The sequence below is a fragment of the Dendropsophus ebraccatus genome, chromosome 5 (genome assembly GCF_027789765.1).
Source record: "Dendropsophus ebraccatus isolate aDenEbr1 chromosome 5, aDenEbr1.pat, whole genome shotgun sequence".
Taxonomy (NCBI): Eukaryota; Metazoa; Chordata; class Amphibia; order Anura; family Hylidae; genus Dendropsophus; species Dendropsophus ebraccatus.
The window spans coordinates 5736007-5993963 of NC_091458.1; the positions used below are offsets into that span (position 1 = coordinate 5736007).

The following is a 257957-nucleotide window of genomic DNA, read 5'->3' on the forward strand; positions in this document are numbered from 1 at the left end:
AATTTTTTTCATTTACATTTCAGTTACATTTTTTCCACACAGAGAATCCCAGTGATGCGGCTGATGGAGACTTTAAGTTGTCACATTTTAAAGAAGAAGATAAAGAAGTGGAGCAGCACTCCTCAGGAGAAACCCGCCGGGAGCTTACGGTACATCCAGGAGGTCACAGGACAGATCTATCATATAATCCCCCTAATCCTGAGGAACCTTCTCCTGACCCATCACAGGTTGTCACCACAAGGACAGATCAGACAGACCGGAAAAGGTTTCATTGTGGTGAATGTGGGAAAGTGTTTACAAAAAACTCAGACCTCGCAACGCACAGAAGAAGTCACACAGGGGAGACCTATTCATGTTCACTATGTGGGAAATGTTTTACAGATGACTCTGAGCTTGTGTCACATGAGAGAATGCACACAGCGGAGTATCCATATTCATGTTCACAGTGTGGGGAACGTTTTGCTCAGAAATCAGTTCTTCTTAAACATCAGGAATCTCACACAGAAAAGACACTATATTCGTGTCCTGAATGTGGGAAATCTTTTACATCTAAATCAAGTCTTTTTATGCATGAGAGATGTCACAAAAGAGAGAAGTCATGTTCATGTTCTGAATGTGGGAAATATTTCCTATCAAAATCACGTCTTGTTGCACATGAGAAGAGTCACATAAAGGAAAAAACATACTCATGTTCAGAATGTGGGAAATTTTTTATAAATAAATCTGATTTGGTTTCCCATAAGAGAAGCCACAAGGGGGAGAAGCTGTATTCCTGTTCGGAATGTGGAAAATGTTTTACAGGTAAAGCCCAACTGGTTATGCATGAAAGAATTCACACAGGAGAGAAGCCATATTCATGTTCAGAATGTGGGAAATGTTTTAAATGTAAAGCGCATTTAGTTAAACATGAAATAACTCACTCTGGAGAAAAACCGCATTCATGTTCAGATTGTGGAAAATGTTTTTCAAGTAAATCAAGCCTTGTTAGACATCAGATAATTCACACAGGAGAGAAGCCATATTCATGTTCAGAATGTGGGAAATGCTTTACATGTAAAGATCATCTGCTTACACATGCGAGAATTCACACAGGGGCGAAACCACATTCATGTTCAGAATGTGGGAAATGTTTTTCAAGTAAATCAACTCTTGTTATACATGAAAGAATTCACACAGGTGAGAAGCCATATTCATGTTCAGAATGTGGGAAATGCTTTACATGTAAAGATCATCTGGTTACACATGCGAGAATTCACACAGGAGAGAAACCACATTCATGTTCAGAATGTGGGAAAAGTTTTTCAAGTAAATCAAGTCTTGTTAGACATCAGACAATTCACACAGGAGAGAAGCCATATTTATGTTCAGAATGTGGAAAATGCTATACAAAGAAATTACTTCTTCTTAAACATCAGAGAATTCACACAGGGGAGAAGCCGTACTCCTGTTCAGAATGTGAGAAATCTTTTACAAAGAAATCACATCTTGTTAATCATCTGAGAATTCACACGGGGGTGAAACCATACATATGTTCAGAATGTGGAAAAGGTTTTACAAATAAATCAAATCTCCTTACACATGAAAGAACGCTTCACACGGAAGAGAAGCCATATTCATGTTCAGAGTGTGGGAAAGGTTTTCCAAATAAATCAGATATTGTAAGACATCAGAGAACTCACACAGGAGAGAAGCCACATTCATGTTCAGAATGTGGGAAAGGTTTTCCAAATAAATCAGACCTTGTCAGACATCAGAGAACTCACACAGGGGAGAAGCTATATTCATGCTCAGAATGTGAAAAAAGTTTTACAAGTACATCAAATCTGCATATACATGAGAGAACTCACACAGGAGAGAAACCATATGTATGTTCAGAATGTGGGAAATGTTTTACAAATAAACCAGATCTTATTAGACATCAGAGGTCTCATACAGGAGAGAAGCCGTTTTCATGTTCAGAATGTGGAAAAGGTTTTACAAATAGATCAGGTCTTATTGCACATGACAAGACACACAGGAGAGAAGCCTTCTTGATGTTCTATATGTGAAGAATTATTTACATGAATATAACATGAAATTCAGAGAATCTACCTGGAGAATAAACTTTGTATACTTATATAAATCTATAATTGATGAATAAACCTTCCTGACGGTCTCTGCTGTCAGCTTCTTCCGTTATTTCCACCAGTGTAGCTGGACGGTGGGGGGGGATCGTATACATACACGATGGGATATACCATAGAGGTTTATATAGACATGATGGGATATACCATAGAGGTTTATATATACATGATGGGATATACCATAGAGGTTTATACACACACAGTGGGATATACCATAGTGGTTTATACGTACACGATGGGATATACCATAGAGGTTTATACATACACGGTGGGATATACCATAGAGGTTTATACATACACAGTGGGATATACCATAGAGCTTTATACGTACACAGTGGGATATACCATAGAGGTTTATACATACATGATGGGATATACCATAGAGGTTTATATATACATGATGGGATATACCATAGAGGTTTATACATACACGGTAGGATATACCATAGAGGTTTATACATACACAGTGGGATATACCATAGAGCTTTATACGTACACAGTGGGATATACCATAGAGGTTTATACATACATGATGGGATATACCATAGAGCTTTATACGTACACAGTGGGATATACCATAGAGGTTTATACATACATGATGGGATATACCATAGAGGTTTATATATACATGATGGGATATACCATAGAGGTTTATACATACACGGTAGGATATACCATAGAGGTTTATACATACACAGTGGGATATACCATAGAGCTTTATACGTACACAGTGGGATATACCATAGAGGTTTATACATACATGATGGGATATACCATAGAGGTTTATACACACACAGTGGGATATACCATAGAGGTTTATACATACACGGTAGGATATACCATAGAGGTTTATACATACACAGTGGGATATACCATAGAGGTTTATACATACACAGTGGGATATACCATAGAGGTTTATACATACACAGTGGGATATACCATAGAGGTTTATACGTACACGATGGGATATACCATAGAGCTTTATTCGTACACAGTGGGATATACCATAGAGGTTTATTCGTACACAGTGGGATATACCATAGAGGTTTATATATACATGATGGGATATACCATAGAGGTTTATACGTACACAGTGGGATATACCATAGAGGTTTATACATACACAGTGGGATATACCATAGAGGTTTATACATACACAGTGGGATATACCATAGAGGTTTATACGTACACGATGGGATATACCATAGAGGTTTATACATACACAGTGGGATATACCATAGAGGTTTATACATACACAGTGGGATATACCATAGAGGTTTATACGTACACGATGGGATATACCATAGAGGTTTATACATACACAGTGGGATATACCATAGAGGTTTATACGTACACGATGGGATATACCATAGAGCTTTATTCGTACACAGTGGGATATACCATAGAGGTTTATATATACATGATGGGATATACCATAGAGGTTTATACGTACACGGTGGGATATACCATAGAGCTTTATTCGTACACAGTGGGATATACCCAGGGCCGTATTTGCCACTAGGCACCCATGGTACAATGCCTAGGGCGGCGCCCCGCGGGGGAAAAAAATTTTTTTTCGTAAAAAAAAAATTTAAACCCCCGCCGCCATAGGCACCGGATCACGGGTGCCTGGGGGGAGGGGGGGCGGGGTGTATGGGGGCGTCTTACAGCTTCGGGCTGACTGGGCTGAGCTTCCGGCACACACTACCTCTATCACAAGCCGGAAGCCCCACAGTCCCGGACTTCCCTGCCCGCCCAGCTTCTCCCCCTGCACCCCCCCAGCTGCCTTCCCTGCCCCCCAGGTTCTCCTCCTGCACCCCCAGCTTCTCCCCCAGCTTCTCCCCTGACCCCCCCAGCTTCTCCCCGCCCCCCCTAACTTCTCCCCCTGCTCCCCCAGCTTCTCCCTGCCCCCCCAACTTCTCCCCCTGCCCCCCCCAGCTTCTCCCTGCCCCCCCAACTTCTCCCCCTGCCCCCCCAGCTTCTCCCTCTGCCCACATCTCCCCCTGCCTGTCCTCAGCTTCTCCCCCTGCACCCCCCATCTGCTCTTCCTGCTCCCCAGGTTCTCCCCCTGCCCCCAGCTGCTCTCCCCTGCCCCCCATCTTCTCCTCATGCCCACATCTGCTCCCCCTGCCCCCCAGCTGCTCTCCCCTGCCCCCCAGCTTCTCCCCCCAGCTTCTCCCCTGCACCCCCCCCCCCCCCCAGCTGCTCTATACCATCCCTACAGTGAGGAGGAGACCGGGCACTGCCCATCACCTGCCCCCATACCATCCCTACAGTGAGGAGGAGACCACTGCCCATCATCTGCCCCCATACCATCCCTACAGTGAGGAGGAGACCACTGCCCATCATCTGCCCCCATACCATCCCTACAGTGAGGCCGGGTGGGGGCAGCATCATAATTGGGGGGGGGGGGCAGGGAGCTGAATGGGGTAAGGTAGAGGTATTAGTAATGAAAACCTTATCTTCAGCTCTCTGGACCTCGGAAGAACGGGCCGAGGGGATGTGATTGGTTCCTCCAGGCAGTTTACACCCGAAGACCCTACACAGAGAGCCAGGAGGCTTAGGGACAACTCTGTGAATGTCCTGGAGTGTCTTGGCCAGAGCCCCAAACCCAATGGGACATCTGCGGAGAGACCTGACAATGGTGTCCACCGCCGACCCCATCTATCCTGACAGAGGGGAGAAAAGAACGGCTGAACATCCCAAAATCCTGATGGGGATTATAGGGATTATAAAGATTTCTATCATCCTCCCACACATGCCATCATGATGTATTTGGGGCACATTAATGGAAACAAGGGGCAACATAACACCGTATGAGAGGCGTGACCGGGCTGGAGGCTTCCGGAATGTATTGTATGATACTATATGACACTCTGTTAGTATATGTCCCCAGCTTCCTCTATGCTCCTGTGCCGCTCCTGGTTCTGTCTGACCTCCACGGTGTCTGGGTTATAAATCTCAGCTGTATCTAATAGTATCTAATGTGCGGATCGAGTAATCCTCTCAGGGCTGGGGTATCTAGTGTGCGGATCGAGTAATCCTCTCAGGGCTGGGGTATCTAATGTGCGGATCCAGTAATCCTCTCAGGGCTGGGGTATCTAATGTGCGGATCCAGTAATCCTCTCAGGGCTGGGGTATCTAATGAGCGGATCCAGTAATCCTCTCAGGGCTGGGGCTATCTAATGTGCGGATCGAGTAATCCTCTCAGGGCTGGGGTATCTAATGTGGGGATCCAGTAATCCTCTTGGGGCTTGGGTATCTAATGTGCGGATCGAGTAATCCTCTCAGGGCTGGGGTATCTAATGTGCGGATCCAGTAATCCTCTCAGGGCTGGGGTATCTAATGAGCGGATCCAGTAATCCTCTCAGGGCTGGGGCTATCTAATGTGCGGATCGAGTAATCCTCTCAGGGCTGGGGTATCTAATGTGCGGATCCAGTAATCCTCTCGGGGCTGGGGTATCTAATATGCGGATAGATTAATCCTCTTGGGGCTGGGGTATCTAATGTGCGGATCCAGTAATCCTCTCGGGGCTGGGGTATCTAATGTGCGGATCCAGTAATCTTCTTGGGGCTTGGGTATCTAATGTGGGAATCCAGTAATCCTCTTGGGGCTGGGGTATCTAATGTGCGGATCCAGTAATCCTCTTGGGGCTTGGGTATCTAATGTGGGGATCCAGTAATCCTCTCAAGGATGGGGTATCTAATGTGCGGATCCAGTAATCCTCTTGGGGCTTGGGTATTTAATGTGCAGATCCAGTAATCCTCTTGGAGCTGGGGTATCTAATGTGCGGATCCAGTAATCCTCTTGGGGCTGGGGTATCTAATGTGCGGATCCAGTAATCCTCTTGGGGCTGGGGTATCTAATGTGCGGATCCAGTAATCCTCTTGGGGCTGGGGTATCTAATGTGCGGATCCAGTAATCCTCTCAGGGCTGGGGTATCTAATGTGCGGATCCAGTAATCCTCTCAGGGCTGGGGTATCTAATGTGCGGATCCAGTAATACTCTCAGGGCTGGGGGTATCTAATGTGCGGATCCAGTAATACTCTCAGGGCTGGGGGTATCTAATGTGCGGATCGAGTAATCCTCTCAGGGCTGGGGTATCTAATGTGCGGATCCAGTAATCTTCTTGGGGCTTGGGTAGCTAATGTGGGGATCCAGTAATCTTCTTGGGGCTGGGGTATCTAATGTGCGGATCGAGTAATCCTCTCAGGGCTGGGGTATCTAATGTGCGGATCCAGTAATCCTCTCAGGGCTGGGGGTATCTAATGTGCGGATCCAGTAATCCTCTCAGGGCTGGGGGTATCTAATGTGCGGATCGAGTAATCCTCTCAGGGCTGGGGTATCTAATGTGCGGATCCAGTAATCCTCTCGGGGCTGGGGTATCTAATATGCGGATAGATTAATCCTCTTGGGGCTGGGGTATCTAATGTGGGGATCCAGTAATCCTCTCAGGGCTGGGGGTATCTAATGTGCGGATCGAGTAATCCTCTCGGGGCTGGGGTATCTAATGTGCGGATCCAGTAATCCTCTTGGGGCTGGGGTATCTAATGTGCGGATCCAGTAATCTTCTTGGGGCTTGGGTATCTAATGTGGGGATCCAGTAATCCTCTTGGGGCTGGGGTATCTAATGTGCGGATCCAGTAATCCTCTTGGGGCTTGGGTATCTAATGTGGGGATCCAGTAATCCTCTCAAGGATGGGGTATCTAATGTGCGGATCCAGTAATCCTCTTGGGGCTTGGGTATTTAATGTGCAGATCCAGTAATCCTCTTGGAGCTGGGGTATCTAATGTGTGGATCCACTAATCTCTTGGGGCTGGGGTATCTAATGTGTGGATCCAGTAATCCTCTTGGGGCTGGGGTATCTATTTTGAAGCCCTCTACTGTTTTTGCTGTGACCAGATCCTGTGGTAGACTGTTCCACAGATTCACAGTTCTCATGGTAAAGAAGGTTTGTTGCCTCCGGAGATTGAACCTTTTTTTCTCCAGGCGGAGGCAGCGCCCCCTTGTCTATCCAGGCGGAGGCAGCGCCCCCTTGTCTCTCCGGGCAGAGGCAGTGCCCCCTTGTCTCTCCAGGTGGAGGCAGCGCCCTCTTGTCTCTCCGGGCGGAGGCAGCGCCCCCTTGTCTCTCCAGGTGGAGGCAGCGCCCCCTTGTCTCTCCAGGCGGAGGCAGCGCCCCCTTGTCTCTCCGGGCGGAGGCAGCGCCCTCTTGTCTCTCCAGGCAGAGGCAGCGCCCTCTTGTCTCTCCAGGCGGAGGCAGCGCCCTCTTGTCTCTCCAGGCGGAGGCAGCGCCCCCTTGTCTCTCCAGGCGGAGGCAGTGCCCCCTTGTCTCTCCAGGCGGAGGCAGCGCCCCCTTGTCTATCCAGGCGGAGGCAGCGCCCCCTTGTCTCTCCGGGCAGAGGCAGCGCCCTCTTGTCTCTCCGGGTGGAGGCAGCGCCCTCTTGTCTCTCCAGGCGGAGGCAGCGCCCCCTTGTCTCTCCAGGCGGAGGCAGCGCCCCCTTGTCTCTCCGGGCGGAGGCAGCGCCCTCTTGTCTCCCCAGGCGGAGGCAGCGCCCTCTTGTCTCTCCAGGTGGAGGCAGCGCCCTCTTGTCTCTCCAGGCGGAGGCAGCGCCCCCTTGTCTCTCCAGGCGGAGGCAGCGCCCCCTTGTCTCTCCAGGCGGAGGCAATGCCCCCTTGTCTCTCCAGGCGGAGGCAGCGCCCCCTTGTCTCTCCAGGCGGAGGCAGCGCCCCCTTGTCTCTCCAGGCGGAGGCAGTGCCCCCTTGTCCTTTGAGGGGGTTTTACCTGGAACATCTTTTCCCCATATTTCTTGTAGGGGCCATTTATATATGTAAATAAGTTAATCATATCTCCCCTTAAACGTCTCCTCTCCAGACTAAACAAATGTAATTCTTTTAATCTCTCCTCATAACTAAGATGCTCCATTCCCCTTATTAGTTTAGTTGCCCGTCTTTGTACCCTCTCCAGCTCTAGAACGTTCCTTTTATGAATCGGGTTCCAAAACTGGACGGCGACTCCAGATGAGGCCGCACCAAAGCTTTATAAAGCGGTAATATTATATCCCTGTCCCGAGAGTCCAGGCCTGTTATATACATGACAATATCCTGCTGGCTTTAGAAGCAGCTGACTGACATGGTGTGCTGTTCTGTAGTCTATTATCTACAAGTACACCCAGATCCTTCTCCATCAGCGACTCTCCCAGAGTAACTCCCCCCAGGACATATGATGCTGCAGGTTATTACTCCCCCCAGGATATGCCGGTTATTAGTACCAAGGTGCATAACTTTACATTTATCCACATTGAACCTCATTTGCCAAGTGGACGCCCAAACACTCAGTGTGTCTAAGTCATCCTGTAACATCTGCACATCCTCCATAGACTGTACTGTACTACAAAGCCTGTAACATCTGCACATCCTCCATAGACTGTACTGTACTACAAAGCCTGTAACATCTGCACATCCTCCATAGACTGTACTGTACTACAAAGCCTGTAACATCTGCACATCCTCCATAGACTGTACTGTACTACAAAGCCTGTAACATCTGCACATCCTCCATAGACTGTACTGTACTACAAAGCCTGTAACATCTGCACATCCTCCATAGACTGTACTGTACTACAAAGCCTGTAACATCTGCAAAGATAGAAACATTGCTGTTAATTCCATTCTCAATATCATTAATAAACAAGTTAAACAGAAGAGGGCCCAGTACTGACCCTTGGGGTACACCACTTATTACCGGGGACCATTCGGAGTAGGAATCATTGACCACCACTCTCTGGGTACCATTATTAAGCCAGTTTTCAATCCAGTTACACATTAAACTTTCCAAACCGATAGACTTTAACTTACCCATCAGACGTCCATGAGGAACTGTGTCAAACGCTTTAGCAAAATCCAGGTACACGATATCCACAGCTGCGCCCCCATCCAGGTACACGATATCCACAGCCGCCCCCCCATCCAGGTACACGATATCCACAGCCGCGCCGCCATCCAGGCTTCTACTTACCTCTTCATAGAAACATATTAGGTTGGTTTGACAGCTTCTGTCCTTAGTAAAACCATGCTGGTTATCACTTATAATACTATTAGCCACTACATATTCCTGGATGTAGTCCCTTATAAGCCCCTACAATAGTTTCCCCACAATGGACGTTAAGCTTACAGGTCTGTAGTTACCTGGGGAAGTTCGAGAGCCCTTTTTGAAGATCGGCATTACATTTGCCTTACGCCAGTCCCTCGGCACAATACCAGTAAGCAAAGAATCACAGAATATTTCATACAAGGGTAGAGAAATTACAGAACTAAGTTCCCTAAGAACTCTGGGGTGTAATCCATCAGGCCCTGGAGCTTTGGTTACATTGAGTTTGTTTAATTTATCTTGGACCATATCTATAGTAAACCAGTTCAGTACATTACATGTGTTAGCAGCACTGGCCCCACCCACCTCAGTACTGGCCCCCACCCACCACAGCTCCATCTTCTTTTGTATATACAGAACTGAAGAAGCCATTAAGTAACTCAGCTTTCTCCTGAGCCCCAGTTATTAACTCCCCGTCACCATTATTTAGGGGTCCTACATGCTCTGACCTTGGGTTTTTTTGCATTAATATATTTGAAGAATTTTTTGGGGGTTTCTTTTGCTTTCTATAGCTACCTGTCTTTCATTGTGATTTTTTGCTGCTTTTATTACATTTTTACAGGTTTTGTTGACTTCTTTGTAATGTTAAAGGCTAAAGCCCCTCTGATCTGTACTGTATACAGCTGACCCCTCTGATCTGTACTGTATACAGCTGACCCCTCTGATCTGTACTGTATACAGCTGACCCCTCTGATCTGTACTGTATACAGCTGACCCCTCTGATCTGTACTGTATACAGCTGACCCCTCTGATCTGTACTGTATACAGCTGACCCCTCTGATCTGTACTGTATACAGCTGACCCCTCTGATCTGTACTGTATACAGCTGACCCCTCTGATTTGTACTGTATACAGCTGACCCCTCTGATCTGTATACAGCTGACCCCTCTGATCTGCACTGTATACAGGTGACCCCTCTGATCTGTACTGTATACAGCTGACCCCTCTGATCTGCACTGTATACAGGTGACCCCTCTGATCTGTACTGTATACAGCTGACCCCTCTGATCTGTACTGTATACAGCTGACCCCTCTGATCTGTACTGTATACAGCTGACCCCTCTGATCTGTACTGTATACAGCTGACCCCTCTGATCTGTACTGTATACAGCTGACCCCTCTGATCTGTACTGTATACAGCTGACCCCTCTGATCTGTACTGTATACGGCTGACCCCTCTGATCTGTACTGTATACAGCTGACCCCTCTGATCTGTACTGTATACAGCTGACCCCTCTGATTTGTACTGTATACAGCTGACCCCTCTGATCTGTATACAGCTGACCCCTCTGATCTGCACTGTATACAGGTGACCCCTCTGATCTGTACTGTATACAGCTGACCCCTCTGATTTGTACTGTATACAGCTGACCCCTCTGATCTGTATACAGCTGACCCCTCTGATCTGTATACAGCTGACCCCTCTGATCTGCACTGTATACAGGTGACCCCTCTGATCTGCACTGTATACAGCTGACCCCTCTGATCTGTACTGTATACGGCTGACCCTCTGATCTGTACTGTATACAGCTGACCCCTCTGATCTGTACTGTATACAGCTGACCCCTCTGATCTGTACTGTATACAGCTGACCCCTCTGATCTGTACTGTATACAGCTGACCCCTCTGATCTGTACTGTATACAGCTGACCCCTCTGATCTGTACTGTATACAGCTGCCCCCTCTGATCTGTACTGTATACAGCTGACCCCTCTGATCTGTACTGTATACAGCTGACCCCTCTGATCTGTACTGTATACAGCTGACCCCTCTGATCTGTACTGTATACGGCTGACCCCTCTGATCTGTACTGTATACAGCTGACCCCTCTGATCTGTACTGTATACAGCTGACCCCTCTGATCTGTACTGTATACAGCTGACCCCTCTGATCTGTACTGTATACGGCTGACCCCTCTGATCTGTACTGTATACGGCTGACCCCTCTGATCTGTACTGTATACGGCTGACCCCTCTGATCTGTACTGTATACAGCTGACCCCTCTGATCTGTACTGTATACAGCTGACCCCTCTGATCTGTACTGTATACGGCTGACCCCTCTGATCTGTACTGTATACGGCTGCCCCCTCTGATCTGTAGTGTATACGGCTGACCCCTCTGATCTGTACTGTATACGGCTGACCCCTCTGATCTGTACTGTATACGGCTGACCCCTCTGATCTGTACTGTATACTGCTGACCCCTCTGATCTGTACTGTATACAGCTGACCCCTCTGATCTGTACTGTATACAGCTGACCCCTCTGATCTGTACTGTATACAGCTGACCCCTCTGATCTGTACTGTATACGGCTGACCCCTCTGATCTGTACTGTATACAGCTGACCCCTCTGATCTGTACTGTATACGGCTGACCCTCTGATCTGTACTGTATACAGCTGACCCCTCTGATCTGTACTGTATACAGCTGACCCCCTCTGATCTGTACTGTATACAGCTGACCCCTCTGATCTGTACTGTATACAGCTGACCCCTCTGATCTGTACTGTATACAGCTGACCCCTCTGATCTGTACTGTATACAGCTGACCCCTCTGATCTGTACTGTATACAGCTGACCCCTCTGATCTGTACTGTATACAGCTGACCCCTCTGATCTGTACTGTATACAGCTGACCCTTCTGATCTGTACTGTATACAGCTGACCCCTCTGATCTGTACTGTATACAGCTGACCCCTCTGATCTGTACTTTATACAGCTGACCCCTCTGATCTGTACTGTATACAGCTGACCCCTCTGATCTGTACTGTATACAGCTGACCCCTCTGATCTGTACTGTATACAGCTGACCCCTCTGATCTGTACTGTATACAGCTGACCCCTCTGATCTGTACTGTATACGGCTGACCCCTCTGATCTGTACTGTATACGGCTGACCCCTCTGATCTGTACTGTATACAGCTGACCCCTCTGATCTGTACTGTATACAGCTGACCCTTCTGATTTGTATTTTTTGAATACCCCTTTTTTCTCATTTATAGCCCCTCTAACCTCGGTTGTCGCCATGTGGGATTGGATTTTAACCGTTTATATTTGTTACCCATAGGAATATATTTGGCAGTACAGTTATTTAATGTGGATTAGCAGATTTCCCATTTATTAGCTGTATCAGTATGTGACAGCAGCCGCTCCCAGTCTATGCCCTGAAGTTCTGCCCGTAACCCAGGAAAATTGGCCCTTTTAAAATGAAGAGTTTTTTCCCTCCCGACATGTTTTTCTTTTCTCACTTTAAGCTAAAAGTCTCTATATTGTGGTCACTATTACCCAGGTGTTCATGGACAGTGACATCCCCAACCAGCTCAGCGGTGTTAGAAATAACCAGATCCGGCAGCCATCACTTCTAGTCGGCTCCTCCACAAACTGGCCCAGAAAATTATCCTGCAGGAGGTTAAGAACATACATTACAAAGTTGTACAACTTTGTAATGTTTGTTTTTTAGTGAATAATTTTGAAACACCGCACTACCCTTTAAAGTAATGTATTGCCTTCCTGCACTTACTACTGCATCAAGGCTTCAATTCCTGGATAACATGGTGATGTCACTTCCTGGATAACATGGTGATGTCACTTCCTGGATAACATGGTGATGTCACTTCCTGGATAACATGGTGATGTCACTTCCTGGATAACATGGTGATGTCACTTCCTGGATAACATGGTGATGTCACTTTTTGGGTAACATGGTGATGTCCCGACTCCCAGAGCTGTGCGGGCTGTGGCTGCTGGAGAAGATGATGGCAGGGGGAAACTGAGGGGCACAAGGGCACTGGAGGGACACTGAGCATCCCCCTGCCATCATCCTATCCAACAGCCCCAGCCCGCACAGCTCTGGGAGTCGGGACATCACCATGTTATCCAGGAAGTGACATCACCATGTTATCCAGGAAGTGACATCACCATGTTATCCACTAGCAGCGTGCAACCTGCAGTGTGAACTATACAATGTCAGTATATACCGCCATCACATATTACTCTATTACTGCACTGTACACACTTACTATACAGTGTCAGTATATACCGCCATCACATGTTACTCTATTACTGCTCCGTACACACTATACAGTGTCAGTATATACCGCCATCACATGTTACTCTATTACTGCACTATACACACTTACTATACAGTGTCAGTATATACCGCCATCACGTTACACTATTACTGCTCTGTACACACTATACAGTGTCAGTATATACCGCCATCACATGTTACTCTATTACTGCACTGTACACACTATACAGTGTCAGTATATACCGCCATCACATGTTACTCTATTACTGCACTGTACACACTATACAGTGTCAGTATATACCGCCATCACATGTTACTCTATTACTGCACTGTACACACATACTATACAGTGTCAGTATATACCGCCATCACATGTTACTCTATTACTGCACTGTACACACATACTATACAGTGTCAGTATATACCGCCATCACATGTTACTCTATTACTGCTCTGTACACACTATACAGTGTCAGTATATACCGCCATCACATGTTACTCTATTACTGCACTGTACACACATACTATACAGTGTCAGTATATACCGCCATCACATGTTACTCTATTACTGCACTGTACACACTATACAGTGTCAGTATATACCGCCATCACATGTTACTCTATTACTGCACTGTACACACTATACAGTGTCAGTATATACCGCCATCACATGTTACTCTATTACTGCACTGTACACACATACTATACAGTGTCAGTATATACCGCCATCACATGTTACTCTATTACTGCACTGTACACACTATACAGTGTCAGTATATACCGCCATCACATGTTACTCTATTACTGCACTGTACACACTTACTATACAGTGTCAGTATATACCGCCATCACATGTTACTCTATTACTGCACTGTACACACTATACAGTGTCAGTATATACCGCCATCACATGTTACTCTATTACTGCACTCACTGTACACACTTACTATACAGTGTCAGTATATACCGCCATCACATGTTACTCTATTACTGCACTGTACACAATATACAGTGTCAGTATATACCGCCATCATATGTTACTCTATTACTGCACTGTACACACTATACAGTGTCAGTATATACCGCCATTACATGTTACTCTATTACTGCACTGTACACACTTACTATACAGTGTCAGTATATACCGCCATCACATGTTACTCTATTACTGCACTGTACACACTATACAGTGTCAGTATATACCGCCATCACATGTTACTCTATTACTGCACTGTACACACTATACAGTGTCAGTATATACCGCCATCACATGTTACTCTATTACTGCACTGTACACACTTACTATACAGTGTCAGTATATACCGCCATCACATGTTACTCTATTACTGCACTGTACACTTACTATACAGTGTCAGTATATACCGCCATCACATGTTACTCTATTACTGCGCTGTACACACTTACTATACAGTGTCAGTATATACCGCCATCACATGTTACTCTATTACTGCACTGTACACACTATACAGTGTCAGTATATACCGCCATCACATGTTACTCTATTACTGCACTGTACACACTATACAGTGTCAGTATATACCGCCATCACATGTTACTCTATTACTGCACTGTACACACTATACAGTGTCAGTATATACCGCCATCACATGTTACTCTATTACTGCACTGTACACACTATACAGGGTCAGTATATACCGCATCACATGTTACTCTATTACTGCACTGTACACACTTACTATACAGTGTCAGTATATACCGCCATCACATGTTACTCTATTACTGCACTGTACACACTTACTATACAGTGTCAGTATATACCGCCATCACATGTTACTCTATTACTGCGCTGTACACACTATACAGTGTCAGTATATACCGCCATATACCTGGTAAATTCCAGAATAACTCGCCATATACATTTATATCGATAACATGATGAATGACATAATATACTGACATGAGGCGTGAGAAGTCAAACACCGACTACATGTGTATCAATCGTGTCTTCTCATGGTTGTAGCTGACTCCTCCCACATGACTGATCACATGACTGTGACATCACCAAAGGTCCTTCAGCGAACTGTGTCTGCTGTGAGGATGGAGGAGAGAGATGAGATGGCGGAGAGAATATTACACGTGGCCCTAGAGATCATCTCCCTGCTGAGCGGAGAGGTGAGGGATTCTGGGAGCTCCCGCCTCATGGCTCCTGTCTCTTAATAAAGCACGGACATGGCTGGAGAGGTGACGGGATAAAGTGACATCACTGTCTCTCTCCATACACAGGATGACATGGTGGTGAGGAAGAGGAGGGATGAGGAGGAAGGAGGGAGCAGGGACCAGGGTCCTATATCACTGCTGCCTCCACCTCACTCACTGATACAGAAGGGAAACAGTCATCAGGAGATCCTGGAAAACATCAACAAGATGGCTGAGCTGCTGACTGGAGAGGTGAGCAGGAGGGGGAGACAGCTGCTGACTGGAGAGGTGAGGGGGAGGAGGAGGAGGAGGCAGCTGCTGACTGGAGAGGTGAGCAGGAGGAGGAGGAGGAGGCAGCTGCTGACTGGAGAGTAGAGGAGGAGGAAGCTGCTGACTGGAGAGGTGAGCAGGAGGAGGAGGAGGCAGCTGCTGACTGGAGAGGTGAGGAGGAGGAGGAGGCAGCTGCTGACTGGAGAGGTGAGCAGGAGGAGGAGGAGGCAGCTGCTGACTGGAGAGGTGAGCAGGAGGAGGAGGAGGAGGCAGCTGCTGACTGGAGAGGTGAGGAGGAGGAGGAGGCAGCTGCTGACTGGAGAGTAGAGGAGGAGTAGGAGGAGGAGGCAGCTGCTGACTGGAGAGGTGAGCAGGAGGAGGAGGAGGCAGCTGATGACTGGAGAGGTGAGCAGGCGGAGGAGGAGGCAGCTGCTGACTGGAGAGGTGAGGAGGAGGAGGCAGCTGCTGACTGGAGAGGTGAGGAGGAGGAGGCAGCTGCTGACTGGAGAGGTGAGCAGGAGGAGGAGGAGGAGGCAGCTGCTGACTGGAGAGGTGAGCAGGAGGAGGAGGAGGAGGCAGCTGCTGACTGGAGAGGTGAGCAGGAGGAGGAGGAGGAGGCAGCTGCTGACTGGAGACGTGAGCAGGAGGAGGAGGAGGCAGCTGCTGACTGGAGAGGTGAGCAGGAGGAGGAGGAGGAGGCAGCTGCTGACTGGAGAGTAGAGGAGGAGTAGGAGGAGGAGGCAGCTGCTGACTGGAGAGGTGAGCAGTAGGAGGAGGAGGCAGCTGCTGACTGGAGAGGTGAGCAGGAGGAGGCAGCTGCTGACTGGAGAGGTGAGCAGGAGGAGGAGGAGGCAGCTGCTGACTGGAGAGGTGAGGAGGAGGCGGAGGCAGCTGAGGTGTGATAAGTAGGTATAGCTTTGTGGTTTAAGAGCTGATGTAGTCGGTGCTAGTAATACATCATGTAATGTAGATATGATCCAAAATAAATTTTTGAAAATGAGTATAAGTAATGACGCTTCAGGACCAGATGGATTACACCCAAGAGTTGTAAGAGTACTTAGTTCTGTAAAGGGGGGGTTATAATCAGTATCCAAATATGTGCAAACACCTAATACAGAAAATATGGAGAAATTATGTGAAACAGGTGAAACCCCCTCAATAGACAGTGGGGCGCTCCCTCAGTCTGGAGAAAATAAGGTTCAGTCTCTGGAGGCGACAAGATGTCTCCACCATGAGGACAGTGATCTGGAGGCTTCACAACCCACAGCGACAATACGTTATATATAATAAAATTAAAGTAATACTCCACAGAGAAAAAAAACATTGTTTTCAGATCAGCTATTGTCAGAAAGTTATAGATTTGTAAGTTACTTTTATTTAAAAAAAATCTCCAGTCTAACAGTACTTATCAGCTGCTGCATGATCTGCAGGAAGTGTTGTATTCTCACCAATCTAACACTAGTTGATTTAAAACATAAAACATATTTTTTCCTTCGGAGTACCCCTTTAATACATATGGAGAAATATATAATCACTTATCCTTTATCCTTCTTCTCCCTAAATGGTTGAAGTTGATGCACAGGGGCCTTTTTTAGCCATATGAACTATGTAACCTAATGTCTATGTCATCACCATCACCGGGTATATAGTATATACTACAGGAGCCGGGATGGGTCAGATATTCCATACGTGACCCTTATTCCTGTATCTTTGTGTTTCTCAGGTTCCTCTAAGGTGTCAGGACGTCACCGTCTATTTCTCCATGGAGGAGTGGGAGTATGTAGAAGGACACAAGGATCTGTACAAGGAGGCCATGATGGAGGATCAGCCGCCCCTTCTCATCAATGACCCCCCAAGGCTGGAGAAGGCGGGAGACATGATGGCGGCCAGGATATTAGAGCTCACCCTAGAGATAATCCACCTGATCACCGGAGAGGTGAGCCATGCGTCACATCCCCTCCCTCTTATCCCTATAGATAATACAGGGAGATGACTGGAGAGGGGAAGGATTGTTAGACTCTCTGTAGTGATCAGTGTCTCACCATACACAGGATTACACAGTAGTGAAGAAGTGGTGTGGTGAGTGTGTGGCGCCCCCTGTGTCAGGAGGCTGGAGCAGCAGCCCCATCACAGATCCTCCACCTCCATCACTGATCCATGAGCAGAAGATCCTAGAACTGACCACCAGGATGACTGAGTTCCTGACTGGAGAGGTGAGCAATGCTGCTGGGAATGCTGGGACATATAACACCAAGGTGGGAGGTGTCTGGAGGATGACGCCATCATTGTGTGTGTCAGGTTCCTATAAGGTGTCAGGACGTCACCGTCTATTTCTCCATGGAGGAGTGGGAGTATGTAGAAGGACACAAGGATGTGTACAAGGAGGCCATGATGGAGGATCAGCCGCCCCTCACATCACCGGGTAAGAGGAGACCTACTGATTATAGAGGAGACCAGGGGGGAGGGGCACCGAGACCCCCATCATCCCTCATCACATATACACAATGTACTCAGTCCCTGTGTCTTCCCTACAGATGGATCCAGGAGGAGAAATCCAGCAGAGAGATGTCCCCGTCCTCTGTATTCCCAGGACTGTCCGGAGGGAAATCACAGGATTAAAGAGGAAGAAGAAGAAGAAGAGAGGATGAGGAGCGATCCCCGGTGTATGAGTGAGGTGAAGGAGGAGGAGACGCCGGGAGCTGCTACCCCAGGTATGGTATAATGGAGGTACACAGGGAGGTGACAGGGATATAAGGGGGGGCTCCACCTTACAGCTACATTACAGTAACCCTTCAGCCCCCCCTGTGTATATATGTATAGTGCAGTATAGTGAGGGAGGTGACAGGGATATAAGGGGGGGCTCCACCTTACAGCTACATTACAGTAACCCTTCAGCCCCCCCCCCCCCCCGTGTATATATAGTGCAGTATAGTGAGGGAGGTGACAGGGATATAAGGGGGGGCTCCACCTTACAGCTACATTACAGTAACCCTTCAGGCCCCCCCCCTGTGTATATATGTATAGTGCAGTATAGTGAGGGAGGTGACAGGGATATAAGGGGGGGCTCCACCTTACAGCTACATTACAGTAACCCTTCAGCCCCCCCCCCCCCCCCCCGTGTATATATAGTGCAGTATAGTGAGGGAGGTGACAGGGATATAAGGGGGGGCTCCACCTTACAGCTACATTACAGTAACCCTTCAGGCCCCCCCCCCTGTGTATATATGTATAGTGCAGTATAGTGAGGGAGGTGACAGGGATATAAGGGGGGGCTCCACCTTACAGCTACATTACAGTAACCCTTCAGCCCCCCCCCCCCCCCCTGTGTATATATGTATAGTGCAGTATAGTGAGAGGGGTGACAGGGATATAAGGGGGGGCTCCACCTTACAGCTACAATACAGTAACCCTTCAGCCCCCCCCCTGTGTATATATGTATAGTGCAGTATAGTGAGGGAGGTGACAGGGATATAAGGGGGGGCTCCACCTTACAGCTACATTACAGTAACCTTAGTTTTAGGCCTAGTGGCCAGAATGGTAGCTACAGGACATGGTCTGTTCACATGATGATGATGACAGATGAGCTTCCTACAAATCCTAACAAAGCTGCTTCTCTCTACATGATGGTAATGGGGCAAAGAATGACATAAAAATGATCACTACCACAAAAAGACGGCGAGCCAAAGAAAGCGAATAAAGAGCCAGAGGATGGAGACCCCAAAATAATGGAAATCAGGAGCTGGTCACTGGGAACAAGACTAACAAAGAGCTATTAAATGTGAGAGGAGCTGAGGTAGATGATGCCGGTGCTGAGGAGCTGAGGTTCATGGTGCCGGTGCTGAGGAGCTGAGGTAGATGGTGCTGAGGAGCTGGGGTAGATGATACCGGTGCTGAGGAGCTGGGGTAGATGGTGCCGGTGCTGAGAAGCTGAGGTTGATGGTGCCGGTGCTGAGGAGCTGAGGTATAAGGTGCTGAGGAGCTGAAGTAGATGGTGCTGAGGAGCTGAGGTAGATGGTGCCGGTGCTGAGGAGCTAAGGTAGATGGTGCTGAGGAGCTGAGGTAGAAGGTGCTGAGAAGCTAAGGTAGAAGGTGCTGAGGAGCTGAGGTAGAAGGTGCTGAGAAGCTAAGGTAGAAGGTGCTGAGGAGCTGAGGTAGATGGTGCCGGTGCTGAGGAGCTGAGGTAGATGGTGCCGATGCTGAGGTAGATTGTGCCGGTGCTGAGGAGCTGAGGTAGATGGTGCCGGTGCTGAGGAGCTGAGGTAGATGGTGCCGGTGCTGAGGAGTTGAGGTAGATGGTGCCGGTGCGGAGGAGCTGAGGTAGATTGTGCCGGTGCTGAGGAGCTGAGGTAGATGGTGCCGATGCTGAGGTAGATTGTGCCGGTGCTGAGGAGCTGAGGTAGATGGTGCCGGTGCTGAGGAGCTGAGGTAGATGGTGCCGGTGCTGAGGAGCTGAGGTAGATGGTGCCGGTGCTGAGGAGTTGAGGTAGATGGTGCCGGTGCGGAGGAGCTGAGGTAGATGGTGCCGGTGCTGAGGTAGATGGTGCTGGTACTGAGGAGCTGAGGTAGATAGTGCCGGTGCTGTGGTAGATGGTGCCGGTGCTGAGGTAGATGGTGCCGGTACTGAGGAGCTGAGGTAGATAGTGCCGATGCTGTGGTAGATGGTGCCGGTGCTGAGGAGCTGAGGTAGATGGTGCCGGTGCTGAGGTAGATGGTGCCGGTGCTGAGGTAGATGGTGCCGGTGCTGAGGAGCTGAGGTAGATGGTGCCGGTGCTGAGGAGCTGAGGTAGATTGTTCCGGTGCTGAGGAGCTGAGGTAGATGGTGCCGATGCAGAGGAGCTGAGGTAGATGGTGCCGGTGCTGAGTTAGATGGTGCCGGTACTGAGGAGCTGAGGTAGATGGTGCCGGTGCTGAGGTAGATGGTGCCGGTGCGGAGGAGCCATCTGTAGGGAACCCACTCTCTTAGGTGAAGTTTCAAACTTCCAAAAGTTTGAAGTTCCATTGAAGTAAATGAAGCTTAATTGTAAACCACACCTGAACTGGAGACAAGAGAGGGGGGGAAATGTTTTTGTAGTGCTGGATAACCCATTTTTTTGCTGAGTTTGCCCTGTCAAATTCGGGACAGTCCCGGCAAAATCAGGACTGTTGGCATCTATGGATAGTGCCGGTGCTGAGGAGCTGAGGCAGTCGGTGCCGGTGCTGAGGAGCTGAGGCAGTCGGTGCCGGTGCTGAGGTCAGTATAATAGGAATGTGATAAGGTTACCTCCTTTGAAGTTTGGTTTTATAACATATTCCGTAATTTTGTTTTCAAACAGAAAATCCCGGCACGGAGACTGATGGAAACGCCATGTCACCACAAGCTGCAGAGGTGGTGCGGCACTCCTCAGGAGGAAACCTCCTTATCCTTAATGTACCTGCAGGATTTCACATTACATATCTCTCCTATCACCCCCCTAATGTTGGGGACCCGTCCCCCGGCCCATCCCGGGCTGTTACCTCCCATACAGATCAGCATCCTGAGGATATACAGCGTACACAGCGCTCAGATCTTATAGCACGCAAAGGAAGTCACACTGGGGAGAAGACGTTTCCATGCGCAGAATGTGGGAAAAATTTTACTTCCAAGGCAAATCTTGTTAATCATGAGAGAATTCACACAAAGATGCCGCATTCATGTGCAGTATGTGGGAAATGTTACACAAAGAAATCAGAACTTGTAACACATGGGAGAAGTCACACGGGAGAGAAACCATATTCATGTTCAGAATGCGGTAAAAATTTTGGCAGCAGGAAACTTCTTGGCAACCACATGAAAGGTCATACAGATGTGAAGTCGTATCCATGTGCAGAATGTGGGAAATGTTATAAACATAAAGCAAATCTTATTATACATGAGAGAATTCACACAGGAGAGAGGCCATATCAGTGTCCAGAATGTGGGAAATACTATACAAGTAAATCCCAGTTTTCTGTGCATATGAGAACTCACACAGGCAGTTACACATGTCCGGAATGTGGGAAATGTTTGGCATCTAGATCAGGCCTTATTATGCACAAGATGATTCACACAGGAGAAAAACCATATTCATGTTCAGAATGTGAGAAGTGTTTTACAAATTCATCAGCCCTTATTAAACATAGGATGACCCACACAGGCGAAAAACCATATGCATGTTCAGAATGTGGAAAATGTTTTGCACGTAATCCATTACTTGTCATCCATCAGAGAACTCATACAGGAGAGAAGCCGTATTTATGTTCAGAATGTGGGAAGTGTTTTACACGCAGTTCGTTACTTGTTAAACATAAGAGAACTCATACAGGTGAGAAGCCATATTCATGTTCAGAATGTGGGAAATGTTTTGTGCAGAAAGTAAGTCTTGTAAAACATGTGAAAAATCTGCACAGCTGGAGAAGAACTAGTCAGAATTTTAGAAGTATTTGCATGAAACCTGCATCATCTCAGACATGAAAGAATTTAGGAGAGAAGCGATATTCATGTTCAGAATGTGAGAAGTGTTTTACAAAAATTCAAGTCTTGTTAAGCAGCTGCCAAAATACCCAGTAGATGAGTCCTGAGTAGTCACATGAAGCAGTCACAGGAGAAGGAATGAGCCTTTATATGTGTGAAGGAAAAACAATGTACGTTTGGGGGAACGACAAGGACGATTATAGACATTGAGACTAAGGGCCCTATTTGGCCCGATTCGGACGATTATCGTTCGGTGAAATAGAGAGAATGATCAGCCGATGATCGTGTCATCGGCTGATCGTTCATTTAGGGCCAGACCTAAAATCATCATTCCCTCACCGATACGGTTGAATAGCGGTGCCCGGCGGGCGACCGACGATTTGACAAGCAGCAGCATCATCATACATTACCTGTCCGGGCTTCTTCTCCGCGCTGTCTTCATCCCCGGGTCCCGCACGCTCTATCTTCAGAATGGCCTGTCAGCTGACGGAGCGCTCAGCCAATCACAGGCCGGGACCGCCGCGGCCTGTGATTGGCTGAGTGTGGCCTGTCAGCTGACAGCTGGCAGGCCATTCTGAAGATAGAGCGTGCGGGACCCGGGGATGAAGACAGCGCGGGGAAGAAGCCCGGACAGGTAATGTATGCTGCAAGGGCTGCAAAGACATCGGTAACGATGTCCTTGCAGCCCTTGCTCAACAATCATCGGGCCGTGGAATAGGCCCAGTAAACGAGCAGCGATCTAGCAGATCGCCGCTCGTTTACTTCGTTGATCGGGCCCTCCTCGGCCCGTGGAATAGGACCCTAAAGCAAATTCATAGTGAAGACAAAATGGAATAAGAGGAAGAAGAAAACTAAAATAAAAGCCACGCTCTCCGGCTTCTTTCCCTGCGGCTCTCCCACCTCTCTCCCCACGGCTCCCCTGCCTCTCTCCCCACAGTTCTCCCGCCTCCCCGCCGCTCTCCGGCTTTTCTCCCCGCGGCTCTCCCGCCTCTCTCCCTGCGGCTTTCCCGCCTCTCTCCGGTCTTTCTCCCCGGCGCTCTCCCGCCTCCCTCCCCATGGCTCTCCCGCCTCTGTCCCCGCAGCTCTCCCACCTCTCTCCCCACGGCTCCCCTGCCTCTCTCCCCACAGTTCTCCCGCCTCCCCGCCGCTCTCCGGCTTTTCTCCCCGCGGCTCTCCCGCCTCTCTCCCTGCGGCTTTCCCGCCTCTCTCCGGTCTTTCTCCCCGGCGCTCTCCCTCCTCCCTCCCCGCTGCTCTCCCGCCTCTCTCCCCATGGCTCTCCCGCCTCTGTCCCCGCGGATTTCCCTCATGTGGATAATTTTTTTTGTTTTGCACTTTCACAAAATAAAACCACATTTTTATAAATGACGTGGAATGTTTTAGATATTTTTATTCCCTGTGAGTGTAACCCTGACAGTATATAATGTGTGCAGCCGGGGCGGCAGCTACTATGGGAACCCATTGACCTCCAGGGATCTCCGATGAACAACAGTCACCAGTGATTGAACTTAACCCTTAAGTGACCAAAGTCGCTGTTCTCTGTTGTGGTCAGAAAACTGATAGACCCGATAACATCGGAATTATCATCAGCAGCAACATATCATGACAATTCTATCCTCTGAGGATCTGTCTGGTCGGGTGCAGCCATTGAAATCTATGGACGGTGGAGCTCTGGAACCCGCACGGTAAATGACATCTCCGCCGTATCATGCGACCAACATGCACGGGATCATAGTCACCAACATAGTGCAACACAAAGAGGATGGAAGAATTCAGCTGCCCATGAAGTAATAGTCTCCAAGGCTTCTATGAGACCTCCGGCCAAGGTTTTACTTCTGCCAGAAAGGAGGTTTGGAGGTTTATCACAGTAGAGGCCAAAATAAATCCTCCTTACATGGATTGTATGATAGGCGGCAGGCAGGGGGCAGCACTCAACGTCAATAGATGGATACTGAGAAATACCGAGTCCTCGGAGGCCTAAAAAGCAGCGGGTGAATAAAGACTTGTAAGAACCTACACCCCAAGACTTTCCTTGTGACACTATGAGGTCACATGTTCCCACGTCATGTAATAGGGAGGAACAGCAAAAAAAAACATTGCTCCTGTACCCCGACCTAACAAAACTGCAACGATCAAAAAACACCAGTCTGGGTTTAAGAACTTTGTCAGCTGGAAATGTGATATTACCCCGAAATGTTCCTATCACCCACATGTTCTGCCATATCGCAACCCTTTAGCTTTGAACTGTTCGACAATCCTCCCAACCCCGAAATGTATTTGGCGTAGTGCAAAGTTCTTCTTCCTAGTAGGCCGCCTTTCCAGGATGCCTCGGAGAGAAATCTATATGGAATCCCGCCTCGAGACAGTCAGAGATGTTGGTACAGGAGGTACTTCACCCCCTCATAATATTTCTCTATAAGGGTCACATCCGGGCCCTATCCTCCTAGCACATGACCTGGCCCTGACTCTTAGGGGGCCCTATCCTAGCACCTTACCTGGCTCTGACTCTTAGGGGGCCCTATCCTAGCACATGATCTGGCTCTGACTCTTAGGGGGCCCTATCCTAGAACATGACCTGGCTCTTAGGGGGCCCTATCCCAGCACGTGACCTGGCTCTGACTCTTAGGGGGCCCTATCCTAGCACCTGACCGAGCTCTGACTCTTAGGGGGCCCTATCCTAGCACCTGACCGAGCTCTGACTCTTAGGGGGCCCTATCCTTGCACCTGACCTGGCTCTGACTCTTAGGGGCCCTATCCTAGCACGTGACCTGGCTCTGACTCTTAGGGGCCTATCCTAGCACCTGACCTGGCTCTGACTCTTAGGGGGCCCTATCCTAGCACCTGACCTGGCTCTGACTCTTAGGGGGCCCTATCCTAGCTCGTGACCTGGCTCTGACTCTTAGGGGGCCCTATCCTAGCACATGATCTGGCTCTGACTCTTAGGGGGCCCTATCCTAGAACATGACCTGGCTCTTAGGGGGCCCTATCCCAGCACGTGACCTGGCTCTGACTCTTAGGGGGCCCTATCCTAGCACCTGACCGAGCTCTGACTCTTAGGGGGCCCTATCCTAGCACCTGACCGAGCTCTGACTCTTAGGGGGCCCTATCCTTGCACCTGACCTGGCTCTGACTCTTAGGGGCCCTATCCTAGCACGTGACCTGGCTCTGACTCTTAGGGGCCTATCCTAGCACCTGACCTGGCTCTGACTCTTAGGGGGCCCTATCCTAGCACCTGACCTGGCTCTGACTCTTAGGGGGCCCTATCCTAGCTCGTGACCTGGCTCTGACTCTTAGGGGGCCCTATCCTTGCACGTGACCTGGCTCTGACTCTTAGGGGGCCCTATCCTAGCACGTGACCTGGCTCTGACTCTTAGGGGGCCCTATCCTAGCACGTGACCTGGCTCTGGCTCTTAGGGGGCCCTATCCTAGCACCTGACCTGGCTCTGACTCTTAGGGGCCCTTGACTTCCACATTCACTTGAGCACACACCTGTTGTAATAGGCTCAGAATGAGAGGTGCACACCCCAAAACCAATCCATGCAACTGTCACGCACCGGACGTGGACTTTAGCCGCACTGACCACATTACGTGACAAGGGACCAAGGGGTTAGGGTTCCACTGAGTTGTATCAGCTCTACAGATCCATTCACCACAGGCATTCATGCTTTCACACCTGCTCGCAGGCCATAACTCCAGCATGGATCGATACCGAATACCTTCAGGGTAACCAGACACCCACTTTGCCATGAACACCCCCTGCCCACTGCCCAGCCCAAGCACAAAGCAAAAGTACAGTTTGTGTGACTGGCAGCGGTCAGTGTGTCAGGACCCACTGGCCGCTGTCATACAAGTGATCCACCAGTCTGCTGTGTCAGGACCCACCGGCTGCTGTCATACAAGTGATCCACCAGTCTGCTGTGTCAGGACCCACTGGCCGCTGTCATACAAGTGATCCACCAGTCTGCTGTGTCAGGACCCACTGGCCGCTGTCATACAAGTGATCCACCAGTCTGCTGTGTCAGGACCCACTGGCCGCTGTCATACAAGTGATCCACCAGTCTGCTGTGTCAGGACCCACCGGCTGCTGTCATACATGTGATCCACCGGCTGCTGTCATACACATGATCCACTGGCCGCTGTCATACAAGTGATCCACAAGTCTGCTGTCATACATGCGATCCACCGGCTGCTGTCATACACATGCGATGCCCTGGCCCCTGGGGGCCACTTCCGCAGTGCTGGTGTTATGAGCGGGCAATGACCGGGGCAGCTGCAGGGGTTATACTTGTCACGGTATAGGCCTGAGGGCGGCACAGCTGTAGGGCCGGTCTGTGGAATCTGCGGGTGATGATGGGCATGCGATTCTTCGCTGCACTTAGTCAGGGCACCAGTTAGTGGACACCAATGCCAGGGTTCAGTAACAGCGGTTTTATTATAGATGAGGTAACTAGTAGCAACAGTTCTGTCCGGATGCAACCGGGTATATAGCAGGCTTTGACAAATAAAGCAGGAGTGGTGCTGCATAGGCTGTGAGAATACGTGCCGGATGATGGGAGTAGGAGTATGAGAGAAAGTAGTGTTGCTGGGTGGATTAGCTTGAGAATAATACTTGCCCTCCCTGATGAAGGAAAACGAACCATTTTCTGAAACTAGTTGGAGGTTTATTGGTCTACTACGGCCTCCTTACTTTGTCTTTGTGACGTCACTAAGATCTACGGGCGGAAGTTTTTGTGGTGCATGTTGCCGGCCGGAGCGTGCCCACACTCCATCCACTATACTGCCTGTTCCTGGACTCAAGTTCTGAAGGATTATTACCTGTGCCGCTGCATCCAATATCCCGGACTGTTTACACTGGATTTGTATCCTGTTTTCTCTTGCCGCGGACCGTTTGTGCTGGACCTGCTCTCTTGTTGTTTGCTCCAATTACCCAGGTAGCATCAGTTTCATGGTATCTTATGCTGGAGAGGGCGAGCTGAGACTTGTAGTGCCTGCATTAGACGGATTGGCAAGGCTGCAGAGTTAGCCAGTGTTGTTTTTAGCCCAGGAGCGGATTACATATGTGACACTTGTACTCCTTTTGGACAGCATTCTGATATACACATTTATAGTGAGTAGCGCCGTTGGATGCAAGTGGACCACCTTGGTGGAATCCACTAGCTTGCTTGTTTTTTGAGAATAATACTTGCTGTGAATACTTGAAACGATGATGAGAGATAACGGAATGACACCCAGATGAGAGAGAAGACTCCGGACACTTGAGCAGGCAGATACAGCCGAAAACTTGAATACAGCAGAGCACCTGATCCACACTTCTAGTGGTGAAGTGGGAGCTGCGACATGTCCAACTCCTCTGAGGTAGGAGAGGGACGACACACACCCTCCTTGCTTGGAAGCAGGGGGAAGACTCACTTGTTAGGAGGAAGTGGGAGGTCACATGGTTGCCCCTGGCCAGAGCTAGTCGGTCATTGGAGGAACCATGGTTACAGGGCACTGGCACGGTCACATGATCAGCCTTGCATACCACTGTACAATGTAATAATACACAGGAATATATATGAATATGCATGAGAATACACATAACCAGAGAATACCAGGGGAATACTAGCAGCAGCTGCAGTGCAAACAATTACCAGAACAGGCATTGACACAGCAATAGAAATGAGCATAATAGGAGTAGTAGTCTGCATGTTCTGGGACACTGCACACATGATCCACCTGCCGCTGTCATACAAGTGATCCACAAGTCTGCTGTCATACACGTGATCCACCTGCCGCTGTCATACATGTGATCCACCAATCTGCTGTCATACAAGTGATCCACAAGTCTGCTGTCATACATGTGATCCACCAATCTGCTGTCATACAAGTGATCCACAAGTCTGCTGTCATACAAGTGATCCACAAGTCTGCTGTCATACATGTGATCCACCAATCTGCTGTCATACAAGTGATCCACAAGTCTGCTGTCATACAAGTGATCCACAAGTCTGCTGTCATACAAGTGATCCACAAGTCTGCTGTCATACAAGTGATCCACCAATCTGCTGTCATACAAGTGATCCACAAGTCTGCTGTCATACAAGTGATCCACAAGTCTGCTGTCTGCTGCCCCCCCCCCCCCACCAAGAGTTCCACTGCATGCAGATACATCTACACAATAGAGTAAGCCTCCCGGTCATACAACCTACGTTCACACACCTCATGTGCAATCTTAACAAAGCTAACAAGGTTCGTTTAAAGGGGTTGTCCGGCGCTAAAAAATTATTCACAGAATAACACACATTACAAAGTTATACAACTTTGTAATGTATGTTATGTCTGTGAATGGCCCCCTTCCCCGTGTCCCACCACCCCCACCCGTGTACCCGGAAGTGTGGTGCGCTATACATACCTGTCACGTGCCGACCACGGTCTCCGATCCTCAGCAGTGACGTCTTCTTTGGGCGGCCAGCGGATCTTCCCGAGTGCTGGCCGCCCTCTGCAGCGTCATCCGAAGCTCAGCCGCGATTGGCTGAGCATAACTGTGCTCAGCCAATCGCAGCTGATGACGTGGCCTCGTGACTGGGCATAAAGATAGTATAGGTCCTTCCTCCCCAGGGGACTGGACATAGACCATAGTATAGGTCCTTCCTCCCCAGGGGACTAGACATAGACCATAGTATAGGTCCTTCCTCCCCAGGGTACTGGACATAGACCATAGTATAGGTCCTTCCTCCCCAGGGGACTGGGCATAAAGGATAGTATAGGTCCTTCCTCCCCAGGGTACTGGACATAGACCATAGTATAGGTCCTTCCTCCCCAGGGGACTGGGCATAAAGGATAGTATAGGTCCTTCCTTCCCAGGGGACTGGGCATAGACCATAGTATCGGTCCTTCCTCCCCAGGGGACTGGACATAGACCATAGTATAGGTCCTTCCTTCCCAGGGGACTGGACATAGACCATAGTATAGGTCCTTCCTCCCCAGGGGACTGGGCATAAAGGATAGTATAGGTCCTTCCTTCCCAGGGGACTGGGCATAGACCATAGTATAGGTCCTTCCTCCCCAGGGGACTGGGCATAGACCATAGTATAGGTCCTTCCTCCCCAGGGGACTGGGCATAGAGGATAGTATAGGTCCTTCCTCCCCAGGGGACTGGGTATAGACCATAGTATAGGTCCTTCCTCCCCAGGGGACTGGGCATAGAGGATAGTATAGGTCCTTCCTCCCCAGGGGACTGGACATAGACCATAGTATAGGTCCTTCCTTCCCAGGGGACTGGGCATAGACCATAGTATAGGTCCTTCCTCCCCAGGGGACTGGGCATAGACCATAGTATAGGTCCTTCCTCCCCAGGGGACTGGGAATAGAGCATAGTATAGGTTCTTCCTCCCCAGGGGACTGGGCATAGAGGATAGTATAGGTCCTTCCTCCCCAGGGGACTGGGCATAGAGCATAGTATAGGTCCTTCCTCCCCAGGGGACTGGGCATAGAGGATAGTATAGGTCCTTTCTCTCAAGGGGACTGGGCATAAAAAAAAGGGGGCACAAACCAATTTGATTGGATACCCAGCTTTGTGACACCCAAATGTTACATAGCTCTCGTTTATATCCAATTCTTAAAGGGGATTTATCAGCAGGTTAGATGAATCTAACCTGCTGATAGTCCCCTGTTGTGCATGGGGCACTGAGGAGGATGCTATGTCTCTTACCTTCCTCTTCGGTGCCTTTCCCATGCTGTTAGCTGTGTAATCCTGGGTCATGAGCACCATTGGGAGCCTACCCCACCCCCTAATCTGGACCACCCACTCCATTGATTGTCATTAGAAGGAGCGGGCTTGCTTGGGGATGGGGCAGTGCACCTCCGGACTGAGGATTACACAGCAGGTAGATCTGTCTTACCCGCTGATAGTTCCTCTTTAAGTGTCTGGCCTGAGGGGCATCACCTCACATCTCCGACTCATTACACAGGCGGCCTCCCCCTTAGCCATCAAAAGAAGGTCTAAAAATATCCAAAAATACTTTCCAGGTGCCCCAGCGAGACTATGGGCTCCAGCCCTGCTTCATCATTCATGTCTCACTGTTCTGTTCCTGACATATCATACGCCCAGGACGTGCCGAACGTGAGATCCGTCTGTCTGAAGGTGTCACTTCCTGGTCTAACTTCTTGGTGAAATTTCAAGGATGTGGCCATACAAGTGGGCCCACTAGTGTTCCCCGAATCACCTGGCCGGGAGGAGCAGGTTAGTATAGGGAGAAGATGGAGCTGCAGACAGGGAGAGATAGGTAGGCCAAAAAACTTTTCTAACTGTCCTTTTCAAGGCACAACAGTGGGGTCATCTGTGCTGAGGAGCTGGTGGCTGAGAGAACATCATTGTGAAGGATCCAAAGTGGAACCCTTAGAGGTCTTCCTAAGAGGCCCTGTCTATTGAATAAACTCCACTTCAATCCTTTATTGACTATTTATGAGAAGTGTGTGAGAGTGAAGACAAGGAACTTTAAGACAAAATCCATGCCAAGCATGATGGACATTTATGAAGGATCCAAAGTGGGCGAGAGCCTGGTGTCACCCTTGCAAAAACATTTTTAATTTAATTAAAAATAAAATTTCATTTTAAATATATATATATATTTTTGTTTAAATTTTTTGGGACAAAGTTAATTTGAAATATAATTATGGAGCCTACAAGGCAATTGTAAATGAAAAACCTCAAATCCATCCTTGTCAGGCTTAGGCACCTGGCCGCACCTAGGGTATCATTACCTGGCGACAGGGGCCGTGCCCGGGAGAAAGCTCCCGACAGTGCCCGGGTGTCGGTTTATAAGGGCGAGGCTGGGATTTTGCGCTCCATTTAACAGATGCCTTCTTGGTTACTTTTATCCTACACAGAAACGTCAACCACATTTTTTGTACGCTAAAAAAAAGAGGGAAAAAACGCATCTGTTTTGATCTTTGTTTTATAATGGAAGTCAATGGAAAAACTGACCAAACGGATTGTACATAATTGCATCTGGTTTTTTTTAGTATACGTTAAACGGACTGGAAAAACACAGTGTGAACCCGGCCTAACAGAGGAGACACTACTACTGGGGGTGAGAGGGTGATAACACTAAGGCCCCTTTGGAAAGTGCCACAGACTTGTCAAGAAAGACTTGTTTTTTATTACTATACGAGCCATGACTGAGAAAACTCTACGGTCACTGAGCAAATTATCATTATCTTGGGTCCCTGGCCTCCTCTCCCAGTTGGCAGGGCCACAGTTGTCACTCAGTGAGGTTGCTGTTAGGGCAGCAGGTCAGATGGAGGACATAGACGTGAACGTGCGGGTGCTCACTGTTCCACCAAACTTCAAATTCAATTTCAATATTAATTTCAAATGAAATTCAAAATTACAGTCAGGAACTGTAATTTTAAAATGTAAATTTAATTTGAATTAGCGAGTCCCGTTGCTATTCCCCATCTTGGTTGCATTTGCTGCCTCCTGTCCGTTCCGTACCCATGTTACAACCATTTTTGTGGCCTAAAGTTCAGGTTCCCATTGACTTAAATGGGGTTCTGGTCTGTGCAAAAGTTTGGTCAAAAGAATTGGTTGCCAAACTTTTTTTTTTTTACTTTGAATGAACCGGTCGAACCTGAATATCCACAGGTCTGTTCATCACTAGTCCTGGGTATGCACTGATGGGATGGAGCCATACAGTGAGGACTCGTCATGGGGCTGGGAAACGTAACTTCCTTCGAGGTCTTGTGAAGCTTCTGGACGTGAGTGATGTAGGATTGTGGTCACTTCGGAGTCGAGTGGATTTGCCATCCCATTCTTGGATGCCACCATATCCCAGGGACAGGATGACTCCTAGCACGGCCACAGTCTCCTCAGGTGGGATACCTGGCACCCAGGACCATTAATGGGGGGATACCACAGGGGCAATGTGTACCCTGAGGAGGGACTGCTCCAACCAGAAGTCTTATAATGAACAAGCAGGAGATCGGCAGATGTCGGGGCGATCTGGACAAGGTCCTTAGGGGAGCACACCATGAGACGCCACAGCAGCCGCCACAGCAAACTAATCTCCTGGTACTGAGGAGGGTGCAAAATGTAGAGAGAAAAATTATAGGTCAAAATGATTGAGTGGTTCACAGCCGGTTATATATATATATCTGGAGGAGACGTAACAGGGAGTCCTGCCGAAACTCTGAAAAGAAAATGATACAGAGAGCGGATTGTGAGGACTGAGGGGCCGTCGTGTCTTCTCATGTAGGTTGTAGCTGACTCCGCCCACCCATGTGACTGATCACATGATCCTGACATCACCAAAGGTCCTTCAAACGACTGTGTCTGCTGTTTCCAAACAGGTTAGTGAAACATAGTTTCCTGAGAGATACTGTGCTATACAAATGTTAGCATAATATATGTTATGTAAAGTATGTGAGTGAATAGTATTCAGTAACTATAGTGACAATGGTTCGTTCAAGCAGTATAAGTCTCCTTAGTGATATATAGCTATACTGCTGACTACCTGGTAGTTGTGTGGTATAGTATCCTCCATTCTTCTCTATCTTTGCAGTAGTTGTAGGTGTTGAGGTTTCGGGTTGGGAGCGGGCCCCGGCCGGTGGCTCCACTACTACCAACTCTCGGCATGCGGTGAGTAATCCAATGGTTTTCCACGAGTAGCAGTGACGTCACTGTAGTAGTTGCCGTTGTTCATGCAGGTCAAATATCTAACATGTTTCAGGGATCAGCGGTCGCCCTCATCAGAGATAATTTTGGCCTTGATGCAGTCTCACCTGCTGATAGTTCCCCTTTAAAATGTCTGATCGCCCTTAGTAAATTTGTCAGGTTTATCACATGACAAAATTGAAACGCAACCATTCTGCCACTCAGGTGGTGGCTGACTTTTAGAATGCAAAACCTATAAAAAATGACGGTATGTCTAATGAATATTTCTGTTACAGCGGGTTTTAACCCCTAGGACTTCACCGTCTATTTCTCCGTGGAGGAGTGGGAGTATGTAGAAGGACACAAGGATCTGTACAAGGAGGCCATGATGGAGGATCAGCCGCCCCTTCTCATCAATGACCCCCCAAGGCTGGAGAAGGCGGGAGACATGATGGCGGCCAGGATATTAGAGCTCACCCTAGAGATAATCCACCTGATCACCGGAGAGGTGAGCCATGCGTCACATCCCCTCCCTCTTATCCCTATAGATAATACAGGGAGATGACTGGAGAGGGGAAGGATTGTTAGACTCTCTGTAGTGATCAGTGTCTCACCATACACAGGATTACACAGTAGTGAAGAAGTGGTGTGGTGAGTGTGTGGCGCCCCCTGTGTCAGGAGGCTGGAGCAGCAGCCCCATCACAGATCCTCCACCTCCATCACTGATCCATGAGCAGAAGATCCTAGAACTGACCACCAGGATGACTGAGCTCCTGACTGGAGAGGTGAGCAATGCTGCTGGGAATGCTGGGACATATAACACCAAGGTGGGAGGTGTCTGGAGGATGACGCCATCATTGTGTGTGTCAGGTTCCTATAAGGTGTCAGGACGTCACCGTCTATTTCTCCATGGAGGAGTGGGAGTATGTAGAAGGACACAAGGATGTGTACAAGGAGGCCATGATGGAGGATCAGCCGCCCCTCACATCACCGGGTAAGAGGAGACCTACTGCCCAATACTGCCGGCACTGGTGGCCATGTTGTAGACCTATACAGGAGGTATACACTATATACTGAGTAGGAGGCATACACTATATACTGAGCAAGAGGCATACACTATATACTGAGCAGGTGGTATACACTATATACTAAGGAGGAGGTATACACTATATACTGAGCAGGAGGCATACACTATATACTGAGCAGGAGGTATACACTATATACTGAGCAGGAGGCATACGCTATATACTGAGCAGGAGGCATACACTATATACTGAGCAGAAGGCATACACTACTGAGCAGGAGGTATACACTATATACTGAGCAGGAGGCATAAACTATATACTGAGCAGGAGGCATACACTATATACTGAGCAGGAGGCATACACTATATACTGAGCAGGAGGAAAACACTATATACTGAGCAGGAGGTATACACTATATACTGAGCAGGAGGTATACACTATATACTGAGCAGGAGGCATACACTATAAACTGAGCAGGGGTATACACTATATACTGAGCAGGGGGTATACACTATATACTGAGCAGGAGGTATACACTGTATACTGAGCAGGAGGCATACACTATAAACTGAGCAGGGGGTATACACTATATACTGAGCAGGGGGTATACACTATATACTGAGCAGGGGGTATACACTATATACTGGGCAGGAGGTATACACTATATACTGAGCAGGAGGTATACACTATATACTAAGCAGGAGGCATACACTATATACTGAGCAGGAGGCATACTCTATATACTGAGCAGGAGGCATACGCTATATACTGAGGAGGGGGCATACACTATATACTGAGCAGGAGGCATACGCTATATACTGAGGAGGGGGTATACACTATATACTGAGCAGGAGGCATACACTATATACTGAGGAGGGGGTATACATTATATGACTTGCTGCTCAGTGAACAAAACACAAAACAGAATATAGACTAATCAATTTCTGTAAAATTAAGAACTAATTTGATTCATGCCAGAGCAATTCTCTCATGTCTGATATATAACCTGGAATGGAAGGTGGGGAGAGAAGTGTATGGTATATAGAGGAGTATACGGGAGGTGTTCTCTTCAGTCCCTGTGTCTTCCCTACAGATGGATCCAGGAGGAGAAATCCAGCAGAGAGATGTCCCCGTCCTCTGTATTCCCAGGACTGTCCGGAGGGAAATCACAGGATTAAAGAGGAAGAAGAAGAAGAAGAGAGGATGAGGAGCGATCCCCGGTGTATGAGTGAGGTGAAGGAGGAGGAGACGCCGGGAGCTGCTACCCCAGGTATGGTATAATGGAGTTACACAGGGAGGTGACAGGGATATAAGGGGGGGCTCCACCTTACAGCTACATTACAGTAACCCTTCAGGCCCCCCCCCCCCTGTGTATATATGTATATTGCACTATAGTGAGGGAGGTGACAGGGATATAAGGGGGGGCTCCACCTTACAGCTACATTACAGTAACCCTTCAGGCCCGGTGACCCCCTGTGTATATATGTATAGTGCAGTATAGTGAGGGAGGTGACAGGGATATAAGGGGGGGCTCCACCTTACAGCTACATTACAGTAACCCTTCAGGCCCCCCCCCCCTGTGTATATATGTATAGTGCAGTATAGTGAGGGAGGTGACAGGGATATAAGGGGGAGCTCCACCTTACAGCTACATTACAGTAACCCTTCAGCCCCCCCCCCCCCCCCGTGTATATATGTATAGTGCAGTATAGTGAGGGAGGTGACAGGGATATAAGGGGGGGCTCCACCTTACAGCTACATTACAGTAACCCTTCAGCCCCCCCCCCTGTGTATATATGTATAGTGCAGTATAGTGAGGGGGGGTGACAGTGATATAAGGGGGGGCTCCACCTTACAGCTACATTACAGTAACCCTTCAGGCCCCGGTGACCCCTGTGTATATATGTATAGTGAGGGAGGTGACAGGGATATAAGGGGGGGCTCCACCTTACAGCTACATTACAGTAACCCTTCAGGCCCCCCCCCCCAGTCCCCGCTGCGGACACTAGGACTTGCTGAATGGATGATAAAGCATAAAAGAGTGAATGAAATGTTCTTTTGCATGAGTGTGAATAGTAACATATAATGCCATGTGCAGTAATAGGGAGGAGAGGCGGCCATTAACCATTTCCTGTACTCGCTGCTAGAGATGAGCAATTCTCATGATTCATTTGTAAGATTTGATGCTGATTCCTCCAAGAGTAAAGGTCCATGTTCTTATATAAGGAGCGGCTCATACACGGTACTCCTCACTGCTCCAACATTCACTCGGCACCCAGAAGGTAGAAGGTGCTGCGGTAGTTGGTGCTGAGGAGCTGAGGTAGATGTTGCTTAGGTAGTCTGTGCCAGTGCTGAGGAGCTGAGGTAGTCTGTGCCAGTGCTGAGGAGCTGAGGTAGATGGTGCCGATGCTGAGGAGCTGAGGTAGTCTGTGCCGGGGCTGAGGAGCTGAGGTAGTCGGTGCCGGTGCTCAGGTAGTCAGTGACGGTGTGGTGTTCTACCACGGGTGTTGCTATTGGTTACACCCTTCATAAAAGTCTGTACTTATTGTGCAAAAGTGGTGATGAAGGTAGTGATAAAGTTTTGCCACTAGATGTTGCTGTTTTAGATATATGTATTCAGATGCTGCACAGCTGAAGTATGTAAAGGGTTATTGTTTATTTGTATGTCACATGGATCTGCAGACCTATAGGAATCTGTTCTTCTTCTCTCCTATCACCTCTCTCTTTACTTCTTCTATTGCACTCTTCACCCACTCGCAATGCACTTTAGATATGCTGAGGAAGGAAATCACATGGGAGACAGAAAGAGTAGTTCGGTCTTAGTCAGAGCCCTGTATGGGTAGGAAGTGACAGGACACAGCTACCAGTTTCTTCTCAGTAACACTACACAACACTATGCAGTGTTAAACCCCTTTCAAGAGAGGACAAGTCAGAGACAACCTCAACCCACGCCGTGGACTAGGAGAGTCACAGAGCAGAACAGTATCCACAGACAGCAGTAAGCTAGGAACTGATCCAGATAGAGCAAAGTTTCTAAGGCCTAGGAACTCTATCTCGCAGCGCGGTTGTCAGCAGGGAACCCTCAGCATTTCGCTCATCCCAGGTAACAAGGTCTGGGCCTTGTGTCACCCTCATAGGACGGGTCACCTGACACTGGTGGGCATTAGGTGGTGTGAAGACTAAAAGGTCAATACACGGGCACAAGTATTCTCTTCTTCTTCTTAGTATTCTTCTACCTCATCCTCCAACATCCCGGCAGAGTACAGTACTACTTGGGTTGGGACTCTCACAACATCCTCCTCTCTGCTACTCTGTTTCTTCGTATCCTTCAACACGCTACTCACTGAGCACGACTGTACTCCTCACTCTATTCCTGTGGCAGACCTGGTTATCGTATTATCAAGTGTCTTATCAAGGGAACTGTCCAGTGTAACTTACTCTGTCAAAGTAAAGCTGTATAACGTGCTGCACACAAAAACCTTTCAAGTAAAACCAAGTTTATTTATGGTAAAAAGCCTCTGTGATTCTTCGCCCCACACCAACACAGTGTACACTACAGCCTTGGGACACTTCCCCTTTCTGTGGGTGGCGGTACCGATAGTCCGGGAGGGTCACTACACCACCCTGGCCCACCGTGATAACAGGGGAAAAGGGTAGAGCCGGCCTCCAAAACTAAAAGCAGGTTTGCCACCACATCTTTGTGCCCCACTGGCACTGGCGTCACGAAGTAACATCCTAAGGTCCGGCTGTATCTTGGCCATCCAACACAGAGGTAGCGTCACACGCTACCATCTAGCAAGTGACCGGCCGATCCTCCGATACAACATCACCGGGGGTTACCACCACACCGGTGCTGACGTCAGTGTAATACGATTGGTATTAGTCTGTCTCCTTTGTCGTTTGGTTATATAATGTTTTCCATTTTGTTTCCAAACAGAAAATCCTGGCATGGAGACTGATGGAAACGCCATGTCATCACAAGCTGCAGAGGTGGTGCGGCACTCCTCAGGCGGAAACCTCCTTATCCTTAATGTACCTGTCTATCAATACTTTAACCCCCCTAATGTTGGGGACCCGTCCCCCGGCCGATCCCAGGCTGTTACCTCACATACAGGTCAGCATCCTGAGGACATACAGTTTACACAGTGCTCAGATCTTATAACGCCCAAAGGAAGTCACACTGGGGAGAAGACGTTTCCATGTGCAGAATGTGGGAAATGTTATACAAAAAAATCAGAACTTGAGACACATGAGAGAAGTCACACAGGAGAGAAGCCATATTCATGTTCAGAATGTGGGAAAAACTTTAGTAGCGGGAAACTTCTTGGTAAACATGTGAGACTTCACACAGACATGAAGCCGTATTCATGTGCAGAATGTGGGAAATGTTATAAACATAAAGCAAATTTAGTTACACATGAGAAAATTCACACAGGAGAGAGGCCATATCAGTGTCCAGAATGTGGGAAATATTATAAAAGTAAATCACACGTTTCTATGCATATGAGAACTCACACAGGAGGCAGTCAAGGAAATAACAAACTGTTTCCATGTCCGGAATGTGGGAAATGTTTGGCATCCAGATCAGGTCTCATTACGCATAAGATGACTCACACAGGGGAAAAACCATATTCATGTTCAGAATGTGAGAAATGTTTTACAGATCCATCAAGCCTTTCTAACCATAAGAAAACTCACACAGGTGAGAAACCATTTGCATGTTCAGAATGTGGGAAATGTTTTGCACGTAAACCTTTACTTGTTAAACATCAGAGAACTCATACAGGAGAGAAGCCATTTTCATGTTCAGAATGTGGGAAATGCTTTTCATGTAGCTCACTACTTGTTAGGCATAAGAGAACTCATACAGGAGAGAGGCCGTATTCATGTTCAGAATGTGAGAAAAGTTTCGTAAAGAAAGAGAGTCTTGCTAAACATTTGAAAAATCTGCACAGCTGGAGAAGAACAAGTCTGAATTTTAGAAGTATTTGCATGAAACCCGCATCATCTTAGACATGAGAGAATTCACATAGGAGAATTTGAGAAATGTTTTACAAAAATGCAGTAGATAAGCGGATTTGATGGTCTGTAAGTCCTGAAAAGATACGGGAAGCAGTAACTGGAGGGAACAAGAAGAAAAGAAGAAGAAGCTGCCTCCGTCCCCGCAGCTCTCGGTTATATAAGTCCCACTCTCCTGCCTCCGTCCCCGCAGCTCTCGGTTATATAAGTCCCACTCTCCTGCCTCCGTCCCCGCAGCTCTCGGTTATATAAGTCCCACTCTCCTGTCTCCGTCCCTGCAGCTCTCGGATATATAAGTCCCACTCTCCTGCCTCCGTCCCCACAGCTCTCGGTTATATAAGTCCCACTCTCCTGCCTCCGCCCCCACAGCTCTCGGTTATATAAGTCCCACTCTCCTGCCTCCGTCCCCACAGCTCTCGGTTATATAAGTCCCACTCTCCTGCCTCCGTCCCCACAGCTCTCGGTTATACAAGTCCCACTCTCCTGTCTCCGTCCCCACAGCTCTCGGTTATACAAGTCCCACTCTCCTGTCTCCGTCCCCACAGCTCTCGGTTATACAAGTCCCACTCTCCTGTCTCCGTCCCCACAGCTCTCGGATATATATGTCCCACTCTCCTGCCTCCGTCCCCACAGCTCTCGGTTATACAAGTCCCACTCTCCTGTCTCCGTCCCCACAGCTCTCGGTTATATAAGTCCCACTCTCCTGCCTCCGTCCCCGCAGCTCTGGGTTATATAAGTCCCACTCTCCTGTCTCCGTCCCCGCAGCTCTCGGTTATATAAGTCCCACTCTCCTGCCTCCGTCCCCGCAGCTCTGAGTTATATAAGTCCCACTCTCCTGCCTCCGTCCCCGCAGCTCTCGGTTATATAAGTCCCACTCTCCTGTCTCCGTCCCTGCAGCTCTCGGATATATAAGTCCCACTCTCCTGCCTCCGCCCCCACAGCTCTGGGTTATATAAGTCCCACTCTCCTGTCTCCGTCCCCACAGCTCTCGGTTATATAAGTCCCACTCTCCTGCCTCCGTCCCCACAGCTCTCGGATATATAAGTCCCACTCTCCTGCCTCCGTCCCCACAGCTCTCGGATATATAAGTCCCACTCTCCTGTCTCCGTCCCCACAGCTCTCGGTTATACAAGTCCCACTCTCCTGTCTCCGTCCCCACAGCTCTCGGATATATATGTCCCACTCTCCTGCCTCCGTCCCCACAGCTCTCGGTTATATAAGTCCCACTCTCCTGCCTCCGTCCCCGCAGCTCTCGGTTATATAAGTCCCACTCTCCTGCCTCTGTCCCCGCAGCTCTGAGTTATATAAGTCCCACTCTCCTGTCTCCGTCCCCACAGCTCTCGGTTATACAAGTCACACTCTCTTGTCTCCGTCCCCACAGCTCTCGGTTATATAAGTCCCACTCTCCTGTCTCCGTCCCCACAGCTCTCGGTTATACAAGTCCCACTCTCCTGTCTCCGTCCCCACAGCTCTCGGATATATATGTCCCACTCTCCTGCCTCCGTCCCCACAGCTCTCGGTTATATAAGTCCCACTCTCCTGTCTCCGTCCCCACAGCTCTCGGATATATAAGTCCCACTCTCCTGCCTCCGCCCCCACAGCTCTGGGTTATATAAGTCCCACTCTCCTGCCTCCGTCCCCACAGCTCTCGGATATATAAGTCCCACTCTCCTGCCTCCGTCCCCACAGCTCTCGGATATATATGTCCCACTCTCCTGCCTCCGTCCCCACAGCTCTCGGATATATATGTCCCACTCTCCTGCCTCCGTCCCCACAGCTCTCGGTTATATAAGTCCCACTCTCCTGCCTCCGTCCCCACAGCTCTCGGTTATATAAGTCCCACTCTCCTGCCTCCGTCCCCACAGCTCTCGGATATATAAGTCCCACTCTCCTGCCTCCGTCCCCACAGATCTCGGATATATAAGTCCCACTCTCCTGCCTCCGTCCCCGCAGCTCTCGGTTATATAAGTCCCACTCTCCTGTCTCCGTCCCCACAGCTCTCGGTTATACAAGTCCCACTCTCCTGCCTCCGTCCCCACAGCTCTCGGTTATATAAGTCCCACTCTCCTGTCTCCGTCCCCACAGCTCTCGGTTATACAAGTCCCACTCTCCTGCCTCCGTCCCCACAGCTCTCGGTTATATAAGTCCCACTCTCCTGTCTCCGTCCCCACAGCTCTCGGTTATACAAGTCCCACTCTCCTGCCTCCGTCCCCACAGCTCTCGGTTATATAAGTCCCACTCTCCTGTCTCCGTCCCCACAGCTCTCGGTTATACAAGTCACACTCTCTTGTCTCCGTCCCCGCAGCTCTCGGTTATATAAGTCCCACTCTCCTGTCTCCGTCCCCGCAGCTTTAGGTTATACAAGTCCCACTCTCCTGTCTCCGTCCCCACAGCTCTCGGTTATATAAGTCCCACTCTCCTGTCTCCGTCCCCACAGCTCTCGGTTATATAAGTCCCACTCTCTTGTCTCCGTCCCCGCAGCTCTTCGATATATAAGTCCCACTCTCCTGCCTCCGTCCCCACAAATCTCGGATATATAAGTCCCACTCTCCTGCCTCCGTCCCTGCAGATCTCGGATATATAAGTCCCACTCTCCTGCCTCCGTCCCTGCAGATCTCAGTTCTGTGGATTTTTTTTCCACGCAATAAAACCATTGGAAAATGTATCATGTTTTTCAGTCTATTAATTTATTTTTATTCCATGCATTTTTCCTAGTCCTACTAGAGAAGCCTTATTACCTGTGAGTGTAAACCTGACAGTATACAATGTGTGCAGCCGGGGCGGCGGTGATCGGCCTTCAGCTGCTATGGGAACCCATTGACCGCCAGGGATCTGGTTGCTGGGCTCTGATGGACAGTCACAAGTGATTGGAGCATCTCGGGGGTGAAGTGATCGGAGTCGCTGTTATCTCCGATTTCTGGCACGAGGCCAAGTTGATTGGGAATAAAGTATTATGAGAATTCTATCCTCTGAGGTTCTGTCTCATTGGGTGCAGCCATTGAAATCCAGGTATGGTGGAGCTCTCAGGGCAGCACGAAGGCTTTGTGGTTATCACTATAGCCTTGCAGCACTGGGGTCCTGGCCTTAAAGAGTTTGTGGGTTTCCTGCGGGTATTTTGGTTTCCTTCCACACCCAAAACATACAGATAGGTCAATTTAGATTGAGAGCCCGAATGGGGACAGGGACCAAAATGGACAAACTATGTAAAGTGCTGTGGAATCAGTTGGGAAAGGAATGACATGAGGAACCCTTTATATATGTTACAGGAGGAAGAAGGGAAAGGAGGACATGAGGGAACTTTTATATATGTTACAGGAGGAAGAAGGGAAAGGGAGGACATGATGGAAACCTTTATATATGTTACAGGAGGAAGAAGGGAAAGGAGGACATGATGGAAACCTTTATATATGTTACAGGAGGAAGAAGAGAAAGGAGGACATGAGGAACCCTTTATATATGTTACAGGAGGAAGAAGGGAAAGGGAGGACATGAGGAACCCTTTATATATGTTACAGGAGGAAGAAGGGAAAGGGAGGACATGATGGAAACCTTTATATATGTTACAGGAGGAAGAAGGGAAAGGAGGACATGATGGAAACCTTTATATATGTTACAGGAGGAAGAAGGGAAAGGGAGGACATGAGGAAACCTTTATATATGTTACAGGAGGAAGAAGGGAAAGGGAGGACATGATGGAAACCTTTATATATGTTACAGGAGGAAGAAGGGAAAGGGAGGACATGATGGAAACCTTTATATATGTTACAGGAGGAAGAAGGGAAAGGGAGGACATGAGGGAACTTTTATATATGTTACAGGAGGAAGAAGGGAAAGGGAGGACATGAGGGAACCTTTATATATGTTACAGGAGGAAGAAGGGAAAGGGAGGACATGAGGAACCCTTTATATATGTTACAGGAGGAAGAAGGGAAAGGGAGGACATGAGGAACCCTTTATATATGTTACAGGAGGAAGAAGGGAAAGGGAGGACATGATGGAAACCTTTATATATGTTACAGGAGGAAGAAGGGAAAGGGAGGACATGAGGAACCCTTTATATATGTTACAGGAGGAAGAAGGGAAAGGGAGGACATGATGGAAACCTTTATATATGTTACAGGAGGAAGAAGGGAAAGGAGGACATGATGGAAACCTTTATATATGTTACAGGAGGAAGAAGGGAAAGGGAGGACATGAGGAAACCTTTATATATGTTACAGGAGGAAGAAGGGAAAGGGAGGACATGATGGAAACCTTTATATATGTTACAGGAGGAAGAAGGGAAAGGGAGGACATGATGGAAACCTTTATATATGTTACAGGAGGAAGAAGGGAAAGGGAGGACATGAGGGAACTTTTATATATGTTACAGGAGGAAGAAGGGAAAGGGAGGACATGAGGGAACCTTTATATATGTTACAGGAGGAAGAAGGGAAAGGGAGGACATGATGGAAACCTTTATATATGTTACAGGAGGAAGAAGGGAAAGGGAGGACATGATGGAAACCTTTATATATGTTACAGGAGGAAGAAGGGAAAGGGAGGACATGAGGAACCCTTTATATATGTTACAGGAGGAAGAAGGGAAAGGGAGGACATGATGGAAACTATTATATATGTTACAGGAGGAAGAAGGGAAAGGGAGGACATGATGGAAACCTTTATATATGTTACAGGAGTAAGAAGGGAAAGGAGGACATGAGGAACCCTTTATATATGTTACAGGAGGAAGAAGGGAAAGGGAGGACATGATGGAAACCTTTATATATGTTACAGGAGTAAGAAGGGAAAGGGAGGACATGAGGGAACCTTTATTTCCCTTACGTCCATCAGCGGCACAATAACAGGGTATTATCACTCCTGTGTGCTGTGCAGGACAAAGGAATCTTTAATAGTACATAATTAATTTCAATAACTCCACCCACTAAATAAAGCTACCCTCCTCCCCCACAGCTATGAGTTTTATTTTGTCCTTGTGTGTGGCAGGATGGTTCCCCCCTCTCTCCTGTCCCTTCTTACTCTAATCTTGTTTTCTTTTACTCCCAGGTTCTTTACTGGCGTCCGGTTTATTTAGGTTTTGCCAGGCGTCCATGTTATGCAGGCTGAGGCTTCTGGAGCGCATTTGCATTTCACTGTGGCCGCTCCAGAAGTGAACACCTTGTCACTTAGTGACGTGTGCCTTCCATGCGGTGGAAGTGGAAGTGACGACGGACCGGAAGTGCCGGGATTTGCGATAAGGCAGCTTTACGGAGGCCACTGATGATTAGGAAGCTCCTGAACAGCATTCCGGACTAAAAGAGCCTGGATTGGGCTTTGGATACAAACAGCCCCCGAATTTAAGAAACCTCCTTGTAAAAAGCGCTCTGACATCAACAACAGAGACTGGCACCTTCCCCTGCCGCACCAGAGACTGGCACCTTCCCATGCCACACCAGAGACTGGCACCTTCCCCTGCCACACCAGAGACTGGCACCTTCCCCTGCCACACCAGAGACTGGCACCTTCCCCTGCCACACCAGAGACTGGCACCTTCCCCTGCCACACCAGACACTGGCACCTTCCCCTGCCACACCAGAGACTGGCACCTTCCCCTGCCACACCAGAGACTGGCACCTTCCCCTGCCACACCAGAGACTGGCACCTTCCCCTGCCACACCAGAGACTGGCACCTTCCCCTGCCACACCAGAGTCTGGCACCTTCCCCTGCCACACCAGACACTGGCACCTTCCCCTGCCACACCAGAGACTGGCACCTTCCCCTGCCACACCAGAGACTGGCACCTTCCCCTGCCACACCAGAGACTGGCACCTTCCCCTGCCACACCAGAGTCTGGCACCTTCCCCTGCCACACCAGAGACTGGCACCTTCCCCTACCACACCAGAGACTGGCACCTTCCCCTGCCACACCAGAGACTGGCACCTTCCCCTGCCACACCAGAGACTGGCACCTTCCCCTGCCACACCAGACACTGGCACCTTCCCCTGCCACACCAGAGACTGGCACCTTCCCCTGCCACACCAGAGACTGGCACCTTCCCCTGCCACACCAGAGACTGGCACCTTCCCCTGCCACACCAGAGACTGGCACCTTCCCCTGCCACACCAGAGTCTGGCACCTTCCCCTGCCACACCAGACACTGGCACCTTCCCCTGCCACACCAGAGACTGGCACCTTCCCCTGCCACACCAGAGACTGGCACCTTCCCCTGCCACACCAGAGACTGGCACCTTCCCCTGCCACACCAGAGTCTGGCACCTTCCCCTGCCACACCAGAGACTGGCACCTTCCCCTGCCACACCAGAGACTGGCACCTTCCCCTGCCACACCAGAGACTGGCACCTTCCCCTGCCACACCAGAGACTGGCACCTTCCCCTGCCACACCAGAGACTGGCACCTTCCCCTGCCACACCAGAGACTGGCACCTTCCGCTGCCACACCAGAGACTGGCACCTTCCCCTGCCACACCAGAGTCTGGCACCTTCCCCTGCCACACCAGAGACTGGCACCTTCCCCTACCACACCAGAGACTGGCACCTTCCCCTGCCACACCAGAGACTGGCACCTTCCCCTGCCACACCAGAGACTGGCACCTTCCCCTGCCACACCAGACACTGGCACCTTCCCCTGCCACACCAGAGTCTGGCACCTTCCCCTGCCACACCAGACACTGGCACCTTCCCCGGCAACAACAGAAAATGCAGCACATGTCCCCACATACTACAAACAAACACAATCCGCATCCCCAATACACTGCGGGACTACACAATCACCAATGCTTTCTCATGTCCATCCTCCAATGTGGTCTACATGATAAAGTGTACACGATGCCCCACAGGGATTCACATTGGGGAAACACAACAGAAATTACAAACTAGAATGAACTTACATAGACATACACTAAAAAGAAGTCTCAACACCCCTGTAGGCCAACATTTCTCAGGACTGGACCATAGAATAACATATTTAAAGGTTATGGTCCTCAAAGGTCACTTCCAGAGTGACAGAGAGGAAAGTGCGGGAATTCAAATTGATAAAAACCTTCCAGTCATTAACACATGGATTAAACCTGCACCGGGATGTATGACCCACTACATGGACTAATACACCAGGATGTATGACCCACTACATGGACTAATACACCGGGATGTATGACCCACTACATGGACTAATACATCGGGGTGTATGACCCACTACATGGACTAATACACCGGGATGTATGACCCACTACATGGACTAATACACCAGGATGTATGACCCACTGCATGGACTAATACACCGGGATGTATGACCCACTACATGGACTAATACACCGGGATGTATGACCCACTACATGGACTAATACACCGGGATGTATGACCCACTACATGGACTAATACACCGGGATGTATGACCCACTACATGGACTAATACACCGGGATGTATGACCCACTACATGGACTAATACACCGGGATGTATGACCCACTACATGGACTAATACACGGGATGTATGACCCACTACATGGACTAATACACGGGATGTATGACCCACTACATGGACTAATACACCGGGATGTATGACCCACTACATGGACTAATACACGGGATGTATGACCCACTACATGGACTAATACACAGGATGTATGACCCACTACATGGACTAATACACCGGGATGTATGACCCACTACATGGACTAATACACCGGGATGTATGACCCACTACATGGACTAATACACCAGGAGGCATGACCCACTACATGGACTAATACACCGGGATGTATTACCCACTACATGGACTAATACACCATAGTATCAGCCATAGGTGTGAGGTGCAGCGCAATTTTTCTTCCCTGAACCGCATTTTGTTTCTCTCTTTTCTCCGTGTTTTGCACTCCTCCTGGTGAGACCCACATGACCGCAATTAGCAGGAGACACCTGAGTGCACATGGTTTTAATCCCTCCTGTCTTTTCCCATTCTGTCTGCAGCAGCTATGGTGAGCGCAATACCTCATCCAGACTTGTGCTGTTTGGGGGCGACCTTCTCCGCCGGCGGTGCTGGCCGGGTTCTGGTGTGGTGTTTTTGGGTCTGGTCCTGTGGCATGGGGGTCGCAGGGCCGTCCCGTGGCCCCCGTTCCCTGACTGTGCACGCATGCGGGGTTTGTGGCCACTGACTGACTCAACACCCCTGTAGGCCAACATTTCTCAGGACTGGACCATAGAATAACATATTTAAAGGTTATGGTCCTCAAAGGTCACTTCCAGAGTGACAGAGAGGAAAGTGCGGGAATTCAAATTGATAAAAACCTTCCAGTCATTAACACATGGATTAAACCTGCACCGGGATGTATGACCCACTACATGGACTAATACACCAGGATGTATGACCCACTACATGGACTAATACACCGGGATGTATGACCCACTACATGGACTAATACATCGGGGTGTATGACCCACTACATGGACTAATACACCGGGATGTATGACCCACTACATGGACTAATACACCAGGATGTATGACCCACTGCATGGACTAATACACCGGGATGTATGACCCACTACATGGACTAATACACCGGGATGTATGACCCACTACATGGACTAATACACCGGGATGTATGACCCACTACATGGACTAATACACCGGGATGTATGACCCACTACATGGACTAATACACCGGGATGTATGACCCACTACATGGACTAATACCCCGGGATGTATGACCCACTACATGGACTAATACACGGGATGTATGACCCACTACATGGACTAATACACGGGATGTATGACCCACTACATGGACTAATACACCGGGATGTATGACCCACTACATGGACTAATACACGGGATGTATGACCCACTACATGGACTAATACACAGGATGTATGACCCACTACATGGACTAATACACCGGGATGTATGACCCACTACATGGACTAATACACCAGGAGGCATGACCCACTACATGGACTAATACACCGGGATGTATTACCCACTACATGGACTAATACACCATAGTATCAGCCATAGGTGTGAGGTGCAGCGCAATTTTTCTTCCCTGAACCGCATTTTGTTTCTCTCTTTTCTCCGTGTTTTGCACTCCTCCTGGTGAGACCCACATGACCGCAATTAGCAGGAGACACCTGAGTGCACATGGTTTTAATCCCTCCTGTCTTTTCCCATTCTGTCTGCAGCAGCTATGGTGAGCGCAATACCTCATCCAGACTTGTGCTGTTTGGGGGCGACCTTCTCCGCCGGCGGTGCTGGCCGGGTTCTGGTGTGGTGTTTTTGGGTCTGGTCCTGTGGCATGGGGGTCGCAGGGCCGTCCCGTGGCCCCCGTTCCCTGACTGTGCACGCATGCGGGGTTTGTGGCCACTGACTGGCACGGTGTGGACTTAGTGTAGGGACCCATGTGTATCAGATACCTGCACGATGGTACATGGGGCAGTATGGCTTGATCAATTCATACACAAAATTCTGATGTGTTTTTTATTTAGCCTAGGGGCACTAGTATCAGCCATAGGTGTGAGGTGCAGCGCAATTTTTCTTCCCTGAACCGCATTTTGTTTCTCTCTTTTCTCCGTGTTTTGCACTCCTCCTGGTGAGACCCACATGACCGCAATTAGCAGGAGACACCTGAGTGCACATGGTTTTAATCCCTCCTGTCTTTTCCCATTCTGTCTGCAGCAGCTATGGTGAGCGCAATACCTCATCCAGACTTGTGCTGTTTGGGGGCGACCTTCTCCGCCGGCGGTGCTGGCCGGGTTCTGGTGTGGTGTTTTTGGGTCTGGTCCTGTGGCATGGGGGTCGCAGGGCCGTCCCGTGGCCCCCGTTCCCTGACTGTGCACGCATGCGGGGTTTGTGGCCACTGACTGGCACGGTGTGGACTTAGTGTAGGGACCCATGTGTATCAGATACCTGCACAATGGTACATGGGGCAGTATGGCTTGATCAATTCATACACAAAATTCTGATGTGTTTTTTATTTAGCCTAGGGGCACTAGTATCAGCCATAGGTGTGAGGTGCAGCGCAATTTTTCTTCCCTGAACCGCATTTTGTTTCTCTCTTTTCTCCGTGTTTTGCACTCCTCCTGGTGAGACCCACATGACCGCAATTAGCAGGAGACACCTGAGTGCACATGGTTTTAATCCCTCCTGTCTTTTCCCATTCTGTCTGCAGCAGCTATGGTGAGCGCAATACCTCATCCAGACTTGTGCTGTTTGGGGGCGACCTTCTCCGCCGGTGGTGCTGGCCGGGTTCTGGTGTGGTGTTTTTGGGTCTGGTCCTGTGGCATGGGGGTCGCAGGGCCGTCCCGTGGCCCCCGTTCCCTGACTGTGCACGCATGCGGGGTTTGTGGCCACTGACTGGCACGGTGTGGACTTAGTGTAGGGACCCATGTGTATCAGATACCTGCACGATGGTACATGGGGCAGTATGGCTTGACCAATTCATACACAAAATTCTGATGTGTTTTTTATTTAGCCTAGGGGCACTAGTATCAGCCATAGGTGTGAGGTGCAGCGCAATTTTTCTTCCCTGAACCGCATTTTGTTTCTCTCTTTTCTCCGTGTTTTGCACTCCTCCTGGTGAGACCCACATGACCGCAATTAGCAGGAGACACCTGAGTGCACATGGTTTTAATCCCTCCTGTCTTTTCCCATTCTGTCTGCAGCAGCTATGGTGAGCGCAATACCTCATCCAGACTTGTGCTGTTTGGGGGCGACCTTCTCCGCCGGTGGTGCTGGCCGGGTTCTGGTGTGGTGTTTTTGGGTCTGGTCCTGTGGCATGGGGGTCGCAGGGCCGTCCCGTGGCCCCCGTTCCCTGACTGTGCACGCATGCGGGGTTTGTGGCCACTGACTGGCACGTTGTGGACTTAGTGTAGGGACCCATGTGTATCAGATACCTGCACGATGGTACATGGGGCAGTATGGCTTGATCAATTCATACACAAAATTCTGATGTGTTTTTTATTTAGCCTAGGGGCACTAGTATCAGCCATAGGTGTGAGGTGCAGCGCAATTTTTCTTCCCTGAACCACTACATGGACTAATACACCAGGATGTATGACCCACTACATGGACTAATACACCGGGATGTATGACCCACTACATGGACTAATACACCGGGATGTATGACCCACTACATGGACTAATACACCGGGATGTATGACCCACTACATGGACTAATACACCGGGATATATGACCCACTACATGGACTAATACACGGGATGTATGACCCACTACATGTACTAATACACCGGGATGTATGACCCACTGCATGGACTAATACACCGGGATGTATGACCCACTACATGGACTAATACACCGGGATGTATGACCCACTACATGGACTAATACACCGGGATGTATGACCCACTACATGGACTAATACACCGGGATGTATGACCCACTACATGGACTAATACACCGGGATGTATGACCCACTACATGGACTAATACACGGGATGTATGACCCACTACATGTACTAATACACCGGGATGTATGACCCACTGCATGGACTAATACACCGGGATGTATGACCCACTACATGGACTAATACACCGGGATGTATGACCCACTACATGGACTAATACACCGGGATGTATGACCCACTACATGGACTAATACACCGGGATGTATGACCCACTACATGGACTAATACACCGGGATGTATGACCCACTACATGGACTAATACACCGGGATGTATGACCCACTACATGGACTAATACACCGGGATGTATGACCCACTACATGGACTAATACACGGGATGTATGACCCACTACATGGACTAATACACCGGGATGTATGACCCACTACATGGACTAATACACTGGGATGTATGACCCACTACATGGACTAATACACCGGGATGTATGACCCACTACATGGACTAATACACCAGGATGTATGACCCACTACATGGACTAATACACCAGGATGTATGACCCACTACATGGACTAAACCTGCACCGGGATGTATGACCCACTGCATGGACTAATACACCAGGATGTATGACCCACTGCATGGACTAATACACCGGGATGTATGACCCACTACATGGACTAATACACCGGGATGTATGACCCACTACATGGACTAATACACCGGGATGTATGACCCACTACATGGACTAATACACCGGGATGTATGACCCACTACATGGACTAATACACCGGGATGTATGACCCACTACATGGACTAATACAAGGAATGTATGACCCACTACATGGACTAATACACCGGGATGTATGACCCACTACATGGACTAATACACCGGGATGTATGACCCACTACATGGACTAATACACCGGGATGTATGACCCACTACATGGACTAATACACCGGGATGTATGACCCACTACATGGACTAATACAAGGAATGTATGACCCACTACATGGACTAATACACCGGGATGTATGACCCACTACATGGACTAATACACCGGGATGTATGACCCACTACATGGACTAATACACCGGGATGTATGACCCACTACATGGACTAATACACCGGGATGTATGACCCACTACATGGACTAATACACCGGGATGTATGACCCACTACATGGACTAATACACCGGGATGTATGACCCACTACATGGACTAATACACCGGGATGTATGACCCACTACATGGACTAATACACCGGGATGTATGACCCACTACATGGACTAATACACCGGGATGTATGACCCACTACATGGACACACTCCACAGATAAGACTGAACTGACCAAGAATCTTGGACTTCCAAATAAGCTTTAATTTACAACAAGTCCTTTTTATTGCCCTGGCTTATCTATGTGATGTATATACCCCCTCATCCCCCACCCCCTTATTTACAGATGTCTCTTTTCTTGCTTGTAACATCCCTAAAATGTTGTGCTGTTTCTGTAAGTTATTCATTTGTGAACTTGTCTGACGAAGGGATCTTGTGAATCCCGAAAACTCACAACATTAACAATTTTTTGTTGGCCAATAAAGGTGTCACTCCTAAAATACTTTGATTACAAGTATGTACCACGATATGGATCTGGATACTATAACCTCAGGAGGTACTTCTTAATCCAGGCCATGTTTTACTACCCTCTAGGTTTGCTCAGCTATTTAAACCACTCAGACATCTCAGTGCTCCAGTCTGGCTACTCTGGAAGGTAATTTCCTTCTGTGTATTTCTACTATCTCAGATTTCTTTTTATTCCTTCAGCATGCCTTCTAGGGAATCCTCAGGTAGAAAATCTTCCTCTAAGAGATATAATTTATGCTGCCGGATATGTGGTAGGTGATCCTTCCCCTACCTCTCACTTTTTTCCCCCTTGCTTTTATCCTCACTCATGTTCCTTATTTATTCACAGACATTCCCTTACCGGATGACAGTGAGTATACTACATGTCTAGCATGCCGTCCTAACATTCAGCATAAAAATGATCCTACTATCTATGATGTGGTTATCTGGGTGAGGGTTTTAATCCAGTAAACTAAAGGATCACAGAGTGTGTATTCTGCCTTATCACCTCAGATTACTTATATATGTGCTTTTCAGGTCATCCAATAATTACTTAAAGGAGACTCTTCGTGACGAATTCCAGGCAGCTCAACCCAGTGATTGATGAGGTCTTCTCTGCAGCCTCTGCTGGAGAAGAGGAGGTTGAAAAGGAAAAAAAATCATTTTAACCCAGAAAAGATTGCTAAATAGAGCTGTCCTGGCAGAATGTCCACCATCTGACAAAGACGGTCCGAGTACTTCTAAGACTAGGACCTTCTTTATGGATGAATTTATCTCAGATTTAATTAAATCCGAATGGAAGAGACAAGATAAGGCTCCCCCAATAAGTAAAAGATTTTGTTCTCTTTTTCGGATTAATAAGGACCAATGTAGTGCTTGGACCTCTCCTCCCAAAGTAGACAGCACTATTGCTAAACTCTCCAAAAAGACTATTGTTCCTACCGATGATGGTTCTAGTTTAAAAGACCCAATGGATCGCAGAATAGAATCATCTTTGAAAAGATCCTACACTACTGCTGCAGGTCTTACCTCTGTGGCCATTGCCAATCATGAAGTTTTCAAAGCCCTGAGAAAATGGTTGTCCAAAGCTTAGGATGATATTGACTCCAGGGTCAGCAGAGATGATATTCTATCCTCCTTCAAACAAATTTCCTTGGCAGACGATTATCTTCATGATTCGGCATCCCATCAATCTAGATTGGCTTCCCGGGATATGGCCCCTTCATCTGCGGCTCGTAGAGCACTCTGGATACGTCCCTGGCCTGGGGACAATCCTTCTAAATTCCATCTCTGCAATCTGGAATTTTTGCCTGGTAGGTTATTCGGCTTAGAATTGGATGAGATTATGTTGGATATTTCGGATAAAAAAGGTAAATCTTTACCTTATGTCCGTAAAACATTTAGTAGAAGACAGGATAGGTCTCCTCAAAGACATGTACAACCTCGCTAATGTGGTAGAGGTAGGGGCTATGGAGGTTCATACAAAGGTGATCAATCCAAGACAACTAAGTCTTCCCCAAAGAGGAAGGACTTTGGACGGTTTACCGGTGGGGGGGTCGTCTTTCTCAGTTTCTTCCTGCTTGGAAAAGCAAGATATCTGATCTGTGGGTACTAAATGTAATAAAAAGAGGATATATTTTACCCCTTCACCCCCTGCCTCTCGAAAAGTTTGTCATTTCCTCCCATCTAGGAAATTCTGGAAGACAATATTCTCGAATTGATCTGTATATCCGCGCTAGAGCCCGTTCCTATTGGAGAAGAAGGTAAAGGAGTCTACTCACCAGTTTTCCTGGTTCCAAAACCATCCGGGAAATGGAGTCTCATCATAGACTTGCGTTACCTCAATCGCTTCATGACAAAAGAAGGTTATGCCAGCTGGAGGTACAACCGTGCAGGAAGATCCGGGACTCTTGGTGGTGCTGACGGCATCAGATGGACATCACTCCTTCAATGATGGGAGTAGTAGTACTTGATGTAAAATCAAAGCTTGAGGTAAAATTTAAGTTTTATTACAATTACAATTCTTGTAATAAAACTTAAATTTTACATCAAGCTTTGATTTTACATCAAGTACTACTACTGCCATCATTGGAGGAGTGATGTCCATCTGATGCCGTCAGCGTCACCAAAAGTCCCGGATCTTCCTGCACGGTTGTACCTCCAGCTGGCATAACCTTCCTTTGATTCTCCACTAGGATCATCTGGCTCACGGACTGGCTGCAAGAGGCTCGTTATTTGATTATGCGATGGGCGGTGTCGGGCTCATAGCATGACCACCCCAGGAGAGCAGCTCCAAAGCCACCATTTCTATTCGAATGTCCAGTTTGCAGTAACACACTGTGCGCCCCCGGTGTTTTTTAATCTCTCCAGCTTTATGACAGGATGGAGACTCTAAAGTCAGTGACTATGATTCTTTCAGAAGGAGATCTGATGGCCTCGCTGGATCTAAAAGACGCGTACTTTCACATCCCTATTTTCGAACAACACAGGAAAATTCTCTGAGTTGCAGTCTTCATCAAAAGTCAATTACATCACCTTCAGTTCAAGGTACTACCCTTTGGGATCTCCTCAGCCCCCTTCGTATTCATGAAGGTAGTAGCCTCAGTGGTTGCAGCTCTAAGATTGGAAGGGGTAAATGAAATACCCTATCTAGACGATTGGCTCCTCATAGCCAGATCAGAAAAGCGTCTCAGACAAGATGTTTCTGCAACTCTAAATCTGCTTTCTTCCCTAGGTTGGGTAGTCAACTGGGAGAAATCAAGTCTGGAGCCTGCAACAGTAAAGAAGTACCTGGGATTCTTCATAGACTCCCAGAAAATGAAGTTATTTCTCACACCAGAGAGGAAGAAGAGGATTTTAAACGGTTGTCGATTTTTGATGGCTCTTTGACGGGTTTCCCTCCGAACCCTGATGAGGTTTCTCGGTCTTCTGATATCTGCCGCAGAAGCAGTCCCATGGGCGTTATGGCATATGAGGCCTCTTTAATCGGAAGTCCTCCAAGTATGGAATCAAAGTCGTATGGATCTGGACAGAAAGATCACTTTGTCACCGACAGTGAGGGCATCTCTTCGATGGTGGTCAAGAATAAAGGATGGTTCCAATCTAAAGGACCTCCCGTGGATGACATTAACAACAGATACATCAGGCTCAGGATGGGGGGCACACTTAGAAGAGCTTACAGTTCAAGGAACCTGGTCCGCCTCAGAAAAAACCCTCTCTTCAAATGTAAAGGAGTTGAGAGCTATATACAAAGCCCTGCTTCACTTTACCCCATATCTTCTCAATCGAGCAGTGAAGGTGAAGACAGACAACATAGCGTCTGTATAAACAAGCAGGTAGGTACACGTTCCAAGGCCCTTTTTCAAGAAGTGGGGAAAATAATGAAGTGGGCGGAGTCTAAAGTTCTCCGCATCATGGCGGTTCACATAAAGGGAACTCACAATGTTCTGGCAGACCGTCTCAGCAGGAATCTGACGGTTCCAGGAGAATGGTCAATAAACAACAGCATCTTCAATTAGATAGTAGACAAATGGGGTTGTCCGGAAATAGATTTGATGGCCACCCGGTGGAACACGAAGCTATCAAGATTCTGCTCCCTTTACCAAACGGACTATCCGGAGTTCACAGATGCAATGTCCATAACCTGGAACTTCAGCCTGGCGTACATTTTTCCGCCGACTGCCATGATTCCCAAAGTGTTGAGGAAGATTCGACAGGACCAGGCCTCGGTGATTGCAGTCATACCATTTTGGCCTAAAAGGTCCTGGTTTGCCCAGCTCATAACTATGAGCAAGGGAATATATTGGAGATTTCCACCAGTTCACAACCTGGTGTCTCAAGGCACACAGAGATGCCACAACCTGGGGTCCCTCAATCTGGAAATTGACCAGTCCCTTTTAAGGGCTAAAGGCTTTTCTGAAAGAGTCTTGAATACTCTTTCTCATACTAGAAGTGAGGCTACCAATAAGTCATATGGTAGGATTATAAGAATTTTCCAATCTTGGTGTTCTTCTAAGGAGATAGACCCCAGTGACCCATCCATACCTCAGATTCTTGAGTTTCTCCAAGATGCCTTTGGTAAAGGCCTTTCTCCTAACACGCTCAAAGTTCAGCTTGCCGCTTTTCTTTTCTTCAAAAAAGGCTTCTTCAGTTTCCAGAAGTCAAGAACTTCATTAAAGCAGTTTCTCATCTTCGGACTCAAATTTGTAGACCAGTGAATTCATGGAACTTCTCGTTGCTGCTAAAGAAACTAGCTACTCATCCTTTTGAACCTTTATCAGATATTCCAATTAAAAATCTCACCTTAAAGACAGTATTCTTGTTGGCAATCACATCAGCCAAAAGAGTGGGTGACTTGCAGGCTCTGGCTGCCTCAGAGCCTTACACTACCTTCTTTCCTAACAGAGTTTTGTTAAAATTTCTTCTGTCTTTTGTAACAAAGTGTCCAAGTTTTTCTAACTTAAACCAAATGATTTCCATTGCAGTCCACCTCATACAGCCACCTCATCAGGAGCATGCCCGGGCCTTGTAGGGAGGTCATACAGCCACCTCATCAGGAGAATGCCCGGGCCTTGTAGGGAGGTCATACAGACACCTCATCAGGAGCATGCCCGGGCCTTGTAGGGAGGTCATACAGCCACCTCATCAGGAGAATGCCCGGGCCTTGTAGGGAGGTCATACAGACACCTCATCAGGAGCATGCCCGGGCCTTGTAGGGAGGTCATACAGACACCTCATCAGGAGCATGCCGGGCCTTGTAGGGAGGTCATACAGCCACCTCATCAGGAGCATGCCCGGGCCTTGTAGGGAGGTCATACAGCCACCTCATCAGGAGCATGCCCGGGCCTTGTAGGGAGGTCATACAGCCACCTCATCAGGAGCATGCCCAAGCCTTGTAGGAAGGTCATACAGCCACCTCATCAGGAGCATGCCCGAGCCTTGTAGGGAGGTCATACAGCCACCTCATCAGGAGCATGCCCGGGCCTTGTAGGGAGGTCATACAGACACCTCATCAGGAGCATGCCCGGGCCTTGTAGGGAGGTCATACAGCCACCTCATCAGGAGCATGCCCGGGCCTTGTAGGGAAGTCAGACAGGCACGTGGAGGCCACACACATTACATATATAGTCCGTCGCAGAATTCTCAGCTCGCGCCCGCTCGTGGACTGTGTGTAAGATGTTAGTGTCAGCACATTCAGCTTTGTACAGAACTAAGTATCACTGAGAAGATTTCATTCCGTCACATCTAGGAGGGGTATATATATATATATATATATATATATATATATATATATATCAGTCACAATCTAGGAAGGGTATATATATAAGTCACATCTAGGAGGGGTATATACAATATATTTCAGTCACATCTAGGAAGGGTATATATATATATATACTCACCGGCCACTTTATTAGGTACACCATAACTTCAGAACTGCCTCAATTCTTCGTGGCATAGATACAACAAGGTGCTGGAAGCTTCCTCAGAGGTTTTGGTCCATATTGACATGATGACATCACACAGTTGCCACAGATTTGTCGGCTGCACATCCATGATGCGAATCTCCCGTTCCACCACATCCCAAAGATGCTCTATTGGACTGAGATCTGGTGACTGTGGAGGCCATTGGAGTACAGTGACCTCATTGTCATGTTCAAGAAACCAGTCTGAGATGATTCTAGCTTTATGACATGGCGCATTATCCTGCTGAAAGTAGCCATCAGATGTTGGGTACATTGTGGTCATAAAGGGATGGACATGGTCAGCAACAATACTCAGGTAGGCTGTGGCGTTGCAACCATGCTCAATTGGTACCAAGGGGCCCAAAGAGTGCCAAGAAAATATTCCCCACACCATGACACCACCACCACCAGCCTGAACCGTTGATACAAGGCAGGATGGATCCATGCTTTCATGTTGTTGACGCCAAATTCTGACCCTACCATCCGAATGTCGCAGCAGAAATCGAGACTCATCAGACCAGGCAACGTTTTTCCAATCTTCTACTGTCCAATTTCGATGAGCTTGTGCAAATTGTAGCCTCAGTTTCCTGTTCTTAGCTGAGCGGAGTGGCCCCCGGTGTGGTCTTCTGCTGCTGTAGCCCATCTGCCTCAAAGATGACCGTACTGTGCATTCAGAGATGCTCTTCTGCCTACCTTGGTTGTAACGGTTGGCTATTTGAGTCACTGTTGCCTTTCTATCAGCTGGAACCAGTCTGCCCATTCTCCTCTGACCTCTGGCATCAACAAGGCATTTCCGCCCACAGAACTGCCGCTCACTGGATGTTTTTTCTTTTTCGGAGCATTCTCTGTAAACCGTAGAGATGGTTGTGCGTGAAAATCCCAGTAGATCAGCAGTTTCTGAAATACTCAGACCAGCCCTTCTGGCACCAACAACCATGCCACGTTCAAAGGCACCAAATCACCTTTCTTCCCCATACTGATGCTCGGTTTGAACTGTAGGAGATTGTCTTGACCATGTCTACATGCCTAAATGCACTGAGTTGCCGCCATGTGATTGGCTGATTAGAAATTAAGTGGTAACGTGCAGTTGGACAGGTGTACCTAATAAAGTGGCCGGTGAGTGTATGTATATATATATATATATATATATATATATATCTCAATCACATCTAGGCGGGGTATATATATATATATATATATATATATATATATATACCGTGTTTCCCCGAAAGTAAGACAGTGTCTTACGTTCTTTTTACTCCCAAAAGTCCCACTATGTCTTACTTTTGGGGTATGTCTTATATTGGACAGGGGTGTATGACTGTATAGGGGGGGGAGACAGGGGTGTATGACTGTATAGGGGGGCGGACAGGGGTGTATGACTGTATAGGGGGGGGAAACAGGGGTGTATGACTGTATAGGGGGGCGGACAGGGGTGTATGACTGTAGTCCCCTCAGTAACAGTGCAGGACTGTAACATAGGAGGAATGGATGTGCTGCAGCTGGCAGGATAACACACACAGCTATAAGTTATCCCGCCTGCTGCAGCCCATTATTCCTCCTATCCTGTACTGTTACTGAGGGGATGAGATGACAGGTCAGCTGTCACACGTTGTCCTGTGTGTGCAGGGAGGCGGCCATGTCAGAGCTGGAGGAGCAGCAGCACGTGAGGGCGGCTGTCCTGTACTCCCCTCAGTGAGCAGGGACGCCGGACCGGACGGGTGGTGGGCGCATGGACGGTGCGGCAGGACGGGGCCTCAGAGAGGGCGGACAGGTGCGCGCACGGGGGGTGGGGGGAAGGTCGCTTGGACCAGACGGGGGCGGTGCGGGCAGTCACCTGGGCCCTGCTGCTCCTTCAGCTCCCGCACCAATACCGGCGTCCCTGCACATGACGTGCAGCGCTCGTGCCGGGCCGCGCGTGTGTGTGTGTGCGCGCGCGTGCGAGCCTCTGACAGGACGGGCGCAGGGACATAAAAGTACAAAAATACCGCCCTATGTACTATGTCTTACATTCGGGGTATGTCTTACTTTAGCCCAGCCCCCGAAATTATCGGGGAAACACGGTATATATATATATATATATATATATATATATATATATATGTGTGTAAATATATATATATTTCAGTCACATCTAGGAAGGGTATATATATCAGTCACATCTAGGAGGGGTTATCTGAAGGGTCCCTGTATTGTCTGAGCAGTGTATGTTACAGGAGGAAGGTAAAGGGGCGCACATGATGGGAACTTTCTATCTCTCCTCAGATAATAATAAAGCCCCCGTAATGTCACCGGTGTGGCCGCTTAGGAGGAGCAGCCAGGTACTAATAAAAAGCTATGGAGCCCTTGTTCCTTTCTTCCCTCCACAGACTGACAATCAGCGGAGACATTCAGAAGCCTAGAGTGGTGTCCTCTCATGTAGGTTGTAGCTGACTCCTCCCACTCATATGACTGATCACATGACTGTGACATCATCAAAGGTCCTTTACTGCCTTCTGCTGTAGAGCCTGATTTTTAATTTGACTGATCACATGATCATGACGTCACCAAATGTCCTTAACAACTATGTCTGCTGTTTCCAAACAGGTTAGTTGTAGAAAATTTGGTTATATATATTATATATCTATAGTGTGTGTATTATATATAGTGTATATCTATAGTGTGTGTATTATATATAGTGTATATCTATAGTGTGTGTATTATATATAGTGTATATCTATAGTGTGTGTATTATATATAGTGTATATCTATAGTGTGTGTATTATATATAGTGTATATCTATAGTGTGTATTATATATAGTGTATATCTATAGTGTGTGTATTATATATAGTGTATATCTATAGTGTGTATTATATATAGTGTATATCTATAGTGTGTGTATTATATATAGCGTATATCTATAGTGTGTGTATATTATATATAGTGTATATCTATAGTGTGTATTATATATAGTGTATATCTATAGTGTGTGTATTATATATAGTGTATATCTATAGTGTGTATTATATATAGTGTATATCTATAGTGTGTGTATTATATATAGCGTATATCTATAGTGTGTGTATATTATATATAGTGTATATCTATAGTGTGTATTATATATAGTGTATATCTATAGTGTGTGTATTATATATAGTGTATATCTATAGTGTGTGTATTATATATAGTGTATATCTATAGTGTGTGTATTATATATAGTGTATATCTATAGTGTGTATTATATATAGTGTATATCTATAGTGTGTGTATTATATATAGTGTATTATATATAGTGTATATCTATAGTGTGTGTATTATGTATAGTGTATATCTATAGTGTGTGTATTACGTATAGTGTATATCTATAGTGTGTATTGTATTATATATAGTGTATATCTATAGTGTGTATTATATATAGTATATATCTATAGTGTGTATTATATATGGTGTATATCTATAGTGTGTATTATATATAGTGTATATCTATAGTGTGTATTATATATAGTGTATATCTATAGTGTGTGTATTATATATAGTGTATATCTATAGTGTGTATTATATATAGTGTATATCTATAGTGTGTATTATATATAGTGTATATCTATAGTGTGTATTATATATAGTGTTATAGCTATAGTGTGTATTATATATAGTGTATATCTATAGTTGTATTATATATAGTGTAGCTATTGTGTGTATTATATATAGTGTATATCTATAGTGTGTGTATTATATATAGTGTAATATCTATAGTGTGTATTATATATATAGTGTATATCTCTATAGTGTTGTGTATTATATATAGTGTATATCTATAGTGTGTGTATTATATATATAGTGTATATCTATAGTGTGTGTATTATATATAGTGTATATCTATAGTGTGTGTGGTATATATAGTGTATATCTATAGTGTGTGTATTATATATAGTGTATATCTATAGTGTGTATTATATATGGTGTATATCTATAGTGTGTATTATATATAGTGTATATCTATAGTGTGTATTATATATAGTGTATATCTATAGTGTGTGTATTATATATAGTGTATATCTATAGTGTGTATTATATATAGTGTATATCTATAGTGTGTATTATATATAGTGTATATCTATAGTGTGTGTATTATATATAGTGTATATCTATAGTGTGTTATATATAGTGTATATCTATAGTGTGTTATATATAGTGTATATCTATAGTGTGTATTATATAGTGTATATCTATAGTGTGTGTATTATATATAGTGTATATCTATAGTGTGTTATATAGTGTATATCTATAGTGTGTTATATATAGTGTATATCTATAGTGTGTATTATATAGTGTATATCTATAGTGTGTGTATTATATATAGTGTATATCTATAGTGTGTGTATTATATAGTGTATATCTATAGTGTGTGTATTATATATAGTGTATATCTATAGTGTGTATTATATATAGTGTATATCTATAGTGTGTATTATATATAGTGTATATCTATAGTGTATATTATATATAGTGTATAGCTATAGTGTGTATTATATATAGTGTATAGCTATAGTGTGTGTATTATATATAGTGTATATCTATAGTGTGTGTATTATATATAGTGTATATCTATAGTGTGTATTATATATAGTGTATATCTATAGTGTGTGTATTATATATAGTGTATATCTATAGTGTGTGTATATTATATATAGTGTATATCTATAGTGTGTATTATATATAGTGTATATCTATAGTGTGTGTATTATATATAGTGTATATCTATAGTGTGTGTATTATATATAGTGTATATCTATAGTGTGTGTATTATATATAGTGTATATCTATAGTGTGTATTATATATAGTGTATATCTATAGTGTGTATTATTATATATAGTGTATATCTATAGTGTGTGTATTATATATAGTGTATATCTATAGTGTGTATTATATATAGTGTATATCTATAGTGTGTATTATATATAGTGTATATCTATAGTGTGTGTATTATATATAGTGTATATCTATAGTGTGTGTATTATATATAGCGTATATCTATAGTGTGTGTATTATATATAGTGTATATCTATAGTGTGTGTATTATATATAGTGTATATCTATAGTGTGTATTATATATAGTGTATATCTATAGTGGGTATTATATAGTGTATATCTATAGTGGGTATTATATATAGTGTATATCTATAGTGTGTATTATATATAGTGTATATCTATAGTGTGTATTATATATAGTGTATATCTATAGTGTGTGTATTATATATAGTGTATATCTATAGTGTGTATTATATATAGTGTATATCTATAGTGTGTGTATTATATATAGTGTATATCTATAGTGTGTATTATATATAGTGTATATCTATAGTGTGTGTATTATATATAGTGTATATCTATAGTGTGTATTATATATAGTGTATATCTATAGTGGGTATTATATAGTGTATATCTATAGTGGGTATTATATATAGTGTATATCTATAGTGTGTATTATATATAGTGTATATCTATAGTGTGTATTATATATAGTGTATATCTATAGTGTGTGTATTATATATAGTGTATATCTATAGTGTGTATTATATATAGTGTATATCTATAGTGTGTGTATTATATATAGTGTATATCTATAGTGTGTATTATATATAGTGTATATCTATAGTGTGTGTATTATATATAGTGTATATCTATAGTGTGTATTATATATAGTGTATATCTATAGTGTGTATTATATATAGTGTATATCTATAGTGTGTGTATTATATATAGTGTATATCTATAGTGTGTATTATATATAGTGTATATCTATAGTGTGTGTATTATATATAGTGTATATCTATAGTGTGTATTATATATAGTGTATATCTATAGTGTGTGTATTATATATAGTGTATATCTATAGTGTGTGTATTATATATAGTGTATATTTATAGTGTGTGTATTATATATAGTGTATATCTATAGTGTGTGTATTATATATAGTGTATATCTATAGTGTGTGTATTATATATATAGTGTATATCTATAGTGTGTGTATTATATATAGTGTATATCTATAGTGTGTGTGGTATATATAGTGTATATCTATAGTGTGTGTATTATATATAGTGTATATCTATAGTGTGTGTATTATATATATAGTGTATATCTATAGTGTGTGTATTATATATAGTGTATATCTATAGTGTGTATTATATATAGTGTATATCTATAGTGTGTGTATTATATATAGTGTATATCTATAGTGTGTATTATATATAGTGTATATCTATAGTGTGTGTATTATATATAGTGTATATCTATAGTGTGTGTATTATATAGTGTATATCTATAGTGTGTGTATTATATATAGTGTATATCTATAGTGTGTATTATATATAGTGTATATCTATAGTGTGTATTATATATAGTGTATATCTATAGTGTGTATTATATATAGTGTATATCTATAGTGTATATTATATATAGTGTATATCTATAGTGTGTATATTATATATAGTGTATATCTATAGTGTGTGTATTATATATAGTGTATATCTATAGTGTGTGTATTATATATAGTGTATATCTATAGTGTGTGTATTATATATAGTGTATAACTATAGTGTGTGTATTATATATAGTGTATATCTATAGTGTATATCTATAGTGTGTGTATTATATATAGTGTATATCTATAGTGTGTGTATTATATATAGTGTATATCTATAGTGTGTATTATATATAGTGTATATCTATAGTGGGTATTATATAGTGTATATCTATAGTGGGTATTATATATAGTGTATATCTATAGTGTGTATTATATATAGTGTATATCTATAGTGTGTGTATTATATATAGTGTATATCTATAGTGTGTGTATTATATATAGTGTATATCTATAATGTGTATTATATATAGTGTATATCTATAGTGTGTGTGGTATATATAGTGTATATCTATAGTGTGTGTATTATATATAGTGTATATCTATAGTGTGTGTATTATATATATAGTGTATATCTATAGTGTGTGTATTATATATAGTGTATATCTATAGTGTGTATTATATATAGTGTATATCTATAGTGTGTGTATTATATATAGTGTATATCTATAGTGTGTATTATAGTGTATATCTATAGTGTGTGTATTATATATAGTGTATATCTGTAGTGTGTGTATTATATATAGTGTATATCTATAGTGTGTGTATTATATATAGTGTATATCTATAGTGTGTATTATATATATAGTGTATATCTATAGTGTGTATTATATATAGTGTATATCTATAGTGTGTGTATTATATATAGTGTATATCTATAGTGTGTGTATTATATATAGTGTATATCTATAGTGTGTGTATTATATATAATGTATATCTATAGTGTGTATTATATATAGTGTATATCTATAGTGTGTGTATTATATATATAGTGTATATCTATAGTGTGTGTATTATATATAGTGTATATCTATAGTGTGTATTATATATAGTGTATATCTATAGTGTGTGTATTATATATAGTGTATATCTATAGTGTGTATTATAGTGTATATCTATAGTGTGTGTATTATATATAGTGTATATCTGTAGTGTGTGTATTATATATAGTGTATATCTATAGTGTGTGTATTATATATAGTGTATATCTATAGTGTGTATTATATATATAGTGTATATCTATAGTGTGTATTATATATAGTGTATATCTATAGTGTGTGTATTATATATAGTGTATATCTATAGTGTGTGTATTATATATAGTGTATATCTATAGTGTGTGTATTATATATAATGTATATCTATAGTGTGTATTATATATAGTGTATATCTATAGTGTGTGTATTATATATAGTGTATATCTATAGTGTGTGTATTATATATAGTGTATATCTATAGTGTGTATTATATATAGTGTATATCTATAGTGTGTGTATTATATATAGTGTATATCTATAGTGTGTGTATTATATAGTGTATATCTATAGTGTGTGTATTATATATAGTGTATATCTATAGTGTATATTATATATAGTGTATATCTATAGTGTGTATATTATATATAGTGTATATCTATAGTGTGTGTATTATATATAGTGTATATCTATAGTGTGTGTATTATATATAGTGTATATCTATAGTGTGTGTATTATATATAGTGTATATCTATAGTGTGTGTATTATATATAGTGTATATCTATAGTGTATATTATATATAGTGTATATCTATAGTGTGTATTATATATAGTGTATATCTATAGTGTGTATATTATATATAGTGTATATCTATAGTGTGTGTATTATATATAGTGTATATCTATAGTGTGTGTATTATATATAGTGTATATCTATAGTGTGTGTATTATATATAGTGTATAACTATAGTGTGTGTATTATATATAGTGTATATCTATAGTGTGTATTATATATAGTGTATATCTATAGTGTGTATTATATATAGTGTATATCTATAGTGTGTATTATATATAGTGTATATCTATAGTGTGTATTATATATAGTGTATATCTATAGTGTGTGTATTATATATAGTGTATATCTATAGTGTGTGTATTATATATAGTGTATAACTATAGTGTGTGTATTATATATAGTGTATATCTATAGTGTGTGTATTATATATATAGTGTATATCTATAGTGTGTGTATTATATATAGTGTATATCTATAGTGTGTGTATTATATACACTGATCCTGTGATCCTTTTCCCTGATGGTACTTTATGTTTTTCCTCCTTGTCAGCTGGGGAGTTTTAGCTTTAATATCTAGGCCGAGTCCTAAGCTACAACTTTCAGTTCCTAGAAGTATCCAGAGGTCCTTGTACATCCTACCCCCAAATTCAGAAAGAGATGGTACAGAGGCCTAAGATAACTCTGCTACCCAAACTCTCAGGTCCTTCCATTTCGTCGCGTTTACACGTACGATTATCGTTCGAATTCGATCGTTATCGTGAAAATTCGCCCGATAATCGCTCCGTGTAAACCCAGCATTAGTCTCACCTCCAGCTGTCTCCTCCTTGCTGCTGAGCTTGTAATCCAACTCTGATCCCCTCTTTTGTGCACTTCTCTCCAGTTGTCAATTACTCCCCTTGTCTCCGCTATACTCTGACTCTGCAAACCTTTTATAGGAAGATTAGCATATCCCACCTACTTTCCAGCAAGATCTAGAATATACTTGAAACTTTCAGCACTACTTAAGCAGTACCCACAAAGGTCTGCAGGTGTCACTGTTGCCTCACAGTTTGTGTAGTGTGTGCTGTGTAAGGTGTGTAACCCATTCTCTGCCTGCTGGTTACACTGATACAGAGCATAGTATCACATCTATACACTCTCCAGTGTGAGCTCTCTGTTAGAGGGACTGGACATTCTCCAGGTGTTATATGTGTCGCTCTCTTTCCCTCTATATATAGGGATTTTCCTGACTAACCCCCTAAGGAAGGAGAAGGAGAGAGATGAGATGGCGGAGAGAATATTACACGTGGCCCTAGAGATCATCTCCCTGCTGAGCGGAGAGGTGAGGGATTCTGGGAGCTCCCGCCTCATGGCTCCTGTCTCTTAATAAAGCACGGACATGGCTGGAGAGGTGACGGGATAAAGTGACATCACTGTCTCTCTCCATACACAGGATGACATGGTGGTGAGGAAGAGGAGGGATGAGGAGGAAGGATGGAGCAGGGACCAGGGTCCTATATCACTGCTGCCTCCACCTCACTCACTGATACAGAAGGGAAACAGTCATCAGGAGATCCTGGAACTCATCAACAAGATGGCTGAGCTGCTGACTGGAGAGGTGAGCAGGAGGAGGAGGCAGCTGCTGACTGGAGAGGTGAGCAGGAGGGGGAGACAGCTGCTGACTGGAGAGGTGAGCAGGAGGGGGAGGCAGCTGCTGACTGGAGAGGTGAGCAGGAGGGGGAGACAGCTGCTGACTGGAGAGGTGAGCAGGAGGAGGAGGAGGAAGCTGCTGACTGGAGAGGTGAGCAGGAGGGGGAGGAGGCAGCTGCTGACTGGAGAGGTGAGCACTGCTGGGGATGTCAGGAGGAGGAGGAGGCAGCTGCTGACTGGAGAGGTGAGCACTGCTGGGGATGTCAGGAGGAGGAGGAGGAGGCAGCTGCTGACTGGAGAGGTGAGCAGGAGGAGGAGGAGGCAGCTGCTGACTGGAGAGGTGAGCAGGAGGAGGAGGCAGCTGCTGACTGGAGAGTGAGCACTGCTGGGGATGTCAGGAGGAGGAGGAGGAGGCAGCTGATGACTGGAGAGGTGAGCACTGCTGGGAATGTCAGGAGGAGGAGGAGGAGACAGCTGATGACTGGAGAGGTGAGTAGGAGGAGGAGGCAGCTGCTGACTGGAGAGTGATCACTGCTGGGGATGTCAGGAGGAGGAGGGGGCAGCTGATGACTGGAGAGGTGAGCAGGAGGAGGAGGAGGCAGCTGCTGACTGGAGAAGTTAGCACTGCTGGGGATGTCAGGAGGAGGAGGAGGCAGCTGCTGACTGGAGAGGTGAGGAGGAGGCAGCTGCTGACTGGAGAGGTGAGCAGGAGGAGGAGGCAGCTGCTGACTGGAGAGGTGAGCAGGAGGAGGAGGCAGCTGATGACTGGAGAGGTGAGCACTGCTGGGGATGTCAGGAGGAGGAGGAGGAGGCAGCTGCTGACTGCAGCCTTGTTTGAGAAAGGAGCTAAAGTGGAGACTGTCAGCATGCAGCTTACTACAGGCAGCATCATGTATTCTGTATTGCAGAGAGAAATCCTAGTGTCAGGATGTGGTAGGCTCGGTGAGAAGTGTATGTAGTCCTGCTAGAGAGTATCGGTCAGTGATGATCCGGGCACCAACACCCCAGCAGCGTCAGTGAGGACCAGTGGAAGTTTTTATTATGTGTTTTTTTGCTCTTTTTTTGCATTGTGCTCTAGTACCGCGGTGAACAGACTTCCCTGATCTGAGCTGCGGCACCTACACAATCATCAGTACAAATAAATGGCCTATATGGTGACGGTGCTGGGAGAGGAAGGGGAGTGAGGAGACCTTCTAGCCCGCAGCACTTCATCTTTTAACCATTCAGACACGTCAAATTTTTGAGCGGAGAGCATTGGCGCGAGCCCTCCCTTAGAGATGCCGTGTGACACTGATCCAGGCGGGATTCTGGGAATTATTCTAAGGAGGTGACAGCTGGGAGCCGCCATCTTATCAGTCAGAACACAAAGATCCTGCTCCAAGGTCTGATCCGTCCTCTCTGCCCGACCATTGCTCTATGGATGAGGAGTCCGCACCCTGGAGACATTGTGATCTATGTCTTGGAAGTAGAGATGAGCGCAGCTCGAGCGTGTCCATCCCAAGCCGAGCGTGTCCATCCCAAGCCGAGCGTGTCCATCCCAAGCCGAGGGTGTCCATCCCAAGCCGAGCGTGTCCATCCCAAGCCGAGCGTGCCCATCCCAAGCCGAGCGTGCCCATCCCAAGCCGAGCGTGTCCATCCCAAGCCGAGCGTGTCCATCCCAAGCCGAGCGTGCCCATTCCAAGCCGAGCGTGCCCATCCCAAGCCGAGCGTGCCCATCCCAAGCCGAGCGTGCCCATCCCAAGCCGAGCGTGCCCATCCCAAGCCGAGCGTGCCCATCCCAAGCCGAGCGCGTCCATCCCAAGCCGAGCGCGCCCATCCCAAGCCGAGCGCGTCCATCCCAAGCCGAGCGCGTCCATCCCAAGCCGAGCGCGGCCATCCCAAGCCGAGCGCGTCCATCCCAAGCCGAGCGCGTCCATCCCAAGCCGAGCGTGGCCATCCGAAGCCGAGCGTGCCCATCCCAAGCCGAGCGTGTCCATCCCAAGCCAATCGTGCAGCATTGTATTACCAGTGGCTGAAGAAGTTACGTGTAGTCCTAAAGCTGCTGGGAAGACATGAATGCAGCCATAGGCCATAGACTCTATGTGTGTTTCCCAGGACTTTCCACTTCTTCAGCCATTGGTAATAAAATGCCGCGCGCTCCGGTTTGGATGGGCGCGCTCCAGTTTGGATGGGCACGCTCAGGTTTGGATGGGCACGCTCCGGTTTGGATGGGCACGCTCCGGTTTGGATGGGCGCGCTTCTGTTTGGATGGGCGCGCTCTGGTTTGGATGGGCACACTCAGGTTTGGATGGGCACGCTCCGGTTTGGATGGGCACACTCAGGTTTGGATGGGCGCGCTCTGGTTTGGATGGGCACACTCAGGTTTGGATGGGCACGCTCTGGTTTGGATGGGCACACTCAGGTTTGGATGGGCACACTCAGGTTTGGATGGGCACACTCAGGTTTGGATCGGCACACTCAGGTTTGGATGGGCATGCTCAAGTTGCGCTCATCTTCACACACTGGCAGATGACAACCCAGACGGCAGAGTATGTGGCACCTTCCCGATCAGTGACCGCACCGTTGGCATTTTGTGCACAGGAACTCAGAAAGGCACCAACAATTGGTAGAAATATCGTATCATCTGACCAAAAGTCAAGGTTCTAGGTGTTTTATACTGGGTACATACCATGTTTCCCCCCAAAATAGGACAATGTCTTACATAATTTTTGCGTCTAAAGATCTGCTGGGTCTTATTTTCAGGGACAGAGTGTACAGTATGGCAACTTATGGCCACCAGGGGGAGCTCACCACAGCACACTCATACAGCACAGCAGGGACAGTGTAGGGTATAGTCGTGTCCAGCCGCCAAGGGCAGCTCACCACAGCACACTTGTACAGCACAGCAAAAACACTGTACAGTATGGAGGCTTTTGGATACCAGGGGGAGCTCACCACAGCACACCACAGCGAGTGACCTGAAATCGTTCACCCAATTACACAGAATAATGATCGTTACTTATGATCGTTCTTGCGGACATCCTGTCGTCGCTACTGCGTTTGTTTCGCTGAACAACGTCTTATTACACCGAACGATTTGCAAACTATCAGCAATTAAAATAGGTCCAAATTCTATCAAGCGAATAACGATTTCTCATTAGCCATTTAATCATTGTCTGCCGTTACACAAAACGATGATCGTTCAATTACCAACGATCTAACGATTTTTTGAACTATAATCATCCTGTGGAATCGGGCCCTTACTCTCTCTATGAAGATACATGAATGTTTGCTGAGCTGAATATTCAAGTTTCTGGAGGGATTGGGACTGATAGGTGGTGACCAACAGTTCTAGAAGGTGGATGGTCCCAGAGGCGACGGGGACACCGGGACGGAACTAACGTCTATGTAACCACAACTATACCCGGGTATAATCCATCCGGGAAGTCTTCAGCCCCCGTCTCTTCTCACATGAGTTTGTATCTTTGTGTTTCTCAGGTTCCTCTAAGGTGTCAGGACGTCACCGTCTATTTCTCCATGGAGGAGTGGGAGTATGTAGAAGGACACAAGGATCTGTACAAGGAGGCCATGATGGAGGATCAGCCGCCCCTTCTCATCAATGACCCCCCAAGGCTGGAGAAGGCGGGAGACATGATGGCGGCCAGGATATTAGAGCTCACCCTAGAGATAATCCACCTGATCACCGGAGAGGTGAGCCATGCGTCACATCCCCTCCCTCTTATCCCTATAGATCAGGGGTGGGGAACCTCCGGCCCGCGGGCCGCATCCGGCCCCTGAGACCTCCCGATGCGGCCCGCGGCCCGCAGCTCCCCTGTGATGCTCGCCGCTCTGCTGGGGAAGAAGCCGGCATACACCGCATCCTCCGGTGTCTGTGACAGCTGGCGGACACCGGAGGATGCTGTCTGTGCCGGCTTCTTCCCCAGCAGAGCGGCGCGTGTCTTTAGTCTCTTGCGGGCCGCGCGCGATGACGTCATTTCATCGCGCGCCGCCTGCAGGAGAAGACCGGCACAGAGGACCTGGGAGAGAAGAGGACCTGGACTGCGTGGGAGCGGAGGTAAGGTGAGTGGGATGTTTATTTTTTTATTTGGGGGTTAACTAGGATCCCAGGGACATGACTGATGGGGGGGACAACTAGGCTACCAGGGACATGACTGATGGGGGGGACAACTAGGCGACCAGGGACATAACTGATGGGGGGGGGACAACTAGGCCACCAGGGATATGACTGATGGGGGGGGGACAACTAGGCTACCAGGGACATGACTGATGGGGGGGGGACAACTAGGCTACCAGGGACATGACTGATGGGGGGGGGGGGACAACTAGGCTATCAGGGACATGACTGATGGGGGGGGACAACTAGGCTACCAGGGACATGACTGATGGGGGGGGGGGACAACTAGGCTACCAGAGACATGACTGATGGGGGGGGGGAATAACTAGGCTACCAGAGACATGACTGATGGGGGGGGGGAATAACTAGGCTACCAGGGACATGCCTGATGGGGGGGGGAATAACTAGGCTACCAGGGACATGCCTGATGGGGGGGGGGGGGACAACTAGGCTACCAGGGACATAACTGATGGGGGGGGGGAATAACTAGGCTACCAGAGACATGACTGATGGGGGGGGGGAATAACTAGGCTACCAGGGACATAACTGATGGGGGGGGGGGGACAACTAGGCTACCAGGGACATGCCTGATGGGGGTTAGCTAGGCTACCAGGGACATGCCTGATGGGGGTTAACTAGGCTACCAGGGACATGCCTGATGGGGGGGGGGGGAATAACTAGGCTACCAGGGACATGCCTGATGGGGGGGGGACAACTAGGCTACCAGGGACATGACTGATGGGGGGGGAATAACTAGGCTACCAGGGACATGACTGATGGGGGGGGGACAACTAGGCTACCAGGGACATGCCTGATGGGGGGGACAACTAGGCTACCAGGGACATGACTGATGGGGGGGACAACTGGGCTACCAGAGACATGACTGATGGGGGGGGAATAACTAGGCTACCAGGGACATGACTGATGGGGGGGGGGACAACTAGGCTACCAGGGACATGACTGATGGGGGGGGACAACTAGGCTACCAGGGACATGACTGATGGGGGGACACAACTAGGCTACCAGGGACATGCCTGATGGGGGGGGGGGGGGGAATAACTAGGCTACCAGGGACATGACTGATGGGGGGGGAATAACTAGGCTACCAGGGACATGACTGATGGGGGGGGGGGGACAACTAGGCTACCAGAGACATGACTGATGGGGGGGGGAATAACTAGGCTACCAGGGACATAACTGATGGGGGGGGGGGAATAACTAGGCTACCAGAGACATGACTGATGGGGGGGGGGGAATAACTAGGCTACCAGGGACATGCCTGATGGGGGGGGGACAACTAGGCTACCAGGGACATGACTTGGGGGTTAACTAGACTACAAGGGGCATCACTGGGGGTTAACTACAATAGCAGGGGCACTAGGGGAACAATACTTTGCCTTGTCCTGGGTGCTGCAAACCCCCGCTACTAACTGCCGCGCACGGTATGCGGCCCTCGAATGATTTTATTAATGCCCGACCGGCCCTCGACATGGAAAAGGTTCCCCACCCCTGATCTAGATAATACAGGGAGATGACTGGAGAGGGGAAGGATTGTTAGACTCTCTGTAGTGATCAGTGTCTCACCATACACAGGATTACACAGTAGTGAAGAAGTGGTGTGGTGAGTGTGTGGCGCCCCCTGTGTCAGGAGGCTGGAGCAGCAGCCCCATCACAGATCCTCCACCTCCATCACTGATCCATGAGCAGAAGATCCTAGAACTGACCACCAGGATGACTGAGCTCCTGACTGGAGAGGTGAGCAATGCTGCTGGGAATGCTGGGACATATAACACCAAGGTGGGAGGTGTCTGGAGGATGACGCCATCATTGTGTGTGTCAGGTTCCTATAAGGTGTCAGGACGTCACCGTCTATTTCTCCATGGAGGAGTGGGAGTATGTAGAAGGACACAAGGATGTGTACAAGGAGGCCATGATGGAGGATCAGCCGCCCCTCACATCACCGGGTAAGAGGAGACCTACTGATTATAGAGGAGACCAGGGGGGAGGGGCACCGAGACCCCCATCATCCCTCATCACATATACACAATGTACTCAGTCCCTGTGTCTTCCCTACAGATGGATCCAGGAGGAGAAATCCAGCAGAGAGATGTCCCCGTCCTCTGTATTCCCAGGACTGTCCGGAGGGAAATCACAGGATTAAAGAGGAAGAAGAAGAAGAAGAGAGGATGAGGAGCGATCCCCGGTGTATGAGTGAGGTGAAGGAGGAGGAGACGCCGGGAGCTGCTACCCCAGGTATGGTATAATGGAGGTACACAGGGAGGTGACCGGGATATAAGGGGGGGCTCCACCTTACAGCTACATTACAGTAACCCTTCAGGCCCCGGTGACCCCCTGTGTATATATGTATAGTGCAGTATAGTGAGGGAGGTGACAGGGATATAAGGGGGGCTCCACCTTACAGCTACATTACAGTAACCCTTCAGCCCCCCCCCCCCTGTGTATATATGTATAGTGCAGTATAGTGAGGGAGGTGACAGGGATATAAGGGGGGGCTCCACCTTACAGCTACATTACAGTAACCCTTCAGCCCCCCCCCCCCCCCTGTGTATATATGTATAGTGCAGTATAGTGAGGGAGGTGACAGGGATATAAGGGGGGGCTCCACCTTACAGCTACATTACAGTAACCCTTCAGACCCCACCCCCCCCCCCCCCCCCCCCCACCCCCCCCCCCCCCCCCCCCCGTGTATATATGTATAGTGCAGTATAGTGAGGGAGGTGACAGGGATATAAGGGGGGGCTCCACCTTACAGCTACATTACAGTAACCCTTCAGGCCCCGGTGACCCCCTGTGTATATATGTATAGTGCAGTATAGTGAGGGAGGTGACAGGGATATAAGGGGGGGCTCCACCTTACAGCTACATTACAGTAACCCTTCAGGCCCCGTGACCCCCTGTGTATATATGTATAGTGTAGTATAGTGAGGGAGGTGACCGGGATATAAGGGGGGGCTCCACCTTACAGCTACATTACAGTAACCCTTCAGCCCCCCCCCCCTGTGTATATATGTATAGTGCAGTATAGTGAGGGAGGTGACAGGGTTATAAGGGGGGGCTCCACCTTACAGCTACATTACAGTAACCCTTCAGGCCCCGTGACCCCCTGTGTATATATGTATAGTGCAGTATAGTGAGGGGGGTGACAGGGATATTACGGTGTTGGTCTCAGCATCAGCTCCGCTCTGTAATGGGATCCACCCAGGACGTCCCTTCCTCTCCTTCCTGTCACTACCACATTGCAGGTCACTTCCCTTCTTCCCTAATCTGTGCAATTGATGATAAGGAAGAGTTTTCTGTCCTATCAGGGATTTAGCTCCAGGTATTACACATCATATCATGTGCGTCATATATAGGGAGCGGGTTATACACTGTACTCCTCCCTGCTCTTATATAGGGAGCGGCTCATACACTGTACTCCTCCCTGCTCTTATATAGGGAGCGGCTCATACACTGTACTCCTCCCTGCTCTTATATAGGGAGCGCCTCATACACTGTACTCCTCCCTGCTCTTATATAGGGAGCGGCTCATACACTGTACTCCTCCCTGCTCTTATATAAGGAGCGGGTTATACACTGTACTCCTCCCTGCTCTTATATAGGGAGCGCCTCATACACTGTACTCCTCCCTGCTCTTATATAGGGAGCGCCTCATACACTGTACTCCTCCCTGCTCTTATATAGGGAGCGGCTCATACACTGTACTCCTCCCTGCTCTTATATAGGGAGCGGGTTATACACTGTACTCCTCCCTGCTCTTATATAGGGAGCGGCTCATACACTGTACTCCTCCCTGCTCTTATATAAGGAGCGGGTTATACACTGTACTCCTCCCTGCTGTTATATAGGGAGCGGGTTATACACCGTACTCCTCCCTGCTCTTATATAGGTAGCGGGTTATACACTGTACTCCTCCCTGCTCTTATATAGGGAGCGGCTCATACACTGTACTCCTCCCTGCTCTTATATAGGGAGCGGCTCATACACTGTACTCCTCCCTGCTCTTATATAGGGAGCGGCTCATACACTGTACTCCTCCCTGCTCTTATATAGGGAGCGGCTCATACACTGTACTCCTCCCTGCTCTTATATAGGGAGCGGCTCATACACTGTACTCCTCCCTGCTCTTATATAGGGAGCGGTTTATACACTGTACTCCTCCCTGCTCTTATATAAGGAGCGGCTCATACACTGTACTCCTCCCTGCTCTTATATAGGGAGCGGCTCATACACTGTACTCCTCCCTGCTCTTATATAGGGAGCGGCTCATACACTGTACTCCTCCCTGCTCTTATATAGGGAGGGCTCATTACACTGTACTCCTCCCTGCTCTTATATAGGGAGCGGCTCATACACTGTACTCCTCCCTCTCTTATATAGGGAGCGGCTCATACACTGTACTCCTCCCTGCTCCTTATATAGGGAGCGGGTTATACACCGTACTCCTCCCTGCTCTTATATAGGGAGCGGCTCATACACCGTACTCCTCCCTGCTCTTATATAGGGAGCGGCTCATACACTGTACTCCTCCTGCTCTTATATAGGGAGCGGCTCATACACTGTACTCCTCCCTGCTCTTATATAGGGAGCGGCTCATACACTGTACTCCTCCCTGCTCTTATATAGGGAGCGGCTCATACACTGTACTCCTCCCTGCTCTTATATAGGGAGCGGGTTATACACCGTACTCCTCCCTGCTCTTATATAGGGAGCGGCTCTATACACTGTACTCCTCCCTGCTCTTATATAGGGAGCGGGTTATACATTGTACTCCTCCCTGCTCTTATATAGGGAGCGGGTTATACACCGTACTCCTCCCTGCTTCTTATATAGGGAGCGTCTCATACACTGTACTCCTCCCTGCTCTTATATAGGGAGCGGGCTCATACACTGTACTCCTCCCTGCTCTTATATAGGGAGCGGCTCATACACCGTACTCCTCCCTGCTCTTATATAGGGAGCGGGTTATACACTGTACTCCTCCCTGCTCTTATATAGGGAGCGGCTCATACACTGTACCTCCTCCCTGCTCTTATATAGGGAGCGTGTTATACACTGTACTCCTCCCTGCTTTATATAGGGAGCGGGTTATACACTGTACTCCTCCCCTGCTCTTATATAGGGAGCGGGTTATTACATTTTACTCCTCCCTGCTCTTATATAGGGAGCGGCTCATACACTGTACTCCTCCCTGCTCTTATATAGGGAGCGGCTCATACATTGTACTCCTCCCTGCTCTTATATAGGGAGCGGCTCATACACTGTACTCCTCCCTGCTCTTACATAGGGAGCGGCTCATACACTGTACTCCTCCCTGCTCTTATATAGGAGCGGCTCATACACTGTACTCCTCCCTGCTCTTTATATAGGGAGCGGCTCATACACTGTACTCCTCCCTGCTCGTATATAGGGAGCGGCTCATACACTGTACTCCTCCCTGCTCTTATATAGGGAGCGGCTCATACACTGTACTCCTCCCTGCTCTTATATAGGGAGCGGCTCATACACTGTACTCCTCCCTGCTCTTATATAGGGAGCGGGTTATACACCGTACTCCTCCCTGCTCTTATATAGGGAGCGGCTCATACACTGTACTCCTCCCTGCTCTTATATAGGGAGCGGGTTATACACTGTACTCCTCCCTGCTCTTATATAGGGAGCGGGTTATACACTGTACTCCTCCCTGCTCTTATATAGGGAGCGGGTTATACATTGTACTCCTCCCTGCTCTTATATAGGGAGCGGCTCATACACTGTACTCCTCCCTGCTCTTATATAGGGAGCGTGTTATGCACTGTACTCCTCCCTGCTCTTATATAGGGAGCGGCTCATACACTGTACTCCTCCCTGCTCTTATATAGGGAGCGGGTTATACACTGTACTCCTCCCTGCTCTTATATAGGGAGGGGGTTATACACTGTACTCCTCCCTGCTCTTATATAGGGAGCGGCTCATACACTGTACTCCTCCCTGCTCTTATATAGGGAGCGGCTCATACACTGTACTCCTCCCTGCTCTTATATAGGGAGCGGCTCATACACTGTACTCCTTCCTGCTCTTATATAGGGAGCGGCTCATACACTGTACTCCTCCCTGCTCTTATATAAGGAGCGGCTCATACACTGTACTCCTCCCTGCTCTTACAAAGGGAGCGGCTCATACACTGTACTCCTCCCTGCTCTTATATAAGGAGCGGGTTATACACTGTACTCCTCCCTGCTCTTATATAGGGAGCGGCTCATACACTGTACTCCTCCCTGCTCTTATATAGGGAGCGTGTTATACACTGTACTCCTCCCTGCTCTTATATAGGGAGCGTCTCATACACTGTACTCCTCCCTGCTCTTATATAGGGAGCGGGTTATACATTGTACTCCTCCCTTCTCTTATATAGGGAGCGGCTTATACACTGTACTCCTCCCTGCTCTTATATAGGGAGCGGCTCATACACTGTACTCCTCCCTGCTCTTATATAAGGAGCGGCTCATACACTGTACTCCTCCCTGCTCTTATATAAGGAGCGGCTCATACACTGTACTCCTCCCTGCTCTTATATAGGGAGCGGCTCATACACTGTACTCCTCCCTGCTCTTATATAGGGAGCGGCTCATACACTGTACTCCTCCCTGCTCTTATATAGGGAGCGGCTCATACACTGTACTCCTCCCTGCTCTTATATAGGTAGCGGGTTATACACTGTACTCCTCTCTGCTCTTATATAGGGAGCGGCTCATACACTGTACTCCTCCCTGCTCTTATATAGGGAGCGGCTCATACACTGTACTCCTCCCTGCTCTTATATAGGGAGCGGCTCATACACTGTACTCCTCCCTGCTCTTATATAGGGAGCGGCTCATACACTGTACTCCTCCCTGCTCTTATATAGGGAGCGGCTCATACACTGTACTCCTCCCTGCTCTTATATAGGGAGCGTGTTATACACTGTACTCCTCCCTGCTCTTATATAGGGAGCGTGTTATACGCTGTACTCCTCCCTGCTCTTATATAGGGAGCGGCTCATACGCTGTACTCCTCCCTGCTCTTATATAGGGAGCGGCTCATACACCGTACTCCTCCCTGCTCTTATATAGGGAGCGTCTCATACACTGTACTCCTCCCTGCTCTTATATAGGGAGCGGCTTATACACTGTACTCCTCCCTGCTCTTATATAGGGAGCGGCTCATACACTGTACTCCTCCCTGCTCTTATATAAGGAGCGGCTCATACACTGTACTCCTCCCTGCTCTTATATAGGGAGCGGCTCATACACTGTACTCCTCCCTGCTCTTATATAGGGAGCGGCTCATACACTGTACTCCTCCCTGCTCTTATATAGGTAGCGGGTTATACACTGTACTCCTCTCTGCTCTGATATAGGGAGCGGCTCATACACTGTACTCCTCCCTGCTCTTATATAGGGAGCGGCTCATACACTGTACTCCTCCCTGCTCTTATATAGGGAGCGTCTCATACACTGTACTCCTCCCTGCTCTTATATAGGGAGCAGCTCATACACTGTACTCCTCCCTGCTCTTATATAGGGAGCGTGTTATACACTGTACTCCTCCCTGCTCTTATATAGGGAGCGGGTTATACACCGTACTCCTCCCTGCTCTTATATAGGGAGCGGCTCATACACTGTACTCCTCCCTGCTCTTATATAGGGAGCGGCTCATACACTGTACTCCTCCCTGCTCTTATATAAGCAGCGTCTCATACACTGTTACTCTCCCCTGCTCTTATATAGGGAGCGGCTATACACTGTACTCCTCCCTGCTCTTATATAGGGAGCAGTCTCATACATCGTACTCCTCCCTGCTCTTATATAGGGAGCGGGTATACATTGTACTCCTCCCTGCTCTTATATAGGGAGCGGGTTATACACTGTACTCCTCCCTGCTCTTATATAGGGAGCGGGTATACACTGTACTCCTCCCTGCTTCTTTATAATAGGGAGCGGGCTTCATACACTGTACTCTCCCCCTGCTCTATATAGGGAGCCGGCTCCATACACTGTAATCCTCCCTGCTCTTATATAGGGAGCGGCTCCATACACTGGATCCTCCTGCCTTCTTATATAAGGAGCGGGGTTATACACCTGTACTCCTCCCTTTCTCTTATATAGGAGTGATCGGGTATACACTGTACTCCCTCCCTGCTCTCTTATATAAGGAGGCGGCTCATACACTGGTACTCCTCCCTGCTCTTATATAGGGAGCGGCTCATACACTGTACTCCTCCCTGCTCTTATATAAGGAGCGGGTTATACACTGTACTCCTCCTGCTCTTATATAGGGTAGCGCTCATACACTGTACTCCTCCCCTGCTCTTATATATGGAGCGCTTATACACTGTACTCCTCCCTGCTCTTATATAAGGAGCGGCTCATACACTGTACATCCTCCCTGCTCTTATATAGGGAGCGGGGTTATACACCGTACTCCTCCTTGCTCTTATATAGGTAGCGGGTTATACACCGTACTCCTCCCTGCTCTTATATAGGGAGCGGGTTATACACCGTACTCCTCCCTGCTCTTATATAGGGAGCGGGTTATACACTGTACTCCTCCCTGCTCTTATATAGGGAGCGGCTCATACACTGTACTCCTCCCTGCTCTTATATAGGGAACGGCTCATACACCGTACTCCTCCCTGCTCTTACATAGGGAGCGGCTCATACACTGTACTCCTTCCTGCTCTTATATAGGGAACGGCTCATACACCGTACTCCTCCCTGCTCTTATATAGGGAGCGGCTCATACACTGTACTCCTCCCTGCTCTTTATATAGGGAGCGGCTCATACACTGTACTCCTCCCTGCTCTTATATAGGGAGCGGCTCATACACTGTACTCCTCCCTGCTCTTATATAGGGAGCGTCTCATACACTGTACTCCTCCCTGCTCTTATATAGGGAGCGGCTCATACACTGTACATCCTCCCTGTCTTATATAGGGAGCGGCTCATACACTGTATTCCTCCCTGCTCTTATATAGGAGCGGCTCATACACTGTACTCCTCCCTGCCTCTATATAAGGAGCGGCTCATACACTGTACTCCTCCCTGCTCTTATATAGGGAGCGTCTCATACACTGTACTCCTCCCTGCTCTTATATAGGTAGCGGGTTATACACTGTACTCCTCCCTGCTCTTATATAGGGAGCGGCTCATACACTGTACTCCTCCCTGCTCTTATATAGGGAGCGGCTTATACACTGTACTCCTCCCTGCTCTTATATAAGGAGCGGCTCATACACTGTACTCCTCCTGCTCTTATATAGGGAGCGGGTTATACCACCGTACTCCTCCTTGCTCTTATATAGGGAGCGGGTTATACACCGTACTCCTCCCTGCTCTTATATAGGGAGGCTGGTTTATACACTGTACTCCTCCTGCTCTTATATAGGGAGCGGCTCATCAACTGTACATCCTCCCTGCTCTTACATAGGGAGCGGCTCATACACTGTACTCCATTCCTGCTCTTATATAGGGAACGGCTCATACACCGTACTCCTCCCTGCTCTTATATGGGGCGGCTCATACACTGTACTCCTCCCTGCTCTTTATATGGGAGCGGCTCATCACTGTCTCCTCCCTGCTCTTATATAGGGAGCGCTCATACACTGTACTGCCTCCCTGCTCTTATATAGGGAGCGGCTCATACACTGTACTCCTCCCTGCTCTTATATAGGGAGCGGCTCATACACTGTACTTCTCCCTGCTCTTATATAGGGAGCAGGTTATACACCGTACTTCTCCCTGCTCTTATATAGGGAGCGGCTCATACACTGTACTCCTCCCTGCTCTTATATAGGGAGCGGGTTATACACTGTACTCCTCCCTGCACTTATATAGGGAGCGGCTCATACACTGTACTCCTCCCTGCTCTTATATAGGGAGCGTCTCATACACTGTACTCCTCCCTGCTCTTATATAGGGAGCGGTTCATACACTGTACTCCTCCCTGCTCTTATATAGGGAGCGGCTCATACACTGTACTCCTCCCTGCTCTTATATAGGGAGCGGCTCATACACTGTACTTCTCCCTGCTCTTATATAGGGAGCAGGTTATACACCGTACTTCTCCCTGCTCTTATATAGGGAGCGGCTCATACACTGTACTCCTCCCTGCTCTTATATAGGGAGCGTGTTATACACTGTACTCCTCCCTGCTCTTATATAGGGAGCGGCTCATACATCGTACTCCTCCCTGCTCTTATATAGGGAGCGGCTCATACACTGTACTCCTCCCTGCTCTTATATAGGGAGCGGCTCATACACTGTACTCCTCCCTGCTCTTATATAGGGAGCGGCTCATACACTGTACTCCTCCCTGCTCTTATATAGGGAGCTGCTCATACACTGTACTCCTCCCTGCTCTTATATAGGGAGCGGCTCATACACTGTACTCCTCCCTGCTCTTATATAGGGAGCGTCTCATACACTGTACTCCTCCCTGCTCTTATATAGGTAGCGGGTTATACACCGTACTCCTCCCTGCTCTTATATAGGGAGCGGCTCATACACTGTACTCCTCCCTGCTCTTATATAGGGAGCGGGTTATACACCGTACTCCTCCCTGCTCTTATATAGGGAGCGGCTCATACACTGTACTCCTCCCTGCTCTTATATAGGGAGCGGCTCATACACTGTACTCCTCCCTGCTCTTATATAGGGAGCGTCTCATACACTGTACTCCTCCCTGCTCTTATATAGGTAGCAGGTTATACACCGTACTCCTCCCTGTTCTTATATAGGGAGCGTGTTATACATTGTACTTCTCCCTGCTCTTATATAGGTAGCGGCTCATACACTGTACTCCTCCATGCTCTTATATAGGGAGCGGTTTATACACTGTACTCCTCCCTGCTCTTATATAGGGAGCGGCTCATACACTGTACTCCTCCCTGCTCTTATATAGGGAGCGGCTCATACACCGTACTCCTCCCTGCTCTTATATAGGGAGCGGCTCATACACTGTACTCCTCCCTGCTCTTATATAGGGAGCGGCTCATACACTGTTCTCCTCCCTGCTCTTATATAGGGAGCGGTTTATACACTGTACTCCTCCCTGCTCTTATATAGGGAGCGGCTCATACACTGTACTCCTCCCTGCTCTTATATAGGGAGCAGCTCATACACTGTACTCCTCCCTGCTCTTATATAGGGAGCGGGTTATACACTGTACTCCTCCCTGCTCTTATATAGGGAGCGGCTCATACACTGTACTCCTCCCTGCTCTTATATAGGGAGCGGCTCATACACTGTACTCCTCCCTGCTCTTATATAGGGAGCGGCTCATACACTGTACTCCTCCCTGCTCTTATATAGGGAGCGTCTCATACACTGTACTCCTCCCTGCTCTTATATAGGGAGCAGCTCATACATCGTACTCCTCCCTGCTCTTATATAGGGAGCGGCTCATACACCGTACTCCTCCCTGCTCTTATATAGGGAGCGGGTTATACACTGTACTCCTCCCTGCTCTTATATAGGGAGCGGCTCATACACTGTACTCCTCCCTGCTCTTATATAGGGAGCGGCTCATACACTGTACTCCTCCCTGCTCTTATATAGGGAGCGGCTCATACACTGTACTCCTCCCTGCTCTTACATAGGGAGCGGGTTATACACTGTACTCCTCCCTGCTCTTATATAGGGAGCGGCTCATACACTGTACTCCTCCCTGCTCTTATATAGGGAGCGGCTCATACACTGTACTCCTCCCTGCTCTTATATAGGGAGCGACTCATACACTGTACTCCTCCCTGCTCTTATATAGGGAGCGGCTCATACACTGTACTCCTCCCTGCTCTTATATAGGGAGCGGCTCATACACTGTACTCCTCCCTGCTCTTATATAGGGAGCGGGTTATACACTGTACTCCTCCCTGCTCTTATATAGGGAGCGGCTCATACACTGTACTCCTCCCTGCTCTTATATAGGGAGCAGCTCATACATCGTACTCCTCCCTGCTCTTATATAGGGAGCGGCTCATACACCGTACTCCTCCCTGCTCTTATATAGGGAGCGGGTTATACACTGTACTCCTCCCTGCTCTTATATAGGGAGCGGCTCATACACTGTACTCCTCCCTGCTCTTATATAGGGAGCGGCTCATACACTGTACTCCTCCCTGCTCTTATATAGGGAGCGGCTCATACACTGTACTCCTCCCTGCTCTTATATAGGGAGCGGGTTATACACTGTACTCCTCCCTGCTCTTATATAGGGAGCGGCTCATACACTGTACTCCTCCCTGCTCTTATATAAGGAGCGGGTTATACACTGTACTCCTCCCTGCTCTTATATAGGGAGCGGCTCATACACTGTACTCCTCCCTGCTCTTATATAGGGAGCGGCTCATACACTGTACTCCTCCCTGCTCTTATATAGGGAGCGGCTCATACACTGTACTCCTCCCTGCTCTTATATAGGGAGCGGCTCATACACTGTACTCCTCCCTGCTCTTATATAGGGAGCAGCTCATACACTGTACTCCTCCCTGCTCTTACATAGGGAGCGGCTCATACACTGTACTCCTCCCTGCTCTTATATAGGGAGCGGCTCATACACTGTACTCCTCCCTGCTCTTATATAGGGAGCGGCTCATACACTGTACTCCTCCCTGCTCTTATATAGGGAGCGGCTCATACACTGTACTCCTCCCTGCTCTTATATAGGGAGCGTCTGATACACTGTACTCCTCCCTGCTCTTATATAGGTAGCGGCTCATACACTGTACTCCTCCCTGCTCTTATATAGGGAGCGGTTTATACACTGTACTCCTCCCTGCTCTTATATAGGGAGCGTCTCATACACTGTACTCCTCCCTGCTCTTATATAGGGAGCGTCTCATACATCTTACTCCTCCCTGCTCTTATATAGGGAGCGGCTCATACACTGTACTCCTCCCTGCTCTTATATAGGGAGCGGCTCATACACTGTACTCCTCCCTGCTCTTATATAGGGAGCGGCTCATACACTGTACTCCTCCCTGCTCTTATATAGGGAGCGGCTCATACACTGTACTCCTCCCTGCTCTTATATAGGGAGCGGCTCATACACTGTACTCCTCCCTGCTCTTATATAGGGAGCGGCTCATACACTGTACTCCTCCCTGCTCTTATATAGGGAGCGGGTTATACACCGTACTCCTCCCTGCTCTTATATAGGGAGCGGCTCATACACCGTACTCCTCCCTGCTCTTATATAGGGAGCGGCTCATACACTGTACTCCTCCCTGCTCTTATATAGGGAGCGGCTCATACACTGTACTCCTCCCTGCTCTTATATAGGGAGCGGCTCATACACTGTACTCCTCCCTGCTCTTATATAGGGAGCGGCTCATACACTGTACTCCTCCCTGCTCTTATATAGGGAGCGGGTTATACACCGTACTCCTCCCTGCTCTTATATAGGGAGCGGCTCATACACTGTACTCCTCCCTGCTCTTATATAGGGAGCGGGTTATACATTGTACTCCTCCCTGCTCTTATATAGGGAGCGGGTTATACACCGTACTCCTCCCTGCTCTTATATAGGGAGCGTCTCATACACTGTACTCCTCCCTGCTCTTATATAGGGAGCGGCTCATACACTGTACTCCTCCCTGCTCTTATATAGGGAGCGGCTCATACACCGTACTCCTCCCTGCTCTTATATAGGGAGCGGGTTATACACTGTACTCCTCCCTGCTCTTATATAGGGAGCGGCTCATACACTGTACTCCTCCCTGCTCTTATATAGGGAGCGTGTTATACACTGTACTCCTCCCTGCTCTTATATAGGGAGCGGGTTATACACTGTACTCCTCCCTGCTCTTATATAGGGAGCGGGTTATACATTGTACTCCTCCCTGCTCTTATATAGGGAGCGGCTCATACACTGTACTCCTCCCTGCTCTTATATAGGGAGCGGCTCATACATTGTACTCCTCCCTGCTCTTATATAGGGAGCGGCTCATACACTGTACTCCTCCCTGCTCTTACATAGGGAGCGGCTCATACACTGTACTCCTCCCTGCTCTTATATAGGGAGCGGCTCATACACTGTACTCCTCCCTGCTCTTATATAGGGAGCGGCTCATACACTGTACTCCTCCCTGCTCTTATATAGGGAGCGGCTCATACACTGTACTCCTCCCTGCTCTTATATAGGGAGCGGCTCATACACTGTACTCCTCCCTGCTCTTATATAGGGAGCGGCTCATACACTGTACTCCTCCCTGCTCTTATATAGGGAGCGGGTTATACACCGTACTCCTCCCTGCTCTTATATAGGGAGCGGCTCATACACTGTACTCCTCCCTGCTCTTATATAGGGAGCGGGTTATACATTGTACTCCTCCCTGCTCTTATATAGGGAGCGTCTCATACACTGTACTCCTCCCTGCTCTTATATAGGGAGCGGCTCATACACTGTACTCCTCCCTGCTCTTATATAGGGAGCGGCTCATACACCGTACTCCTCCCTGCTCTTATATAGGGAGCGGCTCATACACTGTACTCCTCCCTGCTCTTATATAAGGAGCGGCTCATACACTGTACTCCTCCCTGCTCTTATATAGGGAGCGGCTCATACACTTACTCCTCCCTGCTCTTATATAGGGAGCGGCTTCATACACCTGTACTCCTCCCTGCTCTTATATAGGGAGCGGCTTATACACTGTACTCCTCCCTGCTCTTATTATAGGGAGCGGCTCATACACTGTACTCCTCCCTGCTCTTATATAGGGAGCGTGCTTCTATACACGTACTCCTCCCTGCTCTTATATAGGGAGCGGTCTCATACACTGTACTCCTCCCTGCTCTTATATAGGGAGCGGTCTTATACATCTGTACTCCTCCCTGCTCTTATATAGGGAGCGGCTCATACACTGTACTCCTCCCTGCTCTTATATAAGGAGCGGCTCATACACTGTACTCCTCCCTGCTCTTATATAGGGAGCGGCTCATACACTGTACTCCTCCCTGCTCTTAATAGGAGCGGGCTCATACACTGTACTCCTCCCTGCTATTATATAGGGAGCGGCTCAACACTGTACTCCTCCCTGCTCTTATATAGGGAGCGGCTCATACACTGTACTCCTCCCTGCTCTTATATAGGGAGCGGTTATACACCGTACTCCTCCCTGCTCTTATATAGGGAGCGCTCATACACCGTACTCCTCCTGCTCTATATAGGGAGCGGCTCATACACTGTACTCCCTCCCTGCTCTTATATAGGGAGCGGTGTTATACACTGTACTCCTCCCGCTCTCTATATAGGGAGCGGCTCATACACTCGTACTCCTCCCTGACTCTTATATAGGGAGCGGCTCATACACTGTACTCCTCCCTGCTCTTATATAGGGAGCGGTCTCATACACTGTACTCCTCCCTGCTCTTATATAGGGAGCGGCTCATACACTGTACTCCTCCTGCTCTTATATAGGGAGCGGCTCATACACTGTACTCCTCCCTGCTCTTATATAGGGAGCGGCTCATACACTGTACTCCTCCCTGCTCTTATATAGGGAGCGTCTCATACACTGTACTCCTCCCTGCTCTTATATAGGTAGCGGCTCATACACGTACTCCTCCTGCTCTTCTATAGGGAGCGGCTCATACACTGTACTCCTCCCTGCTCTTATATCGGGAGCGGGCTCATACACGTACTCCTCCCTGCTCTTATATAGGGAGCGGCTCATACACTGTCCTCCTCCCTGCTCTTATATAGGGAGCGGGCTCATACACTGTACGCCTCCCTGCTCTTATATAGGGAGCGTGCTCATACACTGGTACTCCTCCCTGCTCTTATATAGGAGCGTTTATACACCGTACTCCTCCTGCTCTTATCATAGGGAGCGGCTCATACACTGTACTCCTCCCTGCTCTTATATAGGGAGCGGCTCATACACTGTATCCTCCCTGCTCTTATATAGGAGCGGTTATACACGTACCTCCTCCCTGCTCTTATATAGGGAGCGGCTCATACCTGTACTCCTCCCTGCTCTTATATAGGGAGCGGCTCATACACTGTACTCTCCCTGCTCTTATATAGGGAGCGGTTCATACACTGTACTCCTCCCTGCTCTTCTATAGGGAGCGCTCATACACTGTACTCCTCCCTGCTCTTATATAGGGAGCGGTTTATACACTGTACTCCTCCCTGCTCTTATATAGGGAGCGGGTTATACACTGTACTCCTCCCTGCTCTTATATAGGGAGTCGCTCATACACTTGTACTCCTCCCTGCTCTTATATAGGGAGCGGTCTATACACTGTATCCTCCCTGCTCTTATATAGGGAGCGTGTCATACACTGTACTCCTCCTGCTCTTATATAGGGAGCGGTTATACACTGTACTCCTCCCTGCTCTATATAGGGAGCGGCTCATACACTGTAGCTCCTCCCTGCTCTTATATAGGAGCGGTCTATACACTGTACTCCTCCCTGCTCTATATAGGGAGCGGCTCATACACTGTACTCCTCCCTGCTCTTATATAGGGAGCGGCTCATACACTGTACTCCTCCCTGCTCTTGATAGGGACGCGGTATACACGTACTCTCCCTGCTCTTATATAGGGAGCGGCTCATACACTGTACTCCTCCCTGCTCTTATATAGGGAGCGGCTCATACACTGTAATCCTCCCTGCTCTTATATAGGGAGCGGTTCATACATCGTGTACTCCTCCCTGCTCTTATATAGGGAGCGGCTCATACACTGTACTCCTCCCTGCTCTTATATAGGGAGCGGCTCATACACTGTACTCCTCCCTGCTCTTATATAGGGAGCTGGCTCATACACTGTACTCCTCCCTGCTCTTATATAGGGAGCTGCTCATACACTGTACTCCTCCCTGCTCTTATATAGGGAGCGGCTCATACACTGTACTCCTCCCTGCTCTTATATAGGGAGCGGGTCATACACTGTACTCCTCCCTGCTCTTATATAGGGAGCGTGTTATACACTGTACTCCTCCCTGCTCTTATATAGGGAGCGGGTTATACACCGTACTCCTCCCTGCTCTTATATAGGGAGCGGCTCATACACTGTACTCCTCCCTGCTCTTATATAGGGAGCGGCTCATACACTGTACTCCTCCCTGCTCTTATATAAGCAGCGTCTCATACACTGTACTCCTCCCTGCTCTTATATAGGGAGCGGCTCATACACTGTACTCCTCCCTGCTCTTATATAGGGAGCGTCTCATACATCGTACTCCTCCCTGCTCTTATATAGGGAGCGTCTCATACATTGTACTCCTCCCTGCTCTTATATAGGGAGCGGGTTATACACTGTACTCCTCCCTGCTCTTATATAGGGAGCGGGTTATACACTGTACTCCTCCCTGCTCTTATATAGGGAGCGGCTCATACACTGTACTCCTCCCTGCTCTTATATAGGGAGCGGCTCATACACTGTACTCCTCCCTGCTCTTATATAAGGAGCGGGTTATACACTGTACTCCTCCCTTCTCTTATATAGGGAGCGGGTTATACACTGTACTCCTCCCTGCTCTTATATAGGGAGCGGCTCATACACTGTACTCCTCCCTGCTCTTATATAGGGAGCGGCTTATACACTGTACTCCTCCCTGCTCTTATATAAGGAGCGGCTCATACACTGTACTCCTCCCTGCTCTTATATAGGGAGCGGGTTATACACCGTACTCCTCCTTGCTCTTATATAGGTAGCGGGTTATACACCGTACTCCTCCCTGCTCTTATATAGGGAGCGGGTTATACACCGTACTCCTCCCTGCTCTTATATAGGGAGCGGGTTATACACTGTACTCCTCCCTGCTCTTATATAGGGAGCGGCTCATACACCGTACTCCTCCCTGCTCTTACATAGGGAGCGGCTCATACACTGTACTCCTTCCTGCTCTTATATAGGGAACGGCTCATACACCGTACTCCTCCCTGCTCTTATATAGGGAGCGGCTCATACACTGTACTCCTCCCTGCTCTTTATATAGGGAGCGGCTCATACACTGTACTCCTCCCTGCTCTTATATAGGGAGCGGCTCATACACTGTACTCCTCCCTGCTCTTATATAGGGAGCGTCTCATACACTGTACTCCTCCCTGCTCTTATATAGGGAGCGGCTCATACACTGTACTCCTCCCTGTCTTATATAGGGAGCGGCTCATACACTGTATTCCTCCCTGCTCTTATATAGGGAGCGGCTCATACACTGTACTCCTCCCTGCTCTTATATAAGGAGCGGCTCATACACTGTACTCCTCCCTGCTCTTATATAGGGAGCGTCTCATACACTGTACTCCTCCCTGCTCTTATATAGGTAGCGGGTTATACACTGTACTCCTCCCTGCTCTTATATAGGGAGCGGCTCATACACTGTACTCCTCCCTGCTCTTATATAGGGAGCGGCTTATACACTGTACTCCTCCCTGCTCTTATATAAGGAGCGGCTCATACACTGTACTCCTCCCTGCTCTTATATAGGGAGCGGGTTATACACCGTCTTCCTCCTTGCTCTTATATAGGTAGCGGGTTATACACCGTACTCCTCCCTGCTCTTATATAGGGAGCGGGTTATACACCGTAATCCTCCCTGCTCTTATATAGGGAGCGGGTTATACACTGTACTCCTCCCTGCTCTTATATAGGGAGCGGCTCATACACTGTACTCCTCCCTGCTCTTATATAGGGAACGGCTCATACACCGTACTCCTCCCTGCTCTTACATAGGGAGCGGCTCATACACTGTACTCCTTCCTGCTCTTATATAGGGAACGGCTCATACACCGTACTCCTCCCTGCTCTTATATAGGGAGCGGCTCATACACTGTACTCCTCCCTGCTCTTTATATAGGGAGCGGCTCATACACTGTACTCCTCCCTGCTCTTATATAGGGAGCGGCTCATACACTGTACTCCTCCCTGCTCTTATATAGGGAGCGTCTCATACACTGTACTCCTCCCTGCTCTTATATAGGGAGCGGCTCATACACTGTACTCCTCCCTGCTCTTATATAGGGAGCGGCTCATACACTGTACTCCTCCCTGCTCTTATATAGGGAGCGGCTCATACACTGTACTTCTCCCTGCTCTTATATAGGGAGCAGGTTATACACCGTACTTCTCCCTGCTCTTATATAGGGAGCGGCTCATACACTGTACTCCTCCCTGCTCTTATATAGGGAGCGTGTTATACACTGTACTCCTCCCTGCTCTTATATAGGAGCGGCTCATACATCGTACTCCTCCCTGCTCTTATATAGGGAGCGGCTCATACACTGTACTCCTCCCTGCTCTTATATAGGGAGCGGCTCATACACTGTACTCCTCCCTGCTCTTATATAAGAGCGGCTCATACACTGTACTCCTCCCTGCTCTTATATAGGGAGCGGCTCATACACTGTACTCCTCCTGCTCTTATATAGGGAGCGGCTCATACACTGTACTCCTCCCTGCTCTTATATAGGGAGCGTCTCATACACTGTACTCCTCCCTGCTCTTATATAGGTAGCGGGTTATACACCGTACTCCTCCCTGCTCTTATATAGGGAGCGGCTCATACACTGTACTCCTCCCTGCTCTTATATAGGAGCGGGTTATACACCGTACTCCTCCCTGCTCTTATATAGGGAGCGGCTCATACACTGTACTCCTCCCTGCTCTTATATAGGGAGCGGCTCATACACTGTACTCCTCCCTGCTCTTATATAGGGAGCGTCTCATACACTGTACTCCTCCCTGCTCTTATATAGGTAGCAGGTTATACACCGTACTCCTCCCTGTTCTTATATAGGGAGCGTGTTATACATTGTACTTCTCCCTGCTCTTATATAGGTAGCGGCTCATACACTGTACTCCTCCATGCTCTTATATAGGGAGCGGTTTATACACTGTACTCCTCCCTGCTCTTATATAGGGAGCGGCTCATACACTGTACTCCTCCCTGCTCTTATATAGGGAGCGGCTCATACACTGTACTCCTCCCTGCTCTTATATAGGGAGCGGCTCATACACTGTACTCCTCCCTGCTCTTATATAGGTAGCGGGTTATACACTGTACTCCTCCCTGCTCTTATATAGGGAGCGTCTCATACACTGTACTCCTCCCTGCTCTTATATAGGGAGCGGCTCATACACTGTACTCCTCCCTGCTCTTATATAGGGAGCTGCTCATACACTGTACTCCTCCCTGCTCTTATATAGGGAGCGGCTCATACACTGTACTCCTCCCTGCTCTTATATAGGGAGCGGGTTATACACTGTACTCCTCCCTGCTCTTATATAGGGAGCGGCTCATACACTGTACTCCTCCCTGCTCTTATATAGGGAGCGGCTCATACACTGTACTCCTCCCTGCTCTTATATAGGGAGCGTCTCATACACTGTACTCCTCCCTGCTCTTATATAGGGAGCAGCTCATACATCGTACTCCTCCCTGCTCTTATATAGGGAGCGGGTTATACACTGTACTCCTCCCTGCTCTTATATAGGGAGCGGCTCATACACTGTACTCCTCCCTGCTCTTATATAGGGAGCGGCTCATACACTGTACTCCTCCCTGCTCTTATATAGGGAGCGGCTCATACACTGTACTCCTCCCTGCTCTTATATAGGGAGCGGCTCATACACTGTACTCCTCCCTGCTCTTACATAGGGAGCGGGTTATACACTGTACTCCTCCCTGCTCTTATATAGGGAGCGGCTCATACACTGTACTCCTCCCTGCTCTTATATAGGGAGCGGCTCATACACTGTACTCCTCCCTGCTCTTATATAGGGAGCTGCTCATACACTGTACTCCTCCCTGCTGTTATATAGGGAGCGGGTTATACACCGTACTCCTCCCTGCTCTTATATAGGGAGCGGCTCATACACTGTACTCCTCCCTGCTCTTATATAGGGAGCGGCTCATACACTGTACTCCTCCCTGCTCTTATATAGGGAGCGGCTCATACACTGTACTCCTCCCTGCTCTTATATAGGTAGCGGGTTATACACTGTACTCCTCCCTGCTCTTATATAGGGAGCGTCTCATACACTGTACTCCTCCCTGCTCTTATATAGGGAGCGGCTCATACACTGTACTCCTCCCTGCTCTTATATAGGGAGCTGCTCATACACTGTACTCCTCCCTGCTCTTATATAGGGAGCGGCTCATACACTGTACTCCTCCCTGCTCTTATATAGGGAGCGGGTTATACACTGTACTCCTCCCTGCTCTTATATAGGGAGCGGCTCATACACTGTACTCCTCCCTGCTCTTATATAGGGAGCGGCTCATACACTGTACTCCTCCCTGCTCTTATATAGGGAGCGTCTCATACACTGTACTCCTCCCTGCTCTTATATAGGGAGCAGCTCATACATCGTACTCCTCCCTGCTCTTATATAGGGAGCGGCTCATACACCGTACTCCTCACTGCTCTTATATAGGGAGCGGCTCATATGCTGTACTCCTCCCTGCTCTTATATAGGGAGCGGCTCATACACCGTACTCCTCCCTGCTCTTATATAGGGTGCGGCTCATATGCTGTACTCCTTGCTGCTTTTGTATTCCCGAGACACCCAGAAAGTTTTGTACGTTATGGTGCTGAGGAGCTGAGGCAGTTGATGCTGAGGTAGTCGGTGCCTGTGCTGAGGAGCTGTGGTAATCAGTGCTGAGGAGCTGAGGTAGTCGGTGCCGGTGTTGAGGTAGTCTGTGCTGGTGCTGAGGAGCTGAGGAAGTCGGTGCCTGTGCTGAGGAGCTAACATAGTCAGTGCTGTTGCTGAGGAGCTGAGGTAGATGGTGCTGAGGTAGTCAGTGTTGGTACTGAGGAGCTCAGGTAGTCGGTGCTGTTGCTGAGGAGCTGAGGTAGATGGTGCTGAGGTAGTCAGTGTTGGTGCTGAGGAGCTCAGGTAGTCGGTGCCGGTGCTGACATCAGTATAATAGGAATGTGATAAGGTTACCTCCTTTGTAGTTTGGTTATATAACATATTCCGTAACTTTTTTTTCAAACAGAAAATCCCGGCCCAGCTGCAGAGGTGGTGCGGCACTCCTCGGGAGGAAACCTCCTTATCCTTAATGTACCTGCAGGATTTCACATTACATATCTCTCCTATCACCCCCCTAATGTTGGGGACCCGTCCCCCGGCCCATCCCGGGCTGTTACCTCCCATACAGATCAGCATCCTGAGGATATACAGCGTACACAGCGCTCAGATCTTATAGCACCCAAAAGAAGTCACACTGGGGAGAAGACGTTTCCATGCGCAGAATGTGGGAAAAATTTTACTGCCAAGGGAAATCTTGTTAATCATGAGAGAATTCACACAAAGATGCCGTATTCATGTGCAGTATGTGGGAAATGTTACACAAAGAAATTAGATCTTGTAACACATGAGAGAATTCACACAGGAGAGAAGCCATATTCATGTTCAGAATGTGGGAAAGAATTTAGGAGTAAGGCACTTCTTTGTAAACATGAGAGAATTCACACTGACGAGAAGCCGTATTCATGTGCAGAATGTGGAAGATCTTGTAGAAATAAGTCAGATCTTGTCAAACATGAAAGAATTCACACAGGAGAAAAGCCATATCCATGTTCAGAATGTGGGAAATGTTTTAAAAGTAAATCGGATCTTGGTAAACATATGAGGACTCACACAGGAGAGAAGCCATATTCATGTCCAGAATGTGGGAAATGTTTTGCATCTAAAGAAGGCCTTATTATGCATAAGATAAGTCACACAGGGGAGAAACCATATTCATGTTCAGAGTGCGAGAAAAGTTTTACAAATCCATCAAGCCTTATTAAACACAAGAGAACTCACACAGGTGAGAAACCATTTGCATGTTCGGAATGTGGGAAATGTTTTACACGTAATTCACTCCTTACCATACATAAGAGAACTCATACAGGAGAGAAGCCATATTCATGTTCAGAGTGTGGAAAAAAATTTAGAACCAAAACAAATCTTCTTATTCATTTGAAAAAATTGCACAGTTGAACTGTTCATGTTTAGAATGTGGGAAGTGTTTGCGTCAACGCCAGATCATCTCAGACCCGTTTGGGGAAGGATTTGAAGGGGAGCAAAGAAAGTGGATGAAAACCAGAAGAAGCCTGCATAATAAGTCACACTCTCTGATCTTAGTCCCTGCAGATCCTGGTTTGTTTTACACTTTCACAAAATAAAACAAAATTTTTTGAAAATAACGTGTAATGTTTTTCATCCCGTATACCAAAGCCGTATTCCCTGTGAGTGTAAACCTGACAGTATATAGTGCGTGCAGCCAGGGCGGCAGTGATCGGCCCTCAGCTTCTATGAGAACCCACTGACCTCCAGTGACCTTGGTTGCACGGCCCTATTATACGGGACAATTAGCGCTTCGTTATAAAAATCGTTATAGCGTTCAGATTTAAACGACAAATGTTTTGTGTAATTGCAGGCGACAATTAAACGACTAACAAGAAATTGTTGACTAAAATCGTCGTAGATCTTTTGCACATCGTTCGGTGTAATAACACATCATTTGGTCGTTTCCATAGATTCTGTAGGTGTAACAGCTGTAAAATGAACCATCAGCAAGGAAAAACGTCAGACAGAACGATGGCAAGTATCGATTAACGTTCCGTGTAATTGGGTGAGCGATCTCAGGTTGTTCATCAAAGCGGTCGGAGTAATTGATCATAGTAACGACTATCGCTCTGTGTAATACAGGAAACGATTTCAGGTTAACGATAAACAATCTCATTTGTGGTAATCGTTAAAAATCAGTCCAATAAGATCCTAACAAGTGATTGGAGCATTTCATGGGGAGAAGTGTTACCTCCGGTGTAGGCAGGAGTTGTGACCATCCGAAGGAGGTAGCTGAGCTTTATGGGGCTGACAGCGGCATTTAAGAGTCGTTAAGAGGCCTAGTGGGAAGAACAGCGGGAAGCTGATCAGTTATACTTACTGGGCCGGGCCCAGCGATGCTCTGACGTACAGCCGGTAGTGAGTACTGGAAGACTGGAGATGGTGTGAACTATCCCTTTAAGACACTTTGCCTTCAAATATGGAAATGGTGTGCGCACGCTACCTCTAGTGGGCAAAAAGAGGAACTACAGTACACCACACCATGAGGCTAGGAATGGCGGTGGTGTGCAGGAGAAGAGCCTGCCGCCATGCTCTCAGGACACAGAGAACGGTTGTATGCAGGAGGGTGGCGGGAAGCAGGGACACAGCTTGCCGTAGATGTGAGACAGAGGGCAATGGCCAGGACACCCATTCATTTTTACAGTACACCCCACCCCTCCCCTTTATGTCCCTTCTTCTTTGGGGCAAGATGGTACAAAACATCTCTTCAACAAAGCTGGGTCATAAATGATCTCAGGCTCCCATGATCTCTCCCCATGACCATAATGTTTTCAGTCCACTAGGAAAAACCTTGTAACCGATGCTCCAGGCACAAGGGGTTAGATCCCCTCAGGAGAGATACATGGAACAAATTAGGAATCCGCAAGGATCCGCAACTGGTAGGTGACTGAATTGATAAAGTACATGAAAGGGACCTAGAAAGCGTGGAGCGAGCTTGCACAATGGCACATTCAGCCGGATGTTCCGGGAAGAGAGACAAACTTTGTCTCCTGGCAAAAACTGGGGTGAAGGCCTTCTCTTGACATCCTCGTTTCTCTTAATACAAGCCATGGATTACACCAGGATGTCTTTAGTCCGATGCCAAGATCCATAGAAAGTCTTGGAATGTTGTTGGCAGCTGGCACATCAGATAGGGGCTGGCAAATCAGATAGTAGAACCCGAGAGTGCTGACTGTAGACTATTTGGAAATGGAGAGGTCCCAGACAACTCGCTTACGTGATTGTTGGAGTCCCCCATATGTCAACAGTTTTTTTTTTTTTACTATGAATGAAACCACTCCGTGTGAATCCTAATCCAACATATTAACAGGGTCTCCAGGCATTTCTATGAAACACACAACTCTGCCAACCCACGTGTCTGACAGTTTAAGATCGACCAGATTAGTTCCAGCGCCATTCATCGTTTTTGACCAGTTGGTCTAACGAGAGATTTACTGAATTTACCGTTTGCAAACAGTACATGAAGGTTTCAATGTGATTGATACCTTTATTGGCCAACAAAAAATTGTTAGAGCTGTGAGCTTTCGATCCCTTCGTCAGACAAGTTCACAAATGACTTACAGAAACAGGACAACATTTTAGGGATGGAGAGACATCTGTGAGTTGGGGAGGGGGGGGGGAGGGGGTATATACATCACATAAATAAGCCAGGGCAATAAAAAGGACTTGTTGTAAATTAAAGCTTATTTGGAAGTCCAAGATTCTTGGTCAGTTCAGTCTTATCTGTGGAGTGTGTCCATGTAGTGGGTCATACATCCCGGTGTATTAGTCCATGTAGTGGGTCATACATCCCGGTGTATTAGTCCATGTAGTGGGTCATACATCCTGGTGTATTAGTCCATGTAGTGGGTCATACATCCCGGTGTATTAGTCCATGTAGTGGGTCATACATCCCGTGTATTAGTCCATGTAGTGGGTCATACATCCCGGTGTATTAGTCCATGTAGTGGGTCATACATCCCGGTGTATTAGTCCATGTAGTGGGTCATACATCCCGGTGTATTAGTCCATGCAGTGGGTCATACATCCCGGTGTATTAGTCCATGTAGTGGGTCATACATCCTGGTGTATTAGTCCATGTAGTGGGTCATACATCCTGGTGTATTAGTCCATGTAGTGGGTCATACATCCCGGTGTATTAGTCCATGTAGTGGGTCATACATCCCGGTGTATTAGTCCATGTAGTGGGTCATACATCCCGGTGTATTAGTCCATGCAGTGGGTCATACATCCCGGTGTATTAGTCCATGTAGTGGGTCATACATCCCGTGTATTAGTCCATGTAGTGGGTCATACATCCTGGTGTATTAGTCCATGTAGTGGGTCATACATCCCGGTGTATTAGTCCATGTAGTGGGTCATACATCCCGGTGTATTAGTCCATGTAGTGGGTCATGCCTCCTGGTGTATTAGTCCATGTAGTGGGTCATACATCCCGGTTTATTAGTCCATGTAGTGGGTCATACATCCCGGTGTATTAGTCCACCTAAAGTGATCTAAAGTGTGTTTTTGTCTCAAGTGTGGGACTTTAATATTCTGGGAAGGAGTGTATAACATACCTGTTACTGAGTGATATCTGTCCTTACTGGGTTTATAGATAACAAATCCCTGTACACATATAGTATATAGCAAGGTACTATAGATTAGTTTATCTGTATTTATTTTCCTAGAGGTTATATACATTGTATCTGGTTTACTTGGGACACATTACTATAGCCTGTATATACACAAGCTTGCTGGAGGTTACACAGGTGGAAGGGGAGGGGACTGATTGCTAATTAAGAGTTGATAAATTACATCTGTGTGAAGCCTCCCAGTCTCTCAAACACAGGAGCCAGAAGCAACAAACTCTGCAAGCTAAGTACTTCTATATTGTATTGTGAGCGAGTTTTGGAGCGTGCGAGTTTTTGATCTAAAGTGTGTTTTTGTCTCAAGTGTGGGACTTTAATATTCTGGGACTTTAGATTCGGGGAGTTTTAGAGGAAATAAATTGTTTATTTGCTTTTGAACACATTGTTTGCTTTTGTTGCTTGTTTGTTTTTTCTTTCTTTATACATAATATCCCCATATAAATGAGCGCCATGTTTGACAATGCGGCCCAATGTACATCTTGTGCGATGTATGCAATCCTTGATCAACCGATCGAGGGTGCATACCATTGTGGGAGATGTGTGCATGTTGCTGGTTTGGAAGCCCAGATCCTGGATCTAAATGAGCAGCTGCAACGATTGAGATGCATTGGCAAACTGGAAAGGGGTCTGCTTCTCACTGAGCAAGCGCTCCAAGGGGTAGATGGGGGAGAGTGTGATAGCATGGAGGTACAGGAGGAAGAGGCAGCTAGTTGGGTCACAGTTAGAAAGAGGGGTAGAGGGAAGAGTGTGAGGGAGGCCAGTCCTGATCTGGCACACCCCAACAAGTTTGCCAAATTGGCGGATGAGGGGGATGTTGATTCAGGGGTGGCATTGCTGCAGCAGGACACTGCCTCTGAAAGCCAGGGGGGTGTCTGCTCCAGTAAGGTGGGAAACAGGAGTTCAGGGCAGGCCAGGCAGGTACTGGTAGTGGGGGACTCAATTATTAGGGGGACAGACAGGGCAATCTGTCACAAAGACCGGGATCGTCGAACAGTGTGTTGCCTTCCTGGCGCTCGAGTTCGTCACATCGTGGATCGGGCTGACAGATTACTGGGAGGGGCTGGCGATGACCCAGCAGTCATGGTGCACATTGGCACCAATGATAAAGTTAGAGGTAGGTGGCGGGTCCTTAAAAATGATTTCAGGGACTTAGGCAGGAAGCTTAAAACTAGGACCTCCAAGGTGATTTTTTCCGAAATATTACCTGTACCACGAGCCACACCTGAGAGACAGCGGGAGATTAGGGAGGTAAATAAGTGGCTCAAGAGCTGGTGTAGGATAGAGGGGTTTGGGTTCATGGAGAACTGGGCCGACTTCTCGGTCGGTTACAGGCTCTACGGTAGGGACGGGCTGCATCTCAATGGGGAGGGTGCAGCCGTGCTGGGGGAGAAGATGGCTAAGAGGTTGGAGGAGTGTTTAAACTAGGGACCGGGGGGGAGGGCAACTACAATATAGTAAGTAAAGACAGAGTAGATGGAGAGCTGGGCCTAGATTATGGAACTGGGGGTGGAGCGGCGGGAGGGGTTAGAATAGTCACTAGTGATAAAAGGAAAGGGAATATGGACAAATATATTAAATGTATGTATACTAATGCTCGAAGCCTCACTAATAAAGCTGAGGAATTAGAACTCATAATGGTTGAAGAGAAATATGATATAGTGGGGATAAGCGAGACATGGCTGGACGAGACCTATGACTGGGCCGTTAATATCCAGGGTTATAGTCTATTAAGAAATGACCGTAAAAATAAGAAAGGGGGAGGGGTCTGTCTATATGTTAAATCATGCCTTAAGCCCATTGTGCGGGAGGATATATGTGATGATAATGTGGAGTCTCTTTGGGTAGAAATAAGGGGAGGGACAAAGAATAATAAAATTCTTATAGGAGTGAGTTATAAACCTCCAAGTATAGTGGAAGAATCAGAAAATCTTCTTATAAGACAAATAGATGCGGCAGCGAAGCAGGGGGACGTCATTATTATGGGGGACTTTAACTACCCAAATATCAACTGGAAAGCAGAAACCTGCAGCTCCAGGAAGGGAAGCGTGTTTTTGGAAATAGTAAAAGATAATTACCTTTCCCAACTAGTAGAGGAACCAACAAGAGGGGGGGCCCTTCTGGACCTGATCTTAACCAATAGGCCCGACAGAATATCAAAAATAGAGGTGGGGGGTCACCTAGGTAATAGTGACCATAACATAGTAAGTTTTCAATTATCCTTCAATAAAATGATTAGCAGAGGGGCTACAAAAACATTAAATTTCAGGAAGGCTAATTTCCAAAAACTAAGAGAGGACCTTGGGAACATAGACTGGGACACTGCCCTGAGATATAAGAGAAGACCCCGGGGACATAGACTGGGACACTGCCCTGAGATATAAGAGAGGACCCCGGGGACATAGACTGGGACACTGCCCTGAGATATAAGAGAGGACCTTGGGAACATAGACTGGGACAATGCCTTCAGAAATAAAAGTACACAAGAGAAATGGGACATATTTAAGAGCATCCTGGGTAAATCGTGTGAACGACACATACCATATGGGAATAAACGTAGTAGAAATAAGAGAAATCCAATGTGGTTAACTACAGTTGTAAGGGGTGCAATAAATGATAAGAAACAAGCATTCAGACTACTAAAACAAGAAGGTAGTGGGGAAGCATTGAGCAACTATAGACAGAAGAATAGAATGTGTAAAACGCAAATAAAAGAAGCAAAAATAGCAACAGAAAGAAGGATAGCCACAGAAAGTAAAACAAATCCCAAAATGTTCTTCACTTATATAAATAACAAAAGACTTAAAACCGAAAATGTTAGTCCCCTCAAAAATAATCTGGGTGTAATGGTGGAGGGGGAAGAGGAAAAGGCCAATCTACTAAATACATTCTTCTCTACTGTATTCACAGAGGAGAATCCCATAACAGACGACATGACTAGGGATAATGTTAATCCTCCCATAAATCTCACCTGCCTAACACAACAAGAAGTGGGGAAACGCCTTAAAAACATTAAAATCCATAAGTCACCGGGCCCAGAAGGTATCCATCCTAGAGTTTTGCAAGAATTAAATACTGTGTTGGACAGACCGTTATTCCTATTATTTAAAGATTCTATTACGACAGGGATTCTTCCACAGGACTGGCGCATAGCTAATGTGGTACCAATATTCAAGAAGGGGTCAAGGAGTGATCCTGGAAACTACAGGCCTGTAAGTCTAACATCTATAGTAGGTAAAGTATTTGAGGGGATTGTAAGAGATGCTATACTGGAGTATCTTAATGAAAATAATCTTATGACGCAGCACCAGCATGGATTTATGAGGGATCGGTCCTGTCAGACTAATCTGATCGGCTTCTATGAAGAGGTAAGTTATAGACTGGACCTGGGGGAGGCTGTGGATGTTGTGTATCTGGACTTTTCAAAGGCATTTGATACTGTGCCGCATGAAAGGTTGGTCTACAAAATGAGGATACTGGGACTCGGGGAAAACGTATGCAAATGGGTAAGTAACTGGTTGTGTGATAGAAAACAGAGGGTGGTCATTGATGGAACATATTCAGATTGGGTTTTAGTTACTAGTGGGGTACCACAGGGGTCAGTGTTGGGTCCACTTCTTTTTAATATTTTTATTAATGATCTTGTAGAGGGGCTACAGAGTAGAATCTCCATTTTTGCAGATGATACTAAACTGGGTAAAGTAATCAGTACAGAGGAGGATAATATCATATTACAGAGGGATTTGGAGAAGCTAGAGGCTTGGGCGGAGAAATGGCAAATGAAGTTTAATGTGGATAAATGTAAGGTTATGCATTTGGGCCATAGAAATAATAAGTACAGTTATGTGCTAAATAATAAAACACTGGGTAAAACTACTTCCGAAAAGGACCTGGGGGTATTGGTGGACAGTAAACTCAACTTTAGTGATCAGTGCCAGGCAGCAGCTGCCAAGGCTAATAAAATAATGGGGTGCATCAAAAGAGGTATAGATGCTAAAGATGAGAACATAGTTTTGCCTCTTTATAAATCACTGGTCAGACCACACATGGAATACTGTGTACAGTTTTGGGCACCGGTATATAAGAAGGACACAGCTGAACTAGAGCGGGTGCAGAGGAGGGCAACAAAGGTCATTAAGGGAATGGATGGGTTACAGTACCAGGACAGGTTATCACGCTTGGGGTTATTTACGCTAGAAAAAAGACGTCTTAGGGGCGATCTGATCACAATGTACAAATATATGAATGGACAGTACAGAGATTTTTGTAGTGGTCTTTTTACTCCTAGGTCTGTAACAATGACAAGGGGGCATCCTCTACGTCTAGAGGAAAGAAGATTTCATCATCAGCATCGACGCGGGTTCTTTACTGTACGAGCGGTAAGACTGTGGAACTCTCTGCCACATGAGGTTGTCATGGCTGATTCATTAAATAAGTTCAAGGGAGGCCTGGATGATTTTCTTGAAAAATATAATATTACAAGTTATGGGCATTAGATTTCTGGTGATACGTTGATCCGGGGATTGTTCTGGTTGCCATTGCAGTCGGGGGAGGGGGGGGGGAGTTTCTCCCTGTGGTGGGGCGTTTGTCTTCTGCCCCGTGGGGGTTTTTCGCCTTCCTGGATCAACACAGTAGGATTTTCCTAGGTTGAACCTGATGGACTCTTGTCTTCTTTCAACCATATTTACTATGTTACTATGTTACTATGTAGTGAGTCATACATCCCGGTGTATTAGTCCATGCAGTGGGTCATACATCCCGGTGTATTAGTCCATGCAGTGGGTCATACATCCCGGTGTATTAGTCCATGTAGTGGGTCATACATCCCGGTGTATTAGTCCATGTAGTGGGTCATACATCCTGGTGTATTAGTCCATGTAGTGGGTCATACATCCTGGTGTATTAGTCCATGTAGTGGGTCATACATCCCGTGTATTAGTCCATGTAGTGGGTCATACATCCCGGTGTATTAGTCCATGTAGTGGGTCATACATCCCGGTGTATTAGTCCATGCAGTGGGTCATACATCCCGGTGTATTAGTCCATGTAGTGGGTCATACATCCCGTGTATTAGTCCATGTAGTGGGTCATACATCCTGGTGTATTAGTCCATGTAGTGGGTCATACATCCCGGTGTATTAGTCCATGTAGTGGGTCATGCCTCCTGGTGTATTAGTCCATGTAGTGGGTCATACATCCTGGTGTATTAGTCCATGTAGTGGGTCATACATCCCGGTTTATTAGTCCATGTAGTGGGTCATACATCCCGGTGTATTAGTCCATGTAGTAGGTCATACATCCCGGTGTATTAGTCCATGTAGTGAGTCATACATCCCGGTGTATTAGTCCATGTAGTGGGTCATACATCCCGGTGTATTAGTCCATGTAGTAGGTCATACATCCCGTGTATTAGTCCATGTAGTGGGTCATACATCCCGGTGTATTAGTCCATGTAGTGAGTCATACATCCCGGTGTATTAGTCCATGCAGTGGGTCATACATCCCGGTGTATTAGTCCATGTAGTGGGTCATACATCCCGGTGTATTAGTCCATGTAGTGGGTCATACATCCCGGTGTATTAGTCCATGTAGTGGGTCATACATCCTGGTGTATTAGTCCATGTAGTGGGTCATACATCCTGGTGTATTAGTCCATGCAGTGGGTCATACATCCCGGGGTATTAGTCCATGTAGTGGGTCATACATCCCGGTGTATTAGTCCATGTAGTGGGTCATACATCCCGGTGCAGGTTTAGTCCATGTAGTGGGTCATACATCCTGGTGTATTAGTCCATGCAGTGGGTCATACATCCCGGTGTATTAGTCAATGCAGTGGGTCATACATCCTGGTGTATTAGTCCATGTAGTGGGTCATACATCCTGGTGTATTAGTCCATGTAGTGGGTCATACATCCTGGTGTATTAGTCCATGCAGTGGGTCATACATCCCGGGGTATTAGTCCATGTAGTGGGTCATACATCCTGGTGTATTAGTCCATGTAGTGGGTCATACATCCTGGTGTATTAGTCCATGTAGTGGGTCATACATCCCGGTGTATTAGTCCATGTAGTGGGTCATACATCCTGGTGTATTAGTCCATGTAGTGGGTCATACATCCCGGTGTATTAGTCCATGTAGTGGGTCATACACCCCGATGTATTAGTCCATGTAGTGGGTCATACATCCCGGTGTATTAGTCCATGTAGTGGGTCATACATCCTGGTGTATTAGTCCATGTAGTGGGTCATACATCCTGGTGTATTAGTCCATGTAGTGGGTCATACATCCTGGTGTATTAGTCCATGTAGTGGGTCATACATCCCGGTGCAGGTTTAATCCATGTGTTAATGACTGGAATGTTTTTATCAATTTGAATTCCCACACTTTCCTCTCTGTCACTCTGGAAGTGACCTTTGAGGACCATAACCTTTAAATATGTTATTCTATGGTCCAGTCCTGAGAAATGTTGGCCTACAGGGGTGTTGAGACTTCTATTTAGTGTATGTCTATGTAAGTTCATTCTAGTTTGTAGTTTCTGTTTTGTTTCCCCAATGTAAATCCCTGTGGGGCATCGTGTACACTTTATCATGTAGACCACATTGGAGGATGGACATGAGAAAGCATTGGTGATTGTGTAGTCCCGCAGTGTATTGGGGATGCGGATTGTGTTTGTTTGTAATATGTGGGGACATGTGCTGCATTTTCTGTTGTTGCCGGGGAAGGTGCCAGTGTCTGGTGTGGCAGGGGAAGGTGCCAGTGTCTGGTGTGGCAGGGGAAGGTGCCAGTCTCTGGTGTGGCAGGGGAAGGTGCCAGTCTCTGGTGTGGCAGGGGAAGGTGCCAGTCTCTGGTGTGGCAGGGGAAGGTGCCAGTCTCTGGTGTGGCAGGGGAAGGTGCCAGTCTCTGGTGTGGCATGGGAAGGTGCCAGTCTCTGGTGTGGCAGGGGAAGGTGCCAGTCTCTGGTGTGGCAGGGGAAGGTGCCAGTCTCTGGTGTGGTAGGGGAAGGTGCCAGTCTCTGTTGTTGATGTCCGAGCGCTTTTTACAAGGAGGTTTCTTAAATTTGGGGGCTGTTTGAATGAAAGAAGAGATAATTCTGGGAAAATCTCCTCTAGTCTGTTGTCCATCTGAAATATTGGTTGTAGTTCAGCAGCAATCTTTTTTAGGATCTTCTTGTGAGGGTTATAGGTGACCACCAATGGCACCCGGCTGTTCTCCTCCTTCTGCTTATATTCCAGGAGGCTTTGTCTTGGAATTCTTTTGGCTCTGTGGATCTGTTCATCAATGGTTATTGGGTGGTAGCCTTGTTTTAGGAATGTCTCTCTTAAAGATGATAGGTGTTGTTCTCTATCTTTATCATCAGAACAATTCCTGATGTATCTGAGGGCTTGGCTATAGATGATGGACTTCTTTCTGTGTTTTGGATAAAAGCTGTTCCATTTTAGGTATGCTGGGTGGCCTGTAGGTTTCTTGTAGATCGATGTTTATATGGTGTTGTTCTCTATAGATATAGTTGTGTCCAGGAAATGGATTTTGGATTTGGAGTAGCTGAGTGTCAGTTTGATGGTGGGATGGAAGTTATTAAAGTTTCTGTGGAAGGTGAGCAGTTCCTCTTCCGATGCTGTCCAAATTATGAGTAAATCATCAATGTACCGGAAATATGCTAGAGGTTTGATCATACAAGTATTTAGGAACTCCTCCTCCAATTTGGCCATGATGAGATTGGCATATTGAGGAGACATTTTGCTTCCCATAGCACTTCCCGTACATTGCAGATACATGTCTTTCCCAAAACAAAAATAGTTATGGTTAAGCATAAACCTGATGAGTTGTGTTGTTGGTTCCATGGCTTTGTTGTGTTTCTGAAGGAAGTGTTGGCAGGCAGCAATGCCGTCCTCATGGGGGATGTTTGAATACAGAGGTTCTACATCCATGGTGGCCAATATTGTGTCCTGTGGTAGTGGGCCCAGGGCTGACAGTTTGTAGAGAATGTCGGTGGTGTCCTGGACATAACTGGGTGTTTGCTTCACTAAAGGCTTTAAAATATTTTCAACCCAGCCAGAGATGGCTTCTGTTAGTGTCCCAATACCAGACATAATTGGTCTCCCTGGATTACCTTCTTTTTTTCTTTTTTTTTTAAATATATATTTATTGAAAATTTTCTTTTTTTTCCATGACAATGACTTCAGTTTTAAAATGGTAAGACATCCAAACTGTGATCCAGACATTGGACCCTACAAAGTGAAACAGAGAAAAAGCATGTAAAGATACTCAAAATGAAATAAAGTAAAAAAACAGAAACAGTGTGCCAAAAGCTTTCAGACATCTGCCTCCTTTCTGCCAGGAAACCCTCAACATGGGCATATAGACCAGAGAACCACCCCCGCCCCCCGAAACATACACACTAAGCATACGTCAATCCCCAGTCAGGGAGATGATTCGAACAGGGCACCTCAATCCCCAGTATCACTACGGTGTCTCCCAGTGGCTGACGGAGGTAGGCGAAGAGAACCCAAGGTACCAGCCAGATTGCTGTTGCAGTACCAGTTAGTACATCTGAATGGGAAAACTATATCACTGAGCTCCTGCGGTTGGTAGTGAGAATCCAGAAAAGATTGCAATCTCTTAAAAAAACTTTTTTTGTGCCTGTCTGCTTGTGTTTTTCTGCATATATCCTGCCAATACCAAAAAGCAGCTTAAGCTGCGACACTATCATGGGTATCTCTGGAACCTTCTCCGCCAGCCACTCGTGAAACAAGCACCTAAGTGCAACATGCAATACTACATGTACTATTTTGGGGATAGTGTTCACAGGAGATTCGTCATCAGGTGGTCTCAACTGATGGAAGAGAAAAGCTTGAGGAGTATCGGGGAACTGGAGCTGGATTACCTTCTTTATATATTTTTGGTAGGATGTAGAAAGTCCCCATTTTGGGATTGTCCAGTACAAGGTTCAGTAGATTGGTAGATGTAGAGTTGAAGCTCCCTATGACGTTTAAAAGTTCCTTAGTATATAGTTTTGTGGGGTCCTCCTGCAATGGCTTGTAGTATCTTCTGTCCTGGAGTTGTCTTTTTGCTTCCTTGATATAATCAGACATGTTCATAATCACTACAGCTCCTTCTTTATCTGCCAGTTTAATAGTGATATCTTTGTTAAGTTTTAGGGATTTTATAGCTTTTCTTTCCTCCGCACTGAGGTTATGTGTTTGGTTGTGTTGTTTATCCAAAATACCAGATTTAACTTTCTTTCTAAAGCAGTCTATGTAGTAATCCAGGGTTTGATTATGTCCGGGTTGTGGAGTCCAGGTTGTCCTCTTTTTCTTTTTTGTAGGTTCCGTGTCAGTGTGTGAGTTAAAATCCATTCTGTTATGGAAGAACTCTTTTAATCGCAATATTCGAAAAATTCTTCTATATCACTGCAAAATTGGGTTCTGTCAAGTTGTTTTGCAGGGCAGAAGGTTAGTCCTTAAGACAGAACGTTCATTTTTGCTGTATTTGGCTCATACTGTGAGTGGTTTACAACCGAAGAAGTTGTTTCCAGCTTGTGCTGATTCACAGATTTTTTTTCCCTTCTCGTTTGTAACATCCCTAAAATGTTGTGCTGTTTCTGTAAGTCATTTGTAAACTTGTCTGACGAAGGGATCTTGTGAATCCCGAAAGCTCACAGCTCTAACAATATTTTTGTTGGCCAATAAAGGTATCACTCCTAAAATGCTTTGATCACAAGTATTTACCACAACATGGATTTTTCTGGCTAACACGGTACCATACTATACATTTTTTTTTAACTATTTGTAGTGGAAAAACTTTTGCTATGGGGAACTTGACCCTGGGAGTGTGGCGCTGTGGTTGCGTTGTGCTGGGGAATGAGTCACATGCCCTATGACGCTGGATTCACATATCTTTATACCCATGAGTATGGGCGTGTAGAATATAACATAGGATATATAACATGTGGAATATAACATAGGCTACTTTTACATTGATTTTTAATTAGTAGAGTTTGATTTCTATGACATGCCTGATGAAGAGGGGATTCTGTCCTTGAAACACGTCGCATGGGAATATAAGCCTCATTGTGAAGTTTTTTCTTTCAGATCAGCACGGGGCAATGTGGCCAGTAATTCGAGAAGGGTTGTTTGCACCAAACAAATTCCACTAATTTCTTCTCTATTCTGCAAATGTAATTTACACCGATCTTGGACAATCGGAAGTTGGTAGGCAGCATTCCCCGATGACCGCTTATTCGGTACGAGCCACTTGTGAGCGTGCATTTGTACATATATGCATGTTCTTCCATAGTGTGTTTTGACCTGCACATCCAGCACCATTTCTGTGTTTTTTTTTCTTTTCACATGCACAAGTGAATAACCAGATGATCGACCAATGAAAGTGGCTGTTTTACTGGTAAAGCCCCAGTATTAGTGAAGTGCATGAAACGATTGACTGTCTAGTGATACTACATGTCCTGTGCTGCTCTTTACCTGTGCCAGCATGAGCTGCTCCTCTGGGCACCAGGTGAGGGCGGCCTCATCTTATGTTTCTGAGACCCTGATGAAACCGTACAGGACCCTAAAAATGCTCCGGTCCTTTACATAGAAAGTAATATACAGTCTCCAGTCGCCCTCTCTGACTGTTGTATGTAGGGATTGAAATCGTTCGCCCATTTACATGGAAAGATATTTGTTACTTATGATCGTTCTTGGGTTGTCTTGTCGTCGCTATTGCGTTCGTCACTACTGCAAACGACCGAACGACTTCTTATTCAATCCGAACGATTTGCGAACGAGCAACGATATCGTTTAGATTCGAACGATTTAACGATAATCTGAACGATAATCGTCCGGTAGAATAGGGCCCTAACCCTGCACAACCTAATAAAGTGTCTAATAGTTTATGACTTTGTACTATCTGTCCGGGCTCCAGACCGGGGCCATTGTCCGCAGGGAGGCCACTTGGGGTTGGATCACCATTTTCACCATCTATTCGCCATTGAGATTGGGAGTTTTGACCATACCTCACACTTCTTTCTTATCTTAGTCACTAAAGGGGTCAGATTGTACTCAGTATGCCGATCTGGGTCTTAAGTTATCTTTATGCCTAGATATGGTGCTTTCCCATGGGAGTTTAATTCAAAGAACCCCGATTTAGTCCAGTTTCTCTTAAATCCTCATAGTGACTGAGTTGTTGCATCACATCTGGGTCCCGGACAAAAACTAAAATGCATCGTCTGCATATAATATGATTTTATCAGCCCTGCCGGTCATCTGCTTTCTGTGTAAATGGACCCTAATGGTTCTACATACAAAGCAAACGAGGGGCGATAGAGGACACCCTTGCCGGGTTCTTCCGGAGAGCTAGAACTCTCGAGATAATATCCCATTTAGGGACAGACGGGCAACCGGCCGCGTATATAGCGTCTGTATCCGTGCCATCAGTTGGGCCCAAAAACCAAATGTCCTCAATACCTCCCAGAGGAACCCCAGCTCCACCCTGTCAAACGCCTTAACTGCATCTGACATGACCTGTGTAATTAATAATCCATCATTCGGATTCCTGTCAGTGTGACCATGCGGGGGCGCTATTGCTTGTGCTGCTATAGATAGTTCCCTATAGAGAGCGTATTGATTAACTATCCGAGGACTGAGGGACAGTCGTGTCTCCTCATGTAGGTTGTAGCTGACTCCTCCCACCCATGTGACTGACCACATGACTGTGACATCACCAAAGGTCCTTTACTGCCTTCATCTCCTCCCATATCACTGATCACATGACTGTGACATCACCAAAGGTCCTTCGTCCAACTATGTCTGCTGTGAGGATGGAGGAGAGAGATGAGATGGCGGAGAGAATATTACACGTGGCCCTAAAGATCATCTCCCTGCTGAGCGGAGAGGTGAGGGATTCTGGGAGCTCCCGCCTCATGGCTCCTGTCTCTTAATAAAGCACGGACATGGCTGGAGAGGTGACGGGATAAAGTGACATCACTGTCTCTCTCCATACACAGGATGACATGGTGGTGAGGAAGAGGAGGGATGAGGAGGAAGGATGGAGCAGGGACCAGGGTCCTATATCACTGCTGCCTCCACCTCACTCACTGATACAGAAGGGAAACAGTCACCAGGAGATCCTGGAACTCATCAACAAGATGGCTGAGCTGCTGACTGGAGAGGTGAGCAGGAGGGGGAGACAGCTGCTGACTGGAGAGGTGAGGAGGAGGAGGCAGCTGCTGACTGGAGAGGAGGAGGAGGAGGAGGCAACTGATGACTGGAGAGGCCAGAAGCCACGATGGGTCAGATATTCCATACGTGACCCTTATTCTCCTGAGTCTGTATCTTTGTGTTTCTCAGGTTCCTATAAGGTGTCAGGACGTCACCGTCTATTTCTCCATGGAGGAGTGGGAGTATGTAGAAGGACACAAGGATCTGTACAAGGAGGCCATGATGGAGGATCAGCCGCCCCTTCTCATCAATGACCCCCCAAGGCCGGAGAAGGCGGGAGACATGATGGCGGCCAGGATATTAGAGCTCACCCTAGAGATAATCCACCTGATCACCGGAGAGGTGAGCCATGCGTCACATCCCCTCCCTCTTATCCCTATAGATAATACAGGGAGATGACTGGAGAGGGGAAGGATTGTTAGACTCTCTGTAGTGATCAGTGTCTCACCATACACAGGATTACACAGTAGTGAAGAAGTGGTCTGGTGAGTGTGTGGCGCCCCCTGTGTCAGGAGGCTGGAGCAGCAGCCCCATCACAGATCCTCCACCTCCATCACTGATCCATGAGCAGAAGATCCTAGAACTGACCACCAGGATGACTGAGCTCCTGACTGGAGAGGTGAGCAATGCTGCTGGGAATGCTGGGACATATAACACCAAGGTGGGAGGTGTCTGGAGGATGACGGCATCATTGTGTGTGTCAGGTTCCTATAAGGTGTCAGGACGTCACCGTCTATTTCTCCATGGAGGAGTGGGAGTATGTAGAAGGACACAAGGATCTGTACAAGGAGGCCATGATGGAGGATCAGCCGCCCCTCACATCACCGGGTAAGAGAAGACATGCTGCACAGGGTGGTATTACCATTGTCATGTACACACTTACCAGCACATGATGTGGATACCACTGCAAGGGGTCAATCTATTTCCACTTCCTCAATATTGGACTCAGCTTCCACTCAGGGGGCAAATTGAGCATAAATTACACCCAGCACAGTCCACACATACATCAAAACAGGCTGCCACAAGTGATGAGCAAATGTCCCGACGTTTGGTTCAGAACACGAACATTCGCGAACAAAGCCCTTGTAAGCCCTACCCGGTCAGCTCTTCATCCCTACACTGATAGTTACAGAACATTCTAAGCCCTACTTGGTCAGCTCTCCCTCCCTATACTGACAATTTGTTTTGCTAACTCTTGAGCAAAAGGTTCAGATACATATTTAAAGCAGGCGACCAATAATGATACAACGCAATTTTATTAAACAAATGATTAAAAAGATCTATAAAAAGGATTATATACAGATGGTATATCAGAAATACAATAACCAGGTGTTTCTTAGTATGAGATTGCGTACACTTTTGCATGGATATGAATACAAAGGTTAAGTACTTACAATATCACTAGTGCATAGTCACATCATCTGTCCTTCTAGTATCAGCCATAGGCAAAGCCGCAAGTGGCCAAAACCAAACATCAGCCGCAAATCGGCGCAGGACAGAGAACCAATCACTACTAGGAACATAACGATACTTCATCTGTCATAGAACTTCAACTGGGGAGAGGCTACCAGCGATCTGACAGAGACCAAGTCCTGGGCCTACACTATGGAAGCCTCCTGGGCCTACACTATGGAAGCCTCCTGGGCCTACACTATGGAAGCCTCCTGGGCCTACACTATGGAAGCCTCCTGGGCCTACACTATGGAAGCCTCCTGGGCCTACACTATGGAAGCTCCTGGGCCTACACTATGGAAGCGTCCTGGGCCTACACTATAGAAGCCTCCTGGGCCTACACTATGGAAGCCTCCTGGGCCTACACTATGGAAGCCTCCTGGGCCTGCACTATGGAAGCCTCCTGGGCCTACACTATGGAAGCCTCCTGGGCCTACACTATGGAAGCCTCCTGGGCCTACACTATGGAAGCCTCCTGGGCCTACACTATGGAAGTGTCCTTACCATAGGTCCAAACCTCTCTACCAGATGGCTGCAGCTCTCAGGTTTTATACACAGTTAGAATCAATAACTTCATACACTTTAGTGCTGCACTAAGTTTAGAATACACAGATCTCTGTCCTGTTTGTTTGTATTACCTCACGCTAAAGAATAGAATGGCCAGTTCTAATCCTTAAGAGGACAATACTCACACAATGGGACAATGCACAGATTAATCCTAAAGCAATGATATGAGGTTTTCTTGTTTAGATGATATTATGCGCTATACTATATTCTGTATACTATATACTATATATTAGATGATACTATGCACTATACTATATTCTGTATACTATATATTAGATGATACTATGCGCTATACTATATTCTGTATACTATATATTAGATGATACTATGCACTATACTATATTCTGTTGAATCACTGAGGCTCGTTAAACGTTCTGTTGGTTCGGCAAACTATCTCCATTGAATCAGTAAAAGCCTTCTTCAAACTTGTTGGATGACCTAGAAGTCTCATGTATACAGTCATCTGGGTCATCCATCAGTGAACGACCTTTAAAGATGTGAAATGGAGAATGACACATAAAATGGCCGCCAATATGCTTCAGATAGCCACCATTTATACCTAGCATTATAATCCACCCTTGGCTATTTGAAGTCATACAATCATCACATTAAAAATATTTTTCACCCAAAATATTATATGATTATTACATCACACACTTCACCATCTACCTCTCTTACATTGGTCTGTTGCTACAAACAGAAACTGGTCACAGCTGGGCTTAAAAACAAAAAGAATGATAGAAAAATCAAATGTCCAGTAACACAAAATACAATGTCCATTTTGGTGCAAATCTTCTTTCTTCTGATCTTCGTAGACCCAAATCTCTGGTGCAGGGAAGCGGAGGGATTATTGTGCCCTCGCCACAGGGGCCTATTGTGCAGGTAAAGTCACTACTTCCTTGGTTGGCCAAAGAACAGACCCTCAGTAGGCATCTGTCCCCGCCCTTTACACGTTTGGATGTCTGTATCATTCCTCCCCTCTGTATCTCTGGTGATGGGTCGGGGGGTTGCAGGTATGGCTGGAGGTGTAGGCTGTAGAGCCCCTCTGTATCTCTGGTGATGGGTCGGGGGGTTGCAGGTATGGCTGGAGGTGTAGGCTGTAGAGCCCCTCTGTATCTCTGGTGATGGGTCGGGGGGTTGCAGGTATGGCTGGAGGTGTAGGCTGTAGAGCCCCTCTGTATCTCTGGTGATGGGTCGGTGGGTTGCAGGTATGGCTGGAGGTGTAGGCTGTAGAGCCCCTCTGTATCTCTGGTGATGGGTCGGGGGGTTGCAGGTATGGCTGGAGGTGTAGGCTGTAGAGCCCCTCTGTATCTCTGGTGATGTGTCGGGGGGTTGCAGGTATGGCTGGAGGTGTAGGCTGTAGAGCCCCTCTGTATCTCTGGTGATGGGTCGGGGGGTTGCAGGTATGGCTGGAGGTGTAGGCTGTAGAGCCCCTCTGTATCTCTGGTGATGGGTCGGGGGGTTGCAGGTATGGCTGGAGGTGTAGGCTGTAGAGCCCCTCTGTATCTCTGGTGATGGGTCGGGGGGTTGCAGGTATGGCTGGAGGTGTAGGCTGTAGAGCCCCTCTGTATCTCTGGTGATGGGTCGGGGGGTTGCAGGTATGGCTGGAGGTGTAGGCTGTAGAGCCCCTCTGTATCTCTGGTGATGGGTCGGGGGGTTGCAGGTATGGCTGGAGGTGTAGGCTGTAGAGCCCATGTAGCAGTGCTGGGCCAGGTACATCGTCTTCCTTCACTCGTGCATCATCTTGGCACCTTTGAAGACACTGTAGATCTCGAGTTGTCAGCTCTTCAGGCTCTCTGCACTTGCTGAATATAGAGGTTGTTAGAGACAGACTAAACTTGGTGTCAATGTCCAAATAGGAATGAATCAATGAATTGCAGATGGCAAGCATGGTGGAGCTGTGTAACACAAACATGGCAGCTCTGATCTTAGTCACACAAGAGAACTCTGTATACAGTCCTGTACATTTCCATGGTGGTCGCTCTTCACCAGTCCTTCATCCAATGGATAACACAAAAATAAAAATCCAAAAGTCTTTCTTAGAAACAAAAAACAAATCAAATCTCTGCCCAGGAAAGTGTTTCTGTTGATAGCAAGGACATGTAACAATGGCTATCTACCTAATCCCATTACCCACATGTTTATCGTCAAACATCATTCTAAAATTTCCCGCATACAAACTAAGAATATATGGCTTCAGTCTATTATTTCCATCTATTGGGTGAATAAACAAATCAAGAGTATACACACACATCCTTCCATATGCATCCCATGTAAAGTAAACCCATCATCCTTTATTGGAGATATATATATATATAGCTATATCCAATGCAGGAATTTTCTCAGTAATGGTTACCCGTACACATTTGCATTTACCCAACACAATTTACCCACCCTTCAATAACACCAATCTACCAATACCCTTATTGATTTGTAGCCCTACTTGGTCAGCTCTCCCTCCCTGCACTGACAATTTCACAATGTTCTAAGTCCTATTTGGTCAGCTCTCCCTTCCTACACTGACTACCTACCACTGTGAATATGGCTGCCTAACTACATTCAGATGCTGTCCCTGCACGTTTCACTCTCCCTACTGAACGGCACAAGAATCAGGAAAGACTGTAAGAAAATCTGTCTCAGCGTTGCCTTTTTATAGCATGTATGTAATGCCGCTAATCGTAAAGCCAATCACAGTGATGCCAGTAGTGACCATGGCTACTACATTACATGATGTGCCCTTCCTACCCCACACCTTCATTGACTCTTTCAAATTGGTGGGAGGAAACTTATGCAGTTGCGTACATCGGGAGAGAAGCATTCGCACGTTTAAATACGTTCGAAAATGATCGTTATAACCATTCCCATCATCGAACAAATTGATTGTGATCAGCGAACGTGAACAGTTAGCATCATGTTCGTACGAACATACGAGTATTTACGAACATGTCGCTCATCACTCGCTGCCACCACTTTTCAAACAAAGTGAAAGGACACTGTCACCCCCAAACACCGCTCCCCAGCACTCACAGGGTTAAAACACTAACCAAAGGCCATGGATTCTCCAAGCAGACAAGGACCAAAGTTTTAAGTTTTACTCTGTAGCAGACAAAAGGTCCAGTGCTCAACAAATAAGACGACAATGATACAAAAGCAGTCATACAATAACAGGGAGAAATCGGCAGAAACATGAACACTTACAGTAGTTGTTCCCTTACAGGGGGGGGGTCCAGGATCGCAGCTCAGTCACACTGACCCCCCGCACTGTGACATGTTGTTATATTGCCGCCATAGTTTATACAAACAAAACTCGGAGCCGCCATCAGGTGACTAGGGGAATGATTGTTCCTGATTGGCTGATTAGGTGATAATGGGGCAGGAGCAGGGACACCTCATTGTATATGTCCCTGGATTGAACCATTGTACTTTGGTTGGGGGGGGGATGGATTTCTCCCTCCATTGAGGTGGATAAAACTCCAGGCTCCATGTCATAAGTCACATGTGGAGACAACCTGTTACCCTCCACCCTCAATATACCCGGCCTAGTGTTACTGACCAGAGACCCTCTATAACCCAGGCCTAGTGTTACTGACCAGAGACCCTCAATAACCCAGGCCTAGTGTTACTGACCAGAGACCCTCAATAACCCAGGCCTAGTGTTACTGACCAGAGACCCTCAATAACCCAGGCCTAGTGTTACTGACCAGAGACCCTCTATAACCCAGGCCTAGTGTTACTGACCAGAGACCCTCTATAACCGAGGCCCAGTGTTAGTGACCAGAGACCCTCTATAACCCAGGCCTAGTGTTACTGACCAGAGACCCTCTATAACCGAGGCCCAGTGTTAGTGACCAGAGACCCCCGAAAACCCAGGCCTAGTGTTACTGACAACAGACCCTCAATAACCCAGGCCTAGTGTTGCTGAACAGAGACCCTCAATAACCCAGGCCTAGTGTTACTGACCAGAGACCCTCTATAACCCAGGCCTAGTGTTACTGACCAGAGACCCTCTATAACCCAGGCCTAGTGTTACTGACCAGAGACCCTCTATAGCCCAGGCCTAGTGTTACTGACCAGAGACCCTCTATAACCCAGGCCTAGTGTTACTGACCAGAGACCCTCTATAGCCCAGGCCTAGTGTTACTGACCAGAGACCCTCTATAACCCAGGCCTAGTGTTACTGACCAGAGACCCTCTATAACCCAGGCCTAGTGTTACTGACCAGAGACCCTCTATAGCCCAGGCTTCCTGCCCATTGAGTATGATGTTTGCATGAGGCAATGTGTAGTGAGTGGAATAGACGTCATGTTTGTAGTTACTGACATATACACAATACACTATGATAACAACCATGTGGTCCTGAAGGGCTCCGATATATTGTAGAGCAGTTCGTGTCTCCCGCCATTGCCGAGCTCCTCCTGCTATTGTGGTTCCTGACAATAGTGCGCACACTTAAAGGGCCAGTGTACACAGCCCAACATGTCCCCCATTCCCGTCCATTACCTCAGTATCAGGCAGCTCCAATATGTCTATTCTGCCTGCACAGTCTGTCTGCTGGTGATGTATACAGTATTGCTGCTGGTGATGTATACAGTATTGCTGCTGCTGATGTATACAGTATTGCTGCTGGTGATGTATACAGTATTGCTGCTGGTGATGTATACAGTCTGTCTGCTGGTGATGAATACAGTATGGCTGCTGGTGATGTATACAGTATTGCTGCTGGTTATGTATACAGTATGGCTGCTGGTGATGTATACAGTATGGCTGCTGCTGATGTATACAGTATTGCTGCTGGTGATGTATACAGTATGGCTGCTGGTGATATATACAGTATGGCTGCTGGTTATGTATACAGTATGTCTGCTGGTGATATATACAGTATGGCTGCTGGTGATGTATACAGTATTGCTGCTAGTGATATATACAGTATTGTTGCTGGTGATATATACAGTATGGCTGCTGGTGATGTATACAGTATGGCTGCTGGTGATGTATACAGTATGGCTGCTGGTGATGTATACAGTCTGTCTGCTGGTGATATATACAGTATTGCTGCTGGTGATGTATACAGTCTGTCTGCTGGTGATGTATACAGTATGGCTGCTGGTGATGTATACAGTCTGTCTGCTGGTGATGTATACAGTATGGATGCTGGTGATATATACAGTATTTCTGCTGGTGATGTATACAGTATGTCTGCTGGTGATGTATACAGTATTGCTGCTGGTGATGTATACAGTATTGCTGCTGGTGATGTATACAGTATGGCTGCTGGTGATGTATACAGTATTGCTACTAGTGATATATACAGTATTGCTGCTGCTGATGTATACAGTATGGCTGCTGCTGATGTATACAGTATGGCTGCTGGTGATGTATACAGTATGGCTGCTGGTGATGTATACAGTATTGCTGCTAGTGATGTATACAGTATGGCTGCTGGTGATATATACAGTATGGCTGCTGGTGATGTATACAGTATGGCTGCTGGTGATGTATACAGTATTGCTGCTGGTGATATATACAGTATGGCTGCTGGTGATGTATACAGTATGGCTGCTGGTGATGTATACAGTATGTCTGCTGGTGATGTATACAGTATGGCTGCTGGTGATGTATACAGTATTGCTGCTTACCTTGGGCAGGGTCAGAGGTCACCGCTCCAGTTCTGTTTCACCTGATAGAACAAAAGAAAACAAACAAATTCAGACTAATCCAATTTGTTTTTTTTACTTCCCAACTTGAATCGTCCTGAAACAGCTCGTACATCTGTAGTGAGGAGCAGAACGTGATATTAAGGCCCGACATATAACCTATATACGGTATATAGAGGAGTATACGGGAGATCTTGTACTCAGTCCCTGTGTCTTCCCTACAGATGGATCCAGGAGGAGAAATCCAGCAGAGAGATGTCCCCGTCCTCTGTATTCCCAGGACTGTCCGGGGGGAAATCACAGGATTAAAGAGGAGGAAGAAGAGAGGATGAGGAGCGATCCCCGGTGTATGAGTGAGGTGAAGGAGGAGGAGACGCCGGGAGCAGCTACCCCAGGTATGGTATAATGGAGTTACACAGGGAGGTGACAGGGATATAAGGGGGGGCCCCACCTTACAGCTACATTACAGTAACCCTTCAGGCCCCCCCCCCCTGTGTATATATGTATAGTGCAGTATAGTGAGGGAGGTGACAGGGATATAAGGGGGGGCTCCACCTTACAGCTACATTACAGTAACCCTTCAGCCCCCCCCCCCGTGTATATATGTATAGTGCAGTATAGTGAGGGGGGAGGTGACAGGGATATAAGGGGGGGCTCCACCTTACAGCTACATTACAGTAACCCTTCAGGCCCCCCCCTGTGTATATATGTATAGTGCAGTATAGTGAGGTGACAGGGATATAAGGGGGGGCTCCACCTTACAGCTACATTACAGTAACCCTTCAGCCCCCCCCCCCCCTGTGTATATATGTATAGTGCAGTATAGTGAGGGAGGTGACAGGGATATAAGGGGGGGCTCCACCTTACAGCTACATTACAGTAACCCTTCAGGCCCCGGTGACCCCCTGTGTATATATGTATAGTGCAGTATAGTGAGGGAGGTGACAGGGATATAAGGGGGGGCTCCACCTTACAGCTACATTACAGTAACCCCCCCCCCCTGTGTATATATGTATAGTGCAGTATAGTGAGGGGGGGCAGGGATATAAGGGGGGGCTCCACCTTACAGCTACATTACAGTAACCCTTCAGGCCCCCCCCCTGTGTATATATGTATAGTGCAGTATAGTGAGGGAGGTGACAGGGATATAAGGGGGGCTCCACCTTACAGCTACATTACAGTAACCCTTCAGCCCCCCCCCCCTGTGTATATATGTATAGTGCAGTATAGTGAGGGAGGTGACCGGGATATAAGGGGGGGCTCCACCTTACAGCTACATTACAGTAACCCTTCAGGCCCCGGTGACCCCCTGTGTATATATGTATAGTGCAGTATAGTGAGGGAGGTGACAGGGATATAAGGGGGGGCTCCACCTTACAGCTACATTACAGTAACCCTTCAGGCCCCCCCCCTGTGTATATATGTATAGTGCAGTATAGTGAGGGAGGTGACAGGGATATAAGGGGGGGCTCCACCTTACAGCTACATTACAGTAACCCTTCAGCCCCCCCCCTGTGTATATATGTATAGTGCAGTATAGTAAGGGAGGTGACAGGAATATAAGGGGGGGCTCCACCTTACAGCTACATTACAGTAACCCTCCAGGCCCCCCCCCTGTGTATATATGTATAGTGCAGTATAGTGAGGGAGGTGACAGGGATATAAGGGGGGTCTCCACCTTACAGCTACATTACAGTAACCCTTCAGCCCCCCCCCCCCTGTGTATATATGTATAGTGCAGTATAGTGAGGGGGGTGACAGGGATATAAGGGGGGGCCCCACCTTACAGCTACATTACAGTAACCCTCCAGGCCCCCCCCCCTGTGTATATATGTATAGTGCAGTATAGTGAGGGAGGTGACAGGGATATAAGGGGGGGCTCCACCTTACAGCTACATTACAGTAACCCTTCAGCCCCCCCCCCCCCTGTGTATATATGTATAGTGCAGTATAGTGAGGGAGGTGACAGGGATATAAGGGGGGGCTCCACCTTACAGCTACATTACAGTAACCCTTCAGGCCCCCCCCCCGTGTATATATGTATAGTGCAGTATAGTGAGGGAGGTGACAGGGATATAAGGGGGGGCTCCACCTTACAGCTACATTACAGTAACCCTTCAGGCCCCCCCCCGTGTATATATGTATAGTGCAGTATAGTGAGGGAGGTGACAGGGATATAAGGGGGGGCTCCACCTTACAGCTACATTACAGTAACCCTTCAGGCCCCGGTGACCCCCTGTGTATATATGTATAGTGCAGTATAGTTAGGGAGGTGACAGGGATATAAGGGGGGGCTCCACCTTACAGCTACATTACAGTAACCCTTCAGGCCCCCCCCCCTGTGTATATATGTATAGTGCAGTATAGTGAGGGGGGTGACAGGGATATAAGGGGGGGCTCCACCTTACAGCTACATTACAGTAACCCTTCAGGCCCCCCCCTGTGTATATATGTATAGTGCAGTATAGTGAGGGAGGTGACAGGGATATAAGGGGGGGCTCCACCTTACAGCTACATTACAGTAACCCTTCAGGCCCCGTGACGCCCTGTGTATATATGTATAGTGCAGTATAGTGAGGGAGGTGACAGGGATATAAGGGGGGGCTCCACCTTACAGCTACTGTCAGATACTTACCTGACCTTGCTAAACAATAGACGTCTTCTTTTTCTCCTGCTCCTCCCCCTCCTGCGTGTTTCAATTGTACTAACATCTTATCTACGTTGAATTAAAAATTTATAGAATTTTTTTTTCCAACCGTAATTAGAGAATCCCAGTGATGCGGCTGATGGAGACTTCATGTTATCACTGGATTATAAAGTAGAAGATGAAGAAGTGGAGCAGCACTCCTCAGGAGAAACCCGCCGGGACCTTACTGTACATCCAGGAGGTCACAGGACAGATCTATCATATAATCCCCCTAATCATGAGGAACCTTCTCCTGACCCATCACAGGTTGTCACCACAAGGACAGATCAGACAGACCGGAAAAGGTTCCATTGTGGTGAATGTGGAAAAGAGTTTACAAAAAGCTCAGATCTCGTAACACACAGAAGAAGTCACACAGGGGAGAAGTATTCATGTTCACTATGTGGGAAATGTTTTACAGATAAGTCAGAGCTTGTGTCACATGAGAGACTGCACACAGCAGAGTATCCCTATTCATGCTCACGATGTGGGGAACGTTTTGCCCAGAAATCTGTTCTTGTTAAACATCGGGAAACTCACTTAGCAGAGAGGCCATATCCATGTCCTGAATGTGGGAAATGTTTTCAAACAAAATCACTTCTAGTTATACATGCGAAAAGGCACATAGGGAAGACGCCATATTCATGTTCAGAATGCGGGAAATATTTTACATGCAACGCAAGTCTTATTACACACCAGAGAATTCACACAGGAGATAAGCCATATTCTTGTTCAGAATGTGGTAAGTGTTTTACATGTAAATCAGGCCTTGTTAAACACAAGAGAAGTCACACAGGGGAAAAACCATATTCATGTTCAGAATGCGAGAAATGTTTTACAGATAAATCAAGCCTTGTTAAACATGAAAGAGTTCACACAGGTGAGAAACCATATCCATGTTCAGAATGTGGGAAATGTTTTACGCGTAAATCACATCTTGTTAGACATCAGAGAACTCACACAGGAGAAAAGCCGTATTCATGTTCAGAATGTGGGAAAGGTTTTACTAATAAAACGAACCTTGATATGCATGAGAAAAGTCACACAGGGCAGAAACCATATTCATGTTCAGAATGTGGGAAATGTTTTACACGTAAATCATATTTAGTTAAACATAAGGCAAGTCACACAGGCGAGAAGCCATATTCATGTTCAGAATGTGGAAAATGTTTTACAAGTAAATCATATTTAGTTAATCATGGAAGAATTCACACAGGAGAGAAGCCTTATTCATGTTCAGAATGTGGTAAATATTTTACAAATAAATCAAGTCTTGTTAGACATCTGATAATACACACAGGAGATAAGTGCATCTGAAAGGATTAAGGAGGCAGTGACCATGTCTGGCTATCTATTGCAGGACAAAAAACACCAAGACACCAATCTTTAGGAACTGCCTGTGCCCTGAGATGGTGCGTCATAGACAGGAGGTGTAATGGAGGGGCCGCCTGTGTCTGGAGATGGTGCGGGCAGAGACATTGTGTAATGGAGGGGCCGCCTGTGTCTGGAGATGGGGGAGCAGAGACAGGAGGTGTAATGAAGGGGCCGCCTGTGTCTGGAGATGGGGGAGCAGAGACAGGAGGTGTAATGGAGGGGCCGCCTGTGTCTGGAGATGGGGGAGCAGAGACAGGAGGTGTAATGGAGGGGCCGCCTGTGTCTGGAAATGGGGAGGGGGCAGAGACAGGAGGTGTAATGGAGGGGCCGCCTGTGTCTGGAGATGGGGGAGCAGAGACAGGATGTATAATGGAGGGGTCGCCTGTGTCTGGAGATGGGGGAGCAGAGACAGGAGGTGTAATGGAGGGGCCGCCTGTGTCTGGAAATGGGGAGGGGGCAGAGACAGGAGGTGTAATGAAGGGGCCGCCTGTGTCTGGAGATGGGGGAGCAGAGACAGGATGTATAATGGAGGGGTCGCCTGTGTCTGGAGATGGGGGAGCAGAGACAGGAGGTGTAATGGAGGGGCTGCCTGTGTCTGGGGATGGGGGGGCAGAGACATTGTGTAATGGAGGGGCCATCTGTGTCTGGAGATGGTGCGGGCAGAGACATTGTGTAATGGAGGGGCCGCCTGTGTCTGGAGATGGGGGGGGGCAGAGACAGGAGGTGTAATGGAGGGGCCGCCTGTGTCTGGAGATGGGGGAGCAGAGACAGGAGGTGTAATGGAGGGGCCGGAGATGGGGGAGCAGAGACAGGAGGTGTAATGGAGGGGCCGCCTGTGTCTGGAGATGGGGGAGCAGAGACAGGAGGAGTAATGGAGGAGCCTGGCTTTTTTATGTCTCTGGGTCAGAAGTGGGGTCTTCCCAGGTATCCTACCATAGAGTCCCTTTTCATTCAGATGGCGACGGATAGTACAGGGTGACACTGTTGTTGTTTTTTTAGTTGTTTTGCAAGTGGACAGATATACTAACAACCAGGCACAATCCGCCTAGAAAATATAAATGCGAACATACCACCAGGTATTACAGATATCAAGGGAGGTTACACTAACTTATGACGACCCAGGAGTAGAAAGTTCAGGTGCCGTTCAAGTGAGAGAGTCTCAGTCCTACGAGTGGGGACCATAAAAAATGCAGTAGGGCGGAACACAGAGACAGGACAGACAACACACATATCCACACATGGTGGTCCCCCCCCCCCCCCCAACACTCCATAAGGAACTTTACATCAGCTCTCCTATCCAACATGAACCAGTGAATCCAATTTTTCTTAAATTTGTGAGGACATTTACGGCTTTCATAAAGGACCTGATACAGGGGAACATACTTATTCACCAGCTGTTTCCAGCGGCCAAAGAAGGAACCTCTGTGCTTTTCCATTCCATCGCAATTATTTTCTTTGCGCAGAATAAAAGAAACCTAATGAATAGTCAGTAGTGTTTATTGTGCGTGACCTGTAATAATGCCGAGCAGGTAAAACGAGGGGGAACAAAGGAATGGAAAGTCCAAGTGGTCAGACAGAAACTGCATAATGGAGCGCCAGAAGGGCTGAACTTTGGGGCCACACAGCGTGGAGGAAAGTCCCGACGTCGGTCTGACACCTGAAACAAGTATCAGAGAACATCACCCCCATTTTCTTGCAGAAACTGGAACTGAATGAATCGGTCCCTAACACTGACTACCGTAGGGTAATAAGAGTGTACCACCTCCTTCCACTGAAGATCGTTCAGTGACAGAATATCCACCACCCATTTCTCTAAGGCTTTCTGAAATGGAGACTGGTCATTAGGAAGATCCGTGGTGCCCAGAAGCTTCTCAGCCGGTGTGAACTCCGAGACTACCAAACTGGGTCTGGACAGCATGCCTCAACTGCAGGTAGTAAAAGAAAGAAGGTTTTGCATAGAGGTCACACATGGGGTGACACTGTTGTACCCTCAGACTGCAGGGCAGATGGAACTTGTTTGGATGTTAGTCGAGGTTCTTTAGCCGCCATCGGCACAATCTTTCGTTGAAATCTCTTGTCAATTTTTCTTTTCGGTCCACATCTCGGGAGGTTAGCCGCAGTGCCCACACCTAGGGAGGTTAGCCGCAGTGCCCACATCTCGGGAGGTTAGCCACAGTGCCCACATCTAGGGAGGTTAGCCACAGTGCCCACATCTAGGGAGGTTAGCCACAGTGCCCACATCCAGGGAGGTTAGCCACAGTGCCCACATCTAGGGAGGTTAGCCACAGTGCCCACATCTCGGGAGGTTAGCCACAGTGCCCACATCTCGGGAGGTTAGCCACAGTGCCCACATCTAGGGAGGTTAGCCACAGTGCCCACATCCAGGGAGGTTTGCCACAGTGCCCACATCTAGGGAGGTTAGCCACAGTGCCCACACCTAGGGAGGTTAGCCACAGTGCCCACATCTAGGGAGGTTAGCCACAGTGCCCACATCCAGGGAGGTTTGCCACAGTGCCCACATCTAGGGAGGTTAGCCACAGTGCCCACACCTAGGGAGGTTAGCCACAGTGCCCACATCCAGGGAGGTTAGCCACAGTGCCCACATCTCGGGAGGTTAGCCACAGTGCCCACATCTCGGGAGGTTAGCCACAGTGCCCACATCCAGGGAGGTTAGCCACAGTGCCCACACCTAGGGAGGTTAGCCACAGTGCCCACATCTAGGGAGGTTAGCCGCAGTGCCCACATCCAGGGAGGTTAGCCGCAGTGCCGGGGGCTTTACACTTCTTGATGACACTACACACGGTAGACACAGGAACATTCAGGTCTTCGGAGACGGACTTGTAGCCGTGAGATTGCTCATGCTTCCTCACTATTTGGCTTCTCAAGTCCTCAGACAGTTCTTTGGTCTTCTTTCTTTTCTCCATGCTCCATGTGGTCAGACAAGGACACAGGGCAGAGGATGTGTTAGTAACTCACCTGCCATGGCTCCAGCGGCATCCTCCTCAGCTTCCGCTCTGGCAGACGGCGCTGGGACCCGCTGGACCCGGTGGAGCCGAGTAACGTCACAGAGACCCGATGGCGTCCCCAGCAACTAGGGACACCGTGGCTCCGTGTCACTCCTAGCGGTCGCCCAGCCTGCAGCTGAACGGCATCTCACTCAGGCTGAGGGGCAGATCGCTCTACCACTCAGTCTGCAGTGTATCAGCTGAGTTGTATCTGGATTCAGGAGGCCGGACTAATAGTAGCTCATCCAGGCTCCTGATCCAGTATTAAGTCTAGTTTGTTGCCAGCCCTCATTGTTGTCTATTACTTCACACTAGTCCCAGCTCCCCTGTTCCTTTCCCAGCGTTCCCCTGTCCTAACTCTTGCTATTGTTCTGCCCTCTTGTTTGACCTTCTGCTCTCTTTCTGATTTTGTGCCGCATTGTCCATTTGGTTTTGACTTGGCTAGCTTACTATCCTCCTTTGTGTTTGTCTGTCTACGTTTTGTGTGTTCACCTACTCAGTGTAGGGACCGACTCCGTGGTTGTCCGCAGCCATTTAGGGCCGTCCGTGGCAAGTAGGCAGAGACCTTGGTTGGGGCAAGTTTCAGGGTTCACTGTCTTGTCCTTGTCTCCCCAGCCTGACAGGTTGCATCAACTTTAATCCATTTCAACTGACTGCAGGTGTGATTTAGTTATTGCCACCACCTGTTATGTGCCGCAGGTAAGTAACAGCTGCCCGTAATTACACCAATTAGAGAAGCATCACATGATTTCTCTAATGGCCCATTTACACGGAGCGATAATACGCCCAATCAAACGATTAACGATTTTGAAGTAACAATGTGTTTTTTATTTTTAAGAATTTTACGAAATAAAAAGATTTTTGTATTAAAATAAACTTTTTAAACAAATTTTCTTTCCTATCTTGTGTGCGGGCAGAGATGAGTGACAGTCACTGTGGCTGCAGCATCTCTGTATTATCTACAATGTAACTGGATGTGGTGGAGCCTGGCGCTATATCCCTGCCGGCTCCAGGGGTATACAGCAGCGGTACACTGAGCCGCTCAGCTCACAGTCATTAGGCCACATGCAGAGCTCCGCCCAGAGGTTATTATACTGGAGATGCTATATACACACTCCATTCCCTGGGATACAGTCCATGGCTTAGCAATCACTTCCTACAGCAGCACAGACTCCTTTTTTAGAGGAGAGTCCCTGTTCCTGTATGTAGTTTCCATGGAGCTTTATGTTGATGACCAGTGAGAAACAGAGGCAGGTTGCGTTGTAATAGTAGTGATGTCACGTAATGATGGTAATAGTGTCATAGTCAGGAGTGTAATAGTAGTGATGTCACGTAATGATGGTAATAGTGTCATAGTCAGGAGTGTAATAGTAGTGATGTCACGTAATGATGGTAATAGTGTCATAGTCAGGAGTGTAATAGTAGTGATGTCACGTAATGATGGTAATAGTGTCATAGTCAGGAGTGTAATAGTAGTGATGTCACGTAATGATGGTAATAGTGTCATAGTCAGGAGTGTAATAGTAGTGATGTCACGTAATGATGGTAATAGTGTCATAGTCAGGAGTGTAATAGTAGTGATGTCACGTAATGAAGTCATAGTCAGGAGTGTCAGGGAATCACTATAGTAACTAAAGCCGATCATCCTCTGTATCATGGGGAACCATTTCCCTTCTCGTATCGGTAATTGATGAAAATGAAAAATTACCTGACTCTTACTGTATCTCATATCTAGGCTTGAGGTACCCAACTGTATCTCATCTTGTATCTAGGCTGTAGGTACCCAACTGGATCTCATCTTGTATTTAAGCTAGAAGTGGCCAACTGTATCTCATCTTGTATCCAAGCTAGAGGTGCCCAACTGTATCTCACCTTGTATCCAAGCTAGAGGTGCCCAACTGTATCTCACCTTGTATCCAAGCTAGAGGTGCCCAACTGTATCTCACCTTGTATCCAAGCTAGAGGTGCCCAACTGTATCTCATCTTGTATCCAAGCTAGAGGTGCCCAACTGTATCTCATCTTGTATCCAAGCTAGAGGCGCCCAACTGTATCTCATCTTGTAAGGACTTTGCCCGTGAGGTTTAACCCTCATAAACGGCGGGGGAGGAGGGACACATGGTATCCTGTCAACATGACTACTACAACTGATGATCTGCGTGATCTACCTAAAAAAGAGCCGGTTGAGTTAGACTTCTCCACCATTTGTCTTTCCTGAATCTGTCCCTGAATTATTCCATTGACTCTAATGCAGCTTCAGTTTATTATTCATCTTTTGATGATGCTATCACGTTGTTGCAGTGTATGGGGCCCGGGTCTTTGTTAGCAAAGGCCGATATTAAAGCGGCCTTTAGATTGTTGTCGGTGAGCCCTTCAGGCTGTAATTTGCTTGGTTTTGCATTCAATAACATGTTCTATTATGATAGATGCTTGCCTATGGGTTTCTCCATATCATGCACATATTTCGAACGTTATTTCACCTTTTTGGAATAGGAGCTGTGTGAAGTGTCCGGCTTTCATCATTCCGTGCACTACCTGGATGACTTCCTTTTTATGGGTCCAAGGGATACTTCTATGTGCAGTGATTTGTTATATACTTTCCAGGCTATTTGTAGCCATTTTGGTATTCGTTTGGCTCATGAATAGACTGTCCATCCATGAACTGAATTGTTTTTTTTAGATATCACCATAGACTGGAATGGAATGTAATTTGCCGAGTGATAAGGTGTTGAAGACGACGTTGGCTATCCGGGAGCTTTTAGGTCGCAAGAAGGTTTTCTTGAAGGACATTCAGAGATTGGTAGGTTTATTGAATTTTTGTACCAGGTTTATTCCAATGGGCAGGGTATTTTGCAAACGTTTTTATGCTGCATTGAAAGGTTGGAAATCTTCTTGTTGTCACTTCTCCGATGCGGGTGGATCTGCAGTTGTGGTTGTCTTTCTTGACCAACTTTAATGGTCGATGTTGTTGGCAGGATGAATTTATAAGCTCTCCTGCTTTTAATTTGTTTATTGGTTATGGTGCGATTTACTGGGTTCTTGCAGGCGCCACTAAGAATATTGTTCTCTTGGAGTTATTTCCTGTATTAGTATACAAAAGAAAGGTGGGAGCTACTGTAGATCTATATATGAGATGCTGCCCATGTCCTGATTACAGAACATATACACAACAACAAAGAAGGACAATAAATGGCGCACCCACAATCATGTAATTAATAAATGCAATATCTTTATTATCAAAACATATAAACAAAACAGCAAATGGACAAACACTTAAAAACACCTAAAAACCCAATACGGGTAAACCATTACAGGGAGTGCCTCCCACCGCAGCCCCAAAAAAGCAAATGACTACCAGGCCCTGTATGCCATCTGATCGGATGGATATCAAACCTGACTACTCCAAATGTATTCCTCCTAAAGTGCACGTGCTCACAAAAAATATGTCAATAAATAGATAAATCAATAATCACATTTGAAATATAAATAATTCATAAGCCAATTCATGAACATATCCAAAAAAGTGACCAAGTGCTAAACCGCCCTATCACTAGAGAGTCAAGGTTGAATCAATAAAAATATAGTCACATATCACCCAGGGCTCTGGAATGGGGCTCCGGTCTGCAAACCCTACGTGTATCGTCACATCACGCGACTTACTGCCTCATTGACCAATCAGCTCCCTCTGTTTGACGTGATTTGGGCCCCCTGGGAGGCTTATTGTCTGCGTTCTGGCCTACCTACCTTAACAACTCCTGGCATTGGATAGCTGATCTGACTTTGTTATCCCTTTCCCCACCCTATCCTTGTGTCCTCTTCCGTTATGTGTGTCTTCATGTTTTGTCCTCCTAGTTTTTAATGTGGGGTTGTGTTTTGAGTTACTTAATTGTTACTTTTATCTGCTACTGGTTGGTGACATGATGTTTACTTGGTTTCTGTTTATTATACATCAGCCTGTGCTGCCTTTCCTGCCATCGATTGGTTCTGTTCTTTTTGGCAGGCTATGTTCCATGTTCTATGTTCTATGTTGGCAGGCAGTTCCATTCGCCCTGTGTCTCCAGGGGCATTATTTATGCACATTGACGGTTCTCCTCTAACAAGAGTTCAGTTTAATGCGGTCCTTAAAAAAGCCATGAAACACATAGGTTTAGCCGACATGAAATTCTCTTCCCACTTCTTCAGGGTTGATGCGGCTACTGAGCCTGCGACATTGGGATTGTCGGAATCTGTTATTAAGAGGTCGCTGGTGCTCTCAACGCTATCGTATGTATGTTCATCCTAATTTGCTGGTTTAACAATTCTCTTTTATTTTAAATTTGCATCAAGGGCCTTCTATGGTCAGGAGTATTGGACAAAATTAGTAAGTTGAGGGACGTCTGGGCCAGCCCTCATATTCTCATACTTCATGTAGCCGGTAATCATTTAGGTAAAGTAAGAACATTAGAATTGCTGTTTAATAAGAAAAAAGTTTTATTTGTTTTGGAAGACTGGTTTCCTGGTTTGAGTATTCAGAAATTATTCCGAAATTATCGTGATTTTCAAAAAATTTTACATTCTTGAACAAAATACGCAAGCCATTCAATAAGGCCATGGAGAGGTTCCTGCCTGTCCTGGAGGGAATTTCCTACCGCCACATTGACTTGGAGGATGCTCTTCCTGGTTTCTTCAGGGATGATTTGGTGCATTTAACCGATATTGGTAATGATATTTTACATGTTGGTTGGCTGTTTCTTGACATGTTTCATATATCTGTTGGAAGGAACGAGGGGATGTTGATCGTTCCTTCTTCTGAGTGACTTTAAAATAAAGAATAAAAAAAAAAATGGCTGCGGTGTTTTGGGGGAGGCCATGTGTCTTGATCACATGGCCTTGGTGGGGTGGTTAGTCTCCTGAATTAATAGGGTGGACATGTCTTGTTGTGGTTATTGGTATTTTATTTATGTAATTAATAAAAGAATGGTTTTATTTAGTTTACTTATGCCTCTATTGTCAAAAATGAGAGGAGAAAGGATAAGAGAGAGCGAGAAAAGAGAGATGGAGAAGAAGCATAAGAGGAAAAAGAAGAGCAGGGGAATAGGGAGGGAAAGATGATCTCGGACGCCTGTCCCAAAACGCGTCCCATGGCTCCCACACCGAATTAAATTTTTCAATTGTATTGTTCAAAGTCGCCGTGATTCCATGCTGCGGACATCCCTGATTCGTGTCAGCAGATCCAGCGAAGATGGGGGGGAGGTACTCTTCCAGTTAAGGGAGATGAGGCATTTGGCAGCCGTGAGGACTGTATCTCATCTTGTATCTAGGCTAGAGGCGTCCAGCTGTATGTCATCTTGTATCTAGGCTCGAGGCGTCCAGCTGTATCTCATCTTGTACACAGACAAAAAGACAAATTTGGTCAGCTCTCCTAGAACACCATTCACACTAGGCAGGAGCACGTTGCTATGGCTGAAGTTGCAAACACACAAAAACACAGAAAAATGTAACAGCTCACCGCAACTGCAAGATACAGACCCACCATAGACATGAAAATAGTTAAAAGCAGCAACTATTTGCAAATGGTAACCAAGAGCCTCATTATTTGTTTCTTATGGTATAAGACAGATCTTGCATGCCCAGAGCATAGGCATATTACATGCCATGGAGAGGCCATAGTACAGTGTAAGATCTGCCCTGGTATAAGGGCCACCTTATCGTGGTGGAGGTGCCCAACTGTATCTCATCTTGTATCCAGAATAGAGGTGTCCAACTGTATCTCATCTTGTATCCAGGCTGGAGGTGCCCAACTGTATCTCATCTTGTATCCAGGATAGAGGTGCCCAACTGTATCTCATCTTGTATCCAGGATAGAGGTGTCCAACTGTATCTCATCTTGTATCCAGGCTGGAGGTGCCCAACTGTATCTCATCTTGTATCCAGGCTGGAGGTGCCCAACTGTATTTTATCTTGTATCCAGGCTGGAGGTGCCCAACTGTATCTCATCTTGTATCCAGGCTGGAGGTGCCCAACTGTATCTCATCTTGTATCCAGGCTGGAGGTGCCCAACTGTATCTCATCTTGTATCCAGGATAGAGGTGCCCAACTGTATCTCATCTTGTATCCAGGCTGGAGGTCCCCAACTGTATCTCATCTTGTATCCAGGCTAGAGGTGCCCAACTGTATCTCATCTTGTATCCAGGATAGAAGTCTCCAACTGTATCTCATCTTGTATCCAGGCTGGAGGTGCCCAACTGTATCTCTTCTTGTATCCAGGATAGAAGTCTCCAACTGTATCTCTTCTTGTATCCAGGATAGAGGTGCCCAACTGTATATCGTCTTGTATCCAAACTAGAGGTGGCAACAACTTAATTATTTTTTTTGGTCAGTGTCTGTGCTTCCTATGTAAAAAATGGCCTCTCATTCGGATTCCTGTCAGTGTGACCATGCGGGGGCGTTATTACTTGTGCTGCTATAGATAGTTCCCTATAGAGAGCGGATTGATTAACTATCCGAGGACTGAGGGACAGTCGTATCTTCTCATGTAGGTTGAAGCTGACTCCTCCCACCCATGTGACTGATCACATGACTGTGACATCACCAAAGGTCCTTTACACACCCGGAATCTTCTTTATACAGAGAGGTAAGTGATGAGACTTCTTTATATTTCTTATTATATTATGTAAAGTATCTATATAGTGTATAACTATAGTGTGTATTATATATAGTGTATATCTATAGTGTGTATTATATATAGTGTATATCTATAGTGTGTGTATTATATATAGTGTATATCTATAGTGTGTGTATTATATATAGTGTATATCTATAGTGTGTATTATATATAGTTTATAACTATAGTGTGTATTATATATAGTGTATATCTATAGTGTGTGTATTATATATATAGTGTATATCTATAGTGTGTGTATTATATATAGTGTATATCTATAGTGTGTGTATTATATATAGTGTATATCTATAGTGTGTGTATTATATATAGTGTATATCTATAGTGTGTATTATATATAGTGTATAACTATAGTGTGTATTATATATAGTGTATATCTATAGTGTGTATTATATATAGTGTATAACTATAGTGTGTATTATATATATAGTGTATATCTATAGTGTGTATTATGTATAGTGTATATCTATAGTGTGTGTATTATATATAGTGTATATCTATAGTGTGTGTATAATATATAGTGTATATCTATAGTGTGTATTATATATAGTGTATATCTATAGTGTGTGTATTATATATAGTGTATATCTATAGTGTGTGTATTATATATAGTGTATATCTATAGTGTGTATTATATATAGTGTATATCTATAGTGTGTGTATTATATATAGTGTATATCTATAGTGTGTATTATATATAGTGTCTATCTATAGTGTGTATTATATATAGTGTGTATTATATGTAGTTATATAATAACTTGTATATATAGTGATAAATAGTTTTATATCAGTCACCGTACCCTCCTGTAACCAGACGTTTTCTCTGACAGGCGATGGTCCCCCACATCAGTGACCCCCCAAGGCTGGAGAAGGCGGGAGACATGATGGCGGCCAGGATATTAGAGCTCACCCTAGAGATAATCCACCTCATCACCGGAGAGGTGAGCCATGCGTCACATCCCCTCCCTCTTATCCCTATAGATAATACAGGGAGATGACTGGAGAGGGGAAGGATTGTTAGACTCTCTGTAGTGATCAGTGTCTCACCATACACAGGATTACACAGTAGTGAAGAAGTGGTGTGGTGAGTGTGTGGCGCCCCCTGTGTCAGGAGGCTGGAGCAGCAGCCCCATCACAGATCCTCCACCTCCATCACTGATCCATGAGCAGAAGATCCTAGAACTGACCACCAGGATGACTGAGCTCCTGACTGGAGAGGTGAGCAATGCTGCTGGGAATGCTGGGACATAGAACACCAAGGTGGGAGGTGTCTGGAGGATGACGGCATCATTGTGTGTGTCAGGTTCCTATAAGGTGTCAGGACGTCACCGTCTATTTCTCCATGGAGGAGTGGGAGTATGTAGAAGGACACAAGGATGTGTACAAGGAGGCCATGATGGAGGATCAGCCGCCCCTCACATCACCGGGTAAGAGGAGACATCCTGATTCTAGAGGAGACCAGGGGGGAGGGGCACCTGGACCCCCATCATCCCTCATCACATATACACAATGTACTCAGTCCCTGTGTCTTCCCTATAGATGGATCCAGGAGGAGAAATCCAGCAGCAGAGAGATGTCCCCGTCCTGTATATTTCCGGGATTGTCCAGAGGATCAACAGGTAGATGAGACGTCTGTAAATCCTCTATAGATGGATGGGATGACACTGTATACTATACATCCTTGGCAGCAGGGCAGTATACGCTCTATGGCTGGGTTCGCGGATACTGATGGTTTCTGGGTCTATAAAGGATTGTGATAAACTTCCATCTCTTTGTACGTCCTCTTGTCTGTTCTGATACCAGCTGGTTAGATGTGAAGTTCTGTAGTGTAAATCATAGACTGAATATCAGCTCAATGCCGGTCAGCTTCCTCTAAAGCCGACAGAATACCGTTCTGTGCTGAGCGAGTCACCTACACACATAGCAGGGGTATAGGTATAGCAGTATATAGGTATAGCAGCAATACAGTGTAACTAGTTGTAGAATATGACGTTCACTCCTGGTCATCAGGTTCCTGTGACGGGAGGAAGAGTATTAGTTGTTGACTATACATTACTGGTGTGGTTGTCACCATGATATTTCACGGTCTTAGTGACAGATTGTGGTCGTGTTTTGAGCAGATGAGTTTTGGAAGATGCATATTTTTTCCATAGCCTAATATAATAGGTGATGTTTAATGTGACTGTGACTTTTTTTTTTTTTTAAATCAGATAATTTTTTATTGACATTTTCATTGCAGTATAGACAGGCATGAAAGACACATTGAACATATACTTCAATGCATGGTACATTAACAAATACAAACAGTAGAGGTACAGTTGATATCCAATACAAGGTATGCCCTATACCCACAAGGAGATGTTAGCAGTGGCTGCAATGAATCCACCATTTTCTACATTTTCCTCCCAACTAACAAAAACAAACAAAGTAACTTGCATATGTGCACACCTCATTATTTCTGTCGTGTCACACAACACCCTGTGTCAGTTTAACCATAGACCATTAGGAACCCCCCCCCCCTTGGAAAATTTAGTTGAGGAACCTGCCACAGGACTTCTGCCGCCCTCACTATGAACATCCAGTTTCTCCCCCCACAGGCACTACACACACGTATACAGATGAATGATAGACATCCCCGTTCCATCCCATAGCGTACCGGGTATTTAAGGGAGATGTACAATCATGCCTACTGTTCACCTATACCACTCCGTTACCTAGCCATCGCAGCAATAAACTGTTGAAATGGATTTCTACATGTTTGCAGTAATATCCTGGTCGGGACACCTGGTGCGTCCAGCCACCTCCCCCATATTTGTTCAAACTTACGTAGACATTTTCTCTTAACATATACCCCTCTCTCCAGTCGGACGATGGTATTCATTCTAGATAAGAGCTCAGGTATGGTAGGCGGTTCTTTTTGGATCCATTTAGAAGCCACACACTTGCGCGCCTGAAATAGTATCCTCTGAATCCCCAACACCGTGTAATCATCCAACTGCATGGTACTCAGCATTCCCAGAATAAAATATTGCGGCGCCAATGTTATAGAAATACCAAAGACCTGGTGGATAATATCTTTCACCCCCCTCCAATAAGAGTCCAATACCCGGCAGTCCCAAAACATGTGGATTATGTGTGCGTCCTCTGCATCACACCTGGGACATTTAGACGTTGGTCGATACCCTATCTTGTGCATGATATACGGGGTTTTGTAAACTCTATGCAACAAAAAGAGCTGTGGCATCCGCTGAGCCTCACAAAGGGACAGTAATGGAACCGTTTCCAACACCTCCCTCCATTGAGAATCATCGATAGGCCCTATATCCTGAACCCATTTGTCCCTGATTGTTAGAGGAGCTGCATTAAGTTTGGACTGAAACAGTGAGGTATACGCAGAGGATATAGCCCCTCGCAATGTCCCCTTTTCCCCTACCGCATCTAAAAGGTGATGAGATGAGAATGTTAGAGGTGTTAGGGCATGTTGGGCCTGTAGGGCATGACGGATCTGTAAGTATTTATGGAACATTACATTGGTAAATAGAAAGGTTTCTTTGAGAAGATCAAAGGAGATAATGGAGCCGTCCCTCCATACTTGTGGTACAAAGTAAATTCCCGCATTTTTCCATGGGGAGAAACCCTCTAGCCGAAACAATTCTGGCAGCTGCGGGTTTCTCCATAGCGGTGTAAAATTAGTGAACCCAGATATGCCCAATATTAATTTAGTTTGACTCCAGACTTTGCTCAACAACCGCAAAGTAGGCATAAACCTACCCCGACCCATAACACAGGCCATGTCTATCGCAGCCACAGGTGGTGCATGCCCAGTTAACCAGGATACCATCCGGCCCGCTACTCCTATCCCCTCTGTTTGCCCCCACCCTTTCATGTGCTGCAATTGGGCTGCTATAAAATATATATAGGGGTCAGGTATTGCTAGGCCACCGTCGGCCTTAGGCCTTTGGAGTGTGTCCAGCTTGATTCTAGCCGCCTTTTTCTGCCATATAAGCTCTCTAAACAGGGTATTGATTTTCTTAAAATATTTAGTCGGAATCCAAAGGGGAGCATTGTGCAAAATATAAAGTAATTGTGGCATGAGCACCATTTTGATAAGGTTACCCCGTCCAACTGTTGACAAGGGTAAGCGGCACCATGCATCCACTTTAGTTGCGCTTTTACGGAGAATGGGCACTAAATTATCCTGGATATAATCTCCCACTCTCACTGACACCACCACCCCCAAATACCGGAAGCGTTCCACCCGTTGTAGAGGAACCTGAGGGGACCCAAGTGAGGATAGTGGAGCCGTCAGGGGCATCACTACAGATTTATCCCAATTTATGGTCAATCCTGACCTAGAGCCGAACTGAGTAATAATATTCATAATAGGGCCAATGGAGTTATCATAATCATCCGTGTATAACAACATGTCATCTGCATATAGGGAAATTTTCTCTTCCAATCCCCCCCCTCCCCCCCAAGGGAACCCTTTTATATCAGTGGATGAGCGGATCAGGCAAGCCAGGGGCTCCACCGCAATCGCAAACAAAAGGGGCGACAGCGGGCAGCCCTGTCTGGTCCCCCTGTGTAAACTAAAGCTGTCTGACAGCCCCCCATTAGCCCGCACCCGCGCTATTGGGTCTACATATAACAATCTAACCCATTTTATAAATCCCTCTCCCAAGCCCATTTTCCCCATCACGGCCCAAAGATAGTCCCACTCGACGCTGTCAAAAGCTTTGGCAGCGTCGAGGGAGAGAATGGCTGCCCTCCCACCTCCCCCTCCCCCGTGTGCCTGAAGATTCAGGTAGAGCCTTCTAATGTTCTGGGATGTAGATCTGTTGGGCATAAAGCCGGATTGGTCAGGGTGGATGAGATTGTCTATAACCGATGTAAGTCGATCCGCCAGTGCCCGTGCTAGGAGTTTAACATCAGCTGTCAATAAGGATATAGGCCTGTATGAATCGGGGCTGGTAGGGTCTTTACCTGGTTTTGGGAGGACTACGATAATGGCTTCCCTCTGCGACTGGGCTAGGCTACCAGTTTGTAATGCCTCGTTAAAAGTTTCCAGGAGCTGTGGGAGAAGGATCTCACCATGTTTCTTATAAAATTCACCCGGTAGCCCATCCCCCCCTGGCGCTTTTTCATTCGCTAAAGACTGTAAAGACCTTTCCAACTCTTCCAGTGTCAGCGGTTCATCCAACATGCGGGTTTGCTCAGCGGACAGAGAAGGCAAATCTATATTTGCCACGTATTCCCCTATACCTTCCTTGTCAGATGAAGACAACCTGGAGGCATACAATGACTTATAGAACTCATATAGGCATTCCAGGATATCTGCATCATTCGACACCAATCCCTTCTCAGATGACACCAATTCGGCTATATGCGGGGAGCCTGATTGTGCCCTGATAACCATTGCGAGCATGTGCCCAGCACTTTCCCCCTCTTGATAATGCGCCTGCTTACTAAAGAAGCGCTTGTTATCAGCCGCATTAGCTTGGTGATCTTTAAGCAATTTCTGTGCCTCCTCCCAGTTGCTCAGGTGTTGTGCAGAGGGGTCAGATATATATTCAGCTTCAGTTTCTACCACCCTACGCTCACAGGAGGCCAGCATTGCTCGCGATTTGTTTTTATGTCTACTAATCTTCTGAATGTAGAGTCCTCGAACGTATGCTTTCATAGCGTCCCATACAGTGGTTCTGGAGGAAGAGCCTATGTTATGTGCAAAGAATTCGCTAATAGCTGCCCCCATTGACCCATCTGTGTCAACTAGCTGTAGCCAAAAGGGATTTAGACGCCATACAGGTCCCGCCCCAGGTGGTCTATAACCCCACTGTAACTGAACATGTAATGGGGAGTGGTCTGATAAGCTACGTGGAAGATAGGACACACTGTGTACATAGGGCAGGAGCCCAATACTGCCAACAGCCAAGTCTATACGGGAGAGGGAACGATGTGAACTGGAGTAACAGGAGTACTGTCTTATTGTTGGGTTGCGTATCCTCCACAGGTCCGTCAGACCGGCCTCCTCAAGGGCTCTAGCCATAGGGGTTGGTGTTGCCGATAGCGAGGTAGGGTCGGGAGCAAATTTATCCAGACTAGGGATTAGCAAATTATTAAAATCGCCGATTATCAGTATCGGCAGGGGGGGAAGCCCTGACAGCACCCCCAGTACCCTTTTCAGGACAGAGCCGTTATATGGGGGAGGTATATAAAGTGCTACTATCACAAAGGATATTCTATAAATTGTACACTGCAAGCACACAAATCTCCCATCCGTGTCCACATGGGAAAACTGGCATGTAAATGGAAGATCCTTGTGGATAAGCACCGATACCCCTCTAGAGTAGGTAGTGTGCACCGAATGGTAAGTGTGCGATATCCACCTGCGCTTAAGGACGGAAGTAGTGTCTTTAGTTAAGTGTGTCTCAGATAGAACTATGATGCCCGGCAGATAGGCTTTTAGAGCAGAGAAAATGGCACATCGTTTGGTAGCATCCCCCAGCCCCCTGACGTTCCAAGCTGTAATATGTACTTTATACGCCATTAATACATATAGTGGCTATGATTGTCCCCCCAACCCATATGACCACCAGCAGTAGGGACTCTGAGGTAAGTAGCAGCATAGGTGTAAAAGTGTGTGAGAGTAGTGCAACATCTGATGACACAGTGAGGTAAAACAACCCAACCACAAACATATAACCGGTACAAAACAAAACCGCAACCAAAATGAACATTGTCTCGTATATTGAGACCATGAGGCACCTGAGGTTCATAGGTCAGTGAAGAAAGTCACTGATCTCGGCCGCACTATTCGGGGAAGCAGGTCGCTCAGTCAACCTACTACTCCGCGTGCCCGATAGCTGCCCGCCTATTTTACATATTGATGTAAGATAGCCCATAAGGTGAGTAGTCAATAACTAAGAAACAAATATACGATAGTCAGGATATAACAGAACAGTATCCCTAAGTAACCTGTCCAGAAGTATGCGCAGAAAGATCCAAGGGCTTCGGCATCCCAGTAAAGTTCAGTTGTTCCTGCTATCTTGCTTAATACGCCGTTCATTACTGTCGAGCCATTCCAGCGCATTTCTCGGGCTTTCAAACATGTGCACAGAGCCCAGAGCAACGATGCGCAATTTAGCAGGGTAAAGCATAGAGTAAACCACATTGAGTGCACGCAGCCGCTTTTTAATGTCCAGGAACTGGGCTCTTCTCCTCTGCACCTCCGCAGAGAAATCAGGGAAGATAGAAACCTTGCTTCCGTTTATGGTCAGGTCTCGGCAGTCTCTGGCAGCCCTCAATATGGCGTCCCTATCCCGGAAATGCAGGACCTTAATCAGGATTGGTCTGGGAGGCGCCCCTGGTGGTGGCTCCCGGAACGGCACCCTGTGTGCCCTCTCAATAGCAAATAGATGAGACAGTTTGTCTTTCGCAATTTTCTCCTTAAACCAGCTCTCAAAGTATATAACTGGATCTCTCCCTTCTGCTCGTTCAGGGACTCCTATCAGGCGTACATTACTTCTGCGGAGTCTATTTTCTAAGTCATCAGTCTTGTCAAAGAGCAGAGAGACATCATTAATGACTCTTTTAAGATCTCTTGCCATAGGGGGCATTTGGTCTTCAATATCACTTATTCTGCTTTCAGCAGCTTTGACTCGTTCATTTGTAACTTTAAGATCTTGCCTGAGGAGCAGCATTTCCTCCTTCAGGGAGCCCATATTATTGTGCAGTGAGAGGACAGCTGTATACACATCTTTAAGCGTGGGGTCTGCTATAGCTGCACTTGCAGACTGTCCCTGAGAACAATCACCACCATCCTCTGTGGCTGCGGCTGTGGCCGAGGGCGAGGTGTCCATCTCCTCCTCATGGGCATTCCTATCATCCTCTGCCCGGGTACCCTCTACCTGCTCCTCTGTTGGGGCTGCTGTGGGACTGTGGGCATATTTCCCCAGCCTTACCGCCACTTCCCGGACCTTGTCAGCGGCCGCGGCGCCATCTTGCTTCAGTGGCGTCGCTGTGCCGGCGTCCTTTACAGCCTTCCCCCCCGTTTTCTTCGTGACCCCCATGGTAGCTGCGCACACCGGACGGTTCTGCAGGGTCTGCCAAATCGGATGCGGTGCGGTACAGGGGATTCTGCGGACTATGTCGGGTAAATAACAGGATTCAGCGGCGGGAGCTCCGGACCATGCGACCGCTTACATCTCCGCTCAGGCCACGCCCCCGTGACTGTGACTTTACATGTGCACCTGAGGGTCCTATGTGCAGTGAAGGCCGAACACCATGACATATTGGGGCAGTGCGGTAACCTAGGGGGCCAGGTGGTGTTTAGCTGGGGGCAAGATGGTGGTGTACCGCTTAGGCACTTGTTGTGGTAGTCAGGAGTAGGATGAACCGACACGTGTCCGTTAATAGGTTGGTGTAGTGCAGGTATTTGTGCAGATGAAACTTTACTGTAGAGAATCTTCTTAAAGATACAGTACGCTAAATAAAGTCTTTTTTCAGTAAAAGTGGAATACACAGAAAATACTTTTGTAGACTGGGAACCCTTCAATAAGCTGAGTACTTGGAATACTTGAGATAGGATACTCTATAAATCACAGTTTATCATTGTAGATGTTATAAATCACAACTTCTCGCTGGCGGTTAGAAAGTGTCTCTGGATACTTGGATAAACTGACTATATTTACTTGAAGTTGTAGCTAGCAGTGATGACAATGGACTGCCGGTAGGAAGAGCAGATAGGGGCCCTATTCAGACCCATAGGTACTCCGCTGAGGAAGCTTTAAAGTAACGTTACCTACGCCCATGGGTATGAACATCTTCCTAATGCTGTCTGTGAGCACTGAGTGACACAAAATCAGGGATGTAGGCTTCACCTAGTGGGTAGAGCTAGCCATTGGGGAGACCCCTAAGAAAACCAAGCAAGAGCAGTAGAGTTTTTGCCTTAAATTGTGATTACTTAACTACTGACTTAATCTTGTCTAATCTCAGAATAAAGAAACATAGCTGCCCAATGTCTATAGGGTTTTCCTGTTTACTTCTACCATAGCCTCAATGTGAGGTGCATTAGCTGGATATGATTAGGATAGGTGCTTGAAGCAGAATAACTAAGTTTTTCATAGGAATAGTCCTGCAAATGGGTCCTGGCCGCTAGGCCAGGCCCTGGAATAGGCTACAGCAGGAGCTTTCTCTTGTGTGTCGTGAGTGTGATAGTAGGGTACACCCCAGAGTCATGTGGTACAGTGAAGACTATGAGGGTGATGTGTGTCCATGACAGTGAGCATCTCCTGACTATGGAACTATCCCTGATGACAAATCCTCGCACAGATCTTTCTTTGCTTTGGTGACTTGGTCTTGTTGTCTTCTCTAATGTTATAGTGAGAGATCAGTGATTACCCCTGACTATAGTCACACCGCCCCGGACCCTCCATCTATACCAAATATGTTATCACTAGAGATGAGCGAACCTGGAGCATGCTCAAGTCCATCTGAACCCGAACTTTCAGCATTTGATTAGCGGTGGCTGCTGAAGTTAGATAAAGCCCTAAGGCTATGTGGAAATCATGGATATAGTCATTAGCTGTATCCATGTTTTCCAGACAACCTTAGAGCTTTATCCAATTTCAGCAGCCACTGCTAATCAAATGCCGAACAATCGGGTTCGAATGGACTCCAGCATGCTCGAGGTTCGCTCATCTCTAGTTATCACCCATCAGGTTTATATCCAATCACACATAGTTACACATAGTGATATATCAGTCACCGTACTCACCTGTAACCAGACGTTTTCTCTGACAGACAATGGTCAGTGACCCAACAAGGCCGGAGAAGGCGGGAGACATGATGGCGGCCAGGATATTAGAGCTCACCCTAGAGATAATCCACCTGATCACCGGAGAGGTGAGCCATGCGTCACATCCCCTCCCTCTTATCCCTATAGATAATACAGGGAGATGACTGGAGAGGGGAAGGATTGTTAGACTCTCTGTAGTGATCAGTGTCTCACCATACACAGGATTACACAGTAGTGAAGAAGTGGTGTGGTGAGTGTGTGGCGCCCCCTGTGTCAGGAGGCTGGAGCAGCAGCCCCATCACAGATCCTCCACCTCCATCACTGATCCATGAGCAGAAGATCCTAGAACTGACCACCAGGATGACTGAGCTCCTGACTGGAGAGGTGAGCAATGCTGCTGGGAATGCTGGGACATATAACACCAAGGTGGGAGGTGTCTGGAGGATGACGCCATCATTGTGTGTGTCAGGTTCCTATAAGGTGTCAGGACGTCACCGTCTATTTCTCCATGGAGGAGTGGGAGTATGTAGAAGGACACAAGGATGTGTACAAGGAGGCCATGATGGAGGATCAGCCGCCCCTCACATCACCAGGTAAGAGGAGACCTACTGACCATTACTGCCGGCACAGGCTGCCACTGGCGGACATGTTGTAGACTTATTACTGACATGTTGGGAAGCTGTCATGATATGTTCTCCTGAGGGAGATGTGAGCCCCCGGCCACTTTCATCCCCTCCCGCTACTGTTGTTCTTGGCCGTACACATAAGGTGCACACATGCTCAGTCTCTGCCTCTTAAAGGGCCAGTGCACACAGCCAGACAAATTATATTCCTGAGGAAGAAGCAACAGCCAAGCCTGTGTATAGAACAGCAGCTCCGTGTCTGCATGGTGCTATACATTACAATGGACACTATGGGAGAGATTTATCAAACATGGTGTAAAGTGACACTGGCTCAGTCGCCCCCGGCAACCAATCAGATTCCACCTTTCATTTTACAAAGAGTCTGTGAGGGATGAAAGGTGGAATCTGATTGGTTGCTAGGGGCAACTGAGCCAGTGTAACTTTACACCATGTTTGATAAATCTCCCCCTATGTGCATGTATTTGCTGGGTAAAGAGAAGAGAAGTAGGGGGAAGAAAAGTAGGTAGAACACCGGAGAGCATGGAGAGGTAACGTATGAACTTTACTATTTTATTTACAGATACACTGGCGGGCGATGATTTTAGGGCAGGACCATAAGACACGATCAGCCGATGAGTCATCCACTGATCGTTGTCTCTATTACATAGAGCGATGATCGGCCTGATTCGACAGATTATTGCTCTCTATAATAGGGACCTACGGGGTAGACTAACAGTTTGAAATGTCATCCGTACCTGTGATGTGTGTGTGTATGTATATATATATATATCCACTTATTCCTAAGGATATTGACTCTTTTATACTAAATTATCAAGGGCGGATAGTGGTGACCTCATGCTAGAGGTGGTAAGAAAGTGTTAAGGGCCCTATTCCACCGGACGATTATCGTTAAATCGTTCGAATCTAAACGATAATCGTTCGGTTGAAATGCAGTTAATGATTAACGACCGAACGAGAAATCGTTGATCGCTTTATAAGACCTGGACCTATTTTTATCGTTGCTCTTTCGCAAAACGTTAACAAATTGTTCGCATTGAATAAGATGTCATTCGGTCATTTGTAGTAGATACGAACGCAATAGCGAAGAAAAAACGATCGCAAATACGATCATAAGTAACGATTATCGTTCCATGGAAATGAGTGAACGTTTTCAGGTCTTTCGCAATAGTAGTCTGTTGAGATTGTTAATCGTTAACGATTATGCGAATGATAATCGTCCGGTGGAATAGGGCCCTAAGATGAGACTAGTGGCGGAAGAGCGAGGAGACCTCATGCTAGAGGTGGTAAGAAAGTGTAAGAGGAGACTGGTGGAGGAAGAGCGAGGAGACCTCATGCTAGAGGTGGTAAGAAAGTGTAAGATGAGACTAGTGGAGGAAGAGCGAGGAGACCTCATGCTAGAGGTGGTAAGAAAGTGTTAGAGGAGACTAGTGGAGGAAGAGCGAGGAGACCTCATGCTAGAGGTGGTAAGAAAGTGTAAGATGAGACTAGTGGAGGAAGAACGAGGAGACCTCATGCTAGAGGTGTCAAGAAAGTGTTAGAGGAGACTGGTGGAGGAAGACCGAGGAGACCTCATGCTAGAGGTGGTAAGAAAGTGTTAGAGGAGACTGGTGGAGGAAGAGTGAGGAGACCTCATGCTAGAGGTGGTAAGAAAGTGTTAGAGGAGACTGGTGGAGGAAGAGCGAGGAGACCTCATGCTAGAGGTGGTAAGAAAGTGTAAGATGAGACTAGTGGAGGAAGAGCGAGGAGACCTCATGCTAGAGGTGGTAAGAAAGTGTAAGATGAGACTGGTGGAGGAAGAGCGAGGAGACCTCATGCTAGAGGTGGTAAGAAAGTGTAAGATGAGACTGGTGGAGGAAGAGCAAGGAGACCTCATGCTAGAGGTGGTAAGAAAGTGTTAGAGGAGACTGGTGGAGGAAGAGCGAGGAGACCTCATGCTAGAGGTGGTAAGAAAATGTAAGTGGACACTAGAGGAGGAAGAGCGAGGAGACCTCATGCTAGAGGTGGTAAGAAAGTGTTAGATGAGACTAGTGGAGGAAGAACGAAGAGACCTCATGCTAGAGGTGGTAAGAAAGTGTAAGATGAGACTAGTGGAGGAAGAGCGAGGAGACATCATGCTAGAGGTGGTAAGAAAGTGTAAGATGATGAGACTAGTGGAGGAAGAGCGAGGAGACATCATGCTAGAGGTGGTAAGAAAGTGTAAGATGAGACTAGTGGAGGAAGAGCGAGGAGACCTCATGCTAGAGGTGGTAAGAAAGTGTAAAATGAGACTAGTGGAGGAAGAGCGAGGAGACCTCATGCTAGAGGTGGTAAGAAAGTGTAAGATGAGACTAGTGGAGGAAGAGCGAGGAGACCTCATGTTAGAGGTGGTAAGAAAGTGTTAGAGGAGACTGATGTAGGAAGAGCGAGGAGACCTCATGCTAGAGGTGGTAAGAAAGTGTTAGAGGAGACTAGTGGAGGAAGAGCGAGGAGACCTCATGCTAGAGGTGGTAAGAAAATGTAAGATGAGACTAGTGGAGGAAGAGCGAGGAGACCTCATGCTAGAGGTGGTAGAAAAGTGTTAGAGGAGACTGGTGGAGGAAGATCGAGGAGACCTCATGCTAGAGGTGGTAAGAAAGTGTAAGATGATGAGACTAGTGGAGGAAGAGCGAGGAGACCTCATGTTAGAGGTGGTAAGAAAATGTAAGATGAGACTAGTGGAGGAAGAGCGCGGAGACCTCATGTTAGAGGTGGTAAGAAAGTGTTAGAGGAGACTAGTGGAGGAAGAGCGAGGAGACCTCATGCTAGAGGTGGTAAGAAAGTGTAAGATGAGACTGGTGGAGGAAGAGCGAGGAGATGAAGAGATGAAACCTCATGGGTGTAATTACAAAAACTAAAGCTGTCATCTATAGATCCCGAAACATCTTGTGCAGATGCTGCGTAAATAAACGGAGGAGGCTGCACGTGTACGGACATTGGGGAGGATGGGAGTTGTAGCTGCCCAGATATTGATTTGTTTTTCGAAAATGTATTTTAAAGTTTGTTTTTTTTAATTCTAAACAGAGAATCCCAGTGATGCGGCTGATGGAGACTTCATGTTATCACTGAATTATAAAGTAGAAGATGAAGAAGTGAAGCAGCACTCCTCAGGAGAAACCCGCCGGGACCTTACTGTACATCCAGGAGGTCACAGGACAGATCTATCATATAATCCCCCTAATCATGAGGAACCTTCTCCTGACCCATCACCGGTTGTTACCACAAGGACAGATCAGAGAGACCGGAAAAGGTTTCATTGTGGTGAATGTGGGAAAGTGTTTACAAAAAGCTCAGATCTCGTAACACATAGAAGAAGTCACACAGAGGAGACTTATTCATGTTCACTATGTGGGAAATGTTTTACAGATAAGTCAGAGCTGGTGTCACATGAGAGACTGCACACAGCGGAATATCCATATTCATGCTCACGATGTGGGGAACGTTTTGCCCAGAAGGGCGTTCTTGTTAAACATCAGGAAACTCACTCAGGAAAGAGGCTGTATCCATATCTTGTTATACATGAGAAAAGTCAGACTGGAGAGAAGCTATATTCATGTTCAGAATGTGGGGAACGGTTTTCAGATGAATCAAGTTTTGCTTCACATGAAAAAATTCACACAAGTGAGAAGTCACTTTCATGTCCTGACTGTGGTAAATGTTTCCTAATGAAATCAGTTTTTCTTAGGCATCAGAGGATTCACACAGGAGAGAAGCCGTTTTCATGTTCAGAATGTGGGAAATGTTTTTCAAATAAATCAAATCTCGTTCAACATGAGAGACGGCACAGAGGAGAGAAACCATTTTCATGTTCAGTATGTGGGAAATGCTTCACATGTAAACCAGAGCTTGTAACTCATGAGAGAATTCACTCAGGTAAGAAGCCATATTCGTGTTCAGAATGTGGGAAATGTTTCGCAAATAAATCAACCTGTGTTGCACATGAGAAAAGTCACACAAGAGAGAAGCCTTATATATGTTCAGACTGTCAGAAATGTTTTAGGAGTAAATCACATCTTCTTAGACATCAGAGAATACACACAGGAGAGAAGCCGTTTTCATGTTTAGAGTGTGGTAAATGTTTTTCAAATAAATCAAGTCTTGTTAGACATCAGATACTTCACACAGAAGATAAACGTATCTGAAAGGATTATGTAGGCAGTCACAGTGTATGGCTGTAATGGGCACCGTGACACAAAACTTCTGCAAAGTGCCTGGATATGGTCTGGTCAGAGACTGGGTGTCATGGAGGGTCCGCCTGTGTCTGGAGATGGGGGAGCACAGACAGGAGGTGTAATGGAGGGGCCGCCTAGGTCTGGAGATGGGGGGGCAGAGACAGTAGGAGTAATGGAGGGGCGCCTGTGTCTGGAGATGGGGGAGCACAGACAGGAGGTGTAATGGAGGGGCCGCCTGTGTCTGGAGATGGGGGGGCAGAGACAGGAGGAGTAATGGAGGGGCCGCCTGTGTCTGGGGATGGTGCGGGCAGAGACAGGAGGAGTAATGGAGGGGCCGCCTGTGTCTGGAGATGGTGCGGGCAGAGACAGGACGTGTAATATAGGGGCCGCCTGTGTCTGGAGATGGGGGAGCAGAGACAGGAGGTGTAACGGAGGGGCCACCTGTGTCTGGAGATGGTGCGGGCAGAGACAGGAGGAGTAATGGAGGGGCCGCCTGTGTCTGGAGATGGGGGGGCAGAGACAGGAGGAGTAATGGAGGGGCCGCCTGTGTCTGGGGATGGTGCGGGCAGAGACAGGACGTGTAATATAGGGGCCGCCTGTGTCTGGAGATGGGGGGGGCAGAGACAGGAGGTGTAATGGAGGGGCTGCCTGTGTCTGGGGATGGGGGGGCAGAGACAGGAGGAGTAATGGAGGGGCCGCCTGTGTCTGGGGATGGTGCGGGCAGAGACAGGACGTGTAATATAGGGGCCGCCTGTGTCTGGAGATGGGGGGGGCAGAGACAGGAGGTGTAATGGAGGGGCCAATGGGGGGGCAGAGACAGGAGGTGCTGCAGAACTCTAATTTTACAGCAATCGGACTTTTCTAGTTGGATGCATTACTTTGTTTTTATCAAGGAGTTTTGTTAACAAAATAAAAAGATTTTTTTATTGAAAAAAAGTTTCCTTTGTTTCCCCTCTAATCTTTTGTTTTCTTTCCTATCTTGTGTGCGGGCAGCGATGAGTGACAGTCAGTGTGGCTGCAGCATCTCTGTATTGTCTACAATGTAACTGATGTGGTGGAGCCTGGCGCTATATCCCAGCCAGCTCCAGGACTATACAGCAGCAGTACACTGAGCCGCTCAGCTTAGTCATTAGGCCACATGCAGAGCTCCGCCCAGAGCGGAGATCAATGCTTTATACACACTGCACTCCCTGGGTGCTCCATTACCTGGGTGCTCCGCTCCCGGCCCAGAGACTTACTGAGTGCTGTACAGGGATACAGTCCATGGCTCAGCACTAGGGGGTTTCATTTTGTAAGGCAAACGATGAATTGTAAACTTTTTGCAGACTTTGCTTACGCCGCGAGTCTCAGTGATGTATAAGAAAAATACGCCAAATTTCAAGAGGATTGGGTAATATTTAGAGGTTGCACACTTTGATCACTTTTAGTGGTCCTGACATCCAGATCTTTCGGAAAGTTCCAAAGTCTGTGGACCTCATTTGATAAGACTTCATATACGACAATGCTGGATGAAGGAAGAACCCTTCAAGGCTTCAAGTAGAAATGATTAACTACATCCAAAATGTCCTAGAAGATGGAGGTCATCCAAGAGAAGACCACAAAGCGTTATTACTCCTGTACCGGGGAGGATTTCTTATACATGTTTGCTTTTGGCACAAGGCAATTGTAAGTCGATGGGGTCAAAAGAACGATCTGGATATGCTACAGCTTCTGAGCACCTACCCAGATGCAGATGGCCTCATGTTCTCCCTTTCCCTTCTTCCTCCTGTAACATATATAAAGGTTTCCATCATGTTCTCCCTTTCCCTTCTTCCTCCTGTAACATATATAAAGGTTTTCATCATGTCCTCCCTTTCCCTTCTTCCTCCTGTAACATATATAAAGGTTTCTATCATGTCCCCCCTTTCCCTTCTTCCTCCTGTAACATATATAAAGGTTTCCATCATGTCCTCCCTTTCCCTTCTTCCTCCTGTAAAATATATAAAGGTGTCCATAATCTCCCCCTTTCCTTTCTTCCTCCTGTAACCTATATAAAGGTTTCAATCATGTCCCCCTTTACCCTTCTTCCTCCTGTAACATATATAAAGGTTTCCATCATGTCCTCCCTTTCCCTTCTTCCTCCTGTAACATATATAAAGGTTTCCATCATGTCCCTCCTTTCCCTTCTTCCTCCTGTAACCTATATAAAGGTTTCCATCATGTCCTCCCTTTCCCTTCTTCCTCCTGTAACCTATATAAAGGTTTCCATCATGTCCTCCCTTTCCCTTCTTTCCCTCTTTTACATATATAAAAGTTTCCATAATCTCCCCCTTTCCCTTCTTCCCTCCTGTAACATAGTGTAATTTTTTCTTACCATAAATTCTCTTCCCTGTAGTCCGAAGCACCAGCACGAATAAAGAAATTCTATCTTCCCACAATGATAGGAAAGATGGTAACAATTAAAGACTTAACTGACCCCGCTTACAAAAACGTGGCCTACCCTTGGCTCCTTGTGTAATTCTAATGAAAATACATAATAAGAAAAAATTAAATAAATTGGGAGGGTAGTCCATGCTGCAGCTTAGGACTACAGGAAAGAGAATTTACAATAAACAAAAATTACACTTTCCCTTACGTCCTAAGCAGCAGCATGAATGGGGATCTGGTATGACACAAAAAGGGGGGGGGGCATTACTTATTTGCCATAACTACCGCTGTACTGAAAGTGGGTTGGTCATATGACCTAATGCAGATCTTGTGTCTTGTCAATTAATACAGAATTCGTGGACGTGGACATTGCCTTTGTAAAAGTGTGCTCTAAGAGGCTGAGATACTTAAAAGCTGGATTCCTGATAGAATACCGATATGGTCTCTATTGTCCACTTAGATAGAGTAGACTTTGAGGATTTGTAGATGTTTGCTTTTCTCTCATTTCTTCTTCATTGAAAGGTTTTAGAAAGAATACTCAACTTAATCTGTTAATTTCTATGAAATAAAAGATGGAAAGTTTGGGTAAAATTCTCACTAGTACTTAATCTGAAAGAAAAATAAGTTAGGTCTCTGAAGCCCCATTGCTGGAGTTTTACTTACAGTTTGCAGGATAACTGCCAGAAAACAGAGTTTTAGAGACAAGAACCTTAAGTTGACTGACGATAATGGCTTGACCCAACTCAAGTTCCAAATCTCAACTGGTGACTATAAGTGATAGTAGGCCTAATTTTCTGCATCAGCCCATCATGTGAAAATCTCCTTAGGACCACAGAGAGCCAGCACATGAATACTTGCAGTTTTTAACCCTGCCTAAAACTGTCCTTAAGAAATCAAAGAATTGATTGTAACAATGGAGATGCAGAAGAGACTTTCACAAACCAGGCTTCAAAACACCTTCTTTACCGCCAGGTAGGTTCTGTAGGCAGATGCGGCCTTGGACTGAAGAATAGTGGTCACCACTTTTTTTGACAGCCCATCAATTCTCAGCGTGCCAACTGCAGTCAAGAGTCGGACAAAGCCTGCCCTCAAGTTACAAACTGAGGGATCTGTGAAAGTCTCCAGAATATTCACCTGGAAATACTATTGGGATATAGAGCCACACTCTTAGACCAGAAAGAGGTCATCATAAAACCAGAGACTTTCTCCTTTGCAAGATCTTTGGGCTCCACTCCCAAAGGCCATGCCAGGTGTGGGCACTGTCCGCTACTGTCAGTCAGTAGCTGGGGAGTCTGGTGGAATTCCCAAAAGAATATATTAGGCAGGAAGCTCACTGTTGTGAACCATGACCTCTTGGGTCAGTAGGGAAATATGAGGATGACCAAGGCTTTGTCTCAACTTCCATAAGACTTTGGGAACTATAAAAAGTGTAAGGAAAAGGGAAGTATCCCAGTTGAACCTTCCATGGTAAAAATAGGTTGTCTATCCTCCGCAGGGTTTTTATCCCTAGTAGTAATGGGGATTATAATAATTTTGGCATCCTTCCAAGTGGCCATTAGGTCCACATAAGGTCGCCCCACTGTATAGCGATTTACCAGAAATCTTTCGGTCAAGAGACCTTTCCTCTAGCAGGGTTACAGTGCAATCCAGCCTGCTAAGACATTACTGCTTTGTGAAGGCAGACAGTCGCTGAATAGATCTTTGTCCATGCAAAAAATAGCTTCTGCCTCCAGTAGAGTAATGCTACTGGTTTCGAGGCCCTATAAAAATGGATATGCGCCATCCTAGATTCGATTTGATATTATACTGATAGATTGATGTGCTGAAGTGGACTAGTATTCCCTTCATCCTTCACATGTTGGATGACAGTAACATCTCTGATGGGGATTAAGGCCCCTTTTGCCTGTTGCCCCAGCTTATAAGCCTCCCATTGTGTGCTTGATGCATCAACGGTTTTCTCTACCCAATTCAAGGGGTGATTGCTCTGCCTTAGACCAGGGAAAGCTATCTTTGTCTCTGGATGTTAGTTATTTGCAGTGCAGACACCATGAGACCCAAGGTTATCAGATGAAGTGACACCAACCAGAGAGTTCTGAGAACCCCGACTGCCTGCATCAACTTCAGCAAACTCTCTGGAGGAAGAGATGAGCTCACAGACTGGGGATCTAGCTTGTACCTCAGGAATTGTTCAGTCCTATCATTGCAGGAAGATAGAATCTTTCCATTCATGCTGTTGCTTAGGACGTAAGGGAAATAAAGGTTTCCATCATTTCCATCCTCAATTCATTCCCTATCGTAAATACGAGAAACTGCTGCTGATGAGGGAAACTCTAGCATGCTCAGATATCCAAATCCAAATATGCAGCTTTTGATTACCTGTGGCTGATGAAGTTGGATGCAGCCTTAGGAAGTCCTTGAAAACATGGATACAGCCTGTGGCCTATGGCTGCATCCAACTTCAGCTAGTGGTAATCAAATTCTGCACGCTTGGGTTAGACGGAACCTGAGCATGTCTCATCTTGCATCCAGCCTAAAGGGGTCTAACCCGTTTTCATCTTGTCTCGAGACTAGAGCTGCCCAGCAGGATGGAGGTGCCCAACTATGTCTCATCTTGTATCCAAGCTAGAGGTGCCCAACTGTATCTCATCTTGTATCCAAGCTAGAGGTGCCCAACAGTATCTCATATTGCATCCAGGCTCTTGGTACTCAGTCGTATATCATCTTTGATCCAGGATAAGAATGCCCAACCATATCTCATCTTGTATCCAGTCCAGAGGTGCTCAGCTCTATCTCATCTTGTATCCAAGCTAGTGGTGCCCAGCCGTATCTCACCTTGTATCTAGGCTAAAAAGTCCAATAGCATCTCATGTTGTATCCAGGCTCAGGGCGCCCAACAGTATCTCATATTGCATCCAGGCTCTTGGCACTCAGTCATATGTCATCTTTTATCCAGGATAGGGGTGCCCAACCATATCTCATCTTGTATTAAGGCTTGAGGTACCCAACCGTATCTTTTATTGTACCCACACTAGAGGTGCCCAACCGTATCTCACCTTGTATCTGAGCTACAACGGCCGAACCGTATCTCATGCTGTATCCCGACTAGAGGTGCTCATCCGTATCTCATCTTGTATCCAGGTTTGAGATGGCAACAGGTTTCTAGAATCCCTGGTCATTATACAGTTTTCTCCACTAAACTTCTTTCCTCTGTTACTGTGATCTTTGTCATTTACAGTCAGTCTTCTCCTGTGTCTTATAGAAGACCCCCCCACCTTACAGATTATAATGTGGGTGGTCACCCGAGGCTCCTGGGGGGCCCACAGCCATCCAAAATGTCTACATGTGTCTTACAAATGTAAATTTTATTCCAACAACTTGTAATAGAACTGGATCAGAGAGAGGCTGCAAAACTGGTGGACTTAAAGAAGAAGTCTGTGGAGAATCAAAATTTTTGAGCAGGCAGGGGGCAGCATAATAAACGCTATTTACCTCTCCCTGTGTCTCCAAAGTGCCATTTCACAGGCTCCCATACCCTGACTGGAAATCATTCCCCCTGAGTTCTGATGTTGTCACGCCTCAGGTGATGGATTGCCCGCTCAGCCAATCAGTCACTGTAGTGTCCCGTCCCAGTCACTGATTGGCTGAGCACATACCAAAAAAAAAAAAAGGAATACAGAGCATAAAGCACAGTGCACACCAAACTATAATAATAAAATAGCTTTATTAAACCGGCTAAATAAGCAGCACCCACATTCATTTGCTTATATTGGTGGTGTCCACCTCCCCTTTTGTTTCTATATTGATTGGCTGAACAGGCAATCCATCATCTGAAATTGTGACATCGCTGAAGAAGGAGATCCAGGAGCCTGGTGGGAGTCCCAGAGCAGCAAGACAGTGCTGCCTGTCCCTGCCTGCTAGAAAACACTCTTTGCGGGTGGGCCCCCTGTTGCTCCAGAGTTCCCCAGACCCTATATTTCCATTCTCGGATTACTTATCCAGGTTTTATATGTTATTTTGTAACACAGTCCATTTAAGTATTGTGCCCTGGGGGATGTTAACCCCTTCTCTATTTGTAAGGGGGAGGGGCCTGCATCCTCTTGGTGCTTTACCATCTGTAATGGTGGTCAATGGCTGTGGAACTCCCAGTGGTTTTCCATTTCTCACCTCTTTCTCTCCGGAGCTCTTCCTTTTGTTGTCTCCAGTGGGAGTTCTTTTAGACTACGCCCATCCTTACCTCTCTTTGATTTTATTGGACTATTTCCTCTTTTTCTTTCTCTCTCCTCCTGCTTTCTCTTTCCTTCCCCATCTCCCTCCCACTTTCCCGATTTTCCGGGCTTGAGGGAGTGACTTACTCGCTCTTCTAAACCCTTCTTATCTCGCCCCTTCCCCCCCCCCCCCCCCCCCTTTTCTTCTTCTTCTTCTTCCCCTCTCTCATTTCCTCTATATCCTGGTCCTGTTTCTTTTGTTATTACAGCCAGTTGGACCAATTTCTATTCTCTGCATTTCATTATTTGAACTGATTAGGATGACCTTATGCTGCACCGTCCTTTGTTCTTTAAAATAATCATCTTATAATAATGATCTCCGTGCATACGAGTTTCTCAGTTCCTGATAGATACAGCAGGGTCCAGCTGTCAGTATGAGCTCCCGCCATCCCCACACAGGGGCCCACACTGCCTTATTCTAGGTCGCCAGGTGAAGGTGTATCGGCAGTCACTAAAAGGTTAAACCTGCCTGGTGTATACATATATCTATCCTCAGACAATAAGGAAGGAAACACTAACAGGGCCGACTAGATGAACCCGGAGGCTTTACCTGCCGACAATCTTCTATGTTTCCTGGTACATTCTCTCGCTGTTGTCATTGAGTGTATATATATATATATATATATATATATATATATATATATATATATATATCTATCATAGAGTCTGTGCCTCACACTATGTGTAATACATGACAAGGATCACTGTCTTCTCGTGTAGGTTGTAGCTGACTCCTCCCACACATGTGACTGATCACATGATTCTGACATAATCAAAGGTCCTTTAGTCTCTTCAACTGTATAGTCTGACTCCTCCCACCCATGTGACTAGTCACATGACTGTGATATCATCAGAGGTCCTTAGACAGAGAAATTAATAGTAAGAATCGTATATTATATATAGTGTATATCTATAGTGTGTGTATTATATATAGTGTATATCTATAGTGTGCGTATTATATATAGTGTATATCTAGTGTGTATTATATATAGTGTATATCTATAGTAAGTGTATTATATATAGTGTATATCTATAGTGTGTATTATATATAGTGTATATCTATAGTGTGTATTATAAATAGTGTATATCTATAGTGTGTAATATATAGTGTATATCTATAGTGTGTGTATTATATATAGTGTATATCTATAGTGTGTGTATTATATATAGTGTATATCTATAGTGTGTATTATATATAGTGTATATCTATAGTGTGTGTATTATATATAGTGTATATCTATAGTGTGTGTATTATATATAGTGTATATCTATAGTGTGTGTATTATATAGTGTATATCTATAGTGTGTGTATTATATATAGTGTATATCTATAGTGTGTGTATTATATATAGTGTATATCTATAGTGTGTATTATATATAGTGTATATCTATAGTGTGTGTATATTATATATAGTGAATATCTATAGTGTGTGTATTATATATAGTGTATATCTATAGTGTGTATTATATGTAGTGTATATCTATAGTGTGTGTATTATATATAGTGTATATCTATAGTGTGTGTATTATATATAGCGTATATCTATAGTGTGTGTATTATATATAGTGTATATCTATAGTGTGTATTATATATATAGTGTATATCTATAGTGTGTGTATTATATAGTGTATATCTATAGTGTGTGTATTATATATAGTGTATATCTATAGTGTGTATTATATATATAGTGTATATCTATAGTGTGTATTATATATAGTGTATATCTATAGTGTGTATTATATATAGTGTATATCTATAGTGTGTGTATTATATATAGTGTATATCTATAGTGTGTGTATTATATATAGTGTATATCTATAGTGTGTATTATATATAGCGTATATCTATAGTGTGTGTATTATATATAGCGTATATCTATAGTGTGTATTATATATAGTGTATATATTATATATAGTGTATATCTATAGTGTGTATATTATATAGTGTATATCTATAGTGTGTGTATTGTATATAGTGTATATCTATAGTGTGTATTATATATAGTGTATATCTATAGTGTGTGTATTATATATAGTGTATATCTATAGTGTGTGTATTATATATAGTGTATATCTATAGTGTGTATTATATATAGTGTATATCTATAGTGTGTGTATTATATATAGTGTATATCTATAGTGTGTATTATATATAGTGTATATCTATAGTGTGTGTATTATATATAGTGTATATCTATAGTGTGTGTATTATATATAGTGTATATCTATAGTGTGTGTATTATATATAGTGTATATCTATAGTGTGTGTATTATATATAGTGTATATCTATAGTGTGTATTATATATAGTGTATATCTATAGTGTGTATTATATATAGTGTATATCTATAGTGTGTGTATTATATATAGTGTATATCTATAGTGTGTGTATTATATATAGTGTATATCTATAGTGTGTATTATATATAGTGTATACCTATAGTGTGTATTATATATAGTGTATATCTATAGTGTGTATTATATATAGTGTATATCTATAGTGTGTGTATTATATATAGTGTATATCTATAGTGTGTGTATTATATATAGTGTATATCTATAGTGTGTGTATTATATATAGTGTATATCTATAGTGTGTATATCTATAGTGCGTATTATATATAGTGTATATCTATAGTGTGTATTATATATAGTGTATATCTATAGTGTGTGTATTATATATAGTGTATATCTATAGTGCGTATTATATATAGTGTATATCTATAGTGTGTATTATATATAGTGTATATCTATAGTGTGTGTATTATATATAGTGTATATCTATAGTGTATTATATATAGTGTATATCTATAGTGTGTGTATTATATATAGTGTATATCTATAGTGTGTGTATTATATATAGCGTATATCTATAGTGTGTGTATTATATATAGTGTATATCTATAGTGTGTGTATTATATATAGTGTATATCTATAGTGTGTATTATATATAGTGTATATCTATAGTGTGTGTATTATATATAGTGTATATCTATAGTGTGTGTATTATATATAGCGTATATCTATAGTGTGTGTATTATATATAGCGTATATCTATAGTGTGTATTATATATAGTGTATATCTATAGTGTGTATTATATATAGTGTATATCTATAGTGTGTGTATTATATATAGCGTATATCTATAGTGTGTGTATTATATATAGCGTATATCTATAGTGTGTGTATTATATATAGTGTATATCTATAGTGTGTGTATTATATATAGTGTATATCTATATTGTGTGTATTATATATAGTGTATATCTATAGTGTGTATTATATATAATGTGTATTATATATAGTGTATATTGTCAAGGTAAGATTTGCTTTTCATCTCCCTTGTTCCCAAGTGACTATTCCTGTCCAAATTAAGTAAGCTGAGCGCTAGCGACAAAGACATGACACCAGGCAAAAAGACGGTATAACCTCCTCACTCAGCTGAGTTCAGGAGTGCGCACTCACTCTTTATTAGGTTTCACAAGAAATATATATAAGCTTTTAATACAGGTGGGGTTTCAAGTCACAAGACACATACATGTCACACTCTGATTGGTCAGTCCATAAATGGTCATTAGCTTCCTGTACTGCGCAGTCAGGCTGGCACAACATGATGTTTACCATAAATTGCTTATAGATAAGTCTCTCTTCCTAGCTTTGTATTATGACTACGATGTAGGTTTATGGTGCTTTTCTCATTGGTGTGCTGCCAGCAGTTACAAGGCCGAAGTCATTTTAAGGATTACAATGTTTTTCCCCAAAGTAATAACCCCTTCATGGCCACCTTAACAGGCCCCCCTAAAAACATTGTAATCCTGGTCTCCTGCATGACAGGTGGGGATACCTACCACTATACTAACAAGGCATCTGAGCAAGGAAGAGGTGTAGGAGACTCCACCAGATTGTGATTGAACCCCCTTGTAGCCATTAACATAAGCACATGACCTTTATCGCTAGGTCAAAAGGCTAACAGTCTGTTTCATTGTGTGTGTGTGTGTGTGTGTTGGGGACATCCCATCTCTAGCAGATAGACTATATCTTAAATCTTAAGGGGCTTATACAAATCAAAGTCTAATTCTAATATGTCTAATATGGAAGGTATAAGAGCAGCCAGCTGTGCATCTTTTTTGTCCATTGGCTTCTTTGTAATCGTCTGAGACTTGGAACTCGGCATACATAGTTGGAGCTACTTCTTCAACATCTGGATGTTCCTCAAAGACGCGTTGTTCTTTGTCCTGGAAAAATATCTATAAGCATCAAGTTTTCTCCATCCCCCTGATGCACCTTCAACCTTTGGTACAGTTCTTATGATGAAGACTTTGTAGAGAAGTTAGTGAGAATTGGGCTTAATATCCAGTTGGTGTTAGTGGTTGGCTCATGGATATATATATCAGAGGGTTGTTGTGCATGGAAGTGTCTGTAACATGGAGAACCTTACTAGATAAGTGTCCAAACAATGTGTCATCTCGACAGTTCTGTGTCTGAAAAGTAAAGGATCTGACAGTCTTAGAATGGGTCATCACTGTAACCAGGTGGTAGATAAAGCTAATTGTACGTATAACCAGTAGAAAGAGGGAAAGCGTGTTAATAAAAACTGAACACGAACAAGGGAGGTAAGTTGGGGAAAGGCCAGAAACAACACAAGGAAATACTTTTTTTTTTTTTTTTTAAAAAGAGTAGTGGAACAAAATCCCAGCATATGTGGTTGGTAAATTTTATTATAAGTAATAGTGATCTTTAACAATAGAATATACAGAATTGTCTTTTTTCCACAACAATCTCCCCCTATGAAGACTATTCTGTCCCCATAAAGGAACCTCACTCATCTGTCCCAATGCACCGATTCCTCTTCACCAGTTACTTGACGGTTCATTCCTTGTGAATGACCCCCGAATGAGTGGACTTGTGCATAGGAAAGTCCGATATATTGACCCTCATCTTACCTCACTTATGGGGGTTATCTTTGAAACTATATAGTGCAGATTGTCTCAGAGGTGTGTAGATCTAATCCTAATTCACCTCTCTATAGGTTGCAGTTAAAGGTTCCAGACTCCTCTGGGTATTGGAAAGTCACAACAACTAACTTTAAAAAGTTTTTGAAAAGGAAAAGTTTAGAAGTGAGCAAATTTTATCTCATGGCAAAAGTATAACAAAAAGGTGATTGACCCATAAACCAAAAAGAACAACAAACAAATGCAATATGACCTACTATGTAACCATTAGATTTACTTATAATAACCAATTAGTAAAGCTTCGTAATCTTTAGTATGGGATTCCCTTATAGTCCCATTACATATGTCCCATTATAAGTTACTGTACAGTTTAGCAATCAGCATGTGGTGTATAATGTATAGTAACTGTATAACCCTGATAACACAGCAGCTGGATATGTGATATATAAGTTACTGTACAGTACAGCAGCATGTGGTATATAATGTATAGTAACTGTATAACCCTGATAACACAGCAGCAGCAGCTGGATATGTGATATATAAGTTACTGTACAGTATAACAGCATGTGGTATATAATGTATAGTAACTGTATAACCCTGATAACACAGCAGCTGGATATGTGATATATAAGTTACTGTACAGTATAGCAATCAGCATGTTGTGTATAATGTATAGTAACTGTATAACCCTGATAACACAGCAGCTGGATATGTGATATATAAGTTACTGTACAGTATAGCAGCATGTGGTGTATAATGTATAGTAACTGTATAACCCTGATAACACAGCAGCTGGATATGTGATATATAAGTTACTGTACAGTATAGCAGCATGTGGTATATACTGTATAGTAACTGTATAACCCTGATAACACAGCAGCTGGATATGTGATATATAAGTTACTGTACAGTATAGCAGCATGTGGTGTATAATGTATAGTAACTGTATTAGCCTGATAACACAGCAGCTGCATATGTGATATATAAGTTACTGTACAGTATAGCAATCAGCATGTGGTGTATAATGTATAATAACTGTATAACCCTGATAAACACAGCAGCTGGATATGTGATATATAAGTTACTGTACAGTATAGCAATCAGCATGTGGTATATAATGTATAGTAACTGCATAACCCTGATAACACAGCAGCTGGATATGTGATATATAAGTTACTGTACAGTATAGCAGCATGTGGTATATAATGTATAGTAACTGTATAACCCTGATACCACAGCAGCTGGATATGTGATATATAAGTTACTGTACAGTATAGCAGCATGTGGTGTATAATGTATAGTAACTGTATAACCCTGATAAACACAGCAGCTGGATATGTGATATATTAGTTACTGTACAGTATAGCAGCATGTGGTGTATAATGTATAGTAACTGTATAACCCTGATAACACAGCAGCTGGATATGTGATATATAAGTTACTGTACAGTATAGCAGCATGTGGAGTATAATGTATAGTAACTGTATAACCCTGATAACACAGCAGCTGGATATGTGATATATGTTACTGTACAGTATAGCAGCATGTGGAGTATAATGTATAGTAACTGTATAACCCTGATAACACAGCAGCTGCTGGATATGTGATATGTAAGTTACTTTACAGTATAGCAGCATGTGGTGTACAATGTATAGTAACTGTATAACCCTGATAACACTGCAGCTAGATATGTGATATATAAGTTACTGTACAGTATAGCAGCATGTGGTATATAATGTATAGTAACTGTATAACCCTGATAACACAGCAGCTGGATATGTGATATAAGTTACTGTACAGTATAGCAGCATGTGGTAAATAATGTATAGTAACTGTATAACCCTGATAACAGCAGCTGGATATGTGATATATAAGTTACTGTACAGTATAGCAGCATGTGGTATATAATGTATAGTAACTGTATAACCCTGATAACAGCAGCTGGATATGTGATATATAAGTTACTGTACAGTATAGCAGCATGTGGTATATAATGTATAGTAACTGTATAACCCTGATAACAGAGCAGCTGGATATGTGATATATAAGTTATTGTACAGTATAGCAGCATGTGGTGTATAATGTATAGTAACTGTATAACCCTGATAACACTGTAGCAGCTGGATATGTAATATATGTTACTGTACAGTTTAGCAATCAGCATGTGGAGTATAATGTATAGTAAGTGCATAAACCTGATAACACTGCAGCAGTTTGTAAATACCAGGAAGTGGGAATGACAGAGCTGTGCAGGAGGACAGTGACAGAAACTTTTCTATACAGCAGTGTGAATGGCTGAGTGTAAGTGCAGGCAGATTATAGCAGGAATGGAGATGATGGGAAAAAGGGCTGACAGAGACTGCAGGGAGCATGAAGGAATGAGAAGGGCAGATATGGGCACAGATTGAATTGATATGAATTAACTGGGCGCTTACTACCAATATAATATTTGGATCTTACTGAATTGTCTCTTGTTTCACTGGGATAATCACATATTATACATAAAATAACCACCTTAGGAATAAAAACAAAGTATTAAGTATACATCATTGAAGGTTTCAATTTTTTTTTAAATAATATTCCACATGATCCTTTTTGTAATGGTTAGTAACATTGGTATGGATTCTTAAATCTATCTTTTGACTGACAGGCCTCTTTACAGACTCTTGGAGTCTTGGCCTTATATATCTTCTTTTAAGGCCACTAGTATCACCTTAGACATTGGCTTTGATCTTTTCCATAGCTTTAGCTGACCTGTAAAGAAGACATCAATACAGACAAGGACATACCTATATAGGCCACCTGTAAGGACACACCTATATAGGCCACCTGTGGCAGTTGGATGACGTCCACTTACATTCCCTGAAACCGGGAGGATGGTCACAGACTATGCAGACAGGCACTTAACGGTGTTACTTACAGTAGGTTATGACAGGTGTAGATAATACACTTTTACACAACCCTCTTTGCTATATTTGTTGACCCCTGGGCCGCCCAATGTGAATATACTGCATTACATTACACATGGCTTTCTTCTGCTGGTTTTGTCCAGTAACTCACAAAAAGATACAAGGCGGTTGGCACCCCCTGTACCTCTTCTCCATCCGCTGTTTTTTCAGCTTCTTGCTGCTCGTCTGTGGAAAAGACTTAAAAACAAACAGATCCACATCTCCCCATTCACCTGTACACTATGTACGGTTACCTCAGGAAGAGACCGGAAACATCTCCCCATCCCCCTGTACACTATGTACGGTTACCTCAGGAAGAGACCGGAAACATCTCCCCATCCCCCTGTACACTATGTACGGTTACCTCAGGAAGAGACCGGAAACATCTCCCCATCCACCTGTACACTATGTACGGTTACCTCAGGAAGAGACCGGAAACATCTCCCCATCCACCTGTACACTATGTACGGTTACCTCAGGAAGAGACCGGAAACATCTCCCCATCTCCCTGTACACTATGTACGGTTACCTCAGGAAGAGACCGGAAACATCTCCCCATCCCCCTGTACACTATGTACGGTTACCTCAGGAAGAGACCGGAAACATCTCCCCATCCACCTGTACACTATGTACGGTTACCTCAGGAAGAGACCGGAAACATCTCCCCATCCACCTGTACACTATGTACGGTTACCTCAGGAAGAGACCGGAAACATCTCCCCATCCCCCTGTACACTATGTACGGTTACCTCAGGAAGAGACCGGAAACATCTCCCCATCCACCTGTACACTATGTACGGTTACCTCAGGAAGAGACCGGAAACATCTCCCCATCCACCTGTATACTATGTACGGTTACCTCAGGAAGAGACCGGAAACATCTCCCCATCCCCCTGTACACTATGTACGGTTACCTCAGGAAGAGACCGGAAACATCTCCCCATCCCCCTGTACACTATGTACGGTTACCTCAGGAAGAGACCGGAAACATCTCCCCATCCCCCTGTACACTATGTACGGTTACCTCAGGAAGAGACTGCAAACATCTCCCCATTCCCTTGTACGCTTTGTACGGTTACCTCAGGAAGAGACCGGAAATTGCAGCATCGGCAGCTTCGTCCATCATCCGTCACCTTTTTGGCTTCAGGGTTTGTCTGCATGGAACTGAATGTTGCGTCAGCCGCTCTCTCTGGCAGCTCCTCTTCTTTTTTGTACAGTTTTTTTTAGTCATTGGCCTGCCCAGGGACTCAACAAAATCTCTAATTTGCCAAGTAACCCATAATGGTGGGCTTTATATAGACATCTGAAGTTACCTCCAACCATCCTACATGTCTCCGTGATTGTCCTCACCTCCAGCTTATGGCAGGAGCGGTTTCTGCAGTGGAACGTCACGCTGCATGGCGGTCATCATATATCCTTGCGTCTTGTGTCATCCATCTTTGAAAAGTCTGGGATAATCTACAATGAAAACTTTTAAACTTTCATTAATATTTGGGCTTTCAATTACATTTTTATCTTTCACAATTAACATCTTTAGTTAACAATAAAGTTTGTGTGGTGGTTACAATTAATTGATCCCTCTCTCTCCTTTCTCCCCCCTTTTAAACTTCCCTTTAAATCTCCCCTTTTCCAATTACCCACAAATAGGTGTGTTCAAATCTCAAGGCCCTCATGGGCTCATCTCAGCTCTGTATGCATTTTTGATTCAGGCTAGACTGGCATCCAGTCCTCTGAAGGTGGAGGAGCGATGGAGACAGGCTTTGGGTGCTATGAAGGAGCGGGAATGGTCAGACGTCCTTTCGTCCCATCTCTTGGTTTCGCCAGCTGCTAACAATCACATGACACAATTGTATATAACGCACCGATGTTACCTTACGCCAACACGTATGTTTAGAATGGGGCGCTACCCTACAACAGAATGCCACAGGTGCAGGCACCCAGATTCAGATTTTTGGCATATGATGTGGGCATGCCCGGCAATCTCCACTTTTTGGTCAGCAGTTCCATGCTCCCTGAAAATTTGTCTTCTAGGCCTATTAGATGAACAGAGCTGGCCACATTATCATAGAATATTTCTCAGGGAATCGTTATTTTTGGCGCAAAAGGCGGTGGCGATGCGATGGATGGACGTCAGGCCTCCTGCGATGACTAATGCTGTCCTTTCGTTTGAATATGTTGTATTTAAGCACAGAGGATACCCAGGGAAGTTTAACCCCTTGCCTCCGCAGCCTGTTTTGGCCTTAATGACCAGGGCCTATTTTTCAAATCTGACCTGTCTCTATGTAGTGATAACTCTGCGTTGCTTTTAACTATTGCGGTTATTCTGAGATAGTTTTTTCGTAACATATTCCTCTTTATTTTAGTGGTATACTTTGGTTGATACACTGAGTAGTTTTTTGTAAAAAACACATTTGCGCAAAAATTTGAAAAATGTATGTTTCTGTATATTCAAAACTCTCTTTTTATAAGAAAGATTACTAAAATTACTACTGCAACATCTACAACATGTCTGCTTTATGGTGACGTCATTTGGTGAATGTCCTTTTACTTGTTAGGATGTTAGAGGGCTTCGAAATTTTGCAGCGATTTTTCAAATTTTCAGGAAAATTTCAAATTCTGATTTCATTAGGGACCAGTTCAGTTCTGAAGTGGATTTGTGGGGCCTGTATGTTAGTTACCCCCATAAATCTCTCTACTGTAAAAACTGCACCCCTCAAAGTATTCAAAGTAACTTTTCATAAGTGTATTAACCCTTTAGGTGTTTCACAGAAATTTAAGCAAGTTGGAGGGGAAATTTAACATTTTCATTTTTTTGGCAGATATTCCATTTTAATCCATTTTTTTCCTCTTACACAGAAAATACTAACTGAGAAATACCACTCACTATTTATTCCTCTTATTCCAATGTTTCTAGAAATCCCCCATATGTGGCCGCAGTGCGTCACCTGACTCAACCACAGGACGCAGACATGACAGAGACCTGGGAAATTTTGGGGTTCTTTTTTATTTCAGGTTTTTTTTTTAGCCATTATACCATGTCACAGAGGACTTGCGGTGCCAAAATATTTGTGTAAGACGAGTCGACATTTCCATCGGTACCATTCTGGGGGACATGTGATACCCTGATCATTTTTTAATTATTTTTTTATGAGGTGGTATGAATAAAAAACACAATTTAGCAGCTGTTTTTCATCATTTTTTTTGTACGCCCTTTACTATACGTCACATATGACATGTTATCGTTATTCATTAGGTCGGTACGATTACAGTGATATCCATGTTATATAGCTTTTGTTATAGTTTATGGCATTTATACTATAAATACTGTTTGTGTCTTGTATATTGTAAGAGTGGTAATATTTTAATTTTTTCACCAATGGAGTTATGTGAGGGATTTTTTTTTGCGGTATAAGCTGACGTTTTTAGTGGTACACCTTTTGGGTACATGTGACTTTTTGATAGGTTTTTCTTAATTGTTTAGGGGGCGGGATTAGTTTTTTATTTATTTATTTTATATCGTTAATCGGGTGGAATAATTAATGTAACGGGTTAATAGACGGGGTCATTACGGAGGCGATACCAAATATGTGTATTTTATTTATAGGGGATCATTTATAAAGGGGGGATGGGGAATGTGTGTATTTATTAAATTATTTATGTATTTATTTAATTTATTTATTGTAATTAATTATTTCTTTAATTATGTATGTATGTGTTTAGTGTTTTTTTTTTTTTTTTTTACTGTGTCTGGGTTGCTATGAATACCCTCCCGGAGTCGCGCGATTGCTCGCGCGGCTCTGGGGGGAGAGAGTGCAGAGGGAGCCGGGGGAGGTGGGGGGGAGCACGGGGAGGGGGCGGCCACACGGGGGGCTCTACAGCAGAGAAGGGGAGCCTGGGGGAGCATAGCAGCATGTGCCACAGCCTCCCCCAGGCACCCGATCGGCAGGAGGGGCCGGCTGAGGATGGGGAAACATGGGGAGGGGGCGGCCATGCGGGGGAGCGCAGGGAGGGGGCGGCCACACGGGGGGGTCTCAACAGCAGAGAAGGGGAGCCTGGGGGGAGCGCAGCAGCATGTGCCACAGCCTCCTCCCAGGCACCCGATCGGCAGGGGGAGCATATTTCCCCACAGACGCTGCGGTTGCACAGACCGCGGCGTCTATGGGGTTAACTGCTGGGGGGGAGCGCGGCTCCTCTCTGGGCAGTGGCAGCAGGGGGAGGCTGTGTGACACAGCCTCCTCCTGCTGCTCGATCTCAACTAGGGACAGAGGGGGGAGGCAGGGAAAGCATGACGTCCAGGATCGTCATGATGCGTTCTGGCACTGCTTTTCATGACGTCCCTGGACGTCATATTGGGGGAAGGGGTTAATAAAGTATGAGGTGGTGTGTGTGCTTCCCTGCTAACTAACTTCCAAAAAAGCCGCTATGTGAGGCTAAATGATGATGATAGAATCTGAACCCTGGAGGGGCATTACCCCTCTCTTATGGTCATTTATGATGATGTCATTCCTACATGAGATGATAGTAATGTCTGCACTTTTCTTAATTGTGTTCTTTTGACTGGTGGTTACAGTTATTTATACCAATAGACACCCCGCTTTGTTATTTCACAGATAATGTACCAGTTGTGTGATTACTTACTTTCCTTTACGAACTTTTTTATGTCACAAGATGAGACATATTACTGTATGGAAAGGTTATTTCTACCTGTGCATTGTCTGTATTATGTATCTCAGTTTAAAAAACAAAACAAAAAACTTGGCCTATAGGTATATAATAACATAGCCAAGTATAAAACTAAACACATTTAGTAATACCATTGAAAAACAGTAATAAAAACACTTCACGATATGAAGGTGTTTTAGGTAGACTACTCTATAAACTTAAAAGTTTCCTTTAGTAAGTAATAGCTTTTTTTTCTCATAGGCTCAGTGTATTATATTAGTTAGTTATAATCATAACAAAACTGTTATCCCTAAAAATAAAGCTAATAAAGCATGTTAAACTCTGCTAGTCTCATAGTAACCCCCCCCCCCCATGAATCAAATAAAAAGTTTCAGTTTCAGCTTCCCTGTACAGTTTGTAAGATAAATCTGTGTCCGTAATACATGTTTTCCCAAACATAAGCAAAATAAAGTTACTCATCTTTCCCTACTTTCCCTAGTGAAGTAACCTTGAAGTTTTGAAAAAGATACCAGCGCTGCTCTCTAATCACACACTAGACAGCAAACCACGCAGCCTCGATAGATACACCCGCTGTCTCCCTCCCAGCTAACTGATAAGAATGAAGGCTTCATAGCAGACTTTGTGTAATTAAAAAAATAGCAGACACTAGAACACATACTTATAATTTAGTGTGTGTGTGTGTGGGGGGGGGGGGCAATCTGCTTAGAGCTTATTAGGATAAATATCTCTGGAAAAAAAACTTTTTACACAGAAATGTGTAAGTTACAGTAATATGTTACTCCGGACTCTCATACTATCGGGTTCTTCATAAGTGCACAAAATTTTGCATGTGATCTTTACCAATCATCACTTTTCTCTTGACATTCCTAGTACAACTGGCTATTTCTCTCTTACTCCTACTGACACTTCCGTGTGACAATCTTAATCATGAGCTCGCCTGGTCTAATAGACCCCGCTCTTTCAAACAGTCCATAAACCTTTGTCTAACTTTTCTAACCATCACGTAATAACATTCATTAGCAGAAGTACAAAAACGTTGTTAATCTCTATCGGACAGTGCTAAGCCTGCCCCCTCCATTACACTAAGCACTATGAGCACCGGGGTGAGTGGGGTGTTCGGGAGGGCGGATGACAGAAATGCCAGGAGTTAAAATGGCCACTGGACCAAAAGCTATACCGGATATCTGGGGCGTTGGCTTAGGGCATGGTAATAGGTGGTGTCATCTTAGGGGCTGTTTCTGAAGACACCTTTTTTCTCTAGGGGCGGGGGACAGGCGTGATGGCGTGTGATCCACAATTGTAACAGACATGATGGGAGTTAGGATTTTTTTTCACACTATAAATCCAGTAGTCCTCTGCTCCCGTCTGATACACATATATCATACTCATTATGAACACTTTTCCCCCCTTTGATGCAAGTTTCTCGCTAATTCTGCATCAGTTTACTTTTCTTTCTTATCTTTTTGACAACTTCCACCTGCGTGGAGGCTATTTACTTTCACAGTCCCTTCTAACTCGCCACATGTTTGTTTCTGTTCAGGCTACCAGCTCGACTGGGCTTGCATTCCTTTTCAGACCAACTTTTGGGCTGAACATGGACCATAGGCTTTCCATCACACTACGGGTTTCTGCTTCCCATCTGGGGCGAATGTGACTGTTTTCCCTATTTGCGTACCTGAAATCAGGATGCTGCGCTGTTCCAGACGTCAGACTACTCCTACATGATTCAACCAGAGCTAATCTCCAGCTGTCTCACTAGGCGTATACCGGCTTATCCCGTCTACTAACCTGTGTGTGGTTTATCAACCCAGTGTAATTAACCCAGTGGGTCCCGCAGACTGTACAGGAAGCTTCCAACACCCAGAGAAAAATACAGCAAAAATAAAAATCAACAGTGTTTACAGTCCGGTCACAAACGTCCCATCAGAGATTGGAGTACAGTAAGCTCCCCCAGAAGCTAAGCGACTGGTAACCCCCCCCCTACTTCAGCGTCACCAGACGCTCGGTTGTCCCTTTGTCAGTCTTTTCCTCGTGACGTCACCGTAGCTAATCTAGCGATCTCACTCAGGAGGTGGATACCCTGTGGTGTCCGATTAGCGAACTCTCCACAGTAATAAGCCGAAACTCAGCCCAAATACCGAACACAGCAAAAAAACCTGCGCAATATCAACTCAATACACAAAAGAAAAAGAAATAAAACAGTCGCACAACTCCAGAAGAAGAAAACTGCAAGCAGCTCAGGAGATAGTCAGTTGGTTACGGCTATATACATATATATATATATATATATATATATATATTAACCCCTTAAGGACAGAGCCTGAAATGGCCTTAATGACAGAGACAAATTTTATGAATATGACCAGTGTCACTTTATTCATTAATAACTTCGGGATGCTTTTACCTATCCGGCTGATTCTGAGATTGTTTTCTCGTGACATATTGTCCTTTACATTTCTGGAAAAATGGAGTCGATACTCATAACGAATCTTTATGAAAAAAAAACAAATAACGTTAAAAAATGTGAAAAAATGCATTTTTCCAACTTTGAAACTTTTTTGCTTATACAGAAACTGGTTATACCACATAAATTATATATTAAATAGCATTAGCAACATGTCTACTTTATGTTGGCGGCATTTATTAAACGATCTTTCATTTTTTTAGACAATAGAAAGCTTAAAACATTAGCAGCAAATTTCCAAATTTTCTGTAAAATTTCAAAATCAGATATTTTTAGGGACCTGTTCAGGTTTATAAAAGTGTATTTGAGGGGCCTGTATGTTAGAAAGCCCCACAAAGCACCCCATTTCAGAAACTGCACCCCCCACACTCTGCAAAAGCACATCCAGAAAGTTTTTTAACCCTTTTGGGGAGTCACAGAAATAAAAGCTAAGTGTGTAAGAAATTTGAACATTTTAATTTTCTGTGCAGAGATTTTATTGTAATCCAATATTTTTCATAATTATAAACCTATTACCAGAGAAATGCACCCCAATACTGACTGCCCCGTTTCTGCAGTTTATAGAAATACCCCATATGTGGCCCTATTGCGCTATTTAACGCAACCACAAGCCTCAGATATAAGGGAGCGCCTAGTGAATTTCTACTCCTCCGTTATATTTGGTCATTTTTGACCGTGCCACTTCAGGTTGGCAGAGGCTCTGGGGTGCCAAAACCTAAAAAACACCCCTAAAGGGACACCATTTAGAAAACTACACCCCTCAAGGAATGTAACAAGGGGTGCGGTGAGCATCTGGACCCCACAGGTGCTTCACAGATTTTCCGAACAATATGGCGTGAAAAAATAAAAATTTATTTTTTACACTAAAACGTTGTTCTAGCCTTCAATTTTTCATTTTCTTAAAGGGATAAGAGGAAAAAAAAGACACAAAATGTGTAGCGCAGTTTCTCCCGAGTACGGAAATACCCCACATGTGGCGATAAAGCGCCAAGGGGGCGCAGGACGAGCCTCCAAAGGGAAGAAGCGCCAATTGGCTTTTGGAAGCTGAATTTCACTGAAAAGGATTTCAAGGGCCATGTCGCATTTACAGAGCCCTCGTGCTGCCAACACACTGGAAACCCCCCACAAGTGACCCCATTCTGGAAACTACACCCCTCAAGGAATCTAACAAGGGGTTCAGTGAGCATATGGACCCCACTGGTGACGGGCACAAATGTGGAACAATGTGACGTGAAAGGGAGTATTTTCATTTTTCCACTTTCATGGCACAAATGTGCCCGTCATCAAGGGGTCAATATCCTCACTGCACCCCTTGTTAGATTCCTTGAGGGGTGTAGTTTCCAGAATGGGGTCACTTGTGGGGGGTTTTCAGTGTTTTGGCAGCACGAGGGCTCTGTAAATGCGACATGGCGTTCATCATCCATTCTAGCCAAATCCAACCACCAAAATCCAAATGGTGCTCCTTCCCTTCGGAGGCTTGCCCTGCGCCCACATGGCGCTTTATGTCCACATGTAGGATATTTACGGACTCAGGGGGAATTGCTCTACACATTTTGTTTTTTTTTTCCTATTTTAACCCCTTGTGAAAATGATAAATTCAAGGCTAAACCAACATTAAAGTGTAAAAAATGTAATATTTCATTTTCACGCCACATTGTTCCACATTTGTGCCCGTCACCAGTGGGGTCCATATGCTCACTACACCCCTTGTTACATTCCTTGAGGGGTGTAGTTTCCATAATGGGGTCACTTGTGGGGGTTTCAACTGTCTTGGCAACACAGGGGCCTTTTGAATGCAACATGGCCCCTCGAAATCCATTCCATCCAAATCCAGCCTTCAAAAACCAAATGGCGCTCCTTCCCTTCGGAGGCTTACCCTGCACCCGCATGGCGCTTTATGTCCACATGTGGGGTATTTCCGTACTCAGGGGAAATTGCGCTACACATTTAGTGTTTTTTTTTTATCTTTTAGCCCCTTGTGAAAATGAAAAAATCATGACAAGATTAATGATTTAGAGTAAAAATTTTACAAAAATTACACTAAATGTTGGTCTAGCCTTGATTTTTTCCATTTCCACAAGGGGTTAAAAAAGAAAATGAACACAAAACGTGTAGGGTAGTTTCCCCTGAGTACGAAAATACCCCACATGTGGGCATAATGTGCCATATGGGCACAGGGCAAGCCACCAAAGGGACAGAGCGCCATTTAGAGGCTGGAATGGAGGATGGAGGCCATGTCGCAATTACAAAGCTCCTGTGCTGCCAGGACAGTAGAAACCCCCGACAAGTGACCCCATTGTGGAAACTACACCCCATAAGGAATCTAACAAGGGGTGCAGTGAGCATATGGACCCCACTGGTGACGGGCACTTACGTAGAACATGTGCCGAGAAAATAAAAAATACAATTTTTTTCATTTTCACGTCCCAAATGTGGCCGTCACCAGGGGGCCATATCCCCGCTGCCCCCCTTGTTAGATTCCTTATGGGGTGTAGTTTCCAGAATGGGGTCACTTATGGGGGGTTTCTACTGTCCTGGCCGCACAAAGGCTTTGTAATTGCATCATGGCATCCTCTAATGGGAATGGCGGCCATACCTACTTAGCTGGGGAAAAGGGACAATTCTAATTTATTTGGGGGTATTAGGGCAATTATTAGTTTATAAGGTTGGAAATGACAGGTGTCCATCAAATTCAACCTGTGTTGATCCAGAGGAAGGCAAAAACCCCTCGTGAGGCAGACGACAGTAGCCTCATCACAGGGGGAAATTCCTTCCCGACTCCATAATGGCGATCAGAATAATCCCAGGATCAACGTGACCCCTGAAATAGGAATAAGGGAAAGTATTTAGAAAATGTAGAACCCCAATGACGTGTGGTACGCCTTGAAGCGATCCTGTATGCAGAGGCCGGGGCGATCAGGACAGGCGTCACACTGGAAAATGGTGTCCTTCCTGATCCCCCTGTTACCCCACACTCTGCACTTCTTCTGGGGTCTCCTGTTTTCCAGTGTGGGGGACGTCACCTGGAGAATGTTGTCCTGGTGCGATACGGCTTCCTTCATATCCAAAAGCGCTGGGTCCGCTCCATGGCTGCTAAATATTAGGGCTCTATTACGGCTTCTGATATTTTCGGATCGTGCCGCAAGCTACAGTAGCTCGGGCAGTGAGGGACCGGAAGAGGGGTTGCTGGTATAAAAGTTATCCCCGTGCAGGTGGTAACCTTTATCCAGCAGTGGGAAGATCAGACAATCTTCCCACTTGTTCCGAGGATGGGGGGGAGGGGGCATCTGGGGCTGGATTCGGGTGTCCCTTCCTACATACACTCTAAGGGTACGTGCACACTGCGGAATCGCGCCCTTCGTGCATTCCACAGCTGGCACCCACCGGCGGAGTGATGCAGGCGCACGTCTCCATCCGTGTCATAGACTCCATTCTATGCACGGGCGGATTCCGCTCTCCGTCCGTGTTCATTCTTTGGATGGACGATGGAATCCGCCCATGCATAGATTGGAGTCTATGACACGGGTGGAGACACGCGCCCGCATTAGTCCGCCGGCGGGTGCCAGCTGCGGAATGCACAAAGGGTTATCCTTCGCCATTCCGCAGTGTGCACGTACCCTCTAGCTGGATTCACACGCTGTAACTGTGCGGCTGTATTTTTTATGCGGCTGTAAATGTGCGGGTGAAACTCCGGCCGTGGGAAAAAATAGACATGCGGCTCAAAACATACGGTCATTTACTTGGAAATCTGGTTCAACTAAAAATAACAAATAAAATGTTAAGAAAGTGATGGAAACACCTCTGGATGCATCTGGGAAAGCAGGGAAACAGTTTACATGAATCGCTATTACCGGGGTTAGCGATCCTCTGCACTATAGCCGATGTCTCTCATGGTTAATATATTGAATTAATAAAACACATTTTCTGTCTAATAAAGTCCCTTTTATTGTTCAATAATTAAATGTAAACGATTCCATCATTTTGCAATTAAATATACTGTTAAAATAAATATATATATAAATAAATGTATATTTATATATATATTTATTTTTTGACAGTATATTTAATTGCACAATGATGGATTCGTTAGAATTAAATTATTGACCAACGAAACTGAATTTATTTAAACGAAAATGTGTTTTCTTAATTAAATATTAATTAGTACAGGAAACTCTATAAGCCGGTAATTCATATGCCGGCAATAGAGCATTTTGTACTAATCATCACTTTACTTTAATGAAAACATCAAATGTTTCTTCTAATTACGTTATCACAATAGCATTATTAGAAGAAACATTTAGAATTATATGTGCGCTCAGCTGATTGGCTGATCGGCTGAGCGCACATATAAAGAGGCGGTCCGCAGTGCAGTGACTTCATTGTGCTGCGGACCAGCGAAGAGGACACATCGGGGTGAGTATAGAGCTCTCCCCACCCCCTCCCCTGCACTGCTCCCCTCCCAGCAAGGAAGGGGGGTCACTTAACCCCTTCCTTGCTGGGATGGGTGCAGTCTGACATCAGTCTGGCCCCCAAGGGGTTAAGGGGGATGCAATACATCCTCCCTTAACCCCTTGGGGGTCAGACTGTAAGCAGCGATCTGTAAAGATGCTGCATACTGTAAGGTGCACAACACCGCTCACAATGATGGGTGTTGTGCTCCTGTTTGTGTGTTTTTGTGTGTTTCTCCCTTTTTGTTTTTCAGATATCGGTATCCTGGGGATTACGTCGGATTCCATGGACTACGTCGATGACCAGCGTTTTTTTAATGTTTTTTTTTAATAAAATGGTCAATGAGGGGTGTAGGGGTGTTTTTATTTGAATAAAAAAATTTGTAAACTTGTGTCTTGTCTTTATTTCTTTACTTTTTAGACTTAGTAGTGGAAGCCGTCTAATAGATGGAATCCATTACTAAGTTGGGGCCTAGTGTTAGCCGGTATAAAATGGCTAACACTAACCCCCTATTATTACCCCAGTACCCAATGCCACCAGGGGTACTGGGAAGAGCCGGGTGCCAGTGGTCCTGGAGCGTCAAAATTGGCGCTCCTGGACCGGGCGGCAGCAGGCTGGTAAGATTTAGGCTGGGGAGGGCCTAAACCAAGGGCTCTTCCCACCCTGGTGTTACCAGGCTGCTGTCGTTTGGTTTTTACCCCGGCTGGTTATAAAAATAGGGGGGACCCTATGCGGTTTTTTTTTTAAAATAAATAAATAATTAAAAAAAAACGCATAGGGTCCCCCCTATTTTTATAACCAGCCGGGTTAAAAACCAAACGACAGCAGCCTGGTAACACCAGGGTGGGAAGAGCCATTGGTTTAGGCCCTCCCCAGCCTAAATCTTACCAGCCTGCTGCCGCCCGGTCCAGGAGCGCCAATTTTGACGCTCCAGGACCACTGGCACCCGGCTCTTCCCAGTACCCCTGGTGGCATTGGGTACTGGGGTAATAATAGGGGGTTAGTGTTAGCCATTTTATACCGGCTAACACTAGGCCCCGACTTAGTAATGGATTCCGTCTATTAGACGGCTTCCACTACTAAGTCTATAAAGTAAAGAAATAAAGACAAGACACAAGTTTACAAATTTTTTTATTCAAATAAAAACACCTCCACACCCCTCATTGACCATTTTATTAAAAAAAACATTAAAAAAACGCTGGTCATCGACGTAGTCCATGGAATTCGACGTAATCCCCAGGATACCGATATCTGAAAAACAAAAAGGGAGAAACACACAAAAACACACAAACAGGAGCACAACACCCATCATTGTGAGCGGTGTTGTGCACCTTACAGTATGCAGCATCTTTACAGATCGCTGCTTACAGTCTGACCCCCAAGGGGTTAAGGGAGGATGTATTGCATCCCCCTTAACCCCCTGGGGGCCAGACTGATGTCAGACTGCACCCATCCCAGCAAGGAAGGGGTTAACTGACCCCCCCTTCCTTGCTGGGAGGGGTGCAGTGCTGGGGAGGGGGTGGGGAGAGCTCTATACTCACCCTGATGTGTCCTCTTCGCTGGTCCGCAGCACAATGAAGTCACTGTGCTGCGGACCGGCTTATTATATGTGCGTTCAGCCGAACAGCCAATCAGCTGAGCGCACATATAATTCTAAATGTTTCTGCTAATAATGCTATTGTCATAACATAATTAGAAGAAACATTTGATGTTTTCATTAAAGTAAAGTGATGATTAGTACAGAAAGCTCTATTGCCGGGAATATGAATTAACGGCTTATGGAGCTTCCTGTACTAATTAATATTTAATTAAAAAACACATTTTCGTTGAAATAAATACAGTTTCGTTGGTCAATAATTTATTTCTAACGAATCCATCATTGTGCAATTCAATATACTGTCAAAAAATAATTATATAGATAAATATACATTTATTTATATATCTATTTTTTTTAACAGTATATTTAATTGCAAAATGATGGATTCGTTAGAAATAAATTATTGATCAACGAAAGTGTCTTGATTACAAAGAAAATGTGTTTGATTAATTTAATATATTAACTATTAGAGGCATCGGCATTCGGCATCATTGCCGGCTATTTTTGAAGTACTCCGTACGGACCGCCTGTCAATCCACGGCCGCATATTCAGCCGCAAACAATGGTCTTGTTCATTTTTTACGGGTCCGTTTACGATAGGGCCGTAGATTCATACATAGTGTGCACTGTGCAGCCGCATATCCTATACTTCCAAGCATACACACGAACCACCAAAAATACCGCCGCACAGTTACAGCCGCAAATACAGCCGCACTCTTACAACGTGTGAATCGAGCCTAAATCTGTAAGAGTACCCTGAGGTACTCTCACAGAGTTTGGAGAATTTCACGCCATACCGTCATCTCTTATTGGGACGGTACTGGCGGAAAAGACGTGTCTGGGGGGCATCGTGCGCTACGCTACCCCCAGACACGTCACTGGATGATGAGGATGAATGGAGGAAAGAAGGATCCCCCCATTCATCCTCACTGGCTGTTTCGGTGTCGGAGGCAATAATAACGTATCCCTCTGACGCCGAAAACACCCTGGGGGCCATCTTTATACGGGGATTGGTATATGGGGTATGTAGTGGTGTAGTGTCAAACTTTATTCAATGTAGTGTGGTGTAATGTAGTGTTTTTTACGTGTTTTTTTACAGTAAGTATAAAAAAAAACCTACGCCGACAAAGGAGTTGCTGATAAATGCCGCACTTATGTACAGTAATGGCGGTCGGTGGCGTCCTCGGACAGCACCGACCGCCATTTTTTCCGGGTCATCGGGTCACCGATGACCCGGAACGGTTCCGATTGCCGCTATTGGCTGATCTGAATTGATGAGCCAATAGCGGCGATCGTAAGCACGGGGGGGGTTAACCACCCCCCGTGCCGAGAAGCTAAGTTGGCCTGCTATGATTTATAGCAGGCCATTTTCCCTGATCGCTGTGTGCGAACACACAGCGATCGGGGAAATATCGGGCGTAAATTTACGCCCTGATGCGTTAAGTACCAGGGCGCGAGGGCGTAAATTTACGCCCAATGTCGTTAAGGGGTTAAAGGTTCTTAGGACAGTACAGCGGAGACACCTACTGGCCTTTCAGTGACCTCCAGAGATGGACACATGCACCTCCAGCCTCAATCAGAACTGTCTGACACACAGATAAGCCACAGATTCAAAGAATCAGTAGACTTACCATGTTTCAATGGAGGTGATCAGTCTCCTTCAACAGACGGTCCTGTTTCCTCTGGTGAATGGCAGGCGGTCGATTCCAAGAGTTCAGTGTCACCTTGAATACTGTAATCCCCGTATGGGCCACCACTGTCAAGGTGAGATTTGCTTTTCACCTCCCTTGTTCCCAAGTGACTATCCCTGTCCAAATTAAGTAAGCTTAGAGCTAGCGACGAGGACATGACACCAGGCAAAAAGACGGTATAACCTCCTGACTCAGCTAAGTTTAGGAGTGTGCACTCACACTTTATTAGGTTTCACAAGAAATATATATATGAGCATTTAATACAGGTGGGGTTTCAAGTCACAAGACACATACATGTCACACTCTGGTCAGTCCATAAATGGTCATTGGCTTCCTGTACTGCGCAGTCAGGCTGCCACAACATGATGTTTACCATAAATTGTTTAAAGTGTCACTGTCGTGAATTTTTTTTTTGCAGAAACCAATAGTCCAGGCGATTTTAAGAAACTTTGTAATTGGGTTTATTATCCGAAAAATGCATTTTTATCATGAAAAAGCAGTTTGAAGCTCTCCCCCCTATTTTCATTGTTCTCCTATGGAGAGAGCTAAAGAAAAGACCAAAACAGGACAACAAAGAGTTAATCTACAAATCCCTCACGGGATATCTCCTGTGACCATCACCAGTGACCTGTGTGAGCTCGGATTACAGCTGTCACCCAGCTCCGTGCCTGTAATCCTCTGTTATCTGCTTTCTGCTGCCGGCTAACTCCCTCCTTCCTCCTCCCCCCTCCCCTCTCCATAGAACAGACAGGGGACGACTCCTGCAACAAGTCACAATTTTCAGATTTTTCAGAGTGGATGAAAAAGAGGAAGGAGGGGGGGACCTGGGAAAAGGCTTTTTACATGCAGATAATGGCAGATTTGTAAACCCAATTACAAAGTTTCTTAAAATTGCCTGGACTATTGATTTCTGCAAAAAAAAAAAAATACGACAGTGACTCTTTAAAGATAAGTCTCTCTTCCTAGCTTTGTAGTATGACTACGATGTAGGTTCATGGTGCTTTTCTTATCGGCGTGCTGCCAGCATACCTCTCCTTCTAGAAGCAGTTACAAGGTCGAAGTCATTTTAAGGATTACAATGTTTTTACCCAAAGTAAAAACCCCTTCATGGCCACCTTCACAATATCTATAGTGTGTGTATTATATATAGTGTATATCTATAGTGTGTATTATATATAGCGTGTATATCTACATCTTTTAAGAACAAGTGAAAACAAGTACTGAACAATACAAAAGAATGTCCTGTAGCAACCAAACAAAAACACCAAACTAAAACCTAGTAGTAATGACCAAATTAACCTCAGTGAAAACACAAATCCAAATACGTAGAAATAAACAGTGATGAATTCAAATTAAACAGTAATAAATTCAATAAAAACAGTAATATATTCCGTTAAGTATTAAAAATAATAAACAGTATTTTATTTTATTTAGTTTTTTTTTCTTTTTGGTAGTCTAGATCACAAGATAAAGTTCAATTCACAAGATAAAGTAAAAATCACTGTTCCTATACAACTTACCTTAACTACTGCAGTTTTTTAACTACTCACTTTTGCCCCGTTGCACTTATGCCACGCTGCTTCTACCAGTAGTCAACTCTCCAGACTAAAATATTGTGCATTATATATAGTGTGTATCTATAGTGTCTGATTATATTTAATGTGTATTATATATAGCTTGTATCTATAGAGTCTATACACTCTCCAGTGGGAGTTCCCTATTAGAGGGACTGGACGTTCTCCAGATGTTATATGTCTTGCTCTTTCCCTCTATATATAGTTATTTTCCTGGCCGACCCCCTAAGGATGGAGAAGGAGAGAGATGAGATGGCAGAGAGAATATTACATGTGGCCCTAGAGATCATCTCCCTGCTGAGCGGAGAGGTGAGGGATTCTGGGAGCTCCCGCCTCATGGCTCCTGTCTCTTAATAAAGCACGGACATGGCTGGAGAGGTGAAGGGATAAAGTGACATCACTGTCTCTCTCCATACACAGGATGACATGGTGGTGAGGAAGAGGAGGGGTGAGGAGGAAGGATGGAGCAGGGACCAGGGTCCTATATCACTGCTGCCTCCACCTCACTCACTGATACAGAAGGGAAACAGTCATCAGGAGATCCTGGAACGCATCAACAAGATGGCTGAGCTGCTGACTAGAGAGGTGAGCAGGAGGAGGAGGAGACAGCTGCTGACTGGAGAGGTGAGCACTGCTGGGGATGTCAGGAGGGGGAGGAGGAGGCAGCTGATGATTGGAGCCTTGTATGGAAGGGTAGGTAGAGGGGAAACTGTCAGTATGCCTACAACCACAGGCAACATCATGTAGTCCCCTCCTTCCAATAAACTACTGTACTGCTGTAAAGCTTAGAGATAAATAACAATCATACACAGGGAATGGGAGTGGAGATCAGTGACAATCCACATACAGCAGATACAGCAGCGGAGCATTTATCGAATTTTATGTTTGTAGTGAAATGTTGATCATTTCTATGGTAAAACACAGACACGAGCCAAAATTGTGGGACCTCTCAATAAATACAAAACAAGTGAAGACCATTGTCACAAAATTAAAGTTCAATTACAGATATTTGGTTTTTTTTAACCCTTTAAGGACGTGGCCCATTTTCGTTTTTACGTTTTCGTTTTTTCCTCCTTGTGTTTAAAAGGTCATAGCACTTGCATTTTTCCACCTAGAAACCCACATGACCCCTTATTTTTTGCGTCACTAATTGTACTTTGCAATTACAGGCTGAATTTTTGCATAAAGTACACTGCGAAACCAGAAAAAAATTCAAAGTGTGGTGAAATTGAAAAAAAACCGCATTTCTTTTATTTGGGGGAAATGTGTTTTTACGCCATTCGCCCTGGGGTAAAACTGACTTGTTATGCATGTTCCTCAAGTTGTTACGATTAAAACGATATATAACATGTATAACTTATATTGTATCTGATGGCCTGTAAAAAATTCAAACCGTTGTTAACCAATATACGTTCCTTAAAATCGCTCCATTCCCAGGCTTATAGCGCTTTTATCCTTTGGTCTATGGGGCTGTGCGAGGTGTCATTTTTTTGCGCCATGATGTGATCTTTCTATCGGTACCTTGATTGCCCATATACGTCTTTTTGATCGCTTTTTATTACATTTTTTCTGGATTTGATGCGACCAAAAATGCGCAATTTTGCACTTTGGGATTTTTTTGCGCTGACGCCGTTTACCGTACGAGATGATGAATGTGATTAATTAATAGTTCGGGCGATTACGCACGCGGCGATACCAAACATGTTTATTTATTTATTTATTTGTTTACTTTTATTTAAAACCTGGGAAAAGGGGGGTGATTCAGACTTTTATTAGGGGAGGGGGCTTTTTACTATTAAAAACACTTTATTTTTTTTTTTTACACATATACTAGAAGCCCCCCTGGGGGACTTCTAGTATATACACTTGGATCTCTCATTGAGATCTCTGCAGCATAGATATGCTGCAGAGATCCATGAGATCGGCACTCGTTTGCTTTCGGCTGCTGCAGCCGAAAACGAACGAGTGCCGAGCCGAGGACGGCGCCATCTTGGACGCGTCCCCGGCCGGCATCAGTAACGGAGATCGCTCCTCCGGGACAAGGTCCCGGAGGAGCGATCTCCCCCACTAGACCCCAGGGAAACGTTGCCTCCGGTAATCGGAGGCAGCTGTCAACTTTGACAGCTGCCTCCGATTAGCTAATTAGCGGGCACGGCGATCAGACCGTGCCCGCTAATAGCAGCGGTCCCGGGCCACTCGCGGCACCCGGGATCGCGGCACTTCAAAGCGGGGCCGCCGCGCGGCCCCGCTTTGAAGTGCAAGTGCGGACATATGACGTACCGGTACGTCATATGTCCTTAAGAGGTTAATCAAGTTTATACATGAGCAGATGTAAAGATAACAGAATTCGGAACATTGTGTTATATAATGAAGACAACCCTTTACCAACCAGCGGAGAAGACAACCCTTTACCAACCAGGGGGGAAAACAACCCTTTACCAATCATTGGAGAAGACAACCCTTTACCAATCATTGGAGAAGACAACCCTTTACCAATCATTGGAGAAGACAACCCTTTACCAATTATTGGAGAAGACAACCCTTTACCAATTATTGGAGAAGACAACCCTTTACCAATCATTGGAGAAAACAACCCTTTACCAATCATTGGAGAAGTCAACCCTTTACCAATCATTGGAGAAGACAACCCTTTACCAATCAGCAGAGAAGACAACCCTTTACCAATCATTGGAGAAGACAACCCTTTACTAATCATTGGAGAAGACAACCCTTTACCAATCAGCGGAGAAGACAACCCTTTACCAATCAGTGGAGAAGACAACCCTTTACCAATCATTGGAGAAGACAACCCTTTACCAATCAGCAGAAAAGACAACCCTTTACCAATCATTGGAGAAGACAACCCTTTACCAATCAGCGGAGAAGACAACCCTTTACCAATCAGTGGAGAAGACAACCCTTTACCAATCAGTGGAGAAGACAGCCCTTTACCAATCATTGGAGAAGACAAACCTCTACCAATCAGTGGAAAAGACAACCCTTTACCAATCAGTAGAAAAGACAACCCTTTACCAACCGGGGAGAAGACAGCCCTTTACCAACTAGCGGAGAAGACAACCCTTTACCAACCAGCTGAGAAGACAACCCTTTACCAACCAGCGTAGTCAAATCCCTATGCTGTTAATAATACTGAGGAATTTACTGCTGATACAACTTTGTTATCTGAGAAGCTACGACCATCCGTACACAGGGATGATTGATTTCTTGTGGTACACACATCTAGTAGCTCACTTGGTCATTATGGCGGTGATCTCCACTGTAGTGTATCCTCTGCCCTTTTGCATCTTGTAGCCGATGTTCGCCTCTCGCATCAATGGCATGTAGTGTTCTGCAGTTTCCCCTTCTCTTATTCACAACCTGAAAGCTGAGAAAAGCATGTACATACCCTACAACAAGAGCCACAGCGGAAGCAGCACCAGCTCGGCAGCAGAAGGGAGCACAGACCAGGTCAGGCCCATTGGCCATGTCCACTAGGATGAGAGATGAGTCTTTGGGATTAGACCCCCAGTGTTACACTCTGTTGATCCTTCTGGATGTTTCGGTAGCATCTGACCATGTTTCGGTAGCATGTAGACCACCAGCTCCTCCTCAGAGTTCTCCACTTTATTGCTCTCTCCTAGTTTTCTTCCTTCCTCATTATTTGCTCCTTCAGCAGATCATTTAATGACTTCTTTCTTTCTTCCTTCTCATTATTGATCATTTTCTTTAAGACTCAGTCCTCTGTCCTCCCATCTTATCTCTCTAAACGGCCCTTATTGACAGTGGTTATGGACATCAGTCCCATCCTTAAGACAATGACTGCCATAAGAGTGGATGACTGCCACTCCGAGGAAGAGCCTACTAAATTATCAATAACACTGGGGATATGGTAATTGTATTACAAAAGCCGGAATGGGTCAGATATTCCATACGTGACCCTTATTCCTGTATCTTTGCGTTTCTCAGGTTCCTATAAGGTGTCAGGACGTCACCGTCTATTTCTCCATGGAGGAGTGGGAGTATGTAGAAGGACACAAGGATCTGTACAAGGAGGCCATGATGGAGGATCAGCCGCCCCTTCTCATCAATGACCCCCCAAGGCTGGAGAAGGCGGGAGACATGATGGCGGCCAGGATATTAGAGCTCACCCTAGAGATAATCCACCTGATCACCGGAGAGGTGAGCCATGCGTCACATCCCCTCCCTCTTATCCCTATAGATAATACAGGGAGATGACTGGAGAGGGGAAGGATTGTTAGACTCTCTGTAGTGATCAGTGTCTCACCATACACAGGATTACACAGTAGTGAAGAAGTGGTGTGGTGAGTGTGTGGCGCCCCCTGTGTCAGGAGGCTGGAGCAGCAGCCCCATCACAGATCCTCCACCTCCATCACTGATCCATGAGCAGAAGATCCTAGAACTGACCACCAGGATGACTGAGCTCCTGACTGGAGAGGTGAGCAATGCTGCTGGGAATGCTGGGACATATAACACCAAGGTGGGAGGTGTCTGGAGGATGACGCCATCATTGTGTGTGTCAGGTTCCTATAAGGTGTCAGGATGCCACCGTCTATTTCTCCATGGAGGAGTGGGAGTATGTAGAAGGACACAAGGATCTGTACAAGGAGGCCATGATGGAGGATCAGCCGCCCCTCACATCACCGGGTAAGAGGAGACCTACAGCCCATTACTTCGGGTGCAGGCTGCCACTGGGGGCCATGTTGTAGCCTTATTACTGCTGTCGTGATATGTTCTCCTGAGGGAGATGTGAGCCCACGGCCACTTTCAAGCTCCATCCCCTCCCGTTACTGTTGTTTTTGGCCGTACACATAGGGTGCACACACTCAGTCTCTGCCTCTTAAAGGGTCAGAGCACAGCTAGTCAGCTGAGTCTGTGTATAGAACAGCAACATGTCTGGGACGTTCTGTCTTTACATAATCTGCATGCTGCTATACATTACAATGGACACTGAGCAGGAGACACTCTGAGCCTTACCGGTCAGGGACATTCTCTCGACTAGGGGTAGAGTCCCAGCGAATGTCATGTATAAGTGGAGATGTATACAGCAACATTGCTGGTTTCTGGGCTGCATGTATTTAGGTTACACTATGACTAAGAACTCTCTTCTCCTGTACTAGTGTCTCATGTATATATTTATATTATAGAGAGAGAGAGAGACAAGTATACGGAAGGTCTTGTATTCAGTCCCTGTGTCTTCCCTACAGATGGATCCAGGAGGAGAAATCCAGCAGAGAGATGTCCCCGTCCTCTGTATTCCCAGGACTGTCCGGAGGGAAACCACAGGATTAAAGAGGAAGAAGAAGAAGAAGAGAGGATGAGGAGCGATCCCCGGTGTATGAGTGAGGTGAAGGAGGAGGAGACGCCGGGAGCTGCTACCCCAGGTATGGTATAATGGAGGTACACAGGGAGGTGACAGGGATATAAGGGGGGGCTCCACCTTACAGCTACATTACAGTAACCCTTCAGGCCCCCCCCCCCCCTGTGTATATATGTATAGTGCAGTATAGTGAGGGAGGTGACAGGGATATAAGGGGGGGCTCCACCTTACAGCTACATTACAGTAACCCTTCAGCCCCCTCCCCTGTGTATATATGTATAGTGCAGTATAGTGAGGGGGGAGGTGACAGGGATATAAGGGGGGGCTCCACCTTACAGCTACATTACAGTAACCCATCAGCCCCCCCCCCCTGTGTATATATGTATAGTGCAGTATAGTGAGGGAGGTGACAGGGATATAAGGGGGGGCTCCACCTTACAGCTACATTACAGTAACCCTTCAGCCCCCCCCCCCTGTGTATATATGTATAGTGCAGTATAGTGAGGGAGGTGACAGGGATATAAGGGGGGGCTCCACCTTACAGCTACATTACAGTAACCCTTCAGCCCCCCCCCCCCCTGTGTATATATGTATAGTGCAGTATAGTGAGGGAGGTGACAGGGATATAAGGGGGGGCTCCACCTTACAGCTACATTACAGTAACCCTTCAGGCCCCCCCCCCCTGTGTATATATGTATAGTGCAGTATAGTGAGGGAGGTGACAGGGATATAAGGGGGGGGCTCCACCTTACAGCTACATTACAGTAACCCTTCAGCCCCCCCCCCCCTGTGTATATATGTATAGTGCAGTATAGTGAGGGAGGTGACAGGGATATAAGGGGGGGCTCCACCTTACAGCTACATTACAGTAACCCTTCAGGCCCCCCCCCTGTGTATTTATGTATAGTGAGGGAGGTGACAGGGATATAAGGGGGGGCTCCACCTTACAGCTACATTACAGTAACCCTTCAGCCCCGGTGACCCCCTGTGTATATATGTATAGTGATATAATTCAGTGTAATTCCTTCTTTTGCTGGGATCAGATGGAGTATACGATTGCTGTTACTGATCCCACGTCTGCCTCATTCCTGTACACAATATCATCGTGCTTTATTACCAGACCTTCTAGTGCCTCCTGGACCACAAGGACACCCACTCCCTACACTGGGATCATGCCTAGGACATAACCTATGGAACCTTGAGCAGACGTTCAGCTTTTGTGTCCTGTAGTAAGATAAAGGCTGACAACCTAGATAGTTCTTAGACTCTGCGTCACAATCACAATGAAATAGAAATGAATGCAAGGGCACAATTTGTGTTCATTGTGAACCAAAGGACAAGATCTGACTAACCTGTAATGTGAGAGCACAAAATCAGACTAACCTGTGATGAATGAGAAATGAACCTCCCTCTCCCCACTTTGTCATCGCCCAATGATTTTTAAACATGCGTAAAGAACAACGATCAGGCGACAATCGGTTCTTCTGATGACCGGTGTCTTTATTACACAGAGTGGTAATTTGCGTGACGTGATTAAGCAGATTATCTCTCCATGTAATAGAGCCTTAACCCCTTAAGGTCCAAGCCAATTTTCGTTTTTGCGCTTTTGCTTTTTCCATTTTATGTTTAAAAGTCCATAGCGCTTGCATTTTTTCACCTAGAGACGTCTATGAGCGCTTATTTTTTGCGAAACCAATTGTACTTTGCAATTACAGGCATAATTTTTCCATAAAATATGTTGTGAAACCGGAAAAAAATCATTTGCGCTGTCAAATTGAAAAAAAAAACGAATTTGTTTTGATTTCGGGGAGTTTTGCATTTACGCCGTTCGCCCTATGGTAAAACTGACTTGTTATGCATGTTCCTCAAGTCGTTACGATTACTATGATATATAACATGTATAACTTATATTGTATCGGATGGCCTGTAAAAAATTCAAACCATTGTTAACAAATATATGTCTCTTAAAATCGCTCCATTCCCCGGCTTATAGCGCTTTTATCCTTTGGTCTATGGGGCTGTGTGAGGTGTCATTTTTTGCGCCATGATGCGTTCTTTCTACCGGTACCTTGATTGCGCATATACGACTTTTTGATCGCTTTTTATTACATTTTTTCTGGATTTGATGCGACCAAAAATGCGCAATTTTGCACTTTGGGATTTTTTGGCGCTGACGCCGTTTACCGTGCGAGATCGGGAGTGTGATTAATTAATAGTTCGGGCGATTACTTGTGCGGCGATACTAAATATGTTTATTTATTTGTTTATTTATTAATTTATATTTATAAAATGGGAAAAGGGGGGTGATTTGGACTTTTAATAGGGGAGGGGATTTTTTATTAATAAAAACACTTTTTTACTTTTTTTTTTACATACACTAGAAGCCCCCCTGGGGGGCTTGTATATACACAGCAATGATCTCTCATAGAGATCATTGCTGTGTATATACACAGTAAAGATCCATGAGATCGGTCATAGATTGCTATGGCCTGCTGCAGGCCATAGCAATCTACTGCCGAGCCGGGATCAGCGTCATTCCGACGCTGAGGCCCGGCACGGCCAGAAGAACGGATCTCCCCCCCGTGATCGCATCGCGGGGGGGAGATCCGACCCACTAGACACCAGGGATGTGATGTCTGAAGCCCTTCAATGCAGCTGTCAGGTTTGACAGCTGCATTGAAGTGCTTAATTAGCCGGCGCGGCAACGGGACCCGCGCCGGCTAATAGAGGCACTGCCCGGCTGCACGTGTCAGCCGGGATCAGCGCCGTTCAGAGCGGGGTCCCGGCGGGACCCCGCTCTGAACACCCCCCGCGGCGCCATGACGTATTAGATACGTCATGGGTCGCTAAGGGGTTAAAGCGACTCTGTACCCACAATCTGACCCCTCAAACCACTTGTACCTTTGGATAGCTGCTTTTAATCCAAGATCTGTCCTGGGGTCCGTTCTGCAGGGAATGCAGTTATTGTCATAAAAAAAACCACTTTTAAACTTGTAGCTCTGTGCCCTACAGAAGTATCTGTGCCCTAACTTTGCGCCACCCCTCCGTCCCTCCTCCCCACCCTCTTCATCATTAGTAATGCCACTGGAACATTTTCTCCTGTCTGAACATTGCACAGATGTCTTAATGATCCAGCCCATGTGATGGGCTGACACAGGTGGGGAATAGGAGACAATCTGCCAGTGGCTTTTCTAATGATGAGGAGGGCGGGGAGGAGGGACAGAGGGGTGGTGCCAAGTTAGGGCACAGATACTCCCGTAGGGCACAGGGCTATAAGTTTAAAAGTTGTTTTTTAGGGCAATAACTGCATCACTTGCCGAACGGACCTTGCTCTTCGGCAGGCTTGATGAGCGGAGCACTGATGAGTTTAGATGAGCGATTTGCTTATCTCTAGTATTGAGGATCTGGTCACTGGGGGTCAAGAGAAGACAGAGCTATTCTGTTTTTGAGCCAAATCCAAGATTAGATTGAAAATGTTCAATTTTTTTTTTTTTTTTTTAATCCCAACAGAAAATCCCAGTAATGCGGCTGATGGGAACTTCGTGTTGTCACTAAAATTTAAAGTAGATGATGAAGATGTCTTTCAGCTCCCCTCAAGAAAAACCCGCCGGGCCATTAATGTATATCCAGGACGTCGCACTATAAGTCTATCATATAATCTCCATAATCATGCGGAACCTTCTCCTGACCCATCACCGGTTGTTACCACAAGGACCGATCTATCGTATAATCCCCCTAATCTCAGGAAACCTTCCCACCCATCACAGCGTATTAACACAAGTATAGATCTATTGTATAATCCCAATCGTGAGGAACCTTCTCCTGACCCATCACTGGTTGTTACCACAAGGACAGATCAGAAAGACCAGAAAAGGTTTCATTGTGATGAATGTGGGAAAGTGTTTACAAAACACTCAGATTTCTTAATGCACAGAAGAAGTCACACAGGGGAGAAGTTTTCATGTTCACTATGTGGGAAATGTTTTACAGATGACTCGGAGCTTGTTACACATGAGAGGCTGCACATAGCAGAGAATCCCTATTCATGCTCAGAATGTGGAAAGAGTTTTGCTCAAAAATCAGATCTTGTTAAACATCAGGAATCTCATTTAAAAAAGAGGCCGTATCCATGTCCTGAGTGTGGGCAATGGTTTACATCAAAAATGAATCTTCTTGTACATAAAAGAAGTCACCCAAGAGAAGTACAGTACTCATGTTCAGAATGTGGGAAATCTTTTACATCAAAATGTTATCTTGTTTGTCATGAAAAAAGTCACAAAGGAAAGCAAGAGTACTCATGCTCAGAATGTGGAAAAGATTTTGTAAGTAATTCAAATCTTGTTCGGCATAAAAGAGTTCACAAACTGGAAAAGCCATATTCATGTTCAGTATGTGGGAAAGGTTTTTCGTTTAAAACTGGGTTTGTTATCCACGAGAGAAGTCACACAAGAGAGAAGCCGTATTCATGTTCAGAATGTGAGAAATGTTTTTCACGTAAATCACATCTTGTTAGACATCAGAAACTTCACACAGGGGTGTAATGAAGGGGCTACCTGTGTCTGGAGATGGTAAAGGCAGAGACAGGGGGCCCGTCTGTGTGTGGAGATTTCAGTCCAGTAATGCCCTCTGCCCCTCTCATAATCTGTCAACTGGGCAAAATGTCTGTGTGTATGTGTGGTCTCTCTGGTTCAATAATTTTTATTAAAGAATTTTCAAATATAAAAAGGCAACAAACCTTTTTATTAACTTGTACATCCCCAGCACAAGCATTAAGGGTGCGTTCACACGTAACGGATCCGCAGCGGATTTCTCGCTGCGAATTCGCAACAAGATCAGCTGCGGATCCCTGCCCTGTACACTCTGGGCAGACAAACTTGCGGCGGGATGGACATTCGCAGCGAGAAATCCGCTGTGGATCCGTTCATTGTAAACGCACCCTAAAGGGGTATTCCTCCCAAAATTATTTTTGCATTAATATGTTGTCCCCCCATAGCTTTCCAATATCAGTTTTAGGGATGAGCGAACCGAACCGTTACGAACCAGATTCGTTTCAAACTTTTCAAAAAGTTTGTTACGAATCTGGTAAAAATAACAACGGCGATGCAAAATTGTACTTTTTTCATAGAATACACCAGGATACAAGGGATTATTACTCCTATAATCCTTTGTATCCTGGTTTTCTGTGAATATAAAGATATGTGACATCACCCCTGTTAGGGTTAGTCTCCTCAGATATACCTGGGTGCTGCCTATTTAAAAATGTAATGTGACAGCTGTCTGTGAGTATTAACCAAGACACATGAAAGCAACTTCAGTGTACAAGCTTTTTGAATTTATTAAGGGAAAATCTCAGTTCATATCTTTACAATAAAGGTTTAAAAATAAGGACAATCCCGTTTAGCCGAAACAAAAAAAGTAAAAAAAAAAAAAACAGTCAAAAAAAAAGTCCCATCACTGTCCCAGAAAAAAAAGTCTCATCAGCTCTCCCATCACTGCACAGTTTTGAAGAAAAATGTCGGCGACTCATTAGGATTCTTGGTGTCCAACACCGTGCACCCCAGTGCTGATGTCTGGTTCTTTAATTATGGGCAGGGGCAGTACATGTCTGTTACTGCCCATTGGGTCAACATTCCCCCAGAGAACCACCAGAAAGTTAGCCCATTCTTGCTACTGTCACCTCCCCGGTGCTTTAGGGGGCCAGTTCTGCAAAAGTTCTGCCTCCACCAGCTTGCAACCATCCACCGCTTTGACTGCAGTCCAACCTGCCCCGGTGTCTTACCAACGATTTCAGACCTGGCGCTCTCAGGCTGTCCTCCATTTTGTGAGCCTGGGTAAAAGGAGCCACAGTGGGCAGGAGCTCCTCTGGACCATCAGGTAGGATATGAATGGCTGTCTCCAGGTCAACTAACGGTGTGAAGTGTTGTACCCCACAAAGGAAGGAACATTGTCTCTGCAGTTCAGCAAGGAGGGGTGAGTCATACACCTTGTATGGCACATGTGATAAACCTCATAGTGCACAGGTTTCTTCGAACACGTCGTGCCAATTGATCCCTTTTGAGGACGCGACTCTGTTTGTGAGCAGGCACGACTATGGCATCAACGACATCATCCCACTCGTCCGTGTTCTGGAAAGTGCGGTGAACAACATCATCAGTGAGGATTCCCAGGTCACCACTCCAAGGCTGAACATCCTCCTCCTCCGTGAATTGTCTGTTCTCAACCATACTGGCCTGGGTGCAATCAGACACTGCCTCCTCCTTCTCAAATAACCTGTTCTCAATCATACTGGGCTTGGTGCAATCAAGTGGTGCCACCTCCTCCAATAGTCTCTTTTCAACCATACTGGGCTGGGTCCAATCAAGTGCTACTGCCTCCTCCTCCTCCGTCAATTGTCTGTTCTCCATCACACTGGGTCTTATACAGTACTATTACTGCTGCTGGTTCAACTGTCAAATGTTTGTTTTCCACCCTACTGGGTCCAAGGAACTTTGTGTCCTATGTCCCGTGTAATCACTTACACCTTGGCTAATTTTTTTTTACTATTTTTGCACTTTGATTTTTTTTCACTTTTTTTCATTGTAACTGCAACTAAACAAAACTATACCCTATCAAACTCCCACTATTGTAGCTGCAATTATTCAGCCGTTAGAGCAAGGTTCGCCAGATCGAACCGAACTTTTCAAAAGTTCGCTCATCCCTAATCAGTTTATTATGGATTCTGCACAGTTTTGCTGTTATCTAGGTACATTTACCCCCAGTGGCGTAACTACCAGTGCGCTCCCTGTGCAGGACGTCACAGCCACAGGGAACTCTATGATGCGCGCGCTTCTGGGGATAGGACGCGACACCCCCGGCAGCCGCGCATCAGCCGGGGGCAGACGGAGTCTGAAGGAGAGGATCGACGGTGGAACGGGTTAGGTGAGTGTGTTTCTTTTAATTTGCCTGCCTGCCATGGGGGGGGTTGAGGGGGGCCATCTATAAAAGGAGGAGGAGGGGGGGTTATCTACAGGAGGGGGGGGGGTTGAGGGGGGCCATCTATAGGAGGAGGGGGGTTTGAGGAGGGCCATCTATAGGAGGAGGGGGGTTTGGGGGGCCATCTATAAGAGGAGGGGGGGTTTGGGGGGGCCATCTATAGGAGGAGGGGGGTGTTTGAGGGGGGCCATCTATAGAAGGGGGGGTTGAGGGGGGCCATCTATAGGAGGAAAGGGAGAGGGGGCCATCTATAGGAGAAAAGGGAGAGGGGGCCATCTATAAAGGGGGGGGGGGAGAGAGGAGGCCATCTATAAGGAGGGGGTAGAGAGGGGGCCATCGATAGGAGGGAGGGGGAGAGAGGGCCATCTATAGGGGGTGGGAGAGAGGGGGGGAGAAGAGGGGGCCATCTATAAGGGGGGAGGGGCCATCTATAAGGGGGGGCATCTTTAAGGGGGGGGGAGGGGGCCATCTATAAGGGGGGGCATCTATAAGAGGGGGAGAGGGGGCTATCTATAAGGGGGGCAACATAGGGGGAGGGGGCCATCTATAAGGGGGGCAACATGGGGGGCATCTATAAGGAGGCTGCACAGTGGCGGCCATATACTATAAGGGGGGTCACATACAGTCAGCCTACCTACTAAATGAGGGCGTACAGGGGCCAATACAGATGTGCAGTGTGTAGAGAGATGGCAGATTATGTGGATTCGTGGCTCAGAGAAGTTCTCATAACGGCCCAGGACAGATGGAGAAGATGAAAAGGGAAGAACTCCGATCAGAGAAGACGTCCCCTGTGAGTCACCTGATATAACTGCACTGTTATGTATATGGAGTACAGAACCTGTGTACAGCTGCGTCAACCTCTATATGACTGGATGAGGTTATAGTGATCTGTGTACAATTGATGTTATTCAGTAGCAGCGGTGGTGTTAGTATGTGGTGTTGGTATTAGTAGCAGCGTTGGTGTTAGTCAGTATGTGGCGGTGTTATTTAGTATGTGGTAGTGTTAGTCGGTATGTGGCGGTGTTAGCCAGTATGTGGTGGAATTATTTGTTACTTGTTATCTGGTACTGTGTTTTATTGGTCTTAGTATACAGGATTTGGTTGGTAACAATATGGTGGTGATGGTAGTGGTTGTGGTGTGGCAGTAATATTTCCTTCCTATATACTGGTAATATTGGTCTCAGTATACAGGATTTGGTCAGTTACAGTATGGCGGTAATATGTATGGTGATATTTTATCTTCCTTTATGCTGGTGTTATTGGTAATATCTGTCTTGGCGTGTGTGTATGTATATATTTATATATATATACACACACCAATAGCATTACTTGGTTGTGAAGGGGGGGGGGCCTACTATGATCTCTCGCACCAGGGCCCAGGAGACATTAGCTACGCCCCTGTTTACCCCCACCAAACGCATTGAATCATCAAATCTCAGTTCACTCCGACACCGCTCCCTACTCCTGGCCCCCACCCTCCATGTCGGGATCACGTGTCCTCCATCTCTTCAATCTCTAACCCAGCCCACTAAAGTGAGGGAGGACACTGAGACAGTGACAGCTGCTGCTGATCACTGTCTCACTCCACCCCGATCACCGGCACTGTGTGCCCCCACCCCGGCATTCATCCGCGGGGCCAGTGCTCACCCGCTCTGCTTTGTCACTACCTCAGCTTTGCTATATCACTGCCTTAACTATGCTATGTCACTACCTCAGCTCTGCTATATCACTGCCTCAACTCTGCTGTATCACTGCCTTAACTCTGCTATGAATATGCAAAAGAAAAGCCTGTGGAGCCTTATCAAAATACAGGGCTTAGCCAGATATCCCTCCGGGAAGGACCCAGCCAAGGGGTGGCTCCTGTAAGGAAACCACCAAAACCACCATATTAAGTGGCCCTATAAGTCAATGTAATGACAAGGGAAGAACCAAGGCCAGGTAACCATCCACATACAACTATTTCGGGGTGTTGCCCCTCATCAGTGTGGAGCAGGATTCTGGCTAGGTGGGAGAAATGCCTAGAAGAGCCATAAGCGAAACAGATCGCTGATCTCAGGGAGACCAGCCAAGCGACAACACTGCCGGCTGCTAGTGAGAGCGCTCAAAGCAGTGAAGTCCTAGGTGCATTGCCCCCTGGGAAACATGAATATGCAAAAAAAAAGCCTGTGGAGCCTCATCAAAGAGTCTCGAAACACAGGGCTAGCCAGATATCCCTCTGGGAAAGACCCAGCCAAGGGGTGGTTCCTGTAAGAAAACCACCATATTAAGTGGCCCTATAAGTCAATGTAATGACAAGGGAAGAACCAAGGCCAGGTAACCATCCACATACAGCTGTTTTGGGGTGTTGCCCCTCATCAGTATGGAGCAGGATTCTGGCTAGGTGGGAGCAATGCCTAGTAGAGCCATAAGAGAAACAGATCGCTGATCTTAGGGAGACCAGCCAAGCGACAACACTGCCGGCTGCTAGTGAAAGCGCTCAAAGCAGTGAAGTCCTAGGTGCATTGCCCCCTGGGAAACATGAATATGCAAAAAAAAAGCCTGTGGAGCCTCATCAAAGAGTCTCGAAACACAGGGCTAGCCAGATATCCCTCTGGGAAAGACCCAGCCAAGGGGTGGTTCCTGTAAGAAAACCACCATATTAAGTGGCCCTATAAGTCAATGTAATGACAAGGGAAGAACCAAGGCCAGGTAACCATCCACATACAGCTGTTTTGGGGTGTTGCCCCTCATCAGTATGGAGCAGGATTCTGGCTAGGTGGGAGCAATGCCTAGTAGAGCCATAAGAGAAACAGATCGCTGATCTTAGGGAGACCAGCCAAGCGACAACACTGCCGGCTGCTAGTGAAAGCGCTCAAAGCAGTGAAGTCCTAGGTGCATTGCCCCCTGGGAAACATGAATATGCAAAGGAAAAGCCCATGGAGCCTCATCAAAGAGTCTCGAAACACAGGACTAGCCAGATATCCCATCCGGGAAGGACCCAGCCCGGTATGTGGATGGTTACCTGGCATTGGTATTTCCCTTCTCATTACATTGACTTATAGGGCCACTTAAAATGGTGTTTTTTGGTGGTTTCCTTACAGGAGCAACCCTTTGGCTGGGTCCTTCCCGGATGGATAACTGGCTAGTCCTGTGTTTCGAGACTCTTTGATGAGGCTCCACAGGCTTTTCTTTTGCATATTCATGTTTCCCAGGGGGCAACGCACCTAGGACTTCACTGCTTTGAGCGCTTTCACTAGCAACCAGCAGTGTTGTCTTTTGGCTTGTCTACCTGAGATCAGCGATCAACTCTGCTATATCACTGCCTCAACTCTGCTATGTCAGTACCTCACCTCAACTCTGCTATATCTTATGGATATCAGCTCTGCTACATCATGGACCAATAAAGAAAAGGCATTGTTTGATGTAGATGTAGTTTTGATGGAGATGTAGTTTTCTGGCTGGCGCCATGTTGGATATAGATTGACTTTTTTAAAAACTTGTAACTATGGAACAGAAGCAGCTGAAAAGATGGGAGACGGCTCAAAATACTCAGGGGGACTTGGCTAGGTTTGGGAGCATTATATTTTTTTTTAGCTCTTGGGGGGAATACCCCCTTTAAGTTACAGCTGGGTCCATCATCCAACCAATAAACACACCATATTTTCTGGCATATAAGACAACCCCCAACCTTTCCAGTTAAAATATAGAGCTGGGGATATACTCACTGTATAGGACTACCCCTCTTCCAAAGCACACCAAATAAAAACTAGAAAAGAACATCAGGGAGCAGCGAGATCTGAGAGGCAGAGAAGGAGGTGCAGTAATACCGGAAGGATACAAGGGCAGCCAGATAGGTGATAGAGTGATGTTTTTCTAGGCGCAGCACCACTCTACTGCATCTCTTTTTTCCATACCCCAAACGTCTGCAGCTTGCTCTGCCCTTCATACAGTCACCGCATACGGCCGAGATGTGGCCGTTTTTTAGCTGCCCCCACCGTATGCGGCAACTGCAGATTCTCCAGCCTGGTTCCAAAGTTTTTCAGCACCCGCTCTATAAGATGGCGCCCAGCGTATAAGACGACCCCTGACTTTTGAGAAGATTTTCCTGGGTTTAAAAGTAGTCTCATACGCGAGAAAATACAGTAATATAATAAAACAAAGAATTAAGAACAGAAGGTCCCATAAGCAGAACCTTTCTCACAAGCACAAGAGTATAAAACAACCTTCATTAATAGATTTAATATAGGCGAATGTGTGTATGCATTGGACTACAGCTTAATATTCCGGAAGTAGTATGGGATTTCAGCTTTATGCGGATCTACTCCAGCACGCCTTATTCTGTGACAATTTCTTCAAGGAGTCATTGTCAGTTTCTATCATTTTTTCATCCTGATAAGAATTGTTTATTGTCTATAGAGGTACCTGTGCGGTTATCCAGTATCTCACTAAGACTGTTTTAGCATAAATTTATATATATATATATATATATATATATATATATATATATATATATATATAGAGAGAGAGAGAGAGAGAGAGAGAGAGAGAGAGAGAGAGAGAGAGAGAGAGAGAATGAATATGTGGCAGGTATCTATTTGGCAACAGAATCACTTTAATATCCAGAAATAGTAGTGTCTGATGTTAAGACGTCCTGGAGTATCATAAAGCATGAACTTCAATAAGACGAAATACACAGACATTGCTATAGAATAGAAAACAGATGACCTCTGACCCACAATTCCACCAACACTTATCAGAAGACCCATATACGTGGGCCAGCTTCCTCCTGTAACATATATAAAGGTTTCCATCACCCCTCCCTTCCCCCTCCTGTAATATATATATAAAGGTTTCCATCATGTCCTCCCTTTCCCTTCTTCCTCCTGTAACATATATAAAGGTTTCCATCATGTCCTCCCTTTCCCTTCTTCCTCCGGTAACATATATAAAGGTTTCCATCATGTCCTCCCTTTCCCTTCTTCCTCCTGTAACATATATAAAGGTTTCCATCATGTCCTCCTTTCCCTTCTTCCTCCTGTAACATATATAAAGGTTTCCATCATGTCCTCCCTTTCCCTTCTTCCTCCTGTAACATATATAAAGGTTTCCATCATGTCCTCCCTTTCCCTTCTTCCTCCTGTAACATATATAAAGGTTTCCATCATGTCCCCCTTTCCCTTCTTCCTCCTGTAACATATATAAAGGTTTCCATCATGTCCTCCCTTTCCCTTCTTCCTCCTGTAACATATATAAAGGTTTCCATCATGTCCTCCCTTTCCCTTCTTCCTCCTGTAACATATATAAAGGTTTCCATCATGTCCTCCCTTTCCCTTCTTCCTCCTGTAACATATATAAAGGTTTCCATCATGTCCTCCCTTTCTCTTTTTCCCTCCTGTAACATATATAAAGGTTTTCATCATAACCTCCCTTATATATTATGTTATATATAACACTGAGCTCAGAGAGAACACTCAGGAAGTACTCACTCAAGAGTCTCCATTGATACATTACCCCCTATAAATTTAACCCCTTAGTGACCGCCGATACGGCTTTCTACGGCGGTCACTAATGGTCCTTATTCTGCTGCCATCAGCTTTTTACGGCGATGGCAGAGAATAAGGCTGCGGGGCCGGGACGGCCCCCACCCCATCCCCCCGGCTACAGGAGGTAGCTGAGGGGTTGGGGCAGTGTGTGGGGTCCATCCCGCCCCCCCCCCCCTTACCGACGATCGCCGCTATTAACGTTATAGCGGCGACCGTCGGTAAAGGAGATTACCGGTGCCGCCGCCGCCTTTCATCTCCCCCCGCCGTGAATCTACGGCGGGGGGAGATGAAATAAGTGTCCCCCAGACCTCAGATCAGCCCCCCCTAGTGCCCCAATAACTAACCCCCCTCCCCCGGCGGCCATCATTTCCAAGATGGCCGCCGCCATCGCTGTGAACCGACTAATGTCGGTTCACAGCGATGTAAAAGTTAAAATGAATGAAAGCCCCATTCTCTCCGCCACCGGAGGTAGCGGAGAGCATGGGGCAGTCATCGGGGACCCCCCTGTTTGGTCCCGGTACAAGCGATCAGCGGTATATACTATATACCGCTGATCGCTTGTGCCATGTGCATCCAGGCACTTTTTATCCCCTGTCACCATGAATGATTGGTGACAGGGGATAAAAAGTGATGTCCCCCCACCCCCCAAGTCGCCCCCCACCCCCCCTGTCACCCCCGTCCCCCAGTCACCCCCCCTTCCCCATATACTCACCGGATCCACGGAGCTCCTTCCTCCTCGACGTCCTGGCTGGTTATGAAGTGCGCATGCGCTTCACAACCAGCCAACTCTGAAAATTTTAAGTGACAGAGACCAATTTGGTCTCTGTCACTGAACTATGATTACTGAGATAGAAAATATCACAGTAATCATAGTAATACAGTGAAAATGAATGTATAAAGTACAAAAAGTGACAAACATACAAAAAAATAAAACACACACTTTTTATTATAGTAATAATTGCAGTTTACTCCCAAATTACCCCTAACCCCTCCCCAGATTACCCGTAACCACCGCACGTTGCCCTTAACCACCGCACGTTGCCTGTACCCACCGCACGTTGCCCGTAACCACCGCACGTTGCCCGTAACCACCACAAATTGCCAGTGACCCCCTCCCGATTGCCCGTAACCACCCCAAATTACATGTACCCACCCCAGATTACCTATAAGCACTTCAGTTTATCAGTAACAATCCCAGATTGTCTGTAACCCTTCCAGGTTGCACATAACCCCCCAGGTTCCCCGTAATCATGCCAGATTACATGTAACCCCCCCCAGATTGCACGTAACCACTGCGCGTTGCCTCTGACCACGCCACGATGCCTCTGACCACGCCACGATGCCTCTGACCACCGCACGTCGCCTCTGACCACCCCAAATTGCCAATGACCCCCTCCAGATTGCGGTGCCCATGCCAGATAACAGGTATCCACCCCAGATTGTCAGTAAGCACTGCAGGTTGCCCGTAACCACCCCACGTTGCCCGTAACCACCCCAGATTGTCTGTAAGCACTGCAGGTTGCCCGTAACCACCCCACGTTGCCCGTAACCACCCCAGATTGTCTGTAAGCACTGCAGGTTGCCCGTAACCACCCCACGTTGCCCGTATCCACCCCAGATTGTCTGTAAGCACTGCAGGTTGCCCGTAACCACCCCACGTTTCCTGTAACCATCCCAGATTGTCTGTAAGCACAGCAGATTGCCCGTAACCAGCCCACGTTGCCTGTAACCAGCCCACGTTGCCTGTAACCAGCCCACGTTGCCGTAACCACAGCAGGTTGCCCGTGACCACCCCATGTTGTCCGTAACCACCCCAGATTACCTGTAACCACCTCAGGTTGCCCATAACCACCCCTGGTTGCCCGTAATCACCCCACATTACCTGTAATCTCATTTTTTTTATTCTATTTTAGTAACTGCGCTATTCTAATAACCATTACTAGCTGCAATTTTGCTCCTGTAAATTGGCGCTCCTTCCCTTCTGAGCCCTGCTGTGTGCCCATACAGTGGTTTATGCCCACATATGGGGTACCGTTGTACTCAGGAGAACCTGCGTTACAGATTTTGGGGTACGTTTTCTCTCCTGTTCCTCGTCAAATTGAGAAATTTCAAACTAAACCAACATATTATTGGAAAAATTAGAGTTTTTCATTTTTACTGGCCAATTTTGAATACTTTCCTCTAATACCTGTGGGGTAAAAATGGTCACCACACCCCAAGATGAATTCTTTGAGGGGTGCACTTTCCAAAATGGGGTGACTTTTGGGGGGGGGTCTATTCTGTAGACATTACAGGGGCTCTGCAAATGCACCTGGCGCTCAGAAACTTCTTCAGAAAAATCTGCACTGAAAATGCTAATTGGCGCTCCTTCCCTTCTGAGCCCGGCTGTGTGCCCATGCAGTGGTTTATGCCCACATATGGGGTACCGTTCTACTCAGGAGAACCTGCTTTACATATATTGGGGTGACATTTCTCTCCTGTTCCTCGAGAAATTGAGAGATTTCAAACTAAAGGAACATATTATTGGAAAAAAATCGAGTTTTTCATTTTTACTGTCTACTTTTGAATACTTTCCTCAAACACCTGTGGGGTCAAAATGCTCACCACACCCCAAAATAAATTCTTTGAGGGGTGCACTTTCTAAAATGGGGTGACTTATTGGGAGATTTTACTCTGCGGACACTACAGGGGCTCTGCAAACGCACCTGGCGCTCGGAAACTTCTTCAGCAAAATCTGCATTGAAAAAGCTAATTGGCGCTCCTTTCCTTCTGAGCCCTCCTGTGTGCCCATGCAGTGGTTTATGCCCACATATGAGGTACCTTTTCACTTAGGAGAACCTGCGTTACAAATTTTAGGGTACTTTTTTCCTCTTGTTCCTCATAAAATTGAGAAATTTCAAACTAAAAGAACATAATATTGGAAAAATTTGAGTTTTTCATTTTTACTGTCTACTTTTGAATACTTTCCTCTAATACCTGTGGGGTCAAAATGGTCACCACACACCAAGATGAATACTTTGAGGGGTGCACTTTGCAAAATGGAGTGACTTATGGCGAGATTTTACTCCACTGGCACTACAGGGGCACTGCAAACGCACCTGGCACTCGGAAACTTCTGCAGCAAAATCTGCATTGAAAAAGCTAATTGGCGCTTCTTCCCTTCTGAGCCCTCCTGTGTGCCCATGCAGTGGTTTATGCCCACATATGGGGTACCATTGTACTCAGGAGAACCTGCGTTACAAATTTTGGGGTACTTTTTTCCTCTTGTTCCTCGTGAAATTGAGAAATTTCAAACGAAACGAACATATTATTGGAAGAATTTGAGTTTTTCATTTTTACTGTCTTCTTTTGAATACTTTCCTGTAATACCTGTGGGGTCAAAATGGTCACCACACACCAAGATGAATTCTTTGAGGGGTGTACTTTCCAAAATGGGGTGACTTATGGGGGTTTTTCTCTCTGCTGACACTACAGGGGCACTGCAAACGCACCTGGCGCTCAGAAACTTCTTCAGCAAAATTTGCATTGGAAAAGCTAATTGGCGCTCCCTTCCTTCTGAGCCCTGCTGTGTGCCCATACAGTGTTTTACGCCCACATATGGGGTACCGTTGTACTCAAGAGAACCTGCATTACAAATTTTGGGGTGCTTTTTGTCTCATATTCCTTTTGAAAATGAGAAACTTTAATCTAAACGTATATATTATTGGAAAATTTAAATTTTCCATTTTTTTACTGCTTAATTGTGAATACTTTCCTCCAGCCCCTGTAGGGTTAAAATGCTCATTATACCCCTAGATTAATTCTTTAAGGTGTGTAGTTTCCAAAATGGGGTCACTTATGGGGGTTTTCAGGATACCAGACTTCTAAATCCATTTAAAAAAAGAACTGGTCCCTAAAAAAATCAGTTTCACGAAAATGTGATAATTTGCTGATAAATTTCTAAGCCCCATAACACCCTAAGAAAGTAAAATATGTTTACCAAATTATGCCAGAATAAAGAAGACATATTGGTAATGTGACTTAGTAACTAATTTATGTGCTACGACTTTCTTTTTTTAGAAGCAGAGAATTTCAAAGTTCATAAAATGCTAATTTTTTAAATTTTTCATGATATTTTGATGTTTTTCACAAAAAACACACAAAATAGTGACCAAATTTTGCCACTAACATAAAGTGCCATATGTCACGAAAAAACAACCTCAGAATCGCTAGCATACGTTAAAGCATCACTGAGCTATAAGAGCATAAAGTGAGACAGGTCAGATTTTGAAAAATTAGCCTGGTCATTAAGGCCCAAACTAGCTGCAGCACGAAGGGGTTAAGTATGCTGAGGCTCCACAGACCCCTTTTTTGCATATTTAAATTTATAGGGGGCAATGTATTAGTGGAGACTCTAGAGTGAGTACTTCATTGGATTTTTTTCACTGATCTCCCTGAGCTCAGTGATTGTTGTGTTTTGTTGGTCTACTTTTCATTGCCCTTGTTAGCCAGAATCCTGCTCCATGCTAATAAGGAGCAAATGCCCTGAAACAGCTGTCTGTGGATGGATGCCTGCTTTGGTAAACCCTTGTCATGTCACAATAATTGCCACAGAGTTGCACTTTGGCGTAAAATGGGCCACCCTGGTATTTTCCTATTTATGTTCCAATACTCACAACTGAGTGCGACTTAAGGGTCTATGTATCAGGGTGGTTTGGTGTTGTCCCCACAGGGAGGCAACAGGCTTTCCTTCTCTGGAGGGATATCTGGCTATTCCCATGTTTTGACACTCGTAACTGAGGCTCCACGGACCCTTCTTTGTATATTATATATATATAATAAATGATAATAATGCTGTCTAAATTCTGTATGTTTTGGGAGGAAACCGAAGTACCCAGAGGAAACCCACGCAAACACGGAGAGAACATACAAACTCTTTGCAGATGTTACCCATAGTGGGATTTGAACCTAGGACCCTAGCGCTGCATATATATGTTTTGATCATGTACTCCCTTCCCTTATTTCCTCTAAACGATAAAAACTTTGTTCTTTAAGATGGATATTCCTGACAAATGTCTCCACTATTCACAGGGGCCCCAACCCCTTCCTCATGGACCGGAGCACAGCAGCGCAGGCCGCTTCCTCTCTCCAGGAAAGCATGATCCTTGGAAACCTTGTGCTAAATAATTGGTAGACGACACGATTGTGGATTTTGTGCATAGCAGAGCAGCTACCTCACGGCCATCTGTTTAGCAGAGCAGCTATCTCACGGCCATCTGTTTAGCAGAGCAGCTACCTCACGGCCATCTGTTTAGCAGAGCAGCTACCTCACGGCCATCTGTTTAGCAGAGCAGCTATCTCACGGCCATCTGTTTAGCAGAGCAGCTACCTCACGGCCATCTGTTTAGCAGAGCAGCTACCTCACGGCCATCTGTTTAGCAGAGCAGCTACCTCACGGCCATCTGCTGGAAGTCATTCATGGAGCCAAGATCTCTATCACATACAGCTGCCCAACTGTATCATCTTGTATCCAGGATAGAGATGCCTAACTATCTTATTTTGTCTCTAGGTTAGAGGTACCCAACTGTATCTCATCTTGTTTTCAGATTAGAGGTGCCCAACTATATCTCATCTTGTATCCAAACTAGAGGTGCTCAACCGTATCTTATCTTATATACAGACCAGAGGTGCCCAACTGTATCTCATCTTGTAACCAGACTAGATGTGCCCAACTGTATCTCATCTTGTATCCAGGATAGAGGTGCCCAACTGTATCTCATCTTGTATCCAGGATAGAGGTGCCCAACTGTATCTCATCTTGTATCCAGGATAGAGGTGCCCAACTGTATCTCATCCTGTATCCAAACTAGAGGTGCTCAAAAGAATCTCATATTATATACAGACCAGAGGTGCCCAACTAGATCTCATCTTGTATCCCGGCTAGAGGTGCCCAGCTGTATCTCATCTTGCATCCAGGATAGAGATGCCCAACTGTATCTCATCTTGTATCCAGGATAGAGGTGCCCGACTGTGTCTCATCTTGTATCCTGCATAGAGGTGCCCAACTGTATCTCATCTTGTATCCAGGCCAGAGGTGCCCAACTGTATCTCATCTTGTATCCAGGACAGAAGTGGCTAAGTGTATATTGCTTTATATCCAGTTGAAAGGTGCCCAACTGTATCTCATCTTGTATCCAGGCTAGAGGTGCCCAACTGTATCTCATCTTGTATCCAGGATAGAGGTGCCCAACTGTATCATCTTGTATCCAGAATAGAGGTGCCCAACTGTATCTCATCTTGTATCCAGGCCTGAGGTGGCTAACTGTATGGGCCACATTTATCATCCGGCGGACGGATGATTTTTGGCGGAAAGTGCAGATTTGCGTATTATTTTATACGCAAATGGCCGATTTGCGAATAAAATAATCGCAAATCGGCACGGAGGGCGCGGACTCAGAGTCCGCGCGATTTATCATCCGTTCCGCCCAAATGTACGCCGAAAACCTACTCCAGTCCTCAGCTGGCGTAGGTTTTCGGCGGTGCGCACCGGCGCGCACAGGATTTATGTACAGGCAGTCCGTCTCTACATAAATCCCCGTACCGCCGGAGCTGCGGGGGCATTTTTAAGTCCGGCGTAAAAAACGCCGGACTTAATAAATGCCTCCCTATATCTTTTTATATCCAGATTAGAGGTGCCTAGCCGTATCTCATTCTGTATCCGGGCTAGAGGTACACAAGCGTATCTCATCCTGTATCTGGGCTAGAGGTGCACAAGTGTATCTCATTCTGTATCCGGGCTAGAGGTGCTCAGCTGTATCTCATCCTTTATCTGGACTAGAGGTGCTCAGTCGTATCTCATCCTGTATCTGGGCTAGAGGTGCCCAGCCGTATCTCATCCTGTATCTGGGTTAGAGGGGCACAAGTGTATCTTATCCTGTATCTGGGCTAGAGGTGCTTAGTCGTATCTCATCCTGTATCTGGGCTAGAGGTGCTTAGTCGTATCTCATCCTGTATCTGGGCTAGAGGTGCTCAGTCGTATCTCATCCTGTATCTGGGCTAGAGGTGCTCAGTCGTATCTCATCCTGTATCTGGGCTAGAGGTGCTCAGTTGTATCTCATCCTGTATCTGGGCTAGAGGTGCTCAGTTGTATCTCATCCTGTATCTGGGCTAGAGGTGCTCAGTCGTATCTCATCCTGTATCTGGGCTAGAGGTGCCCAGCCGTATCTCATCCTGTATCTGGGCTAGAGGTGCCCAGCCGTATCTCATCCTGTATCTGGGCTAGAGGTGCTCAGCTGTATTTCATCCTGTATCTGGGCTAGAAGTGCCCAGCCGTATCTCATCCTGTATCCGGGCTAGAGATGCTCAGCTGTATCTCATTCTGTATCCGGGCTAGAGGTGCTCAGCTGTATCTCATTCTGTATTTGGGCTAGAGGTGCTCAGCCGTATCTCATCCTGTATCTGGGCTAGAGGTGCCCAGCCGTATCTCATCCTGTATCTGGGCTAGAGGTGCCCAGCCGTATCTCATCCTGTATCCGGGCTAGAGGTGCTCAGTCATATCTCATCTGCCCATTAAGGCAGATCCAGGCTGCAGCTGCCCATCTATATCTTATGTTATATCCAATCTAGAGGTATCTAACTGTATCTCATCTTGTATACAGACTAGAGCTGCCCATCCGTACCTCATCTTGTATACAGACTAGAGCTGCCCATCCGTACCTCATCTTGTACCAAGACTAGAGCTGCCCATCCGTACCTCATCTTGTATACAGACTAGAGCTGCCCATCCGTACCTCATCTTGTACCAAGACTAGAGCTGCCCATCCGTACCTCATCTTGTATACAGACTAGAGCTGCCCATCCGTACCCCATCTTGTATACAGACTAGAGCTGCCCATCCGTACCTCATCTTGTATACAGACTAGAGCTGCCCATCCGTACCCCATCTTGTATACAGACTAGAGCTGCCCATCCGTACCCCATCTTGTATACAGACTAGAGCTGCCCATCCGTACCCCATCTTGTATACAGACTAGAGCTGCCCATCCGTACCTCATCTTGTATACAGACTAGAGCTGCCCATCCGTACCTCATCTTGTATACAGACTAGAGCTGCCCATCCGTACCTCATCTGGTATACAGACTAGAGCTGCCCATCCGTACCCCATCTTGTATACAGACTAGAGCTGCCCATCCGTATCTCATCCTGTATCTGGGCTAGAGGTGCCCAGCCGTATCTCATCCTGTATCTGGGCTAGAGGTGCTCAGTCGTATCTCATCCTGTATCTGGGCTAGAGGTGCCCAGCCGTATCTCATCCTGTATCTGGGCTAGAGGTGCCCAGCCGTATCTCATCCTGTATCTGGGCTAGAGGTGCTCAGTCGTATCTCATCCTGTATCCGGGCTAGAGGTGCTCAGTCATATCTCATCTGCCCATTAAGGCAGATCCAGGCTGCAGCTGCCCATCTATATCTTATGTTATATCCAATCTAGAGGTATCTAACTGTATCTCATCTTGTATACAGGCTACAGCTGCCCATCCGTACCTCATCTTGTATACAGACTAGAGCTGCCCATCCGTACCTCATCTTGTATACAGACTAGAGCTGCCCATCCGTACCTCATCTGGTATTCAGGCTCGAGGTATCCAACCTTATCTCATTTTGTACCTAGGCTGTAGGTGCCAACAGGGTCCTAGGGCCTCTGCTCATTGCACAGTTTTGCGCACAGATCACCTCCTTTCCTCTATTATAATATCTTCCATACACAGTGAGTCCACTCCAGCCCTGTCTTCTCATGTAGGTTGTAAATGACTCCTCCCACCCATGTGACTGATCACATGATTATGACATCACCAAAGGTCCTTTAGTCTTTTCAACTCTATGGTCCACTCCTCCCACCCATGTGACTAATCACATGACTGTGACATCATGATATGCCCTTAAGGCAACTGGAGACTTCCTGGTACTGAGAGGTTAGTCAGGAGAAGTGTATGTTATTATATTGTGAGTAGTGGTATACATGGTATATATAGTGTATATCTATAGTGTGTGTATTATATATAGTGTATATCTATAGTGTGTATTATATATAGTGTATATCTATAGTGTGTATTATATATAGTGTATATCTATAGTGTGTATTATAGTGTATATCTATAGTGTGTGTATTATATATAGTGTATATCTATAGTGTGTGTATTATATATAGTGTATATCTATAGTGTGTGTATTATATATAGTGTATATCTATAGTGTGTATTATATATATAGTGTATATCTATAGTGTGTGTATTATATATAGTGTATATCTATAGTGTGTGTATTATATATAGTGTATATCTATAGTGTGTGTATTATATATAGTGTATATCTATAGTGTGTGTATTATATATAGTGTATATCTATAGTGTGTATTATATATAGTGTATATCTATAGTGTATTATATATAGTGTATATCTATAGTGTGTATTATATATAGTGTATATCTATAGTGTGTGTATTATATATAGTGTATATCTATAGTGTGTGTATTATATATATATATATATATATATAGTGTATATCTATAGTGTGTGTATTATATATAGTGTATATCTATAGTGTGTATTATAGTGTATATCTATAGTGTGTGTATTATATATAGTGTATATCTATAGTGTGTGTATTATATATAGTGTATATCTATAGTGTGTGTATTATATATAGTGTATATCTATAGTGTGTATTATATATAGTGTATATCTATAGTGTGTATTATATATAGTGTATATCTATAGTGTGTGTATTATATATAGTGTATATCTATAGTGTGTGTATTATATATAGTGTATATCTATAGTGTGTGTATTATATATAGTGTATATCTATAGTGTGTATTATATATAGTGTATATCTATAGTGTGTATTATATATAGTGTATATCTATAGTGTGTATTATATATAGTGTATATCTATAGTGTGTATTATATATAGTGTATATCTATAGTGTGTGTATTATATATAGTGTATATCTATAGTGTGTGTATTATATATAGCGTATATCTATAGTGTGTATTATATATAGTGTATATATATAGTGTGTATTATATATAGTGTATATCTATAGTGTGTGTATTATATATAGTGTATATCTATAGTGTGTATTATATATAGTGTATATCTATAGTGTGTATTATATATAGTGTATATCTATAGTGTGTGTATTATATATAGTGTATATCTATAGTGTGTGTATTATATATAGCGTATATCTATAGTGTGTGTATTATATATAGCGTATATCTATAGTGTGTATTATATATAGTGTATATATATAGTGTGTATTATATATAGTGTATATCTATAGTGTGTGTATTATATATAGTGTATATCTATAGTGTGTATTATAGTGTATATCTATAGTGTGTATTATATATAGTGTATATCTATAGTGTGTATTATATATAGTGTATATCTATAGTGTGTGTATTATATATAGTGTATGTCTATAGTGTGTGTATTATATATAGTGTATATCTATAGTGTGTGTATTATATATAGTGTATATCTATAGTGTGTATTATATATAGTGTATATCTATAGTGTGTGTATTATATATAGTGTGTATCTATAGTGTGTGTATTATATATAGTGTATATCTATAATGTGTATTATATATAGTGTATATCTATAGTGTGTGTATATATATAGTGTATATCTATAGTGTATATTATATATAGTGTATATCTATAGTGTGTGTATTATATATAGTGTATATCTATAGTGTGTATTATATATAGTGTATATCTATAGTGTGTGTATTATATATAGTGTATATCTATAGTGTGTGTATATATAGTGTATATCTATAGTGTGCGTATTATATATAGTGTATATCTATAGTGTGTGTATTATATATAGTGTATATCTATAGTGTGTGTATTATATATAGTGTATATCTATAGTGTGGTATATATAGTGTATATCTATAGTGTGTATTATATATATAGTGTATATCTATAGTGTGTATTATATATATAGTGTATATCTAGAGTGTGTATTATATATAGTGTATATCTATAGTGTGGTATATATAGTGTATATCTATAGTGTGTATTATATATAGTGTATATCTATAGTGTGTGTATATATAGTGTATATCTATAGTGTGCGTATTATATATAGTGTATATCTATAGTGTGTGTATTATATATAGTGTATATCTATAGTGTGTGTATTATATATAGTGTATATCTATAGTGTGGTATATATAGTGTATATCTATAGTGTGTATTATATATATAGTGTATATCTATAGTGTGTATTATATATATAGTGTATATCTAGAGTGTGTATTATATATAGTGTATATCTATAGTGTGTGTATTATATATAGTGTATATCTATAGTGTGTGTATTATATATAGTGTATATCTATAGTGTGTGTATTATATATAGTGTATATCTATAGTGTGTGTATTATATATAGTGTATATCTATAGTGTGTATTATATATAGTGTATATCTATAGTGTGTATTATATATAGTGTATATCTATAGTGTGTGTATTATATATAGTGTATATCTATAGTGTGTGTATTATATATAGTGTATATCTATAGTGTGTATTATATATAGTGTATATCTATAGTGTGTGTATTATATATAGTGTATATCTATAGTGTGTATTATATATAGTGTATATCTATAGTGTGTATTATATATAGCGTATACCTATAGTGTGTATTATATATAGCGTATATCTATAGTGTGTATTATATATAGCGTATATCTATAGTGTGTATTATATATAGCGTATATCTATAGTGTGTATTATATATAGTGTATATCTATAGTGTGTATTATATATATATAGTGTATATCTATAGTGTGTATTATATATAGTGTATATCTATAGTGTGTATTATATATAGTGTATATCTATAGTGTGTATTATATATAGTGTATATCTATAGTGTGTATTATATATAGTGTATATCTATAGTGTGTGTATTATATATAGTGTATATCTATAGTGTGTATTATATATAGTGTATATCTATAGTGTGTATTATATATAGTGTATATCTATAGTGTGTATTATATATAGTGTATATCTATAGTGTGTATTATATATAGTGTACATCTATAGTGTGTATTATATATACTGTATATCTATAGTGTGTATTATATATAGTGTATATCTATAGTGTATATCTGTAGTGTGTGTGTATATATATACACTGGTGCCTTGGATTATGAGCATAATTCGTTCCGGGATGGCACTTGTAACCCACATCTACTCCTAATCTAAAACAAATTTTTCTATAAGAAATCACTGATCTGCAGACAATTGGTTGAACACCCCAAAAATACTGATTATTATTCTGAATAACATGTAGAAGAGATGAAACAATGAGAAACAGCAGAATCAGTGATATTATAAGTTACTGTACAGTATAGCAGCATGTGGTATATAATGTATAGTAACTGTATAACCCTGATAACACAGCAGCTGCTGGATATGTGATATATAAGTTACTGTACAGTATAGCAATTAGCATGTGGTGTATAATGTATAGTAACTGTATAACCCTGATAACACAGCAGCAGCTGGCTATGTGATATATAAGTTACTGTACAGTATAGCAGCATGTGGTATATAATGTATAGTAACTGTATAACCCTGATAACACAGCAGCTGGATATGTGATATATAAGTTACTGTACAGTATAGCAATCAGCATGTGGTGTATAATGTATAGTAACTGTATAACCCTGATAACACACCAGCTGGATATGTGTTATATAAGTTACTGTACAGTATAGCAGCATGTGGTGTATAATGTATAGTAACTGTATAACCCTGATAACACAGCAGCTGGATATGTGATATATAAGTTACTGTACAGTATAGCAATCAGCATGTAGTATATAATTTATAGTAACTGTATAACCCTGATAACACACCAGCTGGATATGTGTTATATAAGTTACTGTACAGTATAGCAGCATGTGGTGTATAATGTATAGTAACTGTATAACCCTGATAACACAGCAGCAGCTGGATATGTGATATTAGTTACTGTACAGTATAGCAATCAGCATGTAGTATATAATTTATAGTAACTGTATAACCCTGATAACACACCAGCTGGATATGTGTTATATAAGTTACTGTACAGTATAGCAGCATGTGGTATATAATGTATAGTAACTGTATAACCCTGATAACACTGCAGCAGCTTGTAGATACAGGATGGAACTGCAGATCCCTATAATGCAGTAGTGTAGTACAACAGGCTAGAATAGAGAAGCAGGGCTGCGGTCAGAAGTCTGTATGGTCACATGACAGGAAGGGGGTGTGCTCAGCATGGACCTATCAGGAAGTGAGAATCACAGAGCTGTGCAGGAGGACAGTGGCAGAAACTTTACTATACAGCAGTGTGAATAGCTTAGTGTGAGTTTAGGCACATTATAGCAGCAGTGTGTATAGCTAAGTGTAAATACAGGCACATTATAGCAGAAATGGAGAGGATGGGAAGCACAAGGGCTGACAGTGACTGCAGGGAGGAATGAGCAGGGCACAGTATAGCAGCACTCTCTGTCCGGGGAGAGAGGGGTTACAGCTATGAAGAGATTACCTCCACAGTCCTGTCCCCTGATGCAAACCCCAGCCTAAAGTGAATCTGCAATGATTTGGAAGGTGAGGGAGACTTCATGGGTCAGAGTACTGTGCTGTAGACCCCACTACGCAGACCATGTCCCTCCCCCACTCCCCCTTCCACCCAGTACAGGGAGCTCTTACACCAAAGCAATGCATACATATATATATATATATATTTATTCTATACTGTGTGTATTATATATAGTGTATATCTATAGAGTCTATACACTCTCCAGTGGTAGTTCTGTATTAGAGGGACTGGACATTTTCCAGGTGTTATATGTCTAAATCTCCTTTCCCTCTATTAGTTAATTTCCTGACCGACCTCCTAAGGATGGAGAAGGAGAGAAATAAGATGGCGGAGAGAATATTACACGTGGCCGTAGAGATCCTCTCCCTGCTGACCGGAGAGGTGAGGGATTCTGGGAGCTCCCGCCTCATGGCTCCTGTCTCTTAATAAAGCACGGACATGGCTGGAGAGGTGACGGGATAAAGTGACATCACTGTCTCTCTCCATACACAGGATGACATGGTGGTGAGGAAGAGGAGGGATGAGGAGGAAGGATGGAGCAGGGACGAGGGTATTATACTGCTGCCTCCACCTCACTCACTGATACAAGAGGGAAACAGTCATCAGGAGATCCTGGAACTCATCAACAAGATGGCTGAGCTGCTGACTGGAGAGCTGAGCAGGAGGAGGAGACAGCTGCTGGCTGGAGAGGTGAGCACTGCTGGGGATGTCCAAATAGTCTGGCCCTGTTCAGGGCAGTGGCAGAGGTAGAAGTGGTGGAATGCAGGGTTGTGGTTGTCGCAATCCTTACAGGCTTGGTCGAAAGATACAGTTCCCAGTAACACCCATGTGTCGGGTAAATACCAACCAGACTGTTATAGTGGATAGGGTCCTTCAAAGTTCCAGCTATACGGCAGCTAGTAGCCAATCCTGGAGCCAGCAATCAGCAGAAGGGTCATCAAGAAGCAGTGCCAGCACCATTCCATGGCAGGAGCACGAAGTTTCCTTGGCCCTTTTTCCTGTCATGTCTAGTCCGTAAGCCAGCTTTGGAGGACCATCAGCCAGAGAGCTTCTGGCAAGCCTAGCACTCCCCCAGTTTCAGCCAGTGGACACTGAATATGTTTTAGAGGAATGAGAGGACAGTCAGAATTTGAAAGGCAGCATTGAGACTCAAGGGGTTGCTAGGCTTAAAGCAGTCAGGAGAGCTAGGGAGGGGTAGTTTCTGCCGAAGGTACAGGATTAGGCTATGTTCACACTACGGACGTACTTTATGCGCCTGTGAACATTGCCTCTTGTTCTATGGGATCCCGGTCGGAGTGTATACACATCGTATACTCTCCGGCCGGGATCCCATGCGGACCCGCACATAACTGACATGTCAGTTTTCTGTGGCCGCAAATAACTGAATTGCGGCCGCAAAGACCTGTCAGTTCACACAATGAAGCGAGCGGCTTCGGCCGGATGATCTGGGCAGAGACCGGCCGGGTCACGGAACGGCCGGTCTCTTTACGCAGTGTGAACATAGCCTTAAGACTGCATGCCACTGAAGAAAGACAGTCTTAAAGGGGTAGTGCGGCGGTAAAAAATTATTCACAGAATAACACACATTACAAAGTTATACAACTTTGTAATGTATGTTATGTCTGTGAACGGCATCCTTTCCCGTGTCCCACCACCCCCACCCGTGTACCTGGAAGTGTAGTGCATTATACATTACCTGATCCGTGTCGACACGCGTCCGCCATCTTGTGCTAAACGTCATCTTCGGCCGGCCGGCCGGCCCGAACACCTCCGATCTTCCCGAGTGCCGGCCGCCCTTTGCCGCGTCATCAGCTGCTCAACCGCGATTGGCTGAGCATAACTGTGATCGGCCAATCGCGGCTGAGCAGCTGATGACGCGGGAGAGGGCGGCCGGCACTCGGGAAGATCGGAGGTGTTCGGGCCGGCCAGCCGAAGATGACGTTTGGCACAAGATGGCGGACGCGTGTCGACACGGATCAGGTATGTATAATGCACTACACTTCCGGGTACACGGGTGGGGGTGGTGGGACACGGGGAAGGGGGCCATTCACATACATAACATACATTACAAAGTTGTATAACTTTGTAATGTGTGTTATTCTGTGAATAATTTTTTACCGCCGCACTACCCCTTTAAAGAGGAAACATTCGTCCCTGATTACGATGATGACGTCGCAGGTCTAGTGGAAGAGGCTGACCCCAGTACACTGTGAAGGTACAGAGAGGACACCAGTGAGGAAAGGCGCTCAGTGAACCTCATGCTTGTGCTCTGACATTTGCATTAAGGAGATTAGTAGGAGGGATAAGTACTGGTTGGCCAAACTGGTTGACCCTTGTTTCCAGCAGAAAATGCCATAGATTTTTCCACCATCAGACAGGGAAGCAGTCAGTTGTTTAAGGCAAACCAGCAAGAACACCAGCCTGTCTGCTCAGCCTCCAGTTTCTCATGAGCTACTTTCTCAAGCCACCGGAGTCTCCATACATCAGCAGCTGAAATTCCAGGTGGAGTCATCCTTGCTTCTAAGTAGTTCCAACCCGGTGCATTTCTGGGCAGAGGAGCTTGACATTTGGCCGCAGCTGGTAGAATTCGCCCTGGCCCTGCTGTCATGCTCAGCCATCAGCGTTGCATTAGGAAGGGTGTTTAGTGGGGCAGGGGCCTTTATGACACCCAGGAAGATGAGGCCGTCTTGCACCGGTATGGAGAGGCTGACATTTATCAAGTTGAACCAAGCCTGCATAAGACCGGATTTCACCACTCCTGTGCCAGATGCACTTGCCAGTGTCTATTCAAGAAAAGGCTCCATTGAAATATATGCCAACCATAATCAAGTATTGTTCTTCCCCCTTACACCCTATTTAATATAAGAAACCTGTAGGAAACCGTAGCCAATTCAGATAAGTCCCTTAGGGTTGAAAATAGTCTTACTGCTGCTGCTGCCATCTCCAGGTTTGTGTGCTAGGCCACAAACTGCCACTTTGGTGCTGCCACTTTAGAATGTTTACTGCTGTCCAAGGGAAAAAAAATCATTTTACACCGCTGATCCACCAACCTCCACTGCTGTCCTGGAAGAAAGCGTCATTTTACTCCACTGATCCACCAACACCCACCGCTGTCCTGGGAGAAAACCTAAGGATTGACAGGCTGAAGATTGACATTTTTAAAAATTTGAGATTTTCCAATTTTTGGCACTGAAAAAGCAACAGCTGTTTTATGAACCTATACTCTGTAATTGTCCCAGTATAGTAGCTACGATGGTTTTAGCTGCTTTATTTCCATTTGTTATTATTTAGTTTGCAAAGTTCGCAAAAAATTTGCTCCTCTCTAATTAGCATGTATGGGTGCATGTGATCTGTAGGAATGGATTCATGCCCAAACCGGATGAGTTTCTTTCAGCAAAGGCTGCATGGTGTTTTTCCACTGACATTCATCCAATCAATTAAACAAAAAAATGTGACTGAGAAGACAACCCATAACCGATCAGCGGAGAAGACAACCCGTTACCAAACAGCGGAGAAGACAACCCGTTACCGAACAGCGGAGAAGACAACCCGTTATCGATCAGCGGAGAAGACAACCCGTTATCGATCAGCGGAGAAGACAACCCATTACCGATCAGCGGAGAAGACAACCCATTACCGATCAGCGGAGAAGACAACCCATTACTGATCAATCAGCTAAGTCCAATACTTGTTGGGAATAATGAAAGATTTTCTGCTGATACAACTTAGTCATCAGAGGAGCAGTGACCATCCGTACACAGGGATCACTGATCTGTTATGTTAGACACATCTGGTAGCTCAGTGGGTCATTTTGGTAATGAGCTGCTCCACTGCAGCATGTCCTCGGCCCTTCAGAGCTGATGTTCTCCTTTCATTGGCATTTGGTGCTCTGCAGTTTCCACTTCATTGTGTTTCCATCATTGTGTGTCTCAGGTTCCTACAAGGTGTCAGGATGTCACCGTCAATTTCTCCATGGAGGAGTGGGAGTATGTAGAAGGACACAGGGATCTGTTCAGTTTCCTCAGGGATCAGACCTCTGTCCTCCCATCTTTTCTCTTTACACTTATTGGACAATTAGCGGTTATGGACTTAAGTCCAATCTTTAAGCTGAAGACTGTTTCTTTTAACAGTGTTTAGAGAGGTGCTGTACAGCTAGCGCCATGAACATAAAGGCCAAAAGTGGAAAATGAGAAACCAAATTCTTAACAATATCTCTAACTCTGAAACCTGTCCCTTTAATAGCTTACATAACGCTGATATTTCTATCTCTTTGTGTGTTACTACCACTAACTCACTTGGAAGAACTTACTAAATTATAGATAATCACTGGGCATATGCTAATTGTACTATAGAAGTCATGATGGGTCAGATATTCCATACGTGACCCTTATTCTCCTGAGTTTGTATCTTTGTGTTTCTCAGGTTCCTATAAGGTGTCAGGACGTCACCGTCTATTTCTCCATGGAGGAGTGGGAGTATGTAGAAGGACACAAGGATCTGTACAAGGAGGCCATGATGGAGGATCAGCCGCCCCTTCTCATCAATGACCCCCCAAGGCTGGAGAAGGCGGGAGACATGATGGCGGCCAGGATATTAGAGCTCACCCTAGAGATAATCCACCTGATCACCGGAGAGGTGAGCCATGCGTCACATCCCCTCCCTCTTATCCCTATAGATAATACAGGGAGATGACTGGAGAGGGGAAGGATTGTTAGACTCTCTGTAGTGATCAGTGTCTCACCATACACAGGATTACACAGTAGTGAAGAAGTGGTGTGGTGAGTGTGTGGCGCCCCCTGTGTCAGGAGGCTGGAGCAGCAGCCCCATCACAGATCCTCCACCTCCATCACTGATCCATGAGCAGAAGATCCTAGAACTGACCACCAGGATGACTGAGCTCCTGACTGGAGAGGTGAGCAATGCTGCTGGGAATGCTGGGACATATAACACCAAGGTGGGAGGTGTCTGGAGGATGACGCCATCATTGTGTGTGTCAGGTTCCTATAAGGTGTCAGGACGTCACCGTCTATTTCTCCATGGAGGAGTGGGAGTATGTAGAAGGACACAAGGATCTGTACAAGGAGGTCATGATGGAGGATCAGCTGCCCCTCACATTACCGGGTAAGAGGAGACTTACTCCCCATTACTGCTGGCACAGGCTGCCACTGGTGGCCATGTTGTAGACTTATTAATGCCATGTTGGGAAGCTGAAGGAAGTGAAGGCTCAGAAGTGATGTGGACCACCCTGTGCCCACATCCACTTCCATGCTTCTTCTTTGCCCGCTGATTCTTAAAGGTGAAGTCCGGCAATTTTTTTTATAAAAGTATTGTATTGCCCCTCAAAAGTTATACAAATCACCAATATACACTTCTTACGGGAAATGCTTATAAAGTGCTTTTTTTTCCCCTGCACTTACTACTGCATGGATAAAATGGTGATGTACCGACCAGACTCCCAGAGCTGTGCAGGTTGTGGCTGCTGAAGATGATGATGGCAAGGGGATGCTCAGTGTTCCTCCAGTGCCCTGTGTCCCTCAGCGTCCCTCTGCCATCATCCTCTCCAGCAGCCACAGCCCGCACAGCTCTGGGAGTCGGGTCGTGACATTACCATGTTACCCAGGAAGTGACATCACCATGTTATCCAGGAAGTGACATCACCATGTTATCTAGGAAGTGAAGCCTTGATGCAGTAGTAAGTGCAGGGAAAAAAAGCACTTTATAAGCATTTCCCATAATAAGTGTATATTGGGAATTCGTATAACTTTTGGTGGGCAACTCAATACGTTAATAATGATTGTCGCCAGACTTCTCCTTTAAAGGGCCAGTGCACACAGCTAGACAATCAAGTAAGGAGTGACAGCCGAGTGTGTGTATAGAACAGCAGCTCTGTGTCTGGGTCTCTCTGTCCTTACATATTCTGCATGGTGCTATATATTACTATAGACACTGTGTACTGAGCAGCAGACATACACTCTGGGTCTTACCAGTCAGCGGACATTCTCTGGACTGAGGGTAGAGTCCCTGTCCCAGCAAATGTTGCGGATAAGTGGAGATGTATACAGCAACACTGCTGGTATCTAGGCTGTATGTATTTGCTGGGTTCAGCTCTGACCTTGACAGAACTCTCTGGTTTTGCACTGGTGTCTGATATATATAACCTGGAATGGAAGGTGGTGAGAGAAGTGTACAGTATATAGAGAAGTATACGGGAGATCTTGTATTCAGTCCGTTTCTTCCCTACAGATGGATCCAGGAGGAGAAATCCTGTAGAGAGATTTCCCCGTCCTCTGTATTCCCAGGACTGTCCGGAGGGATATCACAAGATTAAAGTGGAGGATGAAGAAAAAGAGAGGATGAGGGGCGATCCCCGATGTATGAGTGAGGTGAAAGAGGAGGAGATGCCGGGAGATGCTACCCCAGGTATGGTATAATGGAGTTACACAGGGAAGTCAAAGGTGGTGAGAGAGGTGTACGGTATATAGATGAGTATACGGGTGGTGTTCTATTCAGTCCCTGTGTCTAACCTACAGATGGATCCAGGAGGAGAAATCCAGCAGAGAGATGCCCCCGTCCTCTGTATTCCCAGGACTGTCCGGAGGGAAATCACAGGATTAAAGAGGAGGATGAAGAAAAAGAGAGGATGAGAAGTAATCCCTGGTGTACGAGTGAGGTGAAGGAGGAGGAGATGCCGGGAGATGCTACCCCAGGTATGGTATAATGGAGTTACACAGAGAAAACACAGGTGGTGAGATTAGTGTATGGTATATAGAGGAGTATACGGGAGGTCTTGTATTCAGTCCCTGTGTCTTCCCTACAGATGGATCCAGGAGGAGAAATCCAGCAGAGAGATGTCCCCGTCCTCTGTATTCCCAGGACTGTCCAGAGGGAAATCACAAGATTAAAGTGGAGGAAGAAGAAGATGAAAGCTTGTGGGGCCATCACCCGTGTATGACTAAGGTGAAGAAGGAGGAGACTCCGGGAGATGCTACCCCAGGTATGGAATAATAAATTTGCACAGGGAGTCCCTTGGAACTTTTTCTTCTTGTGGGAGGGTTCACCTGCTTTTTCTTCTAAAACCCAAGATATGTCTGAATACATTACAGAGAACTTGGAGAGGGGGGTTAATTAGAAATTTCCCCCAAGCTGAAATCCGTTTTGGATCCTCACTACTGGAGTCTAAACAAAATTATAGAACCAAAAATGTAAGACAACCAATAATGATGAACACTGAGTATCTCGTCAAGCTTTTCAGTCAATGTTTGCATGTCTGTTCGGTGGTATATGTAGAAGACGTCCTGTCTTACTCGCCTGATCTGACCTCGCACTGGAAGCACATGTGTCTACTCAAAAATAGCCTTAACTCCTGTCTTAGGGTACCTGCACACTATGGAATCACGACGGAAAACCTGTTGCAGATTCCACAGCTCGCAGACTCTGGCAGCCGTGCGTGTCTCCACCCGTGCCATAGACTCCATTCTATGCACGGGCCGATTCCGCCGTCCGTCCAAGGATAGAACAAGTGAACTGTCTGTCTGAGCAGCCCAGGAATGCTGTTATCACTGGGCACAAGCAGTCTAAGGAGTAGAAGAATACCTCTGAGGACCCTGGTATCCTGGCTTCAACAGTTCTTAATGTTAAGAGGAAAACTGATGAGGGAATCATACAAGAGTTGGTTAAAAACCACACAGAACACCCAAAGAAGATAATGCTGAGCTGGAGACCTCTGAAGTGATGCTTTCTACTTGTACCATATGCCGCATAGGTCAAGGAGGACCTCAAAATATCCAAGAACTTAAAGAGAACCAATCACGGGCGAAAATGAATTTTTTTTTATCCCCTAATTAGATGTAAATCCTAATTTTTACAATATTTGTAAATATAATTAATTAATTTTAAAGCTGCGTTTTTTAAATATTCCTGTTTTACTTTCCTGCCTCGCGACGGCTCTTTTCAAAAGAGCCGGCGCGAGACAGGAAACTCTCGTCATAACGCAAGTTACGTCTTCAAGATGGCGCGCCCCCCCCCCCCCCCCCCCCCCCGGCCTAGCTACACCAAACAAGCGGATTAGGTAAAGTATAAGACTGTAAAGGCAGTCTGTATCTTCATGAAGTCTATTTATGAAGATACAGACTGCCTTTGCAGTCTGTATCTTATGCCTTACCTACTACTCTGTGCGGGTGCAGCAGGGCCGGCGCCGCCATCTTGATTTAGTCTTTGCGTTCCACCGCTGGAACGCAAGTTACGTCATCAAGATGGCGGCGCCGGCCTTGCTGCACAGAACAGAGGATTAGGTAAAGTAGAAGATACAGACTGTAAAGACAGTCTGTATCTTCATAAATAGACTTCATGAAGATACAGACTGCCTTTACAGTCTGTATCTTCTACTTTACTTACTCTGTTCTGTGCAGCAAGGCCGGCGCCGCCATCTTGATGACGTAAATTGCGTTCCAGCAGTGGAACGCAAAGACGTAATCAAGATGGCGGCGCCGGCCCTGCTGCACCGGCACAAAGTAGTAGGTAAGGCATAAGATACAGACTGAAAAGGCAGTCTGTATCTTCATAAATAGACTTCATGAAGATACAGACTGCCTTTACAGTCTGTATCTTCTACTTTACCTAATCCTCTGTTTCTGTGCAAGCAAGGCCGGGCGCCGCCATCTTGATGACGCAACTTGCGTTCCAACGGTGGAACGCAAATGACGTCATCAAGATGGCGGCGCCCGGCCTTGCTTACACAGAAATGAAAGAGTAGGTAAGGCATAAGATACAGACAGCAAAGGCAGTCTGTATCTTCATAGATAGACTTAGGGAAAGATATACTTTAATATTAGGGACAGTGAAATTTAGATGATAGGTTCTCTTTAAGATGGTTAAAGGGAAAGAATCTCCCAGCAGACGAGGACAAGGTTGTAACCGTAGGAGATATAGAGTAAAAGTAGACAAGTTTAGGAAATGTTATATGCCTGAAGAGATGAGCATTTATGGCGGCTTGAAGCTGTGGGTGTTGGGAATGAGTCTGATGTTTTTGGGTAAAGCGTCCAGAAAACTGGGGTAGCAGTCCTGGAGGCCGGAGCGAGAGGTTCTGATAATGGAAGATTTAAGTGTAAAATCATTAGCAAAAGGTAGAGGACAGGTAGGATGGTAGGTAGAGATGAGGGAGGAGATGTATGGAGGGCAGAATTATGGACATCTTTATGGGTGAGTGTGACTGGCACAGGGGGGAGACATCTGTGTAATGGCTGGAAAGGACAAGTCTGGCTGCTGCATTCAGGATGGACTGGAGTTTAAGGGTAAGGAAGCGAGATTAGTAGGGAGTTACAGTAGATGAGAATGGGTCAGGGTCACAGTAAGAGTCTGAGCTGTGTCAGGGGTGAGAAATGGGTGGATTCTGGAGACGTTTTTGAGATGTAGGTGGCAGGAGCTGCAAGAACTAGGGAGTAAAAAAAATAAGATCCAAGTCCAGCCTTACCCCAGGCATTGAGCTTGATGCACAGGAGTGATGCTAGTACCACAGACTGATTATGAGATGTTGGGTTCAGGTTGGTTAGAGGAAGGGAATACAAGAAGTTCAGTTTTGGAAAGATTGAGAAATACAGAGGTGCTAATATTAGAGAAAGCAGATAGACAGTCACTGGGGTTTTATAGGAATCCAGGGGTGATGTCACGGGAGGAGGTGTATAGCAGGGGGTGATGTCACGGGAGGAGGTGTATAGCAGGGTTCATTATCGTAGAGATCGTATTGAAGGCCAGACCTGCTGCTTATCTGTCCCATGGGGGCTGTATAGAGGGAGAAGAGGAGGGGATCCAGGACTGGATTTTGAGTCAAGAAACAACATATACTGCTCACACTCTTCCTCGGTAAGGTGTGTACCCTAGGAGCTTCAAAATAACGTTGAGAGACAGCACTTCCAAAGCAATAAGTGGAATTTTATTGACACACCAGTGCGCGAGAAAGGCTAATACAGCCGAAACGTTGTGCACTGGTGTGTCAATAAAATTCCACTTATTGCTTTGGAAGTGCTGTCTCTCAACGTTCTTTTGGATTTGCTGCCGCCCCTGGGCCGGAGTGGTAAGACGGGCACCCGCCTTATTCTATTTTTTGGTTTGTGCTGCTGTGAACTTTGCTTATTTACCCTAGGAGCTTGTCATTCCTGGACCATAGTCCAATAAGCAAAGAAGTGCACCAACGACTCACCTTTCCATTCTTGCTGTTTACTGTATATAGCCAATAGTTACAAGAATATAATCACCTAAATATGCAGTGTCCATCTATATAGATGCAGTCCGAATCGGAACAATACAAGATCAAAAACACATTACATAAAGGCAAATGGCCAACTGGTACATGGGGAAGAGCACCCTGCCCGCGAGGGTTTACAATTTATAAGGTACGGGGAGAAAAACAGGAGGTAAAGTGCAGCCAGTCAAGTGTGATGCAGAGTTATTGTAGGTTGTATCGTGTTTGAAGAGATGGGTTTTTTAGGTTACTTTTGAAAGACTTGATGGTGGGTGAGAGCCAGATGTGTCGGGGTAGTGAGTTCCAGAGTATGGGGGAGGCTCAAGCAAAACATAGAGGGTGTCAGCATTAGGGTGTCCTTCCTTGCTTTACAAAGAGAGGAAACTCTTGAAACGTCACAGACAAGCAGCATCTTCCTAACGCCAACACCTTCTATGTAGAGCCGCACGTGGAGCTCGCCTGGAGCCAAGGAGATTGTGCTTAACCTCGGACTGCATCTATATATATGGACACTGCACATTTGGGTGATTATATTCTTGTAACTGTTGGTTAGATACAGTAAACAGCAAGAAGGGAAAGGTGAATCATTGGTGCCATTTTGCTTACAGAGAAGAACGGACAAACATGAACAGAGAGGGGCGCTCATATAGTGTAGTAGCTCAATGGAGTGGAATTTCCAATATAAAAAGCAAGTTGTAGACTAACCTTCTCGTGTTTTGTGTACGATAGGCACAACACTAGCAAAGCCCAATTTAACACAGAAGTCCGCAGCCAGGCAAACAGTGGTAGTGGTCGGCCCCCGTCTAGATGCCGATACTTGCCAAATGTGTATACAAGATAGACTGTAGATAGCTGATATAGCCTCGGCGCAGGACTTGCAAGACGTACTCTCCAGTATTATTCATAAAATTGGTTTAATGAGCAACGCGTTTCGGCGACGTACTGTCGCCTTTATCAAGCTCCTACATCATGTATACAAATGATCCATTTTATACACTCCATTAGGTTCTGTGACCTCCCACCTAAGGGGCAGGGGCCAGAGTCGCATGACTTCATGAGTATCACATGACTTCATAGTATCACATGACTTTGCAATTTCACATGACTTCCAAGATTTACTGTCTCCGTAGACAGTTATTAGATCGGCGGACAAGGGAGGGTCAATAGTTATCCAGGATGCCGAGGATTACCATCAGGAAGCCTTACGGATTCTATCAGACAGCGCCTACTATGAGGTCTTAGATAAAGACCCTTCTGCCACGTTCCATAGTGAATATTCAAAGCTGATCGATGATTCAGCTAGAATGGGTATTCTAAACAAAAAAGAAAAAAGATTCCTCCAGGTGGATTCTCCCAATATGGCTTTTTACTTTCATCTGCCTAAAGTTCATAAAAATGAGGAGCATCCACCTGGCAGGCCGATTATATCGGGCATTGGGTCCCTCACAAGTCAACTATCTCATTTCATTGACCTGCACCTCCAGGAGATTGTTACTAAAATGCCGTCATACCTCAGAGATTCCACCTCTCTAATATGTGATCTCTATGACATTGAGTGGGATCCCTCCTACCTACTCATATCTTTAGACGTAACGGCCCTATACTCAAATATCGAGCATTCCTTGGGACTACAAGCAGTCTCTGAAGCTTTAGGGAAGGAGGGCAAGTATGATCAGAGTCAAATCGATTTTTTGGTTCGAGGACTCGAATTCATACTTACCCATAATATCTTCACTTATGCAGGGGTCGTTTATCACCGCGCCCAGTTACGCTAACATCTTTATGGGCGGGTTCGAGTCTCTGTATATATACGGTTCCCCATGGTATCATGACCATGTCATCTATTATAAGAGGTACATAGATGACCTCTTTGTCATATGGAAGGGGGACGGATCATCTGCACAATCGTTTGTGGAGCATCTCAACTCCAATAATTGGGGGCTGCAATTTACAGCCCATATAGACCCCCCAAAAATGGTGTTTTTAGATATAGAGGTGCTAAAAGAACAAGAAAAAATTCTAAAAAAGTACCCATTTTAAAAAGGTAGATACAAATAGCTACCTCGATTTCCATAGCGCCCACTACAAGAAGTGGATCTATAATATCCCGTTTAACCAATATAGACGCATCCGTAAGAATTGTAGCTCTACCGATGTTTTCAAAAAACAAGCCAGAACCTTGCAAAATAGATTTAAACAAAAGGGTTATCCTAAAGCCCTTCTTTCCGCAGCTTATAAATCTAATTTAACCCCTTCGTGCTGCAGCTAGTTTGGGCCTTAATGACCAGGCTAATTTTTCAAAATCTGACCTGTCTCACTTTATGCTCTTATAGCTCAGTGATGCTTTAACGTATGCTAGCGATTCTGAGATTGTTTTTTCGTGACATATGGCACTTTATGTTAGTGGCAAAATTTGGTCACTATTTTGCAGGGTGGATTTGTTTTAAATCAAACTGATTTAAATCACGATTTAAATCACGATTTAAATCACTAGTCCGGAAGGCTTGATTTAAATCAGTGATTTAAATCAAAGTTTCTACCTAAACTAGTTCTTGCTACTTTAACATGCAAGTAGATGAAGATTTTTAGAATCACTTTTTATATTATTTTTTTCTCCCCAGTTTAATGGGTTAATCATTCATATTTGGACACCACTGTTCTGTTGTACTTAGGAAGGAGAAAAATAATCCTGAACTTAATAACAATTTAAATGGATTTATTCAACTGAAACAATAACAACATTGCAGCATACGTTATTTGCTTAAACAAACATCCATGTTAACTAATTTGGCTAAACAAAAAAAAAAAAAAATAGTCCAAACAATCAGAAACATATTGTCTAACTTCTTGGACTTGGTACTGAAGGGGATGATTCTGTATTCATAGGTTTGTAGAACAATAGGATTAAGGTCTTTTTCTCAACTCTGTGTTGTAACATTTGAGAACATATACAGCCTTTATTCTACTGAGTTAAACAACTCCGCTTTATCTCATGATGGAAGAACCTTTGGATGGTAAAATATTTTCCTCAAAAAGCAGTTTATTGAAAAAAATCCGATTTAAATCAAAAAAATCCGATTTAAATCAAAAAAATCCGATTTTTTTGATTTTTTTAAAAAAATCATTGATTTTTATCCACCCTGCTATTTTGTGTGTTTTTTGTGAAAAACATCAAAATATCATGAAAAATTGAAAAAATTAGCATTTTATGAACTTTGAAATTCTCTGCTTCTAAAAAAAGAAAGTCGTAGCACATAAATTAGTTACTAAGTCACATTACCAATATGTCTTCTTTATTCTGGCATAATTTGGTAAACATATTTTACTTTTTTAGGGTGTTATGGGGCTTAGAAATTTATCAGCAAATTATCACATTTTCGTGAAACTGATTTTTTTAGGGACCAGTTCTTTTTTTAAATGGATTTAGAAGTCTGGTATCCTGAAAACCCCCATAAGTGACCCCATTTTGGAAACTACACACCTTAAAGAATTAATCTAGGGGTATAATGAGCATTTTAACCCTACAGGGGCTGGAGGAAAGTATTCACAATTAGGCAGTAAAAAAATTGAAAATTTTAATTTTCCAATAATATATACGTTTAGATTAAAGTTTCTCATTTTCAAAAGGAATATGAGACAAAAAGCACCCCAAAATTTGTAATGCAGGTTCTCTTGAGTACAACGGTACCCCATATGTGGGCGTAAACCACTGTATGGGCACACAGCAGGGCTCAGAAGGAAGGGAGCGCCAATTAGCTTTTCCAATGCAAATTTTGCTGAAGAAGTTTCTGAGCGCCAGGTGCGTTTGCAGTGCCCCTGTAGTGTCAGCAGAGAGAAAAACCCCCATAAGTCACCCCATTTTGGAAAGTACACCCCTCAAAGAATTCATCTTGGTGTGTGGTGACCATTTTGACCCCACAGGTATTACAGGAAAGTATTCAAAAGAAGACAGTAAAAATGAAAAACTCGAATTCTTCCAATAATATGTTCGTTTAGTTTGAAATTTCTCAATTTCACGAGGAACAAGAGGAAAAAAGTACCCCAAAATTTGTAACGCAGGTTCTCCTGAGTACAATGGTACCCCATATGTGGGCATAAACCACTGCATGGGCACACAGGAGGGCTCAGAAGGGAAGGAGCGCCAATTAGCTTTTTCAATGCAGATTTTGCTGCAGAAGTTTCCGAGCGCCAGGTGCGTTTGCAGTGCCCCTGTAGTGCCAGCGGAGTAAAATCTCGCCATAAGTCACTCCACTTTGGAAAGTGCACCCCTCAAAGTATTCATCTTGGTGTGTGGTGACCATTTTGACCCCACAGGTATTAGAGGAAAGTATTCAAAAGTAGACAGTAAAAATGAAAAACTCAAATTTTTCCAATATTATGTTCTTTTAGTTTGAAATTTCTCAATTTTATGAGGAACAAGAGGAAAAAAGTACCCCAAAATTTGTAACGCAGGTTCTCCTAAGTGAAAAGGTACCTCATATGTGGGCATAAACCACTGCATGGGCACACAGGAGGGCTCAGAAGGAAAGGAGCGCCAATTAGCTTTTTCAATGCAGATTTTGCTGAAGAAGTTTCCGAGCGCCAGGTGCGTTTGCAGAGCCCCTGTAGTGTCCGCAGAGTAAAATCTCCCAATAAGTCACCCGATTTTAGAAAGTGCACCCCTCAAAGAATTTATTTTGGGGTGTGGTGAGCATTTTGACCCCACAGGTGTTTGAGGAAAGTATTCAAAAGTAGACAGTAAAAATGAAAAACTCGATTTTTTCCAATAATATGTTCCTTTAGTTTGAAATTTCTCAATTTCTCGAGGAACAGGAGAGAAATGTCACCCCAATATATGTAAAGCAGGTTCTCCTGAGTAGAACGGTACCCCATATGTGGGCATAAACCACTGCATGGGCACACAGCCGGGCTCAGAAGGGAAGGAGCGCCAATTAGCATTTTCAGTGCAGATTTTTCTGAAGAAGTTTCTGAGCGGCAGGTGCGTTTGCAGAGCCCCTGTAGTGTCAGCAGAATAGATTCCCCCCAAAAGTCACCCCATTTTGGAAAGTGCACCCCTCAAAGAATTCATCTTGGGGTGTGGTGACCATTTTTACCCCACAGGTATTAGAGGAAAGTATTCAAAATTGGCCAGTAAAAATGAAAAACTCTAATTTTTCCAATAATATGTTGGTTTAGTTTGAAATTTCTCAATTTGACGAGGAACAGGAGAGAAAACGTACCCCAAAATCTGTAACGCAGGTTCTCCTGAGTACAACGGTACCCCATATGTGGGCATAAACCACTGTATGGGCACACAGCAGGGCTCAGAAGGGAAGGACCGCCAATTTACAGGAGCAAAATTGCAGCTAGTAATGGTTATTAGAATAGCGCAGTTACTAAAATAGAATAAAAAAAATTAGATTACAGGTAATGTGGGGTGGTCACGGGCAAGCTGGGGTGGTTATGGGCAACCTGAGGTGGTTACAGGTAATCTGGGGTGGTTACGGACAACATGGGGTGGTCACGGGCAACCTGCTGTGGTTACGGCAACCTGGGGTGGTTACGGCAACCTGGGGTGGTTACAGGCAATGTGGGCTGGTTACAGGCAACGTGGGCTGGTTACAGACAATCTGGGGTGGATACGGGCAACGTGGGGTGGTTACGGGCAACCTGCAGTGCTTACAGACAATCTGGGGTGGTTACGGGCAACGTGGGGTGGTTACGGGCAACCTGCAGTGCTTACAGACAATCTGGGGTGGTTACGGGCAACGTGGGGTGGTTACGGGCAACCTGCAGTGCTTACTGACAATCTGGGGTGGTTACGGGCAACGTGGGGTGGTTACGGGCAATGTGGGGTGGTTACGGATAAACTGAAGTTCTTATAGGCAATCTGGGGTGGATAATTGTTATCTGGCATGGGCACCGCAATCTGGAGGGGGTCATTGGCAATTTGGGGTGGTCAGAGGCGCTGTGGCGTGGTCAGAGGCGACGTGCGGTGGTCAGAGGCGACGTGCGGTGGTCAGAGGCGACGTGCGGTGGTCAGAGGCGATGTGCGGTGGTCAGAGGCATCGTGGCGTGGTCAGAGGCAACACGCGGTGGTTACGTGCAATCTGGGGGGGGGTTACATGTAATCTGGCATGATTACGGGGAACCTGGGGGGTTATGTGCAACCTGGAAGGGTTACAGACAATCTGGGATTGTTACTGATAAACTGATAAGCTTATAGGTAATCTGGGGTGGGTACATGTAATTTGGGGTGGTTACGGGCAATCGGGAGGGGGTCACTGGCAATTTGTGGTGGTTACGGGCAACGTGCGGTGGTTACGGGCAACGTGCGGTGGTTACGGGCAACGTGCGGTGGTTACGGGCAACGTGCGGCGGTTACGGGTAATTTGGGGAGGGGTTAGGGGTAATTTGGGAGTAAACTGCAATTATTACTATAATAAAAAGTGTGTGTTTTATTTTTTTGTATGTTTGTCACTTTTTGTACTTTACATATTCATTTTCACTGTATTACTATGATTACTGTGATATTTTCTATCTCAGTAATCATAGTTCAGTGACAGAGACCAAATTGGTCTCTGTCACTTTAAATTTTCAGAGTTGGCTGGTTGTGAAGCGCATGCGCACTTCATAACCAGCCAGGACGTCGAGGAGGAAGGAGCTCCGTGGATCCAGTGAGTATATGGGGAAGGGGGGGTGACTTGGGGGGTGGGGGGACATCACTTTTTATCCCCTGTCACCAATCATTCATGGTGACAGGGGATAAAAAGTGCCTGGATGCACATGGCACAAGCGATCAGCGGTATATAGTATATACCGCTGATCGCTTGTACCGGGACCAAACAGGGGGGTCCCCGATGACTGCCCCATGCTCTCCGCTACCTCCGGTGGCGGAGAGCATGGGGCTTTCATTCATTTTAACTTTTACATCGCTGTGAACCGACATTAGTCGGTTCACAGCGATGGCGGCGGCCATCTTGGAAATGATGGCCGCAGGGGGAGGGGGGTTAGTTATTGGGGCACTAGGGGGGGCTGATCTGAGGTCTGGGGGACACTTATTTCATCTCCCCCCGCCGTAGATTCACGGCGGGGGGAGATGAAAGGCGGCGGCGGCACCGGTAATCTCCTTTACCGACGGTCGCCGCTATAACGTTAATAGCGGCGATTGTCGGTAAGGGGGGGGGCCGGGACGGACCCCACACACTGCCCCAACCCCTCAGCTACCTCCGGTAGCCGGGGGGATGGGGTGGGGGCCGTCTCGGCCCCACAGCCTTATTCTCTGCCATCGCCGTAAAAAGCTGATGGCAGCAGAATAAGGACCATTAGTGACCGCCGTAGAAAGCCGTATCGGCGGTCACTAAGGGGTTAAGAGAGCCGCAGAAAGAAATTCTTTATCCAAAGAGAGAAAAAAGAAACAAAAATAGTAATACCGACTATAAGTCGAATTTCATTACGAGTTTCAATTCTCACAATAGAGAGATAAGAAAAGCACTCGAGCGCAACTGGAAAATTCTCCTCAAGGATCCTATCCTCAAGACTACCATCCCCGAGAAACCCAGAATTACCTTCAGAAGGGGAAAAACATTAAAAAACATCCTTGCCCCCAGTAGGATAAAAGGTAAAAGACCAGTCAAATCAGGACTAAAAACAAAGGGAAGAGTATCCAAATGTATGAATAGGGGATGTTTATGCTGTTCAAGCATAAAAGACCAGGCACAATGTTTTAAATCTAACGTTACAGGTGAGGTTTTTAATATTTATTCCGATTTTAAACTGTGGCTCTGATTGTGATTTATCTTCTCGAGTGTGAGTGTGGCCTTCAATACGTTGGGAGGACCACGCAGGCACTGAGAAGAAGACTCACAGGCCATCGGTTTAATGCTAACTCACATTTTTTGAAGCACAGTGTGTCCCGACACCTCCATGAATTCCAACAGGGGAACTTCAGTTGCATCAGTGTGATGCTGTTAGAGCAAATACAGATGAGTGAGATCAATAGATATAAGGCCCTAAATAGAAGGGGAGCGTTCTGGATTTTTAAGCTGAAAACGTTAGTTCCCGATGGTCTGAATGAAGCGCTAGAATCGGGGATCTGAGATTTTATGGCCTGCAGATAGATTGCTTGCCTTCCAATTCTTAATTTTGATTAATTTAAATTTTTTTTTTTTGGTGCAATTATTGTAATTACTGATTAATCTGTTGATACATTCATGTGTCACTATGTATTTTATATTGTATGATTTTATATGCCTCTTTACAATTGAATGTGCTTTTTTAGGTCCATTAGATTAGGTTCATTAGGTTTTTATATATTTTTTTCTACACAATTTTAGTTTTTAGTATGTATTGTCTCCGATTGCTCATCGGTCGCATGTGCTCGTGTGCCTACAGGTCGGCAAGTCCGTAGTCCATCGGGCGGCGATGTGGGTGGCTCTATTCCCTGATAAGCTGACTTGCTGTGAGATCTGATGTGGTGACGTTCGTCGGGCGAGGAACCAATGATCCAGCTGTTTCCACCGACCAAGGCTGCGTGACACCTTCCAGCTCACAGTAAGTCAGCAACCCGGGATTCCACCCACTGACGTCAGCGGATGTGACGTCTCGGAGTTGCACGGTTCGGCGCACGGCCACTACGAGTACATACGGAGACGGTAAATCTTGGAAGTCATGTGAAATTGCAAAGTCATGGGATACCCATGAAGTCATGTGATACCCATGAAGTCATGTGATACCCATGAAGTCATGTGACACTGGCCCCCGCCCCTTAGGTGGGAGGTCACAGAACCTAATGGAGTGTATAAAAAGGATCATTTGTATACATGATGTAGGAGCTTGATAAAGGCGGCAGTACGTCACCGAAACGCGTTGCTCATTAAACCAATTTTATGAATAATACTGGAGAGTATGTCTTGCAAGTCCTGCGCCGAGGCTATATCAGCTATCTACAGTCTATCTTGTATTTTGTTTACAGGTTTTTGAGCTAAATACAAGAGTGGATTGAAAATGTATTTAATTATTATTATTATTTTTTTTTTAATCCAAACAGAAAATCCCAGTAATGCGACTGATGGAAACTTCATGTTGTCACTAAAATTTGAAGTAGAAGATGAAGAAGTCTTTCAGCTCCCCTCAAGAGAAACCCGCCGGGCCATTAATGTGTATCCAGGACGTCGCACTATAAGTCTATCATATAATCCCCCTAAACAAGAGGAACCTTCTCCTGATCCATCACCAGTCGTTACCACAAGGACTGATCTATCGTATAATCCCCCCAATCTCAGGAAACCTTCTGATCCATCACCGGTTGGTACCACAAGGACCGATCTATCGTATAATTCCCCTAATCTCAGAAAACCTTCCCATCCATCACAGCGTATTAATACAAGTATAGATCTATTGTATAATCCTCCTTATGATGAGGAACCTTCTCCTGACCAATCACCGGTTGTTAACACAAGGGACGATCTATCGTATAATCCCCCTAATCTGAGGAAACCTTCCGACATATCACTGGTTGTTACTACAAGGACCGATCAGAAAGACGGGAAAAAGTTTCATTGTGTTGAATGTGGGAAAGAGTTTACAAGACGCTCAGATCTCTTATTGCACAGAAGTCGTCACAATAAGAAGTATTCATGTTCACTATGTGGGAAATGTTTTACAGATGACTCTGAGCTTGTGTCACATGAGAGACTGCACACAGCCGAGTATCCATATTCGTGTTCACGGTGCGTGGAACGTTTTGCTCAAAAATCAGATCTTGTTAAACATCAGGAATCTCACTCCAAATTTATGAAGCCTTCATATTTATGTCCTAAATGTGGAAAATCATTTACATCAAAATCAAATCTTCGTTCACATGAAGCAATGCATGAAAAGCAGGAGAACGGAAATCTGTACCCATGTTCAGAATGTGAGAGAATTTTTACATTAAAATGCCATCTTGTTAGTCATGTAAAAGTTCACAAAGGGCAGCTATATCCATGTTCAGAATGTAACGCAAGTTTTTCAAGTGAATCAAGCCTTATTCTGCATAAAAGATGTCACACAGGAGGGAAGTAATTTCCATGTTAAGATTGTGGAAAATGTTTTAATAATAAATCACAACTTGGTAGACATGGGGTGGGGGAGGAGGAGCACTATTACAACCTCTTGTGGTAAGACCTCAATGTGTTCAGCCCTGTAACCATTACATATCCACCAGAGACAGAACTGCATAAAAAAATAAAAAGGTTTTATTAAAAAAAAAGTTTCACTTTTTTAATCTTTTTTTTTTTTGTCTTGTGCGGGCAGCGATGAGTGACAGTCATTAGGCCGCATGCAGAGCTCCGCCCAGAGGTTATTAGACTGGAGATGCTATATACACTCCACTCCCTGTGTGCTCCGCTCCTGGCCCAGTGACTGTTACTGAGTGCTGTACAGTCCATGGCTCACCAGTCACTACCTACAGCAGCACGGACTCCTGTTTTAGAGAGGAGTCCCTGTTCCTGTATGTTGTTTCTATTGTGCCCCTGGTTCTTCAGTTGTATAGCATATATAAATGTTTTGATCATCCCCTTACCCCTCTCCCTTCTTACCACCATTGTTTCGATCATGTTCCCCCTTTCCCTTCTGTAACATATATAAAGGTTTACATCATGTCCTCCCTTTCCCTTCTTCCTCCTGTAACATATATAAAGGTTTCCATCATGTCCTCCCTTTCCCTTCTTCCTCCTGTAACATATATAAAGGTTTCCATCATGTCCCCCCTTTCCCTTCTTCCCTTCTGTAACATATATAAAGGTTTACATCATGTCCTCCCTTTCCCTTCTTCCTCCTGTAACATATATAAAGGTTTCCATCATGTCCTCCCTTTCCCTTCTTCCCTCCTGTAACATATATAAAGGTTTCCATCATGTCCTCCCTTTCCCTTCTTCCCTCCTGTAACATATATAAAGGTTTCCATCATGTCCTCCTTTCCCTTCTTTCTCCTGTAACATATATAACGGTTTCCATCATGTCCCCCTTTCCCTTCTTCCTCCTGTAACATATATATAGGTTTCCATCATGTCCCTCCTTTCCCTTCTTCCTCCTGTAACATATATAAAGGTTTCCATCTGCACAGGGAACTATATTCTTGTAGTTTTAAGCTAAAAAATTAAATTCTCCCAAACCTAACTGGTCTTACTCACTAAGCCCCCCTGAGTATTTGGAGCTGTCTCCTGTATTTCTAACTGCCTTTGTTCCTGAGTTACAAGTTTTCCTAAAAGCCGATCCATGGCCAAGATGGCGTTCCAAATTATTATGCAACATGCAATTTTTCTCATATTTTCCAAAATTGCAGTCATTGTAGTTTTCCAGTCATCAACTGTTCGAGTATAATTGAAAGCTTTTTGAACAAACTGCCTATGATAACAGTATATTTAATAAACACTAAAAATGCATGTTCTAAATTATTATGCACAGCAGAGTTTTTAACCTTTTCATTTTTATTAAGAACAAATGTCATTTGTGACATTATAAGAATTAGCAAATTATTACAAACTGAAATCAAACAGTTTTATATTTGCACATAGAACCCCTTGTTTGAAAGGAGCTTCTGAACTCTCTCGTCCATTGAATTTGTCAGTTTTTGGATGGTTTCTGCTTCAATTGTCTTGCATAAGGACAGAATCCCCTCAGAGCTGTTGGTTAGATCTGAACTGCCTCCCTCCACCATAGACTGCCTTCCTTCATCATAGACACTCCTTTTGATGATGCTCCAGAGGTTCTCAATGGGGTTGAGGTCAGGGGAGCATGGGGGCCACACCATAAGTTTGTCCCCTTTTATGCCCATAGCGGCCAGAGAGGCAGATGTGTTATTTGCAGCATGAGACGGTGCATTATCATGCAGGAAAATGATCTTGCTGCGGAATCTACGCTTATTCTTGAACCACGGCAGGAAGTGCTGTTTGAGAAACTCCACATACATTATAGAGTTCATCTTTATCCCTTCAGGGATCCTAAAGGGGCCGACAATCTCTCTCCCCATGATTTCAGCCCAAAACATTACTCCTTGTTGGTGCCGTAGCCGTGTTTGCATGGGGTGTCCATCAACCAGCCATCCTCCACTCCATCTATCTGGACCATCAATCGTTGCACGGCACTCGGTGAACAAAACAGTTGTGAAGTCAGTCTTCATGTATTGTTTGGCCCACTGAAGCCGTTTCTGCTTGTGTGCAGTTGACAGGATGGCTTACGCACAGCTGCAAACCTCTGAAGGACCTTGCATATTGTTGTTCAGGGGACGTTGGAGGCACCAACAGCTTCAAAAACTTGTCTGCTGCTATGACAAGGCATTTTTGCAGCTGCTCTTTTAACCTGACGTAATTGCCTGTTGAAAATAGTCCTCAATTTTCCCTTAGCAGCGTGCACACGTGTGTGCTGGGAATCAGCTACATACAGTACTTCTTGATGCAATGATCATGATGAAGGGTCTCGGCAATGTTGATTGTAGTCATGCCTCGACCTAAACACTCCACAACTTGTTGCTTCTCAGTAGCCGACAGGTCCTTTTTCTTTCCCATTTTGGCTCGAAATGTAGGCTGCTTAATAATGTGAAACAGCCTTCTTAAGTAGTCTTGCCTTTATTTGGACACACCTGCCAAGCTAATTAGCACAGGTGTCTGCAATTGCTTTCAGTGATATAAAGAGCCCTGACACACATCACCATCAATGAGTTTAACTGACACACACAAAAATTCTTACCTTATCACCTAAACACGTTTTGCATAATAATTTGGAACACAGTGTAGTTTTCTTTCCTGCCCACTGCTGTCATTACTGTTGCACAGTAAACATAGGACTGTCAGCAGCAGCGATCACAATGCACCCCCCCACACACAGCCCAGCAACCCCCTGCCATCACCATAAGTACCTCCCCCCGTCAGCCATGGCACACCGCACAGCCCAGTCACGTTCATAGTGCAAATGCCAGCACCTGAATGCCGGTAGAAGCGCATCCCCAACCCCCCAACCCCCCCCCCCCCCCGGCCAACATTACCATAGTCCGAGTCACCTGTGTGGTCTTACGTTCCTTACTTCCCCCTGCATGCTGACACAGGGAGAAAGAAGCAACGTGGGAACCATACCGGTGACTCCTTTGTTATGCTGACAGGGGTGTTGGGCTGTGTGGTGCGCTTGGCAAACGGGGGGCGTGTGAGGGAGCCAAGTGTCATCATGTCACCACCACCCGAACACTGCTACCTGCTGCAGGGTGAAAGAGACGGCAACTGATGCAGGGTGAGGACTAGGTGACGTGAGGGAGCCGTAACAGACACTGTGGTACTTTGTAGATGATGGTCAAAAGAGGTCTCCTGAGAGGCATGTTACCAAGTCAATAGGCAGCTAACCCCGGCCCCCAGAGAGGAGATCACATATTCAGCGACTACAAAGGAGAAGGGGGGTAAGGAAGCCGCGTTGTCGGAGTTGACCCAGATATCGAGTTCGCAGGCGGGGGTTTCTCTTCTTTTCAAATCCATTCCTGGCTTTGGCTTCTATAATCTGTCAGATAAATCTGTCTGTGAAAAAGGACCCTTAGGGCTCTATTCCACAGGACGATTATCGTTTGCATAATCGTTAACGGTTAACGATCTCAAACGACCGCTATTGCGACCATTTTGCGAATGACCAATGACCAACAGGGCCCTTAGGCCAGAGAGAGTTGATTGGTTATTCTGGCCGAGTTCACACACAGAGAACGAACTCTGACACCCTCGTGCTGCACCAGTTCTGGACGCTTTACCAAAGACATCAGACTCATTCTCAACACCCACAGCTTCAAGCTTTTCCTAAACACTCATCTCTTCGTGCTTATAACATTCTCTTAATGTGTCTCCCCTTCTTCTGGCCCCTCATCTTCTACTCTATACATCTGCCAGTGCCATGTACTCTGTACTCCGAGACTGGCAGGTGACCGGCTCATCCAAGCACTTTCCGATTGTATGTACAATGGCTAGCCCATACTGATTCTTGTGTCATTTAGTCCTCTGTGTAAATTCTTGTGTCCCCCCAGTCCTCCTAGTGTGTAAGCTCTTGTGTCCCCCCCAGTCCTCCTAGTGTGTAAGCTCTAGTGTCCCCCCCAGTCCTCCTAGTGTGTAAGCTCTTGTGTTCCCCCCCGTCCTCCTAGTCTGTAAGCTCCTGTGTCCCCCCAGTCCTCCTAGTGTGTAAGCTCTTGTGTCCCCCCAGTCCTCCTAGTGTGTAAGCTCTTGTGTCCCCCCAGTCCTCCTAGTGTGTAGGCTCTTGTGTCCCCCCCCCCCAGTCCTCCTAGTGTGTAAGCTCTTGTGTCCCCCCAGTCCTCCAAGTGTGTAAGCTCTTGTGTCCCCCCCAGTCCTCCTAGTGTGTAAGCTCTTGTGTCCCCCCCAGTCCTCCTAGTGTGTAAGTTCTTGTGTCCCCCCAGTCCTCCTAGTGTGTAAGCTCTTGTGTCCCCCCCAGTCCTCCTAGTGTGTAAGCTCTTGTGTCCCCCCCAGTCCTCCTAGTGTGTAAGCTCTTGTGCCCCCCCCAGTCCTCCTAGTGTGTAAGCTCTTGTGTCCCCCCCAGTCCTCCTAGTGTGTAAGCTCTTGTGTCCCCCCCAGTCCTCCTAGTGTGTAAGCTCTTGTGTCACCCCCAGTCCTCCTAGTGTGTAAGCTCTTGTGTCCCCCCAGTCCTCCTAGTGTGTAAGCTCTTGTGTCACCCCCAGTCCTCCTAGTGTGTAAGCTCTTGTGTCACCCCCAGTCCTCCTAGTGTGTAAGCTCTTGTGTCACCCCCAGTCCTCCTAGTGTGTAAGTTCTTGTGTCCCCCCAGTCCTTCTAGTGTGTAAGCTCTTGTGTCCCCCCCAGTCCTCCTAGTGTGTAAGCTCTTGTGTCCCCCCCAGTCCTCCTAGTGTGTAAGCTCTTGTGCCCCCCCAGTCCTCCTAGTGTGTAAGCTCATGTCCCCCCCAGTCCTCCTAGTGTGTAAGCTCTTGTGTCCCCCCCAGTCCTCCTAGGGTGTAAGCTCTTGTGTCACCCCCAGTCCTCCTAGTGTGTAAGCTCCTGTGTCCCCCCAGTCCTCCTAGTGTGTAAGCTCTTGTGTCACCCCCAGTCCTCCTAGTGTGTAAGCTCTTGTGTCACCCCCAGTCCTCCTAGTGTGTAAGCTCCTGTGTCCCCCCAGTCCTCCTAGTGTGCAAGCTCTTGTGTCCCCCCCAGTCCTCCTAGTGTGTAAGCTCTTGTGTCCCCCCCAGTCCTCCTAGTGTGTAAGCTCTTGTGTCACCCCCAGTCCTCCTAGTGTGTAAGCTCCTGTGTCCCCCCAGTCCTCCTAGTGTGTAAGCTCTTGTGTCACCCCCAGTCCTCCTAGTGTGGAAGCTCCTGTGTCCCCCCAGTCCTCCTAGTGTGTAAGCTCTTGTGTCACCCCCAGTCCTCTGTTGGCATTATACAAATAAATATTATTATACCGGATTTTGTATTCAAGCAAGAGGTGCTCAGCTGTATTCCATCCTCATTCCAGTCTATATATGCCAACAGGGTCCTAGATCCTCCCAACCTTGTACAGTTTTCGTTTATTATTGTGATCTCCCCCCCCTTTCCTTTATGGAGACCGGATTTGGGGGAATCTATTTTCTTCTGGTGCATGACACATGTAACGTTTCATTCGATTCAAATTACTTCTTGGTGTTTTCCCACTCCTGGACATACAATCACGTCGTGGAATAAAATGGGTAGAGGGCATCAGTGATAGCCTGGCACCCGCCATAACTGCCGCGATCTGAACTCAGATCCCGGCAGTTAACCCTAAAGATGCTGTGATCAGTGCGATTGCAGCATGTATAGGGAAGAACAGAGGGAGAATTCCCCCCCCCCCCCCAGGTTAGCTATGATAACCGGAGTCTTCCCGTAGGCTACCAATGTCATAGCTATGGTGGCTGATCAGACTCAGCCCATGACAGGCACAACACAATGCAGATCAGTCCTGCGGTGTGTTATACCTGTCATCAGAAAGTCAGATTGTAAACTCTCCATAGAGGGACAGTAAAATGAAGTAAAAAAGAAAAAGTAGAAAAAAAAAAAAAACATAAATAAAGTGAACTACACATAATGTCCTTTTTCCACAATGTAGAAAAAAACTACACATATCTGATATTGCCGCGTATGTAACGTCGTTGGCAATAAAATCACATGACTAAACAGGCGACTGCAGAACGTTCCCAGTTACAAAAATGCTGGTTTTAGGATGGTTCATGAAATGATGCCCTATTGTACAGAAATTCTACAGATATCGGCCAAGATTTACCACTAACCTAAAGTACAATATGTTACGAAAAAACTTTACCTCAGAATCACCTCAGAAGTTATAGCATCACCGAGCTCCAACCACATACAGTGACAGGTCAGACTATACACAGGGCTCTGGTAATACCGTGTCTGTGCTTCCTATGTAATACATGAGCTGTCATTCGGATTCCTGTCAGTGTGACCATGCGGGGGCGCTATTACTTGTGCTGCTATAGATAGTTCCCTATAGAGAGCGGATTGATTAACTATCTGAGGACTGAGGGGCAGTCGTGTCTCCTCAAGTAGGTTGTAGCTGACTCCTCCCACCCATGTGACTGATCACATGACTGTGACATCACCAAAGGTCCTTAAGACAACTGGGATCTCCCTTATACTAAGAGGTTAGTGGTAGGGTTGAGACTAGAGGTAGGAAGTGATACTTGTATTTATTGTTATACTGAACGTTATATATAGGGTATAGCTATAGTGTATGTATTATATATAGTGTATATCTATAGTGTGTGTATTATATATAGTGTATATCTATAGTGTATGTATTATATATAGTGTATATCTACAGTGTGTGTATTATATATAGTGTATATCTATAGTGTGTGTATTATATATAGTGTATATCTATAGTGTGTGTTATATATAGTGTATATCTATAGTGTGTGTATTATATATAGTGTATATCTATAGTATGTATTATATATAGTGTATATCTATAGTGTATATTATATATAGTGTATATCTATAGTGTGTGTATTATATATAGTGTATATCTATAGTGTGTGTATTATATATAGTGTATATCTATATAGTGTGTATATATAGTGTATATCTATAGTGTGCGTATTATATATAGTGTATATCTATAGTGTGTGTATTATATATAGTGTATATCTATAGTGTATTATATATAGTGTATATCTATAGTGTGTATTATATATAGTTATAGTGTGTATTATATACACTCACCAGCCACTTTATTAGGTAGACCATGCTAGTAACGGGTTGGACCCCCTTTTGCCTTCAGAACTGCCTCAATTCTTGGTGGCATAGATACAACAAGGTGCTGGAAGCTTCCTCAGAGATTTTGGTCCATATTGACATGATGGCATCACACAGTTGCCGCAGATTTGTCGGCTGCACATCCATGATGCGAATCTCCTATTCCACCACATCCCAAAGATGCTCTATTGGATTGAGATCTGGTGACTGTGGAGGCCATTGGAGTACAGTGAACTCATTGTCATGTTCAAGCAGAAATCGAGACTCATCAGACCAGGCAACGTTTTTCCAATCTTCTACTTTCCAATTTCGATGAGCTTGTGCAAATTGTAGCCTCAGTTTCCTGTTCTTAGCTGAGCGGAGTGGCACCCGGTGTGGTCTTCTGCTGCTGTAGCCCATCTGCCTCAGAGTTGGCCGTACTGTGCGTTCAGAGATGCTCTTCTGCCTACCTTGGCTGTAGCGGTTGGCTATTTGAGTCACTGTTGCCTTTCTATCAGCTCGAACCAGTCTGCCCATTCTCCTCTGACCTCTGGCATCAACAAGGCATTTCCGCCCACAGAACTGCCGCTCACTGGATGTTTTTTCTTTTTCGGACCATTTTCTGTAAACCCTAGAGATGGTTGTGCGTGAAAATCCCAGTAGATCAGCAGTTTCTGAAATACTCAGACCAGCCCTTCTGGCACCAACAACCATGCCACGTTCAAAGGCCCTCAAATCACCTTTCTTCCCCATACTTATGCTCGGTTTAAACTGCAGGAGATTGTCTTGACCATGTCTACATGCCTAAATGCACTGAGTTGCCGCCATGTGATTGGCTGATTAGAAATTAAGTGGTAACGTGCAGTTGGACAGGTGTACCTAATAAAGTGGCCGGTGAGTGTATATAGTGTGTATTATATATAGTGTATATCTATAGTGTGTAGTATATATAGTGTATATATATAGTGTATATCTATAGTGTGTATTATAGTGTGTATTATATATAGTGTATATCTATAGTGTGTATTATATATAGGGTATATCTATAGTGTGTATTATATATAGTGTGTATTATATATAGTGTATATCTATAGTGTGTATTATATATAGTGTATATCTATAGTGTGTGTATGTGTTATATAGTGTATAGATGTTATATGTCATTTCCCTCTATATATAGATATTTTCCTGGCCGACCCCCTAAGGATGGAGGAGGAGAGAGATGAGATGGCGGAAAGAATATTACACGTGGCCCTAGAGATCATCTCACTGCTGAGCGGAGAGGTGAGGGATTCTGGGAGCTCCCGCCTCATGGCTCCTTTCTCTTAATAAAGCACGGACATGGCTGGAGAGGTGACGGGATAAAGTGACATCACTGTCTCTCTCCATACACAGGATGACATGGTGGTGAGGAAGAGGAGGGATGAGGAGGAAGGATGGAGCAGGGACCAGGGTCCTATATCACTGCTGCCTCCACCTCACTCACTGATACAGAAGGGAAACAGTCATCAAGAGATCTTGGAACTCATCAACAAGATGGCTGAGCTGCTGACTGGAGAGGTGAGCAGGAGGGGTAGGAGGAGGCAGCTGCTGACTGGAGAGGAGAGCAGGAGGAGGAGGCGGCAGCTGCTGACTGGAGAGGTGAGCAGGAGGAGGAGGAGGCAGCTGCTGACTGGAGAGGTGAGCACAGCTGCTGACTGGAGAGGTGAGCACAGCTGCTGACTGGAGAGGTGAGCACTGCTGGGGATGTGAGGAGGAGGAGGAGGCAGCTGCTGACTGGAGAAAGGCTGAATTGGGTGGGGTGAGGGCTGAGGAGAAAATGTAAGTTGGTTTTGGGCTTAGGAGTAGAACTGGCCTAATGTAGAAAAGATACAGAATAAAATATTCAAATGAATGTACAGTGTTGGCCAAAAGTATTGGCACCCCTGCAATTCTGTCAGATAATACTAATTTTCTTCCCAAAAATGATTGCAATTACAAATGCTTTGGTATTAATCTCTTCATTTCAAAAAGCCAAATTGGATATAATTCCACACCAAACATAAAAAAGGGGGTGGACAAAAGTATTGGCACCCTTAGAAAAATCATGTCATGCTTCTCTAATTTGTGTAACTAACAGCACCTGTTACTTCCCTTTGGCACATAACAGGTGGTGGCAATAACTAAATCAGGACAGGAAGGGAGAGAAAGGAGCGGCTGCACCTCACACCTATGGCTGACACCAATGCCGCACCTCACACCTATGGCTGACACTAATGCCGCACCTCACACCTATGGCTGACACTAATGCTGCACCTCACACCTATGGCTGACACTAATGCCGCACCTCACACCTATGGCTGACACTAATGCCACACCTCACACCTATGGCTGACACTAATGCCGCACCTCACACCTATGGCTGACACTAATGCTGCACATCACACCTATGGCTGACACTAATGCCTCTCGGCTACATTTAAAAACCAACGCCAGGATGTTGGTATATAATTAGATCAAACCATATTGCCCCATGTACCACGTGCAGGTTCTCTGGTTCACATGGGTCCCTACACTAACTCACCACTGTGTCAGTCAGCGACCACCAACCCAGCAAAGCGAGCACAAACAGGGAAGGGAGGCAATAGACCGGCCCCGCAAGCCCACTGTCACAGGACCAATCCCCAAGGGCCCCCCCAAAACCCAGCAGGCACCGCCGGTGGAGAAAGTGGCCAACAAACAAGTGTGAACAAGGTCTAAAACACTCACCATTGCTCCTGAGTAAATCACACTTGCAGCCAGGTGGAATGGATAAAAGTTGCCTCCACCTCTGTCTTCTGTCCTTGTGTGACCACATTGAGCATGGAGAAAAGAAAGAAGGCCAAAGAACTGTTTGAGGACTTGAGAAGCCAAATAGTGAGGAAGCCTGAGCAATCTCACCGCTACAAGTCCATCTCCAAAGAGCTGAATGTTTTTGTGTCTACCGTGTCATCAAGAAGTGTAAAGCCCCCTGCACTGCGGCTAACCTCCATAGGTGTGGGCACTGCGGCTAACATCCCTAGATGTGGACCGAAAAGAAAAACGAGAGATTTCAACGAAAGATTGTGCAGATGGTGGCTAAAGAACCTTGACTAACATCCAAATAAGTTTTAGCTGCCCTGGCGGAGGTTCCCTAAGGTTTTGGGGTTGCTTTGCTGCCTCTGGCATGGCATGTGCATGGCATTATGAAGTCTGAAGACTACCAACACATTGTGCAGCATAATGTAGGGCCCAGTGTGAGAAAGCTGGGTCTCCCTCAGAGGTCAGGGGTCTCCCAGCAGGACAGTGACCCAAAACACACTTCAAAAAGCACTGGAGACTTCTAAAGTGGCAGCAATGAGTCCAGACCTGAATCCCATAGACACCTGTGGAGAGATCTCACAATAGCCGTTTGGAGAAGACGTCCTTCAAATCTCAGGGACCTCCAGCAATTTGCTAAAGAAAAAGGGTCCAAAATAAGAAACTCATTGATGGTTACCGGAAGCCGCTGTTTGCAGTTATTTTGTCTAAAGCTTGTGCTACCAAGTATTAGGCTGAGGGTGCCAATACTTTTGTCCAGACCATTTTTGGAGTTTTGTGTAAAATAATCAATGATTCGACTTTTTTTTTATCATTCTCTTTTGTTTTATTTAATTACAAGCAAAATAAATGAAGAGATTATTACCAAAGCATCTGTGATTGAAATCATTTTCTGGAAGAAATTGAGTATTATCTGACAGTATTGCAGGGGTGCCAATACTTTTGGCCAGCACTGTAAGTAAAACTCCAAAACCAGATGGATTACACCCAAGAGTCTTTAGAGAACGTAGTGTAGTAAGGGGGGGAATGGGGGTTTTATAATCAACCTATTTATATTTAGAAATGCCCCATACCCCTCTCCCCTTTAAAAACAATTCCTCTGACTGGTTCAATCTCCAGAGGCAACTGCATGTCTCCACCATGAGAACAGTAATCTGTGGAGCCGTCACAGCAAAATCTTTGGAGGCTTCACAACCGACAGAGACGATAAGTTTTGTACAAAGTAACATTGATGCGTATGGAGAAATATATAATCCCATCCCCTTCATCTTCCTCCCCCAAAATGGTTAAACTTCATGGACAGGTGTTTTTTCTTTATTTTTTTTCTTCAACCATACTAAGGCTATGTTCACACTACGTATATGTCCGGCCACATATTTTTCGCGGACGGACATATACGTGTGAAACTCCGGCCGGCGTAAGTTGCAGCCGGCTACGTATAGTCCTCGAACTTACGCCCGTAGTCTACTTACGCCTCCCGAGCGCCGTACGGAGCGATCTGACAGCAGTCTTTTACTTGGAAATCTTCGGCTAGCCCCGGACACCCCACAGAACCTTTTTGGATCGGCGAATCAAAGTGCTAAAATAAAGAAATCACCACTCCATACGGGACCGCATGTTACGCTACGGGTGTAAGTTACAGCATTTCAGTCCTCAAACAATGGTCTGGTTCATTTTTTACGTCGCCGCATACAATCCTGGTGTAAGTTCTTACGTAGTGTGAACTGTGCGGCCGTACATCGTATACTTTCCATTGTACGCAAACTACCTAAATCTCCAGCCGCTTATTCACGGAACGCGCTACGGCTGGAAACTTACGTAGTGTGAACATAGCCTAAGTTTGTAACCTAATGTCTATGTGTCATGAGTATCACCGGGTATATAGTATATACTACAGGAGCTGGGATGGGTCAGATATTCCATACGTGACCCTTATTCTCCTGAGTTTGTATTTTTGTGTTTCTCAGGTTCCTATAAGGTGTCAGGACGTCACCGTCTATTTCTCCATGGAGGAGTGGGAGTATGTAGAAGGACACAAGGATCTGTACAAGGAGGCCATGATGAAGGATCAGCCGCCCCTTCTCATCAATGACCCCCCAAGGCTGGAGAAGGCGGGAGACATGATGGCGGCCAGGATATTAGAGCTCACCCTAGAGATAATCCACCTGATCACCGGAGAGGTGAGCCATGCGTCACATCCCCTCCCTCTTATCCCTATAGATAATACAGGGAGATGACTGGAGAGGGGAAGGATTGTTAGACTCTCTGTAGTGATCAGTGTCTCACCATACACAGGATTACACAGTAGTGAAGAAGTGGTGTGGTGAGTGTGTGGCGCCTCCTGTGTCAGGAGGCTGGAGCAGCAGCCCCATCACAGATCCTCCACCTCCATCACTGATCCATGAGCAGAAGATCCTAGAACTGACCACCAGGATGACTGAGCTCCTGACTGGAGAGGTGAGCAATGCTGCTGGGAATGCTGGGACATATAACACCAAGGTGGGAGGTGTCTGGAGGATGACGGCATCATTGTGTGTGTCAGGTTCCTATAAGGTGTCAGGACGTCACCGTCTATTTCTCCATGGAGGAGTGGGAGTATGTAGAAGGACACAAGGATCTGTACAAGGAGGCCATGATGGAGGATCAGCCGCCCCTCACATCACCGGGTAAGAGGAGACTAACTGCTCATTACTGCCGGCACAGGCTGCCACTGGCGGCCATGTTGTAGACTTATTTCTGCCATGTTAGGAAGCTGTCTTGATATGTTCTCCTGAGGGAAGGATCAGATGTGATGTGGACCGGTTTATGCCCCCTGCCACTTCCATGTTCCTTTCCCTCCTGCTACTGTTAATCTTGGTCACATACGGTGTGCACACGTTTAGTCTCTGACTCTTAACGGGCCAGTGACTACCCTGTCGGATAATTGATGAAGGAGTGACAGCCGAGTCTGTGTATAGAACAGCAGCTCTGTGTCTGGGTCTCTCTCTTTACATAATCTGCATGGTGCTATACAATACACTGGACACAATGTACTGAGCAGCAGACATACACTCTGAGCCTTTGGGCCCTATTACACGGAACGATTATCGTGCGAAAAATCGTTATATCGTTCGAATTTAAACGATAATCGTTATGTGTAATTGCAGGCAAGGATTGAAAAATTGTATGTCGTTGATCGCTGTTTTAGAGCTGAACCTAAAATTATCCTTAATCCTTCGCTCAAATTCCGCATTTTTTCACTAATCGTTCAGTGTAATTGCACATTGTTCATTGTTTTGCTGGGATCAGAAGGAGTAAACGATTATTTTAATGATCGCAATAGCGATCATAGTAATGATTGTATCCAACGACCATCGTTCTGTGTAATATATGGCAAACGATTTTAGGTTAACGATAAACAGTCTCGTTTGCGATTGTTAGTCGTTAAAAATCGCTTCGTGTAATAGGACCCTTACTGGTCAGGGAAATTCTCTGGACTGGGGGTAGAGTCCCTGTCCCAGTGAATATTGAGTATAAGTGGAGATGTATACAGCAACACTGCTGATATCTGGACTGCATGCATTTGCTGGGTTCAGCTCTGACCTTGACAGTTTCTGCTTTTGCACTGGTGTCTGATATATAACCTGAAATGGAAGGTGGTGGGAGAAGCATATGGCATATAGACGAGTATACGGGAGGTCTTGTATTTAGTTGTTGTCTGTTCCGTACAGATGGATCCAGGAGAAATCCAGCAGAGAGAGGTCCCCGTCCTCTGTATTCCCAGGACTGTCCGGAGGGAAATCACAGGATTAAAGAGGAAGAAGAAGAAGAAGAGAGGATGAGGAGCGATCCCCGGTGTATGAGTGAGGTGAAGGAGGAGGAGATGCCAGGAGCTGCTACCCCAGGTATGGTATAATGGAGTTACACAGGGAAAACACAGGTGGTGAGAGAAGTGTACAGTATATAGAGGAGTATACAGGAGGTCTTGTATTCAGTCCCTGTGTCTTCCCTACAGATGGATCCAGGAGGAGAAATCCAGCAGAGAGATGTCCCTGTCCCCTGTATTCCCAGGACTTTCCGGAGGGAAATCACAGTATTAAAGAGGAAGAAGAAGAAGATGAAAGCTTGTGGGGCCATCACCCATATATGAATGAGGTGAAGGAGGAGGAGATGCCGGGAGCTGCTACCCCAGGTATGGTATAATGGAGTTACACAGGGAAGTCAAAGGTGGTGAGAGAAGTGTACAGTATATAGACGAGTATCCCGGAGGTTTTGTATTCAGTCCCTGTGTCTTCCCTACAGATGGATCCAGGAGGAGAAATCCAGCAGAGAGATGTCCCCGTCCTCTGTATTCCCAGGACTGTCCGGAGGGAAATCACAGGATTAAAGAGGAAGAAGAAGAAGAAGAGAGGATGAGGAGTGATCCCCGGTGTATGAGTGAGGTGAAGGAGGAGGAGACGCCGGGAGCTGCTACCCCAGGTATGGTATAATGGAGGTACACAGGGAGGTGACAGGGATATAAGGGGGGGCTCCACCTTACAGCTACATTACAGTAACCCTTCAGGCCCCCCCCCCCTGTGTATATATGTATAGTGCAGTATAGTGAAGGAGGTAACCGGGATATAATGGGGGGCTCCACCTTACAGCTACATTACAGTAAACCTTCAGGCCCCCCCCCCCCTGTGTATATATGTATAGTGAGGGAGGTGACAGGGATATAAGGGGGGGCTCCACCTTACAGCTACATTACAGTAACCCTTCAGCCCCCCCCCCCCGTGTATATATGTATAGTGCAGTATAGTGAGGGAGGTGACAGGGATATAAGGGGGGGCTCCACCTTACAGCTACATTACAGTAACCCTTCAGGCCCCGGTGACCCCCTGTGTATATATGTATAGTGCAGTATAGTGAGGGAGGTGACAGGGATATAAGGGGGGGCTCCACCTTACAGCTACATTACAGTAACCCTTCAGGCCCCCCCCCCCTGTGTATATATGTATAGTGCAGTATAGTGAGGGAGGTGACAGGGATATAAGGGGGGGCTCCACCTTACAGCTACATTACAGTAACCCTTCAGGCCCCGGTGACCCCCTGTGTATATATTTATAGTGCAGTATAGTGAGGGAGGTGACAGGGATATAAGGGGGGGCTGCTCCACCTTACAGCTACATTACAGTAACCCTTCAGGCCCCGGTGACCCCGGTGTTATATATAGTGCCATATAGTGAGGGAGGTGACTGCACATACAGATTCTCTCCATTCGGTCACACGTTATGTTTATGGACTCAATCACACAGAGTATTAGGGATCTGTATTCTTGCTCTGGAACCTCTTCTCCTCGTGGGAGGGTTCACCTGCTTTTTCTTCACAAAACTCAAGATATGTCTGAATACATTACAGAGAACTTAGAGAGGGGGTTAATTTGGAAGTCCCATCCCCAGTTTTTGATCCTTGGATCCTGACTACTGGGGTCTAAACAAGATTATAGTAAAGAATAAATCCCCTGCTGCTGAATGGAGGCAATGAATAGTAGACCAGCAAAAAAACATCAATCACTGTGCTCAATGAGTACTCCCAGGAGGGATATCTGGATATTCGCTTTTTTGAGACTCGTGACTGAGGCTCCACTGACCCTTTTTTTGCATAAGCAGTTTTTTTGGGTGATCTATATCTTTATGGGGCCAGAACGGCTGTCTCAGAAGAACTTCAAGGGAAAGATCATCACCTATGGGAACTTGTCCAGAGAAACTGCACCGAGGACTTGCCATCAAGTTAGCCTTGGAGGAATGGTGATATCTGCTGGAAGGCTCCCTCATCCTGTGCTCATTTTCACAGACTGAAAACATGTTATCGATTTGCAGTCTGATCAATCCTTGTACCTGCACCAAGCCAAGTGAAGACCTTTCTTTGCCCATTAATTTTTTTTTTTTTGCATTTTTAACCAGAAGATTAGAATGTCATTGTGGTCACCCTCTCATGTTCATTAAGTCCTCGGATCAAGTTGGAGGTTCCCCATATACACTGCTCAAAAAATAAAGGGAACACTCAAATAACACATCCCAGATGTGAATGAATGAAATCTTCTCATAGAATACTTTGTTCTGTACAAAGCTGAAAGTGCTGAAAACAAAATCCCACAAACATCATCAATGGAAATCACATTTATTACCCAATGGTGGCCTAGATGTGGCGTCAGACACGAAATTAAAGTGAAAAAACACACTCCAGGCTGATCCAACTTTGCTGTAATGTCCTTAAAACAAGTTCCAATGAGGCTGAGTATTGTGTGTGGCCTCCACGTGCCTGTATGACCTCCCTACAAGGTTCGGGCATGCTCCTGATGAGGTGTATGTATGACCTCCCTACAAGGCCTGGGCATGCCCCTGATGAGGTGGCTGTATGACCTCCCTACAAGGCCCGGGCATTCTCCTGATGAGGTGTCTGTATGACCTCCTTACAAGACCCGGCATGCTCCTGATGAGGTGGCTGTATGACCTCCCTACAAGGCCCGGGCATGCTCCTGATGAGGTGGCTGTATGACCTCCCTACAAGGCCCGGCATGCTCCTGATGATGCGGCTGTATGACCTCCCTACAAGGCCCGGGAATGCTCCTGATGAGGCGGCTGTATGACCTCCCTACAAGGCCCGGCATGCTCCTGATGATGCGGCTGTATGACCTCCCTACAAGGTTCGGGCATGCTCCTGATGAGGTGGCTGTATGACCTCCCTACAAGGCCCGGCATGCTCCTGATGATGCGGCTGTATGACCTCCCTACAAGGCCCGGGAACGCTCCTGATGAGGTGGCTGTATGACCTCCCTACAAGGCCTGGGCATGCTCCTGATGAGGTGTCTGTATGACCTCCCTACAAGGCCCGGGCATGCTCCTGATGAGGTGTCTGTATGACCTCCCTACAAGGCCCTGGCATGCTCTTGCTGAGGTGTCTGTATGACCTCCCTACAAGGCCCGGACATGCTCCTGATGAGGCGGCTGTATGACCTCCCTACAAGGCCGGGGCATGCTCTTGATGAGGTGTCTGTATGACCTCCCTACAAGGCCCGGGCATGCTCCTGCTGAGGTGTCTGTATGACCTCCCTACAAGGCCCGGACATGCCCCTGATGAGGAGTCTGTATAACCTCCCTACAACGCCCGGGCATGCTGCTGATGAGGTGTCTGTATGACCTCCCTACAAGGCCCGGGCATGCTCCTGATGAGGCGGCTGTATAACCTCCCTACAAGGCCCAGGCATGCTCCTGATGAGGCGGCTGTATGACCTCCCTACAAGGCCCGGGCATGCTCCTGATGAGGTGTCTGTATGACCTCCCTCCAAGGCCCGGGCATGCTCCTGATGAGGTGTCTGTATGACCTCCCTACAAGGCCCGGGCATGCTCCTGATGAGGTGGCGGATGATCTCCTAAGAGATCTTCTCCCAGACCTGGACTAAAGCATCCGCCAACTCCTGGACAGTATGTGCTGCAACGTGATGTTAGTAGATGGTGCTCAGTCAGATTCAGGTCTGGGGAACGGACGGCCAGTCCATAGATTCAGTGCCTTCATCTTGCATGAATTGCTGACACACTCCAGCCACATGAGGTCTAGCATTGTCCTGCAATAGGAGGAACCCCAACCGCACCAGTATGTGGTCTCACAAGGGGTCTGAGGGTCTCCTCTCGGTACCTAATGGTAGTCAGGCTACCTCTGGCAACACATGGAGGGCTGTGCGGCCCCCCAAAGAAATGCCCCCCCACACACACACCATTACTGACCCACTACCAAATCGCTCAAGCTGAAGGATGTTGCAGGCAGCAGATCGCTCTCCACGGCATCTCCAGACTCTGTCACATGTGCTCGGTGTGAAACTGCTTTCATCTGTGAAAGCACAGGCACCAAGGCGAATTTGCCAATCCCGGTGTTCTCTGGCAAATGCCGAGCGTCCTGCACAGACACATGCACATTTGTGGCTGCTGGAGGTCATTTTATAGGGTTCTGGCAGTGCTCCTCCTGTTCTCCTTGCACAAAGACGGGGAAGCGGTCCTTCTGCTGGGTTGTTGCTTTCCTTTGGCCTCTTTCATGTCTCCTGGTGTACTGGCCTGTCTACCGATAGTGCCTCCTGCCTCTGGACACTACGCAGACAGACACAGCAAACCTTCTTGCCACAGCTCGCATTGCTGTGGCATCCTGAATGAGCTGCACTACCTGAGCCACTTCTGTGGGTTGTAGACACCACCTCATGCTACCTCTAGACCTGAAAGCAATGACAAAATGCAAAAGTGTTCAAAACAACAGACAGAAAGTTTGAGAACAGAGAAATGGTCTGTAGTCACCACTTGCAGAACCATTCCTTTATGGGGGTTTCTTTCTTATTTGCCCAATATGTCTACCTGTTGTCTGTTCCATTTGCACAATAGAAGAAACTGATTCATAACACTCAGTGTTGCTTCATAACTGGGCAGGTTGACTTCGTAGAAGTGTGATTGACTTGGAGTTACATTGTCTTGTTTAAGTGTTCCCTTTATTTTTTTGAGCAGCGTATATTACCGACTCTCCTATATGGCTTCTGTGGCTCCAGTCTTGATAATGAACAACCTAAAGGAAATGCATGTTAGCAAGGATGTGTGCTTCGTACATGCTGGAAATCCTGGGATATGTGAAAGCAGTGACTTTCTGTCTTGTCCATACTGGTGATTATCACTCTTTATAATCATACTGGTGATTAATACTTGGCCACAATTATGTTTATGCTTGAGATACCTGTGTTGTGACCAGTGGCTGCACTGGAATCTCCATCATCGTTGGCCATCCTGTAATCTCAGTCATCAGTGGCCATTCTGGAATCTCAGTCATCAGTGGCCATTCTGGAATCTCAGTCATCAGTGGCCATTCTGGAATCTCAGTCATCAGTGGCCATTCTGGAATCTTCGTCATTGTTGTTCTCCAAGTGACCCAGTTTTTTACCTTCTGCCATTCACCTTGCTAGTCTCTTCATGTAACTCTTTCATCTACATAGTGTTTTCCTACATATTGTTTCTGACTGGTGTGCGCAGTTTGCCTCGAGGATTTATAGGATTATTGTGGTTCCTTAGTGTCCGTAACAAAGGTGTGCTGAATCAGTTCCCGATATCCATGTATTCACCTGTACCAGTCTGCCGGATTTCTTTTCTGTCTGATCTTTTCATCAAACCAATTCTCTTGTGATTGGCATGAATTGAACTACTGCCATCTGCCTTGACCCTCTTGCCCGATTCCATCTCTGCCTTCTTCCTGTATACCATATCAACTCTCCAGTGCTTGACCCTGGAGGTGATGATTTTTTTCTTTTAAACGATCAGCGTTTAGACAAGAAGATAAACCGCTATGAAAAGTCTTTAATGCAATCGTAATTGTGATCCTATATATTCTGTAAATATTCGTAATTGCGTTGGTACTTATATACTGTGAATAACTAGTGCTTACACTTAACGAATTGTGGGATCACACATTACATACTAGGATGACTTGAGGTGACATCAGAGCTTACATACTAGGAGGACTGAGGGTGACACAAGAGCTTACATACTAGGAGGATTGGGGGTAACACGAGTTTACAGACTAGGAGGACTGGGGGTGACAGAGCTTACACATTAGGAGAACTGAGGGTGACACGAGCTTAAACACTAGGAGGACTGAGGGTGACAGAAGAGGCAGTAAGTGCTTTATTTGCTGATAGTCCAGCCATTGTACCAGTCATCTGCCAATCGCAGGTACAAAGTACATGGAACCGTAGGAGACATAGAGTAAAAGTTGAGTCTAATGTCTTAGGGTAAAGTGTCCAGAAAACTGAGAGAAAAATGAGAGAAGTCCTGGAGGCCGGAGTGAGAGGTTCTGATTATGGAAGATGTTAGTGTAAGATCAATAGCAGAACATAGAGCACGGGTAGGATGGTAGGTGCAGATGAGGGAGGAGATGTATGGAGGGGCAGGGTTGTGTACAGCTTCATGGGTGAGGGTGACTGGAAAAGGGGGGAGACATTAGTGTAACGGATGGAGCGAAAGATTGGAGGGAGCGTTTGGAGAAAGGAAGAGCGATCAGTAAGGAGTTACAGTAGTCAATACGAGAATGACTCTGGGTGACAGTAAAAGTCTGAGATGTATCTATGGTAAGAAATGGGCGGATTCTGGAGAAGTTTTTGAGGTGTAGGTGACAGGAGCTGCAAGAGCTTGGATATAGGGAGGAAAAGATAGATCCGAATCTAGCATAACCCCAAGACATGGCGCTCGATGAACAGGAGTTATCCTAGTGTCATACACTGAGAGTGAGATGTCAGGTTTAGGTTGGTTAGAGGGAAGGAATACAAGAAGTTCCATTTTAGAAAGATTGCGTTTGAGAAATAGAGAGGTCGTAATATAAGAGTGCGCGGATAGACAGTCGTTGGGAATTCTGTAAGAATTCAGGGGTGATATCACGGGAAGAGGTGTATAGCTGGGTGCCTTCAGCATAAAGATGGTATTGAAGGCCAAACCTGCTGATGGTCTGCTGATGAGGGCTGTATAGAGGGAGAAGAGGAGGGGATCCAGGACTGGTTTTCGAGCCAATAAACAACATATACTGCCCACACTCTTCCTCGGTCAGGTGTGTACGCTAGGAGCTTGTCATTCCTAGACCATAGTCCAATAAGCAAAGAAGCGCACCAACAACTCACTTTTGCATTCTTGCTGTTTATTGTATATAACCAATAGTTACAAAAATATAATCACCCAAATGTACAATGTCCTATATACAGATGCAGTCCAAGATGAGCTCTACATGCAGCTATTCATAGAGGGTGTCAGCGTTAGGAAGACGGTGCTTGTCTGCTATGATTCAAGAGTTTCCTCTCTTAGTCAAGCATCCTTTCTTCACCCTCAATGAACAGCTGCATGCGGAGCTCGTCTTGAGCCAAAGAAATTGTGCTTGAAGGAGAAATTCGGCCTCCAGGTTTTTGTTTTTTTTTAATGGAAGGTGCAAGGGGGAGAATAGCAAAGAGTACTAACTCACCTCTCCCCATGCCTCTTCAGCACCAGATCACCTCACCGGGACCCCCTGCTCTGCCGATGTCATTACCGGACTGATGGACTGGCCACTCAGGCAGTCAGTTACTAGGAAGGGATGCCACTCCAGTCAATGAGTGGCTGAGCAGGCTGAGCACAACTTGGGGGGGAGGAATGCCTTTTGGCAGGGGTCCCGGAGCCATTCCCACAACAGAAGGCATTGGGAGAGGTAAGTAAGGACTGATTGTTAGCTAGGGCTGGACTTCTACTTTAACCTCGGACTGCATCTATATATATATATGTGGACACTGCACATTTGGGTGATTTATATTTTGTAACTATTGGTTATATACAGTAATCAGCAAGAATACAAAAGTGAATCGTTGGTGCTTATTGGTATTTGAGTCAAATTCATGAGTGGATTGAAAGTGTATTTTAAAATATATATTTTTTTAAATCTGAACAGAAATTCCAAGTAATGCAGCTGATGGAAACTTTGTGTCACCACAAAAATCTGAAGTAGAAGATGAAGAAGTCTTTCAGCTCCCCTCAAGAGAAAAGCGCCGGGCCATTAATGTATATCCAGGACGTCGCACTATAAGTCTATCGTATAATCTCCATAATCATGCGGAACCTTCTCCTGACCCATCACCGGTTGTTACCACAAGGACCGATCTATCGTATAATCCCCCTAATCTCAGGAATCCTTCCCACCCATCACAGCGTATTAACACAAGTATAGATCTATTATATAATGCTAATCGTGAGGAACCTTCTCCTGACCCATCACTGTTGTTACCACAAGGACAGATCAGAAAATGTTTCATTGTGATGAATGTGGGAAAGAGTTTTACAAAAAGCTCAGACCTCGTAACGCACAGAAGAAGTCACACAGGGGAGACGTATTCATGTTCACTATGTGGGAAATGTTTTACAGATGAGTCGGGGCTTGTGTCACATGAGAGACTGCACAGAGCAGAGAATCCATATAAATGCTCACGGTGCATGGAACGTTTTGCTCGAAAATCAGATCTGGTTAAACATCAGGAATCTCACTCAGAAAAGAGGCCGTATCTATGTACTGAATGTGGGAAATCTTTTACAAAAAACTCAGATTTCGTAACGCACAGAAAAAGTCACAATAAGAAGTATTCATGTTCACTATGTGGGAAATCTTTTACAGATGATTCGGAGCTTGTGTCACATGAGAGACTGCACACAGCAGAGAATCCATATTCATGCTCGCGGTGCATGGAACGTTTTGCTCAAAAATCAGAACTTGTTAAACATCAGGAATCTCACTTATATGCACCAGAAAAGGTTACATACATATGTTCTAAATGTGGAAAATGTTTTACATCTAAAGCAAATCTTCGTGCACATGAAAGAAGGCACGAAAAGCTGAAACATGATAAGCAGTACCCATGTTCAGAATGTGAGAGATGTTTTACATCAAAATGTAATCTTGTTAATCATGAAAAAGTCACAAAAGACAACTGTATCCATGTTCAGAATGTACAGAAGTTTTTCAAGTGAATCCACCTTGTTCTGCATAAGAGACGTCACACAGGACAGAAGCCATTTCAATGTTCTGTATGTGGGAAATGTTTTTCATATAAACAGAGATTGTTGCTCATGAGAGAGTTCATTCAGGAAAGCAGCCTTTTTCGTGTTCAGAATGTGGGAAATGTTTTAATAATAAATCACATCTTGGTAGACATAGACGGAGAATTCACGCTAGAGAGAAACCACAAGCATGTTTGTAGTGTGGTAAATGTTTTACAAATAAATCAACTCTTGTTAGACATCTTATAATAAACTCCAGAGATAAGCGTATCTGAAAGGATTGAAGGGATTGTCCGGGATAAAATAATAACTGGGTATGCTGCTGGGGGAAGGGGGGGTTGGGGTTAGTTGACATTGATGTATACTTACCTGCCCCGTTCCACAGTTGCTGCAGGGTCCTGGGCTACCCGTTCTCCACCCTGTCGGTGTTTTAGCAAAGTAAGTATACATCACTGTCATGTCCCCTGCAGCCCCGGCACCATCCCTAATAATAAATTTATGCTGGAAGACCCCTTTAAGGAGGCAACCACAGTATACAGGCAGAGACAGGAGGTGTAATGAAGGGGCCGCCTGTGTCTGGAGAAGAGGGGCAGAGACAGGAGGTGTAATGGAGGGGCCGTCTGTGTCTGGTGATGGTGCGGGCAGAGACAGGAGGTGTAAGTTAGGGGCCGCCTGTGTCTGGAGATGGTGCGGGCAGAGACAGGAGGTGTAAGTTAGGGGCCGCCTGTGTCTGGAGATGGTGCGGGCAGAGACAGGAAGTGTAACGGAGGGGCCGCCTGTGTCTGGTGATGGGGGGGCAGAGACAGGAGGTGTAAGTGAGGGGCCGCCTGTGTCTGGAGATGGTGCGGGCAGAGAAAGGACGTGTAATGGAGGGGCTGCCTGTGTCTGGAGATGGGGGAGTAGAAAGGGGGTGGGTGTAATGGAGGGGCCACCTGTGTCTGGAGATGGGGAGTAGAAAGGGGGAGGGTGTAATGGAGGGGCCACCTGTGTCTGGAGATGAGGGAGTAGAGACGAGGGGGGGAGGGTGTAATGGAGAGGCCCATCTGTATTTGGAAATCTCAGTCTAGAAATGCCCTTTGCCCCTCTCATAGTTTGTCAGCTGGGAGATATGCCTGTGTGCGGTCTCTCGCCAAGAGGGACACTGTCCCAAAGAAGCCTCTGAGAGCCTGTAGATAAGGCAGTGGGGGGCAGTCCTGTTACACCCTCTAGGGGTTAGACCCCAATGTATGATCAGCCTAGTTATCACTACATATCCGCCAGAGACAGAACTGCAGGATGAATTTTGCTGCAGTCCAACATTTCTATTTGGATTGCTGTATTGTTTAAAAAAACTTCAACAAAATAAAAGATTTTATTGAAAAAAAGTTTCATTTTTTTTCATCAAGATTTGTTTTAACTTGTGTGCGGGGTGCGCTGAGTGAGAGCCTGGCGATGTATCCCAGCCAGCTCCAGGACTATACAGCAGCGGTACACTGTCGCTCAGCTCACAGTCATTGGGCCACATGCAGAGCTCCGCCCAGGGGTGATCTCTTCTATATAGAGTCCTCGCTCTTTATGGAGACCAGATTTGGGAGGAATCTCTTTTCTTCTGTTGCATCAATGACACGTGTAACGTTTCATTCGATTCAAACTACTTCTTGGTGTATTATTATTATTATTTTTATTGACAATGCGTGTATTTAACCAGTATGTTATGAATGTCATTATACACAGTGTTTTTCCCACTCATGAACGTACAATCACGTCCTGGAATTAAATGGGTAGAGAGTATCAGTGATAGCCAGGCACCCGCCATAGCTGCAGGGGTCCAAGGAAAGCTCAGATCCCTGCAGTTAACCCTAAAGATGCTGTATGTATAGGGAAGAACAGAGGGAGAATTCTCCCCCAGGGTAGCTAGGACAGTGGGAGTCCTCCCTTAGGGGTCGTTCCCACTGAGGAAAGGTAGCGGAACTCCGCGACGGAATTGTCCGCCGCGGAATGGCGTTAGCCTCCCGCTCATAATGGGAGTCTATGGGAGGCGCGTGCTCCTGCCCTGTCCGCGCTGAAGAATGAACATGTTCATTCTTCAGCGCGGACAGGGCAGGAGCGCGCGCCTCCCATAGACTCCCATTATGAGCGGGAGGCTAACGGCATTCCGCGGCGGACAATTCCATCGCGGAATTCCGCTACCTTTCCTCAGTGGGAACGGGGCCTTAGGCTTCCATAGCTATGGTGGCTGATCAGGCTCAGCCCATGACTGGCACAACACAATGCAGATCAGCCCTGCGGTGTGCTATACCTGTCATCAGAAAAGTCAAATTGAAGTCTCCATGGAGGGAAAGTAAAATGAAGTAAAAAAGTAAAAAAAAAAACCTAAATATAAATAAAGTGAACTACACATAAATGGTGGAGATTTATGAAACATGGTGTAAAGTGAAACTGGCTCAGTCGCCCCCAGGAAACCAATCAGATTCCATCTCTCATTATCCAAAGAGGCTATGAGGTATGAGAGGTGGAATCTGATTGGTTGCCGGGGGCGCCTGAGCCAGTTTCACTTTACACCATATTTGATAAATCTCCCACAATGTAGAAAAAAACTACTCATATCTGATATCGCCGTGTAAGTAACGTCGTTGGCAATAAAATTATCACATGACTAATATGTCACGAAAAAAACTTTACCTCAGAATTACCTCAGAAGTTATAGCATCACCGAGCTCCAACCACATACAGTGACAGGTCAGACTATACACAGGGCTCTGGTAATACCGTGTCTGTGCTTCCTATGTAATACATGAGCTGTCATTCGGATTCCCGTCAGTGTGACCATGCGGGGGCGCTATTGCTTGTGCTGCTATAGATAGTTCCCTATAGAGAGCGGATTGTTGTGTGTTCTCCGTAGGTTGTAGATGACTCCTCCCACCCATGTGACTGATCACATGACTGTGACATCACAGGTCCTTTACTGCCTTCTTCTGTACAACATGAATTTCCATGTGGTAATGTCTAAATCCCATACTGTAAAGGACCTGCTGAACATCACAAGGTCACATGACTTCCTCAAGCCATGTGACTGTACAGCAGGTGTGGCTTATTCAGTTTAGCCTGGCTGGTCTACAGGACTGCCACAGGTTAGCTTCTCTCTGCAGGTCCTTTCCACAGGTAATTGTTAGGGGGGGGACACAACAGTAAGTATGATAATGGTGGGGTGCAGTAGTATATGGGAAGGGGTGCAGTACAGTATAATGGTGGGTGCAGTAGTACATGGGAAGGGGTGCAGTACAGTATAATGGTGGGTGCAGTAGTACATGGGGAGGGGTGCAGTACAGCATAATGGTGGGTGCAGTAGTACATGGGAAGGGGGTGCAGTACAGTATAATGGTGGGTGCAGTAGTACATGGGAAGGGGGTGCAGTACAGTATAATGGTGGGTGCAGTAGTACATGGGGGAGGGGTGCAGTACAGTATAATGGTGGGTGCAGTAGTACATGGGGGAGGGGTGCAGTACAGTATAATGGTGGGTGCAGTAGTACATGGGGAGGGGTGCAGTACAGTATAATGGTGGGTGCAGTATATGGGGGAGGGGTGCAGTACAGTATAATGGTAGGTGCAGTAGTACATGGAGGAGAGGGTGCAGTACAGTATAATGATGGGTGCAGTAGTACATGGGGGAGGGGGTGCAGTACAGTATACTGGTGGGTGCAGTAGTACATTGGGGGAGGGGTGCAGTACAGCATAATGGTGGGTGCAGTAGTACATGGGGAGGGGTGCAGTACAGTATAATGGTGGGTGCAGTAGTACATGGAGGAGGGGTGCAGTACAGTATAATGGTGGGTGCAGTAGTACATTGGGGAGGGGGTGCAGTACAGCATAATGGTGGGTGCAGTATATGGGGGAGGGGTGCAGTACAGTATAATGGTGGGTGCAGTAGTACATGGGGGAGGGGGTGCAGTACAGCATAATGGTGGGGGCAGTAGTACACATGGGGAGGGGGTGCAGTACAGTATAATGGTGGGTGCAGTAGTAACATGGGGGAGGGGTGCAGTACAGTATAATGGTGGGTGCAGTAGTACATGGGGAGGGGGTGCAGTACAGTATAATGGTGGGTGCAGTAGTACATGGGGGAGGGGTGCAGTACAGCATAATGGTGGGTGCAGTAGTACATGGGGAGGGGGTGCAGTACAGTATAATGGTGGGTGCAGTAGTACATGGGGGAGGGGTGCAGTACAGCATAATGGTGGGTGCAGTAGTACATGGGGGGAGAGGGTGCAGTACAGTATAATGTGGGTGCAGTATATGGGGAGGGGGTGCAGTACAGTATAATGGTGGGTGCAGTAGTACATGGGGGAGGGGTGCAGTACAGCATAATGGTGGGTGCAGTAGTACATGGGGGAGGGGGTGCAGTACAGTATAATGGGGGGTAAAAGTAGTACATGGTGGATGTGGTGCATGGAGGCATAATAATGGGTGCACCCCCCCCCCCACATACTCCTGCACCCACCATTGTGCCTCCTTGCACCCCCTCCCCCATGTACTACTGCACCCACCATTGTTCCTCCTTCCACCTGTTAGTGAAACCATCATATTTACTGTTGTGCCCCCCCCCCCCCATAACAATTTCCTGTAGAACGGACGTGCAGTGGCACAATTGGAGACGCAAAACTCGTGGCAGCTGTGTAGACCAGCGAGGCTAAACTGAATAAGCCTCGCCTGCTGTACAGTCACGTGAATTGAGGAAGTCATGTGACCTTGTGACGTCAGCAGGTCTCTTTACAGTATGGGATTTGGACATTACCATTCTCAGATCCGCTGCTCCGTTCCCAAGTTACAACCTTCTCTGTATGTTGATGGATCAGACCTGAACCAGTATACAGAGAAGGTCGGAACTCGGGAATGGAGCAGCAGATCTGAAAATGGAATCAGCGCGGCGGCCCGATTACGTGAGTATGCAGCACACGTGAGTACTTGCAGCCTGGACCAGTGAGGCAGGGGTTAAGGCTATTAACCAGACTGTGTCCTGAAGATGCTGCTTTCTCTCCCCTGTGCCTGTATCTTACACTGCACTCAGCCCAGGGGGGCACTTAACCCCCTTCCTTGCTGGTATGGGTGCAGTTTGAAAGTGTCTGGCCCCCAGAGGGTTGAGTGTGGATACCATCCATCCATACTTAACCCCTTAGGTGCCGGACAGTAAGCAGCTATCTGTAAAGATGCCGCTACTGTAAGCAGTAGAACACCTGTCACAATGATGGGTGTTCTACTCCTGCCTTTTTTGTGCGTCTCTTTCTTTTGTTTTCAGATAACGGTATCCAGAGGATTACATTGGATTCTGTGGAACTACGTCGATGATCCTTTTTTTTTCTTTTTAAAAAGGTCAATGAGGGGTTTAGGGGTGTTTTTTAAATAAAAAAAATATCAATTGTGTCTTGTGTTTTTTATTTACATCACAGGCTTAGTAGTGGAAGCTGTCTGATAGACAGCATCCATTACTAAGGGTGGTATTACACGGGCCGATGGGAGCTCGATAATAACTATTACACATCCCATAATTGTTTAACAAGGGCAGCGGGGACATTGTTACTGATGTCCTTGTAGCCCTTGTTTTAACTGTATACATTACCTATCCAGGCTACAGGGCTCCTCTTCCTCTGTGCTTCTCACCGAGTCCCGCGCACGTCCAGCTTCAGAGCGCCTGTCTCAGCTGACAGGCCGCTCAGCCAATCACTGGCCACTGCGGTCCCGGCCTGTGATTGCTGAGCGGCCTGTCAGCTGACACAGGCCGCCCTGATGCACGGGACCCAGGCAGAAGCACAGAGGAAGATTAGCCCTGCATAGGTATGTATTCCTCTTTGCATATCGTCGGCCACGCACCGCTATTAAACGTATCGGTGCGCGGATCGGCGCCCGACAATTATAGGTCAGAACCTGCATCAATGATCAGCCGATGATCATTGTCTTTATGACATGGAAACGATAATCGGCCGGATAGGGCCGATTATCGTTCCGTGTAATAGTACCCCTAAGTTAGTGATTAGTGATAAAATGGCTAACACTAAACACCCCCCGGCTACCGCCCAGGTCCAGGAGAGCCAAATTTGATGCTCCGGGACTAATGGCACCCGGCTCTTCCTAGTAATCTGGTGGCATTGGGTACTGGGGTAATATTGTGGGGCTAAGCGTTAGCCATTTTATACTGACTAACATTAAGCCCCGACTTTGTAATGGATGCCATCCACTACTAAGCCTGTAATGTAAGAAAAAAAACGACACAATTGATAATTATTTTTTATTTGTAAAAACCCTAAAACCCTCGTTGACCATTTTATAAAAAAAAACTAGTCATTAACATCGTCCATGGAATCCAACATAGTCCTGGAAATACCGGTGTCTAAAGACCCCTCGGGGGTTAAAAGGGTAGTTCGGCCATTGCCCCTTTTTTCAGAATGCCCTGGGGGGATGGGGCGGTGAAAAGAATAAAAACTCACTTACCTTACTGGCTGCTCTCCCACCCCATTCAGTTCTATCCGCAATTGCTGATACAACTGAATATACTGCTGGCAGGAGCTCCCTCTTCTGCCAGACCTGACAAGAGGAGACCAGAGCCCAAGAAGAAGAGCAGGAACCTGGACAGGTGAGCTTATCCCAAGAAATACAACCCCCATCATGCCCTGCTTAACAGTTCATGGTTTGAGTTGTAGTTTTGCAGCCTGTAGCTCTCCCGGTTGCAGAACTACAACACCCATCATGTCCTGCTGGCAGTTCATGAGAGGAGTTTCGTTTTTCAGCTGGAGAGTCAAAGATTGGGAAAATTGATAAGAGAGTCAGTCCATTAATAATAGGGGACAATGGCACAGTACATGAGGGGACAAAGTGACACAATGCAAGAGTGGGAGGTCGTAGCACATTAC

General features: G+C 45.7%; 8 protein-coding genes and 1 long non-coding RNA gene across 10 annotated transcripts in view; all 9 read left to right on the forward strand.

The window, feature by feature from the left end:
* The window catches only part of LOC138793978 (oocyte zinc finger protein XlCOF7.1-like), a 91461-nt gene extending 52231 nt beyond the window's left edge, over positions 1 to 39230 (forward strand). Inside the window, exons 3-10 of the mRNA XM_069972743.1 lie at positions 43 to 2044; positions 4592 to 4767; positions 15305 to 15456; positions 15568 to 15732; positions 17474 to 17686; positions 33726 to 33843; positions 34968 to 35144; positions 37812 to 39230. Of these exons, the coding sequence (XP_069828844.1) occupies positions 43 to 2044; positions 4592 to 4767; positions 15305 to 15456; positions 15568 to 15732; positions 17474 to 17686; positions 33726 to 33843; positions 34968 to 35144; positions 37812 to 38887 (4079 nt within the window). The 3' untranslated portion in view covers positions 38888 to 39230. The remainder of the gene's footprint in view (positions 1 to 42; positions 2045 to 4591; positions 4768 to 15304; positions 15457 to 15567; positions 15733 to 17473; positions 17687 to 33725; positions 33844 to 34967; positions 35145 to 37811) is intronic.
* Positions 18030 to 22663, forward strand: LOC138792208 (zinc finger protein 300-like). Its single transcript, XM_069969350.1, has 2 exons — positions 18030 to 18461; positions 21063 to 22663. Exons 1-2 carry the CDS (start codon positions 18395 to 18397, stop codon positions 22217 to 22219), a joined length of 1224 nt encoding a protein of 407 aa, XP_069825451.1. The 5' UTR covers positions 18030 to 18394; the 3' UTR covers positions 22220 to 22663.
* A 20652-nt stretch (positions 39231 to 59882) lies between the features above and the next one.
* On the forward strand, positions 59883 to 70927 carry LOC138793979 (gastrula zinc finger protein XlCGF66.1-like). The gene is made up of 4 exons (XM_069972744.1): positions 59883 to 59933; positions 66739 to 66842; positions 66954 to 67118; positions 70628 to 70927. The coding sequence occupies exons 1-4, from the start codon at positions 59885 to 59887 to the stop codon at positions 70925 to 70927; spliced, it is 618 nt and encodes a 205-aa protein (XP_069828845.1). The 5' UTR covers positions 59883 to 59884.
* Positions 70928 to 73085: 2158 nt separating this feature from the next.
* LOC138792209 (oocyte zinc finger protein XlCOF22-like) lies at positions 73086 to 94426 on the forward strand. Its single transcript, XM_069969352.1, has 2 exons — positions 73086 to 73517; positions 93255 to 94426. The coding sequence occupies exons 1-2, from the start codon at positions 73451 to 73453 to the stop codon at positions 94241 to 94243; spliced, it is 1056 nt and encodes a 351-aa protein (XP_069825453.1). The 5' UTR covers positions 73086 to 73450; the 3' UTR covers positions 94244 to 94426.
* A 5979-nt stretch (positions 94427 to 100405) lies between these two features.
* On the forward strand, positions 100406 to 212945 carry LOC138793980 (uncharacterized). Its single transcript, XM_069972745.1, has 4 exons — positions 100406 to 100542; positions 208531 to 208634; positions 208746 to 208943; positions 212676 to 212945. The coding sequence occupies exons 1-4, from the start codon at positions 100434 to 100436 to the stop codon at positions 212943 to 212945; spliced, it is 681 nt and encodes a 226-aa protein (XP_069828846.1). The 5' UTR covers positions 100406 to 100433.
* On the forward strand, positions 110439 to 146345 carry LOC138792210 (zinc finger protein 850-like). Of its 2 annotated transcripts, XM_069969353.1 has the most exons (4): positions 117652 to 117784; positions 120155 to 121382; positions 126227 to 126229; positions 144819 to 146345. In XM_069969353.1, exons 1-4 carry the CDS (start codon positions 117718 to 117720, stop codon positions 145708 to 145710), a joined length of 2190 nt encoding a protein of 729 aa, XP_069825454.1. In that variant the 5' UTR covers positions 117652 to 117717; the 3' UTR covers positions 145711 to 146345. The 2 variants fall into 2 exon arrangements, with proteins under 2 accessions (XP_069825455.1, XP_069825454.1); XM_069969354.1 differs by lacking the exons at positions 117652 to 117784; positions 126227 to 126229; positions 144819 to 146345 and adding an exon at positions 110439 to 110544 and having other exon boundaries at positions 120155 to 121733.
* Positions 153235 to 177349, forward strand: LOC138792211 (uncharacterized). Its single transcript, XR_011363109.1, has 3 exons — positions 153235 to 153290; positions 176974 to 177077; positions 177189 to 177349. It is a non-coding gene; the product is annotated as an uncharacterized lncRNA (long non-coding RNA).
* On the forward strand, positions 181393 to 186788 carry LOC138792207 (zinc finger protein OZF-like). The gene is made up of 3 exons (XM_069969349.1): positions 181393 to 181433; positions 181994 to 182170; positions 185617 to 186788. Exons 1-3 carry the CDS (start codon positions 181400 to 181402, stop codon positions 186645 to 186647), a joined length of 1242 nt encoding a protein of 413 aa, XP_069825450.1. The 5' UTR covers positions 181393 to 181399; the 3' UTR covers positions 186648 to 186788.
* Positions 212946 to 213254: 309 nt separating the features above from the next.
* Positions 213255 to 228699, forward strand: LOC138792206 (uncharacterized). Its single transcript, XM_069969348.1, has 5 exons — positions 213255 to 213374; positions 214497 to 214673; positions 214784 to 214960; positions 215071 to 215247; positions 227519 to 228699. The coding sequence occupies exons 1-5, from the start codon at positions 213290 to 213292 to the stop codon at positions 228532 to 228534; spliced, it is 1632 nt and encodes a 543-aa protein (XP_069825449.1). The 5' UTR covers positions 213255 to 213289; the 3' UTR covers positions 228535 to 228699.
* Positions 228700 to 257957: the final 29258 nt, after the last annotated feature.

Bases quoted from the DNA above. Each gene is read 5' to 3' on its own strand.
- LOC138792207 (XM_069969349.1), top strand. From the start codon at position 181,400: ATGATGGAGGATCAGCCGCCCCTCACATCACCGG. The intron at 181,434-181,993 runs GTAAGAGGAGAC...TCTTCCCTACAG, and splicing joins GCCGCCCCTCACATCACCGG to ATGGATCCAGGAGGAGAAAT. The intron at 182,171-185,616 runs GTATGGTATAAT...TAATCCCAACAG, and splicing joins GCCGGGAGCTGCTACCCCAG to AAAATCCCAGTAATGCGGCT.
- LOC138793979 (XM_069972744.1), top strand. From the start codon at position 59,885: ATGACGTCACCAAATGTCCTTAACAACTATGTCTGCTGTTTCCAAACA. The intron at 66,843-66,953 runs GTGAGGGATTCT...CTCCATACACAG, and splicing joins TCTCCCTGCTGAGCGGAGAG to GATGACATGGTGGTGAGGAA. The intron at 67,119-70,627 runs GTGAGCAGGAGG...TGTGTTTCTCAG, and splicing joins CTGAGCTGCTGACTGGAGAG to GTTCCTCTAAGGTGTCAGGA.
- LOC138792210 (XM_069969353.1), top strand. From the start codon at position 117,718: ATGAGGAGCGATCCCCGGTGTATGAGTGAGGTGAAGGAGGAGGAGACG. The intron at 117,785-120,154 runs GTATGGTATAAT...AACCGTAATTAG, and splicing joins GCCGGGAGCAGCTACCCCAG to AGAATCCCAGTGATGCGGCT.
- LOC138793980 (XM_069972745.1), top strand. From the start codon at position 100,434: ATGACTAGGGATAATGTTAATCCTCCCATAAATCTCACCTGCCTAACA. The intron at 100,543-208,530 runs GTATCCATCCTA...TCCCTCTATTAG, and splicing joins TAAGTCACCGGGCCCAGAAG to TTAATTTCCTGACCGACCTC. The intron at 208,944-212,675 runs GTGAGCACTGCT...TGTGTTTCTCAG, and splicing joins GACAGCTGCTGGCTGGAGAG to GTTCCTATAAGGTGTCAGGA.
- LOC138792206 (XM_069969348.1), top strand. From the start codon at position 213,290: ATGGAGGAGTGGGAGTATGTAGAAGGACACAAGGATCTGTACAAGGAG. The intron at 213,375-214,496 runs GTAAGAGGAGAC...TCTTCCCTACAG, and splicing joins GCTGCCCCTCACATTACCGG to ATGGATCCAGGAGGAGAAAT. The intron at 214,674-214,783 runs GTATGGTATAAT...TCTAACCTACAG, and splicing joins GCCGGGAGATGCTACCCCAG to ATGGATCCAGGAGGAGAAAT.
- LOC138792209 (XM_069969352.1), top strand. From the start codon at position 73,451: ATGAGGAGCGATCCCCGGTGTATGAGTGAGGTGAAGGAGGAGGAGACG. The intron at 73,518-93,254 runs GTATGGTATAAT...TTTTTCAAACAG, and splicing joins GCCGGGAGCTGCTACCCCAG to AAAATCCCGGCCCAGCTGCA.
- LOC138792208 (XM_069969350.1), top strand. From the start codon at position 18,395: ATGAGGAGCGATCCCCGGTGTATGAGTGAGGTGAAGGAGGAGGAGACG. The intron at 18,462-21,062 runs GTATGGTATAAT...GTTTTCAAACAG, and splicing joins GCCGGGAGCTGCTACCCCAG to AAAATCCCGGCACGGAGACT.